The 269,210-nt window shown below is 38.5% G+C and overlaps 2 protein-coding genes across 5 annotated transcripts in view; both read right to left on the reverse strand.

Moving 5' to 3' along the window:
• Positions 1 to 47,587: 47,587 nt before the first annotated feature.
• Positions 47,588 to 235,734, reverse strand: LOC136860994 (endoplasmic reticulum aminopeptidase 1). Of its 4 annotated transcripts, none has more exons than XM_067138792.2 (20): positions 235,654 to 235,734; positions 195,886 to 195,999; positions 188,418 to 188,561; positions 185,591 to 185,922; positions 183,747 to 183,941; positions 172,417 to 172,572; positions 165,080 to 165,204; positions 155,861 to 156,056; positions 152,085 to 152,232; positions 129,210 to 129,306; positions 123,101 to 123,182; positions 109,871 to 110,054; positions 75,603 to 75,804; positions 65,797 to 66,086; positions 61,064 to 61,257; positions 51,111 to 51,266; positions 50,892 to 51,026; positions 50,696 to 50,777; positions 47,894 to 48,083; positions 47,588 to 47,809 (listed from the first exon to the last, which is right to left on the reverse strand). In XM_067138792.2, the coding sequence occupies exons 2-20, from the start codon at positions 195,967 to 195,969 to the stop codon at positions 47,802 to 47,804; spliced, it is 3,000 nt and encodes a 999-aa protein (XP_066994893.2). In that variant the 5' UTR covers positions 195,970 to 195,999; positions 235,654 to 235,734; the 3' UTR covers positions 47,588 to 47,801. The 4 variants fall into 4 exon arrangements, with proteins under 4 accessions (XP_066994893.2, XP_066994894.2, XP_066994895.2 ...); XM_067138793.2 differs by lacking the exon at positions 235,654 to 235,734 and adding an exon at positions 231,845 to 232,018; XM_067138794.2 differs by lacking the exon at positions 188,418 to 188,561.
• A 27,532-nt stretch (positions 235,735 to 263,266) lies between these two features.
• Positions 263,267 to 269,210, reverse strand: part of LOC136861067 (endoplasmic reticulum aminopeptidase 1-like) — a 39,280-nt gene continuing 33,336 nt past the window's right edge. Inside the window, exons 3-6 of the mRNA XM_067138798.2 lie at positions 267,493 to 267,648; positions 264,927 to 265,061; positions 264,756 to 264,837; positions 263,267 to 263,709 (exon numbers count right to left, since the gene is read on the reverse strand). Of these exons, the coding sequence (XP_066994899.2) occupies positions 263,527 to 263,709; positions 264,756 to 264,837; positions 264,927 to 265,061; positions 267,493 to 267,648 (556 nt within the window). The 3' untranslated portion in view covers positions 263,267 to 263,526. The remainder of the gene's footprint in view (positions 263,710 to 264,755; positions 264,838 to 264,926; positions 265,062 to 267,492; positions 267,649 to 269,210) is intronic.

Raw genomic sequence — 269,210 nt, forward strand, 5'->3', positions numbered from 1 at the left:
TCTGAGGGCTGAAAGAAAATGTACTTGAGGTAAGGCAATAGTGATATAACATTTAGATAACAATGCTTTGGGACACTATTCTGAAGTTGACAAATCGATCGCTGATGTAGACTTATGATATTTCTATATACTCCAAATTAATGAAGTTCACTAATATCAACCTCAAACCTGGGGCCCAGTGGCCAAGAATCGCTAATTTTTGGCACCACACCTTGCTCTACAGCTGTTAAACTGTTTGAGCAAGAATATCACAAGCATAAGGAGTCTAAACAACGGTAATGCATGCTCCATCTGATGCAACCTGGTGCTTCCCAATCCATCAAGTGCAATCTTTCATGCTAGAATAGGCATGTTCAGCCATTGGAAGAACAAACAACATTGAGTGGGAATGGACTGTAAGCTGGGGAAATTTTATGCTCAGTAACGAGTAACATCTGACGACAATATACTCCAAATTAGATGTTTTGAAAACCATTATTTTACTAATACTCAAACAAGTAGTAGTATATCAAACCAGAAATTCAAAGATTGCAGGTTCAAACCCAGCAGAGGTAGTCAAATTTCTGAAGGCCAGAATGATGTCCGCTCATCACTGTTTTCTGCAATGTTGTCATGTAAAAATCTCAGGTGGCACATTCAGTGTTCCTGACTAAATTAATTAAACTCAACAAGATCGGAAGTCAAGTAGGGATGACATAAAAATGTTAGTGCTCAACTGTAAAAGTATTGTAAAGAAAGGAATAAAATTAAGTAATTTAACACGTTCAATGCGGATCACGCGCTGGGCGTGTAACGCTACTTTCTAAGCAGGTGCGGAGCACATGCCTAGCGTGTCGTGGGACGGTTGCTCGGAAACATAAATCACAGGTTTTCCACATGGTGAGAAAGGCTCTAATTGTCATCCTGCACATCGTGTAAGTCCAGTCTACTAGCAGATTCATCCGTAGCCATATTTGCGCATGCGTATTCTGTTTCCCGCGTATTTGAGCAGCAAGACCACTTCAGTGCAAGCTAAGAGACTGCATTTTCTGTTTATTAATTCTTCAGGAGGATTACGAGTGGTTCCGCTTTTGAAATAAATAAATTCCACTACTCCAATATCTTCAGTAAAAGAACTGAACTTGTCATTGTCATTTATTCTTGCATTATATATGAGTATAACACAAAAGAACTTCTAATTGTCATTTATTCCTCATCAGATTTATAAGTAACTTGAAAGAACGTGCAGTAACCATTTTTGACTGCGTCTTGATGCTTATGTTATCATTTTATTTATATATTCACGCACAGGAATTCATGGAATCAATGCAGACTAACACAGAAACATGGGACACCCTTCTTGCAACCATTCAAGACTCAGTGAAGAAACTTGGCCAACCTCCACGAAAACGTAAACACAGGTGGTGGACTGCCGATTGCGATAGAGCTCTGGAATCCCGCATGCAAGCCTGGAAGAATTGGCATAGTCACCAAACACCAGAAAATTGGAGTAACTTCATAGAAATACAGAAGCGAACAGCCAAAACTATTAGACGAGTTAAACGTACCTACCACCTCAATAGATTGTCGGAAATCGATTACGATTTCAAAAGGAACAACACTAGAAATTTCTATAGAACTTTTAGAGAAGAACTGACTAACTAGAAACCCCCTAGTATTTGTTTTCGTCGCATCGATGGAACACTTGAGCCGAATACAAAAGCCAACTGTGACATCTTAAAGCAGTACTTTGAGGCGTTACATAACTGTGAACCTCCTGCCGAAAAACTGCAATTCAGCATATCCACCCCAAACCATGACTCACTTCCACCAACACATGACGACATACAGAATATTGTATTAAATCTGAAAAACAACAAAGCACCAGGGGAAGATGGTGTAACTGCCGAGATGCTCAGGATCGGAGGTGAGGTCATTATTGACCGATTACAAGCCATCATTGCGGATATATGGGAGAGCGAAATCATACCTGCAGAGTGGACAGCTGCTTTGATTCATCCTCTACACAAAAAGTGTGACAAGACAGATCCGAACAATTACCGAGGTATCTCTCTCTTATCAATTGCTTACAAAGTATTCTCTCGTGCTCTCCGTTCCAGATTAGAACAACAGATAGAATGGAAGATTGGAGAATACCAGGTGGGCTTCAGACCTCGCCGATCGTGTGCAGAACAGATCTGGAACCTCAAGATGATTCTCCAACATCGCCAATCAATTCGAACAGTGGTCACTTTTGTTGACTTTAAAAAAGCTTATGACTCGATTGACCGTGCCACCCTATTAGATGTATTACCAATATAAATGGTCCGTTATTGGACATTATAAATTTTCCAGCTAACTCATTCCTGGTTGCCAGCGTTTCGCCCTCATGTGCTAGGCTGGGCTCATCAGTTGGTACCTAGCACACCTACCAACACGGTGGCTAGTGCATACCGGGGAGGGGGCCACTGCGTGGGCTAATTGTAGCCACCAGCAGTGCCAATGCACTATGAGATACTTTGTCTCATTATCAAAAATTGATGCCTGCTTGGCCATCAGATGATATAGATGTTGATTCCCATATGGAATCTGAAATATTTGTTCCGAATGAGTAAATTTATAATACCAATATAAATGGTCCGTTATTGGGCATTATAAATTTTCCAGCTAACTCATTCCTGGTTGCCAGCGTTTCGCCCTCATGTGCTAGGCTGGGCTCATCAGTTGGTACCTAGCACACCTACCAAGACGCTGGCTAGTGCATACCGGGGGGGGGGGGGGGCCACTGCGTAGGCTAATTGTAGCCACCGGCAGTGCCAATGCACTATGAGATACTTTGTCTCATTATCAAAAATTGATGCCTGCTTGGCCATCAGATGATATAGATGTTGATTCCCATAGGGAATCTGAAATATTTGTTCCGAATGAGTAAATTTATAATACCAATATAAATGGTCCGTTATTGGGCATTATAAATTTTCCAGCTAACTCATTCCTGGTTGCCAGCGTTTCGCCCTCATGTGCTAGGCTGGGATCATCAGTTGGTACCTAGCCTTGTTAAATCACAACTTTGTACGCCAATCGGTTTGTGAGGAATGAACAATTCAGTTTACGGAGCTAACATCATTTGACACTTTAGCGGTGGAATGTTTAAAAATATTTCCTATTTCACACCTAGGGTTTAAAATATACACCGCTATTTGGAATTTTGTATTCGTATGTTAAACAGTTTTGGAGGAAGGAATTAATATATTTGTTTTTGGATCTTAACCCCCATTTAACTCTCTGAGGGGTTAAATTTGTTTCCAAACCTTCTGTTATTTAACACCTAAGTCATCATTTGATATTTTACTTCGTAATTAAAACTGTTTCATATAAACGTATATTTTTGACATTCCCCATCCCCCAGTCAAAACCTCTTAGGGGTGTATTGTTTTAAGTGGACTTCTTATTTGTACCCTCATAAAATGAATTAAACTCCTTTTACACCACTTCTTAAGTTGATTCCCCCCCCCCAAACAACAACAAAAATTGTTAGTGTTGAACTGTAGAAGTATTGTAAAGAAAGGAATAGAATTAAGTAATTTAATAGATATATATTTACCAGATATTGTAATAGGAGTTGAATCATGGCTGAGAAATGATATAATGGATGCAGAAATTTTCTCACGGCACTGGAGTGTGTATTGTAGAGATAGGATAGGAATGGTGGGAGGGGGAGTATTCATTCTGGTGAAAGAAGAATTTGTAAGCTACGAAAAAGTTAAAGATGAGACACATGAAATTCTAGCTGTAAGGCTCATTTATAAAGATAATAGGCAACTTGATATATTTGGAGTGTACAGACCGGGAAAGGGTAGCACTGACACGGATTCGGAATTATTTGATAGGATAGTCGGCTATGTGGGAAACGACATGGAAAGAAATGTGATTGTAGCAGGAGATCTGAATTTGCCAGATGTCAATTGGGAAGGAAATGCGAACGACAGGAAGCATGACCAACAAATGGCAAATAAGTTAATACAGGAAGGACAGCTGATTCAGAAAGTGATGGAACCAACCAGAGGGAAAAATATCCTGAATGTGGTGCTGATAAAACCAGATGAGTTCTATAGGGAAACTGAAGTAATAGATGGTATTAGTGATCATGAAGCTGTTTTTGTCGTAGTCAAAAATAAATGTGATAGAAAGGAAGGTCTTAACAGTAGGACTATTAGGCAGTACCATATTGCTGATAAAACAGGCATGAGGCAGTTTCTAAAAAGTAACTATGATCGGTGGAAAACGGTAAATAAAAATGTAAACAGACTCTGGGATGGGTTTAAAGTAATTGTTGAGGAATGCAAAAACAGGTTTGTACCTTTACGGGAGGTAAAGAATGGTAAAGACCCACCTTATTATAATAGAGAACTAAAGGGACTAAGAAGGAGGTGCAGACTGGAAAGAAATAGAGTTAGAAATGGCTGTGGAAGTAAGGAGAAATTGAAGGAACTTACTAGAAAATTGCATCTAGCAAAGAAGGCAGCTAAGGATAACATGATGGCAAGCATAATTGGTAGTCATACAAATTTTAGTGAAAAATGGAAGGGTATGTATAGGTATTTTAAAGCAGAAACAGGTTCCAAAAAGGACATTCCAGGAATAATTAATGAACAAGGGGAGTGTGTAAGTGAGGATCTTCGAAAGGCAGAAGTATTCAGTCAGCAGTATGTAAAGATTGTTGGTTACAAGGAAAATGTCGAGATAGAGGAGGAGACTAAGGCCAATGAAGTATTAAAATTTACATATGATAACAATGACATTTACAATAAGATACAAAAGTTGAAAACTAGAAAAGCGGCTGGAATTGATCAGATTTCTGGGGATATACTAAAGACAATGGATTGGGATATAGTACCATATCTGAAGTACTTATTTGATTATTGTTTGGTCGGAGGAGCTATACCAGATGAATGGAGAGTTGCTATTGTAGCCCCTGTGTATAAAGGAAAGGGTGATAGACATAAAGCTGAAAATTACTGGCCAGTAAGTTTGACATGCGTTGTATGTAAGCTTTGGGAAAGCATTCTTTCTGATTATATTAGACATGTTTGTGAAATTAATAACTGGTTCGATAGAAGGCAGTTCGGTTTTAGGAAAGGTTATTCCACGGAAGCACAACTTGTAGGATTCCAGCATGATATAGCAGAAATCATGGATTCTGAAGGTCAAATGGACTGTATCGCGATTGGCCTGTCTAAAGCATTTGATAGGGTGGATCATGGGAGACTACTGGCAAAAATGAGTGCAATTGGACTAGACAAAAGAGTGACTGAATGGGTTGCTATATTTCTCGAAAATAGATCTCAGAGAATTAGAGTAGGTGAAGCTTTATCTGACCCTGTAATAATTAAGAGGGGAATTCCTCAAGGCAGTATTATCGGACCTTTTATGTTTTCTTATATATATAAATGATATGAGTAAAGGAGTGGAATCGGAGGTAAGGCTTTTTGCGGATGATGTTATTCTGTACAGAGTAGTAAATAATTTACAAGATTCTGAGCAACTGCAACGTGACCTCAATAATGTTGTGAGATGGACAGCAGGCAATGGTATGTTGATAAACGGGGTTAAAAGTCAGGTTGTGAGTTTCACAAATATAAAAAGTCCTCTCAATTTTAATTACGGCGTTGATGGGGTGAAAGTTCCTGTTGAGGATCATTGTAAGTATCTAGGTGTTAATATAAGGAAAGACCTTCATTGGGGTAATCACATAAATGGGATTGTAAATAAAGGGTACAGATCTCTGCACATGGTTATGAGGGTGTTTAGGGGTTGTAGTAAGGATGTAAAGGAGAGGGCATATAAGTCTCTAGTTACCCCAAGTAGAGTATGGTTCCAGTGTATGGGACCCTCACCAGGATTACCTGATTCAAGAATAGGAAAAAATACAAAGAAAAGCAGCTCGATTTTTTCTGGGCGATTTCCGACAAAAGAGTAGCGTTACAAAAATGTTGCGAAGTTTGGGTTGGGAAGAATTGAGAGAAAGAAGAGGAGCTGCTCGACTAAGTGGTATGTTCAACAATAATAAAGGTGTTTTAATTTGTTCAACCTATTCAATACTTATATTTTCACTTATAGTGGTTACGTAAATTGATTCTTAGTTACATGGGACATGTTTCACCCTCAATTAAGGGCAGCCTAAACACAGTCATCAACAATACAACTAAATTAAAAGTGGAAGTAAAAAGTTTAGTCAGTTAGTAAAATTTGGAACATAAAAATGTGAAAAGTGATACAATATATAAAGATGGTAATGGAAAACTGTCTTATGATTAAACTATAATCTTGTCGAGACTAAAACTTCTTCTATTAAAATTCTAATTAAAAACAATTCATATAAAATATTAGTGGAAAACCAAAGTGGTAATAATATAAAGCTAACGACATGAGGGCGTGAACACAAGCATAAACTTGATTGTCATGAATACAATCTTTCCAAGGCCGCTGATGAAATTCGTCACCAAGTGAGATAGAAGCATCTGTTGAAAAATTGTAAGTGGCCCTTAGCACCGGTAGGTAATAAAAATGGCTGAAACCTTGCCAGAAAATGTCAGTAGATGCAGAAATAATGTTTTATGTAAGTGGAAGTTGTTATTTGTTATCTACTGTTGTGTTGATTGCTGCCCGTCTGTTGGCTCTGAGTCTGGTGTTGTAATTGGTATGTTCCGAGCTGTCAGCGGAGAGATGGTGTGGAATGACATTAGTAGACGAATAAGTTTGAGTGGCGTTTATAAAAGTAGGAAAGATCACAATATGAAGATAAAGTTGGAATTCAAGAGGACAAACTGGGGCAAATATTCATTTATAGGAAGGAGAGTTAGGGATTGGAATAACTTACCAAGGAAGACGTTTAATAAATTTCCAATTTCTTTGAAATCATTTAGGAAAAGGCTAGGAAAACAACAGATAGGGAATCTGCCACCTGGGCGACTGCCCTAAATGCAGATCAGTATTGATTGATTGAAGTATATTTATTTTTAAAGGAGATTCCAAATACCAGTTTTCACATCCGTAACTTTTTTTGTGATATAAATGTTCTCATACAAAAACTTATTCATTTTTCAATTCATTTATCCACCCTCAATTGGATTTTCCAAAAACAAAAGAATGAGTGTTTATTTTTAAAGAAGATTCCAAATCCCAGTTTTCATGTCATATTCAGTTTTTGAGATATAAGTATCGTCATAAAAAGAATTCAATCCTTTTTGAGTCCTTTTTACACCTTAAGTAGATTTTATGAAAACAAAAATACGAGTTTATTTTTAAAGGAGATTCCAAATACCAATTTTCACTTCTGTAACATCTTCAGTATTTGATGTATAAGTATCCCCATAAAAAGAATTCAACGAAGTTCACTTCTCTTCACCCACCCCACCTCTTTAAGTGGATTTTCAGAAATAAAAAAATACCCCTTTTTAAAATTTTTATTTCATGTCTGTAACATCTTCAGTTTTTGAGATGTAAGTATCCACATAAAAGGTATTCAACCCCTTTTTCACCTTTTTTCACCCCTCCCCTCCCTTAACAGGATTTTCCAGAAAAAAAAAGAAATACGTGTTTCTTCATTATGAAAGGAGATTCTAAATACAATTTTCATATCTTTAAACTGTTCATTTTTCGAGATATAGATACACTCATTTTAAAAATTCACCCCCTTATCAACGAAATATCCAAAAATCCTCCCTTAGTGAGCACCTACATAATATGAATGTATCCCCAAAATTCGAAGTCATAGGAGTTTATGGAAGGTGTTCGGCAATAAAACACCACGCTTGCCAGACGTGTTGGTGAGTTGCGATTCAGCCGCCCCTAACATGGGGAACAGACGCTGTCGGGGTACCGCCACTAACATAAGAACTATGAGACTAGCTGAAGACCTTGAAAGGCTAGAACAACAACTGCATGACATAAAATGGGATATTCTGGGTATTTGTGAGACTCGCCTTCAAGGAGAAAAAGCTGAGACCCTTCCATCAGGTCATGTCATCTTACGTAATAACGGGGATGCTTCTACACATGGGGTTGCTATTCTTGTCAATAAAAATATCAAAGAATTCATACACAAGATGATTTGTGTCTCTTTCAGAGTGATATATATCGTCCTCAAATTGAATAGTAAATTCTCCATACAAGTCATACATGTCTATGCTCCAACCAGTACTTCTGACGAAGAGGCAGTGGATCAGCTGTATGAAGATATCACCAAAGTGAAAAATTCAGAAAAGACACAACTCTGTATCATCATTGGAGACTTCAATGCAAAAGTGGGTCAAAAGGAAATCGGAGACCCAGAGAACATTGGTACATATGGACTAGGCGATCGAAACGAAAGAGGAGAAAGATTGCTAGAATATCTCACAGCCGAAAATCTCTATTGCATGAATACTTTCTTTAAAAGCCCATCCAACGAAAATGGACATGGAAGAGCCCCGATGGATAAACCAAGAATGAGATAGATTTTATCCTGACCAACAAGAAGAAATATTGTACAGATGTTACTGTTCTCAATAGATTTGATACAGGAAGCGACCATAGGCTAGTTCGAGCAACCTTTACATTTGACCTCAAACTTGAACGGTCCAAAATGACAAGGGGGTACACTTTTCCAAGAGTAGAGGACTTAGAAACACATCAATCATCATTTCAACAAGCTCTTACCAAAAAACTTAACCCAACAGAAGATTTGAAATACTTGGACGTGAACGAACTTAATGAAAAAATTACAGTCAGTATTCAAAATGCAGCAAAGGAGATCCCATTGAAGAAAACTAATAAGAAGAGCCGACTTTCACTCAATACCATGCAGCTCATTAAGGACAGGAAGACAATGGACAGGGATACAGCAGAATACAAAAATCTTAACAAGACCATTCGCAAGGAAATAAGAAAAGATCTAAGGAAATTTAATAATAACATGATCATGCAGACAATTGAAGAAAATAAAAACATGAAGATTTTAAAGAACAGCATGTCTACAGGAAGACCAAAAATTACAAAACTTAAGAACCAAAATGGAGAAATAGTCACAGATAGGCAAAACATTACTGAAGTTATTAGAGATTTCTACTACAAGCTGTATATATCAACCATTAATAAACCATCCAGTGATGAACAACTAGCCCAGAATTATACACATGAAGTAACACCGGAAGTAACCACTGCTGAGATTGAAAATGCTCTTAAACAACTAAGGAATAAAAAATCCCCTGGGGAGGATAAAATAACGAATGAAATGCTGAAATTAGGTGGAAGAGATCTACTAGAAGCCGTGAGAATACTCATGAACAAGTGTATTAACTCTGGAAGAATACCAGAAAATTGGAAAAATGCTGAAGTGGTACTTCTCTTCAAGAAAGGTGATAAGGAAAATTTAGAGAACTATCGTCCTGTGAGTTTGTTATCACACCTTTACAAGCTCCTGACTAAAATTGTAACCAACCGCCTCACAAGAGAACTGGATTTTTATCAACCTGCCGAGCAAGCGGGATTTCGTAAAGGTTTCTCAACTGTTGAACACATCCAGACTATTCGTCTTCTTCTTGAGAAAACCACTGAATACAACATCAAGATTCATCTGGCCTTCATTGATTATAAAAAAGCTTTTGACTCAGTGGAGATCTGGGCAATCATGAAGGCACTTCAAAATGCCATGATAAACTCAAGGTATATAAAGCTTCTGGAAAACATTTATGATAAAGCAACAATAGTAGTCAGAGTGGACGAAGACCTAATCACCAATAAAATCCCAGTTGGCAAAGGAGTTCGACAAGGTGACACAATCTCTCCAAAGCTGTTTACCCTTGCCTTGGAAGATGTATTCAAAACACTTCATTGGGATAATAAAGGAATAAAAATCAACGGGTTATATTTGAACCACCTGCGTTTTGCCGATGACATTGTGCTCATAAGTGAAAATCTAGATGAGCTAGAAAGCATGATCCAAGAATTAAAAACTGCTTCTGCTAAGATTGGTTTGGAAATGAACATTAATAAAACGAAAATTCTAAGCCCAGAGAGTCGACCACTTAAAATGGGAAACCAATATATAGAAGCTGTCGATGAGTACATCTATCTTGGACACAAGATAAAACTTGGAAAAGACAACCAACGTGCAGAAATTCCTCGCAGAATAGGTATGAGTTGGACTGCATTCCGAAAACTAAGGTTCATCCTCACCAACAAGGATGTTCCAATTAACCTGAAGACCAAGGTTTATAATACGTGCGTGCTGCCAGTTACAACTTACGGTCTGGAAACGATGACTCTGACGAAGGAAAGTGCTCGTAAGCTTCAGCGAACACAACGAGCCATGGAGCGACAGATGCTAGGGATCAGCCTTAGGGATAAGATCCGTTCAGAGGACATCAGGAGAAGAACTAATGTAACAGACATCCTAGAGATAGTAGCAAGACTAAAATGGCAATGGGTAGGACACGTAGCTCGACAAGACTACAACAGGTGGACCTCTAGGATTGTTCACTGGAGACCATGGGGACACAAGAGAGGCATTGGAAGACCCCTGAAGAGATGGCTCGACGACATAAAGCTGTTGGCTGGAACACGCTGGTTCCAAGTGGCTCAAGACCGAAGACGATGGAAGCACATGGAAGAGGCCTATATCCAGCAGTGGATTGAAATAGGCTAGAAAAGAAGAAGAAGAAGAAGATGATCCCCAAAATGTCATTTCTTTATGTCCAGTAGTTTTGGCTCGGCGATGATGAATCAGTCAGTCAGGACAAGTTATTTTATACAGTGTATTTCAAAAATAGGGGGCATAATTTCAGGTATGTATCTGTTATATGTAGACAGTCAAAATAGTTCATTACAACATGTGTCCGGAAATGCTTCATTTCCGAGTTATGGCCTTCACAACACTGAACTTCATCGGAATGTTTTTTTCCGCAGGGCGTTGCCGTGAAAGGAGATATTAAGGCGACATTCTGACGGTTCATTCCGAGTCATAGGTTACATTCAGTGTTGTGTTTGGCATTCGTCTATGCGTCATGTACTCAACTCAGCATCTGGCAGAGATGCACTTCATGTACTGTAAGGCGGACGGCAATGCTGCGCTGGCTCATCGTTTGTACCAGGAGAGGTACCCACATCGACGATGTCAAGATCGGAATACATTTGTACGTCTCCATCGCCATCTGTGCGAGCATGGAAAATTTCACTCTCCTGGTTTGGGGAGGGAACGACCATGGTCTACAACTCCAGCTGTAGAGGAGGAGATTCTGGATGTTATGGACACGACACCTTCTATCAGTGCACGAAGGATAGCATTCCAAGTGAATGTTTCTCATGCGACTGTCTGGAGACTGTTAATAAACTTAACCATGATAGGTTAATATTGTGTTTGGTCCGTATTGACTGGTCTGAATGTACAATATAACTATTTATAATAGTGTATTGATCAAGGCGGATTTAAATAAACTATTATAAATAGTTATATTGTACATTGTCTGGAGACTGTTGAAAGGGTATCAGTTGTATCCTTATCATTTGCAACATGTACAGGCACTGTCACCAGCAGATTACCCTGCACGAGTTAGGTTCTGTCAGTGGTTCTTGCAGCAATGTGGTACAAATCCGAACTTTCCTGCCTTAGTATTATTTACAGATGAAGCACAGTTCACATGAGATGGCATAATTAATTTCTACAATCGGCATGAATGGACACATGAAAACCAACATGCAACTGTCCAATCTCATCACTAGGTGCGGTTCTCCCTCAACATGTGGGCCGGTATCATAGGTGATCGATTAGTTGGACCCCATGTACTTGTAAACAGACTTACGGGGCTGGCGTACACAAACTTCCTGGAAAACACCCTATCTTATGTTTATGACGACACTCCACTGATACGTTGTCAACACGCTCACATCATGCACGATGGCGCTTCTGCACACTTCAGTCATATGGCTTGCCGGTACCAGGATTGAATGTTTCCTGATAGATGGATAGGTAGATGTGGCCCGATTGCTTGGCCTCCACGCTCACCTGATCTGAATCCTCTCGATTTCTCCTTGTGAGGTCATTTAAAATCATTGGTGTATTCGTCTCTGGTGCCTGATGTGAAAACCCTTCGGGATCAAATTTTGGCATAGTGTGAGGACATACGCAATACTCCTGGAGTTTGGGATCGTGTTCGCAGGTCAATGAGACGTCGATGTCAGGTCTGTATTCAAGCAGGAGGTGGGCATTTTGAACATCTTCTGTAATGAAAATGACCTGCGGAAGAAAAACGTTCCGGTGAAGTTCAGTGTTGTGAAGGCATAACTTGGAAATTAAGCATTTCCGGACACATGTTGTAATGAACTATTTTGATTGTCTGGATATAACAAAGCCATACTTTAAATTATGCCCCATATTTTTGAAACACCCCGTATATTGTACCGGGAACGCCGCTACGAGAGAAGTCCGAAGTATGTTTGTTGAACTTCGCGCGAGGTGGAAGGTAGGCAGCCCGCCGAACGCAGTGACGTACCCAGCGAGTGACGTGGGAGCCGTAAGCCAGCTAACCGCTACCATATATGGTAATGTTCCAGCTCATCCTCAAAAGTACATTTTGAGCTACTTTATCGCTACTTTGACACTGCCATCCTAAAAGCCTTTACAATGGACATTATCTGTCAAGATTTCAAGAAAATCCACCGAGTATTATAGAAGTTATAAGGGTAGATAGTACCCGAGTTCTAGATACTTCCATGCGAACGTGTATAAAAGGAGGACCACCCGACCTACGCATTCAGTGTCTGTCAGTCCGCCGTGTCTGTGACACGGGTGACAGGAGAAGTATTGTGTGTGTCGAACTTCTAGTTGACAGTCTACGAAATACAAGTATTTCGGTATTTTCTCTAAGTGTTGTATCGGGACTTTATCATATTCTTGAAGTGCCTGAATGGGACTTGATTTTCTGCGAGCATCGTATTGGAGCTTTGTCATATTGACACATTGGAACTTTGTTATTTTCCGTGTGTCGTGATTGGACTTTGATATTTTCTTAAAGTGCCATATAAGAACTTTGTTATTTTTCTGAAGCGTCTCATTGGAACTTAGTTATTTTCGCCAAGTGTCGCGATAAGACTTTATTATTTTCTTAAGGTGACATACTGGAACATTGTCATCGGAACTTTATTTTCTTCCAGTGTCGTGTTGGGACTTTAATATTTCGACACATTGGAACTTTATGTTCTTCGAGTGTCGTGTTGGGACTTTAATATTTTGGCACATAGGGACTTACTTATTCGACGACGATTGAAAGGACTTCGAATTTTCACGAGTGTTGTGTACCGCACTGAACTTACGTTTCGAACTTATTCGAACTTGTATTTTTTGAATCAATTTCTGGAACATTGAAACTTTCCGAGCGTGTAGGATGAACTTGTGCCCTACCAACATAAACTTTCGTGTGAACGATGTGACTTGTTTTCTCAAGTGCCTCATTGAATTTACGCCTTGTAAAGACTATGAAACTTAGGGGACATTCAACATTACGTTTAATTGTGAAATATGCAATACTTTCCAAGTGCTGCACAGGGACTTATGTTTTGATTCTTAAAGAATGTGACAATTCAGAATACGCATATCGCGTTCCCAGAAAGCCTAGAACTTTCCAGTATTTTGAGTGATCCATAATTTATGAAGTCAGACTTTTTCTTTCAAATATTATGTTCTTTAATGGCTATTCACTTCGCCTATTGACGGAACAGGACAGTTTCCGAGTGCTACTTATTCAGTGCATTGCCAACATGTTTTAAATCTTCAGAACTATGCGTTTAGGACTGCAGTGACAGTAATCCCCTAGAACATTCTGACTTAGTGAGCTTGCATTATGAACTTGTATTTCTACCAGTACTTGTTCGAGTGATTATTCCAGAACGTTTTGATTTAATATCTAAAGTGCAGTAACCATAATTAAAAGGTCATATCTGTTCAGACAGTGCCCTGAATGTGTGGAGTGCCGTGCAGAAAATTCAAGTGTGAATTACGTCTCGAATCGAACCCAGGAACGTGTGCCAATCGTCGGGACATTCCAGAACGTCGAGACATTTCCAGAACCTCCAGACATTCCAGAACTCCTCATCCGAGCAGGTGTGGTCCCTGCCCAGTCGATGTCCAGCACCATCCCAGGACTTGGAGGTACCAACCAGCCACGACACATCCACGCTGCTGTACGAAGGTGATATGAACTTGCTTTTGATGATCAATAAACTCAATTTATCAAAAGAATCTCTCAAATGGATAACTATACCTCTCTCTGTACCAGCTCCAATGATAAAGCCACTCCCTAGGTTAAGAATCATGCTCGTTAATTTAATATCAAGCGCCTTAAAGATATGAGCACATTTTTACGGGTACAGAGAGGAGGTAGTATACATGGCGCCCACCTTTAGGGGCCAGATTTCATTGGAGCTTAACATGAAAGACTTACATACAGCTCAAACTATGGTGACTAAATTCAATCAGAATAGGAGTGTTTGCAAATTTCAGTGGACACTAACTTAACTGAATTATAAGTGCATAATTTAAGTGATTTGATAGAGGTGATTTGCAAAGACTTGGTTTAATTAATTTGTGTTGAAACATTGGCACTAGGACTTAAGACTTTGAACTTTTGACTGTATGCAAGTTTCGAAAATCTTTCAACTTTTTTTTTTTGAAGTGTGTCAATCATTATTTCTGTACTTGGTACTAGCGTTATATATTAATAAAATGGAGGAGATTATGGCAGCGATTGAAGCTTAGGCTTAGTATGAAAGTAGCAAATGAAAACTTAGAACGTAGGATCGTCGAGACCAAAGAACAACTTAACGAATCTAGTTCTAACCTCGAACGCAGATTTAGTGAGTCTAGTTCTAATCTTGAACAGTCATTGAGAGAACAATTAAATGAGTCTAATTCTAATCTTGAACATCGGCTTAATGAGTCTAGTTCCAATCTTGAACATCAGCTTAATGAATCTAGTTCTAACCTTGAACGTCAACTTAGGGAATCCGTAGTTCAAATTAATGCTGAAGTAGATAAGAAGTTTGTAGAAGCGAATGCCAACCTAGAACAAAGGCTTACTCACGCTGGTGCTCGCATTGAACAAAAATTTAAAGAGTCCAACGCTAGGGTAGATGAAAAATTTTCCGAAATCAATGACCAATTGAAAAGTACATGGAGGTCATGAAAGGAGAAATTAAAACCCAAGTTGTAGCTCTTCTTACAGATGACTTCAAAGCCTTTCTCCCCACTTCTCAGGCAATTGCTAAAGAGATGGAAGGCTTCAAAACTCAGGTACAGGAATCACATTCACAATTATATTTAGCCCAGGTTAAAATAGCCTCCATTCAGGAGAATCTTTAAGAGATACGCTTAAAAATGACATTCAAAGAGTAAACAATGAAGTCAGTCTTATAAAGAGTAAACAGGGAGAGTTTGATAAAAAGTTTTCGTCTCAATTAGATACTACGCACACTCAGGTTACGCGTATATGTCGAGACGTATCCGAATTAAAAAAGGATCTCCAAGATGAAGTTCAGGTGGTAGAAGATACTATTAAACAACAGGTGAAGGATGTTAAAACAAAACTACAAGGACAGATAGAAACCCTTGGTAGTAAAGTCTCTAATTTAGAACAGAAGGATACTCCCTTATTTTCTTCTAGTCTATTAAAAACTAATGAAAACGCAAACATTATCACTATCATCCGAATGGCCGATGAAAAACCTGCTAAATTCTCTGGGAAGGAGGAATACACCGCTAGGGAATTTGTACTCAACACTGAAGAATATTTTCAAGAAAATAAAATCAGTCCTGATCGACAGCTTCGTGTCGTTTCCAAGTTACTAGAGGGACGCGCTCTATCATGGTATTCCGGTTTTAAATCTTGCTTTAACACTTATTCTGAATTCAAGGAAGCTCTATTGAAGCGTTTTTGGAATTCAGAGACGCAACATTTAATTAAGTTGCAGTTGTATGCTAAGAAGTACAATACTTCTATAAACACATCCCGTTACTCAGATTATTTCATCGGGCAACTTAAGAAGGTGCAATTTTTGGATCCACCATTGCCTGAGCAAGAGCTGATCCGGGCGATCACGTTGCAATTCCCAGCCCAAGTTCAGGAGATTTTGGTAGCTGCTAACATACAATCTTTAGAACAAATGGATGGGATACTTCGTAGATTGGACACAGCCCACGCTCAATCTTTACCGAAAGGACACAAGGACGTCCAGATCCGGAAGTACCAGAGGAACGGCCTACACCACGAAAAACACCTACCCGATATCGAGGGTATAAAGGACGGCCGGACCGAGGGAAAGTGCCGTACCAAATTAGATTAACATGGAAAAAGCCAACAGAGGCCCAACAAGTAGAGGATAGGGTTTCTTATCGAGATAAATTGAATAGACGATGGCGAGATACTCAAGAGTACGTGAAAGAACAGCGGAAAAGTGAGTATCAAGAAGGAGCCGCCTCGCTAGAGTATCAGCAAGCCGCTAGTAAGGAAAACGAAACGCCTGCCCCGAACCCTAACACAACGGGTGCAAAGAAAAAAAACTCCAATGTTTTCTTAAGAAGATTGCCTGAAAATCTAAGGAGGAAAGAGCCGCTCTGCGTAATTCAGGTACATTATTGGCACGTAGAGGACTCGGAACTACTCCATGAAAACATGACACCGTCTAGGCCAAGAAACCAACGTAGCCTGCCAGTAATCACCATTAGGGTTGCAATATTAAAGTTATGTCATTGGTAGATTCAGGAGCTCAAGCCTCACTTATTTCAGCTAGAATATTAGAAGCCATAAAGAAGAGGCGTGATGTACTTGTGATGCCTGTTTTCCAACTTAGGATCAAAGGGATTGTTCCAGATAAGTGCATTAAATGTAAACTACAGACTTTTATGGAATTCGTCGTGGGACATGTTCAATTTGAGCACGTTTTTCTAGTGATTTCTCAGATGAGATTCAATGTTATCCTTGGATCGGATTTTCTCATCAAATATGGAGGAGTGATTGATTACGCAGCAAATGTCATTACATTTTATAATGTTGACCCTGTAGAATTACAGCTGATCGAAGGAGACGACGGTCGGATACAAGGGATAGATACCCCGCAAGAAGAATTCGATGGTGGAAATAGCGATGCTGCACCAGTCGGAGATAAAGAGGGTGATCCCGAAGAAGTGGGACCCGTCGAAGATGTACCCCTGATAGATGAGATGTACGACGACGGTCCAGACTATGTCAGCTCCGTAATCAGTGTGATTTGAAGACCCAGTGGCCAACAAAGACGTTGCGGATTCAGTCAAGGAAATCTTCGAAACTTATCCAGACGTGTTCAACGACAGACCCGGAGAGATCCGAGATTTTAAATATCATCTGGATGTCAAAGATACTTCCACTTATAAAAGACGTCCCTATTCCATAGTATGGAGATGCAGAGCATAAGCAAGAACACACATCATGGAAACACCGAGGGAATATATAATGCTTCTAGCCTAAAAACATACTTCGAGAGAGAAGCCTAAAGAAAATCCTTGTCGAATTTTCTTTGCCCTAAGAGGGGGGGGGGGGGGGGGGACATGTACAGGGAACGCCGCTACGAGAGAAGTCCGAAGTATGTTTGTTGAACTTCGCGCGAGGTGGAAAGTAGGCAGCCCGCCGAACGCAGTGACGTGCCCAGCGAGTGACGTGGCAGGCGTAAGCCAGCTATCCGCTACCATATATGGTAATGTTCCAGCTCATCCTCAAAAGTACATTTTGAGCTACTTTATCGCTATTTTGACACTGCCACCTTAAAAGCCTTTACAATTGACATCATCTATCAAGATTTCAAGAAAATCCACCGAGTATTATAGAAGTTATAAGGGTAGATAATACCCGAGTTCTAGACACTTCCATGCGAACGTGTATAAAAGGAGGACCACCCGACCTACGAATTCAGAAAGGACGAGTTGACTGCCGTAAGGGAAGCACGTACGTGCCTCTCGCTGCGCTCTGTCTCTCTCCTTTCACCTAGAACTTCGAGAGACTACACTAGCTGTCCCAACCGGTTACCGCCTCTCGGTACCTAGGGTTAGATAGGGATTCTGTGGCCCAGGGACCGCCGTAACAAGGGATAATCCCGCGTCCACTAGTTCGATTTCGTATGTCCCAACAGTTACACACACGGGACCAGGCTTGTTTTTCCAGAAAGAGCAATGTTACGCTTCGTAAAGAGCAATTTGTCGACAAGCCTGGAACCACACAGACAAAACTCCGAGAACTTCTAGAAATGACGGAGAGTGAGGAGCTGTCGTTATTACGGCACTCTGACCACTCTACGGCCGTCAATACATCAGCGGAGGGCAAAGCGCAGTTATCACAGCGCCGCCCCCCGCCAAATACTCCCACCGGCAATATATTGTTTAGTAATAATATATTGAATATGTCTGCAGGGTGGAATGCTACAAGCGCGCATAGCTTGTCGCTACCGGCCCTCGCTCGGGTCAATGACCCGGCCGAGCGGGAGCTGGAGGTGACTCAGCGCCTAGCGTGCTCCGAGAGCAGGAAGCGAAATGTGCAGGAGCTGGGAGCAGGCTTTACCCCTGACTCACAGCAAATAAACCTGACGGGAAACGTTTACCTGACGGGGCAAGCTATGCGCAACTATGCGTGTGGCGCCACCACCACCACTACTACCACCACCACGACATCTCCGATTACCACCCCGTCAGTACAAGCCAGCTCGCACATACCAGTGCAGCCGCTCCCCAATCGGCCGGCCAGCCACAGGGCTGACCCCCGAAATAAGAGCAGGCGAAGCCTGGAAGCTGAGCTGGAGTGCGTGACGTTGTGCTCGGGCGACCGGGAACCGGGGCTAGCCCCTGATGTGCCGGAACCCGAACACGGGAAGGAACAGTCGTATGGCTCCACTGAGCTAGCGGCTGCGGAGCAACATGAACACAAAATGGAGGCTAATCCTCCCCCTAACATGAACCGAACCCTCAAACCCAACCCAGTGGTCAGCCAGTCGGACGCCGGGAAAGCGGGACCCAGTTCTGCAAACCCGAGCGCGAAAACAACAGCGCACAAGGGAAGAAATAAGAGGGAGAAACGGACTCGGCGGATGGCGCCAACTAAAGTCCAACCCCCACCCGGGCGAGCGGGAAACTCGGACTCGGAGTCGGACGAGGCCCCACTGGTGATCGACCTTTCAGGCGCATCCCGGGAGGCCGAATCTGAGAGCTCCGAGGGAGAGAGACTCAGCCAGCACGGGGTGACCGAACCCGAGGTCCCAGCCACCCAGCCGGGAAACCAGGGTGACGGCTTCAGGGAGGCAAAAGGGAGGAAGAGGGGGAAGGGAAAGGGGAAAGGAAAAGTAACTCAACCCCTGAGCCGCAAGGCCCAGGCAGGCGGGAGAAATAAGCCAAGTACCCGAGTCAATAGTAGCACCGAAACATCTATCGGCTCAACCCAATCCCAGCACTCCACACACAAGAGGCAGACTCGTCAGAGCCCACCTCCACCACCACAACAGAAGAAACAGATCACCCGTAAGGGGTCAACCCCCCCACCCCTTACGGTCTACACTACCAACACAAAGACACTCGAAACGGAGCTCCTCAAAAAGCTGCCGCATGAAGAGAGAAAATATTATTTCTCTAGGCCGAGAGTAGACGCACATGAAGCGATCCGGCTACACATGACGAGCTTTGAGAGCTATGAAACCGCTATCGAAGTGCTAAAACGGCTAAATATTACATTTGTAAGAATATTGCCCAATAGCACTATGAAGCGGTTCGTAGTGAGGACCCCCGTTAACGGAAGTAATGCGGACGAAATCCAGCTTGCATTGAAAGCACAGGATATCCACGCATTCTCCGTTGTGCGGATGCGAGCAGGGAACAGGCCAGCCAAGGGCAACCTGTTCCTAGTTGCAGTGGCGGACACCCCTGACGCGGACAATCTGCGGAAAATACGGATGCTCGCGAACATGCTGGTGTCGGTCGAGCCATACCGCCCCCCAGCCACTGGCCCCAATGTGGAGTGTGTCAGAGGCATGGCCATCCAGGGGCGGCGTGCCGACTGGAGCCCAGATGCCGCAGATGCGCCGCCTCCCACTTGTCCCGCGACTGCCCCCACGGCAACGACCCCGCGTACTCTAAGTGCGCTAACTGCGGGGGAAAACACGCGGCCAATTTTAAAGACTGTCCTAGCCGCAAGGACTACGAAGCCGCTCATCAAGGCAAAGGGCCAAAGGGTAATAAGTGTGGCAACCCTGAGGCCCAAGCAGGCCCCTCAGGCACAGGCGCTTCACGCAAAAAGAACCCAGGCCCATCAGGTACAAAGGACCCTTCAGGTCTCGCAGGCCTGTCAGGCACAAAGGGCCAAAAGCAAGGTCCTTCAGACAACCAGCGCCCATCAGGCGGAGGCATTTTAAATTTCAAGCCCGTACGGACGGTAGGCAAACACAACCACGGGCCCTCAGCCCAACCAGCCCCCACCACCGTCCGAGCTAAGACCTCAAACAAGAACAACAAGAAGGCCCAGTCCCAAGTAAACAAACAAAGGCAAGTTAAGTCCACGCCAGCACTTCCCGAGCTGCTAGAAGGCCCACCCCAGGCCAGCTCCACCCCCCGCAGAGAACCTGCCGATAGTCAGCCGGCATCCGCACCACCACCCCCCCTCGCCCCCACCTCCCACCACACCAATCTCACCAACTACACAGTTACAGGCACAACAGCCAGCGGGGAACATGGCACTAAAGGCGTTCAGGGAAAGGATAGAAGAAATCCTGAAAACTTTCTTTCCGAACCTGAACCTTTTAAAGATAAAAATTTCATTGTTCCGTATTGAAATTATTGATGTTAAAAATTAAATATTTGAAAAGGAGGTTCAACCTATTCAATACTTAAAAGAAAGAAATGCAGTAATCACATTCCTATTTAAATGGGACCGGTTTCGACCTTAGTCCAGGTCATCATCAGCCGTAAAAACATGTACAATGTTTATGAATATTGGAGGTCAGTTTCACACTCTGATAGGCACAAAGACACGACACCACATTCTGTCACAACACTATCAACTAATATACGAAGATCAAAAAACTTGAAGTCGCAGACGAATAGATTTGTAGTAGAAAGCCGCCAGCCACTGGGGTTATGATGGACAACATGCTCCCCTACCCCTGGCTAAGGGACCTGGCTAATGCAATCTCCGAACTCCTAACCCCGGATGGCTGAACAACCCAACGAAGGTAATAATAATAATAATAATAATAATAATAATAATAATAATAATAATAATAATAACAATAACACGCAGGAGCTTCGAGTTCTAATATGGAACTGCTAGGGCATCAGGTCTAGGAAATATGAACTCGAAGCTTTCCTAGCCGCGAACACAATACACGTAGCTCTCCTAACAGAGACCTTCCTCCCTCCAGGGAGGAGGTTCACTATAAGAGGCTACAAAATGCACAGAAGCGATAAGGCTAACAAAGTTGGAGGAGTGGCAGTCCTGGTAAGGAAAGACATCAAGCACATGGAGGTAGACATACCAGAGCTGATCACGCTGGAGGCATGTGGAATAGCCCTACCAGTGCAGGGAACACTTATAAATGTCATAGCAGCATACTCCAGACCGACAAGCCTTAACACTCAGGACATAGAAACAGTACTAGGGCTAAATCGAAACACAGTGCTAGGAGGGGACTTAAACTCGAAACACGCCACCTGGGGATGCCTGAAACCAAACCCAGCAGGCACAAGGCTGTATGACCACATGCTATCCCAGGACTATGTGGTAACAGCCCCCAGTGAGCCCACGTTCCTAGCACCGAACGATCACGTATCCGACATACTTGACATAGCCCTATTGCGACATATTCCTCAAAGGCATAGCATTAAGGTAGTGAATGACCTGGGGTCGAGGCACCAACCAGTGATATTTACACTAGATGCGAACCCAGAGGAATATGAGAAAAACCCCAGACGCCGGCTCAACTATAAAGCAGCCAACTGGGGCAAATTCGAACGCAAGCTAGACACACTCCTACAGGGAAGCGAAGGCATGCTAATAGACAGCACAGCCCAAATTGACGAAGCAGTCAAAACCCTCGTAGAAGCAATTCAAACAGCCACAACTGCGAGCATACCGCTAAGCAAACACAAAGAATCCCCTCTTTTCGAGATTCCAGCGCACATAAAAGAGTTAATACGCAGGCGCAACAGCCACAGGCGTAACTGGGCTCGACATCACAGAGACGAAGACCACGAGATGAAAAACAAACTAAACACGGAAATACAAACTCAACTACTGGAATACAGGTCGGAAAAGTGGAACAACCACCTCAAACTTTTCGACACCAACACCAGGCCAGTGTGGAACTTAGCGAGACACTTCACGCGAGAATCACACATCCCTACCATCAAGGGACCTAACGGCCCGGTATACGAGAACCGTGACAAAGCCAAAATCATAGCGGACTCCATAGAGGCGGCTTTCACTCCAAACGAAATACCATCTGACCCAGCCTTCATCAGGCAAACTGAGGCAAAGGTAGCAGAATTCCTTGAAAACGCACCTAAGCCGGAGGTTAAGAGGACAAATATACACAAAATTAAGTGGATTATAGGTCATCTTAACTCCAAGAAGGCGCCAGGCCCAGACGAGATCCAGAATATTATAATTAAGAAATTAACTCACAAAGCCCTAACACTACTTACAGCATTTTCAATGCAATGTTCAGACTCCAATATCACCCTGAACAATGGAAAAGGGCTAGGAACCTCGTATTTGGAAAACCAGGCAAAGACAAGTCAGACCCCAACAACTACAGGCCCATCAGCCTTCTGGACGCCCTCAGTAAAGTATTCGAGAAAATACTACTGAAAAGGTTAATAGGGCATATCAAGGAAAAAGGTATAATTCGCAATGAGCAGTTTGGCTTTAGGAACGCACATTCTGCCCCACAACTGCTCACTCGATTCATAGAACAAGCCACCATAGGTCTCAACAAACGAAGAGACACAGGAACGGTTTTCCTTGATATCCAGAAAGCATTTGACAAAGTCTGGCATGAAGGACTACTAGCGAAACTAATAGACCACGAATTTCACCCAGGCTATATATGACTTATTAAATCTTATCTGGAGGGCCGAGAGTTCAAAGTAGACGTACATAACACGCTGTCAAGTACACGCAGGATTAGAGCGGGCGTAGCCCAAGGGTCCCTTATCGGCCCAATCCTCTTCGTCCTGTATACAAACGACATGCCTACGACAGAACTCACTACCGCACACTTCTACGCTGATGACATCGCTATCACAGTTCAACATCCACAGCTAGCGTGCGCTCGAAAGAGGCTACAAGTAGCACTAAGAACTCTCGAGCTTTGGCTAACGAAATGGCGCATCAAGGTCAATGTTGACAAGTGCCAAGCAGTGCTGTTCACTAAGAAGAACAGACTCACACGCAGACCAGTCAACATAAAAGCGCTACAGCTTTTCAACGAAGATATAGTGTGGCATGACAAAGTCAAATACCTAGGAGTAGTCCTAGACAGAAAGCTCACCATGCTACACCACATCAATTATATTCAAAGAAAAGCACACATACGACTTAACCAGCTATATCCTATACTGAACAAAAAGTCCAGTATTAATACGGAAGTAGCCATAAACATGTATAAGGCCCTAATCAGACCAATAATCATGAACGCAGCCCCAGCGTGAGGGTTCACTGCAATGACGAACCTGGATAAGCTGGAATTAATACAAAATAAATGTCTACGAGCAGCGACCAGACTCCCTTACGACACGCCAATACGCCAACTATACAGTATTGCGAAAGTCAGCTTAATAAGGCACCAAATACGTAAACAGACACTAAACATGTACAGAAAGTCATGGAGTAATAAGATCAACCCGTTAATAAGCGGGATCGGACGCTACGACGTTGATCTGTACAAAAAGTATCCTACACCGAAGCACATTCTGTTCGGCCACAGGGTTGGGTGGACGAGGGGCCGATAGCCAACCCACTCCCGCCAAGCTGACACCTATATACCACATAAACCCACACACTGCAGACACCTATGTAAATATGTAAATATGCCTCATATGTTTCAGCTGTCCTAGACCCAGGGACCAGGCGAGGAAGATTGACAAAAAGTACAACCTAAGAAGACGACGGCAACGCAGCCAGACGGCTAAGGAAGTATCAATCCACCCCGCCCCCCGACAGAGACATGGGAGCGGAACACCACCCGCGCCCTATAAACAGTTTAATAAGTTTAATAAGTTATCTCACTCCTATCTAGGTTGAATGCTGGACACGAGAGCAGGCAAACAGCCGGCACTCCAATGCGAACTTGTATATACATGTTAATAATAACCTTAGTTAGTTTTAGATCTGCAGTGACAAGGGTGTTCCAACAACACCGCATAGAGGGACATCGACAGGAGGAAGAAGATAGCCCCTTGCATCCAAGGCTTGGCTCTAATTCCCCCCTCTCCAAAAGGAGACTTGGCACCAGGGACTGCTGGCTGCTGGACAATGGGACGAACCTGTGGCTCAAAGCCCAGACGCTAGCAGACCCGAGCCGACCCGGCAGTGACAAGAAGGACTGATCCCCATAATAACAAAAATTGCAAGGAAATGGTTATGATTGCATGATACCTATTCCTAACTAACACAACCTCTGGACTTTATCCAGCCCACATCCTTGCATGTGCTATCACAAGATGTCAGGTTTTACATGTAGGCTCTTTCTTCTTTCTGCCTATGTGGTTTTTCCCTGACCCTTCAATACCATACTTCAACCCCATATATCTAACACAAACTCTTGCCGTGGTAGCGAGTCTGACTCGGAAACCGGCAGATACTCCTTGTATCACCTCCCACTCCTCCCTGCTATCTCTTTCTTCTTCTTAGAAATAATAGCATGTCGGAGGCCATGTAGATTGAGTCGATGGTCACGCGGGGGGAGCGGGCTTCGGGGGCCCCCCCGAATAATAATAAATAAATAAAAAAAAAACTACGAATTCAGTGTCTGTCACTCCGCCGTCTCTGTGACACGGGTGACAGGAGAAGTATTGTGTGTGTCGAACTTCTAGTTGACAGTCTGCGAAATACAAGTATTTTGGTATTTTCTCTAAGTGTTGTATCGGGACTTTATCATATTCGTGAAGTGCCTGAATGGGACTTGATTTTCTGCGAGCATCGTATTGGAGCTTTGTCATATTGACACATTGGAACTTTGTTATTTTTCGTGTGTCGTGATTGAACTTTGATATTTTCTTAAAGTGCCATATAAGAACTTTGTTATTTTTCTGAAGCGTCTCATTGGAACTTAGTTATTTTCGCCAAGTGTCACGATAAGACTTTATTATTTTCTTAAGGTGACATACTGGAACATTGTCATCGGAACTTTATTTTCTTCGAGTGTCGTGTTGGGACTTTAATATTTTGGCACATTGGAACTTTGTTATTTCTACACATTGGAACTTTGTTTTTTTTTTTTTTCAAGTGCCACATAGGGACTTACTCATTCGACGACGATTGGAAGGACTTTGAATTTTCACGAGTGTTGTGTACCGCATTGAACTTACGTTTCGAACTTATTCGAACTTGTATTTTTTGAATCAATTTCTGGAACATTGAAACTCTCCGATCGTGTAGGATGAACTTGTGCCCTACCAACATAAACTTTCGTGTGAACGATGTGACTTGTTTTCTCAAGTGCCTCATTGAATTTACGCCTTGTAAAGACTATGAAACTTAGGGGACATTCAACATTACGTTTAATTGTGAAATATGCAATACTTTCCAAGTGCTGCATAGGGACTTATGTTTTGATTCTTAAAGACTGTGACAATCCAGAATACGCATATCACGTTCCCAGAAAGCCTAGAACTTTCCAGTATTTTGAGTGATCCATAATTTATGAAGTCAGACTTTTTCTTTCAAATATTATTTTCTTTAATGGCTATTCACTTCGCCTATTGACGGAACAGGACAGTTTCCGAGTGCTACTTATTCAGTGCATTGCCAACATGTTTTAAATCTTCAGAACTATGCGTTTAGGACTGCAGTGACAGTAATCCCCTAGAACATTCTGACTTAGTGAGCTTGCATTATGAACTTGCATTTCTACCAGTACTTGTTCGAGTGATTATTCCAGAACGTTTTGATTTAATATCTAAAGTGCAGTAACCATAATTAAAAGGTCATATCTGTTCAGACAGTGCCCTGAATGTGTGAAGTGCCGTGCAGGAAATTCAAGTGTGAATTACGTCTCGAATCGAACCCAGGAACGTGTGCCAATCTTCGAGACATTCCAGAACGTCGAGACATTTCCAGAACCTCCAGACATTCCAGAACTCCTCATCCGAGCAGGTGTGGTCCCTGCCCAGTCGATGTCCAGCACCATCCCAGGACTTGGAGGTACCAACCAGCCACAACACTTCCACGCTGCTGTACGAAGGTGATATGAACTTGCTTTTAATGATCAATAAACTCAATTTATCAAAAGAATCTCTCAAATTGATAACTATACCTCTCTCTGTACCAGCTCTAATGATAAAGCCACTCCCTAGGTTAAGAATCATGCTTGTTAATTTAATATCAAGCGCCTTAAAGATATGAGCACATTTTTACGGGTACAATATATAGATGATATGTGTAAAGAAGGGAATAAGAAGTAAGGCCATTTGCAGATGATGTTATTCTGTACAGAATAATAAATAAGTTACAAGATTGTGAGCAACTGCAAAAATGACCTCAATAATGCTGTGAGATGGACAGTAGGCAATGGTATGATGATAAACAGAGTTAAGTCAGGTTGTGAGTTTCACAAGTAGGAAAAGTCCTCAGTTTTAATTATTGCGTTGATGGGTTGAAAGTTCCTTTTAGGGATCGTTGTAAGTAGCTAGGGGTTAATATAAGAGGAGATTTTCATTGGGGTAATCACATAAATATGACTGTAAATAAAGGGTATAAATTTCTGCACATGGTTATGAGGGTATTTATTGGTTGTGGTAAGGATGCGAAGGAGGGGGCATATAAGTCTTTGGTAAGACCCCAACTAGAGTATGGTTCCAGCGTATGGGACCTCACCAGGATTACTTGATTCAAGAACTGGAAAAAATCCAAAGAAAAGCAGCTCAATTTGTTCTGGTTGACTTCCGACAAAAGAGTAGCGTTACAAAAATGTTGCAAAGTTTGGGCTGGGAAGACTTGGGAGAAGGAGATGAGCTGCTCGACTAAGTGGTATGGTATTGATTGATTGACTGTTATCGATTCATTGTAAGTGGTATGTTCAGAGCTGTCAGTGGAGAGATGGCGTGGAATGACATCAGTACAACAATGATAAAGGTGTTTTAATTTATTCCACCTATTCAATACTTATATTATCACGTATAGTTGTTACATAATTAAATTCTTAGTTACATGGGACATGTTTCGCCCTCAATTAGGGCATCTTCAGCCTAAATACAATAATCAAAAATACAACTAAATTAAAAATGGACGTTAAATACAATCATCAAAAACACAACTAAAATAAAAAGTGGAAGTTAAAAGTTTAGTCTGTTCTTAAAATTCAGAACAATAAAATTGTGAAAAATGATAAAATAAAAAGATGCTAATGGAAAACTGTCTTATGATTAAACTATAATCTTGTCAGAGACTAAAACTTCTATTAAAATTCGAATTAAAACAGTTCATATAAAATATTGGAAAATCAAAGTGGTAGTAATAAAAAGCCAACGACATGAGGGCGTGTACACAAGCATAAACTTGATTGTCATGAATACAATCTTTTCAAGGCCGTTGATGAAATTCGTAGTAAGTAAGGCAGTAGCGTCTATTGAAAAATTGTAAGAGGCCGTTAGCACCGGTAGGTAATAAAATGGCTGAATCCTTGCCAGAAAATGTCAACAGATGCAGAAATAAGTTTTATGTAAGTGGAAGTTGTTATTTCTTAACTACTGTTGAGTTGGTTGCTGCCCGTCTGTTGGCTCTAAGTCTCTTAGAGCCTTAGAGACTTAGAGCCAACAGACGGGCAGCAACCAACTCAACAGTAGTTAAGAAATAACAACTTCCACTTACATAAAACTTATTTCTGCATCTGTTGACATTTTCTGGCAAGGATTCAGCCATTTTATTACCTACCGGTGCTAACGGCCTCTTACAATTTTTCAATAGACGCTACTGCCTTACTTACTACGAATTTCATCAACGGCCTTGAAAAGATTGTATTCATGACAATCAAGTTTATGCTTGTGTACACGCCCTCATGTCGTTGGCTTTTTATTACTACCACTTTGATTTTCCAATATTTTATATGAACTGTTTTAATTCGAATTTTAATAGAAGTTTTAGTCTCTGACAAGATTATAGTTTAATCATAAGACAGTTTTCCATTAGCATCTTTTTATTTTATCATTTTTCACAATTTTATTGTTCTGAATTTTAAGAACAGACTAAACTTTTAACTTCCACTTTTTATTTTAGTTGTGTTTTTGATGATTGTATTTAACGTCCATTTTTAATTTAGTTGTATTTTTGATTATTGTATTTAGGCTGAAGATGCCCTAATTGAGGGCGAAACATGTCCCATGTAACTAAGAATTTAATTATGTAACAACTATACGTGATAATATAAGTATTGAATAGGTGGAATAAATTAAAACACCTTTATCATTGTTGAACTGTTAAATTTTCAATACGGACCTAAAATGAGGTTTATAACATGTAATGACATCAGTAGTCGAATAATTTTGAGTGGTGTCTTTAAAAGTAGGACCGATCACAATATGAAGATAAAGCTGGAATTCAAGGGGACAAATTGGGGCAAATATTTGTTTGAGTTATAGATTGGAATAACTTACCAAGGGAGATGTTCAGTAAATTTCCAATTTCTTTATAGTTATTTAAGAAAAGGCTAGGAAAAGAACAGATAGGGAATCTGCCACCTGGGCAACTGCTTTAAATGCAGATCAGTAGTGATTGATTGATTGATTGATTGATTGATTGATTGATTGATTGATTGATTGGCTGTACAGGACAGGCTGCATAGCTGTAAGCTTATACTTTGATAATGGGTTTGAACCCCACCATTACCAGCCCTGAGGACAATTTTCACTGTTTCCCATTTTCTCAGGAGCCCTTAGCTGAGTCCTGGCATTGCTACCACTTGTGGCAGGCTCCTAATTTTCATCTATCCTATCCAACCTCCCTGGTCAACTCTTGATCTTTTCCGACTCCAATGGTATTAGACCACTTGAGGCCTAGGGAATCTTTCATTTTCAAGCCGTTTGTAGCCCTTCTCTTCCTTTGGCCAATACCTTCATATTTTGAAGTGCTGGGTCCCTCCTGTTTTTTTTCTCTGATTAGTGTTATATAGAGAATGGTTGCCTACTTGTACTTCCTCTTAAAGTAATCACCATCGTCGCTACCACCTCCCATTTTCTCACCAGGCAAATTCTAGGACTATAACTTATATTAGTCCACTGCCACTTCCTTCCCACTCCTAGCCCTTTCCCGCTCCATCATCGCCAAAAGCCTACCCAAGTTAGTGTGACATTAAACAGCTTGCAGAAAAAGAAATTATCTCCCTAATTTTATTCAATGTTTTTTGGGTGATCTATAATAAAATTTGCTGAGACTGGACAATTCTGGTTGAATGTCCAATTGCAGCCAGACTTTCAGAAACAACTTCCAAAGTTATGGTTGAATGGTCAGTTGGCCTTTGGTTCAGAGCATCCAAGGCCTGATTCATGGCCAGGTTAGGGATTTTAGCCATCATCATCATCATTATTTAAAGGCTTTGCCTTGTCGCTGCAACCATTGATCTCTTCTTTCTGCGATCCTTTCTCCTTTTTATCATTGCTATTAATTGTCTCTGGGTGTTTATTTCTCTAAGCACTGCTTCATTAGTTTTCTTCTCAATCCAGTGAGTTCTTGTCATCTTCCTCTACAGCCACATTTCCACTGCCTCTAGTCTTTCCACATCCTCCTTCAAGAGAGTTTATCCTTCAGTCATATAGCAGCACACTCCAAATGAATGTTTTGATAAACAATTTATTTTGTTCATTATCTAAGGATTTATTAATTAAGAGCTGCTTCTTCTCCTCAAGGGCTTTCTTATGCAGGGAAATTCTTTTTATTTCCACAGTGTATCTGTTGTCATCAGTAATAACTGATCCTAAGTAGCAGAATTTGTGCACCTGTTTTATTAAAATATTTCCAATTCTGAGATGTGCCTCTGGCTTCATTTTAGATTTGCTTACAACCATAATATTGGTTTTATTTACATTAATGTTAAGTTGGAAATCTTTTAAGATGGATGTTAATTTGTTGAGCATGATCTGCATGTTCTTCTCATTGTCAGCCAGAAGTGCAATGTCGTCAGCAGATATCCTGTAATACAGTGTACAGTTGTTCCATTTATTTTAATGCCAAGTGTTTTTGATTTAAAAATTTTCATGGCCTCTTCAATGTCCCCCCTGTGGGTGGGGGCGGTAGAATAACACCCAAGGTATTCCCTACCTGTCGTAAGAGGTGACTGAAAGGGGCCCCAGGGGCTCTGAACTTTGGAGCGTGGGTTGGCGATCATGGGGCCCCTAGCTGAGTCCTGGCATTTCTTCCACTTACTTGCGCCAGGCTCCTCACTTTCATCTATCCTACCTGACCTCCCTTGGTCAACTCTTGTTCTTTTATGACCCTGACGCTATTAGGTTTGCGAGGGCTAGGGAGTCTTTCATTTTCACGCCCTTCGTGGCCCTCGTCTTCCTTTGGCCAATATCTTCATTTTTCGAAGTGTTGGACCCCTTCCATTTTTCTCTCTGATTAGTGTTATATAGAGGATGGTTGCCTAGTTGTACTTCATCTTAAAACAATAATCACCACCACCACCACCTCTTCAATGTACAGATTAAATAGAAATGGTGATAAGGAACACCCCTGTCTTACTCCTTTCCTGATCCTCACCTTGCATACTGTCTCATTACTTTCAATGTTTATTCTTTGTTTGATGTAGAGGTTTAGTATTGCTGGATTTTAGCCATGCCTGGTTAATTCCTCTGGCTCAGGGACTGCGTGTTTATGTTCTTACCAATACACATATGTTCCTATTCACTCAGCACACCATACCATCATCCATCACAGGAACATGAAATAGTGATTACATCCCTCCACACAAGATTGGTGTCAGTTAGGGCATCCGACTGTAAAATGTGGTCAATTCAATATGTTCGACACAGCTGGAAACAGGAAGTTGTATTCACTTCTGATTGTTTCCAATGTCAGATAATCACTTCTATATCTGCTCTGGAAAAATCAGGTGTTCACGTGTGTTGGAATTTATCTACTGTAAGTTAAAACACACAAAATAAGGAAGGCTGAAGAAGCAGAAATTGTCAAATGCCTGAAAATGATAAATAATTATATTTATTACTCTGTTTATTTTTACCATAGTTGACTTAAATTTTATAACCCATATCACCTTGAATCTGTGTGTGTTGTACAGCTGTAAACTGTCACTTATAGTTCTGAGAGTTGCCATTTTCTGTATGACTTTTTCATCTACTTGCAGTTTTTGCACTTAATATCTTATCCTCTGGTCTCATGCAGCTGCAATTCAAATTCCTTTCTTTTTTTTTTTTGTTTTTTTTTTGAGGTCTTATGTGCTGTTATTCTGAGTCTGATTGAATATCGAAAGCAGTTTCCCAGCAGACTTCATCAAGCACAAATTTCACCATACCTTCAGCAGCTAATTAAGCGAGTTGCTTGGCAATTCTGGGGATTCTAATATTTCACAATTGTTTTCTTTTCTTGTTTTTGATTTAACATTGCACTAATACATCAATGGTTTTCAGAGATGCAAGGATAGGAAAGGACTAAGGCTAGGATTGGTAAAGTGGTGGCCATGGCCTTAATCAAGGAAATCCATTGTTGGGCACACTAGTGAAAGGTCAGCTGTTACTGGTGCTCTCTCTTTTATTAGTAATATAGCAGTATTACCTAGCATAATTGGTGTGTGAGTGATCGCGTTGGTGTTCGTCAGTGGTAATCAAGATTAGTGATTGTTTATAAAATTTTACTTTGAGTACTTTTGTTGGTGTTCAGTAGATTATGTATTGTAGGTTACATATGTTAGATTTACTTTGTTTTGTATTTGGGTTTTGAAAATAGGAAATAATATTCCATTTCTTTTTTTCTTTTTTTTTAGGTACAGTAGAAGTCCCTTATAGTGAGAATTCATAACGGCGCAAATTTTACTCGCTATAACAGATTGTCATTATATCCGATTATTTTGTAAAAGTCAGAAGACTGGGCAAGTTGGCCGTGCGGTTAGGGCCGTGCGGCTGTGAGCTTGCATCCTGGAGATAGTGAGTTCAAATCCCACTGTCGGCAGCCCTGAAGATGGTTTTCCGTGGTTTCCCATTTTCACATCAGGCAAATGCTGGGGCTGTACCTTAATTAAGGCCATGGCAGCTTCCTTCCCACTCCCGGGCCTTTCCTATCCCATCATCGCCATAAGACCTATCTGTGTTGGTGTGACGTAAAGCAACTAGCAAAAAAAAAAAAGAGTCCGAAGAAACCCCATTCACATAAAAATCGGTATGAAACAGCAGTCAGTTTGTTCAAAACTTGGGTTTTCGTGGATGATATCCACAGTGGAAAATTCTAAATTCCCATGGAGGGAATTAGATATTTTTCACCAATACAGCATGTCAAAAACATATCAGATGTAAGGCTTTTCAGGCGTTTGCTCTATCAACCAGCGTTTCGTCTTAGGTCTGACACTAGACTCGTCAGAGTGGGATGTGTCAGACCCCACCCACTGACGCTGGGTGTATGCAGGTGAGCTTATCAGAAGCCTATCTATGAGGCACAGTCTGATAACTGCATACGGGAGATAAATATCCACAATGGAATTATTGCCCGCCTAGCAATACCGAATGGAAAATTCTAAATAGAGCAAATGCCTGAAAAGCCTTACATCTGATATGTTTTTGACATGCTCTATTGGTGAAAAATATCTAATTCCCTCCATGGGAATATAGAATTTTCCATTCGGAATTGCTAGGCGGGCAATAATTCCATTGTGGAGATTTATCTCCCGTATGCAGTTATCAGACTGTGCCTCATATATAGGCTTCTAATAAGCTCACCTGCATACACCCAGCATCAGTGGGTGGGGTCTGACACATCCCACTCTGACGAGTCTAGTGTCAGACCTAAGACGAAACGCTGGTTGATAGAGCAAACGCCTGAAAAGCCTTACATCTGATATGATATCCACAGTACGGCTTACTCGTTTGTTATTTTTCGAAATCCGATACTACATGAAAGTGTAATGGTATGTTTAATTTAATTCTGAAAAATTATAGTGTCACTCCAGAGGCCTCTGTGGCAAACGTTCCAGTTTTCTCCTTGAAACAGAGTCACCTAACCTAACTGTATATGTATCATAAAAACATATTTCAAGTGCATGTAGAGAAACAATAACCACCTCACTACAAATTTACATGGAAACAGCCTTTCCAAAACTTAACTAGACACAAGAAAATATAAGCTATCCTCTGAATCAGTGATGTACTCTGCGATATCTTGAGGGATATCACATTCTTACTTAATTTTGGTATATAACATTAAAAATAAGCGATCATTTACTTCGGCCTTTATCTCTTATTGGTTAACAACTATTATTGGCCACGTTATTTATGCATTTATTACGAAAATGTGTTATCCTCTTTCATTCTGAATTTTCTTTTAGAGAACAGCAGTCGATGGGTGTTACTAATCGACTCCAACATCGCCTTTGAATGTCGACGTGAGAGCTTGCCAATTTACATAGCGAGAAAAGAATATGGTACTAAAGATGATCGATTGCATTTTATGGCAAATGTTTCAGATTCCTTACTCAAGCAGCATAACCGAACTTAAGTATACTATATGTATCAAGAAAACATATTCCCAGCGCCAGTAGAGAAATAACATTTTTGCTAGAAATGTAGCCTCTCCAAAATTCAACCAGATGCGAGAAAATCAACGAGCTAGAAAGAGGACTATAGAGTGGCTAAAATGGCTGCTACAGCGCTCTGGGTGGTGCCAAGACGAAATAGCGACTCCATACTTTAAGCGCCATTCTTCCGCTTACGATGCGTTACTTTTAATAGATTAGATCGAATAGATTATGCTCTCTACGTGTGTGGCAAGCTAATGCATAAATTGTAGAAAAAAACACGAAGAATGTAATCATATTTCAAATAAGATTTTTTTTTACTAAAGTACACAGTTATGGGCGATTAGCAGAATTACGTTGCCTGTGTAGCACAATCCAGCACGTGTAGGGTGGGCCTACTTTTATTTTGTTGTAGGAACTGACCAGACAGCCAGACACGATAAACTGTATCCTGCCTGGCTGAGTGGCTCAGATGGTAGAGCGCTGGTATTCTGAGCTAAGTTGGCATATTTGGTATTTGAAGGTGTTCAGATACGTCACCCTTCTATCAGTAGATTTACTAGCACGTAAGGGAACTCCAGCGGGACATATGTCCGCCACTTCAGCGTCTCCGAAAACCGTACCAAGTAGTTGGTAGGACGAAAAACTAATAACACTATTTATTATTACATTGTATCCTACAGAGCACATTTCCCCAGCATTTTGAAAAAGAAGTAATGTGAACAAATATTTATTTTTCGTAAATTATTATTAGTTTTACGTCCTACTAACTACTTTTTCTGATAAGCCGAGGTGCCTGAATGTAGACCCGCACGAGTTCTTTTGCGTGCCAGTAAATCTACTGACACGAGGCTGAGGGATTTGAGCACCGTCAGATACCATCGTATTGAGCTAGGATCGAACCTGCCAAGTTGCTTTGTGTCCGGCTCCTTGGCTGAATGATCAGCGTGCTGGCCTTTGGTTCAGAGGGCCCCGGATTCGACCGAGTTGAGGATTTTTACCGGGTAGTTGACAGTTAATTCCTCTGGATCGGCGACTGGATAACAGTCTTCATCTACACACAACAGAACATACTACAAACCACCACAGAAACACGTAATAGTAAATACATCACTCCACTCAGGGTTGGCGTCGTCCTCAGGAAGGGCATCTGGTCATAGAATCAGGTTAAATCCATACAAATGCCAAATCCAGGTAACTGGCAAAATACCAGGATTTATTATTATTATTATTATTATTATTATTATTATTATTATTATTATTATTATTATTATTAAAGTTATCGGAGCCTCCATGGCTCAGACGGCAGCGCGTCGGCCTCTCACCGCTGGATACCGTGGTTCAAATCCCGGTCACACCATGTGAGATTTGTGCTGGACAAAGCAGAGGCGGGACAGGTTTTTCTCCGGGTACTCCGGTTTTCCCTGCCATCTTTCATTCCAGCAACACTCTCCATTCTCATTTCATAGCATCCATCAGTCATCAATAAATCACGTTGGGAGTGGCGATCCCATCGCACTAACAGCCTATATCTGCTCCATTCATTACATTCCTGACCCGGTCAATGACTGAAAACCAGGTTGTAGGTTTTCATTTTCATTAAAGTTATATGCATTATTTCTCGATGTTGTTATAGTACTTTGTTCAAGGTTTTCTGTTCTATATTTTCATTCCCGGTATGTAGGTCTAAATTTGTTTAATGGCAATGTACTATTGTGATATGTTTTGTAATTAGGGCTACCGTACTGGAAATGCACTAATTTTCTTTCTTTATACAATATGTAAGACGGAGCTCGATAGCTGCAGTCGCTTAAGTGCGGCCAGTATCCAGTATTTGGGTGATAGTGTGTTCGAACCCCACTATTGGCAGCCCTGAAAATGGTTTTCTGTGTTTTCCCATTTTCACACCAGGCAAATGCTGCGGCTGTACCTTAATTAAGGCCACGGCCGATTCCTTCCCATTCCTAGTCCTTTCCTGTCCCGTCGTCGCCATAAGACTTGTATGCCGTACTCGCTATAGCGGACTTCTACTGTATCTATAATTTTGTTAGTAGGATATTTATTAAGACAGGTTATTATATGGAGTTGTATCTTCCACACTTTCTACATTTACATTTGTAATGGTACTGTACATGATATTTCATGTAGTATTTTGCATCTATCATGAAGGAAATAGATTATTTAAATAAACAAGACTTATCTGTGTCGATATGTCGTAAAGCCAATAGCAAAAAAAAAAAAAATGTAAGTATGTAGTCTGTACCTTGTATTTTTAATGTCCCTTTAAACAGGCATTATGCATCTTTGAGTGCTTCTCTAATAAAGAAAACTGTGAAACTGTATTTATTCCCGCAGCTTCTGTACTTGCTTCATCACACGCCCACGCGATTTGATCGCTTACAATATGGTGGACGTGGCTTTCAAGTAGATTCAAATATGGCGGTCCAATAGCCACTCTATAGTCCTCTTTCTAGCTCGTTGGAGAAAATATAAGCTAACCTCTGAAATCAGTGATGCGCTCTGCCATATCTTGAGGGGTATCGCACTCTTACTTAATTTCAGCATAGAATATTAAAATTAAGCGATCGTTTACTTAGCCTTTATTTCTAACGAGTTAACTGCTATCGACCATCTTATTTACATATTTATAATGAAAATATATTCTCTTCCCTTTCTGATTTTCTTTACGGAACAGCAGTTGACGGGTATTACTAATCGACTCTAACATCGCCTTTGAATACCGACGAGAGCACTCGCAAGGGCACATAGTGAGAAAACTATACCATACCAAAGACGATCGATCGCATTTTGTGGGAAACGTTTCAGTTTTCTCCTTCAAACAGCATCACCTAACGTAACTTAGTCGTACTATATGTATCATGAAAACATATTTAAAGCGCCAGTAGAGAAATAACCTTCTCGCTATAATATAATAGCCTTTCTGAAATTTAACCAGACGTGAGAAAATATAAAACTAACTTGTGAAATCAATGATGCACTCTGTCATATCTTGAGGTGTATCCCATTCTTACTTAATTGCAGTATTTAGCATTAAAATTAAGTCATCATTTACTTAAGCCTTTATTTTTCATGTGTTAACAACTGCTATTAGCCACGTTATTTACGTATTTATTATGAACCTCTTTCATTTTTAATTTTCTTTTAGAGAGCAGCAGTCAGCGAGTATTACTAATTGACTCCAGCATCACCTTCAAATATTGACGAGAGAGCTCGCTAGAGGACATAGCGAGGAAACAATACCAATGATCATGTGCAATATAATTGTTGGGTGCATAAATATTGGTAACGGAAAAATTTGCTCATGCTTAATTGCTCGTAGTAATGGATGCATCAGTGATAGCGCTCTTGTTGTAACCGAAGTATAATACACAGGTTAATATAGGAATTTCGGAGGGACTACTTTTTTAATGTACGACGCACTGGTCTTTTTACTTTTTACTTTTTACTTTTTACTTATCTCTATCATAGAGATAACATAGTGCAGCATGTCTCTCAAATCTTATCTCATTTTCTCACATGGTATGTACAATCTTGAGACATTATGTGTCTTTACATTGTTTAATTTCTTCGATACTTATGTATTTAATTTGCTTTAGGCTGATGATGACCTACTGTTAGGCCTAAACTAGTCCTTAAACATATATGTAATTTAAATTCTGTACACTTTGTATTGAAAAGGTGGACCTTAATAATACATTATTTTAACTCTATTGTAATCACACTTCCATACAGATATGTTAAAAAGAAATTTATTTCTTTAAGGATAAAAACTGTTGTTATAACGGGATTCTCATTGTATGCCGTACTCGCTATAGCGGACTTCTACTGTATCTATAATTTTGTTAGTAGGATATTTATTAAGACAGGTTATTATATGGAGTTGTATCTTCCACACTTTCTACATTTACATTTGTAATGGTACTGTACATGATATTTCATGTAGTATTTTGCATCTATCATGAAGGAATTAGATTATTTAAATAAACAATACCACACTGGCAGCATTGTAAATTTAGCTAAAGAAAATAAAGACTTTAAGAGAATATAAGGTAAGGTGATAGGTACAGCGGCTACAGATAAGGACGGAAGGAAGAAGATTCCTCTCATAATTGCAAAATTCTATTCGCATAAAACAAAAAACATAATGGACAAGAAAAGAAAGCATGGGAAACTTCTCTGTGCAGATATTAAAGTCAGTGGGGACACAACTGTATATCTAAATGAACACCTAACAAAACAGAACCAAATTTTATATTGGCTAGCCAGGAGTATGAAACACTCCATGAACTACAAATTTGCTTGGACCAAGAATGGGAAGATCTTCATGAGGAAAATTGAGGACAGCCCCATACTGCAAGTCAAGACTGCAGCTGACTTACCAGCAGCTCCTATGAAGCTGAGAGACTGAGGATTCAAGTTAGGGTATGTATACCTGAGCCAAGTGATTCATAAATATACTTACATTGAAGTTCTCTCTCGAAGTGTGCACCAAGCAATTACAAATAGTAATACTACACATTAGGCTATGGATATGAAACCAGATCATGAGTTAGGGATTACCTTACAAGATGATAACACCACAGGCATTGTAAACACCCCTCAAGACTTGAACAAATTAATCCACTATACTGCAGGAATGAGAATTATGCACCTGAATATAAGTGGCATGATAACAAATTTTGAAAGCATGCTAGTTATGTTAAATCAACTGGACCATAAACCAGACATTATAATACTATCTGAAACCCAACTCATTAGGGATATACCCTTCTCTATTTTAGGATATAATGAGTACTTAATACCCACACAAAATTCTACACATGACAGCCTAAAAATATACACACATGTAACCATACAAAATGTTGCAATATCTACAGTGAAAACCCTAAAAGCAGCCAATGGTAGCCTACTCAACTTACAATATAATAAAGAAAGCTTTTTGATACTTGCTATATACAGATCACCCTCCACAAGCCCAAAGATATTCATAGAACTAGGAAATACACTTCAGCAACTACCTGCAGCCACACATTATATAATGATAGGAGATATTAACATAGACATTTTAAACCCAACTGCTTGGTATGCTCAAAAAAATTAAAAATGAATACATAAACACCTTAAGTGCTAATGGTTTCATTTCATATATCAACTCTGCAACAAGGATAACCCCAAAATCTAGAACATGTATAGATCACAAAAATGTTAAATCGCATAGAAATAACAATTTTGAGTCATATGTTCTACATACTAGTATCACAGATCACAGTCCTATTTTTCTGATACATAAACAAACCCAGAAACATCAAATACCACAAATGGAAGGAAAAATACTGAACAATGCCAGAATAGATTATGAAGCTTTAAATAAAGCCTTAAAAAAGGAAAATTGGGACTCTGTCCTGAATGAACATGTCAACAAAGCGACCAATAGTTTTATGCAGCTATTAACTCAACATATCTCTGAACACTTTACCAACACAAGACATGTAAGATCAAAATTCAGAAAGATAACACCATGGATCACAACTGGAATCCTAACTTCCATTAGAATAAGGGATAAATTACACCAGACAATTGTAAAGCAAAATATGAGGTCCTCAAATAATGTCGAGATCACAAACACTATTAAGAAACATAAAACATACCTAAACTGGATAAACAGACTCATTAAAGTAGCAAAACAGAAGTACTATTCTAATAAAATTATGTCAAGCTCAAACAATACTAAAATCCAATGGAAAAATATAGATGATATAACATGTAGAAAGGAGAAAAGAAATTCAGATATAGACAGCATAAATCTTACAGACTCACAAGAAACAACCCAACCAACTATCATTGCAGACAAATGTGTAGATTATTTCAGTGGTATAGGTTTAGAACTTGCTGACAAAATAATGGATAGCAGCAAAGAACCTAATGACACATGTACATATGATATTCATGCAATACCTCAACCACAATCAATGTTTTTTCTTCCCATAATAGAAACAGAAATAATGAATCACATAGCTGCACTAAAAGATGACTCAGCCAATGGCTATGACAATATCTCAAGTAAAACAAAACAATTAGTTCACATATTCTACACCCTCTGCAATATATTTTTAATCCTTCACTAATGAAAGGACAATTTCCAGACCCATTCAAAATTGCTATCATAGTCCCAATCCATAAATCAGGCAATAAGAGAGAATTAAACAATTATCGCCCAATTTCTCTCACAACCTACATTTCAAAATTACTAGAGAAATGCATTAAAACCAGATTACTTAATTACCTGAATAAGTATAACATATTGTCTCCAAATCAGTTTGGTTTTAGACCAAAAATTAGTGCTCAATATACAATATTCTCCTTAACTGGTTATTTGTATAAAACCATTGATAACTCCAAAAGGACTATTTCTATATTTTTGGATTTAACAAAGGCATTTGATACCGTAGATCACAATATACTCCTCAGAAAACTTGAAAAAGTAGGCATTCGTGGAATTCCTCAAAATCTAATTAAAAGCTTTCTTTCTAACAGAAAACAAAAGGTAAGAATCAAGGATACTCTAAGTAAAAGTGCTCAAGTAAAAATCGGAGTACCCCAAGGAACAGTGTTAGGACCAATTCTTTTTCTGTTATATATCAATGATCTGTGTGAGCTAAACTGTAATGCAAAAATTAACTCATATGCTGATGACACGGTAGTCACAGTCACAGGTGAAACTTGGGAGGACACCTTCAACAGAGCTCAAGAAACCCTAGTCATAGTTCAGAAATGGCTAAACAACCACCTACTTACTTTAAATGAAAATAAAACAAAATTCCTCTGCTTCTCGCATAATAAAACAATGCAACCCTCAGACAACCTAACACTAAAACTCCACATACCAACTTGCAAAAATACTGAAAGCTGCAACTGTTATACTTTACAGAAATCAATACATGTTTCATACCTAGGGATAATTATAGATAGTTATCTGAAATGGAATTTTCATGCATCAAATTTGATCATTAAACTTCAGAAACTTATTTATATATTTTACAGAATTAGAAATGTTATTTCAACAAAAGCCTTGAAGTCTGTATACTTTGCCTTAGTTCAATCGCAACTGCAATATGGAATTAACAGTTGGGGTGGAATACTTGATTCACACTTGGCTTAGGTAAATACATGCCAGAACTACATACTGAAAGTCATGTACAAAAAGCCACTGATGTTTCCAACATACGAACTGTTCCAGCAAAGCATGGTACTTAACATACGGCAGCTATTTGTGCAGTCAGTGACCCTATACATGCATAAAAATGTAAAGCTCTTCAGCAAAGAACACAAGTCAAAAATTTGCACTAGGCTGCAAGACAGAACTGGAGTAAGTATACCACACCGGAACACTTTACTTGGACAAAGAAATCTAAGTTGTCGAGGAGCATGGATATACAATGCATTACCTGTGGATGTGATCAGTGGCAATCAGAATGCACTGAAGAAAAGGCTATTCACATGGCTCATTAACAATTATTACAAAGTAGATCAACTTATAAATTTCCATTATAATATTTAAATCAACTTGCACACTATTCCTCTCTACTAAGAAACCAACCTTCTCCTTAACCCATGCCCCTCCTTTCCAGCTTCCTGTTTAGGCCTATTACACCAAATACAGAAAAACAGTTCATAAAATTACTCTAATTAAATATCACCAAAATGCAGTAAATGGAGTAAATGATATTCACTAGATGCCGTGACGTACATAATCTAGCTATTGTATTTTTGAAGCCCACACACAAGTTTACCTTATGTGGGATTCACACTGTATCTTATACTACCTCTGTATGTATATGTAAGATACTGATTGTGAATAAAAATGTATAAAATGAAATGAATTAAATGCATTGTTGGCATAGAGCAAGTAAATCAGCTAGTTCGTATATTTCAAAATTTGTAATTCAGGTCTCTTGCATAGTTTCAATGGAAGTTATTGATAATATTTTAAATATTTTATCAATACTAAAAACATTGTATTTATTAAAATACAATTAAAATGGAGTGAAACATGTTTTGTCCCTTCTTCCAGGACATCCTCAACTGGTTAATAATGAAATTTATTTGAAGCAACAGAAGTTAATGAGTCATTGTTTTAGCCATATCTTTGATATTTCATAAAGAAATGGACCGAGATAAACAGACAAAGAGCATTCGTATATCATAACTGGGCATCTGGAGATGGTTGAATTATGCAATGAAGCAAGCTTGTAGGTTTTCATGGCTCTTGATATTGTGATTATTGCCATAAGATGTCCAATTTTATGTGGAATCCAAAGCACTGGGATGTGACTTTTCATTTTTTTAAATCGCCCAACCAAGGGTTGGTGTTAGGAAAGATATCCAGTTGTAAAAATGGGTCAAATTCACATCAAGTGCTGGCCTCAATAAATTGCAAAAAAGTCGTGGATGAAGACGGCCAAGTATAATTGATAATCTTAACCATAATGGTCAACAGTAAATTGATCTGTATTGACAACCAATATATCACATTAGGCCTAAAAGGTCTATTAAATACGAATGTCCACCTTTTCAACACTAATATGAAATTCATTACAATTGTTACTACAAATCTAATGGTAGTTTAAGCTGCCGAAGAAGAGAACTTTGGTTCTTGAAACATGTTCAGTGTATTGAAATTGTAATAAATTTCATATTAGTGTTGATGAGGTGGATGTTGATATTTAATTGACCTTTTAATGTGATATAAACGGAACAAGTATTCGAACCACAGCCATCTTGGAGAGAAGCTAGGTACGATGCCGCTCACAGGTTTTGGTTCAGAGGGTCCCAGGTCCAATTCCCAGATAGGTTTGGAAGTTTAGCTGGATCTGGTTGAATATAATTATGATGATGATAATTATGATGATGATGATGATGATGATGATGATGACCCAGGACCATCAGGCTGGTTTTGGAGGGTAGTGTAGGGGATAAACATGTTAAGGAGGGGCTAGTGTCTGAATATGAAGAACAGATTAAAGTAGATTTAGGATGTGATAGTTACAAAGTGATAAAGAGCTTAGCACAGGATAGGATGACCTGGATAACTGAATTAACCCATTGATATACTATTTTTAATGCGCATATATACCGTTTTTTTCACATACACGGTACAGTTTTACACTACTAAGATTCATACATGTAATCCACAACATACTGAATTTTAATCATACCATTGTTTGATGTGATTAAGTGCAGCACCAAGAAGAACAATCTGAAAGCTTTTAATGGTGTGAAACACTCTGGGAAATGCAAAGCCACCAAATACTTTTCACTCGTATCTTGGTGCACTTTTCTTGCCGGTCTTGCTTTCAACACAGTCACAGCCTGGTTTGGGGTTATAAACCTTGTGAAAGTGCCCACTGAACTCATACAGGGTAAGTTGGAATTCTTTTCTGTGACTAAGTGATCGGCAAAACTGTTTATTTCTCATAAAGAGTTGTGAACCACGTGTTGATAAATGTCTAGAGGGGAGTGATCTGGAAGGAGGGTCCTGTTTATGATGGGCTTTATTCCAGAATTTCATATAAAACCATATTTGGAAGGTTTATCACCTGTTTCACTCCATTCCCAGCCATCTTCCTTTGTTTTTTCATAGGGCAGATGGACTTAATTATCATCGTTACCTTCAAACGCATCATCACTCTCATGTGAAATTTTTTGTTATGCTGCTGTAATATTCATTGCTAGTAAATAAAATGGTATAATTTTTTAAAACTACATTACTGCCAAATTCATTCTGACCATCTCATAATATATGTTTGATTTTATTCCTTGTAATACAATGTTTACTTGGGCCAGACATTTCTACTGATTATCAAGCGGGTAATCACCCTACTTGAAAAGTGATTGCCTGCTGCGTGATGCAATCTGTGACATTCATTCCACCTTCAAAAAGAGAGAGAGAGAGAGAGAGAGAGAGAGAGAGAGCAGATTATCAGATTTCAGATGGTATACTGCATGTCATGCCATTTATGGACAGCAGACTTGAACTAGTTGCAGAAAGTTTACCTCTCCGTTGACCACCTGCCAGGCATCTGTGTATGAATGGTCACTGCATAAAGTATGCCAATGAGTTAAACCAGTCTATATACTGATGGCACAAAATCAACACACAAATTTTTTTTAACTGCACATTGTTGTTGTTGTTGTTGTTGTTGTTGTTTGAGTCATCAGTCCATAGACTGGTTTCATGAAGCTCTCCATGCCACCCTATCCTGTGATAATCTTTTCATTTCTACATAACTATTGCATCCTACATCTGCTCTAATCTGCCTGTCATATTCATACCTTGGTCTACCCCTACCGTTCTTACCACCTACACTTCCTTCAAAAACCAACTGAACAAGTCCTGGGTGTCTTAAGATGTGTCCTATGATTCTATCTCTTCTTCTCATCAAATTTAGCCAAATCAATCTCCTCTCGCCAATTCGATTCAGTATCTCTTTATTCGTGATCCGATCTATCCATCTCAGCTTCAGCATTCTTCTGTAACACCACATTTCAAAAGCTTCTATTCTCTTTCTTTCTGAGCTAGTTATCATCCATGTTTCACTTCCATACAATGCCAGGCTCCACACGAAAGTCTTCAAAAACATCTTTGTAATTCCTATTTCAATGTTTGAAGTGAGCAAATTTATTTTCTTAAGAAAGCTCTTCCTTGCTTGTGCTAATCTGCATTTTATGTCCTCCTTACTTCTGCTGTCGTTAGTTATTTTACTACCCAAGTAACAATATTCATTTACTTCCTTTAATATATTTAATATATTAATATATATATTAATACAGTATATTAATATTTGCTGCATCACCTGCCTTCGTTCAACTGCACTCCATTACTTTTGTTTTGGTCTTATTTATTTTCATCTTGTACTCCTTACCCAAGACTTTGTCCGTACCATTCTGCAGCTTCTCAAGATCTTCTGCAGTCTCAGATAAAATAACAATATCATCGGCAAATCTCAAGGTTTTGATTTCCTCTCCTTGGATTGTGATTCCTTTTCCAAATTCCTCTTTGATTTCCTTTACTGCCTGTTCTATGTAAACATTGAAAAGGAGGGGGGACAAACTGCAGCCTTCCCTCACTCCTTTCTGGATTGCTGCTTCTTTTTTAAAGTCCTCGATTCTTAATACTACAGACTGATTTTTATACAGATTGTAGATAATTCTTCGTTCTCGGTATCTGATCCCAATCACCTTCAAAATCGTAAATAGCTTGGTCCAATCATCATTATTGAATCCCTTTTCTAGATCTACGAATGCCATGTACGTGGGCTTGTCCTTCTTGATTCAATCCTCTAAGATCAGACGTAAAGTCAGGATTGCTTCACATGTTTGTACATTTCTTCTGAAGCCAAATTGATCTTCTCCCAACTCAGCTTCAACTTGTTTTTCAATTCTTCTGTAAATAATACATGTTAAAATTTTGCAAGCATGAGATACTAAACTAATGGTGCGGTAGTTTTCACACCTGTCAGCACCGGCTTTCTTGGGAATAGGTATAACAACATTCTGACGAAAATCGGATGAGACTTCTCCTGTCTCATACATCTTACACACTAAATGGAATAACCTTACCATGCTGGTTTCTCCTAAGGCAGTCAGTAATCAGAGGGAATGTCATCAATTCCAGGTGCCTTGTTCCTATATAGGTCGCACACAGCCCTGTCAAACTCTGACCTCAAAATTGGGTCTCCCATTTCATCAGCATCAACAGCCTTTTCTTGTTCCAGAACCAGAACATCTTTACATTGATACAACTGTTGGATATGTTCCTGCCATTTGCTTTGTCTTCTTTCTCTAGAAGTGGCTTTCCATCTGAGCTCTTAATATTCATACACCTAGATTTCCTTTCTCCAAAGGTTTCCTTGATTTTCCTGTATGCAGCATCTACCTTTCCTAGAACCATACAACCTTTGACATCGCTGCACTTTTCCTTCAGCCATTCTTCCTTAGCTACCTTGCACTTTCTATCTACTTCATTCTTTAATCGTCTATATTCTTTTCTGCCCTCTTCATTTCTAGCATTCTTGTATTTTCGTCGTTCATCAATCAGGTCTAGTATCCCCCGAGTTATCCATTGATTCTTAGTTGATCTTTTCTTCCTTCTTAACATTTCTTCAGCAGCCCTACTGACTTCATTTTTCATGACTCTCCACTCTTCCTCTACTGTGTTTCCTTCGGCCTTTTCATTTAGTCCTTGTGCAACATGTTCCTTGAAACAATCCATCACACTCTTTTCTTTCAACTTGTCTAGATCCCATCTTTTTGCATTCTTCAGCTTCAAATGGCATTTCATGACCAACAAGTTGTGGTCAGAGTCCATGTCTGCTCCTGGGAAAGTTTTGTAATTCAACACCTGGTTTCTGAATCTCTGCCTAATCATAATGAAGTCTATTTGATACCTTCCAGTGTCTCCAGGTCTTGTCCACGTATACAGCTGTCGTTTGTGGTGTTTGGACCAAGTATTGGCAAGGCCTAAATTATGATCAATGCAGAATTCAACCAGCCGACTTCCTCTTTCATTCCTTTGTTCCAATCCCAATTCTCCTACTGTATTACCTTCTCTTCCTTGGCCTATCACTGCCTTCCAGTCTCCCATCACAATTAGATTCTCGTCACCTTTTACATATTGTATTAAATCTTCTACCTCTTTATATATTCTTTAGATTTTCTCATCATCCACTGAACTAGTAGGCATATAGACCTGCACTATTGTGGTGGGCACTGGTTTGGTGTCTATCTTGACGACAATTATTCTTTCACTATGCTGGTCGTAGTAGCTTACCCGCTGCCCTATTTTCTTATTCATTGTTAAACCAACTCCTGCATTTCCTCTGTTTGATTTTGTGTTGATAATTCAGTAATTGCCTGACCAAAAATCCCATTCTTCCTACCAACTACATCTAACTTTAGTCTATCCATCTCCCTTTTCAGATTCTCTAATCTACCACAACAATTCAAACTTCTAACATTCCACGCTCCAACTCGCAGAATGTCAGTATGCATCTTCCTTATGATGGCCCCCTCTCGTGTAGTCCCCACATAGAGATCCAATTGGGGGACTAGTTTACCTCCGGAATATTTTACCCGGGAGGAAGCCATCATCAGTACATCATTCATACAGAGAGAGCTACATGTGCTCGGGAGTTAGTTACAGCTGTAGTTTCCCATTGCTTTCAGCTGTGTAGCAGTATCAACACAGCTAAGCCATGTTGAGTATTATTACAAGGCCGTGTCAGTCAATCATCTAGACTGCCGCCCTTGCAACTACTGAAAGGCTGCTCCCCTTTCGATGAACCATTCCTTAGTCTGGTCTCTCAACAGATACCCATCCGATATGGTTGAACCTGCGGCTCGGCTATCTGCTTCATTGGGACACGCAAGCCTCTCCACCACGGCAAGGTCACATCGTTCGCAGGGGAGGTAAACTGCACATTTGGTTGAATTGTCAGGATGCTTTACTCTTACAAGGGTACCGATCAGTATTTTCATTCTTAAAAACATACTTATAATTACACTTAATAAAATCTTTTGCCACACCTGTTAATTTGCAATTATGTTTTAATTTCAGATCCATTATTTACAAACTTGAGGCTCAATGCCCTTACATTCTATGAAAGTTCTTCATCTTCTTATACCATTATCAAGAATCTTCTAATGAAATAGTCATCTTTGCAGATGTTCATAAAACCCCCAAGGCACTAAATATTTCACTATAACTACTTGAAGAGGTTCATTTGATTTTGTTTTCTCCTTCCAGAATATCTCTAGTGACCTGAAAAAAGGCATTTAGGGGAATTAATTACGTAGTTCCTCTCAATTTGTGGTATAATTTAATGACAGCCAATTAAATACTTACTGCTTGTCATTTCTGTTGAGTAGAAGAGGTTGCTAGCTTCACTTTGTGCCAGGTATTGCTCCATCCACCTCTCCAGTTCTGGTAAGTTTTTACAAATTCCTTCTTTACTCATCCTAATCACATGGAGTGATTGTTCCATAATACCAGCTACTTTTTCTTCATATTTATGAGCTGCATAGAAGTCCAGAACCTGTAATCATAGATAGAAGGATGTTTTTAAGTCATATATGTGTTTTTTTATTACATATTGGTATTTAATAATCATATTCTTTTTAAAATCTGAGTGAAACCATAAGCATAGTTCCTAAATATGCAAATGGAGCCTTGAAGCACTGTCACAGTAAATGTTTTTTTTTTTTTTTGCTAGGGGCTTCACGTCGCACCGACACAGATAGGTCTTATGGCGACGATGGGATAGGAAAGGCCTAGGAGTTGGAAGGAAGCGGCCGTGGCCTTAATTAAGGTACAGCCCCAGCATTTGCCTGGTGTGAAAATGGGAAACCACGGAAAACCATCTTCAGGGCTGCCGATAGTGGGATTCGAACCTACTATCTCCCGGATGCAAGCTCACAGCCGCGCGCCTCTACGCGCACGGCCAACTCGCCGGGTGTAAATGTATTTAGGAGGGCTTCAGTGAATCCAAACTTTCCAAAAGATTTAGGAATGATACCTCTGGCTCGCATCATTAAACCACCTTTCTTAGTAATTGAGACCAGTGGCTTTATGATATTTTCAGTTATTTCAGGTTCATTAACCCATTCCAATCTGGGCCTTAATATCCCTAACAAACGTTCTGGACTGGGCATTTTTAAGGATTTTTAGAACATTATATCTTTGTACCTGGAGGAGATATTTGCATGATTCTTTTATCTTTGTGCTTGTTTGAGCATCTCATTTTGAAAATCGCTGTTTGTATCATGTCAACTATCACATGAGATTTTAAAATTGATATATTATACCATGTTTTGCAAATGGAGGAAAGGTCTGACGGATAACTAAGCAAGTACAGTTTTCTGAAATACTGTTATATTTACCCTATTTTGCTAATATAAAATGTGCATTGCAATTACAAAACAACAACAACAATTAGTACGATATAAAAATAATAATTTTTTCAAAATAATAGTAATAATTACAATAATGAAAATGGGAGCTCTTATGAAATTATATTTTAATTGATAAATTTTGTCAAAAATTACTCAAATGTAAAATTATTGTTCCATTTACTACAAAATACTTCTGAGAAAGAGAAAATACGGTCTTCTACATTGACAACTTTACTAATATGTAAACAATCTTACGTATTCACGAAAATACGAAATACGCGGGAACATGCGCTAGGCCGTGAAACGAACTCCAATCATAATGAAATGTAAAAAGTTGTTTCAAATTCATATGTCAATAATATGTTCATTTGTGCATAAACTTATAATATATCATAAAATATCGAAAAATATCACTTTCGTCAAGCACATGTTTGCCGTGAGAAGCCATGTCTTAGAGCTCACTGAGTGACAAAATCTACTAATGCATGCTGATCGAAAATATCAGAAATTCTCTGAGTTAGACATATAATACTGCCATCTGCTTAAATACTCTCGTAACTACATGAAGAAACACGACGTAACCACCAGAATGCGTACATAGCTAGTTCTCGATATTTAGTGATTTAATGGTCCGTTACTGGACATTATAAATTTTCCAGCTAACTCATTCTTGGTTGCCTGCGTTTCGCCCTCATGTGCTAAGTTGGGCTCATCAGTTGGTCCTTAGCACACCTACCAAGACGCAAGGCTAGTGCATACCGTGGAGGCCACTGCATGGGCTACTTGAAGCCACCAGCAGTGCCAATGCACTATGAGAGACTATGTCTCACTTCCAAAAATTGATGCCTGCCTGGCCATCAGGACAAATATTTCATGTTCCCTATGGGAATCAACATCTATATCATTTAGTGATTTGTCAAACCTTACTACGGGCTATGCCCGCAGCGCAGCCTGAACTAAATTCAGCCACTGCGAGCATAGCTCGCAGTAAGACCGGAAAGAGTTAAAAGGTTACAATGACACATTCTGTATATATTCATATATTTTTCTAATGATAATGATTGTTATGTTTGTCTGGATCCATGGTGAATGGTCGTTGGCACAGTTTTTGGTTCAGATCGTGCCAGATTCTATTCCTGGACAGGTCAGGAAGTTTAGCTATGTCTGGTTCATTCCTTTGACTTGAGGATGGGGTGTTTGTGTTTGTGTTTGTCTCAATGTACACACAATGCACCACAGAAATACACAATAGTGAAGACATCCCTCCACATCGCATTAGTATCAGGACGGGCATTTGATCATAAAACAATACCAAGTTTTTTTTTTTTTTTTTACAATTTGTTTTACGTCACACTGACACAGATAGGTCTTATGGCGATGATGGGATAGGAAAGACTTAGGAGTGGGAAGGAAGTGGGCATGTACCAGCATTTGCCTGGTGTGAAAATGGGAAACCATGGAAAACCATCTTTAGGGCTGCCGACGGTGGGGCCTGAACTCGCTATCTCCCGGATCCAAGCTCACAGCTGCAAGCCCCTAACCGCATGGCCAACTCGCCTGGTAATACCAATTTCACATGATCAGCAAGGTTTATTCCCACAAACCCACACACGGTGGGAAAAAAGTGTCAAAAGAAGATTCCTATTTTATGATGAAAGATCCAATAATTGTTTAAATTTTTTGATTGATTTGGTCTGTGAGATTGATACCAAGAAGGTACATACATGTGGAAAATGGACCGTTTATATTCACTTACCCTGTTGTATCCCTCTTGTGTCTTAAATTTCCGTGTGGCTTGTTCCAGAATGTGCTGCCATATATCAACTCTAGTGTTAAACCTGAAAAGAGAATGGCATAAACATACAAGTAGTTTAAGTGAATAATCAACAAAAATAGTTTGATTCATCAACAAATTTACAATAAATTATGTACAGTATATTATTTTTCCTCACCTCTTCTTGATGAGATCCCAGTAATTGTCTAGAAACTGAAGGAATGTTTTAGAATCAGCCACAGCAGCAGAAACTTCTTTTATTTCTCCATCTGAGAACTTATAATTATCTTCAATGATGAGTATTTTGAGTATCCTGTAAATAGACCCTTCTTTATAGGTGATATCAGAGAGAAAGTAGACTATTAATAAGCTTGTTCTTATGGAGGAGAAAGCATACCTTTGTACCTTATGTGGCTGTATTGTGCTAGAAACAAGCTGAGATAACAGAAATCCTCGGAATCCTGGTGAGGTCTGGTTATGGAGCAAATCGAGGACTCTTTGGAGGCCTCGCTCCCAGTCTTCATCTACCCAGCGGAACACTCCCCATAGAGTACTTTAACAGAAGAAAAATTAAACAATTTTATATCGTATAATATTAAAAGTCTGGAATAGATGATAAAGCACTGAACCATTGTGAAGATAAGTCAAAAACTAAGTTTCCCTAATGTTTGTTGGTAATTAGGTTTTTTTTTTTAAACTGCATTATTCCTGTACTGTTCAGCATAATCACCAAAGTTATTTGAGTATTTGTCATAGTGTAAAATGAGCTTTCATGATAGAAAGTGCCATCCTGGTTAAACACACCTATCTGATTCAGCATCACACATCTGTTCTCTTGTAACATTTCGTTAATGCCACATCTCATGCTGAGTAACAATCACTCCATCCTTCATCTTTCACAGCCATTTGACCCTTTGCAAATTCTCAGCATGACTTCTGCACTTGTTGGACAGGCGTCACTGTTACAATATTTTTTATGAATGTTGTAAGGTTGTGCAGAAAATGAATCACTATATGGACCTCCTTCCACTTCCTCTCATTTAGTAACTTCGCTGTTTTGCAACTGTTACTGTGCCAAAGTTCTAGTTTACCAACTTGTGCACCTGTATGCAATCTATCGATGTGATGATGAACTATTGGAGACGTACATTGGAATCAGCTCTGTTCTTTTGTTTCTGAGCAATAAAACAGGAAAACATACTTTTTGACTTTGCCTTGTAATTAATAAGTAACTGAGAACAGATCTGCCGATACTGATGGGTGATCATTATAAAAGTTTATTATAAATGTCAGACATGAATTCCTCAGGGTAAAAGCTTTAAGTCAATGATGATTTTACTTCTGTAATGATACAATGCATGATCACAAGGAACCCTTACCTCCTTGATCTATAAGAGAAGAACTTGAAGTCTCAAGCTAGGTGTTTCTATAACAAAAACTTTATCTTCAGCCTTTTAAGTTGCACCTGCATGTAGGTAATTTTGATTTCAGAGAAGAGTTAGTGTGAGAATAAAAACAATTCAGGATTACAGGATTACATCAAAGGGAAGAGAAGAGAATACACAATGACAGACTAGTATGGAGTGAGTGAGCAATGGACAGGAACAACATGAAAATATAAGAGGATGAGGACCCACTCCACCTCTTTACTAAGTTCTGTTCTTTTCTTTTTTTAATACAGTGTATATACTGATTTAATTCCCTCCATCTCGCATCCCTCTCAGGAGAACACTTAGCCAAATTACATTAAGGATTCAGCTCTTCATATTCTATCATAACAGACTGAAAGTGTGCTATTTCAAATAAGTTATCAGAAAATAACCATATTATTTACATTATTTTAAATTTTACCAGGTATATAAACAACTAGAAACAAAACAGGAAGAGAAGGAGCTCTTTAGGCTTGCAGAGATGTATATAAATTATGAATATTAAGCGTGTATTAAAGTTGAAGAGAAAGTTGTTTTGACCTGTTGTTGTAGCTGTTTGGGTCATCAGTCCATAGACTGGTTTGATGCAGCTCTCCATGCCACCCTATCCTGTACTAAGTTTTCCATTTCCACGTAACTACTACATTCTGCATTTACTCTAATCTGTTTGTGATATTCATACCTTGGTCTACCCATGCCATTTACCACCTACACTACCCTCAGGAACTAACTGAGCAAGACCTGGGTGTCTTAAGATGTGCCCTATCATTCTGTCTCTTCTTCTCATCAAATTTTGCCAATTGCAAGCTGTCCACTTCACGACCGTATCAATGAATTCAATCAACAAATTATTAAACAAATTAATTTAAAACACCCCCTAATCGATACTTTATTTCTTGCCTTTGGGCAGAATTATAAAAACATTATCATATACAGGACATGTTTTGATCACTTAGTGGTCAACTTCAGCTGTCTTTAAAATAGCTCAGATGAAACACTTTGATTAGTAAGTACATTAAAATCTTAAATTACTTTCCCATGGGAACTTATAACTATTGCTTAAAGCGCTTGAAATTTGGGAGAGGGAAGGGGGGAATAAGTGGGGGGATTTTTGTCATGTGGTATGTAAAAAGGTACATAAATTACAATTCACATCTATGGTAAAAAATAAAAAACTTACTTTCTAATTGAACATATTTAAAAAGTCTAAAACGTCTGTATTTGGGCACTGTTTGTAAAAACACTAGGTGGCTTGAACTTGCTTATGTTAAAATCGATGTGTATACCAGTCTTCAAGTTTCTTATTGTTTGTATGTTGTGTTGATTATCTTCCTTTTAAAGTTCTTTTTATTTTAGTACCAGTTGTGTTGAACTGTTAATATACAATGGTCCTATGGTGACTTCTCTATTAAGTTGCGTCAAATAGCGGTCAGCTTGCCTCACGATCTTTCTGAAATGGTGTTCGCTACAACACTAGGTCGTGTACACGAAAACAGTCCCAAGGCGGCATTTTAAGTCCTCCTTACTTTTACCATCATTAGTTATTCCACTACCCAAATAACAATATTCATCTACTTCCTTTACGACTTCGCCAGACTTCATTTGACTGCTCTCCATTACCTTTGTTTTGGTTTTATTTATTTTCATCTTGTACTCCTTCTCCAAGACTGTGTCCATACCATTCAGCAATTTCTCTAGATCTTCTGCAGACTCAGATAAAATAACCTATGCAGATGAAATATAGTCATTGTATTTTCAGGAAGTACTGAATGAGGGGAACCCTACAGTATCCTGTGCTAGAAAACCAAGACCTAAGTAACTGTGACGTATGAAAAGGTAGAGAGGGCTTTGAATGTATTTAAAACCAGTAAAGGTTCAGGACTTGATGATATTCCACTGAAACATGGAAAAGTCTTAGGGAAATCAATGGTCCTCCCTTCAGGAAGATCATAAAATATTTTAATATTCCTGAGGACTGAAGGAAAAGGAAAGAGGATGTAGCTTCTGCAGCTGTCAGGAAAGATAGGGCTGACCAAGAGAGGAGGGGATCAAATGAGGTGATTGGGGTTGAGGCTCCGGTCATGAGGGGTTCCACTGTTAGACGTGGGGAAAGTGTGTGGAGGAAAGGGAACCGTAGTGTTATCCAGGAATTAGGTTGAGGCAGATGTTGAAGAAAGTAGAAGAGAAGGAGGATGGAAAGGAGAAGGTGGTAGTGATTCATTTGGTACCAACAATGTAAGGCAAGCAGGTGTAAGTACCAACATAGTTGGGGATGTGTGTGATCTGGTAAATGCAGCACGGGTGAAATTTAAGGAAGTGGAGATTGTTATCAGTGGAATACTGTGTAGGAGGGATACTGACTGGAAGGTGATTGGGGATTTAAATGAGACTATGGAGTGGGTGTGTGAGAAACAGGGACTGAGATTTCTAGATCCTAATGTGTAGGTAGGAGATAGGGATCTGCGCTCAGATGGCCTTCACTTTGATGCAAGTGCGATATCAGGTATAACTTGAAAACAATATTCTCGGAAGACTGGCCTGCATAATACATATAAAGAGACAGTCTTGACGGTGAAGTAAGTGATAGTTGTTGGACGAGTTGTGGTTTGGAGGTTATTGGAAGAGAGTTATTGTTTAGTAGTACGTAGCTGCAGGCCCAGAACTAGGGCAGGGCAGGGGGAGCACGTGCCCCGGGTGGCAGATTTCAGGGATGGCAAAATTTGAAAAATTTATTAAAAAATAATAATAAGTTATTTAATTTTTTCAAAATAATGATACTTCAATTAATATTGTTTAATTTTATTTTATTTTGTTGCCCATTTTATCAACTTTATTACACTGACACTGTATACCAAGTTATTTTCTTCATCATAAGACACGACACAAGAATTAACGTAATTCATGGGTCTGGAGTGAGTCTTATACTGTTACACCTACTACTGATGTGAATAATTAGTAGCCTGAGCGCTCAGCAGCGGGGTCGGAGACTCGAAAACAGTCTGACCTTGACGCGATGCACGAGCATCTCATCTCCCTCACCCCCTTTCTCCCCACTCTCCACTCTGCTTCCAATAAACAGTAAACTAAACAGACACCTGCAGTCATCGTTGTCGTTATTGAGGGCTACACATGTAGCCTGCGTACACTGTTGTCTGCGTGTGTTGATACGAACCGACAGTTGTTTTATTTTATTTGCATTTAGTACTTAATTAGTAGTATTCAGAGTGTTGGTTAGTTATTCGTGTTACCGTTTATCAGCGTTTGAAAGCGGGTACACTTTGAGCTACGTTTTTATCAGTTTCCAAATTATGGATGGCAGAAAACAACTAGTGGGGCCGAGTATAGAAAACTTGCCAAAGAGAAAAGGAAGAAATAAAGCGATGTGCTGTCACAAACACCAAAATTAGAAGAATTTTTTTTAAAAACCTAATGACAATGAAGATGAAGGCTCAAAAGAAAAATCAGGTAAGTAAATATTAATTTTTATTTCAATAATTAAATTATAGCACATTAGGGAAGAGATGAATTAATTGTGCCTTATCAGACTTTACGACAATTTTTTTAATACTTCATTTTGTAATGTATCATATTACTGATTGAATTTTAATCCCGGCTTTTAATATTTTAGATAACGTTAAAGCTGGAGAGGAAGGCACGCAACATGTCAAACTTTGCAAGAAACTCAGTCGTACTGGTGAAGCGAATGAAGATGAATTAATCTCTCTTCCTGACCCTACAACTGAAGGGTCGGGGGAAAAAACCAGGTAAGTCACTTTTTCATCGAAATTGAGATATTGTTACAGTCCGCTTCAGGGTGATCATGCGCATCTATTGAGAGGTCCAAAATGAAAAAACAGCAGGCGAATCAGGAGAAATTAGCATTCAAAGTTTTGCTTTTAGGGGAAAGAACTAGAGAAGTCAAGCACAAAAGTTGCTTTTTCTCAAGATGTACACATATTGACTCTCCTGCTTTTTTCCCCTGACCCTTCAACTGGTCTTCAAGAAACGTCCAAGTTTTCCTTTCATTTTAGCAATCCTGGTTCATGGCCACAGAGTTTTTCAGATTCTGAAAGGTGTTCCATAAAAAAAATGAGCTTTGAAAATCTGATTGAGCTAAATTTAAGTAATAGCAGCAGAGAGGGGCATAACTTAACCAAAGATTGGTTTTATAAAGTTCTCAAAAATGGAGAAAAAGTAAAGAGATCATGGTTAGGCTATAGAGAAAGTAAGAAAGTTCTATATTATGTTCCCTGCAGGCTGTTTTCACACTTAGCATCAAATCAAGTGCCTTCCTTAGTTAAAAAAAAAGGACTTACTCATTGGAGAAAACTCAGTGAAAAATTGCCTGAACATGAAAATTCATCCAACCACAAACTTTGCTTTCGTTCATGGAAAGCTTTAGGAACGGGAACTCAAAAACCAGATCCATCAAGAAGAGTCTCACTGGAAGGCGGTATTGCGCTGCATTATCGATGCTATTCTATTCCTAGCAAAGCAAGCGAGTCATTCCGAGGAACTAAAGATGACTGTGATTTCAGCGACCTATCCAGTGGAAAGTTCTTGAACGTAATAGAACTTATATCGCATTACAATGTCCCTCTTCAACAACATATTGAGTGGCATAAGAAAGGGAAAATCTTGTATTTCTCACATAAAATACAAAATGAGTTCTTTAAAATTATTGCCAAGAACATTAGGCAAAAGAGAATACAAGACATCGTCCGACTAGGTGGCTGAATGGTCAGTGTACTGGCCTTCGGTTCAGAGGGTCCTGGGTTCGATTCCCGGCCGCGTCGGGGACTTTAACCTTCATTGGTTAATTCCAATGGCCTGGGGGCTGGGTGTTTGTGCTGTCCCCAACATCCCTGCAACTCACACACAACACTATCCTCCACCACAAAAACATGCAGTTACCTACACATGGCAGATGCAGCCCACCCTCATCGGTGGGTCTGCCTTACAAGGGCTGCACTCGGCTAGAAATAGCCACACAAAATCATTATTATTATTAATACAAGACATTTTGGATGTGAAATATTACTCCTTAATATTTGACTGCACTCCGGATATCAGCAACAGTGAGCAAATGACTGAAGTAGTTCATTATGCCAAAACAAATACATCAGAGTTAGAATAAAGTTTTATTGATTTTTTCCCATTTAGTGACAAAACAGGTGAAGGTCTCAGCCAAGAAATCCTAAAAAAAATAGACAAAGATGAACTAAACTTAAAGAACTGTAGAGGCCAATCCTACGACAATGGGGCAAATATGGCCGGGAAATATAAAGGAGCTCAGTCCAGACTACTTCAGGAGAACGAGCTAGCATATTTTGTCCCATGTGCTGCTCATTCCCTCAATTTAGTTGGTGCCAATGCGGCCAGTGCTACTATTGAGGCTCAGAATTTTTTCGGAACTTTGAACAGTATGCATTCTTTCTTTGCAGCTTCAACTTCACGCTGGGAAGTTCTCCGAAAATATGTGTCACTGACAATGGAACCTGAAAGCAATACAAGATGGTCTGCAAGATTAGATGCGATCGAAGCTGTGTATAAACATTACGGTCAAGTTGTTCAGGCTCCAGAGGATCTTAAAAACCATGATATCTCAACACCTCAAACTAAGAGTGAGGCTAGCTCCCTTTTGAAAAATATTGGGAAACTTGAATTCATCATTTTCACATACTTTTGGCATGTTTTGATCAAAAAGATCAAACATATCAATGAGTTTTTGCAAAGAAAAGATGTAACAGTCGATTTGGCTGCCTGGAACCTTCAAGGACTTTTAACACTCTTGAAGTCTTGCAGAGAGTTTGCTTCATCTGAGACCATTACTGAGGGTAAATTCTTAGCAAGCATGAGTGATCTACCATCTGAGTTCTCAGAAAAAGGACAAAGAAAAAAGAAAAAATGTCTGATGAGCTGTGTGGCGATGAAACTTCGACAAGTACTGAGAATGTGTACCAAGTAGATATGTTAGAGGTTATTGACCAGATGATTACAGGACTCAGTGACAGGTTTAAGGCTTTGGACAACATAAATAGCAAGTTTGGATATTTGAATGGAGTTCGAATTAAAGAAATGCAAACAAAAGATCTAAATATGAGAGCAGAAAAATTTGCAAATATCTACATTGCTCTATCTCAACATTGAAGAATTAAAATTTGAAATAGAAAGTTTCAAGCACCACACTTTATCACTTAATGAAAATTTAAAGGAAGCCACATCAAAAGAAATGTTAAGTCTTATTTATAAAAATAAACTAGAGGAAGGCTACCCTAACATTACTACTGCACTGAGAACGTTTCTCACGTTGCCAGTTACAGTGTCATCATAAAACTACATGAGAAGTACAATGGGACAGGCGAGACTCTCTAATCTAAGTATAATATCAATTGAACACAAACGAGCATCCCATGTCAACTTTGACGACATCATCAGTACATTTGCAGCTAAGAAGGCTTGAAGAATTCAATTTTGAGGTACAATACATAACAGATTTTTGCATAGTTACAATTGAGTTACACTACAAAAAAATTATTTGTATTAGCCATGTATAAGTGTAAGGTATGTATTAATATGTATAAATGTATTAACATAAGTGTTTTTCATAAATAAAACTTCTTAATAGTACATGTATGGTGTGTAATTTCAACTGCCGCATCTAAAAAATAGCTGGCGGAGATGTTATATCTTAGTGGTAGGGGAAAGGGGAGGGAGGGGGATCGGGGTGTGGGGGGCGGCAAACTGATCTTTGCCCCCCCTGACAAATCTTCTAGTTCCGGCCCTGCATGGCTGACATGCCAAGCCAGGCAGTCTCCATATTGCATTGATCAGTAGTCATCTGTTTTATCTGTGTTTCAAACTGTAACCTCTGTGGTATTCGGTGTCAGTTGTCAACTGTTTAAAGATGGTGGCTTTGTTGATATCCTACAAGTGAAGTGTTTTTATTTTGTGATACAGTGATTAAAGTTATGTGGGTATTAATTTATGAATATATCTAAATAAAAGTATTGTATTAACTGACAGCATCTTGTGTGCGTCTGTGTTGCTACGTTAACTTAAACTGCAGTAGTACGTATAAGTTAGGAAATTAGTTTAGAAAGGTTATAGGGAGGTTCATTCAGGGAAACGGGGTGGTCTAGGACAGTGAAGAGGGTACAGGAATCTAGAAGTCAAGTAGGGATGACATAAAAATGTTAATATTGAACTGTAGAAGTATAATACCAATATAAATGGTCCGTTATTGGACATTATAAATTATCTAGCTAACTCATTCTTGGTTGCCAGCATTTCGCCCTCGTGTGCTAGGGTGGGCTCATCAGTTGGTACCAAGCACACCTACCAATACGCTGGCTAGTGCATACCGTGGAGGCCACTGCGTAGGCTAACTGGAGCCACCGGCAGTGCCAATGCACTAAGAGACTTTGTCTCATTACCAAAAATTGATGCCTGCTTGATGTTGATTCCCATTAGGTTTTTGTGTGGACTAAGTATTCTTTTGTTTTCATGACCTTTGTGATCCCCTCCTTTTGCCAACACCTTTATTCTGTGGAGGGTCGATCCTCTTCTTATTTCCCTTGTGATTAGGGTAAAGGATGATTATCTAGTTGTACTTTCCCTTGACATAGCAGATTGACCTATTCTGTTGTTTAAGTCGATGTTATCTGCAAAGGACAGTCCCAACCCAGCTGCAAACTGAGGAGGGTGATCATCTTACCATGATGATCAGAACCAGAAAACTGGAAAAAAGAGAGACTAGAAACTGCATGGAACTCATAGGACTGAACTTGAGCACTCATGCTACTGATCTGTCAGCATTTGGTATCCAGCATGCTGGTGAGAAGTGGATTACTGGTCGGGCTGAGGCATAAATAAAACAAACCCCATGGCACTACAGCCCTTGAAGGGCCTTGGCCTGCCAAGCAACTGCTGCTCAGCCCAAAGGCCTGCAGATTATGAGGTGTTGTGTGGTCAGCACGACGAATCCTCTCGGCCGTTATTCTTGGCTTTCTATACCGGGGCCGCTATCTCACCGTCAGATAGCTCCTCAATTCTAATCACATAGGCTGAGTGGACCTTGAACCAGCCCTCAGGTCCAGGTAAAAGCCCCTGACCTGGCTGGAAATCGAACCCGGAGGCTCCAGGTAAGAGGCAGGCATGCCATTCATACACCACGGGGCCGGCAGACTGAGGCATGTAACACTTAAACTGGAAATCTATTTTGTCATGCAGACATTCTAGTCTATATATAGGTCAAAATTAAATAATTGCAAAGGAAATTTCAACATAAAACATCTCAATCACTGCACTGAGTCACTGTACTACTCAAGTGGTGAAGAAAGAGAAGCTGGAGTAGATTTCATGGTGAACAGCCCAGTTGACAGGAGCATTACTGCCTTCCAACTGATCTTAAATCACTTGGTAGTTCACATTGTCTCCATATATGTGCTAACAGAGGTTAGCGCTGATGAATCCAAAGGCATTTTCTATGACCAGCTCCAGAATATTCTAGAATGGATCCCACAGAATTTACATTTACTTCTGTAAGATCTGTACAGTACCACAAAAATGATGCTTGTTACCTAAAACCAAAAATACCAAACCCCACGGTGCAATAGTCCCAAAGTGCCTTGGCCTAGCAAGCAACCGCTGCTCAGCCCGAAGGACTGAGGATTACAAGGTGTCGCGTGGTCAGCACGACAAATCCTCTCGACTATTGTTCTTGGCTTTCTAGACCGGGACCGCCATTTCACCGCCAGATAGCTTTTCAATTGTAATCACGTTGACTGACTGGACCTCGAAACAGCCCTCAGATCCAGGTGAAAGTCCCTGACCTGGCTGGGAATCGAACCCAGGACCTCCGGGATAAGAGGCAGGCACGCTACTTCTACACCACGGGGCCAGCATGTTTGTTACCTACCCATCGCTTATCTCCTTCTGATCATCCAACCACACAGCAAACTCTTCTCTTGCTCTCTGTATGGCTTCCTTGTGTCCTGCTTTGCACAAGACATAATGTGCCAGTGCATGAATTTCTGCTGTGTCTTCATATCCTTGGATGTTCTCCTCATTATCCTTGTTGTACATGTGGATCATCAACTCTCCAATGAATCTCTAGAATTAATAAATATCATACATAATTAGAAATATAATCATTATGTATTAGAAATATAATCATTATGTGTGTGTTGAGTATTATTGGTTTTTTTTTTTTTTTTACAAAAATACATTTTACAACATTCAAGTAAATATAAAAACAAATTTATTAGCAATAGAATTATTCATGATCACACCACGCAAGAGTCATAAAATTTACATGTACCAGGAAGAACACAGTAAAATATGGAATTAATAGTAGGCCTTTATCATATTGAGTAATACAAGCACTTAATTCTTTCTTTCTTTCTTAATCTGTTTACCCTCCAGGGTTGGTTTTTCCTCAGACTCATTGAGGGATTCCACTTCTACCACCTCAAGGGCAGTGAACTGGAGTGTGAGACGTTTGGTCAGGAGGATACAACTGGGGAGGAGGGTCAGTACCTCACTCAGGCAACCTCATCTGCTATGCTGAACAGGGGCCTTTGTGTGGGTGGAGGGTGGGGGATGGGAAGATCGGAAGGGATAGACAAGGAAAAGGGAAGGAAGCAGCTGTGGTGTTAAGTTAGGTACCATCCCCGCATTTGCCTGGAAAAGTGGGGAAACTGTGGAAAACCACTTCGAGGATGGCTTAGGTAGGAACCGAACCCCCCTCTACTCAGTTGACCTCCCGAGGCTGAGTGGACGTGGACGCCGTTCCAGCCCTCGTACCACTTTTTAAATTTTGTGGCAGAGCCGGGAATCGAACCCAGGCCTCCAGGGATGGCTGCTAATCACACTAACCACTACACCACAGAGTACTCTACTCTGCCATTATTTTTAAAGTTGTGCAAATTATGCTACTTTTAAATATTTACTAAAAAGGACCTTTGGAACAAATGTATACATACTGATTCCTGTAGTTTTAGTTAAAACTTGCTTGAACAAATTTTAAGTCATGGAACCTGTAACGTTTAGGATTATTGAATCTCTGGCTCAGGGGATTTTTGATGCAATATGTAAATAAACAAATAGTCACTATGGTTGATTATGTTCTCTGATGGGTGCTCCATACAGTAACAAAGAAGGAAGCTGAGAAATGGTTGGAAGAGTGGAAAAAAGCAATGGAAAGTGGAGGAATGAGGATAAACAGAACTAAGGCAGAGTTCATGAGCTTGAGGGAGAAGGAAGCAGGTGTGAGGATGAATGGAATAGATATCACCACAACAAACAAATTCTAGTGACTTGTTTCATTTATCCGACAAGATGATGTATTGGAGGAAAAAATAAACAGCCAGATACAGTCAGCATGATGGAACTGGAGGAAGATATCCTGTGTATCGTATGAGAGAAGGATGCCAGATAAATTGAAAGGAGAGATCAACAAGACAGTAGTTAGAAGAGCTATGACTTACATAGTGGAAACTTATATCCAAGCGAGTTGGCTGTGCAGTTAATGTCATGCAGCTGTGAGCTTGCATTCAGGAGATAGTGGGTTCGAACTCCATTGTTGGCCCGTGGTTTTCTGTGGTTTCATATTTTCACACCAGGCAAATGCTGGGGCTATACCTTATGGGTTAATGTCATGGCTGCTTCCTTCCCTCTCCCAGCACTTTCCTATCCCATCATCACCATAAGACCTATCTGCGTCAGTGCAACATAAATCAAATAATTGTAAGTAAAGAAACTTAGCTGATGACAACTGTTTAGGCTGGCAAACTGGAATTGTCTGGGAGTCTCCATGGCTCAGGTGGCAGCGCACCAGCCTCTCACTGCTGGGTTCCAATGTTCAAATACCGGACACTCCATATGAGATTTGTGCTGGATATAGCAGAGGTGGGGCAGGTTTTTCTCTGGTTACTCCAGTTTTTCCTGCAATCTTTTATTCCATCAACACTCTCCATTATCATTTCATCTGTCAGTCATTAATCATTGCTCTAGAGGAGTGCGACAGGCTTCGACAGCTGGCATAATTCCTATCCTCGCTTCACTCGTTCCATTCCTGACGCAGTCGAATGACTGGAAAAAGGCTGAGGATTTTCATTTTTCAAACACTGGACGTGTCTGGGATGAGAATGTTGAAGTCAGTCTGTCTGTCTGTCTGTCTGTCTGTCTGTCTGTCTGTTTTGGCCCTCTTTTACTCTTTTACACTTAAATATGAAAGGCCATAAGAGTAAGATATGAGGTGGTGAGAGGAAGGTTGAAAGTGATGAATGTTCTGAAAATTCAGGGAAGCTGGGTTCAGATGGTAAGGGCAGGTATGCCAATGTCCAGGTGGTCAGCAAGTGGTGAAAATCCCAGTGTACTTACAATTCATTTGTAATTGCAATAGTTCATTGAAATGAGCTAGGGCCTTTCCATTCTTTTGGTGGAAATCCAGGTGTTTGATTTCAACCATTCTGAAAACTGTGATATCCTTCTATCAGGGAGAGGTGATTTTTCCAGATATCATATTGTTCATTTGGTTCCTCACTGGTGTTGAAATCTAGACATTTTAAACTATTATTGATCTCACCCTTGAAATTCTTAGATTTTTCAATAAGTGGGTCGACAATGGATTTGAACCACTTGAAGATATCAGTGTGTTGCACGATTCTAATAACCTCACATTGCTGACAGGACCTGAGTCTACTTGTGTTTGGCTGGCCAAACAATGCTTGTGGGTCCCAAGTTGACTTGTGTTCACAAGATTGATACATTTGGAAAATGTTGACTAACATAAGCGACATGAGTGAGGTCAGTATACTGCTGGAACATTGCCCTCCTGTTTCTGAAATGGCAGTAAAATATGTTGGTGATGGTTATAAGATGCTCGCTACTTTCAGTGGCTGACCAGCTCTCAGCCCTATACAACACCCTTAGGAGACCTTTGATTTGAGGTGAACAGCTATATGCATATTACACTGTACTCCTGAGACTCCTTTCTATCTAAGCCATGTTGTACTCACTCTTACACACATTTCATTATCAATTCCACAGGTTGCTTTGCAGGCAGGATCCTACATACTGGAAGCAGCTACTTGCAAGCTCACAGCTACGCAACCCTAACCGCTTGGCCAACTCACTCAGTACTACTTCTTCTGATGTGTCCATCTGTTCTTGTATTTCTTCCCTACTGTCATTCCATTTATTTATTGGGAGTGCTTTTCCTTAACCCCTCAGCGTCGCAGCAATTTAAAGAGCTTCCTACTCCGTGATTGGAGGAGATTTCAACTATGTGCGAATTAAATACATTGATTCACTTAAAATGTTACTACAAGTATTTGAATAGCCCGATATTCACAAAATTTGGAATTCCTTATGACAAAACTATGTAGGCCTACATGCAGATAATCACATGATTGTTTCCCATTACCTTAGTAATTTAGTTTTGTGTGATAAGAATTCGAAGCACTCCTTAAGACAAAGATCCATGTCACATTCCTAACAGCAGTAAACTGGTCTTCATTTTGCCATGCTTTTAACACATGATACAACGTCCATGAGGTTTAGATTTCTCAGTTTTGAGTACTAATTTCCTGATTAAATGTCTTCCCTGCAACCTTGGAACTGTATTATCTGATACGCACAGGCCTCGAATATTTCACACAACTCATAAATTATTTCATAAATAATATTGAGGATCCTGAGCATCACCAAAAATGACTTTGGGAGTGCTCAGAATGTAAAGCACATCTGAAGTCGGTGCCAATGACCCTATCTCATCAGATCGTCTGCAAACAGCATTCCTTGCAGCCATATCATCTACTTGTAATACTTTGTCTATCACAATAATAAACAGTAGAGGTGAAAGAGCATACTCTATTCTGAACTGTGCTTTCTTCTCTTTTCCAACCTTCACACAGCTCTCACTGAATGCAATTTAACACACTGAGCACCAGACATTTTTTTTTTCTAAACCTTCCTGTTGGACCGTAGGTTTTTTGTAATAATCTCTTCTCAAATATATAAAACTATGGGCTAAAATATAAATACACATAAATGAAATGAAAAAATGTTTTTTCTGACAATATTTGTAGGGGTTCCTAGAGACCACCATGGTGCTGTTGTGACAATGCGCCAGCAGTCCCACATAGTGATCCAGGCAAATTTATAGGAAATAATACGTTTATTGAGATACTTTTGGGTCATTCTTGCTTCAGCAGTAGGCAAGACAGTAAGACAGTACCTGTGCTGATATAAGTTCATTGTTTCTTTACGCCATATGCAATCATAAGATTTTATGTAATCATGGTTTTAGGGTGGCATTTCTGTGCATGGCAGGTGTTTAGTGCTATTGCGATCATAAAACTGTCTGTGCCCAGACATACCAAACTTTCTGCAGGGACCACAGTCATCTGTAGCTAAATTTATTTCCATTTAGCAGTGGTCTTCTGGTCTCCAGGAAACAATAAGTTCACTCCTTACTTAACAGTCCCTGCGGACTGCTGTGGTTTGACAGAAAAATTTGGACAGTGGTCCCAATGGACTGCTCCGGTGCTCCAACGGGGTGGTTGGACCATAGGTTTTTTTGTAATAATCTAGACTGTAATATGTTTCCTAAGGAGAGATTCAAATTGATACATATTTACTACTCACATCAAATTTAGTCTCTGCATCCGTTCCTGCAAGTTTCCAGGAGATTGTGAAGTACACCTGAGCCAGTGCCTTCCACACATTAACTTCTGTTTCTGTTCTGAGGAAGCGAATCATATTGAGGGCAGTAGCAAATTTCAGTCTTCCCCCTATAGCCAGATACCAAGCATCGTGAAGTAGCTTGGCACGTGTAGCGGTAGGGATGAGAGGCCATCCATCTCCTGCTCCAGTGGTAACTAAATACACAGCCAGCATATTCCAGTTGTTGGAGTCATAATTGACTATGAACATTCCTAAAACAAACAGGAAATTGAGAAAATAAGTGACATACGGTGCACCTTCAAATAGGAAAAATACCATATTTACTTGAATCTAATATGCACCTCAGTTTTAAAAGGCTTCAAATTAGAAAATGTTTGCTTGTGTTGGTAATTTTCAGCTCTTAAGCTGGTGCAAAATTTAATTTTTCTGTATACAACAATCATTATTAATCCTATGACATACAAATAAAAAACACCATTAATTATACAAGAATAAGGTGGATACATACAGTTTTACATAATTCACAAATTAATGTCCAAGCTCCTTAGATACTACACTGAGTCAGCGGTTACATGCACAAAATCCCTGAGGTTCCCATGGCAAGCTCTCAAAGAACACTTGTGTACAGTGTGAGCAGTAGTGTCTCTATCGGCACTGCAATCGCACACAGGAGATGCTAACTTCCTGCACTTGAATAGTGAATCAGCGCAAACACTGCAGCCAGAACAAATTCTGTTCTGCCTAGCCCACATACTTCTGGGTAGATTGAACCCAGAATCCTTCACTTTTATAGATGACATGCCATGGAATTCTGAAGCAGAAGGTGAGTTCCAGTTCAGGATCCACCGGTTCCTAACATTGAAGTTCTCGACTACTGGTCTCTGAGGTGTGCATAGTAGCGGTGACTAAGGGGGGTGAGGGAGGCAGTTCCCCCCCACTTTGTAGAGAAAACATTACATTTTCATTCTATTTTAGCTGGCTGAAACTAGGTATTATTAAAGAAAAGAATGTGTTCAAATTTTAATTATTAACAAAATTAGTATAAAAAATACGCACAAAATGTTGTTCGTTGCAGCTAACCAATTTGTATAGCACCACAGCAAGTAGTGGAAACTTTGCAAATGCTATGTGAAAGGGTAACAGAGGTATATTTTTTGCCAAGATCATAGACACTGAGGTATGATTCACCTGCTTGCTGCGTGCATTAGTCAGTCTGGCAGTCTCTTTAATATTATCTGTTAGTTTCATTTTGTAGCTATTTGTTCAGTTTTGATGTGTATACCCCTCCCCCCACCCCACTTCTAATTCCCAGTTGCCACTACTGGCTGTGCACAGGGGTGGATTCCTTGAGTTGAACCTACTATTTTGTTGGCGGCTGATACTCATATCCAAGTATCCATATTTTGTCTGGGATTCTTCCAATACTTGAATTCAGGGGTGTAGATGCCTTTGATGGCTAAGGAGACCAATCCTGGGATGAAATACTTAACCACATTGGTTGCACCTTATAGAGGGTGGAGGTAACATTTGAGCCTGGCATTGTTTATGCCTCTGACATTTTTCTGCTTCTTGTCTACGATGTTCACCCTCAAACTGTGCAACAGCAGCTGCAGTAGTTGTGCACCTGTGAGTGCCATCTAATGCATTGATATACTAAGTACCGTACTTGGATCAATGTCAGTGTTCTTGAAGGTCTTCGTAATTTGATCTTCATAGCACTTCAGAGGAACACCATGGGGTCTCCTGCCAGTACTGATTTCACTGTACAGAATTTTTTGAGGAAGTCTGTCATCTTTCATGCGCTGGACATGTTCACTCCATCTGAGTTGCTGACCAATGATGGTGGTCTCTATACTGTTCTTCTTTGAACTCTCTAGAATGGTTGTGTTTGGTATGTAGTCATCCCATTTGATGTTCATAATACGAAGGTAATCCCAAAAATAAGGTCTCCTATTTTTTTATAAATACATAGACCTGTTTATTTCTACAATGGTTTATATCATTTTACAGCTAGAACATTTAGCTATTATTCTACATAATCACCATTTTGGTCGATGCATTTTCGTAGACGCTGTGACAGTTTTTGTATGCCCATGTCATACGAGCTCACCGCCATGCTGTTCAGGAAGTTGTGAACCTCGTCGTCGGTAATGAATCACTTTCTAGCCAAATGTTCTTTCATCTTAGGGAACAAGTGATAATCACTGGGCGCCAAGTCGGGACTATAGGGTGGGTGGGTTATGATGTTCCACTGAAACTGTTGCAGGAGAGCAACGGTTTGCCGGGCGACATGCGGGCAAGCGTTGTCATGGAGAATGTTTACGCCCTTGCTCAACATTCCTCTTCTCTGGTTTTGAATTGCCCATCTGAGTTTCTTCAGGGTCTCACAGTACCTGTCAGCATTAATTGTGGTCCCAGCAGGCATAAAGTCAAGCAACAATACCCGTTTTCGATCTCAAAAAAACAGTTGTCTAGACTTTAGTGGCAGACTGTGTTTGCTTGAATTTCCGCGGCTTTGGCGAAGAGGGATGATTGTTGCTTGGTCTCAGATGTAAAGTGGAACGCCCAGGTTTCATCACCAATGACAACTGAGTCCAAAAAGTTGTCCTGTTCGGCTGCAAAGCATTGAAGAAATGTGTAAGAAGAATCAACTCTTTGCTGCATGTGGTCTTCAGTCAGCATGCGAGGCACCCATCTTGTGCACACCTTCCCGTATTTAAACTTTTCCGTTAAAATTCTGTGAGCGGCGCTTCGGGAAACCTCAGGAACCAAAGTGCAGAGATCATCCAGGGTGATCCGCCAATCTTCACGCATGATTTGCTCAACCTTCACGACTGTCTCAACAGAAATTGGCAGTTTCCCGCTCCTTTGTTCATTGTGAATTTCAGTCTGACCAGCTGCAAACTCTCTACACCACTTACAAACATTTTTGACATCCATGCACGACTCACCATACACTTTCGTCAATTGGTGATGAATTTCAATCAGTTCAGTACCTTTTGCATTCAAAAACCGAATAATTGCGCACACCTCGCACTTGGTGGTAACATCCAACCGGAGCTCCATTCACAATGGCTGCCAAGCCAAGAGTGAGTCCCTCAGCACGGTGTGTGCATATTTATATGTGAGCGTGGGAAACACTCTTCACAATATTGTGACCAACAGCCACACAAACAGAGTTTTGTATATATAAAAATGTAGGAGACCTTATTTTTGGGATTACCCTCATATATCTGAGCTTCTGTTGATGGAAGCATTCGAGCTTCTTCATATCGCAGGGATAGAAAGTCCAGGTTTTACATCCATAGAGCAAGGTGGAGATGACTACTCCACCATCATTTTTACATATGTTCTTAGCTCTTTATTCGGGGAGATCCCATTTGTAAGACGTATTCTGTTCTCCATATCATTCTCCATTGAGCAGTTACTAGAGAGAATACTTTTTAGATAGAGGAAATGATCTACTTGTTCTAGAGGCATGCTGGCAATAGAAATACTGAAATCTGGAAAGGCAGTTCCAGGAGGTGTCTATGCAAGTATGTTTGTTTTAGCAATTTTGATGGTTGATTTCTTTGTATCCTTTGGTATTCTCTGACCAGAGCATTAAATCTGCAAAGGTATGGGGGAGCAATATGGCTGAGAACATGAAGCCATTGGGTTGGTGTTGACTGTACAATGCCTGAAATTGTTCTCAATGGACCGTGAGCTGATTCTTACACATGATGACCCTGCATAGGTGTTTGGATTCAATTTCCAGTACTGAACTGAATGTCAGCATTGGGAGCCAGACAATCCTCACAATCTCTTGGCTAAAATATGATAAATATGTTTACACCAATGAGTTCCATGTATCGGTTTTCCACAATTTCTCTATACGTACACTGCTGGCCAAAGTTTCTGTAAGTTTTACAAACATTGAACTGTTACAGAATGGACTGAGATTAAAAGAAAACAACATACCTATGCAAGGAATTGACAAATATATATTCTAAAACTAATATTTTATGATAAAACTACCTTTTTACATTTCATCTGAGCAAAAAATAGACAATATGTACACATTTACTCCTACAGATCACCAGAACACACTAAACTCTCTTCACGTCAAAGAAACTCCCCTTTGCCGCAAGTACACTTTTAACTGTTCTCGGCATTCTCGGAACAATTTTAATTTCATGTGGCTATGTCTAGCTGGTTGCGTACCTTGTAAGGCGGACCCTCCGATGAGGGTGGGCGGCATCTGCCATGTGTAGGTAACTGCGTGTTATTGCAGTGGAGGATAGTGTTATGTGTGGTGTGTGAGTTGCACGGATGTTGGGGACACCACAAACACCCAGCCCCCTGAACCGAAGGCTAGTACGCTGACCATTCAGCCAACGAGTTGGACTTTCTAACACTGATGCTAGTATACTTTGTCAGGCATTCTGCAAGATGTTCCACAGCTTTTGTAATGAAGAAGGACACTCTTTTCGGACTTGCCGATCCAACCCCTCCCACAGCAGCTCAATTGGATTTAAGTCCGGGGATTGGGGAGGCCATTCCATTAAAAACAATTCCTCAGAGTTTTGTTTGTTTTGCAGATAATTCATGCAATAGCGAGACGTGTGTCTGGGGTCTTGTCTTGTTGGAGAACAAACCCACATTGCTGTCCAGACGGAAGAGCATAATGAGATAGGATGGAATGGTAGCCGTTTTTGACCAGTGTTCCTTGAATTTGGTGCAGTCTATCAACTCCACTGAATGTGAAACAACCCTAAACCATCACAGAGCCCCTCCATGTTTCCCTGTAGGTGTTATACAGTAGGATGCATTTTTTTCTAATGCTCAACATTGAACATTAACTTGCCGCCATTGACTGAAAATCTTTGAAACTTGATTACAATAATATATTCTGTCATTAAACAATCATTAAACATATTCGTGCCGGTACATATGTTTTAGATGTTGATTCCCATAGGGAAACTGAAATATTTGTCCTGAATGAGTAAATTTATAATACCAATATAAATGGTCCGTCATTGGACATTATAAATTTTCCAGCTAACTCATTCTTGGTTGCCAGCGTTTCGGACCATTTATATTGGTATTATAAATTTACTCATTCAGGACAAATATTTCAGTTTCCCTATGGGAATCAACATCTATGTCATCTGATGGCCAAGCAGGCATCAATTTTTGCTAATGAGACAAAGTCTCTTAGTGCATTGGCACTGCCGGTGGCTCCAGTTAGCCTACGCAGTGGCCTCCACGGTATGCACTAGCCAGCGTATTGGTAGGTATGCTAGGTACCAACTGATGAGCCCACCCTAGCACACGAGGGCAAAACGCTGGCAACCAAGAATGAGTTAGTTGGAAAATTTATAATGTCCAATGACGGACCATTTATATTGGTATTACATATGTTTTGTCTGGAAACGTTTGGCTAGCAGCGTATGTTGTGAGAATGGATTTGCCGGGCTGAATGGCTCAGACGGTTGAGGCGCTGGCCTTCTGACCTCAACTTGGCAGGTTCGATTCTGGCTCAGTCTGGTGGTATTTGAAGGTACGCAAATACATCAGCCTCGTGTTGGTAGATTTGCTGGCATGTAAAAGAACTCCTGCTGATCTAAATTCCATCACCTCAGCGTCTCCAAAACCCATTAAAATAGTTAGTGGGAAGTAAAGCCAATAACATTGTTATTTGACAATGGATCTATGTTATGATTTTTATTTCCTCCTTTCCTGTATGAATTTCAAAATCTCTTCATCTACTTCAGGATCGTTGCTTTAGAAGCAGATAACACCATTTTAAGTTGGCACCACAAGTGAATATTGCTTTCTGTTACACCAAACTTTCTTGCAGACTGCTTATTTCCCTCGTTTTCTGCATTTATTATTTGAAGCTTACTTCATATGGAAACCTTCAACTTTTGTCCCATCACTTGATTAAGTCAAAGTTGCAAGTCACAATGAGGCTTTTATTATCAATAATGCTTACAAAATTATGGTGTCAGTAGTCAATGACGAGCAATGAGGTAACATGAAGAGAGCCAAAGAACACACAGGAGAAAAAGTGAAGCATAATTTTTGAATTTGCATTCGATCCTGGCTCAGACCGATGGTATTTGAAGGTGCTCACAAATACGTCAACTTAATGACAGTAGATATACTGGCACATAAAAGAACTCCTGCAGCACAAAATTCTGGCAGCTCGATATCTCCAAAAACCATAAAGTGTGGGGTGTAAAACTGTCCTTTATTATTATTATTATTATTATTATTATTATTATTATTATTATTATTATTATTATTATTATTATTATTGTACCGGACGGTACACCTCCACGCCGCTAATTCAAATATTGCGCCAGTTGAAACTCCTCTACAGGAGAAAGCCTGAACTTTAACAAACTGAATTAACTCAACGGTTTCTCGGAAGATGTCACCCCTGTAAATTTTGTAATTTTGAAGTGTTCTGAACTGTGTCTATTTCGAATTGTGTTTGTTTTGCCATGTATCAAGAAGTGTGGACATTCTCTTCTAGATGTCTCTACAGAGAAAAGACTACGATTGTGCACTCTGGTGCGAAGTGATGGAACTGTTTTTTGAAGAAACCTTGTATCCATAAGTTTGTTCTTTGTTAAATTTCTTTCTTTCAGTTTTTGGGTTGGCAATATTGATCTCTGTTTCCGCCAGTTTTGAATTCAGCCAATCCCGAATTTTCTAAATTAATTTTCCTCCAATCCTAGGTTTCTTGTTCATGTTGTGTGTAACTTTTGATGTTAGCCAATAAAGGGAAGGGGTGTGGCGCTTTTATTTCATGAAAGGTCTCGAAGCTTCCTTGTGGGTATAAAACTGCTGAGGTTCATGGCTCGTCGCCACTCCATCGACATCTTGCTTAGTGTGTGAATATGTAGCAGGGGGCGGGAAGAGCCTCTTTCTTCGGGCAGCACTTCATCAACAAGGTAATGGCCATTTAATAACTTTATTTCTTGCTAGCTCAGCAGTTTAACCCCCGGGGCAGGTTCAAAACTTTTCTCATGTAACCTACCTTTCAAATGTAAAAGACATTTGGTAAAAATTCCGTCTCTTTAACTACAAATTGGGATAGAGAGTGACTTACCCTCTCGAGCTCCCACTCATATTGTTTTGAGGTGACTACGTTTTCATTACCGATTTTCTTCTTTTCTTAATGTAATAAAGTTTTCTTATACGAGTCACCTCCTTAGTATGGGATTAGCCCTTGTGTAAGTGGCCTAGTGCCAAGTAGATTTTAAAAGTGTATTAGGAGTGCAAGCTACGCCTCCAGTCAATTTGGTATTTTGGGCCATGTAATTAACCTGTTCCTTTTCTGAGTAGGCCCCGTAGGTTGGGTACATGATATCCCTGTGTAAATTTGTAAGTTGTGCCTGCAGGCAAGTGATTGTAAAAGTCGAGGATGCCTTAAATAGGCGTGAGTAACTGAGAGCCGGTTCGCTCATTTTGAATTAGGTTTTGAGTGCCTCTAGAAGGCCAGAATGTATTAAGTGAGAGCAAGTGCTCTTTGATTTCAGGGGAATTCTGCCCCAGGTGGTCTGGTTGAATATTGGTAAAGTGGAGCTTGGAGCTCATTAATTATTCACCCGGGGCTTGAACCCCAGCAAATGTAATTTCTTAACTTGTTTTCCTGCTACTTGGTACCTGTTACTCTGTTGTTGTTATTTGTTGATTTTGAAAAGAAAATATAACCTTTGTTAAAGTTTTAAATTAACTTTAATTTTGTAGTTGAGACCTATTCCAGCCCTCACCTTCTTTCACCTCTGCTGTTCCACAGATACCTCGGAACAATTATTATTATTATTATTATTATTATTATTATTATTATTATTATTATTATTATTATTATTATTATTATTATTATTATTATTATTATTATTATTATTATTATTATTATTATTATTATTATTATTATTATTATTATTATTATTATTATTATTATTATTATTATTATTATTATTATTATTATTATTATTATTATTATTATTATTATTATTATTATTATTATTATTATTATTATTATTATTATTATTATTATTATTATTATTATTATTATTATTATTATTATTATTATTATTATTATTATTATTATTATTATTATTATTATTATTATTATTATTATTATTATTATTATTATATCAGATAAAACTGGCTGAATATTGTACAAAGAATTATCTATTATGTTATGCAATCTTGCAGAAAAGATCATGTCCATTTTTGCCTCTCCTTATATTTTCCACCAAGCCACCAATGTTTTTTAGAACTAAACAAAAAACTATACCCATACATATGTAATAGAAGATCATATGTCTATACAACAACCGCATTCTTCCTCATATAAATAAACATGTCCACAGTAAACAATTATTTATTTCTTTAGCTTTTGGCATGAAATCTACATATATTCAATTGAATATATTACAATAACAAGAAAACAATACTTCATATACGGATATCTAGCCCTTTCATCCACTCTAACACTGCCTCTGATGGTATAAAGAAATCAGCCCAGCTATCTGAGTAAGCACGTAGCTTGCAGCTGCCAACAATGTGAGCAATGGTTTGCCATGGAGCACCACAGTCGCATTCCAGTGATTTTATGCAATTCCACTCGTAGAGTAAGTCCTTGCATCTTCCGTGGCCTGTCCGAACTCTATTAAGAGTGACCCACTGCCTGTGCAGTACATGGAATCCACTAATAATTTACGCACCAGAAAACACGCTGTGAAGGGACAAGTCTGGTGAAGATTCACAGTGGTCCTTTCAAACTTTTTCTGGATAATAACATAGATATTGCTGTCATACAGGAAACACATAGTAAACAATGTAAGTGATCTATTGACACAAATACAATTCTCCATTGTTATAGTACTACTACTGCTACTAAATGTTTTCATTCCTGCCTTGAAGGGGAAGGCGGGCCTTCAAGACGGTGACGCTGTCTCTCAGGTCAGGAGATTTGTATCGGAGAAGGAGATGCTCGGAGAAGGTGAGAGGGCTGGTAGTCGTGGCCTATACTAGGAACTGTCCCGGCATTCGCCTTAGTGCAGGAGAATGGAAAACCATTCTCAGGACAGCCGATGGTGGGGACCAGCTCCTGTCCGTCTCTGGAATGCAGAGGCATAGAGCCACGGTAGAGCTGTAGCCACTCCTCCTCTGCTCTGTTGGCCGGTCGGAGTGTAGAGCTGCTGGACTATGGACCAGCTGTGGCCACTCTACATACACCGACCTTGTTGTTTTACTAATAAGCAAATAACATATGTATAAGATTTCATTATTAAAGCTTTTGATGTTGAGTCCCAAATGCATACTTATGTCAGATATATTCAGTACAATGCCATGTCAATATTAGTTAGGAGGAGGAGGAGGAGGAGGAGGAGGAGGAGGAGGAGGAGGAGGAGGAGGAGTCAGTTTTGTATGAGTTAGCGTTCTAAGCTGTTGTGTGTTGTGTATTTGCCATGTTCACAAAACTGTATTAATAACACACACATCAATAAGGCCATTATGTGTCTGCCAGCACCTAAGATATATTATATCGTTCTTCAGTGGCAATGACCCACATATGCGATGTCGATGATTTTTCCTGTGTATGTGTAAAAAATTTACATGTAACGTTAAATCTACCATCTTCTACCTTCTAACAGAAAGAAAAGAAAAACATATTGGCTCCTGGGGCAAATCATAGGTTTAATTAAGCCAGCACTAAACATGTTAAAATGAAAGTGACTTTAATGAAGATTAAGATTCCTTACCAATATCCTCGGGGTTGATGATGATGAATGAATTAGAATCAGGCATATCTTCAATTGTGATTTCTCTCTCCTCCTTCATCCAGGTGATAAAGCTGATGTTATGAACATCAAGGTTCTCCTGTGACATGTATGTGATTGGTACCCACCACAACATACTCTCCTGACCAGGGATTTTGTAGGGCCAGCGCTTGATGAACACATCCTGTGAAGATCAATAGATCATTCAATCAATCAGAATATTCATTTTGAAAATGAAGTAGTTTCTCTGGTAACAAAATCATAAGAAATTACAAAGTAATAAATTCAGCAAAACAAACATAGAGTATTGTCACAATTTATCTGGATCCTAAGAGCTAAAATGACTACTCAGAGTGGTCAACTAAATTTAATAAAACTACTATGTACAATTATTAAAAGTGTATTCGAGTTCGTGTTTTGCATTTCCACAGTTTGTACTCACTAACTTGGCTGATCACACAGTGCTCCAGTGTGTCCAACTCCTGCTCTATAGTCTCTCTGAGTGTAGTGTTGTCCCCTGAGCAGTTCACTCCACAACACAGCTAAATCCAAGAACTCAACTTATAGGCCGCGCTGAATTCTGCATGGTCAAGACCATCTGCTTAACATGCTTGTTACTGATGAACTTCTGATTGAGTCATGATTCACTTGCTCTTTAAATATCTCAGTTCCCTCTTAGCAGTGCTAGTGTGCAGTTGAGTGGACAGTCGCTGTGAAGAGGTAGCGTGGACGGTATTGCGTAGTGATTCTACGAGTGTAATTCGTACGTTATGGGGGAGCAAAGTGGTGGTGAGGAGTCTCCTGATCCTTCAACCCTCACAGTTGCTCGGGAAGAGACAGTTCAAATGGACCAGGATGAGGATGATAGTCCAAGTGAGAATAGTGGCACAGTGAGTAAATCGAATACACCAAATGCGGTGGTGAATAAAGACGCTGGTGCTTCGATTTCGAAGACTGAGTCGCAGGAACTTTATCCTAGTACTCATTATGTACCTTTCATTATTTTTGTGGAGTCCACAGAAACAGGCAATGTCGGTAACATGCATCCTATGACCCTGGGTAGAATTTTCTATGAGAAAAATATTCCAGGCATAAAATCAGTGGCCCGCAAGGGTCGAAATAAGGTGCAAATAGAATTTGTATATGCCGTACAGGCAAATTCATTTCTGAAGCACCCTTTATTAGTTGAGCTTAAGTTACGGGCATACATACCTAGCTCTAATGTATTGCGGGTAGGAGTTATCAGGGGAGTAGAGAAGACCTTGAAAGAGGATGCTATATTGAAGCACTTAAAGTCTCCTGCTGTTATAAAATCTGTAAAGCGTTTGAACCGTAGAATTGTAAACGAAGAAGGAACACAGTATGTCCCACTGGATCTATAAAAGTGGTTTTTCGTGCGCAGAAACTTCCACAGTTTGTGTCATTATATCAGGTGCGTTTAGAGGTGGAGCCATATGTTTTTGCTCCCATCATCTGTAAAAAATGCCAGCGGTACGGTCACGTTGATAAGCATTGCAGAGCGACAAGTCCCAGGTGTGGGAAATGTGCATTGCACCATACTACTCCGAACTGTACGGAAACTTTCCTGCAATGCGTGCATTGTCGCGGCACCCATTCAACTGGAGATGTTGACTGTCCAACTCACCAACAGCAAGTCCACATTAAAAAGATCATGAGCCATCAGAACTTATCGTTCAAGGATGCTGTACAAAAAGTCCAACCTAGTGAATATAATGTAGTAGACAATTCCCAAAATTTTCCCCCTTTAACTGGGGAGGAGCAGATGCCTACACAGTCGAATCCCCGTAAGAGAAAATTCACACAAGTAATTTTAAAATCACCGAGACCGGTACCAGCCCCAGGATATGATAAGGAAGGTTATCAAAATTTGGTTCGAGAGATTCCCCGCATGGAGATGGCAGCTTCAAAAGTTACACCTGTTTCCACGAGTAGCGCCTCAATGGCGCAACCACTTTCGTCATTTCATAGGCAAAGAGAATATCTTCAAAGTGGTCTTTAGCAAAGAGAATATCTTCAAAGTGGCCTTTATCAATCTATTCAGCAATTAGTACAATTATTGGGTGATCACCCCGCGTTAGCTCATAATGTATTCCAGTTAAGGGACAGGGTTTGCAGTTTTATTCAATTCTATGATCAGAATCACTCAATGGAACGCTAGAAGTCTCATGAACAAACGTCATGAGCTATTTAAATTAATTCAGGAAACAGTACCTCACTTTTTAGCTATACAAGAAACTTGGTTTAATCTTGAGACTCGCATTAAGTATCCTAATTACAAAGTTGTACGTAATGATGGACCCGGTTACGGTGGGGTTGCCTTTTTGGTCCACTCGTCCGTGACATATTGCATTCATTCGAATATTCAGGCCATACTTCATACATATGTTATAGGATTATATTATATGCATATTTTACTTGTGAATATATACTGTCCTTCTGAATTTTCCATTACTGAGAGACAATGGAACCAATTCTTTCAACAATTTACTACCGAACCATATGTTTTTATTTTTGAGGACTTTAATCTTCATCACACACTGTGGGGAGGAAATTTGGATTCACTTCAAGGTACACAGATCCTTAATGCAGTAAATAACCATGCTCTTGCCATTTTGAATGATGACTCTCCTACGCGTTTGACTGCGCATTCTGACCCTCCTAGCGCAGTAGATTTAACATTGTGTAAGCAAAATATGGTGTCTATCACTACATGGCATACTTTGAGTGATACTTATTCCAGTGATCATTTCCCTATTGTTACTTCTTATGGTGTAGGCAGAACCTTTTCTCCACCGCAGCACACATCTCAAAATAACATGATTCGATCTTTGAGGAGATTTAAACCGCAAATATATACCGCTTACATTGAGGATGCGTTACAAAAAATACCGGAAAATAATTTTTCATATCAAACTTTACTGCAGATTTTAACAGAATATATTAATCTTCACCACCCCATCATCGTTTCACCCCCTATATCTTCTAGGAAACCTGCGCATGTTAAGTGGTGGGACGAGGAATGTCATTTGCTGATTCAAACCCGCAAAGTACTTTTTCGACAATATAGGCAGCACGCAACACCTGAAAATTACTTCCGGCTCAAACGACACATAGCACAAACTCGCCGAATTTTCCATCAAAAACGTCGTGTCGCTTGGAGGGAGTTTATATCGTCCTTCACGCGTCAGGTTCCAATTGCAGACTTGTGGAATGCCATCAGGGCAATCACACGAGTTACGCAGCACTCCCCTGCCAAGACCATCCCAGATCAGGTATTATCTGATTTTCTTGTTAGAGAGACGCCAGATTTTGTTGTACCACAGTATGTCTATTCCCAAGACCCACTAGACGCACGTTTTTCCGTATTGCTACAACACTGCGATTATCAGGAATTAGAGGCAGTACTCCAATCGTGCTCAAATTCCTCCCCAGGTCCAGATAATGTATCATATCAAATGCTCAAATTATTACCTATTAGAGCAAAGAAGGCATTATTAAACAGGTATAATGATATTTTTCGCAATCATAGTACACCTGTTAGTTGGAATGACTTTTTTCTAATTCCCATTCTTAAAAATAAGCAATTACCCACTGAGGTTAGTAATTATCGCGGCATAGTACTCGGTTCGTGCCTCCGTAAAGTCTTTCTAAAGATCTTACTTCGAAGACTCATATGGGTATTAGAATACTATAACTTGACGCCTCGATATCAATATGCCTTTTTTAAGGGACGCAGTACATCTGATGTATTTAATAGTTTTGTTATCGATTTACTATTAGCTCGTCATAGAAAACATAGTACCATAGCGGTTTTCCTTGATATTCAATGGGCTTATGACTCCGTACCTTTGAACATATTATGGGGAAAAACTTGCAACTCTTAAGATTCCTGAGGGATTTATTATCATTCTCAGACAACTTCTGACTTATCGCACACTCAGATTTAAATCGACACCTTATACAATCCAGCCCCGGCAGGTAAGTGATGGGTTGCCACAGGGCGATATTCTGAGTGGTATTCTTTTCGCTCTTTTCATGAAAGATTTCGAAACGGTCATTTTACGTCATGCTCGACTACAGGCGTATGCCGACGATTTTTTGCTTTATTATACACATGAAGATTTACAGCTCTGTAGACAACATATTAGTTTCACGCTTCATGAAGCTAGAACATGGTTAGAGGCCCATGGGTTAAATCTTTCCATAGCAAAATGTCGAGCGATGATATTTACACATCACCGAACCTATGACCGATCGCCACTTGCTTTTGATCAGTATGAAATACCAGTGGTTAGTCACCATAAATATCTTGGGTTATTTATCGATCAAAAACTTACATGAAAACATCATTTTTTATATTTGCGTTCGAAGAGTGAACGGTATATTCAGGTCATACAAGCTGTAACACGTAGGCAATGGGGGGCAGATCCCGTTGTGGTGCTATCTTTGTACAAAACCACTATTAGATCGATATTGGACTACGGATCACATATTTTTGACTTGGCATCGTATACTAACTTGAATATTCTTAACACTTGTCAATATAAAGCAATACGCTCCTGTATTGGAGCTTTAAAGTCCACACCTACCAATGCACTTTTAGTCGAATCCTGCGAAGCTCCCTTACAAGTAGGGCCTACGTAGAAAAATACTTGCGACGAAATATTTACTTAAAAAGTTTTCTTTAACAAGTCATCCTTTAATTCCGAAGTTACAGTTACTCTCGGAGTATTATTCCGTACGGCGTCAGGGTTTACGCAGATTGCCAGTACTGTTTCATGCTTTTACTACATTGAAGTCGAAACAGTATACCTTATTACACAGTGTTAATTTAATACCCTATACTTAACCCTATCAGGTTTTTTATTATAAGCCTCAAATAATATGGCCTATACGTAATGGCTCTACTAACGTTACTTGTCTGCAGGGGACCGAGATTTGTCCTGTTAAGCGAGTGAAATTTTCTAATATTCCCCGAAGCATAAACATTTTTACAGATGGGGCAAAGAACATTAATGGAGTGGGGTCCGCTTATTATATACCTTCTCTAAATGTTAAAGAACAATATGGTTTGCCTAGTGACTGTTCGATTTTTACGGCGGAGTTATTCGCCATACAGCAAGCTTTACTTTTTGTTCAGCGACAGGGATATACGCGAGCTACAATCTATACGGATTCGCTGAGTGCATTACAATCTTTGGTTTCGTATGAGTTATCCTATAATTGGTATATATACAATGTCAAGAGTCTCCTTTATATGCTTGACAACGTCGGTATTGACATAACTTTAGTATGGGTACTAGGTCATGTGGGTATCGAGGGCAATGAAAAAGCAGATTGTCTTGCAAAACAAGCTTCTCGTCTTCCTGTTCCGAATACTAACAATATTGTTCCAGCTTCTGATTATGTAGTTGTTATCCGACAGGAGGGGCGTCAAGAATGGCAGAATTTCTATAGACAGACTGCACAAGTCAAAGGTAACTTCTATTATCATTTACAACCAACACTTTTAGTTAAACCTTGGTTTATACGAGGATCTTATACTAGACGACATATTATTAACATCATTCGGTTACGGTTTAATCATGCCCTTACACCACAATATCGATCACGTTTCCATTTAACGCAGGATACAAACTGTTTGTGTGGTACAAATATCCGTAATGGCGACTCCAACCACATTTTATTTGAATGTTCTGTATATGCTAACCCCCGTAAAAAACTTATAATTAATCTCAAGCGACTCAAGCAGGTTTTTCCAACCAGTGTTTCTTGTTTGCTCTGTAATCCTACAGTCGAGATTATTCGAGTGCTAAATTTGTTTCTAGATGAAGCCAATATCGTGTTATAATTCTGTCTGTAATATAGGGTGAGAATTGCTCATGCTTTTGAAGGTTCCATTTGAGTGATTCCTCATATCATTAGTGTATTACTTGCGAGTGCTACTTTGGATTCTTCGTGTGGGTGAAGCTTTAGACGCAGTGTGATTGCAAGATTGGAAGTTTCCCGTATGAAAACAGTCTGCCCTAGCAAACTAGGGTTGTTATGTGATATAGTGAAGTTCAGTGTTTTGTGTTTTTCTACTTGCAAGCTCAAGCATCAATTATTGAACTGAAGTTTTTCCTTTATACTAGTGTGTTTACATGAGTAAGCGAGTACTGACTGGGTGAAATGTCGTAGACACAGCCCATAAGCATCAGCAAGCAAGCTCTTTAAATAGGCCAGTTGAAGATTCTTGACAAAGTATCTTGCAGTTTCAAATTCCATATCATTCCAGCCACTTCTTCATTGTTGGCCATTTTCAGCATCTTTGAAGGAGCTTGACCATCTTTTATCGCATGTCTCAACAGTTTGCTGGGGCTATTATTCTTCTCGCTGCTGGCCTCACCGCATTGTTGCTGCTGTGCTCCCTACCCGGCCCCCAAAATCTCGCTCATCATTCATGTTTCTTACTTTGGAAACTTTATTCTGCTTTCCCCATAATTGGAGGTTGCCTAGATTGACAAAGCTTATGATGCAATGATAAATGTGCAGCAGTGCTGCCAAATCTTATATCTCAGTTCTGTCAGAGCTTTGCTGGGATTTCAGAAGTTTAATTAAATAAATCCAAAATCTGCCATTAGAAATCAACAACAAATAACAGCAATAAAATTAGGTAAAGATAAGAAATTATATTTTAAAAGCAAGGAAACTAATGAAGTATTTACAACTACAATGAAATAATAAACTTTAAACATTAATTTAGATAATACTGAAATTATTATCAACCCTGCATAGATGTGATGAAATACAGTGGCGGCTCATGACAAAATGTTTAGGGGGTTCACAACATGTTTGTTCGTGTCTCGAATCAGCAAAAAAGTAACATAGGTACATAAATCATTTCACTAACAGTTCCTTGTACGGTTCCTTCTTCACATATAATTTGGTAGAACCCCTGTAACCGAGGATAAATTTTATACGTGTAGAACAAAAGTAAAATTCACAATAACTTTACTACACTGCGAATATTGAAGGATGCGAGCACTATTCTTGGTTTTTAAACAGCACGAATTTCACCTGGGTGTTAGTGTAAAACCAAACCAAACCCCATGGCCTACCAAGTGACTGCTGCTCAGCCCGGTAGTCTGCAGATTACAAGGTGTCGTGTGGTTAGCACGATGAATCCTCTCGGCCATTATTCTTGGCTTTTTTGACCGCTATTTCACCGTCAGATAGCTCCTCAATTGTAATCACGTAGGCTGAGTGGACCTCGAACCAGCCCTCAGATCCAGGTTAAAATCCCTGGCCTGGCCAGAAATCGAACCCGGGACCTCCGGGTAAGAGGCAGGCACGCTACCCCTACACTGCGGGCTGGCTGTCTTAGTGTAGAACAAAAGTAAAGTTCATAATAGGTTTACTGCACTGCGAATACTGAAGGATGCAAGCCCTATTCCTGGTTTTTAAACAGCACGAAGTTCACCTGGGTATGATGACAAGCATAGAAGGAATGTGTACTGCATTTACTGGTAAATTTTTTAAGATATTTATTTCCGAATTTACCCCAATAGTCTCCACATTATCTTGGTTAGTCAGGGTTCTACTGTATCACATGGTAATTATTCTCATTTTTCAAATTATAGCCACTACTCTAAACAATTTAGCATGCAGTACAACCAACAACACTAGATCATGCTTATTTAAATGGTAGGATTTAGATTAGCAACTCATGTAAATGCTGATTATTTGTACAGGAAAGCAATCCTTCTGTCTTTCAATCGCGCAAATTTTTCAATCACTTTACGTTTGAAGTCACTGATGTTGTTGACAAATCTCTTCTCAATAGCAAGCATAGCCAGCGCTGACCGTCGTTCTCCAGTCATGGTGTTCCTCAGAAATGTTTTAATTCATTTCAAAGTAGAAAAACACCTCTCAGGCTCCGCTGTCGTCATTGGGGTTGTGACAACAATTCAGAGTAATTTGCATACTTGTGGAAATGTGTCCCTATTTAGTTCATTGTCAAGCAGAAACTGGAACATGGAAATGGCCCCATCATCTTTCTGAAAGTCATTTCTCATATACAATACTTCTAGTTCAGTTTTCAGCTGTGTCTTATTTAGGCAGGGATACATATGCGCCACTGTATTTAGTTCTCTTTCTGGAAAAGAGTCTGAATAGACACCAAACACATGCACATCAACCAGACTAGAAGCCAGTAAGTAAGAACGGAGTGAAAATCATTCTTCCATGTGAACAGTTATGACCACACATACTTCTTTAGCAGCTACTGAACGATCTGAGTTTTTTCGCCTCTTTTGAGCAAGTTGATCATTGAAGGATATATCAGCGTCCAAGTCCGTGGTGCAGTCCCTGACTTTCTCAACATGCCTTCGGAATTCTGAAATATGTTCTTTCACTTTAACTGCATTGATATTTCTGTGTCGTAGTAATTTGAAAAGAATTTCTGCATGTGGCATCAAACGGTGAAAGAATTGTAGCCAAAACATAAATTCCATATCTCTCAAACTGTACAGGAGCCCGGAGCTCTCCTGCCTCGTAACATCATCAATATGAGATGAATTTCAAATTTCTTCAAGACATTCTATTAAATTGTCCGTGTTCTCATATACGGTTTGAACTAAACAAGCTGAGAAATTCCATCTGGTGGTTATAGTCTTTGGAAGCCTCTTCTCTACCAGTGAATCCAAAACTTTCGTTCTCTGCGCTGATCGAGAAAAGAATGCTGGAAAGGCTGTTAAGTTGGAAAAAAAGGATCCTACACGAACTATTTATAGATGCCGCTTTCCGTAAAATTAAATTGAACTGATGAGCATAACAATGGATGTAATATGCTTGAGGGTAAATCTCCCTTATTCTGGCCTGCACCATATTTCTACCCCCACTTAATACTGCTGCTCCATTGTAGCATTGTCCAATAACCTTCTGTCTGTGGCTCCCCACTTGGCGTTCTAATTCTGCATGAACAATTCCAAAAATAGACTCCACGTCTTGAGCTTTCGGGTTGACAAAACCGCAGTACCTTTCAACCGGAACTCCTCCAACTTCATATCTATAAACAATTACTATTTGTTGCAATGTAGAAACATCTGTCATTTCATTAGCCATAACTGCCGAATAATGAGCGGCATGAATCTCATTAGATATTTCATCTCTGCACACGCTCAACATGCAATCAAGTTCATTTTGAATAGTGTGGGAAGTACCTTTAAAAACAGTAGCATTTTCCAAATGTTCTTTCATTGCATTGTCAATAGAGCTTACAAAGTTTACTAGTCCCCTGAAAATCCTAGGATTATCAGAAGTATCGCTTTCATCGTGGCCACGCAGTGACAGTTCGAAAGCTCCACAAAACTTAACACAGTCGATTAATCTAGAAAGTATATACCTATTTGCATCAACTTGCTCATTATGTTTCTTAATCGATTCACAGTAAGTGGAATCCAGCTGCGTGGTGATATTGACACGGCCTAGCATAGAGAGAATTCAATACGCACGTTTTTGTGTGCATGTTTATTTATTTTTCCACTCAAATGAGCAAGGTCTGTGCACCCAACTGAATTCCATATCCTTCTTTCTTACTGAACAATAAACAGGGCAAACAAAAAAAGTGCATTCCTAGATCTACATCCACAGAGCCACTTGCGTGTTTTGTACACTTCTCTCGTAAACTTACGCCTATACTCGCATTTGTCAGTTTTTGTAACTTTTTCGATAATCAAATCTAGTCTGTCCGGTCCAATCCTTTTAATTTCTAACTTATCCTGATTGGTTAATATTGCACTGATTAAAATTACCTGAACCGAATCCATTTCCTCTTACACAAAGAATACCACGGTCACAAATCATACAAACACAGAAGCGAAACACAACACTTAAATTAATTTCACTTGAAAAGATTTTCCAGTCACAAGGTAAAGCAGACTTCTTCCTGCGATTACAAACACGTGTTCACTATGAGCTAGAAAATGCCTATTCAGGATTGGGTACTAGCGAAATCTGCCGGTAATGTAATACAATATAGTAGCTCCTGGGAGGCTGTGGCTAACCGTAATAGGGGAGGTGGCGGACCCTTGTGGTCAACTGTAATACTGCCACTGGGTTGAGGGTGACTGTAGACGACAAGGCACGTACCTTACCGTGCTCCTCACTAATGGGAATATCAGTGCAGAAAGCCATGACGTCATCTGCTTTGCGCATGCGTATAATCTTTAGCACAATAACGCATTATCCAGTGTGCTCACTGCACTTTCAGTCAAAACAAACAACTGTCGGTGTAACGGAGCTTCGATACAAGTCGATTGTTGAATGTTTTCGATCGATTGTCGAAATCAGGTGGAAAGAAAGGAAAGTTTTAAATTATCCATGAATGCGTAAAACTGGGTGTTCACGTGCTCCTGTGCTCCTGAGAGCTCACCGCCACTGATGAAATAATTAAACAAGCTTACTGCGGCTGGTCTCTGTGATCGAGTATTTATCTTCCCTTTATTAATTAAATTGTGAATGGTGAGAATGGATCAGATGGTCTGCAGAATATAATACTTATATCAAACATTTAGAAAATTAATTTACAACTACAATCAGGTCAAGAAAATAACAGAATCTATGGAAACAGCTATTGCAATCATTCTTGTTCTCTTTCATAGTCCATTTTACCTAAAATAAATTCAAATTTAGTCTAAAACAAATAGGTCAGTAATTCCTAAATATAAAAGTAGAAATCATCACCAAAAATCAGGCACAATCAAAATATACTTACGGTACATTACTTGGTCGCTACACAGATCAGAATGTGCACAGTGTGCCTGGTCCCAGGGACCAAGGACTGTGTCACAGCTTCTAGTCACAATGGTCACCCACAACTGGCAACATGAGCTGCACGAGCCAGATAGTAACTGAGGAAGGTACGACAACGTAGAGTTTCTGAGCTCTAACAATTGGAAAAATAAATAGCTTTGTTTCAACGCTGGAACAAGAGACCATGCCGCAGTAGCCAGAGTTAAACTACAAAAAATCCTTTAAATTTCATTTGTAAACTATGGTGCTCATGAATTCTACATTAGCTAAATTACATGGTTTCTAAGGATACTTTGAGAACTTTTCAGTGTATAAACTGCAAAAAGACCTTGACAATATTGTGAAATGGACAGCAGGCTATGGATGATGATAAACGAGGTTAAATGTCGAGTAGTGAGTTTCACTAATAGGAAAGGTCTTCTCAGTTTTAATTACTGTATTGATGGTGTGAAAGTTCCTTATAGGGATCACTGTAAGTACCTAGGTGTTAACATAGGAAAGATTTTTAATTGTGGTAATCACATAAATGGGATTGTAAATAAAGGGTACAGATCTCTGCACATGGTTATGAGGGTATTTAAGTGTTATAGTAAGGACAACTAGGATGTAAGCTAACTGGGAAAGGAAACATCAAGGAAGAAATTTCAGAGAGGATAGGAAATAGCTCAAAATTTTATTACTTTGCATCAGACATAACTAGAAAGTGGAAATTACCTACCAAAGCAAAAATCATGATATAGCGTATAAATCATCTTATTTGCCAATATTGATGGATCTGAATGTTGGACTTGGACAAAAACAGATCTGAGTAGATTACAAGCAACAGATATGCACTTTCTACAAGAGATCTTGGGTAAAACGAGAAGGGACAAGGTAAGAAATGAAACAATACGAAATTCGCTACAGACAACCCCCTAAAAGAAACTATGGAGAGAAATAGGCTGAAATTGTTTGGCTTCGTCAAAAGAATGGGACAAGAAACATTACCAAGAAGAACTCTGGAATGGACAGGATCTGGAAGAAGACCAATTGGAAGAGCACGAACAAGATGGAGGGATCAGGTGGAGGATGACGTAAATGGGAGACAGTGATGAACCATAGACTGTGGGGAAAAAACAAAAGATTGGAAGAGGCTCTGTAAATGACCTGCATAAGCAGAAATTTTTTAGGAATAAGAATAATAATAATAATAATAATAATAATAAGAAGAAGAAGAAGAAGAAGAAGAAGAAGAAGAAGAATGTTAAGGAGAGGACATATAAGTCTCTCGTAAAACCCCAGCTAGAGTATGGTTTCAGTGAATGGTAGGCCTACCCTCACCAGGATTACTTGATTGGAGAACTGGGAAAAATCCAAAGAAAAGCAGCTCGATTCTTCTGGGTGATTTCTGACAAAAAAATAGCGTTAAGAATATGTTGCAAAGTTTGAGCTAGGAAGACTTGGGAGAAAGGAGAAAGGAGGCGAGCTGCTTGACTAAGTGATATGTTCCGAGCTATCAGTGGAGAGATGATGTGGAATGACATAAGTAGATGAATAAGTTTGACTGGTGTTTTTAAATGTAGGTTAGAATTTGCGTATGTCACACCGGCACAGAAGATGGGATAGAAGAGATCTAGGATTGGGAAAGAAGTGGCTGTGGCCTTAAATAAGGTACAGCCCTGGCATTTGCCTGGTGTGAAAATTGAAAACCACAGAAAACCATCTTCAAGGTTGCCAACAGTGGGGTTCAAACCCCATATCTCCCAGATGCAAGCTCACAGCTGCACGCCCCTAACCCCACGGCCAACTTGTCCAGTTTTAAAAGTACGAAAGATCACAACATGAAGATAGAGTTGGAATACAGGAGGACAAATTGGGGCAAATATTTGTTTATAAGAGGAGGAGTTAGGGACTGGAATAATTTACCAAGGATGATGTTCAATAAATTTCCAAATTCTTTGCAATTATTTAAGAAAATACAAGGTTAACAACAGGTAGGATATCTGCCATCAAGGTGGTGATGGCCCTAAATGCAGTTGGTCGGTCGGTCAACGTGTGTCTCAAGTAGAACTTTTTACAGGAATTGACAAACCTCATTGGTATTGTCCATCCAGCACCAATCTTAAGCATATGATTTTGTTACATGTTAATTTATATTTTTATTGGTAGTATAGGAAGGCAAAGTTACATCATTTCCCTTCAGTGTAATTTTGCAAGCTGATCTTCACTCTAATTTCCATTCTGATGATAGAATCAATAGTGAAACCATTAGTTGAGCCCTTCTGGATAGCAATTCTGTCAATACATCTAGATGACCCATTTTCAGCCAAGCAGTCAACTTTTCCTTTCATCAGATGGTTTCTGTCACACGGGTGATCGATCACAGATGACAAACTATTGATCACAGCAGGTGATTTCAACTGCCATGTAAATAGGGTGACCAGATGCAAATAGATAAAAAAGAGGACAAAACTATTTTAAAAGGAGGACGATGCTAAAGAAAAGAGGACACAAAAAACCTTCATTGAGAGCCTGAATTTAGACATATATTCTAATTTCCGTATACATAAACAATATGTATCCATTTACATATTATACAGTAAAATTTTACAAATTTAAACAATGAAACAAATTCACAAGCTTCACTGGTACTTTTCTGAAGATTCAGTTGCCTTCAGGAGTTTTGATGTGTCTAACATATAAGAAGATACACATGTAAATTCCTTCAGATTATATGAAACCATTAAGAGGATCTTCACATATTCTACTTTGAAACAGTTCACATTGTCAGTCCATTGTGCTGAGATCAATGAAAATAGTCTTTCTACATTTGCATTGTGTGCTAGTAAAGAATGTATTCTTCAAATTTTAGTGACTCTGCATTACAATCAATTTTGCTCATTTCTGACTACAAGGTAACTTATTATATTTAGGGTCATTACTGCTCTTGTTTCTTTCCAAGGCTCATTTTTGTTTTGAAAGCGGACATAATACAGAATGCAACATATAACTACAGGACCACCAAGTTTAAGTAGTACACCAATTCAGATATTTAGGAAGCATAGTGGCTAATAATAATAATAGAGCTGAGATTGAAATGACAGAGTAACCAAATGCTCTAACTTTTACAGTATCATTAGATACCTAGTATGGGATGAGAAGATCCCACAAAGAATAAAATGATCCTGTACAAGTCATATTTCATTCCCATCCTTACATATTCTCTGGAAACCTGTACACTAACATCAAAGGATTGTAGTTGTACCATTTCATTGCCCGATTTGCGACATGAGCGGGAGTTACATCCCTAATACTTGCCATGCATCGCGATAAAAATGACGGAGGTTATATAATGAAAGAGTATATTCTAGAGAGAAAATGCAGATATAACCAGTCAAGTAGGCCATGAGTTAATATTGCGACGTTCAGACCTAAGGAATCCAAATGGCCGTGAGTAAAAGAATCAGATTGTTGTCCCGAGTAAAAAAAGACTACATTTTTTTAAAAAAATCGTATTGATCATCGGAACGAAACTGTAAGCTAGAATTGGTATTCAAGAAAAGAAGAGGTTGAAATCGGAGAAGAGAACTGCTAGTAGTATAATTACGGCGGTTTATAAACCATAAATACGAATGATGTACCCCCGTACGGTACATAAATTGGCGCCCATTCGTGGAGCAAAGACTAGGATACCCAGGGTTGTTGAAGATATAAATATTGGGCGCATAACAATAATTGGCGCATATCAGTGAGGCAAAAACTGAGGATACCCAGGGGCACAGCATTAAATTAACATTGACATGGAAGTAAATTGAGGACACCCAGTTTGATGATATTAATGAGCATTAATTGGCACTCATTTTTAAAGCGAGGCTGTGGATGCCAAACCAAACTATCAGATAACTGTTAGCACATTATTTGACAATGCGGAGCAGTTTCTGGAAAACAGCTGCGACATTAATTAACGCTCGTCGTTAGAGAAGAATAATTGCAATAATTGACACCCACAAACGCAATAAAACTGAGGAGATGTAACATGAAGAGATATATAGAAAATGTTGGACGTGAGAAAACTTTACCCAAATATGAAACAGAACTGATGGGAAGCAAATGGTTGAGAGTCGATAATTATGAAGGAAACCAAGAGAAGAAGGAATTGAGAATTAGGCAAGAAGTCGTATGACCGAGAAAGGGAGTTGAAGAAGAAGCGGATGATAATGAATAAAATAGCAGGAATATTTCAGATAAATAGTTAGTTAAGATGGTTAATAATGTTAAGTTAGATCACAATATGATTTTTGTTTTCTGTTAAGGTAGAGATAGCAAGTAAGTTAATAAGTTCCGAAATATCAAGAATGATTTCTTTGTTTTATCAAGTTTCATAAATAACTGGGGTTATGGAATGGTTGGTTATGTGGGGAGGACCAGATTGTTGATCCCATACTGAATTGAAATACTGATATATTTTATTGGTTGTAAACTATAAACAATTAGCAAAATAGAATCTTTAGCGAAGCTGAGCAATAATAGACGTAAAATGGCGACTATTAAACAATTGAGGTCACAAGTTGAGGAATACCAAAAGGAATAGGATGAGGAGATAAACAGAATAATCGATGAGTTTGAAAAGGCTAAAGAAGAACAGAAGGAGAGATTGAGAGAAAAGGAGGAGAAGATAAATAAGATAATCGAGGATCTAGAGAAGACGAAAGAAGAACAAAAAGGAATGATAGAAATGTTACGAGAAATGATGATAAAACAAGAGGAGAGACAAGAAGTCAGAAGAAGCAGTTAGAAGAGATATTAGGAAGACATCAGCAGAAACAAGAAGAAAGGCATCGAAACCAGATGGAAGAGATGAGAAAAATGGAGAAGAGACAAGAGGAAATGATAAAAACAGGAATTGGAAAAATTGAAGAAGAAGTTTCCAAGATGAAAGCCAGATTAGATGATCTGCAAACGGAAATGATGGAGAAAATGGAAAACAAGAACAAAGAGATCTACGGTGAAATAAATAAAATTAGAAGTGAGCTAACGGAAAGTAAGAATTGTATCCAAGAATTGAAAGAGGACGAGATCAGGAAATTGACCGAGAATATGGAATCGATAAGTATAGATTCACGGGGAAAATGGAGTCAATATAATGAGGAGTTAAAGAAGGTAAATGAAAATGTAATGTCGACAAACAAAACTATGGAGGATAAATTCACTCTAGCACGTGACCAGATTGGAAACAAAATGGAGATGATAAATGATGAAATGAAAAAGAATAAAAACGAAGCAGAAGAGAGAATGCTTAGAACAGAAGAAGGAATAGACGAAATGAAGAAATAGATTCAGAACATCAGAGGGGAAATACAGATACCAAAAGCAGAGGTATCAAAACAATTAAACGAGCAAAGAATGGTGGATATACAGATCAACGAAAGAGAAGGGACACCCACGATAAGTGGAGAAACAGAACGAAGTAGCAAGGACATGATGATTGCAAATAATGTGAATGGAAGCCCAACGATAATCAATATCATCAAAACTTACGATGACAGACCTAAGCATTTCAATAACTCTGCAGCAATGTCTCCGAAGAGATTTTTAAGAGAAATGGAAGAGTACTTCCGGGAGAACAGGATTCCCGACGAAAAGAAGCTCAGAGTGATTGAGAAACATTTGGATGCCAATCCGAATGTTTGGTATCAAGCGTTTAAATACACATTTCACGATTATGAGGAATTTAAGATTGCTTTCTTAAAAAGATTCTCGAACCCAGAAATCCAACAGAACCTTAGGCTGGAACTGTATTCTAGAAAATATTCATCAATAGGGCAGACTAGGTACAGCGATTATTTCTCGTACCAATTCCATAAGTTCCAAGACCTAGATTCGGCGCCCAGTGAGTTGGAGGCGATAAGAACTATTGAAAAACAATTCCCTCCGGAAACTCCGAGATTGCTGGCGGCAGCAAACGTAAAATCAGCAGTGGAGATGGAGAATATATTGAGGCAACTCGATATGACATCTAGCCACACAGCGTCAAAAATAAATAGAAATACAAATAACCAGGAGGAGATAAATGCTTTGGACTGGGAAAATAATAAAAAAGTCGTTTCTCGAGCGAAGAGATACCGATAAGAATCCCAAGAAAAGGGAATATAGTGATGACGAAGGGACAGTAAGAGAGCAAAGCCGATGTAAGTGCAAACAGAATGGTCATGAGAGTGAAAGGCAAATACATGAAAAATTTGTGCCTTATCATCGACCATCAAATCAGTACAGAGACGGCAGAAATCGAGGCAGTTTTAGACGAAATCCAACCTATCGAGGAACACAAATAAATAATCACTACAATAGAGAAAACAGAAACAGGCAATATAATCAAAACTCAAGGGGAGAAACCCAGGAAAAGAAGAAATGGGAAGAAGCAATTAACAATCAAAACATTAATGGGGATTTAGAAGGAGCCGAAAGCTTGGAGCTCCAAGAATGTAAAAGGAAAAAGAGAGATGAACATAAACTAAACCCAGATGCCCAAACGTACGAATTGGACGTCGGGAGTAAGAAAAACGCCGATTTTGAATTAGGAAAGGAAATAAGTCGTACTTGGATTGAAGCATATAACAAAATTGGAAGTTGGTACATACTACAAATAGAATCTTGGTATGTAGACCCGGACGAGTTATTAGATGAACCGTTGGAAAGGAGTAAAGAAAATAAAGCACGTTTGCCTATTATTGTGATACGAGTGAATGGATTGAAGACACACTGCTTAATCGACTCCGGGGAAAATATTAGCGTCATATCGAAAGCATTATTCGACGAGATCAGTCGAAAGGAGAAGGTGCCCATAATACCAATTGCCCAGACAAAGATACGGGGAATAATACCCGATAAATCAATTGAATGCAAAGTACAAACATATTTGAAAATCAGGATCGGCAAACTAGTATTCGAACAACCATTCACAGTGATGAGTAAAATAAGATACAATGTGATCCTTGGGATTGACTTTATGACAACTACAGAAATGACTATAGACCTAAGAAAGCAAGAAATAAGGTTTCCTATTACCGAGGATGATGGAAAGATAACTAAAGAGAGAATTAAATTGAGAAAAGAGATTCAAGACATAGAACATATGAAATTCGAAGGATTGGAAGTGTAGGGGCTAATGGATGAATATGAATCAAGCGGGAGACTGACTGAAGCTGAGAACGGAGAAGAAATAATACAAAGTTTGGAAAAGATTTTAGCGGTTGACGAAGAAAAAGAAGATCCAAGTCTATGGAAAAAATTGCTGAAATCAAATTAGAGACCAAAGAAAAGCTGAAATTATATGCAATCATAGAGAAGCATTCCGAGGTATTTAAAGACAAACCTGGTCAGATACCGAATTTCAAATATAAAATAGTTGTCAATGATTGGACACCGTTCAAAGGAAAGTTATACGATGTTCCCGAAAAGTATTTTCAAGAAGTAAAGAAAATTATTCAAGAGATGATGGATGACGGAATAATCGTTAAAACAACAACACCATACCTGAACCCGATCGTTATTGTTGAAAAAGTAATGGAAAGCTAAGAATGTGCCTAGATGGCAGGAGATTAAATGAAAACTAATCCCAGAATACGATCAAGTCCCGAAGATCTAGGAAATAATAAGAAGATTTAGAAATATGAAATACTTCACAAGCCAAGATTTTACTTCCTCATTTCATCATATATTGTTAGAAGAGAAGTCGAGACTATTAACCGGTTCTATGTACAACAATCAAACTTACGCGTACTGGATATGGCCTTTTGGACTGAAAAATAGCTGCGCCGTGTTGATAAGAGCCCTGGATAGAAATTTGTTACCTGAAGTAAAAGAATACGTGAGGTATTACGTAGATGATCTGGTGTTGGCAAGTGAAACATTCGATGATCATTGTAATAAACTCGTTCGAATATTAGAGAATTTAGAAAACACAGGGTTTAAAATCAATTTGGAAAAATCAAAATTTTGTCAGGAACAAATTTTATTCGTTGGACATGTTATCGATGGAGATGGGGTAAAACCGAACCCAATAAAAATTCAGGCGATATGCGAATTCCCACGTCCAATGCGGATCAAACAAGTCAGGCAATTCTTGGGAATGACACAATTTTTTGCTAACCATTGCAAAGGGTATACGGAAACGGCAGCACCATTGCAAGAGTTGTTAAAGGCAAACAACAAGTGGAAGTGGAATGAAAAGAGCGAAGAAGCGTTCCTTGCAATGAAGAAATTATTAGCTAATAGCATAAAGCTGGGATATCCTGATTACACTAAGGAATTCATAATACAGACTCATGCTTCCAGTATAGGAATTGGTGCTTACTTATATCAGGAAATGACAGAGGACCCAAAGAGTCGAACCTATTTAGCATTTGCTAGTAGAAAATTACGTAACCCCGAAATCATTTACACGACGACTGAACAGGAATTACTAGCTATTATATATGCCCTGCAGCAGTGGAAAAAGATCAAATCAAATCAAATCAAATCAAATCAAATCAAATCAAATCAAATCAAATCAAATCAAATCAAATCAAATCAAATCAAAATCTCTTTATTTGCAAATGAGGTGTCTACCTCGGTGGCAAATGGTACACTAAAATACATTATTGTCAAGCACTTAATATTAAATTAACAAGAGAGGAAAATTTTCCTATAATACAATATTATACATTTTACACTAACAATGTTTTCTATTAAACACACAGCTCATCCTTAATAAATTTATATTGTTTACAAAATTCTACTTATAATATCTCCTGTACTACTTACAAATATAGTCAACTGATATATAGTATGTGGAATTACTTCAAATGATACTATACAACTGGTATAAGATCAATATTTACATTGCATTTACTTATTTACTATTTTTTTACCCATTCTGGATCCTAAGTAGCGTAACGACTTGCTGCGCCTTAACCAGAGCCCCTTTTGCCACCACTTTTCAGAGTTCCTGAAGGGCCTATACAGCTACCGTAGCAGTCCCAGGGCCCTCGAAGTCCCCACTGTACTTCACCCCTACAGGCAGTCCCCAACTTTGGCTGTCCAAACTCCTTAGACCAGGGGATGGAATTAATTTATTCACACACATTTTTATTTTTTTTATTTACAATAACCTGCACTGGTCGAATGCCCTCTAACACTTCATTTATTTTCTCTGTTGCTGTTTATTTTCTTCTTGAATATCTGTACAGATTTTGGAAAAGGATCAAACACTACCCCTGGTAAACTGTTCCACTCCTTCACACCCTTCCCAATGAATGAAAATTTACCCCAATCGCTTTTGCTAAAATTTCTTCTAATTTTATATTTGTGGTCAGTCCTGTCGATATAATTATTTTCCAACTGAAGCCTCTCACGGATATCTCCCCATGCTTCTTCTCCTGTATAGACTTTATATAATCCTATAAGTCTAGTTTTCTACCTTCTCTTACTTAAAGTTTCCCACCCAAATTCCTTTAAAATTTCTGATACACTACTCTTTCTCATGAAATCCCCTGTTACAAATCTTGCTGCTTTCCTCTGCACACTATCTATTTCTTTTATTAGGTATTCTTGGTGAGGATCCCAAACACTGTTTGCATATTCCAATAATGGACGAACCATACTCAAGTAACTTTTTTCTTTTAATTCTTTGTTGCATCTTTTAAGTAGCCTCATTATGACATGTAACGATCTGTATGCTTTCCCAACAATGTCATCAATATGACCCTTCCAGTGCAAATTACTTTCAAATCTCACACCTAAGTATTTGCACTTGCCATCTTTTGGGATAACTACCTCATCCAAAGTATATTCAAATTCAGTTTTAAAGCTCCTGTTTGTAAAAGTTGTAACAGTTGATTTGCCTCCATTAACCTTCATGTTATTTTCTTCAACCAATTGTTGGATACTTTCAAGGTCCCTTTGTAATTCTGAACAATCTTCAAAATGTTGTTTATTTCCCTATAAACAATTATGTCATCTGCATACAATCTTATTTTTGATGTTATATTGTTCCCTAAATCATTTGCGTATATTAAGAAAAGTAACGGACCGATTATACTACCCTGTGCAATTCCCTTCCAAACTTTCTCTTCCTGAGATACATTATTTCCTACTTTGACTTTCTGAACCCTTGAATTTAGAAATGTTTTTATCCAACGTGTAACCCTTACGTCCAATCCTATTCCCTCCAATTTCTTTAATAATATTCCATGTTCCACTCTATCAAAGGCTTTGGAAAGATCTATGGCTATGCAATCTAACTGACCTCCTGAATCCAACTGATCTGATATGTCCTGCTGAAATCCCACCAGTTGTGCCTCACAAGAAAATTTCTTTCTAAATCCATACTGGCTCCTCATGAACCAATTTTTATCATCACATATCCCTCTGATGTACTTCGATATTGAACTCTCCAGTATTTTACAAACTATACTGGTCAGGCTGATTGGTCTGTAGTTCTCTGGTTTCCTTTTATCACCCTTTCCTTTATAAATTGGTATTATTATAGATTCCTTCCATTCCTTTGGTATTACACTATTATTTATGACATAGTCAAAGAGAAATTTTAAATAAGGCACTATGAATCACCCCATTGTCTTTAATACCTCCCCAGTAATTTGATCACTTCCTGCTGTTTTTCCTTGCTGGAGCAGTTGGATTTCTCTGAAAATATCTTCGTTTGTGAATGAGAAGCTTCTTGTTTCCCTCTGTCTCTCTCCCTCTCTATCTTCTGTTTCGGTTTCCAACTCTTGACAATCATCTACTGAATCTCTAAATTCCCTACTAAATAGGTTTGCTTTCGCAGTATCTGTTAAATAGTGTTCACCCCCTTCTCTCACCATTGTAGGCATTTGGATTCCTTTTCCTTTTTGATTCCTGATATATGAATACAGCTTTTTCCATTTTCCTTTGTGGTCATTACCCTCTTGAAGTATGCCATTCATATAATTCTCTTTTGCTTCCTTTTTCACTCTATTCAGTTCCCTCATTAGCTGTTTTCTAGTTTCTCTACTCTCCCTACCCTTTTTGATTTTCCTGTTTACTATTCTACATTTTCTTTTTAATTTTCTTATTTCCCTTGTATAATAAACAGGGTCTGAGGTCATTTTACCCTTCTTAACAGGTACAAATCTCTTCTCTCCTTCCCAAATGATTCCGTTAAATTTAGCCCAAAGTGTATCCACGTTTCTCCCTTCACTTATCCAACAACTGAATTGTGATTTAAGGTAAGTCCCAAATTCATCAACTTTAGTTTTTCTGTACAATTTCTTGTCTTGTGTAACCCTCTTATTAAGCCTTTTTGGTACGAGTCCTACATCCATTATTACAGCCTTATGGTCTCCTATTCCTTCAATTACCTCAGTTTTATCAACAATTTCCCATGGTTTAACCAAGAATACATCTAGTAAGTTATTGAGACGAGTCGGTTCTTGTACTACTTGTGTAAATCCTCCCTCCCAAATTAACTTATTTGCCAGTTTCTGTTCATGGGCCTCACTTGCAGCTCCATTCCATTCAACTTCAGGCAAATTTAGATCTCCCCCAATTATTACCATATCATTATTATTGTTTTTATGAGTATAATCTATTATTTTCTCAAAGATTTCCATGTCTCTTTCCTCTCTTCCAGGCCTGTATGTTCCTATAATTCCCACCTCCTTCATATTATCACAAACTAATTTTATCCCTAATATTTCATCCCTTTCATCGGTAAACCATTCATGTGAACAGTAAGTTTCCTTCACCAGAATAAACAACTGCCCTCCCTTTTTATCTCCTCGGTCTCTACGATAGACTGTGTACCCTTCTGGAAATACTTCTCTATTACCCACTCCTTCTTTCAACCACGATTCCACTCCTATCACCACATCAGTCTCATAAGATTCCATCAATGTACCGAATTTTAATTGTTTATTTACTACACTTTGACAGTTTACCAAGAGCAATCTTAAACCCCCTTCCTCCCTAAAACTTGACTGTTGCAATTGGGTAACTTGAAATTCCTTACTATCCTGAGTTTCTTGTTCTAGTTGACTGAGCCAGCTTGAAGTACAGCTGGCTCTTTCTACTAGTTTTCCTGGTCAGTATTATAACTCAAGGGAGTTGCCTGTTTTACAGTACATATCTTAAGATTAATAAAATCTAGAACAATATTTGCTATCTTTCGTTTACCTGAATTGTTTAGATGGAGGCCATGTTTTGTATAACAGTATCTCTCAAAACTGCTGCATTCAATAACCTGAGTATTCCAAAAATTTTTACAAATTTTAACAATATCTGTATTGACCTTGTCCACTTCAATGTTCACACACGAGTCTCTACTCAAATCATGCCTGTGGGGCACGTTCACTACAAAAACGTTAGTGTGGGTCTGCTTCCGTAGTGTATGTTTAAGTTGTGATCTTACATTCTTGGCGTCGTCGTGAGCTACGTCGTTCGTCCCACTAATGATAAGCACTGCATCGCCGCACCCGAAGTTCCTAGTTGCTGCTTCTACATTTTCCACAACACTGCTGATAGAAGCTCCTGGATATATTTCTCCGGTTGCTGCTATATTCTCATCGTTAATCACTCCCGCAATTCCCCTTCCTTGGCTATCACCAAACACAGCTACCTTCGCTGATTTAGGCCTAACTGGGTCTTGAATCTAAATTCTAGGCCTAAATTTTAAACTCGGCACGGCAACGGCAGCGGATCGCGGTGATTTGGTTTCACGCGCGCGATCACTTTCTTCCAGAATTAAATTATTTAGGGCAGAAAACCTATTTCTGATGTTTATTTCCGGAAATTCAGTTTTAGATTTCTTCTTGGCCGGCCATCCACGAACTACTTGACACCACGTGCTCGAGTTTGTTACTTGTACCGGTATATCACTCGAAGAATGGTCAGTCCCAAATTCTAGCGATCGCAGTCTTTCTTTCAATTCTTGATTTTCAACTTTAAGAGTCTCATTGTCCTCTTTTAGAATGTTTATAATTTCTAATGCACTTTTATATTCCTCATCGACTGTTTTCGGTGCTTCGTCAACGCCGTCCCCAACAACAACATTCCGAACACACTGCTCACAAATCCAGTCAATATTTTCATTAGTTTTTACGTCTCTAGGGCAATTTCCACACTTATAATGCCACCATCGATCACATGAATCACACAACATTCCATTTTTCACTAATCTTCGACATTTTCCGCACTTTTTGTCACATTTTATGGTTAATTTACTCAGAGAAAAAAACACTACGTCGTCATTACCGGGCGCCATTTTGAAAAAAAAAGATCCGAAGTGATCACAAAGCCTTGCAGTTTGGGTTAAATTCAACCACGTCGAGTGAAAGAATCACACGATGGATGTTGTTTACGCAACAGTTTAACATTAAAATCGAACATTGTAGTGGAAAAGACAACATTTTTGCGGATGCACTTAGTAGAAACCCGGTAGAGAAAGAAGAAGTTGTTCAGCATATTGAATTGGTACAACAGGATGAGGAATTTCTGGAAAAACTAGGGGATATCGCATTATTGCAAAGAGCAGACGAAAACTTAATATTGGAAATTAGGAGGATTGAGCATGATAACTCAGAAAACGGGAATTTACAAGATGAAAGCAATCCATATGTATTAAAAACGGAATGCTAATGAAACGTATTAACAAGGATTTCAATAAACTGAGAATAGTAGTACCAACATCATTACAAAAAGGACTCATATGGCGTACTCACAGAATAATCGGACATGGGGGAATTGAAAAGGTAATGAAAACAATACTGGAGAGGTTCACATGGAAAGAAATAATGAAAACCATCAGGGACGTGATTAAAACATGTGATATCTGTCAAAAAACAAAATACAATTCATTCCTAACCAAGCATGAACCGATCGCTATAATACCAACCGCACCGAGAGAAATTTTCGCAATGGACATATTTGGAAAGTTGCCAACAGCTGTTAGAGGACATAAATATATAATCGTTACCATGGACGTATTTTCAAAATTTATAGTATTACAACCAATCCAAAGAGCAACATCTAAGCAGGTGCTTAAAGCAATAAGTAGAAACATAATACCTCGAATGGGAAAGCCGAAAAAAACATTAACTGACAGGGGAACCCAGTTTATGTCAGTAGAGTTTGAAGAGATGATGCAGAACCTGGAGATTAAACATGTACTCTGTTCGGTTAGACACCCGTCAGCGAACCCCGTAGAGCGACGTATGCGGGAGATAGCAAAATATTGTAGAATATATTGTTCAGAAAGCCATTGGAAATGGATCAATGTTATGAATGTAATTGAGGAATGCATGAATAATACGATCCATGAATCAACTAATCAGATACGCCGTATGATACACTTGAATGAACAACCGAAAAGACCTTGGGATAAAGTTATTGGGGAAAACGATGAACCCAAACCCAGTAGCGTCGAGATCAACCAGATGGTGACAGCCAAACTCGTAGAGCAAGCAAATAAACGGTTAAAAAGGGTCCAGAATAAAAAGTTCCATCTACCTTTTAAGAGTAATGACAAAGTATTGATTCGAAAAGCACCTTATTCCAATGTATCAGAACGAATATTCGCTAAATTTGTTCATTTGTATGATGGTCCATACGTAATAAGGAAAGCGTTAGGCAACAACGCATATGTAGTCGAGAACTTAACTGGAACATACAGAAATGTATATAACGCATCTAGTTTAAAATTGTATTATGAAGAAGACCAGGAATAGAATCTATATATTAAAGAAAACGCGTTATTAAGGTTATGCTGGACATTCTGAAACAAATGGGTCAATGAAAACTCCATTTTTATACAGAAGTAGGAATGAAATAATTATACTGCGAGCAGTACATTTATTTACCTTTTGACGGGGGAAGTAAAATTTACCATTTCATTGCCCGATTTGCGTCATGAGCGGGAGTTACATCCCTAATACTTGCCATGCTTCGCGATAAAAATGACGGAGGTTATATAATGAAAGAGTATATTCTAGAGAGAAAATGCAGATATAACCAGTCAAGTAGGTCATGAGTTAATATTGCGACGATCAGGCCTAAGGAATCCAAATGGCCGTGAGTAAAAGAATCATATTGTTGTCCCGAGTAAAAAAAAAAGGACATTTAAAAAAAAAATCGTATTGATCATCGGAACGAAACTGTAAGCTAGAATTGGTATTCAAGAAAAGAAGAGGTTGAAATCGGAGAAGAGAACTGCTAGTAGTATAATTACGGCGGTATATAAACCATAAATACGAATGATGTACCCCTGTATGGTGCATAGTAGGATTCAAGTCTGAAATTAAATTTCTTAGAACTGCTCTCCAAAAGACATGACTTGATCACGTGCAAAATGATGAGATCCGATCTAACCTAGGTCTAAACGAATTGATGGAGGAAAGACTTAGGTCATCCAGACTTGGTTTGGGCATGTTAAATGAATGAATAGCACAAGGTTGCCATGTGCTTGTTTAAAAAAGAGAATAACAGGTAGAAGACCAAGAAGAAGATGGATGGACCAAGTGTGGAAAGACATGGAGAAAAGAGGATGGAATTGGGAATCTGTCATGGATAACAAAATCTTTTTTGAATAGGCAACTTTGGAAGATGCTAATTTTCAAACACCCTACCTGGCTCACTGGAAGGGCAAACCATTGATGATGATGATGATGATGATGATGATGATGATGATGATGACTACTCTCATTCAGGAACTGTTTGAAACCGCAGAAATTATTATTATTTTATTTATTGCTATTTGTTTTACGTCGCACCGACACAGATAAGTCTTATGGCGATAATGGAATAGGGAAGGCCTAGGAGTGGGGAGGAAGCGGCCATGGCCTTAATTAAGGTACAGCCCCAGCATTTGCCCGGTGTGAAAATGGGAAACCACGGGAAATCATCTTCAGGGCTGCCAACAGTGGGATTCGAAACACTATCTCCCGGATGCAAGCTCACAGCTGTGCGACCCTAACCGCACGGCAAACTCGCCCGGTAATTGCAGAACCGATCAAAAGATTTCACATCATCAGTTTGAAAGTCAAATACAGAATACACTTTTCAACATCCCAATAATCAATATTACTTTCAGCGCCATCCATTTAAGGCTTCCTTCAAATCCAGACTATTTCCTGTCAGCTGTCGCACATTAACACAGCAGTGCTCTGATGGGGTAATGGTGAGAGAGAAGCGTGCAGTATAAAGAATGGTAAATAAACTCAATACAAGGCATAAAATAATCGTATGTACTATGTATCCATAATCACATTTATATGTATCAATACGATATTGATGATGCCGTCGCGTAATAAAGAATGTTTGTAAACACGAAGTAGTAAAACAGATTACCCCAATTTAAGCAGATTCTCTTAAGAAAAAGAGGACATTTAGGGATTTTCAAATAATCTACCCGGATCCCGAGCAATAGGAGGACATGTCCAGATAAAAGAAGGCATCTGGTTACCCTATGTGTTGACAGACCATCAAATAAATCAATCACCCTGCTGGAATGCATGAACAAGAGGGCTTGTCCTTACTAAACAGGAAGGAAGAAGCATCATACACATCTTACAACAGCACTAGTAAAATAGACCTATTTCTCGAAGGTGAAGGCTACAGCTACACGCAATAGCAAGTTCTGAACAGCATCATCATCAGAAAGCACCTGCCCATACTCATAGCGACCACTGTTCTTCAAAAACAACAACCAAGGTAAAAAATATCAAAGAAATTAGATCTTACCATGATTGGAAACCTCACTAACTTACAAGTGGTGAAAGATGTAAAAGCCAGCAATAAGAACCCCAACTAGAATATGGTTCCAGCGTATGGGACCTTCACCAGGGTTACTTGATTCAAGAACTGGAAAAAGTCCAAAGAAAAGCAGCTCAATTTGTTCTGAGTGATTTCTGACAAAAGAGTAGCATTACAAAAATGTTGCAAAGTTTGGGCTGCGAAGACTTGAGAGAAAGGAGACAAGCTGCTTGGCTAAGTGGTATGTTCTGAGCTGTCAGTGGAGAGATGGCATGGAATGACATTAGTAGAGAAATAAGTTTGAGTAGCAAAGATCACAATATGTAGATAAAGTTGGAATTCAAGAGGACAAATTGGGGCAAATATTTGTTTATAGGAAGGGGAGTTAGGTATTGGAATAACTTACCAAGGGAGATGTTTAATAAATTTCCAATTTCTTTACAATCATTTAAGAAATGGCTAGTGAAACAATAGATAGGGAATCTGCCACCTGGGCAACTGCCCTAAATGCAGATGAGTAGTGATTGATGGTGATTGAAACATGGCACTGGAAGAACTAGAGAAACCCACATAGACTGAATCTCAAAGAGGAAAACAATGGTTCGGTGAGAAGTGCTATCTTATGAGGAAAATAAAAATAAAAGCCCTCCACACTGTAAAGAAGATCAACTGGAGAGATATCAAGAGTCTATGCAGAGAAAAGAAGAGAATGCAATACTGCAAACAATTAAAGGAGAAATTGCAAAAATTGAAGGAGGAAGAATTAATACAAGAGGCAGAAAAGGATCCTTTTAAAGCACTAAAACCTCAATAGCTTAAGTTCCCCAGGGACATCCCCATGGAAACATGGACTAATCATCTCATTCTTGTTCTGCAAGAAAAAAATACCGGACCCACACACGTCCTCCCTACAGGGGGCTTTGGACCCATAACCATAGTAGAAATCTCAGTGGCAATATGCAATAGTAAAAACAAGAAACAATGCAGACCAGACTCAGTCTTCAATGAATATTTAAAACCAACAGCACCCACACTCACTGAAGAATGGAGAGCCCTAATGAATAAATGCATTATACAGGGCAGAACCCCTGATTCATCGAGAAAATCAACTCTCAAAATGTTCTACAAAAGAAAAGGAGATCCTAGTGACCCTAACTTGTTCAGAGATATCCTTGGAGAAAACCCTTTTCAAGATCTTCCCCAAAATATTATCCGAGAGATTCATGAATATGACCAGTAGTTGTATTCCAGATGGACAATTTGGATTATGGAAAGAGAGAGCAACTCTACGGGCAATACAGTACCTGTAAGTAGAGATGGTCGATAAATCACAGCCTGCTACTTTGTCATGGATATTTTTCTGTCACCGATATATCAGATATGCTGACACGGTAGTATCTGTGAGAAAATATTGAAGTTGTGTACTTGGATCACGTTCACAAGGTTATGTTATCTGCTGTAGCTCAAGGTCTATATCCATTTTTCATTTACCTGTTACCTATGACGATATTAAAGGTGTTCATTCATACGTTTTACCATAGTGTATTTATGAGCACAGTAGAGGGAGTGCCTATCTACCAACGCTGTATGTCAACAGCTAGCTCATATATCAGATGTAATCTGAATCGAACAGGACAGTCCTCAGCTGGCAAATGAAGTTCGTTTGAATACAATACATGTTCTCGAGAAGTACTTGTCCGATTTTCAAAATAATCACATTGTTGAATTTTTAATGATCACTGATTTAAGGCTATGTGTGCAAAATAGTGCCGGCCCCGTGGTGTAGGGATAGCGTGCCTGCCTCTTACCCAGAGGCCCCGGGTTCAATTCCCAGCCAGGTCAGGGATTTTTACCTGGACCTGGGGGCTGGTTCAAAGTTCACTCAGCCTATGTGATTAGAATTGAGGAGCTATCTGACGGTGAGATAGCGGCCCCGGTCTAGAAAGCCAAGAATAACGGCCGAGAGGATTCGTCGTGCTGACCACACGATACCTCGTAATCTGCAGGCCTTCGGGCTGAGCAGCGGTTGCATGGTAGGCCAAGGCCCTTCAAGGAGTGTAGTGCCGTGGGGTTTGGTTTGTGCAAAATAGTGTGGTACCATTTAAAAAATAAAGTTAGTACCATGACCTCAGAAAATATTAATGCCATGAAACACTGATAGAAAACTTGTGTGCATTTGTGAAGCGGAAGTAGTAGTCCATCTAGTAGGCTTTCTGGAAACCTACTTGCTGGAGTCGCCGTGGTGTCATAGGTTAAGTGCGGTGCTGTTAATACAGCTGTGTTTGGTGGCTGGGTTTGAATCCCATTTGAGCCTCTAAATTTTATTTGCATTTTGTACTTCGAGAATCATCCACAAAACCAATGTGTCCAAATGCCCTCACGTTGTGGGTTATTTATTTATTTATTCAATTTATTTATTTATTTATTTATTTATTTATTTATTTATTTATTTGTTTGTTTGTTTGTTTGTTTGTTTGTTTGTTTGCTTGTTTGTTTTGGCACTGTTCTAGGCCATTAGGGCTGTTTGTTTGGATGTTTTATAAGCATGGCTGGAAGAGGATAGAATGGTTGGGGGTTTGAATCCGCTTGACTGAGCAACAGCCTGTTACCGCAGTAAGTGCCACTCTGCACGGAAATGATCAGAAGGTCAAATCACTATGAAATAGTTAATTTTTACCATTTTTATGTAGAGGAATTGCCATGTGCTTGCATGTAACAGCTGTTATTATAATTTTGTTGAGTGTAAACAAAGCTTGGCTTTGCTGTCTCTCACAACACCGCAACACGCTTCTCACAAAAAACAAAAATGAACTGCATTAAATTATTCAAAAATAATTATAGCAATGGAAATCAATACCAAAATATCATGTTTTATTTAAAAATGATACTTTCTTGATGTGCAGTGTTCCTGAGATTGTATTATGCACAAACTTTCCTAATCATAATTAACTTTTTTCACACATTTATTCAACGGTAAGGGTAAGGGTTATTCTGCCCGAAGGCAGGTCCGAACCTCCGCAGAGGTGTTCCTGAGCCGGAGTTTACGTGTGGTAGGGTGGCCAGTTCCTTTCCGCTCCTCCATTCCCTTACCCCCCACCAACAGCGCGTGGCAACCCATCCAACTCCTGACCACGCCCAATGTTGCTTAACTTCGGAGATCTCAACAACAATGTATAATTCAAACAATAACTTGGTGTAAGTGACAGTCTGTCAACTAATTTTCAAATGATTTTGAATAAGCTCTCATTGCGTGAAGGTAATTACATGATGAATATTGAATTTTCATGACCGCATTGTAATCGAAACCGACTTTCAACATATTAGGTCGTGTTACGTACATTTATTACGTGTTGAAGAGATGTTAAGTACAGAACAAAAATGGCCAACCAGACACCAGTGGGATCCGAACCCACAACCTCCCGATTTCGCGAGGCCACCATTGCTCAACTGGTAGAGCAACCGATGCAAAATCGGGAGGTTGTGGGTTTGGATCCCACTGGTGTCTGGTTGGCCATTTTTGTTCTGTACTTAACATCTCTTCAACACGTACTAAATGTACGTAACACGACCTAATAGGTTGAAAGTCGGTTTCGATTACGATGCGGTCGTGAAAATTCAATATTAATTGACTTGGCCCTCAACGGGCAACTTAAACGCATTCTACAGTGTGATGGTAGTAGTACCAGACCTGTAGCTCAGATCCTTTCCAACAGAACAAAGATGGCCTAGGCCACCATCGCTCAATTGGTAGAGCAACCAACGCGAAATCGGGAGGTTGTGGGTTCAGATCCCACTGGTGTCTGGTTGGCCATTTTTGTTCTGTACTTAACATCTCTTCAACACGTACTAAATGTACGTAACACGACCTAATAGGTTGAAAGTCAGTTTCGATTACGATGCGGTCGTGAAAATTCAATATTCATTGACTTGGCCCTCAACGGGCAACTTAAACGCACTCTACAGTGTGATGGTAGTAGTACCAGACCTGTAGCTCAGATCCTTTCCAACAGAACAAAGATGGCCTAGGCCACCGTAGCTCAATTGGTAGAGCAACCAACGCGAAATCGGGAGGTTGTGGGTTCAGATCCCACTGGTGTCTGGTTGGCCATTTCTGTTCTGTACTTAACATCTCTTCAACACGTACTAAATGTACGTAACACGACCTAATAGGTTGAAAGTCGGTTTCGATTACGATGCGGTCGTAAAAATTCAATATTCATTGACTTGGCCCTCAACGAGCAACTTAAACGCACTCTACAGTGTGATGGTAGTAGTACCAGACCTGTAGCTCAGATCCTTTCCAACAGAACAAAGATGGCCTAGGCCACCATAGCTCAATTGGTAGAGCAACTGACGCGAAATCGGGAGGTTGTGGGTTCGGATCCCACTGGTGTCTGGTTGGCCATTTTTGTTCTGTACTTAACATCTCTTCAACACATACTAAATGTACGTAACACGACCTAATAGGTTGAAAGTCGGTTTCGATTATGATGCGGTCATGAAAATTCAATATTCATTGACTTGGCCCTCAATGGGCAACTTAAACGCACTCTACAGTGTGATGGTAGTAGTACCAGACCTGTAGCTCAGATCCTTTCCAACAGAACAAAGATGGCCTAGGCCACCATAGCTCAATTGGTAGAGCAACCGACGCGAAATCGGGAGGTTGTGGGTTCGGATCCCACTGGTGTCTGGTTGGCCATTTTTGTTCTGTACTTAACATCTCTTCAACACGTACTAAATGTACGTAACACAATCTAATAGGTTGAAAGTCGGTTTCGGTAATTACATGATGTACTTACACTTTTCAGTTGTGTGGTTTGATATTTTTTTTAACTTTATTTGAACAGTTTTTGATTTAATTGAATTTCATTTGTTTATTTTTCTGGGTTGTAATTGAATACATTATTTTAAGTGTGACTTCAGTGTCGGTTACAGGATACAAATAGTTACTGAAAAATGAAACCAATTTTAAGTATTAATATCTAAGTGGTATATGGTTAGCAGTTCAGCAGCTTAACTGTCAAACCCCAGGGGCAGACAAATAAAACCTATTAAAATATTATCTTTTAATCATAATGAGTAATCCCTTTGTTCATATATTTTGAAAATATATTCATAAGACAATTTATTTGAGGGGGCCCAAAATTTTATTTTGGCAGGCGGGTGCATGCCACATTCATTACACCCCTGAATTACAGGCGAGTTCCAGAAATCCAATTTGTGAAGTGAGTATTATGTGAAATCAGTTCAGTGCCAGTCAAGTCTTGCAAAGTAGATTAAAGCCTCTTGGAGCATGATTTGGATTAAACTGTCTGAATCACTCGTGGAGTTACATTATTTATTGCTTTTCCCCTCTCACACTTACACTAAAGCTTGTTTCTGACATGTTCTTGCCTGATATGTTTGGTGGGTGGCAGGGTTTTAGTCTGCGGCTAGAAAGGTCCTTGTTGTCCCTGTGGATGGGTAGGAGCGTGCTGGATGAGATCTTATTGTACTCTTGGAGTAATGTTTTGGAACTTGGTGATGCAATATGAGATAAGATGGCAGACAGCATGCCGGGTGATTGGATTGTTCCAGGTATGAGACATTCAGGATAAGAAGAAATTCAGATGAAGACAAGAAAATGAAAGAGACAAAATGTGGTAAAAGGACAGGAACACAGAAGGAGAAAAGGATCCCTGGGTCACATAGTTATAAGCTATGGGTTCGAACTTCATTGTCAGCAGCCCTGTAGATGGTTTTCCGTGGTTTACCATTTTCACACCAGGAAAATACTGTACCTTAATTAAGTCTAGCCCTGTGGTGTAAGGGTAGTGTACATGTCTCTTACCCGGAGGCCCCAGGTTCGATTCCCGGCCAGGTCAGGGATTTTTACCTGAATCTGAGGGCTGGTTCGAGGTCCACTCAGCCTGCGTGATTAGAATTGAGCAGCTATCTGATGGTGAGATGGTGGCCCTGGTCTAGAAAACCAAAAATAATTGCCGAGAGGATTCGTCATGCTGACTACACGACACCTCGTAATCTGCAGGCCTTCGGGCTGAGCAGCGGTCACTTGGTAGGCCAAGGCCTGTCAGGGCTGTAGTGCCATGGGGTTAGATTAGGTTGTGTTGTTGTTGGGTATTCAGCCTGAAGGTTGGTTTGATCCTCCACGGCTCCGCCAAAGGCTGTCATAGACAGCCTAGGTGTCACTGAAGAGGCATACTAGCGAAATGAGGAGTGATGTAGTTTACCGTTGCTTTCCTCACCACGCCAGAAGTTGCTATTGCATATCAGTCTGCCAAGCCCACTGAAATGCATGCACCAACTGACCCAGGTTAGGTTAGTACCTTAATTAAGGCCACAGCTGCTTCCTTCCCACTCCTAGGCTTTTCCTATCCTGTGGTCGCCATAAGACCTATCTGTGTCAGTGTGACTAAAACAAATTGCAATTTTAAAAAAGAACATGGTTTTCTGTGGATTCCCCATTTTTACACCAGAAAAATGCTGGGGCTGTGCCTTAATTAAGGCCACAGCCACTTCCTTCCCACTCCTAGGCCTTTCTTATCATGTCGTCGCCATAAGACTTATCTGTGTCAATGTGACATAAAGCAAATTTTTAAAAAAAGAAAAGGATTCCAACAGGTCAATCAATATAAGTAATGGAATGAGTGAACATCAAACATCATCAATTAAATTCACTACTGACTTACCTGCTCAAACAATGCTGTGTTATTCTTGTAATTTCTTGTCACTGTGACTACTGGATAGTGATCTTTGACAATCCAAGAATTTGCTATTTGTTTCGTTGATATTGTTCTTTCCAAAGTCGCATATGTCCATGCTTGCATGTCCAATGTGTTCCAAAGATCATTTTGTTTGAAACTGCTGTATCCTCTGCAATGAGAAATACATTCATCAGTTCAATGTAATTCACATTTTATTTTAGGTTTGTTTAGAACAGAGTCAGAAATATATCTAAGAGTCTGTACTGCTGGTAATAGTTGGCTGAGAGGACACATTATGCGACAAACTGGAAGATATTGTAACATGATGGCAGGGTAGTATTTAAATAAATACTCAACTGCTAGTCTTCTACACTAAGATTTATTAATTCTAATAACCACTTGCACACTTGTTAGCGCTCTCTCTCAGTTCTCGCTGTTCAGTCACTCTAAGGTTGTGTTGTTGTTGGGTATTCTAATATTTACAGTTATGCTACACAGTTCATGTACACACACACTGTACACTATCACTTGTACCCTAAGGCAGTTCAGGATAAAGCCTACCGTACACTTTAAGCAGCTTCACTATGTCCAACCAAAGCACGCACAACAGTCTAACAAGTCCTTATGAGATACACAGTTCGCACTCATACTGCAGTCACTCCTTTGCAGTGCAATCCCTCCTCATCCACTCACTAGACTACACACTTATGTAACTGATGCTCTTAGCCTCAATCAGACCCCACAGTTACTCTTTCTGCCCTATCGCAGTCCTGAGTTCACAACCCACACACGAAAGTCTCACAGTTCAGTATGACGTACACCGTTTGCATTCCTTACAGTTGACTTCCTTCACTGTCCCATGCCGATACCCAGTCAGTCTCTCCCACACTGCGCCAGAATGTGATGTTCATTTACAGGAGCAAGCCTGAGAGACTCAACTGCACGACGACAGACAGGCATAACGAGCACTCAGTTCCATGGACTGCCTCCTCAAGCTCAGGCTGTCACCGTCCACAGCGACACACACGCACACTCAGATTGACTGCACTCGCTCACTGACAGAGCTCAACTGAATTCGACTGGCAAGTCTTGTTTGTCTTATATAGCTGGGTCCGCCCCATCTGGATGCTTTGAGAAAGGATATGCCCTTAGAGTCCTCTTGAAAGCGAATAATCTGGGCGTACCACCCAGATCCTTCTCACGACGCTGCAGGCCTCCAATGAGGTGACAGGACAATGGCAGAAGCATTGGCTGATGTGCACCCTGCTCTCTCCTGATTGGTTCACTGTGTGGTAAGCAGTGAGGCCCCAATGCAGTGACATAACTCACTGTCCAGGGCTGTTCCTCCGTATGACTTATGTTTTTGGTGGAACCTGCCACAATATATACATGAACAAGCTATCTATCTCTTTTCTTCCCACACTGTTTTTTATTAATATGATACATATGATCTGCATATGTGATATATGTTCATTCAGTGACAAACCTGTTGATGAATCAATGGTTCAGCATACATTCTTACGTTCAGTTTATCATAGTGTCTCTCTCACTGTACGAGCACTGTATATATATATATTTCGTATGGCATGAGGATACATTGTTACAATTTGGTTATTAACAAATATGTACAATTACACGAAAAACAGTTTCATCTATACACACAGAACAAGTATGTAATAAACAAACTATATTTATACATTTGAGCTCATCAATATCTGCATTGCTGCTAAAGCTGAATGTCCAGTTTTGTTAGCCAACTCACAGCTTCATCACTGGCCTCGTGGATATCCTTTATTGTCCCACTGAATCTTCGGAGTGGGCACTCTGTGACGATATGTTGAACGGTCTGAGGCACGTCAGAGCAGTTGCAATAAGGATCGCTGGTAATCTTCCACTTGTGTTTCCAGAAGTTGCATCTGCCATGTTGAGTTCTGATCTGATTAAGTGATGACCAGATTTTTCTGGGTAAGTTGAAACCAGGATATTGCATAACTGGATCCGAAATAAGACCTAATCTGTCAGGGTTTGAAGCTGCCCACCCATCGCGCCAGGCAGTGTTAGTATGAAATTCATCTTGGGCTAGCCTCTTTCCTAGTAACCAAGAAGGGTTCCTAGATTTCAGCCTGAGATCTTCACGTAGGCAGTCTTGATGTATTGGTAGAAGAGGATTGTCACAGCATTTAACCCATTCTTTCTTCAGTGCCATTTGTCTTCGGAGATGAGATGGAATATTTGAAAGAACTGGTAACCAATCCAAAGGTGTGGATTGGATGGTTCCTGATATAGTCCTCATTGTATCGTTTAACTGAGTGTCTATCTTCTTTGTATGGGCACTGTTGAGCCATACTGGGCAGCAGTATTCGGCTACTGAGTATATTAACGCAAGTGCTGTAGTTCGGAGGGTGGATGCAGATGGGCCCCAGCTTGTTCCTGTGAGTTTGTGCAGGATGTTATTGCGAGTTTTGATCTTGGCAGATGTTTTGCGTACATGTTCGCTGTAAGTCAAAGATCGATCCAAGGTAACACCTAGATATTTTGGATGAGGTATGAACTTCAGTATATGACCTCTGAATTGAACCTGAGGGACATAATTGGCTTGTCTGTATCATCATGGCAACAAGTACCACAGTGATCACTTGGGACTTCTAGTGGAAAACTATATAGTAGTTCCTGTTTTTGTTCAAACAAAGAAACACTTCATATTTTGTGCAAGAAACCATTGAGATCCAGACCCATATTAACCAATGGGCAGACCAGGGCAGTGGCTGTGTGATGGCAGAATTTAGGGGGGGCTGTATTTGTGCCCGAAAGGCCAACAAAACATTTGCAAAAGTGATTGTGAAAGAAGGAAACACATTTTAAAATTCAGTATTGCTACTTAAATATTTTTCACATAATTTCTTCTAAGAAAGTATCATGAAATGTTACTCTCAAGCACAAGCAAATTATGTCAGAAATACATTTATATGTTTAATATATGAGGATTGGGACCCGAGTCATGGGCAACGTTTTTTTTTTCTTTTTTGCAAGAAAGCAGAATCTACCAGACAAACAGAAATATGCAGATGGGAGTGGGGTGCATAAGGTGCTGCAGAATGTATGAATAGTGCCGAGTGGGTTTACCAGAAGTAGGATACAAGCTGAGGAAACTATCAGCCATGAAATCCTTGTGCTTCATAATGTTTATTCTCAGAGAATACAGTAACCTTTATGGTAAACCCTCGAAGTAGTGGATCATGGGGGACTACTGGCAAAAACGGGTGCAATTGGGCTAGACAAAAGAGTGACTGAGTGGGTGACTCTGTTTCTAGAAAATAGATCTCAGAGAATTAGAGTAGGCAAAGCTTTATCTGAACCTGTAATAATTAAGAGGGGAATTCCTCAAGGCAGTATTATTGGACCTTTATGTTTCCTTATATATATAAATGATATGAGTAAAGAAGTGGAATCAGAGATAAGGCCTTTTGCAGCTGATGTTATTCTGTACAGAGTAATAAATAAGTTACAAGATTGTGAGCAACTGCAATTTGACCTCGATAATGTTGTGAGATGGACAGCAGGCAATGGTATGGTGATAAACGGGGTTAAAAGTCAGGTTGTGAGTTTCACAAACAGGAAAAGTCCTCTCAGTTTTAATTACTGCATTGATAGGGTGAAAGTTCCTTTTGGGGATCATTGTAAGTATCTAGGTGTTAATATAAGGAAAGATCTTCATTGGGACCATCACATAAATGGAATTGTAAATAAAGGGTACAGATCTCTGCACATGGTTATGAGGGTGTTTAGGGGTTGTAGTAAAGACGTAAAGGAGAGGGCATATGAGTCTCTGGTAAGACCCCAACTAGAGTATGGTTCCAGTGTATGGGACCCTCACCAGGATTACCTGATTCAAGAACTGGAAAAAATCCAAAGAAAAACAGCTAGATTTGTTCTGGGTGATTTCTGACAAAAGAGTAGCATTACAAAAATGTTGCAAAGTTTGGGCTGGGAAGAAATGGGAGAAAGAAGATGAACTGCTCAACTAAGTGGTAGCAATAATGGACCATTTATATTGGTATTAAGTGGTATGTTCTGAGCTGTCAGTGGAGAGATGGCGTGGAATGACATTAGTAGACAAATAAGTTTGAGTGGCGTCTTTAAAAGTAGGAAAGATCACAATATGAATATAAAGTTGGAATTCAAGAGGAGAAACTGGGACAAATATTCATTCATAGGAAGGGGAGTTAGGGATTAGAATAACTTACCAAGGGAGATGTTCAATACATTTCCAATTTCTTTGAAATCATTTAAGAAAAGGCTAGGAAAACAACAGATAGGGAATCTGCCACCTGGGCAACTGCCCTAAATGCAGATCAGTATTGATTTATTGATTGATAGATCGTCCACAACATGTTGCCAATGATGCAGGAGACATCAGATATCAGTCACCTCACTATGTGTGAATTTTGTAGTCTCATGTTTTAAAGCATTGATAATGTTATCACATGTCCCAAACTGTCTCCCACAGAATGATCCTCTGTGTGGGTGGGGGCGGTAGAATAACACTCACGGTATCCCCTGCCTGTCGTAAGATGCGACTAAAAGGTGACCTGGGCACTCTGAACTTGGGAGCTTGGGTTGGTGACCAAGGAACCCTTAGCTAAGTCCTGGCATTGCTTCCACTTACTTGTGCCAGGCTCCTTACTTTTATCTATCCTACTTGACATCCCTCGGAAAACTATCGTTCTTTTCCAACCGCAACGGTATTAGAACATTCCAGGCCTAGGGAGCTTTCATTTTAACTCCCATTGTGGCCCTTATCTTTCTTTGGCCAATACCTTCATTTTTTGAAGTGTCGGGTCCCTTCCATTCTTTCTCTCTGATTAGTGTTATATAGAGGATGGTTGCCTAGTTGTACTTCCTCTGAAAACAATAATCACCACCACCACTCCAATGCAGCGGTTCTTTCACTTTAGGGGTGATATCAAAATCACACAGAGACGGGTCCGGCAAGTATGGCAGGTGATCCAGTACTTCCCACCCCTAGCATTGAAGTTGCCTCTGTACAGCTTCTGTTTCATGCAGTTGTCATTATCATGGAGAAGGATGACATTGTTGAGAAAATGCAGATGGTTTTTCTTGATGGCATAACATAACTGTCTATTCAGAAAGGTTCTGTGCTGTCATCACTGTGCCATGTGGAATGAAGTGACACACAATCACACCTCTGGCGTCGTAAGCCACAATGATCATCAGCTTCGTGGGGGACGGACTTTTCTGAAACTTCTGTTTTTTTTGTTTTTTTTTTTTGTGATCTTGCATGTCACCATTCTGCAGACTGGCATTTGGAGCATGTCCATGTTTGTACGTTGGTGAGTGGATGTGGCACCCAGCACGATGAAATTTTACACAGATGACCGTTACAGGATGTCCCAAAAGTCAGTGTGCCCTATTGATTTTCAAACTGTCCCTCATTATGATGTATAACGGATCTACAAGTATGTGATAGATAAGTCTGAACATCATTCATAACATCAAACACATTTTTAATCATCAGTTTTAGTTCATCTACACTCACTGATGACGAGCAGTACACTATTTCCTTAATTATCCCTTATAGAAATAAATCGCATTGTGTCCATTCACATGAGCATGCTGGCCACTTGATAGTCCCATGATATCCAGTCCAATCTGTAAATCTGCTGGTTAAAAAGGTGCAATACAAAGAGGGGAGGAAGTCCATCTTGTTGCCAGATTAATGAACAAAGTGGAAAATTGGGGTGATTTTCTAGCTCAGGCAGCACAGATTCCTGATGCATCTCTAGGTAAGCTACTGAAGTAGTGGTTCTTTTAAAAGAGAAAGGACATATTATTGACAATTTACATTCCTCTCCAGACACAAACACATGGCTCATTGAGCTCCTCTTGCCATACAAGGTGGAGGATTGAAGTCACATCTATAAACATGACAAATTGTGGTGATTATCATGTTCATTCAGCTTAAACGTCCATAGGTCTGACTGTCAAAATGTCAGATCTTCTGCAAAATGTATTTTAATGACTGTATTTCACAGAACTCAAAAGTCTATCATAGTCATCTTTATACTGCACAATGAAATTTTTCACGGTATAGTTTGAAGTGGATGTTGTTTTAAGATCTTTGATCACTCATTTGGAATGTGTCCAACTGTGCAGATGCCACCCCTGATGGATTTATGAGGATATTCTACAAATACCTGAGCAACTAGTTATGTATCTTCTTCAGTAAGAGCAATACAAGGCTGTCCACACTTCAGGCATTATTATTTTAATGCTTCCTGTTCTTTCAAATTTGATGATGAATTTTTTCAAATGTTGCCAAGATGGCAATGGTACATCAGGAAATCTTTAACAAAAATCATTACGAATTCTGGTAGTCTCTTTATTAGGCTTCAACTATAATTGAAGCATGTAAGCTTGCTGTTCATTAGCATAGGTGAATGTCATTACTAAAACAGAATACACACAATGTCAACATGACTTCTTTTATGGTAACAACAAGCTCAACCGACCGACCGACCGACCGACCTGATCGGCATTTAGGACAGTTGCCCAGGTGGCAGATTCCCTGTCTGTTGTTTTCCTAGCAATTTCTGAAATGATTGCAAAGAAATTAGAAATTTATTGAACATCTCCCTTGGTAAGTTATTCCAATCCCTAACTCCCCTTCCTATAAATGAATATTTGCCCAAATTTGTCCTCTTGAATTCCAACTTGATATTCATATTGTGATTTTTCCTACCTTTTAAGACACCACACAAACTTACTCATCTACTGATGTCATTTCACACCATCTCTCTACTGACAGCTCAGAATATACCACTTAATACTAGTATAGTTGGTCCGTTATTGGACATTATAAATTTTCCAGCTAACTCAATCCTGTGTGCTACCAAGATGCATGGACATTATAAATTTTACAATAATGGACCAACTATATTGGTATTAATGAATTTACTCATTCGGAATAAATATTTCAGGTTTCCAATAGAAATCAACATCTTTGTCACCTGATGGTTGGGCAGGCATCAATTTTTGAAAATGAGACAGAGTCTCTCATAGTGCATTGGCACTGCCAGTGGCACCAAGTAGCCTATGCAGTGGCCTCCGCTCCATCCGGGGTGCTCTGCGGGTCCCCCCTGGGTCCCGACTTGTCGTCCCGGTCCTCTTACGCCACTTCTTTCATACTCTCCTTTACGGTATGTACAATACATACTATATATACTGGTATCTCTTTCTCTTTCCCTTTCTTTTTCCTATTGGCCTAAGAGCTACTAGTTTAGCTGTGGCCCGCCCACCTCCATTGGGGTGGGAATGAAATAACCTTTTGATGATGATGATGGCCTCCGCGGTATGCACTAGCCATGCGTCTTGGTAGGTTTGCTATTTACCAACTGATGAGCCCAACTTAGCACACTGGGGCGAAACACTGGCAACCAGGAATGAGTTAGCTAGAAAAATTATAATGTCCAATGACGGACCAACTATATTGGTGTTATAAATTTACTCATTCAGAACAAATATTTCAGATCTCCTATGGGAAAATACATCTTTGTCATATACCACTTAGTCGAGCAGCTCGTCTCCTTTCTGCCAGGTCTTCCCAGCCCAAACTTTGTAACATTTTTGTAACGCTACTCTTTTGACAGAAATCACCCAGTACAAATCAAGCTGCATTTTTTTGGATTTTTTTCAGTTCTTGAATTAAGTAATCCTGGTGAAGGTCCCATACACTGGAACTATACTCTAGTTGGGGTCTTAGAGACTTATAAGCCCTCTCCTTTACATCCTTACTACAACCCCTAAATACCCTCAAAATCATGTGCAGAGATCTGTACCCTTTCTTCTTATTCTTCTTCTTCTTCTTCTTCTTCTTGCATTCCGGCCTTCTAAGGACCACGTTACAATTTCAATTCTTCCTCCTTAGTTCTTTCCTTTTCTTCCAGTATTCTTTCATTGTTTCACTGTGCTTCTTTTTCCTGTTTTCAGTCCACTTTGTGCCTGTTTTCTTTTCCTTCCTCCCTTGGAATCCTTCCATTTGTAAGACTTTCTTCCTAAAAATCTTTCTTTCCAATAATTCTTCTTCTTGTATGCCGTTCCTTTCCAGGTCTTTCTTGACTTCTTGAATCCAGGTGGTAGTTGATTTCTTTTCTCAAAGGTACTTGAAGATTCGTTTAGTTACTCTATTGTTATCCATTCTGTAAATGTGTCCAAGAAATAGCAGTTTCCTTTTTCTTATTATTTCTGATATATTTTCTATGTTCTGGTCAATTTCATTGTTACTTCTTAATTTTCAAAACTCTGCAATTCTTAGAGGACCTAGTATTTTCCTTATAATTCTCCTAATATTTCTAATTTGTCGAGCTTATAGTTCAGTGCTAGACATTCGCTGGCATAAAGGCATTCTGGTTTCATTACTGTGTTGTAGTGCTTTATTTTAAGTTTTCTTGATAAGCACTTTTTATTATAAGTATTCTTAGTTATACCGTAAGCTCTTTCCATCTTTTGTATCCTCTCCTCTATAGCAGATTTTTCTAAACCATTTTCTTGAATTGTCTCACCCAAATATTTGAATTTCTTTACCTTTTCTATTTGACCAATGTTCGTTACTAAAAACTTTGGGGCACTTTTTATATTCGTCAAAAATTTTGTTTTCTCGGCAGAGATTCTCAAGCCCGTCATGTTGGCTGTCTTTTCGAGATTGACTTGCATTGCTGCATCTGTAAGGCTTTCTGAAAGTATGGCAAAGTCATCTGCAAATGCTAGGCAATTTATTGCAACACCTTTGTTCTTCTTCCCCAGCATGAGTGGCAATATTTTGGATTCTTTCAGTTTTTCATTCCAAATTCTTACAATTTTCTCCATGACACAATTGAAAAGGAGTGGAGATAGACCATCGCCCTGCCTGACACCTGTATTTATTTTGAAAGGTCGAGATATTTCACCCATAAATTTTACTTTCGAGATAGTGTCTGTAAGTGTTTCACGAATTAGGTTTGCCAATTTAGTTTTAACTTCAAATTCCTGGATTACTTTATCTAGGGTTTCCCTATCAACAGAGTCAAGAGCTTTTTAAAGTCAATAAATGTTACAACTATGTCTTTGGAGTTTATTAATCTGTGTCAAATTATAGATTTCAGGTTGAAAATCTGTTCAGAGGAAGATCTTCCCTTTCTAAATCCACCTTGATATTAACCCAATTGACTGTCCAGTGTCAATTTGACTCTGTTTAGTAATATTGTTGAAAATATCTTGTAAGCAACTGGCAAGAGAGATATACCTCTGTAGTTGTTGACATCCTGCTTGTTACCTACCCTTCTTGTGTAATGGGTGTATTAGAGCCACTTTCCAGTCCTCTGGGATCTTTTCTGTTTCCCAAATTTCTTCAAAGATTATTTGTAGATCTTCTATAATTTTTGGTTCAGACCATTTTAAAAGTTCAACTGTTATGGAGTCTTCCCCACTAGCTTTGTTAATTTTAAGATTTTTTAATGCTTCCTTAATTTCTTCTGCTGTTGGAGGTGAATCAGCTTCTAGATTTTCATGAATTTCTGAAAAGTCTAATTTATGATTTGGCTCAGGGCAGTTCGGCAGGTGTTCGAAGTGTTTTGCCAGAATCTCACAATTCTCGGCATTGTTAAGGCCAATATTACCATTTGCATCTCTGAAGCAAATACTCGGGGACTGATAACCTTTCAGGTTATTCTTAAAGGTTTGATAGAAATTTCGGGAGTTATTTCTTACATAATTATTCTCAATTTCTACTAGCTGTGATTTTTCAAAAGATCTTTTAACCTGCCTTATTATTCTTGTTGTTTCTTTTATTTGTTATTTAAATAGCTCATAGTGTTCATTCTTTCTGGAACATTTCCATTTTTTCCACTTTTTCGTTCTTTCCATAAGTGCTTCCTCACATTTGTTATTCCACCGTACTTTATTTTTAGTTTTAAGTGATCCAAATACTTTCATTGCTGCACTATTAATCTGTTTAGATAATTCAGGCCATTTGCCATGCTGAGTTATTTTAATTTCTTCCTGAAAGTTTTCTATAGTTGCTTGTGTAATGTTGAGCCTATCTAAATTGTATTTCATTAATTTTCTCGACCTTCTTTGATTCCTGCGAGGTAGAAGCTTTAGCTTAATTTTAGAGAGGTAGTGATCTGAGTCAAACTCCCCACTTCTTATTACTTTAACATTCATAATTTCCTTAATGCTTTTTTGAGAAATAGGTACATGGTCCATTTGAAACTCACGTAACATCGGGTTTGGGGACAACCATGTTTTAGCCTTTCTTGGAAGTTTCTTAAAGAAGGTCAACACTAATTTTAGGTGAAAGGATTTACAGAGATTAATTAGTCTCATGCCATTTTTGTTTGTTCTTTTGTGTGCTGGATATGCCCCTACTGTTTTGCTGAAAACTTTTTCTTTGCCTATCTGTGCATTAAAATCACCTGTACCCTTTATTTACAATCATATTTAAGTGATTACCCAAATGAAGATCTTTCCTTATATTAACACCTACATACTTACAATAACCCCCAAAAGGAACTTCCACTCCATCAATTCAGTAATTAAAACTGAGAGGACTTTTCCTATTTGTGAAACTCACAACCTGACTTTTAACTCCATTTATGATGATACAATTGCCTACTGTCCATCTCACAACATTATCAAGGTCATTTTGCAGTTGGTGCTGATGACCTTAGATGTTAGGCCCCTTTAAACAACAAGCATCATCATCATCATCATCATCATCATCAAGCTACACATATCATTGATATATATAAGAAAACATAAAGGTCCAATAATACTGCCTTGAGGAATTCCCCTCTTAATTATTACAGGGACAGATAAAGCTTCTCGTCGCCATAAGACCTATCTGTGTCGGTGCGACGTAAAGCCCCTAGCAAAAAAAAAAAAAAAAAAAAAACCAAGATAAAGCTTCACCTACTCTAATTTTCTGAGGTCTATTTTCTAGAAATATAGCCACCCATTTAGTCACTCTTTTGTCAAGTCTAATTGCACTCATTTTTTTGCCAGTAGTCTTCCATGATCCACCCTATCAATTGCCTTAGATAGGTCAATCGTGATACAGTCCATTTGACCTCCTGAATCCAAGATGTCTGCTATATCTTGCTAGAATCCTACAAGGTGAGCTTCAGTGGAATAACCTTTCTTAATCCCAAACTGCCTTCTATCAAACCAGTTTTTAATTTCACAAACATGTCTAATATAACAGAAAGAATGCTTCCCAAAGGTTATATGCAACGCATGTCAAACTGACTAACCTGTAATTTTCAGCTTTATGTCCATCACCCTTTCCTTTATACACAGGGGCTACTATAGCAACTCTACATTCATTTGGTATGGCTCCTTCATGCAAACAGTAATGAAATAAGTACTTCAGATATGGTACTGTATCCAAACCCATTGTCTTTAGTATATCCCCCAAAACCTTATCAATTCCAGTTGCTTTTCTATGTTTCAACTTTTGTATCTTATTGTAAATATCACTGTTGTCATAGGTAAATTTGAATACTTCTTTAGTATTAGTCACCTCCTCTATCTGGACATTATCCTTGTAACCAACAATCTTTACATACTGCTGACTGAATACTTCTGCCTTTTGAAGATCCTTGCATACAAACTCCCCTCATTCATTAATGATATCTGGAATGTCCTTCTTGGAACCTGTTTCTACCTAAAAGTACCTATACATACTCTTCCATTTTTCACTAAAATTTGTATGACTGCCAATTATGGTTGCCATCATGTTATCCTTAGCTGACTTCTTTGTTTGATTCAATTTTCTAGTATATTCCTTCAATTCAATTTCTCCTTACTTTCACACCCATTTCTAACTCTATTTCTTACCAACCTGCACCTCATTCTTAGTCTCTTTACTTCTGTGTTATAATATAGTGGATCTTTACCATTCCTCAATAATTGCTTTAAACCCATCCCAGAGTCTGTTAACATTTTTATTTACCGTTTTCTACTGATCATAGTTACATTTTAACCTTTTCAGTGCTGAGTTAGCAGTTGACTGTTTGGTACCTCAGTGCTGAGTTTTTTCATTCACATGTAAAAAGTTTGTAGAAGCCTCAATTTTAAACTTATCAGTGGGGTTATTAGTTTAAAGTATTTGTAAATGTTGGTTCAATATAAATCTAAATGCGAATGGAAAATCCTACACTTATGTTCAATATTACTTTGATTTCTCATGGACCGTCTATAGACGGGCGTAGCAGTGCTGGACTGACCGCGTCAGCCTGACTATAGGCTGGCGTAGAATTCATCGGGTTAAAAACTCCCTCATGCCTGTTTTATCAGCCATACAGTACTGCCTAATAGTCTTAATTTTAAAATCTTCCTTTCTTTCACATTTATTTTTAACTACCACAAAAACAGCTTTGTTGTCACTGATACCATCTATTACTTCAGTTTCTCTCTAGAGCTCATCTGGTTTTACCAGCACTACATTCAGAATATTCTTCCCTCTAGTTGGTTCTATCACTTTCTGAATCAGATGCCCTTCCCATATTAGCTTATTTGCCATTTGTTGGTCATTCTTTGTGTCGTTGCGTTACCTTCCCAATTGACATTTGGTAAATTTAGATCGCCCGCTACAATCTTTCCTTTCCTTATTGTTTCCTACATAGCTGATTATCTTATCAAATAATTCTGAATCTGCATCAGTTCTGTACACTCCAAAGACATTAAGTTGCCTATTATGTGTAGAGATGAGCCTTTCACCTAGAATTTCACGTTTGTCATCTTTAAATTTTTCATAGCTTACAAATTCTTCTTTCACCAGAATGAATACTCCCCCTCATACCATTCCTATCCTATCTCTGCGATACACTCTCCAGTTCCCTGAGAAAGTTTCTGCATCCACTTCTGTCTGTGGATGACTATACAGACCAATCCTAGCATGGAACACAGAATTGCTGGAGGAGGGTGTGGTTGTACTGCACAGAGTTTGGTCTCACCACCAAATTGAATGGTCAGGAACTAGCATGACTCAGGTATGTTGATTAAGACCTGTCATATTTATATTGTGCTAAAGCTGGTTGTTTTAAAATTTTTATTTTAGTTTGAAAAACACTAGTGTAGATTATCAGTATCTAAGGTTAGTGTTCTTAGAACTTTTAGAATACTCTTTTATAATTCATACTTTTAAGAATTGTAACTTACTTGCTCTTCAAGAAGTTCTGGATCCCTCTTCTGAAGGTCCTTTCTGTAAGAGTGTAGTTAAGCATCCTGAAGAGCCAAATTGCTATTAAAAAGAACAAGAACAAAATGATTAGCTTTTTATTGTTCTTTTATGTCTTTTGAGTTCATTGATAATGATCATTCAGTAGAATACATCCACAGTATCCCCTGTTTGTTATAAGAGATAACTAGGAGGAGACCCTGGGGCTTGGATTAGAGACCACAAATCTATCTATTACTCACGCAATTTTTAGTGATACCTGGGCTCCCTAGTGCTGTATCGGTAGACCTCGGTTGTCTTCAAGATTTGTATTGGTAACCTTTGAAACACAAACTCTGAGTCGCTTATGCATCGCCATGAGACATCTGGCATACACTTTACATATTAGTACTGTTGTTTACACAGCATATCCGAACTATAGAATTCATGATAGGAACAAGATTTGCATCGAGAAATGTTGTATAATATTATATGATGTGTGTGTGATATAGTTGTTGGCTTAAGATAATAAAAGTTTGGAAAATTCATATCAATCGATCATACTATCGATTCAATTCAGATTTCATTTCCATTCAGTTAGTAGTATTACCAAAACCGGGATAGCTCTCTCCTTACTCCTCACCCGCGTAACACCAGGTATCACTAAAAGTTGCACGTTCAGTACTTGGTGCCAGCTTTCTCATTTTCATCCCTCCTGTCCAAATTCCCTTGGTCAACACACTCTGCCAACCCTGACAATACTATGTTTGTGAAGCGTAGAGAGTCTTTCTGTTCCTTTCAGCAATACTTTCATTCTTTTAAGTGTGGGTCTCTTCTCTTTTCTCTTCTAATTAGGCTTTTTTTTCTTTCTTCACAATTTTGCTTCATGTCGCACTGACACAGACAGGTCTTATGGCGATGATAGGATAAAAAAGGGCAAGGAGTGTGGAGAAGCGACCGTGGACTTAATTAAGGTACAGCCCCAGCATTTGCCTGGTGTGAAAATGAAAAACCTCGGAAAACCATCTTCAGGGTTGCCGATAGTTGGGTTCGAACCCACTAACTCATGGATGCAAGCACACAGCACCACGACCCTAACCGCACGGCCAACTCTCTCAGTCTTCTAATTAGTGTCAAGAGAGGATGGTTGACTATTTGTACTTCCCTTAAAAAAGAAAAATCATCTCCGTCACCATGCTTCCCAAATTGATGTCTGAATTCAGGTTGAAAATATTGTGGGTTGAAAATAGGGAGGCGTTTTTCCCGATAGGCCCTTATTTGACTATAAATGGTAAAACTTAGTACAACTTATGTTGACCACTCCATCCACTCACATCTATCCCTAATATTTCCAAACACGTTGATAAGAGAGCTCTTGGAGTGATTAGCTTAAAGGTTTGATATGCTCTTCTTTTCAGCTGAAAAACTGCCTGCCTGCTGGCCATGGTTGTTAAGGCATCAAGTCTGTATGGTCTGGCACCATGGTTAGCTGGTTCAAGTCCCATTGGTGAAAAAACTTTTCACCATCAGAATATTGCCTGGTGGAGTTGGAGAGGTGGTATAATACATTTTATAATCACTAGATTGCATGCCAAAAGCCTGGGTTCAATTCCAAACCTCTCCACAGTGTTCATATGGAGTGAGGGCATATGACACTGTTAATGGTAATGTATCCATTGGATAGAGATGTTAAGCATTCAGCAGACCCCTCAGTGTTATTCATCAGGAGGAGGAGAGAGAGAACAGACTGGCTACAGCAGAAGAATGGTTCAAAACAAGAAAATGCACTCTCACATTTCATTGCTATAATGGGTAGTATAATGGGATGACATGATTCCAAAACTGGCCAAACTGATGATGTTTTTACTTTACAAAAGAAAATATTTATAAAATCCTCCTATCAATACAATTCAAGTCATCTGTTAGATGAAGCAAAGTCTATACATGTTTCAGCCTAATCTCAAGGCCATCTTCAGTAGTAAAACAATGATTACATAATATACAAACAAATTAAAAAACGTAATGATGTGAAGTGACAGTGATCATGATTAGTGAGTTAAAAACACATTGAGGTGCAAAGTCCTCTCGTCTAATAGATCTTGCTGACTGTTAAATAAAACACTATGCTGATGATGTTTAACAGCTATTTCATACCAATACTGACCTATGGGATTGAAGGGTGCACCCTCACAAGAAGAGATTCATCAAGATTGTAAGCATCAGAGGTGAAATTTCTTAGATCCACCATCCAGAAGACCAAGATGGACACGTTAAGGAATGAGGAGGTAAGGAAAAAAGCCGGCATAAAGACATCCCTATTAGACTGAATCGGCACATCCAGACTACAGTGGTACGGGCATGTGATGAGGATGGAGCATACAAGAATAGCCAGAATAAATTTGGAAAGACAGATGGAGGGGAAAAGATCTGCAGGAAGACCTAAAACCCAATGAATGGACATGATCAAGCTTGATCTACTTACCAGTGGATGATGTTCTCCATGATAAGTTGTATATGGGGCAAATATTTAAATTAGGCCAAATATTCATTTATAGGAAGGGGAGGTAGGGATTGGAATAACTTACCAAGGGAGATGTTCGATAAATGTCCAATGTCATTGAAAAAAAAAGGCTAGGAAAACAACAGATAGGGAATCTGCCATCTGGGCAACTGCCCTAAATGCAGATCAGTATTGATTGACTGATATGGACAGGAAGAAGTGGAAGAGGCTCATTAACAGTACCCGGGAAACTGGAACTGTACAATGATGATGATGATGATGATGATGATGATGATGATGATGATGATGGTGATGATGATGATGATGAATGCTGGGAGTGGCCAAGGAAATTGGGGAAGAAACGATGAAAGCAATGATGTTTGCAGACAATTTTATAGTGCAAGAAAACAGGAAGGAGACATATAATAAAAATCTTCCGGGCTATTATGCCGTGGTCCACTCCTCTTGCTTCTCTCAGACGTTTCGACTACTGCTGCGGTAGTCATCTTCTGTGGTGTCGTGTAGATACGCTCTCCTGCATCCCGCCTAGTAAACTTTGGCCGTACGTTATATAAAGGGGTGTACCAGGCCATACTGAGTTTCAGTCCTTCCTCCTTTCTATTAAAATTATCCGGATGTTTATGTATTTTGATTGCTTCCCTGTAGAGACAGGCGTGAAAGTGGGATGTTGTGGCCAGTATGTCAGTATCCTCATAAAGGATCTCATGCTTTCCGTCAATCAAGCAGTGCATGCTCCGCTACTGCTGATTTGTCGTATTGCCCCAAGCGACAGTTCCTTTTGTGCTCCGTCAGGCAAGTACTGACACTTCTGCCAGTCATGCCAATATAAACAGATCCACAGCTGCACGGTATCCTATAGACCCCAGTAGATGTTAGAGGGTCACGTGGATCTTTGGCAGAACGTAACATGTTTCGTAGCTGTTGGGTCGGCTGAAAAATAGTTTTAACATCGTGACGTTCAAGGAGCCTTCCAATACAATCCATGACTCCCGTATATACGGCAAATAAGCGATACCTTTCTTCCTAGGTTCTTCTCGCTTACTATTCACTGGCTGCCTTCTGGGGTGGAGTGCTCTCCTGACCTCTTGTACTGTGTAGCCATTGGTTTGTAAGGCTAGATCAAGGTGCCGTAGTTCCTTCTTGATGAACTCTGGTTCACAGACGCAAAGGATGCGATCCACCAAGGTCTTCATCATGGCGCGCTTCTAGCCAGGATGGTGATTGGAAGTTTTGTTTAAGTATCGGTCTGTGTGTGTTGGTTTTCAGTATACTTGATGCCCTAGGGTTCCATCATTCTTCCTCAGAGGTCGTGTGCTCGGAGACCCAACCAAACACCAGGCTGCTCGGTGCGACCCAATCGGAGGTCGTGCTTTCAGGTAGTCAATCAGATGTCGGATTGCACGGCGCGAACCAATTGGAGGCCGCACACTTACATATAAATACAGCTGCTTCCCAAACAACTTTCACAGTCCAGCAGGATACAGGAGAGCATATCTACACGACGCCACAGAAGATGACTACCGCAGCAGTAGTCAAAACGTCTAGGAGAAGCAAGAGGAGTGGACCACGGCATAATAGCCCGGAAGATTTTTATTATATTGACACCGCCATGAAAGCCTTCATGCTTTAAGGAAGGAGACAGTTCAGGACCGCTTGGATGCATTACAGGAAATTTAGTATAAAGAAAAGTGAGATCTCACAACCAGGGAGATGTCCAGACCAACAACTGGAGTAATGATTGGTAGGGAACAATTGAGGAAGGTGGAAGTAGCTTAATGCAGGAAAATGGAAGAAATGATAAGGAAGTAGAGACAAGCAGAAACTTTCATAAAATGTTAGGAGCTTTATGTGGAGTCCACGCAAAACATTAAAAGAGTGATATACCAGATGTACTCTATTCCAATACCGACATATGCTTCAGAAACTTGGTTAGTGAGGGGAAGAGAATAAAAAATCAGGATCTAGGTCAGTGAGATGAAACTTTTGAGAAGTAGAATAGGAGTAACAAGAATCGATAAGATAAGAAATGATAAGGTAGGAGAACTCCTGAAGTAGAACCACTGGAGGGTAGGATATAGGAATCAAGGCTTAAATGATATGGACACATGAAGAGAATGGAAAAGGAGGAATTATCCAGGAACAGTAGCGTAGCCAGGATAGACCGATGGTGGGGACTATAATTACAAAATTATGATAGAAGGTGCTTGTGCATGAGTGTAATTATAAAGACACTGATACAAATTAATTATGTTGATATTCGGATTGCAGTACCAGTACACTTCAAAATCTTACATTAAAATACAGAACAAGAAAAATATGATCAAGGTCAACACTTCTAAAGCAAATGGTATGTCCAGATTACAATATAAAATCCAACTTTTGAGGCTTCTTAGAAAATAGGTTCAATGCGATGGCCAGACATTATATTGAATCAAGAACCGTGGAAGGCACACCCAACAACGAATGGCTGAAGTCCTGATAAAAGAAGAAAAATGGAAATGGATAGGACACACCCTGCATCAAGGCCCTGACAACATATCAAAACAGGCTCTTGAATGGAATCCTGAGGGAGCTAGTAGAAGGGGCAGACCAAGGAAAACATAGCAGCGAACAATGGAGGCAGAGGCGGCAACAGTTGGGAAGTCCTGGCAGAAAACAAGACAGTGGCAGCAAATCGAGTCAGATGGAGAGCTCAAGCCAAGTCAAGAAATTATGTCTTTGTGAATGAATTAATCAACTTTCACTTGTTTATTCAGTTTCTGTTTATTTTCTTTTGTAAAAATTCCATGGAGAGTTGTTAACCCCCAGTACACCCCCCCACCCCCTGGGGGCTATGCCCCTGCCCAGCAAGATGCTTGATATGGATGTGGAAAGTGGGCAACCGGAGGAATACTAAGGGACAAATGGCCAAAAGGATTTGAGGATCCGATGAAGAAAGCAGGGAGGACTGGACCAAAGTGAGAGTTGGTGGGAAGACAGAAGATGAAGGAGTGGTTTATGTTTTAAATAGGCCTGACTAGTGGCTAAAACAACGAATGGCTGAAGCACTGATAAAAGAAAGAAAATGGAAATGGATAGGACACAAGATGATAATGATTATATTTGTTGCTATTTATTCATTGTTTATTATATATATTATGTATGTATGTTGGGTATTCAGCCCGAAGGCTGGTTTGATCCTCTGCAGCTCCGCCAACAGCTGTCATAAATAGCCTAAGCATCACTGAAGACGTGTACTAGGGAAATGAGAAATGAGGTAGTTTCCCATTGCTTTCCTCACCGAGCCAGTCGTTGCTATTACATATCAGTCTGCCAAGCCCACTGAAATGCATGCACCAACCGACCCTATGAGCAATATTTTCACACCATTCATAACAGGGACTGGCTGCATAAGCAATGGTATTACTAGCATCACTCATATCTCAGTCACTTTCATATTGTCAAAGCCAAGGATGAGACTGAGACAGGTCAATGAAAGTAACAAATTTGATGTAGCCCATACCAGAAGACATAGTGCACTGTAAACACTACATCTCGCCAGCAAAGGCATCAATAATATTCAGATTATGAATGAATGAATATTAACTTACTCTTCCGAAGCTGAAATTGTTGAGGTGTGGGTTTGTCCCCAACATCGTACTGGGTGGTGTACGGGTACTGCAGTCCCTGTGCTGGACTATCACTGGACTGCAACATCATAAACAAGCACAGTATATCAGTCAAGCTTGAAAGCCCCATTTCCCTATATTAATTGCAATCAATAGTTTGCATGATTTATATCAACACCTAATTCTTTCTACTGTATTGACTGAGTTACAATTTTGCACCACCATAACCAGTGACAGTGATTAGGAGGGCAGTTGCCCCTTACTTTGATTTTAGCTGCTTGAAACTAAGAATTGCAGGAATTATTTAAAAAAAACCAATTTATACAAGCCCTGTTGCCATATCAGCTAATTTGTTCCTTTATTTTCTTTAACCCTCGAGTATTATTTATTTAGCTTATGGCTAGTACATAACTCTACATACAAATATTGAAAAATATAACAAACAATATAACACTTTAAACAATCAACCAATCTCTAAAACAGTTCATAAACTTAAATCCAAGCTGTCCAACCATTGTACAACCCCATCAGAAGCACGCACAAACTCCTTCAGCTGACCGGAGTATGACCTCCTAGGACATTCGGTGACAATATGATGGATGGTCTGTTTCTTCTCACCACAGTCGCACTCAGGGGAGGAGTGCATACCCCACATATGCAACAATGACCCACATCGTCCATGATTGGTGTGGACTCTGTTGAGAAGAACCCAAGTTCTTCTGGGGAGAGTAAAACCAGGTGGTGGGTGTTGGTGACTAAAGAGGGTCTGCCATTCATCTGGAGCTGAGTTGGTCCACTCCAAATGCCATTCATCAGAACCGTTAAAGTTCCTATTGATGAGTTCCCTTGCAGTCTGAATGGGCAGAGATCTTGACTTCAGATGTCCATACCTAACAACCATGTCTTCATGAATGGGAAGACTTGGGTTCATTGTTACCTTCCTGAACTCACGAATTAGGTTGTTTTGTCTGCGAATCCTTGGAGGTGTTATGTGACTCAACACTGGCAACCAGAAAAGAGGAGTAGATCTGACTGCGCCGCTGACAATGCACACCGTCTGATTCAGAACAACACCAATATTCTTAACATAAGGGCTATTCAGCCAAACAGAAGAACAATACTCGGCTGTAGAGTATACCAGTCCCAGTGCTGACAACCTAAGAATGGATGCTGATGCTCCCCACGTAGAACCTGCAAGTTTCTGAGTGATATTGTTCCTGGTCTTCAGTTTAGCAGCTGTATTCATAAAATGTTTCCTGAAGGATAGTGTCCGATCAAGAGTTACTCCAAGGTACTTGGGGTTAGAATTGTGTGGTAGGGGAGAGTTGTCGAGGGAAACATTCAGGGTAATGTTTGCCTGCCTGTTATTAAGGTGAAAGAGACAGGTTTCCATTTTGCTGATGCTAGGTATCAAACACCACTTATCAAAGTACTCACTCAAAATGACAAGGTCTCTGTTCAGAATTGCTTGTATCTCATTCATATTGCGCCAACAACAAATAACATTGCCTTTTATCATTCTATTGTTGTTTTACAATTTGCGAGCTCATACCCACTCCTCCATTACTACGTCAGCTAGCATAGTGATAAGTTGTGTTGTCATATGTCCAAGTGAGCAGCAGTAAAATAAATAAACAGCGAGTGTGTCATCTTAGTTTATGAAGTGCACCATGCTCCCAGTCATGTAATGAATATTTCCTTCACTTTTATTTTGTTACCTTTTCAGCGATGCAAAATATAACACCTAACAAGTGGGTTCTCTATGCAGGTCGAGATCAAAACTGACAGATAACAGAGTTGAGTGGCTATTCAACGAGGATCCAGGGCTCAACTTTGAAACAATAAAGAAGGCATCTTTACTACTTTTAACTATTCATGATTCTGGAACAGCTGATGAAGCTACAGGTAAACTAGAGATAGTTTTGGATTACAGTGTAACAAAGGGAGAAATCGACACAGTTGTTCAACCGGGAGGTGTGTATTCCGTTGCACATGTGACAGGAAGATGGCCACTGGTTGTATTCTATACTCTAATGGATATAACAGAATCAATGTTCAAATCAATTTTCTTGCAAATGAGCAAATCCAGAAAAGAAGAGAAGGATTTTCTTGCAATAGCATTTCCCTCATGCAGCCTAAGCTAGTGCAAAGAGGTGAAATTCCTTCACTTTCTGCCAACTTAACAACTTTCCTCGAGAAATGCAAAGAATCACAGGTTGAAGGAATTGAGGAGTCTGCTACCTAGAAGGGAAGACAGTGTGTGATATGTGGATGAGAAAAAAATACCTTTACCACAATAAGGTGTGACTCATGCCATAGCTTTGTTTGTAATAAAGGGCACATGAAAACAATGCGTACTTGTGAGAAGTGTCAAGCAGGCCTCAAAAATTGGCAAGACAATTAACTCTGCAGATCTAAAGAAACTGGTGATAAGTGATACTGTCTCATTATTGATAGCCTATGTCATTTTATATTGTAATGAAAGTGTGTTGATCAGTTCCTCTTGGATGCAATAGAGAACCACTCCCAAGTGGACTGCATTTATACAGACTTCTCAAAAGCTTTTGACACTGTCGATCACGATATTTTGCTGCAAAAACTAATGGGCTACGGAATTAATGGGCCTCTCCTCTCATGGTTTGAATCATATCTTAAAAATCGCCTGCAGATTGTTAAAATAAGGAATCATTTTTCTGCGCCTATTATTGTTACCAGTGGAGTTCCTCAAGGGTCTCACCTTGCGCCCTTACGTTTTACTCTCTACATAAATGACATTAAAAATATACTTAAGAATTCTAAATTGCTTTTGTTTGCCGACGATGCAAAAATTTTTATGCAAATTAATTGTCCACTTGATTGTTTAAAACTTCAAGAAGATTTACATCATCTGGAAAAGTACTGTATTCAAAATGGGTTGAAACTTAATCATGAGAAATATAAAATAATATCGTTTTTTAAAAACAAGAAGAAAATATCATTTCCGTACAAATTTAGTAATAACAACATTCTAACTCCTGTTTCACAAGTTAATGACCTTGGTGTTTTATTCAGTTATAACCTATCATTTAATGAACATATTGAAAATATTTGTAAGAAAGCATTTCAAAGATTGGGTTGCATGACTAGATATTCTAGGGAATTTTCAAACGTAGCTACCTATTGATTGCTGTATGTATCTATGGTACGCCCTATACTAGAATACTGTACACCTGTTTGGAACCCTTCTCATCAGACCTCTATCCATAGATTAGATTCAGTACAACATAAATTTCGTCTATATTCTTTTAGAGCAGGATTCTCGTATGATAATGTTGATTATACATCCCTACAACAGTCCTTAAATCTGCATAGCCTGTCACAACGCCGTGAATTACTGGATACACTCTTCATTTATTGCTTCATTCCTTGGTGAATTGTCCACAACTCCTTGCAAAAATTAACGTACATGTACCAGTCAGACGCACAAGGTTCAAGAATACATTGTCTACAAATTGGCATAGAACTAACTATGCATTCAATGGGCCAATTGAACGAATGTCAAGATCTCTAAACAAAGTGGATATTGATATATTTAACTGCTCATTGTCAAAATTTAGAACTCATTTACATAATCTCCAGAATTGACTATTACTTTCCTGTGCTTGCTTGTTGGATGCGCTTGAGAACGGTTGGCTGTTGAGAGAGCTCTTGCATTATTGTAGTGATAAAGTATTGAAAACCTATTGAAATAGCTTAATTTTGTGTATATCTGATTCATTTAGTGCTGTTTATATAGTGGTGTTTAGTGCTTGTTGGTAGAAATTGGGAGTAGTAATAATTATTTAAATTTTGTAACAAGTAATTCAGTTGGTCTTCAGTAAATTACGTTTTCTAGGTTAAGTAGGCTAGCTAGGTGCACCTTGTTTCGAATTTAGGTTTAGGTAATACTTTAGGTAACAATATTAACTTTAAAAATATTTGTAAATATCTGTAGGTTCGTTGGTTGTACTTACAAAGGCAGATTATCATAAGGAATAGTATCGTAACTTCTGCAGCAACTTCTCCGGTATTTCGTATAGATGTACGTTCAAACTATCGCGAAGGTAATAATTTACTACATTAAAAAACACGATACGCCTGTAAACTTCCATTTAAAAAGAAGTTAGAGAGATTACACGGTAATAGTTAACAGTCGTATTGTTATTAATTATTGTCGCTCCTCATATTCAAATATTGCATTGTTGGCTACAGTCGTGAACAAAGGGTGTAGTGTAGTCAAGTAAATATAAATAAAAATCAGCTGACCTTGTATTCCATTCATTTGTACTTCTGAGTAGGTAGTTAGTATCTGTAATTTATATTTCGCTCCCTCGATCTTTCAGTATTTATGAGCGGTTAGCTATTAATAATAAAGTTCATATATCCCAGTAATTGCAGTTCAAGTCCCTGGAGTAGTAGTAGTAGTAGTTTTGATAGAAATATTTGAGAAATTATTGTAGACAACCTCGTATTTTTCAGTAGGCCTAATTAAGGACACTTTTTTTTCTCCGTCCCGTGGAGTAGGGACAATAATAGTAATCCACCAGCTGTAATAATCACATAACCACATTTCAGTAGAATTGTAGTGAAGATAAGGTATAATATTTTAGATAGTATCTTGCCAGTTATATTCATGTTTTTCTTCGTGTACGGCAATCCTTTTGATACTTAAAACGCAGTGTAGTGTAGTGTAGATACATTGTAGTATAGATACAGTACATTTAGATAGTGCCGTATCTTGCCTGCTATATTCGTGTGTTATCTTTCGTGTATATCTATTAGACCGTAATACTAATAATAATTTGTCTAAGCATTTAGCTTCGTTGGTAATCTTTGAGTACAGTACGGTAGTTCTTGAAATTTCATTTCTGTTGTGCTTAGTAGTGACATACGGTATGGTACCGGTATCGTAATTAGGATACGTCTGAAAGTAGTTTAAAAATTACTGTAGTGTACTGTACAGTAGTATACGAGTAATATCCTATTAGAATTTAGTGTGCTTATTTTATTATTGTAAAATATTTGTGTAGTACTGGTGTGGTAGAGGTATTCGTAGAAACTCTTAATAAAATATTGTTGAAATTAGGATAGGCTTAATTGCAGTTTGGAATTGTGTAGTTCTTGTGTATTACTTTCGATATTCAGTAATTAACAGCAGCTTTTATCCTGTTAGGGGTTGTAGGATAAAAAAATACAGCACGACTAAGTAGTATTGTAGTGTAGTCGTATATTAATTACCTTATTGTTGTGTACTATCCCAGACAATATATCCCTCCGTTCATTTATTTTTTTGCAAATAAGTTATTCTATTTTTTAATTTAAAATTTTCCCCCCATAAAGAATGGCTAAGGAGCGCGAGTGTACTTATTGTGGGTGTGGTGAGGCATTGAGGGGTATGAGGGAAGAGTTGGAAAGTTTGAGGGAGATAATTAGGATTCTCACAGAAGACAGGAAGGAAGATAGGACTAACTCAAACAATGTACAGGTTACAGTAGGTGTACAAGAGGGAGGGGAAGGAAAGGGAGGAGTTGTAGAAGACAGGTGGTCTAATGTTCTAAGGGGAAGGAGATTGCAGGCCAAGGGCTCTATTCAGGATCAGAATTCAGGACAGGTGTCTGTGCGAAATCGGTACGAGTCACTCCAGGTAGAACAACAGAGGGAAGATGAGGGACAGGGAACTGTTGCTGAGATGTGTGGAAGTAGGAGGAAGGGAAAAGGTAGGAAAGGGAAATGTAGAGTAAAGGATAAGAAAAGACAGGTGGAACAGGGTCATGGGAAGGAGAAAAAGGAGGAGAAAGTAGCTTCTGCAGCTATCAGGAAAGATAGGGCTAATCAGGAGGGGATGGGTTCAAATGAGGTGGGTAGTGTTGAGGCTCTGGTCATGGGGGATTCCATCGTTAGACACATGGGGAAAGTGTGTAGAGGAAAGGGAACCAGGGTAGAATGTTATCCAGGAATTAGGTTGAGACAGATGTTGAGGAAAGTAGAAGAGAGGGAGGAGGGGAAGGAGAAGATGGTAGTGTTACACACCAACAACGTAAGGCAAGCTGATATAAGTACCAACATAGTTGGAGATGTGTGGGATCTGGTAAATGCAGCACGAGAAAGCGGAGATTGTTATTAGTGGAGTACTGTGTAGGAGGGATACTGATTGGAGGGTGATTGGGGATTTAAATGGGTATGTGGGAAACTGGGAGTGAAATTTCTAGATCCTAATGGGTGGATAGGAGATAGGGATCTGCGCTCGGACGGCCTTCATTTAAACCGCAGTGGTACGTATAAGTTAGGAAATTTGTTTGGAAGGGTAATAGGGAGGTACATTCAGGGAAACGGGATGGCCTAGGGAGCGGTGATAAGGGAACAGGGAACTGGAAATCAAGTAGGGATGACATAAAATTGTTAGTGTTGAACTGTAGAAGTATTGTAAAGAAAGGAGAATTAAGAAATTTAATAGATATATATTTACCAGATATTGTAATAGGAGTTGAATCATGGCTGAGAAATGATATAATGGTCGCAGAAATTTTCTCACGGCACTGGAGTGTGTATCGTACAGATAGGATAGGAAAGGTGGGAGGGGGAGTTTTCATTCTGGTGAAAGAAGAATTTGTAAGCTACGAAAAAGTTAAAGATGAGACACATGAAATTCTAGGTGTAAGGCTCATTTCTAAAGATAATAGGCAACTTGATATATTTGGAGTGTACAGATCGGGAAAGAGTAGCACTGATGCAGATTCGGAATTATTTGATAGGATAGTCAGCTATGTGGGAAACGACATGGAAAGAAATGTGATTGTAGCAGGAGATCTGAATTTGCCAGATGTCAATTGGGAAGGAAATGCGAACGACAGGAAGCATGACCAACAAATGGCAAATAAGTAAATATGGGAAGGACAGCTGATCCAGAAAGTGATGGAACCAACCAGGGGGAAAAATATCCTGGATGTGGTGCTGATAAAACCAGATGAGCTCTATAGGGAAACTGAAGTAATAGATGGTATTAGTGATCATGAAGCTGTTTTTGTGGTAGTTAAAAATAAATGTGATAGAAAGGAAGGTCTTAAAAGTAGGACTGTTAGGCAGTACCATATGGCTGATAAAGCAGGTATGAGGCAGTTTCTAAAAAGTAACTATAATCGGTGGAAAACGGTAAATAAAAATGTAAACAGACTCTGGGATGGGTTTAAAGAAATTGTTGAGGAATGCGAAAACAGGTTTGTACCTTTAAGGGTGGTAAGTAATGGTAAAGACCCACCTTATTATAATAGAGAAATAAAGAGACTAAGAAGGAGGTGCAGACTGGAAAGAAATAGAGTTAGAAATGGCTGTGGAAGTAAGGAGAAATTGAAGGAACTTACTAGAAAATTGAATCTAGCAAAGAAGGCAGCTAAGGATAACATGATGGCAAGCATAATTGGCAGTCATACAAATTTTAGTGAAAAATGGAAGGGTATGTATAGGTATTTTAAGGCAGAAACAGGTTCCAAGAAGGACATTCCAGGAATAATTAATGAACAAGGGGAGTGTGTATGTGAGGATCTTCAAAAGGCAGAAGTATTCTGTCAGCAGTATGTAAAGATTGTTGGTTACAAGGATAATGTCGAGATAGAGGAAGAGACTAAGGCCAAAGAAGTAATAAAATTTACATATGATAACAATGACATTTACAATAAGATACAAAAATTGAAAACTAGAAAAGCGGCTGGAATGGTCAGATTTCTGGGGATATACTAAAGACAATGGGTTGGGATATAGTACCATATCTGAAGTACTTATTTGATTATTCTTTGGCCAAAGGAGCTATACCAGATGAATGGAGAGTTGCTATAGTAGCCCCTGTGTATAAAGGAAAGGGTGATAGACATAAAGCTGAAAATTACAGGCCAGTAAGTTTGACATGCATTGTATGTAAGCTTTGGGAAGGCATTCTTTCTGATTATATTAGACATGTTTGTGAAATTAATAACTGGTTCGATAGAAGGCAATTCGGTTTTAGGAAAGGTTATTCCACTGAAGCTCAAGTTGTAGTCTTCCAGCAAGATATAGCAGATATCTTGGATTCTGGAGGTCAAATGGACTGTATCGCGATTGACATGTCTAAAGCATTTGATAGGGTGGATCATGGGAGACTACTGGCAAAAATGAGTGCAATTGGACTAGACAAAAGAATGACTGAATGGGTTGCTATATTTCTAGAAAATAGATCTCAGACAGTTAGAGTAGGTGAAGCTTTATCTGACCCTGTAATAGTTGAGAGGGGAGTTCCTCAGGGCAGTGTTATCGGACCTTTATGTTTTCTTATATATATAAATGATATGAGTAAAGGAGTGGAATCGGAGGTAAGGCTTTTTGCGGATGATGTTATTCTCTATAGAGTGATAAATAAGTTACAAGATTGTGAGCAACTGCAACGTGACCTCGAAAATATTGTGAGATGGACAGCAGGCAATGGTATGTTGATAAACGGGGTTAAAAGTCAGGTTGTGAGTTTCACAAATAGGAAAAGTCCTCTCAGTTTTAATTACTGTGTTGATGGGGTGAAAGTTCCTTTTGGGGATCATTGTAAGTATCTAGGTGTTAATATAAGGAAAGATCTTCACTGGGGTAATCACATAAATGGGATTGTAAATAAAGGGTACCGATCTCTGCACATGGTTATGAGGGTGTTTAGGGGTTGTAGTAAGGATGTAAAGGAGAGTGCATAGTGTCTCTGGTAAGGCTCCAACTAGAGTATGGTTCCAGTGTATGGGACCCTCACCAGGATTACCTGATTGAAGAACTGGAAAAAATCCAAAGAAAAGCAGCTCGATTTGTTCTGGGTGATTTCCGACAAAAGAGTAGCGTTACAAAAATGTTGCAATGTTTGGGTTGGGAAGAATTGAGAGAAAGAAGAAGAGCTGCTCGACTAAGTGGTATGTTCCGAGCTGTCAGCGGAGAGATGGCGTGGAATGACATTAGTAGATGAATAGGTTTGAATGGCGTCTATAAAAGTAGGAAAGATCACAATATGAAGATAAAGTTGGAATTCAAGAGGACAAACTGGGGCAAATATTCATTTATAGGAAGGGGAGTTAGGGATTGGAATAACTTACCAAGGGAGATGTTCAATAAATTTTCAATTTCTTTGAAATCATTTCGGAAAAGGCTAGGAAAGCAACAGATAGGGAATCTGCCACCTGGGCGACTGCCCTAAATGCAGATCAGTATTGATTGATTGACTTTGTATATATCTGTACATATTTTTCTACGTATACTCCATTGAACTTTCTTTTTACTGTATTTTGTATTACTTTTGTATTACTTTCCTGTGCTTACTTGTAATATATCCTGTGGATATATCTGTACATATTTTTTCTACTTATACTCCATTGAACTTTCTTTTTACTGTGTTTTGTCTATACTTCTCTACTGTTATGTAAAATGGTATTTCCGTTAATAAAGTATTATTATTTGCAGTGTGTGCTTGCAAAAAGCATTGGGCCAGATGAACATAAGTCAGCCATCAGCTATGGCAACATAGTGATATAATGAAAGTTTATTTTATTACTGGTATTGATTAATTAAACAGTGATTTGACTCATATAATGAAAGTTTATTCTATTTTTATTTAAACTGTGATTTAGCTCATAAACCGTGGTAACATAAAAACAGCTATTCCTTACATGTGTAGAAAGTACGCCACATGTCCGTTTGAGAGTTAATTATTAACAAACCTGGGTACTTTTTGTTGTCTATAAATGTTTTTGCCTCCCCACTTCTAATTTCTAATCACCACCACTGACCATATCCATGGCTTGGTATGAATGTGATATTCAAAGCAAAGCCATCACCATCCAGGTGATGAAGGCCCCTGGTAAAACAGAACTTAAAGGCTTCCACTATTCGTAACCTTGGCACAGAGCAGGATAGAGTGATTAGCTCTATGCCTGGCCATCTTTTCCCCCAAGAATTAACCTGGTACTTTTTTTTTTTTTTTTTTTGTAGGCTTAATGGATCTCTGGGCCATGTGCCACTCCAGAAGTGGAAGTCTTTAATTTGAGGGTGTTGATGCTGATGAAATGGAAGACCCAATAGGAACAAGGCACCTGGAATTTATAACATTCCCTCTGAATTACTGACAGCCTTTGAAGAAACTGGCATGGCAAGGTTATTTCATTTAGTGTGTAAGATGTATGAGACAGGCGAAAGTGCCGTCCGATTTTTGGCAGAATGTTGTTATACCTATTCCCAAGAAAGCCTGTGCTGACAATTGTGAAAACTACGGCACCATTAGTTTAGTATCTCATGCCTGCAAAATTTTAACATGTATTATTTACAGAAGAATGGAAAGACAAGCTGAAGCTGAGTTGGGAGAAGATCAATTTGGCTTCAGAAGAAATGTAGGAACACGTGAAGCAATCCTGACTTTACGTCTGATCTTAGAGGATCAAATTAAGAAGGACAAGCCCACGTACATGGCATTTGTAGATCTAGAAGAGGCATTCGATAATGTTGATTGGACCGAGCTATTTAAGATTCTGAAGGTGATTGGGATCAGATACCGATAACGAAGAATTATCTACAATCTGTACAATAAAAATCAGTCTGCAGTGATAAGAATCGAGGGCTTTGAAAAAGAAGCAATAATCCAGAAAGGAGTGAGGCAAGGCTGTAGTTTGTCCCCCCATCTTTTCAATGTTTACAAAGAACAGGCAGTACAGGAAATCAAAGTGGAATTTGGAAAGGGAATCAGAATCCAAGGAGAGGAAATCAAGACCTTGAGATTTGTCAATGATATTGTTATTTTATCTGAGATTGCAGAAGATCTCAAGAAGCCGCTGAATGGTATGGAAAATGTTTTGGGTAAGGAGAACAAGATGAAAATAAATAAGTCCAAAACAAAAGTAATGGAGTGCAGTCAAACGAAGGCAGGTGATGCAGGAAATATTAGACTAGGAAATGAAGTCTTAAAGGAAGTAGATGAATATTGTTATTTGGATAGTAAAATAACTAACGTAGCAGAAGTAAGGACATAAAATGCAGACTAGCACAAGCAAGGAAGAGGTTTCTTAAGAAAAGAAATTTGCTCACTTCAAACATTGATATAGGAATTAGAAAGAGAAAGATGTTTCTGAAGAGTTTCATCTGGAGCGTGGCATTGTATGGAAGTGAAACATGGACGATAACTAGCTCAGAAAGAAAGAGAATAGAAGCTTTTGAAATGTGGTGTTACAGAAGAATGCTGAAGGTGAGATGAATATATCGAATCACGATACTGAATCGAATTGGTGAGAGGAGATCGATTTGGCTAAATTTGACGAGAAGAAGAGATAGAATGATAGGACACATCTTAAGACATCCAGGACTTATTCATTTAGTTTTTGAAGGAATTGTAGGTATTAAGAACAGTAGGGGTAGACCAAGGTATGAATATGACAAGCAGATTAGAGCAGATGTAGGAAGTAATAGTTACGTAGAAATGAAAATAGCACGGCATAGAATGGCATGGAGAGCTGCATCAAACTAGTCTATGGACTGATAACTCAAACAACAACATGAGCAGCATTTCTATTCAATAAGAAATGCATGCACTGGATAATATCAACCTGCAGTGCATTTCAATTATTATGAAACTGTCCAAATAATAATTCTTTCACAAAATTATCTGGGTATAATAGCCCTTAAGGACAAAAAGGACACTCTGTCTCTGATAGTTTCTTTCTTTCTTTCTTTCTTTCTTTCTTTCTTTCTTTCTTCCTTCCTTCTTCTCCTTCTTCTTCTGTTTTGGTTGACTATGGACCACATTAATTTGAATTCAGCTTCATTTGTTTCTGGGTTTAAATCTCGTCCACTTCTCCTTCATCCTTTCACTCTGCAATCTCCTCCTTTTTTCTGTCCACGGCACTTGGATACGGGATCTAACTTTTTCTTGGAACCTCAAGATGGCCTTGATCTTCCACTTGTAAGCATCCCTGTTGCTGATTTCCATTCCTTGTATTCCCATTTCTTCCAGGTCCTTCTTCCCCTCCTGATACCACTGCACCGTAGTTTTCCTGATGTCAAAATTTCTTATTATCCAATTGGTCGGTTTTCCTGGGTTCATTTTGTAGATATGTCCAAAGAACATGGTTCTCCTCTTCTGGATGGTATTTGAGATCTTTTCCATCTTGATTTCCTTTCTTTCTGTATGATACATCACCGAGCTCGATAGCTGTAGTCGCTTAAGTGCCGCCAGTATCCAGTATTCAGGAGACAGTAGGTTCGAACCCCACTGTCGGCAGCCCTGAAAATTGTTTTCCGTGGTTTCCCATTTTCACACCAGGCAAATGCTGGGGCTGTACCTTAATTAAGACCACGGCCGCTTCCTTCCCACTCCTAGCCCTTTCCTGTCCCATCATCGCAATAAGACTTATCTGTGTCGTATGATACATCCTCTGTTCTTTAGTCAATCAATCAATCAATCAATCAATACTGATCTGCATTTAGGGCAGCCGCCCAGGTGTCAGATTCCCTTTCTGTTGCTTTCCTAGCCTTTTCCTAAATGATTTCAAAGAAATTGGAAATTTATTGAACGTCTCCCTTGGTAAGTTATTCCAATCCCTAACTCCCCTTCCTATAAATGAATATTTGCCCCGGTTTGTCCTCTTGAATTCCAACTTTATCTTCATATTGTGATCTTTCCTACTTTTATAAACGCCATTCAAACTTATTCGTCTACTAATGTCATTCCACGCCATCTCTCTGCTGACAGCTCGGAACATACCACTTAGTCTAGCAGCTCTTCTTCTTTCTCTCAATTCTTCCCAACCCAAACATTGCAACATTTTCATAATGCTACTCTTTTGTCGGAAATCACCCAGAACAAATCGAGCTGCTTTTCTTTGGATTTTTTTCAGTTCCTGAATCAGGTAATCCTGGTGAGGGTCACATACACTGGAACCATACTCTAGTTGGGGTCATACCAGAGACTTATATGCCCTCTCCTTTACGTCCTTACTACAACCCCTAAACACCCTCATAACCATGTGCAGAGATCTGTAACCTTTATTTACAATCCCATTTATGTGATTACCCCAATGAAGATCTTTCCTTATATTAACACCTAGATACTTACAATGATCCCCAAAAGGAACTTTCACCCCATCAACACAGTAATTAAAACTGAGAGGACTTTTCCTATTTGTGAAACTCACAACTTGACTTTTAACCCCGTTTATCAACATACCATTGCCTGCTGTCCATCTCACAACATTTTCGAGGTCACGTTGCAGTTGCTCACAATCTTGTAACTTATTTATCACTCTATAGAGAATAACATCATCCGCAAAAAGCCTTACCTCCGATTCCACTCCTATACTCATATCATTTATATATATAAAAAAACATAAACATCCGATAATACTGCCTTGAGGAATTCCCCTCTTAATTATTACAGGGTCAGATAAAGCTTCACCTACTCTAACTGTCTGAGATCTATTTTCTAGAAATATAGCAACCCATTCAGTCACTCTTTTGTCTAGTCCAATTGCACTCATTTTTGCCAGTAGTCTCCCATGATCCACCCTATCAAATGCTTTAGACAGGTCAATCGCGATACAGTCCATTTGACCTCCAGAATCCAAGATATCTGCTATATCTTGCTGGAAGACTACAACTTGAGCTTCAGTGGAATAACCTTTCCTAAAACCGAATTGCCTTCTATCGAACCAGTTATTAATTTCACAAACATGTCTAATAAATCAGAAAGAATGCCTTCCCAAAGCTTACATACAATGCATGTCAAACTTACTGGCCTGTAATTTTCAGCTTTATGTCTATCACCCTTTCCTTTATACACAGGGGCTACTATAGCAACTCTCCATTCATCTGGTATAGCTCCTTTGGCCAAAGAATAATCAAATAAGTACTTCAGATATGGTACTATATCCCAACCCATTGTCTTTAGTATATCCCCAGAAATCTGATCAATTCCAGCCGCTTTTCTAGTTTTCAACTTTTGTATCTTATTGTAAATGTCATTGTTATCATATGTAAATTTTATTACTTCTTTGGCCTTAGTCTCTTCCTCTATCTCGACATTATCCTTGTAACCAACAATCTTTACATACTGCTGACTGAATACTTCTGCCTTTTGAAGATCCTCACATACACACTCCCCTTGTTCATTAATTATTCCTGGAATGTCCTTCTTGGAACCTGTTTCTGCCTTGAAATACCTATACATACCCTTCCATTTTTCACTAAAATTTGTATGACTGCCAATTATGCTTGCCATCATGTTATCCTTAGCTGCCTTCTTTGCTAGATTCAATTTTCTAGTAAGTTCCTTCAATTTCTCCTTACTTCCACAACCATTTCTAACTCTATTTCTTTCCAGTCTGCACCTCCTTCTTAGTCTCTTTATTTCTCTATTATAATAAGGTGGGTCTTTACCATTCCTTACCACCCTTAAAGGTACAAACCTGTTTTCGCATTCCTCAACAATTTCTTTAAACCCATCCCAGAGTCTGTTTACATTTTTATTTACCGTTTTCCACCGATCATAGTTACTTTTTAGAAACTGCCTCATACCTGCTTTATCAGCCATATGGTACTGCCTAACAGTCCTACTTTTAAGACCTTCCTTTCTATCACATTTATTTTTAACTACCACAAAAACAGCTTCATGATCACTAATACCATCTATTACTTCAGTTTCCCTATAGAGCTCATCTGGTTTTATCAGCACCACATCCAGGATATTTTTCCCCCTGGTTGGTTCCATCACTTTCTGGATCAGCTGTCCTTCCCATATTTACTTATTTGCCATTTGTTGGTCATGCTTCCTGTCGTTCGCATTTCCTTCCCAATTGACATCTGGCAAATTCAGATCTCCCGCTACAATCACATTTCTTTCCATGTCGTTTCCCACATAGCTGACTATCCTATCAAATAATTACGAATCCGCATCAGTGCTACCCTTTCCCGATCTGTACACTCCAAATATATCAAGTTGCCTATTATCTTTAGAAATGAGCCTTACACCTAGAATTTCATGTGTTTCATCTTTAACTTTTTCGTAGCTTACAAATTCTTCTTTTACCAGAATGAACACTCCCCCTCCCTCCCTTCCTATCCTATCTCTACGATACACACTCCAGTGCCGTGAGAAAATTTCTGCGTCCATTATATCATTTCTCAGCCATGATTCAACTCCTATTACAATATCTGGTAAATATATATCTATTAAATTACTTAATTCTATTCCTTTCTTTACAATACTTCTACAGTTCAACACTAACAATTTTATGTCATCCCTACTTGATTTCCAGTTCCCTGTTCCCTTATCACCGCTCCCTAGGCCATCCCGTTTCCCTGAATGTACCTCCCTATTACCCTTCCAAACAAATTTCCTAACTTATACGTACCACTGCGGTTTAAATGAAGGCCGTCCGAGCGCAGATCCCTATCTCCTATCCACCCATTAGGATCTAGAAATTTCACTCCCAGTTTCCCACATACCCATTTAAATCCCCAATCACCCTCCAGTCAGTATCCCTCCTACACAGTACTCCACTAATAACAATCTCCGCTTTCTCGTGCTGCATTTACCAGATCCCACACATCTCCAACTATGTTGGTACTTATATCAGCTTGCCTTACGTTGTTGGTGTGTAACACTACCATCTTCTCCTTCCCCTCCTCCCTCTCTTCTACTTTCCTCAACATCTGCCTCAACCTAATTCCTGGATAACATTCTACCCTGGTTCCCTTTCCTCTACACACTTTCCCCATGTGTCTAACGATGGAATCCCCCATGACCAGAGCCTCAACCCTACCCACCTCATTTGAACCCATCCCCTCCTGATTAGCCCTATCTTTCCTGATAGCTGCAGAAGCTACTTCCTCCTCCTTTTTCTCCTTCCCATGACCCTGTTCCACCTGTCTTTTCTTATCCTTTACTCTACATTTCCCTTTCCTACCTTTTCCCTTCCTCCTACTTCCACACATCTCAGCAACAGTTCCCTGTCCCTCATCTTCCCTCTGTTGTTCTACCTGGAGTGACTCGTACCGATTTCGCACAGACACCTGTCCTGAATTCTGATCCTGAATAGAGCCCTTAGCCTGCAATCTCCTTCCCCTTAGAACATTAGACCACCTGTCTTCTACAACTCCCCCCTTTCCTTCTCCTCCCTCTTGTACACCTACTGTACCCTGTACATTGTTTGAGTTAGTCCTATCTTCCTTCCCGTCTTCTGTGAGAATCCTAATTATTTCCCTCAAATTGTCCAACTCCTCCCTCATACCCCTCAATGCCTCGCCACACCCACAGTTCGTACACTCGTGCCCCTTAGCCATTCTTTACGGAAAAAAAGGAAATGAAATATAAAATAACATCTTTGCAAAAAATAAATGAACGGAGGGATAAATTGTCTGGGATAATACACAACAATAAGGTAATTAATATACGACTACACTACAATACTACTTAGTCGTGCTCTATTTTTTATCCTACAACCCCTAACAGGATAAAAACTGCTGTTAATTATTGAATATCGAAAATAATACACAAGAACTACACAATTCCAAACTGCAATTAAGCCTATCCTAATTACAACAACAGTATTTTAGTAAGAGTTTCTACGGATACGTCTACTACACCAGTACTCCCAAGCACACTAAATTCTAATGGGATATTACTTGTATACTACTGTCCCAGGGTCCCAGTATCTTCCTCAAAATCTTTCTCTCCCCTAGTTCGAACTTCTTGACCAATCTTATTTTTATCAGGTTCAAACATTCAGCTGCATATAAAGACTCCAGGCAGATCATTGTCTGGTAATGTCTGAGTTTTGCGTTGATTGAGATCTTCTTCTTATGGCATAGTTAGTTTATATGCCAAGTTCATCTTGTTGATTCTTGATGTCTGATAGTTTATTGAATTATAATATGTGAAAGATCCAAAGAAGAACATTTAAGAATTTAGAAAACATTGTTTTATAAGTTAGATCCTTCTCTTCAAAAAGGAAAATTGGAATTTGAGGATACTAAGCTACATTAAATGGGACGTGATAAGTGAGTTACGTCATCTCATTCTCACCACAGTAGCTGTGGGACAAATTCTGCCCAATGCATATGAGATTTTAGAAATGAAAAGTTATATCCCTGTGATTCAGTTTCTGTACAAAACTGGCGGCTACAATCATAATATTGACATTTGTTTAAAAGGGTAAAAAATGATTTCAATAATCAATCAAGCTATTTACGGTATTTTGTAGATTAATTAGTTCCCTATTTGGTCATCAGCTGCTCTGATGAACATCAATAAAATTAACTGCATACCTATTCCATTTCTTTGCAAACAATGGTGAAAGCCCCTAATCCTGACATGAGATAATTTTGTACCAAAGAAATTCTGTCATACTACACCATCTTGGGCCTAAGTGAATGTCTGCAGTGTACATAGATCTCTACTTTTTTTTGCATAGAACTGTTAATAGAACTCATCAATGCACATCTTCATTACCTCATATACAAAATAGATCACTACACCATGTTCCATGCCCATGCATAACATTCCAACAATGCGAAACTGAGGAGTTTGGGAAGAGAGTACAAAAAGCAAATGGCATCTGACAAAGTGTGGAACCAAGAAATTCCAAGGAAATGCAAGTTCTGTATTCGACCTGTTATGTATCGTTACTGGCATATGCAGCAGGTTCATGGACAACAACCAAATGAGATAAGAGTAGAGTTCAGACAGCTGAGATGAAATTCCATACAGGTGTTGTAGGGAAGACAAGAAAAGATGGAATCAGAAATGAAGAGGTTAGAAAATCCATTGGAGATTCAAAACTACAGGACAAGATAGAAACAAGCAAGCTGAAATGGTATAGAAACGTGATGTGAATGGGAGAAGACCAAGATCCAAAGAAAGTATTTACAGAGAAACTAACAGCAAAGAGACCACTAAGAAGGCCTCATAAACATATATACATAAACAATATCATAAAGTTTAAAATTACTCATACTATTGTATTCTGGTAAACCCTTAGTTTTTCCTAGCATAACCTCACCTTTGAGAGATCGCAATTGTTGGGAAATTCCGTAGTTCAAAATGTCCTTTGGTAAGCTGTGGGCATTCTATTTCTCCTTCCCTCATATGAATATTACCTGTGGTTACTTAACATTTTTTATGCTCGACGATGCCGAAATATAAATATTACTAGGGCCATCCGGAAAGTAGTACCCGTCAGTGCCTCTCAGCGCCAGATGAATTGAGAACTCCGCCAGGTGTGAAGTGAGGGCCGTGATTAAATTTCTTAATGCACGAAATGTTCGACCTTGTGATATTCATTGCCAATTAACGGAGGTGTATGGAGAAAATGTGATGGACGAGTCGTCTGTTCGGCGCTGGTGTCGCAACTTCAACCAGGGGAGGGTGAATACACACGACGGGGAGCGTTCGGGGAGACCATCTGTCATTACAGACCAACTGCTGAGCTCAGTAGACAAATGCATGAGGAACGATCGGCGCGTTACAATTGATGAACTCTGTGAACAGTTTCCTAATGTGTCTCGAACAATTGTTCATGAAATTATCAAAGACCATCTGCATTATTCAAAAATCTGTGCAAGGTGGGTCCCTCGCATGCTTACAGAGGAGCACAAAACCAAGCGTATGGCTGCAGCACTGACGTTTGTGGGACGTTATTCCGATGAAGGAGACTCTTTCCTGGCTCGCAACATTACTGGGGATGAAACATGGGCTTGTTATGGATCACCTGAGAGTAAACGACAGTCAATGGAGTGGCATCATGCTCATTCACCAACCAAACCAAAAAAATCAAGACAGTTCTGTCCACCAGAAAACTCATGGCAACAGTTTTCTGGGATCGCCGAGGTGTACTGCTCATTGATTTTATGGCCCGTGGAGACACAATTAATGCTAATGCGTATTGTGAAACATTAAAGAAATTACGGCGGGCAATACAAAATTGATGGCAAGGTCTATTGTCTACAGGCATCATTCTCCTTCACGACAATGCCAGGCCTCATGCAGCTGCAATAACACAAGAACTTTTGCAGCAATTCAAGTGGGAAACCTTCGACCATCCCCCGTATAGTCCGGACTTGGCCCCTTCGGATTTTCATCTCTTTACAAAGCTTAAAGACTTTCTGGCAGGAAAAAGATTTGACAGCGATAAAGAACTTAAACGAGCCGTGACTGCATATCTCAATATGCTGGCGGTGGAGGACTATGACGCTGGAAGACAAAAACTCGTCCCATGTTATGACAAATGCCTAAATTTGCTTGGAGATTATGTGGAGAAGTAGTGTAAAGTATGCTCTTTCCAACAAAAATGTGTATATTTGTTAATATTTACTCCTCTGTCTTTATTGCGCAAAACAGGTACCACTTTCCGGATGGCCTTCGTATATACCAGAAAACTGAATAATTGGGTAAAGATAGCAAAATGAAACATGTCGGACACACATATTAACATCAGTGCACCTTCTACTTCCAATATTCCACAACCATAGCCTACAGCGCATTCCCGCAAATTCACTTCACCACCTGTACAATAAAAAATTTATACTTGAAATAAAGCTAGGTTATGATAACCTTCTATCACAGCTTTCGAAACATATGACATCGTCAAGGTCTGATCCACTCACGGAAAATCAATAACCCAGCACATGCACTCTGCGCTCTGTTCAGTAAACTCAAGTGACATCTCAACAGAAATTTATGAATATTTAAAAAATAGAGTTATAATTATCGTCGAGCATAAACAGTCATGTACAACTCGCCTATAATGGTAATTAAGACACTCATGTGGAAATTATAAAACAAGCAAAGCGAGTTTTATAAACATACTTGTGTCTTAATTATTGCCTTTATAGGCTTGTTGCATAATGTACTATTTTAAACTCCTGATTAAACCTATGTTTATAAACCACTCAATCTTTAATCAGTTTACGTAATTAGGGGAATTATTTCAAGAATAATACCCATTCTAAACATGATGATAACACCAATCTTTTGTACTGAAGATTATTAATATCATTACAGTCTACTGCCTTCATTCACCAAACCAAACCCCATGGCACTACAGCCCTTGAAGGGCCTTGGCCTACCAAGCGACCACTGCTCAGCACTAAGGCCTGCAGATTGCAAGGTGTCGTGTTGTCAGCACAATGAATCCTCTTGGCATTGTAGAATGGGGCCACTATCTCACCGTCAGATAGCTCCTCAATTCTAATCACGTAGGCTGAGTGGACCTCGAACCAGCCCTCAGATCCAGGTAAAAATCCCTGACCTGGCCGGGAATCGAACCCGGGGCCTCCGGGTACAAGGCAGGCACACTACCCCTACACCATGGGGCCGGCGCCTTCATTCACCACCAGGCCTAAAAGACACTTTACCTTACCTAAAAAAAATAATTTGTGATATCTGGAGCCATCACTTTTCAGTTTTGACTCCATTAATTTATAACTGTTATGTTCTTCAGTCAGCGGAAACCAATTATTGAAACTACCTAAAAAAGAAAACTTATGGTAACTTGTATTATAGTTATTTTAATTAAGTTGTTTCTATTACTATACATTTTTTTCCAGGTAGTTTATACATTTATTTATTCAAAAATCAGTTCAGCAGACTGAAGAACCTAACAGTTATTTTAAAAAATATGTACTTTATATACTGTATACTTCCTGACAAAAAAAAAGTTAAGCACCTAGAAGAAGTGATCCAATATTATCCTATTTCGCTATATATATGTATATCATTGATGTGGGAGTAAATTATTAGATTTACAAAGATCTGTAATTTGTAGAATGCCCACCAGAGTGCACCATCCTGTTGTTGATAAGCTGTTACCAGTCAACTGCTGTGAGGCAGACAGTGCAGAGAGGACTGTGTACAGTACAAAGCACCCACAATGCCTCGCAGACACATTAGACAGCCTATTCACCAACTGAGAGCACTTGACAGAGGCTGCATTTTGGGACTGCATGAGGCTGGTTGGTTGTACCATGCAATTGCCAGGCATGTGAGGGATTCAGATGTCACAGTGGCCCCATGTTGGACTCAGTGTGTACGTGAGGGCATCCAATCACGTTGTGCAGGTTCGGGTCGACCAAGAAACACCACATTACAAGACTGTATCAAGTGTCTAGGATGTCTCTTCCCAATTAAGCAGCAGCCTAAAACTATGAAACAGCTAAATATTGTACTCTTGTCAATTCCTTGACGTTACATGAGACCCAAAGTCAAGACGCTAACAGTTTCATTCACAACGTTTTTGACCAGTCTACCTACAACAATCGGCTTTTGAATCTCCACTTGTACACGACAACACATTTAAATATTAGTTACGTCAAGAACATGAAAATGAAAATCGTGGGTCAAACAAGCTCCAGTTTTAATATCACCCCTTCTCAAGAAGAAAAAAGAAGATCCGTTTCATTTTATTTTTAGTTTTGAACATTTTAAGTTAACCAGAACTGCCAAGTTAAAACACATTCAATTTAAATTTATATTTTCAATCTTGACCAACCTACAATCAGTTCAAATCTCCACTTATTGTTGACGACACATCCTGTCACCAGACACGATACGTCAAGTACTTAATATGATATAGGGGTCACATAAACCCCGATTTGCAATCCTCTTCACCGAAAAGAAGATCCATTTTAGTTTTGGACATTTTCCATATTAAATAGATTAGGACCAAAAAACTTTACTGTATTGACTTATGTTTGTATATATTGTATATAATGTATATGTTGTATATAGTGTATATATTAGTATGTTTATATTAGTTAAAAAGGTCCCAAACCTTGACCTAAAGGTTGTTTACAGGCTGAAGATGCCCAAAATAATGGGTGAAACATGTACCTGACCAAATGAGTCTACATAAAATCATGTAGATAATAACCACATTAAACGTGGAAAGTATTGAATAGGTGGTTTTTTATTTAATTATCCTTGATATCTATGCTAAGAAACACCACCCCGAGGCAGGACCATCATATGGTGTGCCAAGCATTGCAGAATCTTCAAACATGTACTGGAGACTCTACAACATCCTGTGAGTTCCCGCACAGTGTCTCGACGATTCGCATCCGCCGGATTGGAGTCCTACCGCCCCATGCTTCGGTTGCCATTGATACCAGAAAATCAACGCTTGTGTTTGGAGTGCTGCCTTACCCAGGAGGCATGGACAGAGGATGACTGGCATCACATCATGTTCAGTGACGAGTCTCGCCTCTCCATAACCTCCGATGACCATCATGTGAAGGTTTGGCGGAGTCGAGGGCAGAGGGCAGATCCTGCCCATATTGTGGAAAGACACACAGGTGTAATCCCTGGCATCACGGTGTGGGGAGCCATAGGATATGCGTTGAGGTCACCTCTAATAGTGCCTCGACAGACGTGTGGGATGACATTAGAAGGGGACTCCGTCCCAGTACCAACCTGCGGGACCTGGAGGGACAGCTGCAACAACTGTGGATGAACTTGCCTCAAGAGAGGGTCCAAAGGCTGTCTGACACCATTCCAAACTGCATGAGGGCATGCATTGCGGCCAGGGGTGGGGGTGGGGGTGCGACTCTCTACTGATCTGGCGCCAACATTCCACCTGTAACTGCCAATGGCCTTGTCTCTTTCACCCCATAGTGTAATCAGTTCAATAAAGGCATATGGTGTTTCAGTATATGTAGTTTCATTCAATTTCAACTACTTCTTCTGGTTGCTTAACATTTTTTGTCAGGCAGTGTAATAAAATAATGGCAGTAACCTGCTGACCAAGTCTTCTGACACACACACACAAAAAGTGATTCAATCAATTCTATTTAATTAATTGTTTTTCTTACCTCACATTGTTCAATGACTTCCATAGGACATATGAAGGCATGATACTGAGCAAGCGCTGTGGTCAAGTTCTCAGCTACCCCTTCATCAGGTGTGACAAGATGACCAAACCACTGTTGAAGCAGATAGACTGGGGCCTGAAAATTATCCCTGAAAGCCAATCATAAAATAAATATCACCTGCTCTCTTAAAAGAAAATAAATATTATAGTAAAGTGTGTATACAAAGATAATTACACTGTTATTACAGGTGGAACTAAAGCTAGTAATAATAGTAACAGTTCAAAGTTGCTGGAGACTAGAATAATAGAGATGTGGTTGAGTGAGCATTTGTTCCCATTTTTCCATAGGTAACTTACACTAAAGCACAAAAATAATTTTGCAACATACATGTGCTCGTCTGAGAGCAGTGGATATCACTATCTGTTTTAGCAAAACCATCAAAACCAGAGTTTCGTTCTATAGAGCAGAGAGGGAATCTCCAACAAATCATGTGGAAAGTGCAAAAAAGAAATAAAGATCAAACCCCCACTAGGACCTAGGATAGAAAATAATTTACTGAGTAAAATGTCTGCTACTAGTTTCAGTTCTGTATATAGAAAGGATCCTTTTTCTCTTCTCTGGTAGTAAAATCCATGTGAAATTTTGTTTATGAAAAGTTTTGAATGAAGTAAAATAGTTTTTATGTTGCTGAATATGACAAATTTCATGTATTTATGAGAACAAATTCTTGTTCATACATGTATCTTCCATGACTTTTTTTTTTACAACTTTTGTCCATCATTGGAACAATTTTCACATTTTATCTGTATTGTGTTTAACTTTCCCATTTTATATTCTTTTTGCTTTATCTGCATATATTATTTTGAAAAATATAGTTAGTGCCATTTTAAATACTAGTAATATCATTCTGTAATATTTTCACAACGTTAATCTACTTAATAATGACAATACATTACCTGCATGAGTAGTAACATGACATTCAACTATGGAAGTATTGTAGTGCTAATGTAAAATCTATTTCATTTTTAGTTTGTCCTCCTGGAGAAACATCCATGTATACTTTTTGTTTTGTCTTTTTCTGAAATAAGAATTGACAATTTTTATTCTTTGTCCAAAAGCAAAGAGGAGAAGTCTGTCTCTATCTTTCCTCAGTCTATATCCAGATAAGGGTTTCCTCACTGTCTCCTCTGTGTCTGACTCAACTATTTAAGTCTCCAGTTACAAAATTCATCTGTGATTTGTAGCTGTCTAGAGTATCATCTACGAGGTCATAGAATATGCATCAGGTGTTGCATCAGTTGAAGCATATATCTGGATCAGAATTAAAGTTATACTACTCATTCTCAACTTTATTATTGCATTTCTCTCTGATACTCCAACAATTTGGACAATATTTTCCCTCACTGTTTTGTTGAGCAGAAAACAAACTCCATAGGGTTCTTTCATATGAGCATAGCAGCTAAAGAGGAATCCATTTTATATTTCTATAATGGATTCTCCTAATTGCCTCACTATGTCCGACTTGCATCTAGTTCTACTAATCTTGTTTCTCCTAGAAGAGTTTGTATACTAACCTTTAACAGTCATATTTAATTAAGGAATGTTTGTTCAGCTGACTATAAGTTATTTTGAAAGTGCACAAGTTAGGAAGGTTTACACAATTACAGTACTTCATTCAGTTCCAAAATGAATGATTAGCTTTAACACTATTTGTGAAATTGCTTTTGGATATCTCTCACACCTATTGCTTTAATCCTTGGCCTTGTATTTAACCTTGTTATCGTACAGATCAAAACAAACACTTGGATGTAGTCCTGTTTTCTTTTCACAGGTAATAAAAATATACACTCTCATGGTGGCCATATTTGATTTTCCTGTTTTTGCACACCGCACAGTCCTTGGTGTTGCCTGTTAAGGTAAATGAATTATGGTCTGGGAACCAGTATTCTTCACTGTAAATGAATGATGTATGGGTCCAGGATCATTTTCTGAGTACACAAATATACATTAAAGAGCACTTACAATTTATATGATTTCTCATTCAAATTCAACCTAATGCACTGACATACATCGACAAAAGATCCTTTACCCCTTGCAGAAGTTAACTAAGATATTACTAGAGTGCAGTAGTGTGCAATTTTGTCATAAAGATAACCTAAATCAGATGTTGCGCTGAGGTAGGCATCATGACGTTTACTGTATACACAAATATACACGAAAAGGTGTTTGCAATTTATATTATTTTTCTTTGAAATTCAACCTAATGCACTGGTACATATTGATGGAAGTTTCTTTACTCCTTGGAGAAGTTAATTCAAATAGTGTTAGAGCACAGCAGTGGGAAAATTCATTGTAAAGATGATCTAAATCAGATGTCGAGATCAGCCCAACATATGACCAACTGGAGAAAAATACAATGTTGAGGCCGGTCCGACAGTTGACCAGTAAAGGTTACAGGTTGCTATTCTACTGGTGTAATTTAAGGAGTAGCCTGTCCTACAATATTGTTCCCTTTTCTAACATTGCTGAGGTCCCCTGGCATTATCTTACCCTTCAGTGCAGGGTACTGAGGGCTTTTTCTCTTTCTTCTATTCATGATGGGGAAGTTTGACTCCTGTTTCCCACGCCAAGTCAATCCGGCTTTGGAGAATGTTATTATGTAACATACCACCGTTAACACAGGGAACAGATGGCTTTGGTAGCTGCCCCTGACATGGAGAATAGACACTACCGGAGGGTTTCCAGCAACATATCCTTTACTGAGAGACCAACACCCTTCTGAGGGAACTCATCCAACTGAAGCCATTGGTTTCCTTAACAAGTCAGGTTATTAGGTCGCCCGACACTCAACATTGACAATTATATAATGGGGATTTGTCCCCATTATATAATTGTGAGATTCATCAATACGGACATGAAAATAATAAACTATAACTCGACATTGAGTTGCTGGCTGCATGGTCCACTTCATTACCATAGCAAGGCAACTGAAAATGCTTCATTGTCATATCTGGGATTTTTCCAGTCCTTAACTGTTGTAACACCTTCTTCTAATTCTGAAGATAGTTTTAGAATGGACTCATCATTGTTCAGCTGTTGTAGAACTCCTAATTTATGTCGTAGTGTACATAAAAAACACATTAGAGTGAACACTATCACTTAAGAAAACTGCACTGTAAAATACTACCAAATGTCAAGGTAGGTAATAATAATGACGTGTGGTCTCTGGAGAGGCCTAGTGCAGGTTTTTTGAGTCGACATCAAATAGGTGACCTGCACATCTGGGAGGATGGGGCCCTACCTAATATGAATTATAATGCTGAAGACGGCACAAACACCCAGCACCCCCAAGCCAGAGTAATTAACTAATGAAAGTTAAAATCCACAAACTGGCCAGAAATCAAACTCAGGGCCCCTTGGACCAAATACCAGCATGCTAACCATTTAGCCATGGAGCCGGAATGTTAAAGTACAAAAAGGGCACTGTTTACCCCAAATGATGTATTACAGTAATGGACTGTTTAACATGCATACATACAAAATTGGTTACACTGAAGTGCACTGGACGTCCGTCAGTAGCTCAGTGTTTCCTATTTAGTTGAGACTGAAAAACAATGAGAATTGATTTCTCACCTTCATGTTCTGACAACAGAGTGGTTGGATATGAGAGGATCTTCTGTATATACAGTCTAAGAATTACATTACTATATCAAACAGTGATCAGAATCAAGAGGAAATTTTACTGGAATTTTAAGATCTTTATAAAGATAACTCACCCTGCCATCAACAGACCCCAGTAGTCTTCAGATGGAGCTGAAGTGTCTGGTAGAAATATGACATTCATCTGGGGGAGCGGAAAGGCCACACCCAAGTACCTCTCCAAATAGTTAATTCCTACTGCCAGGTAGTTGACTATTGCTTGTGCTTTGGATAGATCAGCAGCCTGGGCAAAACCTTGTACACTGACACCACCTGCAAGTAGAGTAAAATAAGAGAAAACTTTTGAGAAAAATGATGAGGACGATGATCATCATCATAATCAGGGCTCGATTTGAGGCTGAACGTGCCAGAGCAACATTCCAGTACCTTTCTTTTAGGAATTTTTTAAATGATATTTTAAAATATTTATTTAATATTGTCGAGTGAATGCGAAAAGGGTTTCTCACAGATGAACCTCATTATCACACCATTGAGATCGTCACTGAATATTGCAACAGTTGCCTGTTGTTTGTAAAGATCAACCACTTCCAGTGAGCCGTCCTTCGCGCCCTCAACCGAGCCCATCTTCCGCTAACCCAACTCCTTAACGGCCCACCCCCTCCTTCCCCATTTTTCATCCAGTACCCTCTTTACCTCTCTTGTTCCCTTCCCCCATCCGAGGGTGGTGGCCGACCAGGGCCTGTGATAGGACCCTCACCCTGGATTTCCTCCCTGTTCCCTTATCACCCTCAACAACAATAGCAACAACAGCAACAAGTATAATCTTGCGAGTGAGCCCTAGTTAGCATCACCCCTTCTTATATTAATTTCATGTACAATGTGACTCCTTTATGTATGTTCAACTCATCAATCATCCGTTTCTGGTATTACAAATACTATAACAACATTCCATCAAATCACTATAATTTGTACTTTTGTTGTATCGGGGAAAAAACTGTGTACACATCCAGCTACTATGCTAAATGTTAAATGTTTTCTCCTCCTCTACTACACTCAATATTATACGTTTTACATCACATACACCCAGAGAAATTCTATCAAAATAGTGTTGTAATAATAATCTATGTATGAAAATCCAAAATGTATATGTCTTGTCCATGTTAATATGAAATAAGTTCATCATGTCCTTTGTCCCCATATTTGTAACTTAATAAAAACTATTCCCTCAGCTAAGAAGCTAACGCCCAGACCACCTCGCACTACTCTTCAAATCACTCCTTACCCATCCTACATATCCTTTACTCCCACTCAAAGTCTTCATTTCCTGGCCAGAGAGGTGGCCTGCCCCACCCCATCATGGTGGGGAATGAAAACTTTAGTAGATAGATAGATTGTAAAGATCACTGGACTTCCTCTTTGGCTCTTTAATCCGGCTAAGTATGTTGACTCTTGACTTGTGTCTGGACAACATTCAGCAATAGCTGTCAAGAGTAAGGAGAGTTCAAGAAACAAGAAGTGTGATGAAAACATGTTGAAGTTTTGAACGGTCTTTTAGGATGGGCAGACAACTTAAACAATCATGTAACTGTACTTTTTATTGCTTTTATTACTTTACTACAACACATTTTTTCGTATTTAATTTGCAAAATAAAATTTGGAATTAAATAAAATATGTATGTTTTTGTACAACCAAAGATTTCTTTCTATTTGAGGCCAGTAATTTGGAATACTCCCCATACTGCCCGGAAGGTTACAGTTTCGGCACCTCTCTTTCTAGAAATCGAACACTGATCATAATCATATGATTTCTAGTTTCTTGAAAGTTTACTGTGGGCAGGATTATAACTAATATGGAAAATGGATGGAAAAATAAGAAATGAAGTACGGTAGTACCAAAGCAGATATTAACTTTTTAATTTACTGAGAAAGGATGACACTGAACTATCACACTCATTTCCTGCTAATTAAAAATCTTTTTCAGGCATTTTCTAATTTTGTTGATCCTGAATTCATTTCAGCAGTGCTTTTTTTTTTTTCTGGGAGAAAGGGTGTGAGTAATCACCATGTAGGTGCTATCACAGCACCTTCCACACTTCTAACATACACACCGATATACCCTTGTTGTCACTATCCACTCCTTTCTCTCATAGAAGCTTTTTTTTTTCATAAGTGTCCAATGCTCTGCCCAGTAATTATCAGAGTCTATTTCCTTTTGAACCCATGAATCATCAGTCTTAGTTTCGTGATCCTTTTCACTAAGTGAATTTTTTGTACTAGTTTTGTGTTTTACAGGATCACAAGTAGATTTGGCAGTTTCTACTTCTTCAGCCTTCCTTATTTATCTCACTGACTAAAAGTAACCATTTATTTTTACTAATTTCTATCAATGTTTGCACTGATTTAACTTAGAGTAGGTTTGTTTTAAAACTCACGTGAACATCTGCATGTTGTAGAGCGGGCATAGAACTGACTCATGACTGAATGATGTGTTGTGCAGTACAGGATCACTTTCTGCAGTAGCACATGCAGCAAACTGTACTCGCTGTTACTTGTCAAGTGTCATTTGTTTATGAGCTGTTGTCTTTTTGTAGGGTAAATGGTCAAGCTCAGACTTCAGTATTCCCTCAATTAACTGCCGAGAGATGCCCAGCTGAACACAGGTTGTTCTGTTGGATTTAGAAGAGCTCCAAGCACTCTCATAGCAGCAATATTCTCCAGCAGACCTGCTTGAGACAGGGCTATTTTCTCTCCATGATTTTGCCTTCTGTTTCAAATTGGTTGGCCAGTCTATACACCGTTTGCTGGCAAGGAGCCCACTGGGTACCAAAACGATCATGAAAATTTTTCTGAATTCAAGCTACACTCTTTGTTTCTGCATAAAAGAACACTGTTTTCACCTTCTGTTCACAAAAGCTATTTGATGTGTATGCAGACTTTTATAAAAAAAAAGTTCACTCACACAAAGAAGAACATGACATCTATCTTCTCGTCATATCAAAACATCCAACATTTCTATTATGGTATAGGCTATTTGCTGGTCAAAATGAAGAAAGTGGAAGAATGCTAGTAAAGTTAGTTTGAGGGGATCTTGATTGACAACAAGCAAGTTGGTTGTGCAGTTTGGGCCACGAAGCTGTGAGATTGCATTTGGGAAAGGATGGATTCGAACCCCACTGTTGGTCATCCTGAAAATGTTTTTCCATGGTTTGACATTTTCACACCAGGAAAATGTTGGAGATGTACTTTAATTAAGGCCGTGGTTGGTTGCTTTCTTCCCTGCCCTAGCCCTTTCCTATCCTATCTTTGCCGAAGTCCTGTCTGTGTCTGTGAGACCTGGACTGTGAATGCTAGAGACAAAAGTCAAATTGATGCCTTTGAGATGTGGTGTTGGTGGAGAATGCTGCGTGTGCCCTGGATGGAAAGAAGAACCAATGTTTCCATTCTGAATGAACCGAGCATCAAGAACTATATTCCTGTGTGAGTGAGTGTTACCTCCAGTTCTTCAGCCAAATTTTCAGAAGAGAACTTAGAAAAGACCATTTTGCAAGGCAGTGTTGAAGACAGTAGACCACAAGAAAGAACAGCAAGTAGATGGTTAAATCAGGCGAAGAAGATCACTGGCCCACCTCTTCAGATCATGTTAAGGAAAGATGAAAACCGCTCTGAATAGAGGCATCTCGTCAAGGTTGCAACACAGAAATGATAGATTTATGAGGTCTCGATGTTCAGCAATGAGCAAAACAACTCATGATGATTATTCACTGAAGAAATCCCTCAACTATCAATACCAAACATCAATGCTGTGTCCAACTCGTTGGCTGAACGGTCAGCGTACTGGCCTTCAGTTCAGAGGGTCCTGGGTTCGATTCCCGCCCGGGTCGGGGATTTTAACCTTAATTGGTTAATTCCAATGGCACGGGGGCTGGGTGTATGTGTTGTCTTCATCACCATTTCATCCTCATCACGATGCGCAGGTCGCCTACGGGGGTCAAATAAAAAGACCTGCACCTGGCGAGCCGAACCGATCCTGGGATATCCTGGCACTAAAAGCCATACAACATTTCATTTCATCAATGCTGTTAAGGCAACACTCCAGAGATAAAAAAAATATTTTTACCTAATGCATGGATTTTCCCAAAACTTTATGGGAATGTCACGTACATAAAAGTAGAGATATCACGAACATTTCTTTCATATAAAGTTAATAGTTTTTCCAAAATAAATTTTTGTTGGTGAAATATTTAATTCCATTTTTTCATTAAATTTAATTAACATGTTAATGTAAATTCATAATTAGGTAGATAATACTTCTTTTAAAAGCACTACATATCGATTTTTCTATACATCTATCTATACATATAAAATAACTTGTCCTGACTGACTGACTGATTCATCATCGCCGAGCCAAAACTACTGGACATAAAGAAATGAAATTTTGGGGATATATTCATATTAAGATGTAGGTGCTCACTAAGAGAGGACCGAGCTCGATAGCTGCAGTCGCTTAAGTGCGCCCAGTATCCAGTATTCGGGAGATAGTAGGTTCGAACCCCACTGTCGGCAGCCCTGAAAATGGTTTTCCGTGGTTTCCCATTTTCACACCAGGCAAATGCTGGGGCTGTACCTTAATTAAGGCCACGGCCGCTTCCTTCCCACTCCTAGCCCTTCCCTGTCCCATCGTCACCATAAGACCTATCTGTGTCGGTGCGACGTAAAACAACTAGCAAAAAAAATAGCACTAAGAGAGGATTTTTTTATATTCCGTCGCTAAGGGGGTGAGAAGGGGGTGAAATTTTAAAAAGAGTGTATCTATATCTCAAAACTTTAAAAGTTTACAGATGTAAACATTGGTATTTAGAATCTTCTTTTAAAATAAGGATACACGTATTTTTTTGTTTTCTGAAAACCCCAATAGGAGGGGTGAAAAAGGGTGAAAATGGGGAAAAATGGGTTGAATGCCTTCAATCAGGATACCGGTACTTATATCTCAGAAACTGAAGATATTACAGACCTGAAAATTGGTACTTTTGATCTCTTTTAAAAATAAAGAAACACGTATTTTTTTGTTTTTGGAAAATCCAATTAATGGGAGAGTGAAAAGGGGGTGAATTTTTAAAATAAGTGAATCTATATCTCCAAACTTTTAAAGTTTGCAGATGTAAAAATTGGTATTTAGAATCTTCATTAAAAATAAAGAAACATGTATTTTTTTGTTTTCGGAAAATCGCAATAGGAGGAGTGAAAAGGGGTGGAAAAAGGGTTGAATGCCTTTAATGAAGCTACTTATATCTCAGAAACTGGAGATATTACAGACCTGAAAATCGGTGTTTGGGATCTCCTTTAAAAATAAAGAAACACATATTTTTTGTTTCTGGAAAATCCAATTAAGGGAGGGGGTGAAAAGGGGGTAATATTTTAAAATGAGTGTATCTATATCTCAAAACTTTTAAAGGTTATAGATGTGAAAATTGGTATTTAGAATCTCCTTTAAAAATAAAGAAACACGTATATTTTGTTTTCGGAAAATCCTAATAAGAAGGGGAGAAAAGGTTGAAGAAGGGGTCGAATGCTTTTCATGAGTCTACTTATATTTCAGAACCTGAAGATATTACAGACTTGAAAATTGGTATTTGGGATCTACCTTAAAAGTAAGGAAACACGTATTTTTTTTGTTTTTGGAAAATCCAAATATTGGGGGTGAAAAGGGGGAGGCTGAATTTTTTAAAATGAGTGTGTCTACATCTTAAAACTTTAAAATTTACAGATGTAAAAATTGGTAGTTAGAATCTCCTCTAAAAATAAAGGAACACATTTTTTTTTTTTTTTTTTTGTTTCCTGTAAATCCCAATAGGAGAGGTGTAAAAGGGGGAAAAATGGGTTGAATGCCTTTAATGAGGATACATATATCTCAGAAACGAAAGATATTACAGAACTGAAAATTTGTATATGGGATCTCCTTTAAAAATAAAGAAACACGTATTTTTTAGTTTTTGAAAAATCCAATTAATGGCGGTTAAACAGGAGTGACAAATTGGGGTGAATTTTTTGAAAGACTATATCTACAGAATATCTTGGAATCGTAAAATGTTACAAACGTAAAAAGTGGGTGTTTGGAATCTCCTGTAAATGTAAAGAAACATAGGTGATTTGTTTTTGGAAACTCCACTTAAGGGGAACTCAAAAGGGGTGAAATTTTGAAATGAGAATGTTTACAGTATATCTAAAAAACTTAATATGTTAAAGAAGTGAAAAATGGTATTTTTTATCTCTATTAAACATAAAGAAACGTGTATTTTTAGTTTTCGGAAATATCACCTGGGTGGAGGGGGGGTAAAAGTGACTGAAAATGGTGTTGAATTCTTTTAATTAGGCTACTGATATATCAAAAATGCAGATTTTACAGACGTGAAATTTGATATTTTCAATCTGCTTTAAAAGTAAAAATACATGTATTCTCTAAAAATCCAATGAAGCGGGGGGAGGGGGGGTGTGAAAGAATTGAAAAATTAATTGGCTTAATTGTATGAGAATACATACATCTAATAAAAACTAAAGTTATTACAGATGTGAAAATTCGTATTTGGATCTCCTTTAAAAACAAAGAAAAACGCGTTTTGGGCGGGAAACCATCTTGGAGGGCGGAAGTGTAAAGGAGTTGAATTCCTTTCATGAGGACACATAAATCAAAAACTGAAGAAGTTAGAGTCGTGATAATTGGTATTTAGAAGATCCTTTACTATTAAAGAAACAAGTATTTTTTTTCGGGAAATTTCACTTGTGGGGGGGGGGGGGGAGTAGTGTGAAATGAAGTGAAAAAAGTAAATTACTTTTATGGGGATACTTATATCTCAAAACTGAAGGTAATAGACGTGAACATTGGTGTTTGGAATCTCCCTTAAACATAAAGAAACAAGCCTTCTTTTAATTTTGGGGGGGGGGGGGGGGGGTGGCGGTAAATAAACTTAACGGTGGTGGGGTGTAGAAGGAGGTGAGACCAATTGATTTTACTGTTATTAATGTACTTATAAGGATCCTCCGTTGCTCAGGCGGCACCGCTCCGGCCTCTCAAAGCTGGGTTCCGTGGTTCAAATCCCGGTCACTCCATGTGACATTCGTGCTGGACAAAACGGAGGCGGGATAGGTTTTTCTCCGGATACTCCGGTTTTCCCTGTCATCAGCCATTCCAGCAACGCATAATAATAATAATAATAATAGTAATAATAATAATAATAATAATAATAATAATAATAATAATAATAATAATAATAATAATAATAATAATGTTCCGGACCGTCGTCAAATGTGCGGACCGCGCTGGCAACAGCTCCTGGACGGGTAATGACTAAGAATGCAGTCCGGCCGCGGGTTCAGTGCCGCCAAATCACCCAATATGACACCACGCCGGATCTCCTGAAGGATTTTATCCATATTAAAAATGATTAACGGAAAAGATGGCAAAGATTTACGGACCCAACTGACCAGGAGGAATACCTGAGCCTAGCCCGGGAAGTACGAAATCGATTGTTGGAAAGGAATATTGAAAAATGGGAGGAAACGTGCTGTAAAATAATAGAAAACGAGTCAGATCGGGAATTTTGGAGGATTCTCGCAGAAAACGAGTCAGATCGCGAATTTCGGTGGATTATATATCTAAAACAATAAGCATTCAATTATAAATTTCAGTATAATACCGTAGCGAAGCACGGGTATCTTGCTAGTAATTTATATAAGGAGATGTATCGTACTAAAATTTGTGTAATTTTTACGTTCTGAAATTTTGGACTTAAAAATCCCTACTACTTGAAAAAATTCTGCAGTCAAAAATTCCATATGCAGGTTTCATTATAGCTGTGATACATATATCATACAAATTTTGTTATATCTGACAGAATATTATGGGAGAAAAATGGGATTTAAATGTGAAATTACAATTGGCAAACAAAGCATTATTGCAGCGATAAATTGTTTGAATTCAGTGGAATAACTTTGTGGCAAGAAAAAAAAACTCAACCCTTTCAATTTCAGTCATTAAAAAAATTCACCAAAATGACCAAAATATTGATTTTTATTTCTGGAGTGTCGCCTTAAATGACTCAGCAAACAAATCATCATGAATGTAGTCAAGACTGATGTGAAGCAAATTAGGCCAGGAAAAGGCCACTTGCCCAGACGATCATAGGGTAGAACTGTGGTGTTTCCAAAGATGGCTGCATGCGGCTGGTTAACAATACCCTTCAACCAAATCAAATTATATATAGAATGATAGGAACATAATAGGATAAACACAGGCAAGGGCAAAACATCAAAAACACAAAAGGAAAATATCCATATCTTCATACAGTGCAGTCTTCACATTCATGGGCTCTCCCCTCATTAGTCTTAGTTTTTCAACATCCATTTTTTCTTTGTCTTCAACAAACTGATTACTGCTTCGCAGCTTAGTCAGGATAGTGGGTATCAAACCACATTGAAAGGTCATCTTGACAGATCTACAGCCTCAATATAAGAAGATAAGAATGGAAGAAAGCCAAATAAATACAAACAAGTTCATTTTCAACAGGGATGATCATCAACCATGGTAACAGGGCATCAGAATACATTTATTCAAGGAAGTCCCACCGAGAATACTAATTACTGCTTGATCAGACATGAAGAGCATAAAGCTTCGCCTGACATGTTCCATGGCTGAATTAAAAGGGACAGAGAAGCCACTAGATAGGACAAATGTTGATGAACAAGAAGAAGGGGGAAAAGTCTACAGTTCTAGCCCTTCAGGCAAGCAACTCAAAGTTGAAAACATCCTATGGACATGAGCTATGTATTTTAGGTAAATAAAATGTAATAAAGTATGAGAATATATTATTTGCTCCTAAAAACTACAATCCTTTTCTTAATCATCATTATCTGGTCTACTAGATTAGCAGTTTGCCTATTTCTACCATTATGAGTGCTAATGTGAGTCAATGCACAGTTTCATTAAGCCCTTATAACTATATTCGGTGTGGACATTTTTCCAAAAAATTAAAAAATGCCTGAGGGTATTGAACCAAGGAACACATTACAGAAATAATTATGTAAATAAATTCACTTGACTAGGATTTGAATCAAAAAGAAAATTAGTAAACAAGCAATTTTAGGCTGTTTTTCCAAAACTACATTTAGGCCAGAAGTGATCTTTGACATTTTATTTTTTTAAGTTTGATAGAGCTATCCAAGACTCAAAAGTTGAAACCTTTCCAGGCCTTTTAGCTCTTCAACTTTTGGCACATTTTTCGTAGTAAGTACCAGTAGTAGAAATGTTTTCAACATTAAAATATTTCACACTCTACACATACCTTGAGTAACAGTTGGTGACACAGGAAACAAATTTCTTGGATTGAATATGAATATTATGAGGGAAGAGATAGACATTGGAGGAGTTATTTGGAAGTGATCCCACACCCACCCATCTTCATCAGCTCTGCAACAGAAGAATTAATACTTGAATATTCATGACCATTATAAAGATTTATTTAGCATATAATATGGATTACAGTAAGTGCTTCTAAATATGATGAAATATACATACAAGGTTGTAGACCTACAGAATATATTCACATATAAAGAATACATATTAAAGAAATTAAAAAAAAGTACAAAACCTAACTGAAAGAAAAATGGAATAATTTGGAACATTTATACACTATTTCTAAGTCATTTCTAAAACTATGTCTACGTTTCTCTTCCATTTGAAGGCAGCTGGCGTCACATCATGGAAACCTTTCATGTTTCAAGGAAAGATGCATTGCCTGCAGTTCTTCACAATATGGTGAATAGTCTGCTTTTCAGACTTACAATCCCAATGGGGAGAGAATTTTACCGCATTTATGCAGCTTGTCTGCACATATTCCATGTCCTGTTTGTATCTTGTTGAGTATCCTCTATACAGTTTTTTAAAGTGTATAATGAAATCAATTAAATTGTGTATAAAGTCAAGTACTGATATAAAAAAAACAGGAACACTTCATCATTATCCATTTCCATCCTGCTGGTTTGGGGATGTTTATGACCTCTCTCCATCTTCCTCTTCTCCAACCACCATTGCTCCTTAACTGTGTTCCAATCCAGGTTTCTTCTAATTATACTATTCTTGATCATTTTCAACCACATTAGTCTGCGTCTCCATCATCCACTTTGGCACCCTTTCCTCTTCAATCCTCTAAATGTGTCAAAACCATCCAAGTTTATCCCTCTCCTTTGCGTCATAAAGCGTTTTCATTCCAATTTCCTTCTTGAAATCCTCATTTCTTACACTTTTCTTTCTTGTCTTCTCTATCATACTCCTTAAAAATTTTGTTTCACTGGCTGGATTTTATTTTCTTATCTTTTTGTAAACAACCAAGAAAACATGAAAGAACAAGGACAACCTTCAAACCTTCTGAGTTTTCATGTTTGTCCTTGCTTTTTCCTGTTGTTCCCTCTTCCCACGATAACATGGCATAGTGTTTATCTTAGGATGTGTTCCTATACTTGTTTCTAGCTTTCTGTATTTGACTTTAAAGTGTAATTTGTCTCTCACTTTCTATTACTTAATTCTCCATAAATTAATTTTAAAAATCAAACTGGTTAGTAGACATTTGAATGATGTGTAAAATGTTATACTACAGAAACCAGATCTCAAATAATAAAAATAACATAGAGTGGGTGGATGAAACATGAACTGGGTATATGAGTGTTAGAGGGTTGGCCGTACTGACAAATGAAAACCTACAACCTGTTTTCCAGTCAATGACCGGGTCGGGGATGGGATGAATTAAGTCCCCAACTTGCGGCGAGGATAGGAATTGTGCCGGCTGCATAGGCCTGTCGCACTCCTCTTGGGCAATGATTAATGACTGACAGATGAAATGAAATGATAGTGGAGAGTGTTGCTGGAATAAAAGATGACAGGGAAAACTGGAGTACCTGGAGAAAAACCTGTCCCACCTCTGCTTTGTCCAGCACAAATCTCACATGGAGTGACCAGGATTTGAACCGCGGTATCCAGTGGTGAGAGGCCGGCGCGCTGCCGCCTAAGCCACAGAGGCTGCATATTCCGGAGGTAAACTAGTCCCCCATTCGGATCTCCGGGTGGGGACTACACGAGAGGGGGCGATCATCAGGAAGAAGGATACTGACATTCTGCGAGTCGGAGCGTGGAATGTTAGAAGTTTGAATCGTTGTGGTAGGTTAGAGAATCTGAAAAGGGAGATGGATAGACTAAAGTTAGATGTAGTTGGTATAAGTGCAGTACGTTGGCAGAACAGATTTTTGGTCAGGCGACTACCGAATTATCAACACGAAATCAAACAGGGGAAATGCAGGAGTTGGTTTAATAATAAGAAAATAGGGCAGCGGATAAGCTACTATGACCAGCTTAGTGAAAGAATTATTGTTGTCAAGATAGACACCAAACCAATGCCCACCACAATAGTGCAGGTCTATATGCCTACTAGTTCAGCGGATGATGAAGAAATCAAAAGAATATATGAGGAGATAGAAGATTTAATTCAATATGTAAAAGGTGACGAGAATCTAACTGTGATGGGAGACTGGAATGCAGTGGTAGGCCAAGGAAGAGAAGGTAGTACAGTAGGAGAATTCGGATTGGGACAAAGGAACGAAAGAGGAAGTCGGCTGATTGAATTCAGCACTGATCATAATTTAGTCCTTGCCAATACTTGGTTCAAACACCACAAACGACGGCTGTATACGTGGACGAGACCTGGAGACACTGGAAGGTATCAAACAGACTTCATTATGATTAGGCAGAGATTCAGAAACCAGGTGTTGGATTGCAAAACATTCCCAGGAGCAGACGTGGACTCTGACCACAACTTGTTGGTCATGAAATGCCATCTGAAGTTGAAGAAATTGAAGAAAGGAAAGAATGCAAAAAGATGGGATCTAGACAAGTTGAAAGAAAAGAGTGTGAGAGATTGTTTCAAGGAACATGTTGCACAAGGACTAAATGAAAAAGGCTGAAGGAAACACTATATAGGAAGAGTGGAGAGTCATGAAAAATGAAGTCAGTAGGGCGGCTGAAGAAATGTTAGGAAGGAAGAAAAGATCAACTAAGAATCAGTGGATAACTCAGGAGATACTAGACCTGATTGATGAACGACGAAAATACAAGAATGCTAGAAATGAAGAGGGCCGAAAAGAATACAGGCGATTAAAGAATCAAGTGGATAGAAAGTGCATGGTAGCTAAGGAAGAATGGCTGAAGGAGAAGTGCAAGGATGTCGAAGACTGTATGGTCTTGGGAAAGGTAGATGCTGCATACAGGAAAATCAAGGAAACCTTTGGAGAAAGGAAATCTAGGTGCATGAATATTAAGAGCTCAGATGGAAAGCCACTTCTAGGGAAAGAAGACAAAGCAGAAAGATGGCAGGAGCATATCCAACAGTTGTATCAAGGTAACGATGTAGATAATTTGGTTCTGGAACATGAAGAGGCTGTTGATGCTGATGAAATGGGAGACCCAGTTTTGAGGTCAGAGTTTGACAGAGCTGTGAGTGACCTAAATAGGAACAAGGCACCTGGAATTAATGATATTCCCTCTGAACTACTGACTGCCTTAGGAGAAACCAGCATGGTAAGGTTATTTCATTTAGTGTGCAGGATGTATGAGACAGGAGAAGTCCCACCCGATTTTCGGCAGAATGTTGTTATACCTATTCCCAAGAAAGCCGGTGCTGACAGGTGTGAAAACTACCGCACCATTAGTTTAGTATCTCATGCCTGCAAAATTTTAACACGTATTATTTACAGAAGAATGGAAAAACAAGTTGAAGCTGAGTTGGGAGAAGATAAATTTGGCTTCAGGAGAAATGTAGGAACACGTGAAGCAATCCTGACTTTACGTCTGATCTTAGAGGATCGAATCAAGAAGGACAAGCCCACGTACATGGCATTCGTAGATCTAGAAAAGGCATTCAATAATGTTGATTGGAACAAGCTATTTATGATTCTGAGGATGATAGAGATCAGATACCGAGAACGAAGAATTATATACAACCTGTATAAAAATCAGTCTGCAGTGATAAGAATCGAGGGCTTTGAAAAAGAAGCAGCAATCCAGAAAGGAGTGAGGCAAGGCTGCAGTTTGTCCCCTCTCCTTTTCAATGTTTACATAGAACAGGCAGTAAAGGAAATCAAAGAGAAATTTGGAAAGGGAATCACAGTCCAAGGAGAGGAAATCAAAACCTTGAGATTTGCCGATGATATTGTTATTTTATCTGAGACTGCAGAAGATCTCGAGAAGTTGCTGAATGGTATGGATGACGTCTTGGGTAAGGAGTACAAGATGAAAATAAATAAGTCCAAAACAAAAGTAATGGAGTGCAGTCGAACGAAGGCAGGTGATTTAGGAAATATTAGATTAGGAAACGAAGTCTTAAAGGAAGTAGATGAATATTGTTACTTGGGTAGTAAAGTAACTAACGATGGCAGAAGTAAGGAGGACATAAAATGCAGACTAGCACAAGCAAGGAAGAGCTTTCTTAAGAAAAGAAATTTGCTCACTTCAAACATTGATATCGGAATTAGAAAGATGTTTTTGAAGACTTTCGTGTGGAGCGTGGCATTGTATGGAAGTGAAACATGGACGATAACTAGCTCAGAAAGAAAGAGAATAGAAGCTTTTGAAATGTGGTGTTACAGAAGAATGCTGAAGGTGAGATGGATAGATCGAATCATGAATAAAGAGATACTGAATCGAATTGGTGAGAGGAGATCGATTTGGCTAAATTTATAATACCAATATAATGGTCCGTTATTGGACATTATAAATTTTCCAGCTAACTCATTCTTGGTTGCCTGCGTTTCGCCCTCGTATGCTAAGTTAGGCTCATCAGTTGGGACTTAGCACACCACCCAAGACGCAAGGCTAGTGCATACTGTGGAGGCTGCTGCTGCTGCAACGTGTTTCATTCCCCGCCCTTCGGGCGAGGTGGGCCCCTAGACAGTGTCGCTGTCTCCCAGGCCGGAGATGTGGAAAGAGTTGGGGGAAGGACCAATATTGTAAGGAGGAGGGTAAGTGGAATTAATGGTTGAGGAGGTGTGCTCGGATGTTATTTAAATATCAGGGATGTGTGGAAGGGGTGAAAATTCAGAGAAGTGTACTAGGGCTGCCATGAAAGGTTAGTAGGTGTAAGGTTGCGGAGATATTGTACAAGGAGGTGATGAGAAGTCTGAGAAGGTCGGCTGTGAAGGGTGGTGAGAAGGAGAATTGAGTTGGTGGACGAACGTGCGAGGGAGTTCGATATGAGGGGGCTGGCCGGGGTCGAAGACGTGGGCTGTTGGGGGTTCTAGGAGGGGAGCGTGAAGGTTCCACTTGATGTTGACGACCGTAGATACGTGCTCCGCTGGTAAGAAGACGTTGGACTGCTTCTTCCGTAGGCAGGTGGAGACGGACGAGATAGGTTGGTCCGGAGTTGTTCCAAATTCGGAAGGCACGACGCACAGGAATGCCTTCGAGATTAAGTTCTTGGATAACCTCTCGATCTGAGATGTCAGGATCCACGCCGCGTAAGACACAACTATGCATAGTGGTGCGATCTGGCAGTGGTGATGTTGAATGGCGCACGGTGTCTGCTGGAGGTGAAGGCTGTATGACTGGTGTCGTAGCAGAGGTTTCTTCAGCGATGGTCGAACGGTTGAAGTAGCGAGGAGGGATGTACAGGTAACTGGGCGGATCAGGGTATGGCGGCAGAGGAAGGGTCGTAGTCAGAAGAGGGGAAGAATGGGAGTACGTAACCGTAGTGACAGGAAGGTAGGGAATGCGAAGTGCGCAGGTCGTGGTGGTTGTTGTTGTGGTAGGAGTGGTAGTGGTTGTCATGGTGAGGAGAAAAGAGTAGGTATAGGGGTGGCTAACTTCCAACAAGGCGTCAGCCAATTTGCTTTTTTGAAGTTGGCGAAGTAGCTGGAGTAGAGATGCTGAGCCACCCGGCCGACAAAAAAAATTAAGGAGTAAGGGGAGTTCTGAGACGTACGAAGAGTTCAAGAGTTGATGGATCTCCTGTGGAGGCCACTGCATAGGCTACTTGAAGCCACCAGCACTGCCAATGCACTATGAGAGCTATGTCTCATTTCCAAAAAATTGATGGCTGCCTGGCCATCAGATAATACAGATGTTGATTCCCATAGGGAATTTAAAATATTTGTCCCGAATGAGTAAAATTTATAATACCATTATATTGGTATTATCTGTATTATTGGCTAAATTTGACGAGAAGAAGAGATAGAATGATAGGACACATCTTAAGACACCCAGGACTTGTGCAGTTGGTTTTTGAAGGAAGTGTAGGTGGTAAGAACGGTAGGGGTAGACCAAGGTATGAATATGACAAGCAGATTAGAGCAGATGTAGGATGCAATAGTTACGTAGAAATGAAAAGGTTAGCACATGATAGGGTGGCATGGAGGGCTGCATCAAACCAGTCTATGGACTGATGACTCAAACACAACAACACACATTGTGATTTTATCAAATGCTGAAGTTAGCCAAACAGACTGCTTCACGGGCAATGTTAAATGGGCATTACAAGGCGGTTTTGCTAAATCTGCCCGTGACACCCACAGTATCCCTGCCTGTCATAAGAGGTGATTAAAAGGGGCCCCTCAACTTAGAGTGTGGGTTGGCGACCACAGGACCATGAACTGAGTCGTGGCATTGCTTTCACTTACTTATGCCAGGCTCCTAACTTTCATTTATCCTATCCAACCTCCCTTGGTCAACACTTGTTCCTTTCTGACCCCCATGGTATTAGATTGCAAGGCCTACGGAGTCTTTCATTTTCATGCCCTTTGTGGCCCTTGTCTTCCTTTGGCTATACCTTCATTTTTTGAAATGTTGGATGCCTTTCATTTTTCTCTTTGATTAGTATTACATAGAGGATGGTTGCCTAGTTGTACTTCCTCTTAAAAAGCAATAATCATCACATTTCAGCCAGTGTCACTGTAGCATTCTTGGTATGGTGCAATCCTGTCAGCTGGGCAGTCCATGGTGTACAAATCCCTCCCTTGGTGAAGGTTGTTTTCTTCGATTGGTGCTCTCAAGCCGATTTTAAACCAAGTGCAGATTTAGCAACACTGCCTCACAAAGCCCATTTGAATTCACCTGTGAAGCAATCTGATTGGCTAACTTCAAGAAATAAAATTACAGTGGCACATGGTATTGAATTTTTTTTTTTTCAATTTATTTATCAGTATATCGAACCCTGTAATTCTTATATCCCCAGTTCACATTGTTTTCAACCACCCTATACAAACAAATGTTGGCTAGTAATTGAAGAAATTTGTATTCAAGAAGTTTACATTCATAGTTCCTAAATTAGCATATCTCTATAAAGACAAGCAATTTTCAATGCCCCAATGCCCCATTGCTGTGCAATTTGCTTCATTAAATCACATCACTTTCTTTCTCATGATCTACATCATCAAAGGCAGGAAGCTAGGAGATGTCCTTGTGTGCAACCTTTAAGTGTGTGTCTATCCTCCCTCCTAGCTTTCTCTCTTTGATGTTAATTTAGAGACTGTGTAAGTTAACATACAAACTTGCTATCCTCTCAGGGTGTAAATTATGAAATATTTCAGATCCTTTAGGGAGGGAAATAAATCATTAGTGTATTAGTGACATGCACATACTCACACAGTGTCTGAAGTTCTGATTGGCATGGTAGAGATGGCCTTCATGTTGATGGGCCGAGTAACACTAACTTCAAATGTTGCTTTGAATGTTGGCTCATCAAAACAAGGGAAGACTCTTCTCGCATTGCCATGTTTCATGTGAGTTGCTATAAACCACCTTCATAAAATAAGATGTTAGTTTATGTTCACACATTAACAAACGGAAATACACAATACTCTTTTAAAATACCAGGTAGCAAAATACAAGCTAGGATCAAAACGTTTGGAGACTTGGTATGTAGTTCCTAACAACGAATGATTGAAAACACTGTTTACAAACCATGTTCAAAGTAATTCCCTGAGGTGACTATATACTTTTTCCAGCATTGGTAAAGCTTCTCAAAACACTGCCAGAAGCCATCTTTGGCAGTCTCCTGCAATGCTGTGTGTGCCTCATTTCCTGATGAAGACTGACATTCTTTCAGATGTTTTTCATCATTGGAGAGAGGAAAGGGACAAAGTCAGGTAAATAGGAATAGGCAGGATGTTGAAACACAGAAGTTCCATGCTTGAGAAGAAACTCTCATCAAAGTTTATAATTTTCATGTCCCGTATTGATGATAATATAATTATTGTAGATAAATGAGGTAATCCACCCAATCAATATAATATAAAATTAGTACTTCCAATTTATTTTAATTATAATATAATCATCATCATCATAGACCATCTGCAGTTGCTCAGGTGCAGTATATAAGTTAGAGGTCTGCATGGGCTTAAACTGACAAATGTTTGTCAGGCTGGGACAGGACTCGGACATGATAAGAAGATCTCACTTAATTTACAAAAGGTATATATTCATTATTCAACCTATTCAATACATACAGTACCACGTTATGTGGTTAATTAGACATAAAAGATCTGAATATTATGGACATGTTTCGCCCTTCTTATTGGGCATCATCAGCATATTAACTAATCTTAAAACAAACATTTAAAAAAAAAAAGAATAACATTTATAGTTTATAAGAATTGAGCTAAGATTTGTTATGATATTAAAATTTATGGAACAGTGGTTAAGAAATATGATATTGGGAAGTACAAGCACATGTTAAAATTATTGTAGACTAATTTAAAATCTTGTCTAAAAAAGTATTTGTATTGATATAAAGTTCTAAAAACAGCATATGTCTGGAACTGAAATGGATCCTCTTCATTGTGAAAGTCAGCATATATTTGCTGCGGTAGCTGCTAACGTAGGTCAGAGGGTGAATTTTGTTTGTATTATACGTTCCAACATTAAAAGATAGGTTAAGAAAAGGCGAATGTTATGTTATGAGATCTTCTTATCATGTCTGAGTCCTGTCCCAGCCTGACAGAAGTACATGGATATGATTAGTGAGAAATTTCGAGCAGTAGACGGTAAGCAGGTTCAGGATATAGAAAGTGAATGGGTGGCATACAGGGATGCTGTAATAGAAACAGCAAGTGAATGCCTAGGAACAACTGTGTGTAAAGATGGGAAAAGGTGAACATCTTGGTGGAATGATGAAGTGAGAGCAGCCTGTAAACGTAAAAAGAAGGTTATAAGAAATGGTTCCAAACAACGGCCGAGGCTGTTAGCAGCAGCTGCTAACACAACAAGATAGATATACATTCGGCATTTGATTTAATGACACTCTATTCATCGAGATTCCTACATCTGCTAGAAAACTACACTCTTATGTGAAAATCAAGTATAACCTTCAAATATTGATATAATCTCTCCTCATAGCAGCTCCAACCAGTACACTTTCACAACGGTTATATCAGAGAGCATCTTAAACCAATCAACTTGCTGAAGATACATCATAACATTCGCCTTTTCTTAACCTATCTTTTAATGTTGGAACATATAATATAAACAAAATTCACCCTCTGACCTACATTAGCAGCTAGCGCAGCAAATATATGCTGACTTTCACAACGAACAGGATCCATTTCAGTTCCAGACGCACGCTGTTTATAGAACTTTATATCAATACAAATACTTTTTTAGACAAGATTTTAAATTAGTCTACAATAATTTTAACATGTGCTTGTAATTCCCAAAATCATATTTCTTAACCACTGTTCCATAAATTTTAATATCATAACAAATCTTAGCTTAATTCTTATAAACTATAAATGTTATCTTTTTCTTTTTTTTTTAATGTTTGTTTTAAGATTAGTCAATATGCTGATGATGCCCAATAAGAAGGGCGAAACATGTCCATAATATTCAGATCTTTTATGTCTAATTAACCACATAACGTGGTACTGTATGTATTGAATAGGTTGAATAATAAATGTATACCTTTTGTAAATTAAGTGAGATCGCTATTGTCAGTACGGACCAAAAATGAAAGTAATGACTTGTAATGATAAGAAGATGTCAAAAACATATCAGATGTAAAGCTTTTCAGGCGCTTGCTCTATTAACCAGCGTTTCGTCTTAGGTCTGACACTAGACTCATCAGAGTGGGATGTGTCAGACCCTACCCACTGACGCTGGGGTGTATGCAGGTGAACTACTACTAACAATGCTTTCATTTCCCACCCTGAAAGGGTGAGGTGGGCCACCTAGAGGGTAACGCCCTCTCTCTGGTCAAGAGATGCAGGTGGGAGGTGGTTAAAGGATGTGAAGAAGTAGGAGATGGGATAGGAATTTTGTCTATGCCTAAGGATTGAACAAACGCTTTATTTACTTCATAAGTACATGTGAGACAAGAAATGATTTATGGTAGGGTGTGAGGGAAAACGTGGAGTGCAAGTGGGAGAGATGAAGTTCAGAAGGAAGTGCCTGGGTAAAGGTGAAAGGAGATGGAGGGTAGCTGTCATATGATTGAGGGAAGCGATGAGAAGACGAAGGAGTTCAAACATTGGGAGGGGTGGAGGGATGAAACCATTTGGAGGAAGGGGTGGACACACTGGTGGAGATGGGTAAACAGGAGGAGGGGCTGGCCGGAGGTGATGAGAGTATGATCATAGGGTTGGCAACCGGGTGAGGGTGGGGAATGAGAGGGTTCCACTCAATAATGTTGGCCATGGACACTGGCACTGGTGGTGATGAGCTGGTGGACAGCATCAGATGTAGGCAGTTGGAGCCGCACCATAAATGTAGGGCCATGGGCGTTCCGAATCCGAATAGCACATCGGACGGGAACGCCCACCATACAAAGTTCTTGTAGAACATCCCTGTTGGAGATTTGAGGTGGGATTCCACGTAGTACACAGCTATACACAACTGAAGGGGACTGTGAAGATGACTGGGTCGAAGATGTCTGTGCGGCAGCTGCTGCGGTGTTGGCTGCCGAAGTGGTGATAGTTGAGTCCGGCGTGCTAGCAGGGAGTTACTGAAGGGCAGAGGGCCAAGAAATTGGGAGAGATGATGACATAACAGGTGATGGGTGACAAGTGGTAACTGTTGTGACAGGAAGAGAAGAAAGGATACTAGCGGATGTCGTGGTGGTGGTAATGGCAGTGGTTGTTGGGAAGGAGGGTGTTGATGGCTGAAGCATCGTCCAGAATGGGGGGTCATGAACAACTGGAACAAGGTTGGTTTTTCAGAGAGCTGGGCTTGAATGTACGGAGGGGTTGGTATCACTGCGTCCGACAACGGAGAGCACCATATCGTGTTTAAGTGTATCTTGTTTCCTTTTGTTCTTTTGTATGTGCATTATTGTAACCTTTGTAATGTTATTGTATGCCTTTCGGCCACGTTAATTGCATGTATATTAATAATAGTGAATAAAAGCACTGGTGGGTAGATCCTTCTCCTCAGGGACAAGGATGACCCATCGCTGCCTCCTTCTTCGACTTGCGGTTCCACCTGTGCTGTTTCCACTCTACATGCGCGCCCTCAGGAGGTATAAAAGCGAGGGAGTGGAGCAGCTTGGGGACAGTAGGGAGCCGGAGAGGGAGCAGCAATCATCGGACACCGTTTCACATTTCATCGCTAACGGAATCTACTTGGACGCCAGATTCATTGAGTGACGTCTAGTCCTTCGTACTTTTCCAAAAAAGTACCACCACAGTGGACAACGACCCCACTACCCTCCTCTCGCTCCCACACTATTCTCATCACCACCACCAGCACTACTACCGTCACAACGACCACCACGCCATCCATCCATATCTATAATTCTGTTCTGGTCACAACTGTTGTAACATGCCATCCTTCTCCTCTCATGATTTCTTCCCTCCCTCTCTGCTGTACCCCTGAAGGACTACAACCCCCGTACCAGCCCATTCAGACATCTCCGTCTCCAGCTACAGCACTGCCTTCGTCACCATCATCTACACACGCCGCCGACGCAGCAGCCTCCGCCGCACCACCATCACCGCAGTCCTCATCGACCTGTCACACCATGTACAGTTGTGTGATCCGCAGAGTGGATCCTGCTCTATCAGCTCGAACGATTCTCCAGGAACTTCAAGCTGCAGGCGCCCCAGTCCATCGCATCTTTCGGATCAAGAACTCCTCCAGCCCGACGTATATGGTCCACGTCCACCTTCCAACTGCCGAAGACATCCAACGACTTATTACCAATGGATCCTCCATCTATCACCATTGTCATAAAGTTGAGCCCTCTCTCTCCCCACCTCGACCTATTCGCCAACATTTCAACCCACTATATTGCCACCTCTGGCCAGCCCCTCCTTTTCAACCTAGTACACCCGTCTGCCCACGACCTTTTACACCTAGTTTCTTCCCCCAACCACCTCCAATGCTAGATATCATCCAACATCTCATCACTTCCCTCAACAATATCACAACAATTCTGCAACTCCTCCCATTCCATCTCCATCCTGCTACATTCAATTAAACTTCACTCTTAATGCATAACCACCTTTTTCTTCTATCCCACCTCCTAATTCTTTTCCATTCTCCCAGCCCGAGCGAGAGCGTCACTCTCTAGGGGACCCGTCCCGCCCTTTGGGTGGGGAATGAAAATGAGAAAAGAAGAAGTTCACCTGCACACAGCTCTGCTTTCTCGAGGAGCTCTGATTTCAAAAATCTCCGAAGACTCTTCTCATCATTTTTGTTGCCGGCCGGGTGGCTCTACATCTTTAATTCAGCTCCCCGCCAGACTCGAAAGCATATAAGCCTGACACCGAGTTGGAAGTCGACCGTCCCAACACCATGCGCACCTGCATTATCCCCGATGTTCATCCCGCCATATCCGAAGATGACATTTGCTGCGCCCTCCGCACCACTGGCTTCCCAGTCCACGATGCCTACCAGATGTTGGACGCCTCAACTTCATCTCCATCATCGCAGGTTCTTCTTTACCTACCTACGTTGGATGACTTGAAGTGCCTCCTTGACACTGGAGTGACTATTCATGACCAATACTACCTAGTGGAGCCTACTGGCCAGCCCATCTTAGCTCAGCTTACAGCAGATCCCACCACATTGCCCGTCGTCAACATGCCTCAACCCAGGCCACTGCTACAACAAACATCACCCTCCTTTCCCCTTCATCACACACCTCCAACTACTACCACCATGATCCCTACGATGTCAGCCACTACCCTCCACCATATTCCTGTTACTACTGTTATGTCATGCCATCCTTCGCCTGTAATGATATCCTCACTCCCTTCTACCCTGACTTCTGCACAACCTTGTCCCCAGCAAATCTCCGACAACATCATAGACTCCATCACAGCGTCACCACCAGACGACACCACAGCACCCGCCACAACATCATTGCTGCTGTTGCAACCACCACTTCTCTACACTATGTCAAGCTGTGTCATCCGCACCGTAGAACCTACCATCTCGGAACGGGACATTCTCCAAGAACTCCAGGCAGCAGGCATCCCCGCTCATCGTGTGTTCAGGATTTACAACGCCTCCGGCCCTACTTTTATGGTCCGAATACACCTTCCCACCGCCGATGATGTGGAACAACTTATCAACACTGGTGCCTACATCTTTCGACATCGCTTCAAAGTGGAGCCCTCTCGTTCCGTACCCCAACCTTTTCGCCATACTTCCAACACTCCCTTTCATAGCCCCCAGCCAGCCAGTCCTACATTTCAACCTAGTCAACCCATCCATCCACCCCTACCCCCACCTAATTTCTATCAACCTCCTCCGCAACTTGAACTCCTCATACTCCTCAGCACCTCATTATGCGATATAACTGCAACATTACACCTTCTAACTCTTCAATTCCATCCTAACCCTCTCATCTAAAACTTGTCAACCATTGCACTCTCCTCTGAATATTTAATCCTTGCACACATCATCGATAATTAAATACTATCCGCACACATCTCCTAATTCCACACATCAATTTACCCTCCTCCCCATACCATCATTCCTTCTCCAACCTGCCGAAACTCCTGGCCAGAGTGAAGGCATTACCTTCAGGGTGGCCCGCCCCTCCCCTTCAGGGAGGGGAATGAAAACTAGAAAACGTAACGTTCACCTGCATACACCCCAGCATCAGTGGGTAGGGTCTGACACATCCCACTCTGATGAGTAGTGTCAGACCTAAGACAAAACGCTGGTTAATAGAGCAAGCGCCTGAAAAGCCTTACATCTGATATGTTTTTGACATTTTTGACATGCTCTATTGGTGAAAAATATCTAATTCCCTCCATGGGAATTTAGAATTTTCCATGATAAGGAGACAAATTAATTTATGGCATTTATCAATTTGCGAATTATCAATCAAACCAATTCGTATATTAAGATGCTGGATTTATAATATTAAACTAGTAGTATTTCTTGTAATATTTTCTTTCCATTGCATTGCATTGCATTGCTTGTTGTTGTTGTTGTTGTTGTTGTTGTTGTTGTTGTTGTTGTTGTTGTTGTTGTTGTTGTTGTTGTTGTTGTTGTTGTTGTTGTTGTTGTTGTTGTTGTTGTTGTTGTTGTTGTTGTTGTTGTTGTTGTTGTTGTTGTTGTTGTTGTTGTTGTTGTTGTTGTTGTTGTTGTTGTCAGGTAAGTATGTGTTAACTTTACCTTATTATCACACTACTGTAAGTGTCCATTGCAACCGAGATTTTCCCCAATTGTGATGTATTTCCTAATAATAATAATAATAATAATAATAATAATAATAATAATTGAACTAGGGGTATACCTTCCCCAGCTACATAAACTGTGCGCCCTCTCCACTATGGCCATCTCCGACAGTGATTGAGAACTTTTAAGACTTTCTAAAACTTTCTTTTCTGATGGCTAGATGGCTTTGGCATCTATTCTCCAGTGATCTCTTGTGGGCTAAGCCCAAATTAAGTTATGAAGAAATTTAATTTGTTGTAGTTGGAAAAACCTTTTTACTGGTTATTGTTTTTTTGTGCCAAAGTTGTCAATACTTCATCTGGTTCCTCCTCTAATGTAATTTGCCTAATCACATGTCTGTAACTTAGTTCTCTAACAAATCAGAACTCAGGGGTGTGTATGGAAATTGAGCCTATCAGTGCTCTGGATTCTTATATAGTCTAGAACTTCCCCTGCGGAGCTATTTAAGGAGAGCGCTTTTGGGCCGTCTTGTCTGATTTGCAAACAATGTTAGGTTTTGGTTCACCTAATCAATACACATCGCTTTACAAGTGAACTATTTAATTAAAAACATATTAAGAATATTAGACATGTTTCATCTCTATTTGAGACATCATCAGCCATAAAATCATGTGGTAGATTACAAAACTCAAATCAGAAACTGACAAAATGTAAAGAAATGGAAGAACCCAATGTCTTTTTAAGGACTATTTGGGAAATGCATAAGACATAAATATATATATAGCCTACATTATTTACACAAATTGACCTCAATTCTTTCAATTCTTGTACTATTGTCTGATTTGCTCCGGTGATTGAGAGTGCGACTTGACAGAGTTTAGAGGAGGCAGGAGGCAGAGGGTCATCGGTTTGAAGAATATCCAACACTGACAGGTAATGGCAGAATTTACCTAAATATGCGATTGTACCGGCGTGTGTTTTGAGGGGAATATTTCAGCAGTTTTCCATATTTTAATCCTTTCATTTTTTGTTGAAACATAGGACCTTCTGCACAGTCTTTGGACTACTGGGATAATATTTAATGTGAGGGAGCATAAGTGGTGACCTTGGAACTCTCCCCTTCTACTTTTAGCTGGATGACTAAAGTTTTTCAACTTCTAAAATTTTTGAAATTTGTCTTGGCCTTGAAACCTTCCCCTTTAGTCACTGCTTTATGTATGGGATTAGCCTCTGTGTCTTTGGACCTTAATCCCACTTAGGTTCTTGTCTTTCCAGAACATTCTCCTAAGGAGTGCTGGTGTTTCACCTCCTTGCCTCTTGTTAATGGCTTGTTTTGTTGTAACCTTTTCTTTTTCTTCTTAAGGCCTAGTAGAATGGGTAATATGCCCCTGTATATTCTTCACGGTTTTGTGCATAACCGTGTCTACATTTAGGTTCCTTTGGGGAACCTGGTTGTGAAAGTTTTTAATTGATAAACCCACTATGGGACGACCTATGTATGAACACTATGAAGTGGGGTCACCCAATTGGTTAATTGTGTAATTGAGAATGTAACAAGTGACAGATTGCTTTATTCAGGTTAGCCGCTAAGTATTTGGAGCTCAGACTCTATAGTGTGTACCTGTTCAGAGCAATTATACTCTTTTATGTATGTTAATGACTGGGAGTTTCTTCCAATTAATCTTGTAGGCCTACCTGATTAGAGACTTCTAAGTCCACTATATTATTGGAGCTAATAACCTCATTGTTAAATGTTATTATTCTCAAGTAATTTTTCAACTAATCCTTGTTAAATCATTGGATTACTCTATTTGGTTTTTATGTATGTTCATGACTGGGAGTTTCTTCCAATTAATCTTGTACCTGATTAGAGACTTCTAAGTCCAATATATTATTGGAGCTAATAACCTCATTGTTAAATGTTATTATTCTCAAGTAATTTTTCAACTAATCCTTGTTAAATCATTAGATTCTCTATGTGGTTTTTAAGAGAGGAAAGAAATAAAATTTCCAATTTTGTTAAAGCAAATTTTTGCTCTAAGTGGTCCCCTGTCCAACCATTCACACCACGTGCTGCCCTACCTCTGCGTTCCACGATGCATCCCTGTAATAATAATAATAATAATAATAATAATAATAATAATAATAATAATAATAATAATAATAATAATAATAATAATAATAATAATAATAATAATAATAATAATAATAATAATAATAATAATAATAATAATAATAATAATAATAATAATAATAATAATAATAATAATAATAATAATAATAATAATAATAATAATAATAATAATAATAATAATAATAATAATAATAATAATAATAATAATAATAATAATAATAATAATAATAATAATAATAATAATAATAATAATAATAATAATAATAATAATAATAATAATAATAATAATAATAATAATAATAATAATAATAATAATAATAATAATAATAATAATAATAATAATAATAATAATAATAATAATAATAATAATAATAATAATAATAATAATAATAATAATAATAATAATAATAATAATAATAATAATAATAATAATAATAATAATAATAATAATAATAATAATAATAATAATAATAATAATAATAATAATACAGAGAAGCCTGGAGAATCATGGCCAAGGCAGTGACATTATATTGGAATTACATCCTCATGAGGGTGAATGGAAAGAGAGAGTTAAAGTAATGGTATTTGAAATGTATCCTCTACTCCAATATCAGAATGGTCCCTTGTTACTTAACCTCAGAGCAGAAGAAGGAACAAATGTGGATAATTCATGAGTTAATAAAAAAAGTCAATAGTGGTCCAACTTTCTTAAATAAAAGTTAATTTGAAAAAACATCTATGAAGCAACAGTGGATTATTATTAAAGAAAAATACACACTTTAATAGAGATTGAAGTAATTAGCTTGATGCTGAGAATATGTGGCTCCCTGTCCCAAGATTTTGCATTAACGTGGAAGCAATTTGATCTCCCCACAGTATTAGTGATCACAGAAATCAAAAGTTCCCTGCTTATTCTTAGGCATCACATCAATGTAGACAATATTTAGATACCTTTAATTGTATGTCATTTATAGATGGTTTTCTAATAATTTGTAACTGACACTTATTGTCAAATTATTACTGTATTAAACAAAACATTTTATTTTGTTGATATTAGCAACCTGCAGGACCCGAAAGTGTTAAGCCTCATTCACAATGCAAACGTAACGTAACGTAACGTAACGTAACGTAACGTAACGTAAACTTAAAATTAATGTTAACTCAGAAGTTAGCGGCCATCTTATCTAATGGAACCATTCACAATGCGCCGACGTAAACTTAACTGCGAGTCTATAAAATTAGGGGATTGCAAACTCCAAGCTCTTGCGGTCAATTTTACGTTAAGAACCAGCCAATCAGAGCAGAGGTAAACATGGTATTTTGTGCACGATATAATGACTTCTTTCGACGAAACACTTGTAATTCTCTTTCAAAACAATGTCTGGAGAAAGAATTACAAAGACGCTGTACCAAAAAATTATAGATGGAAATAAATATCCTGTGGCAATGAAATCTGACGGTAAATGGCGGGAGACAAGCTCGCAGCGCTGGCGAACGGACGAGAGACAATCCCTGTCATAAATAAAATAGTGTCCCTGTATATTTCTTAACATTATACGTACTACTAGTTTACGAAAACCATATCATCCAAACAAATAGATCCAAACATCTCATCGGGGTGTGATAGATAGGTGCATAGATGTCGGTAAAGGAGACCTTACTTTTTTATTAGAAAAGAGGAAGTAAATCGTAAGAAAGGCAAACAGTTCAGGTTTCATCCACATGTCCAAAACTGATGAGGGTCATTTCTTACATTAGATTATCGAAATCGCACTGAGGTAACCTTCTTTAATTCAAGGGATGAACCCATTTTCTGCAATAGATGTTTGAAGTAATATTAATTCCGCTACCACATTGTTTGATTCCATCAAGCTATTGAAATATAAAACTGCGAGATAGTCCAAAACCCAACTTCCGTGCTAAATAACATGGCAGTGTTTTGATTGGCTGCTGTGACTCTTTATGTTAATGTTACGTTCCTCCATTGTGAATATCACACATTTTACGTTCATTTTACGGTTACGTTACGTCGTTAAGTTTACGGTTACGTTTGCATTGTGAATGGGGCCTTAGTGTTTATTTGTACAAAAAAAAAATAAAAATAATTGATTTCTTTTGAATAGGAAATTTATTTAAAATTAACATAGAAATTTTAAACTGAATAAATTTCTCTTCTATTTTTTTGTATGACAGAAATAAAGCAATAAAGTGTTACCTCATTTCTGAAGTGTTATTCTCATTAGAGCTATGGTAGAAACCTTGATGTTTATCATTTGATAGCTGGCCTGAAAATGGCATATCCAGCTGATATGTTACTCCTTTGATTAATGGTTCACTCAGTAAAATCTCACACTGGGATGTCTTCATATCTCTGATCACTTTTGTAACTTGCAGGTAACTCTCAGAATATCTATAATGAAAAGACATAATAATAATAATAATAATAATAATAATAATAATAATAATAATAATAATAATAATAATAATAATAATAATAATAATAATAATAATAATAATAATAATAATAATAATAATAATAATAATAATAATAATAATAATAATAATAATAATAATAATAAGAAGAAGAAGAAGAAGAAGAAGAAGAAGAAGTGAGAATACTCTATTTTCTCTCACATATAACACTCAAAGAAATGATTTTTTAGTTTTTTTATTTATTACAAATTGTGTAAATTCCTCATTGACTGTGTTGCATTATAATGTTAAGCTGTTATAATGGAATATTTCAAGTAAAATTTTGTGTGACTTTGACAGCTTTGTAATTATTTCATTACCTGACCTGTAAAGGGATACTTTTAGTTGTATTTCATCAATATCATGTGAATTCCTATGCAATTGCCTGTGATTATTATGTTCCATTACATATTCTTTGACATGACAACATCAATGAAGTGAGTATAACAATGTCACGTGGTCACATTCTGCTTTATAACTCCATAAGTAAATATCCAATCTGAATGATTCAGGTAAAGTTTGATTCAAATATAGACCTCAGTTGGAAATACATGGGTGACAGTGGCTAGAATTGGTGACAATGGCTAAAATTGGTGACCATTTTGAGATGAAAAGGAGATATGAAAGTGTTTAGGATGTCTAAAGTAGAGCATTTGGTGCCTTACATTTGCATAACAAAATGGTCCAAACCCCCAAAAGAAAGAGACAGCAGGGGGGAGGTAAAAAAATGTTAGAGGTTTTTCTATGTGTGCAAAATCAGTTATTTGATATTTTTACAATCTCCCATACAGGGTTATGTTGGAAAGATCTCTTTGAGCCCAAGGTGATGGTACCTAAATGGTTGCTCTATGACCTTTAGGGATAAACTTATGCAGAGTTAAAAATGTGAGAATTTTTAAATTTGCTTAATATCAACTTCTGAAAGTATCTGACCTAGATGTGTGAGACTCTTTGATATAATTACAATAAAAATTTGTTTATAGCAATTAAATATATATGCTAAGACAGCAGCTGGTAATAAGATTACTTTGCCTTAAGGAAAATATTTAAAGCAAGAAGCCTTAGTAGGAATCCGAGGCTGGCTGTTTATTGTACAGTAGTGAGAACTATGGTGATTTACAGTTCGGAGATTTGGACTATGACACAAGGTGATGAGGAGTTGTTACAGTGATTTGAAAGGAAAATACTTAGGAAAGTTCATGGACCAGTAAAAGATGGTGGACTCTAGTGAATCAGGAATAATAAGGAAATCAGAGAACCATATAACAAACCATATATAGTAGCAGAAATAAAAGAGTAATAGGCTGCAATGGTTGGGATATGTAAGAAGAATGACAGAGAACAGGATGGTAAAGAAAGTCTTCAATGGGAAACCAGAAGGATGTCGTATGAGGGGAAGACTGAGGATCAGATAGTTGGACAACATAGGGGAGGATTTGAGAAGTATGGGAGTCAGAAGACGGAGAACCAAAGCAGTCAACAGAGAAGAGTAGGTGGAGGTCCAGGAGAGCAAGGCTCTACAGGGGCTGTAGTACCAAGGAGTAAGTAAGTAATTAAATATACAGATATTCTGTTATTCTGACCAACCTGTCATACTGATTATCTTGGTCGAAATAATCTGAAGTGGAGGATGCTACTCGTCCCATTCTTCTAACTGACACTGCTGCACGAGAAATTTGTAGTTCCTTGTGAGCGTGGAGCACTATTTTGTCGGTAGTTTCAAGGCAGGTGACATTGATTTGCACTCGTCCTTGGAAGACACCTTGATGACGATACGGTTGAAGCATTAGTTGATAACTGCTGGGTACAACTGTTTTGGGAAGACGAGCCCTATACAGTACATTATCACTTTCTATGTGACTGCGTTTTGTTCTGTTTTGATCCGTGGCTAATTGAGTCACCTCAGCTAAATCTACTCCCTGCAAAAGAAAAAAATAGTATTCATATTTTAAGTAATTGTTTCACAATACAAAATACAATGCTTTGATCGAAGCTTCTATGGCCTGTGTTAATAGACAGGATTCCTTCATCAAGATTCATATTGAACTGCCAAACAAACAGCAGAATTTCAGCATCCTATGCATAGATGGAGAAATAGTAAAATTTTAGTTTAACCTTCCACTATAACTAATTTTATTTTTTTGTTATAGTGGAAGCTATTTCTTTCCAGTTTCAGCTTATTTAATCCATAACTGTGAGGTTGTTCAGTCTGTTGAAACTAATTCAGGATAAATAAAATTAGATACTACCTGAAAAAAAAGAAAACATATAATGACACATTACCCCAGAAAAATATAATTTTATCAAAAACAGGATGACTTGTTTCATTCTTGAAAAATCATCAGATTCTATCAAATCAAACTTTTAATTTTTTAAAGTCTATTTTGCAGCCCAGAATTGCTGCATTCTTTCCTCGGCAGCCTCCCGTCTTTCCATCATCCAACCACTGTTCTGTCTTTGTTCTTCATGGAAGTCCTTGAAGTTGTTGATTTGTAACCAGTACTGGTCCTCTCACCTTAGTCCAGCCTTGTTGAAATCCTTCCTCACCTCCTGGAACCTTCAGGTCTACTATCAGATATCTGAAAAATGTCTTTTTTCTATCTCTTTTCACCCATTTTGGAAAGGTGTCCCTAGAATTTCAGTCTTCTTTTCCTAATAGTCTCCATCAACCATTCATTTTTCCAATACAGTTCTTCATGACCCCTTAACCTATGTTGTCCATTTATAATTTTTGGACCCATTATTATTAATTTTTTAAATAATTAAATTGATTTTTATTTTAATGAATTGATGAATATTATGAAGAAATGTAAACACATTTAAGTTAAAATTCTGTGTGCATCTTCCTAAAAATTCTTGAATTGTTTGAACTTATCTTAATGGTAATGATGTATTCCTCCCGTGCTTCCTCTCTCTCCTCACTAGTCCAGGTAGAACTGCAATGCATTATGGTATCCCTGACATCACACCAGCTGGCCTGTTTATTGGTAACTTTCCTTTAAATCATGCTCTGGTGACATCATCCAGTTTTACAGAACTGTTGACTTACTTGACTTAATTTATTTTACTCCGGTGTGGAGCATAGGGCACATATTAGAGCTCTCCATCTGATCCTGTTCATTGCCATCTTCTTTTGCGGAATTGTATTTGTAGTCATTATCACTCCTCCACTTCAGCAGGCCAGGTGTGGGAATGACCAAGCTATCCTATAAACTTCAATTTTTTTTTTTTTTTTTTTTTTTTTGCTAGTGGTTTTACATCGCACCAACACAGATAGGTCTTATGACGATGATGGGATAGGAAAGGCCTAGGAGTTGGGAGGAAGCGGCGATGACCTTAATTAAGGTACAGCCCCTGCATTTGCCTGGTGTGAAAATGGGAAACCATGGAAAACTATTTTTAGGGCTGCCGACAGTAGGATTCAAACCCATTATCTCCCGGATGCAAGCTCACAGCCACGCGCCTCTAACCACATGGCCAACTCACCTGGTAAACTTATATCTTGTCCCATTTCTCTTCCAGTATTTTCTCCTATTTTGGGCTCCTCCTGGCCAGGAGTATTTCTGTCTGCTTCATACAGCTATCTCGAAGTCTACCTTATGGACATTTTCTTTCAAAGTAGGCCTTGGGTGTTCTTATTGAGTCCCCTCTAAAGTGGTGAAATCATTTCAGTTGTGATTCTTCTAGAATATCTGTTGTAGCCCTAATTAGAGGTACTTTGATTTGCTTCTGGTCTTCTGTATGCAGAACCTAAGGAGCTTCACTTCTGTTGCTTGTAGTCGACTATTGTCTCTTCCTACCAGTCAGCGTTGCAGCTTTCAATTCATAGGTCAGAATGTATATCAAGTAGGTCTTATAAAGTGGCACTTTTAATTTTGGGGGAAAACTTCTCTCCCGTAATGGTTAGGAGACAGAAATGTAGGAATATGCAGCCTGTTCCGTACTGTGAACTATCATTTCATGACGATGAAGATTTTCAAGCTGTTTCAGGTCAGTTTTACTGTGATACACAAAAATCTTTGAGAAATAAATCTGGAATATGAGGTACTGAATCAGATTTAGGCCAGTCCTGTGGTTTAGGTGTACCCATAGGCCCTGAGTTTGAATCCTGACCAGGTCAGCAATTTTTACCTGGATCTGAGGGCTGGTTCAAGATCCACTCAGCTTACTTGAGAACAATTGAAGAGCTATCTGACAGAGAGATAGCAGCCACCTTTCTAAAAAGCAAGAGGATTTTTTGTGCTGACCATGCATCACCTTGTAATCTGCAGGCATTTGGGGTAAGCAGCAGTCACTTCGTAAGCCAAGCCACATCAAGATTGTAGTGCCTCAGTGCATGTTTTCCTTTTTAAGCAGGTTTAGACTGGAATTCTTGATTATTAAGTCATACGGCTGGAGGCTGATGTTTCCTTACCTCCATGTGAAGAAGGTTAGTCATGTGGTTCCCCAGCCAAGCTCGGAGCCATAACTTCTCTCCTAAAGGAAGCATCAGAATCTCCAAAGGTCCAAGTTCACGGTTATAGAATTTTGAAACACAGTTTCTTATGCTGTTCTGTCTCTGTAACAAAAATTATTGTATCAGATTGGCATCCACTTAACAAGCATTGATTGAATTAATGAGTATATCATATGTGAAATTTAATTAATTGTAATATTTTCAGGTATATTCTATTATTTATTATTTATTTACATATTTTACGCCCACATTGGAGCACTGAAATCAATACATTTGAGTTAATTTCTTCTTCTTCTTCTCCCAGAACTTTTTCATCCTCTCCAACCTGGAAGCCCTTTGTGTGTCCGATATAGTATATTGTTTCCGTTCAACTGCTTTTAGTTTGAGACTTATGCTTTTGTTCTTCAAAATCCTCTTCTCTTTTCTGTCTTTGATTTGTTGCCGAGTTATACCCAATTCTTCCAAATCGTCCTGAACTTCTTTGAACCAATTATTATTGATTTTATTCTACAAAAAGTAATCGAATAGTTGTTTCAATATCCTGGTGTCTGCTAATCTTGATATGTGACAGAAAAAGGAAATTCTTCTTTTACGCATTGTAGATATTATTGATTCACATTCACGATAGACAATGTTGTTAGGCAACAATCTCCACTGTCCATCAACTTGGTGTTTTTTATTAATAATTGTTCTAAGAATTCTTCTCTCAGTTTTCTGTAATTTGTCTGTTGTAGATTTTACATTTAATTTGAATAAAGTTTCACTAGCATAGGTTGCCTCTGGTTTAACTATGGAATTATAGTGTTTCAGCTTAGCGTTTATCGAAAGAGATTTTTTTTTATAGGTTGGCCAGGTAAGTCTTTGTGCTTGTTTAAATTTAGTTGTTCTGTGTTCTATTGCTTCTTTTTCATTTGTGTTCCATGTTATTATTTCCCCAAGATATTTGAATTTCTGAACGATTTTAATCTCTTTATTACTGTTCAGCTGAATAACTGGTAAATCAACTTTAAAAGTTGGCATCATTTCTGTTTTTTCAAATGAAATTTGTAATCCCATTTTTTTAGCTATAATTTCTAGTTGTTCAATTTGAAATTTAGCCTCTTCTATTGTATTTGCAAGTAATGCTAAATCGTCCGCAAAAGCAAGGCAGTTGAGTTTAATATTTCTACCGATCTTGATAGTTGGTTGGCATTTCTTGTTCCATTCACGCATAACCTTCTCCAATGCACAATTAAATAACAATGGTGAAAGTCCGTCTCCTTGTCGAAGTCCAGTTCTTATAGTGAATGATTCTGATAATTCACCTCTAAATTTAACTTTTGCCTTCGTATTTTTAAAAGTCATATTAATGAGGTTAACAAGTTTTTGATGTAAGCCAAATTCTTTAAGGCTTTTTAATAATGAGTCACGATGAATACTGTCGTATGCTTTTTTAAAATCTACAAACGTGATGACCAGACCCTTACTTCGAACTCTTTGGTGCTTCATTATCCATTTTAAACTAATGATTTGATCTGGACAGCTTCTACCTGGTCGAAATCCTCCCTGATATTCTCCAAGTTCTTGGTCGAGTTGTTCTTGGATTCTTGTGTATATAATCTTGGATAAAATCTTGTATGTAATATCAAGTAAGGATATCCCCCGATAATTATTTGGATCGGAGCGATCACCTTTCTTGTGCAGCGGGTGGATTATCGCTGTATTCCATTCCTCAGGAAGCTTCTCCGTGTTCCAAATATCAATGATGTATTTATGTAGGTTTTGAATAGTCTGATCATTAGCATTCTTCCATATTTCTGCTACTATTTGATTCTCTCCTGCTGCTTTGTAGTTTTTAAGTGCATTAATTGCCGTTTTCACTTCGTTGTAAACTGGTGGTATAATCTTTTGTAATGGAGTTTTATTTTTTGGGTTAGGATCAAATTCTAAATGTTCCACAGGATCCTCACAATTAAGTAACTCTTTAAAGTATTCTGCAAGAATGTTAGCATTATCCTGATTATTGTGTGCCATTTTACCATTTTTATTTCTTAACATAAGTGTGGGAGGGGTAAATTTAGATTGATATTGCTTGAATGTTTTGTAATAGTCTCTTGTTTTATGCTGATTGAATGTTTCTTCTATAGTGCTAAGCATTTCCTTTTGATAATTCCTTTTAATTGTCCTAATTTCTTTAGCTGTTTGTCTTCTGGCATTAATTAGTTCTTCTCGAGATTTTTCCGTTTTCCTCTGTTGATCATTTATCCATGCCTTGTGTCTTGCTTGAATTGCTTTGTCACATTCCTCGTTCCACCACGCATGTTTCTTTCTCCTTTTGATTGGGGCAATTTCTTCAGCTATGGTTTTAAGTTTGTTGATCATTGTCTCTAATTTGTCATTTAAAGGTGTTTTGGATCTCTCTAAATATATTTTATTATTTATTAAGTAACTGGGATCATAATTTCTCCTTGCTTTGAGATGATTATGTTTGTGTTTCCTTTTTGGTGTTAACTTGATTTTTATTTTTGAGATATAATGATCCGAGTCAATGTCTACCCCACGGAGGACTCTGACATTATAAATTTCTTTATGATAATCTTTATCCATGGCAACATGATCAATCTGAAACTCTCCCAATTTTACGTTAGGGCATTTCCATGTCATAAGTTTATGTGGTCGCCTCATGAATCTGGTGGTTTCCAAAACGAGTCTATGATCTGCACAAAGTTCAATTAATCTTTGGCCATTTTTGTTCGTTAATTTATGAGCTGGCCATTTTCCTACAACTGTGCGATACTTCTTTTCTCTGCCTATTTTAGCATTGAAATCTCCAAGTAAGATTTTTATATGCTCATCAGGGATCTTCGCTAATATGTAATCAAGTTCCTCCCAAAAGTTTTCAACTCCTTCTCTATCTTTATTGTTTTTGTCATTTGTTGGTGCATGGACATTTATTAAAGTATAAGTTTTATTCCCTACTTTAATTGTTAGAAGTGCCATCCTCGAAGATTTTGAAGAAAATTCTTCAATTGAGTCTATTATGCTACTATGAACAAGAAAACCTACACCAAATTGAGGGACATTCTTCATTACTCTTTCTCCTGGAGGTCCTTTGTAGAGACGATAACCTCCTGATTCAAATGGGTCCTGGTCTGTGTTCCTAAGTTCTTGTAAAGCCATTATTAAAATCCTATGTTGGTCCATCACATCAGTTAAATGTTTCAACTTGCCCACCTTACTTAGTGAATTAATGTTTAATGTTGCAAAGTATGAAAATTTTCCTGATTTGTTGAACTTAAGTCTCTTCTTACATTGTTGGGTTAGTCCACTGTCTGTCAGCTGTCTGTCAATTGTCTGTTGGGCTTCCAGGTGCTCCGATTCGCCTAGGTCTATTAATAAATGTTTTTTTTTTTTATTTTATATATAGGTATTTTCTAAATTTACATTATATTAGTTTTGACAGACTGAAGAACTTCACAGTTATAAATATGTGAAACTGTTGGACAGCATCTGCTGTGTAGAGCAAACTGTGTATTCTGGTTAGTAGAGGATCGCATTATGTGTGGTATGTGAGATGCAGGAATGTTAGAGACATCACATACACCGAATCCCTGAGCCAAATCATTAGCGATTAAAAATTGCCACCACCCAGCTGGAAATCAAACTTGAGACCCTGAGGCCAATGACCACTCAGCCATAGATTTGGACATAAATGACGAACAAAACAGTGAATTATTTTTATATAATGCTTCTTCTCGTTTGGACTGCATCAATTTATATACACTGTCAGGCCTAAACAAAATTCAATCAATCAATCAATCAATCAATCAATCAATCAATCAATCAATCAATCAATCAATCAATCAATCAATCAATCAATCAATCAATCAATCAATCAATCAATCAATCAATCACATGACACTGATCTGCATTCATTGCTGACACCCAGCTGGCAGATTTCATATCAAAATCGTTTACCTAGTCTTTCCTTAAATGATTTCAGAAGTTGGAAACATATAAAACCTCTTCAGTATCTGCAGGCCATTTTGATAGGCAGGAGTTGACTAGGTAAATCAAGGTCCTTAATTTGTAATATGTGTCACAGGTTTTGTTCTTTCTTTTTGCACATTTCTATAGGATGAAATACATACTGATGTAGAATATAGTTATTGGAAAATACTTTTTCATCTTATATGATCGATATTTACATGAACCACATAAAGATCAATCATGCTACTCTTGGAGCACTCAACCCTGTTCCAGGCACAGCACCCATTAATCAGTAGAATACAGATCACTAAAACAAGTTTGCAATATTAGTGTCATTAGGTACAGAAGCTATAGTTTTACATGGTATCTGAACCATGTTTCATAAATCCTACATGCTGTGTACGAGACTAAGGAGCACAAAGGGAACTGAATCATCCAGAGATTTTAAATTTAATTCTATGCTAATAGATTATTAATTGTGGAATTAAAACAAGTAAAAAACCCTAAAATTGTACTGAAGAAGAAACCAAAGATCAGGATTTGGGAATTGAAGGAGGAAGATAAAAGAATGGCATTCCAAGATTGGATAAAAAGGAAGTTGCCTAACATGGAAATACAAAGTGGAGTAGAAGAGTGGGATAATTTAAGACAGACGTTTGTGGAAGCAGCAATTGAGGTATGCAGAAAAACAAAAGCAAAGGTTAAGGGAAAGGAGACATGGTAGTGGACAGACAAAATAATAAAAGAAAGGAACCAGGTGAAGAAAAAAATTGGATAAGGAAAAGCAAAAAACATATCAGAGGGATAACAATAAGTTAGAAAGGTTACATATGGAGTACAAAAGATTGAAACTACAAGTAAAGAGGAGTATCAAGGAAGAAAAGGAGAAATGTTGGGGAGAGTTCACAAACAAAATTGAGCAAGATAGTCGAGGAAACCAGAAACTATTAGACAGAGTAATAAAATCAAAAAGAATAAATCAAGGAAAAATCAAGGCATTAGAGAGAGAAGATGGATCCATAGTACATGATGAAAAGGGTCTTCAGAAGGTGATGGCAAAACATTTTGAAAAACTTTATAATAAGGATGATTGCTCGGAGGAAGGAGGAGATAAGAAAATAGAAATAATAGATGGAGAAAAGGAAGAGAACCCAATAACATGGTTTGAACTTGAAAGGGCAGTGAAAGCAATGACCAAAGGTAAAGCAAGTGAAAAAGACGAATTCAATGCTGATATGATTAAGGCAACAGGAAGCAGTGGACTACAGTGGCTATACCAAGCCCTCAATGTCATATGGAAGGGTGAAAGGATACCTGAAGATTGGCAACAAGGAAACATTGTACCATTGTTCAAAAAAGGAAATAGAGAGAAATGTGAACATTATAGAGGTATAACACTATTATCACATGGGCTAAAGATAATGAAGAAAATCATAGACAAAAGACTGAGGGATATAATAGAAACACAGTTAGAGGAAGAACAATATGGCTTTAGACCAAATAGATCAACAATAGACTTGATATTTACAGTGCAAACGATAATGGAAAAACATATGGAAAGGAACAAGGAAATCATCTTCGTATTTTTGGATTTGGAAAAAGCTTATGATACAGTTAAGAGAAAACATGCATGGGAATGCCTACGGAAAAGGAATGAACCAAAATCATTAACAAGATAAAAATGTATCATGAGAGTAAAGGCAGTGTACAAGTGGGGAGTGGTGACTCTGAAACATTCTATACAAAAAAAGGTCTCAAGCAAGGAAGTGCACTGTCACCATTATTGTTTATTATATTGATGGATGAAATCATAAAACTTGTAAAACAGAGTATCAGTAATGATGAAGTGAATGCTTTCGTATTTGCAGATGATGTGGTGATTTGGAGAAAGGGAGAAAAGGAAGTACAAAGGAGACTGGACATTTAGAATGAAAATCTGAAGGAGTTTGGAATGGTAATTAGTAAAAAGAAAACTGTAGTCATGCCCTGTGGTTAAAGAGAAAAAGAGAAGCCAAGTGAACAACATAGATGGAGAATGGCTATAGAATGTAGAACAGTTTACATATCTGGGTAGCATTATTAATGGAAGTAATGAAATCAATCCTGAAATTAACAGACTGAGTAAAGGTACAACATTTTATCATCAGGTCAGAGAGCTTTTATGGGATGACAAAGTACCCAAGAGAATGAATATAAACAGTACTTCATACCAATTGTAACATACAGACTAGAAATGCTGGTAACTAATAAGAGGCAAGATAGTAAGGTCCAAGCAGTAGAAATGAATTTTTTAAGAATATCAGCTAAAACGACAAGAAGAGATAGAATCCTTAATATTAAAATCAGAGAAGAGCTAAATATAGAACCATTAGTTCAGAACATACAGAAAGCAAGACTGAGATGGTTTGGACATGTAAAACAAATGGGAAAGGAATGGGTAGCAAGAAGGGAATTGGAAAGAGAAGTTAAGGAAAAGAGGCCAGTTGGAAGACCGAGAAGAAGGTGGATGGATCAGATTTTGAAAGACATTAGAGAAGCTGGATTGGACGTGGCGGAAGTAATTGAGCAGAAAAAGTGGAAGGACAGAAAGGAGTGGAGGAGGCTTGTTAACTACATCCAGGTGACTGGAGTGGGATAATGATGATGATGATGATGATGATGATGATGATGATGATGATGATGATGATGATGATGATGATGTAATGTGATGGTGGGATGGTAGATCAACAAATACATGACTGGTAGTGGTTACTCTAAGGTCTATTAATTATTACTAACTACTATACAGTTACATGGTCACACGGTCACTCTAGTTAGCACTCTCTCCCTGTACCTGCAGCTCATTAACACTATTCAGTCTAGCACTTACGAGCTAAAAAAATTACACTACACACACCATCTGGCTCACTGGCAGAATACTACTCGTAGCAATCGCTCACTGACTGAGCTCGCACTGAACCATCTCAATTTCATCTGGCCTGTCTTTTATAGGGAGGCGCCGGCCCTTCCAGATGCTTTGTGAGAGTGGAAGCTCCAGGGAATCTCTGGAAGTCGAATCCTTTGGTACATCACCAAGAGCCTCTAGTGACGTAATGGCCTATAGCAGTAGTGGTGGCAGCAGGGCTGGCCAATGCGTGCCTGACTCATCTCCAACTGATTGCCTGTAATAGGGAGAGGATGGGGCCACAACTTGGTGATGACGCTTGCTGTTGAAGCTGGCTAGTTTGCCTCCCATTCAAAATGGCAGACACCACCACACTGTTTACTGTTTATTTCCAGATAATTCCAGAATTCCAAGCATTTAAAACTTCAGGACCTTTATCTAGATAATGGCAATTTCAAAACCTAGTTTAGACACCATAATTGCACAATGTGATAACATTCACATGTCAATTTTCTATGTAGAGCTGGTGCCTGAAATACAAGATGTATAGGTACACTGAACATGATGGCTCACCTGACGCTGCAGATGTCTCGATGAAACATCTCGTGGACCAAATGCTGTTAGTAGGATGACAATAAATGCTGGTGCGAGCCTCATAATGTGATATTGGTGTCAACACTCTATGATCTGTAAATAAGAAAGAAAATAAACTATATTAATGTTCTTATGGATGAAGCTTCCACAGTCTATTAAACTACTATTAAATTCTCCATCCAAGTTGGAGCATGTCATTAGGTACTATTTATAGAAGTAATAATAATAATGTTATTTGCTTTACGTCCCACTAACTACTTTTTTTAAGGTCTTCGGAGACGCCGAGGTGCCGGAATTTAGTCCCGCAGGAGTTCTTTTACGTGCCAGTAAATCTACCGACATGGGGCTGTCGTATTTGAGCACCTTCAAATACCACCGGACTGAGCCAGGATCGAACCTGCCAAGTTGGGGTTAGAAGGCCAGCGCCTTAACCGTCTGAGCCACTCAGCCCGGCATTTATAGAAGTTGCTGATGTTAGGAATACATTACATTATTCTTAATGAAGGTGACTGATGTACCTCTACTTGTTACAAAGTTATCTGTTTATCCATACAGGGTTTTGATCTGGTCTCTCTGCCATATTTTCAACCCCAGGCTACCACAAGTTCCAGGACATATTTGGAACACAGAATGTGGCTCTTATGTGGTCATTCATGTGGTTATATTATTTCATGTCTATACTATTGGGAACAGGGTACTGTTACGTCTAGTATTTCTATATTCAAAGCCACAATATGAAGTCACAACATGAAGATAAAGTTGGAATTCAAGAGGACAAATTGGGGCAAATATTTGTTTATAGGAAGGGGAGTCAGGGATTGGAATAACTTACCTTGGGAGATGTTCAATAAATTTCCGATTTCTTTGCAATCATTTAAGAAAAGGCTAGGAAAACAATAGATAGGGAATCTGCCACCTGGGCAACTGCCTTAAATGCAGATCAGTATGACTGATAAAGTTCAATTTGGATCAGTTGTTCAAAACTGAAGGTAGAAAGTGCATTCCGATGAGCATCAATATTCTACTTTTGTTTTATCATTTTCACATATTTCTTATGATTTTAACTACTAACATTATTAAAAGGAAAATATAAAATATTTTAACATACCGGTAACTTCTAAGTTTGATGGAAACTGGATTGTTCAAAGGTTATACCTTTGGGGATTGCTAGAGTAGTGAAATTATCTAGAAATGATGTCTAACTACCCAGACATCCATTGAACTTTAATATTCAATCATTGTTCTAAAGGTCATATCTACAAAAACTTAATTGGGCACTAATGACAATGGGTAATTTAGTACATACCGGTAGGTAATTTGACTCATGTGTTAAGTGGTGTGATTCATGTGGCCTTTACCAGTAAAGAAGGTATGGTAGAGCTGTTAGATTTTGAGAAAAAGTGTAATAATTGTTGTGGGCTGCTCCCCTCAGTGAGTTGTCCAGCAGTGCAGTAGCCATAAAATTAAAGTATGATCAAATCAGCTCAAATTGCATAGATGTTGTGACAATGGCAAACCTTCCAGTTCAGTGAAAATTTTGACAAACAGGAAGTACAGAACCTTAATGTGTAAAATTGTCAAAACTTGTCATGGACAATGGCCACTATCAGACAGGAGTTTCAGGCAATAGCAGGGGTGTCCTTTGTCTGTTAGAACATTGTAAACACAGGTTTACCAACTCAGATATTCTGGATGAGCTACTGAACTAACAATCAAGTGCATTGCAAACCACATTACAGTAATTTCACTTGCCCATGTCACTCATAGCCACATGATATAGGTATAACACAGAGCGGAGAAGGTTGTACACCACAATAAAATATCCAACTGTCATGAAGTGCACATCATTTGGTATGTGTGTCTATTTTCCCAAATTACATTTTTGGCATTCAATGTATATTATTCGGCTGTGAGCTTGCATCCGGGAGATAATAGGTTCGAATCCCACTATCGGCAGCCCTGAAGATGGTTTTCCGTGGTTTCCCATTTTCACACCAGGCAAATGCTGGGGCTGTACCTTAATTAAGGCCACGGCCACTTCCTTCCAACTCCTAGGCCTCTCCTATCCCATCGTCGCCATAAGACCTATCTGTGTCGGTGCGACGTAAAGCCCCTAGCAAAAAAAAAAAAAAAATGTATATTATTATTTATTTATTCCATCAGAAAAGCCCATTTTGAATAATCAATATACAAAATGTTGATGTAAAGTTTTAAGTTATAGAGAAACAAGAAGTATTCAGTAACAATGAACATAATCACAATAATCGATTTTTTTTTTAAATACAAAAAGGGACAAAAATTGTTTTTAAACAAGACACAAAATTAGGAAGAATACTTTCTTCTAAGAAGTTTTGTCTCTCCAGTGACTCACTAATAACATTGAGCTCCTTCTTCTAACTAAAACAAAGACTTTGCAAACCTTCCAGAAGAATCTTACTGAAGAAAAATGCAAGTATTTCTAAAATTATTGCTACCATCATGCTAAGTTTGGTTGAAATTGGATCATATGATACTTGGAGAGAAAGAATTTTGTCTCAAATACATTAATGATTAACAGTACTGGTAACTTGTCAAAGGGGTTAAGTTAATTTTATATTCTTTCTTACTTTCCTAATCCGTTTACCATCCAGAGTTGGTTTTCCCCTTGGACTCGGCAAGGGATCCCATCTCTACCGCCTTGAGAGCAGTGTCTTGGTGTGTGAGATGGTAGGTTTAGGATACACCTGCGAAGGAGGACCAGTACCTTGCCCAGGTGGCCTCACCTGCTATACTGAAAAGGGTCTTTGTGGGGGACGGGAAGATTGTAAGACAAGGAAGAACAAAGGAAGCAGCTGTGGCCTTAAGTTAGATACCATCCCGGCATTTACCAGGAGGAGAAGTGGAAAATCACGGCAAACCACTTTGAGGATGGCTGAGGGGGGAATCACCCTCCCCCCAGCCCCACCCTTCCCTACTCAGTTGACCTCCCGAGGCTGAATGGACCCTTTTTCAGTCCTAGTACCACTTTTTAAATTTTGTGGCAGAGCTGGGAATTGAACCCATGCCTCTGGGAGGGGAGGGGGTGTCAGTTAATCACACTAACCACTATACCACAGAGGTGGGCTAATTTTGTATTAATTTGTTAAATTAATTGCATCCAATTATTATTGTGTCAAACAAAATTTGAACAGTCAATCAGCTGTTTCATTAGGCAGACTGCTGTTCTTTAAATCTTTGTAAGGGTAACGTGATTAGCTCAGCGGTTTAGTTGCTGACATCCAGAAGGCTGTGGTTTGTATCCCAATTGATTCTGCATTAAGATGTTAATCTCAAAAATCACGTGACATCAGGCCTTAAACCCCTGGCCAGAACAAAAGAACCTAAATGGCTCCAGTGACCCTATGAATAACAGTGATAAGCTGAAGAACATTATATTTGTACTTTTTGAATGGATGCAATTAAAGGAGTAAAAATAAACTAGGAGTTTTACATACATACGTCTTCATTTTAAACTGTTCTGCTGTTTAGCATTCAATCTGCAAGTTTTTGTGAAATAAGTGCCGGCATGAAATCTTCTGTTTTGCAATTAGGTCTTTGGCCTACCTTTAATATCTCGCTGATATAGGAGGTTTTAATGGCAGCTGTTACTCAGGACGGTGGAGATTTAATGATCCACCTTTTAAAGTGCAGTTGTCAAGATGAAGTACCATAATAAAGAACCCATCAGGCAGACTTTTTTTTCAAATTTTGAGGAGGCCTACTTTAAAACACATAGATTATTATTCTGTAAGTTATATAAACACCAATTTTCACATAACTTTAGTTAATCACTTTAGGGTGATAGGCACCAAAGCAGAGTCCCACATCACACATCTAATAGCTGCAATAAGCTGCACGTGTTTACCACTGGTCTCATCATCTTTGTTTGCAATAATTTCTGACATAGCAATATCGTTCACATTTCACACCACTACTATCACTTTCTCATAGTTCAGAAGCACTAGATTCTTCTACAATGTCCCAAATATTGCCTTCGCATAGATCTCAAGGCATTCCAACTGCCATCACAGACTGAAGACTGATAGGGGACCTCGGCATCAGTCTGCAGAGAGATGCAACCAGAAAATGAAATGCATGGGGAATTCCCAGTGAAGTATCTTATGTTGATTTAATATAGATTTCTTCTCTTCTTCTACACAATGAGCTCTGAGGTAGTAGGAAGTCAACTCCCAGAGAGCAGCACAAATCAAGTACTGTGCAGAACTCATTGAGAAGAATGGAAGCACGTTATCAAAGTTAACCTCTCACTGTGTAGGCTGCCATTCATTCTGACATTGCCAAAAATCTCTGGAGAGATAAAACACTGTTTCCCCCTGCAAAAAAATAAAAATAAAATAAAAAAGAAGTCATCTCCATACAGGCAATGAAGGCCCTTGGAGGGATGGAAGGTAAAGGCTTCCACTATCCGTAACATTGGCACTTGACAGGGTAGAGAGGTTGGCTCTACACCCAGCTGCCTTTACCCCAGGAATTAACCTGGTACTCATTTTTGGTGTAAGCTGAGTGAACCTCAGGGCCATATGTACCTCCTGAAGTGAAAATCTCATTTCTTAAATTTTACGACTTCCTGACGTTTCCCCCTGCAGGCTTCCCATCATTTTTGGAAATAAACAAAGGAAAAAGTTTGGCTCACAAATTTTCCTTGCAAAAGATGCTTAGATTCAAAGAGATCTAATAAGCATAATAATTGCCAGATGAATATGTATGAATGCTGTGTATGCTGTAGTAGCTAAGACTTCTATCAACAAAGAAATGCCAACAAAATTGCAATATCTTTATAATTCTGACCAGCAGACTGGTTTGAATGCTGTTCATGTAGGTCCATACCATGCACAGAGGCCACCCACTTGTAATAATGTATGGATCCGTACCATACTTGGAGGCCATTATTGAGGAGTTAAATCGTTAAAAATCAAGCCTAAACTTCACTGCTTTAGTCTGCTTCTGCTTCTCTTACTGACCATTGCTCAGTCCATTATTATCCTGGATTAGGCCCCTTGTTGAGGAAATATCTCCTCAGAGCTAGTGTGGTTTTAAACCATCAAAAAGTGCTACAGTTTTGATTTTCACAGCATGGATGAAGCTGATTTTTGCAGCTCCATCCCTTGAGTTTATTCCTAACTTTCCCTTTCTCCTCCTTTTGAGTACTCTCCTGCCATTGTTCTCACCTATTTGTACCAGCAATAATTCTCATTACATTCATATATGTTAATTACAACTTATAAATAAGATATCCTGAGACAACCCACTGTTCTCTTCCTTACAGCATACATACATACATACATACATACATACATACATACATACATACATACATACATACATACATACATACATACATACATACATACATACATACATACATACATACATACATACATACATACATACATACATTATCATTATAGACTGTTATGCCTTTTAGCGTTCAGTCTGCAAGCCTCTGAGAATTTACTAAACGTTGCCACAATCCTCGATTTGCAACTAGTGTTGTGGCCTCATTTAGTTCTATACCTATTATCTTTAAATTGTTAGAAACCGAGTCTAACCGTCATCGTCCTGGTCTCCCTCTACTTCTCTTACCCTCCATAGCAGAGTCCATTATTCTCCTAGGTAACCTACCCTCCTCCATTCGCCTCACATGACCCCACCACCAAAGCCGGTTTATGCGTACAGCTTCATCCATCGAGTTCATTCCTAAATTAGCCTTTATCTCCTCATTCCAAGTACCATCCTGCCATTGTTCCCACCTGTTTGTGCCAGCAATCATTCTTGCTACTTTCATGTCTGTTACTTCTAACTTATGAATAAGATATCCTGAGTCCACCCAGCTTTTGCTCCCGTAAAGCAAAGTTGGTCTGAAAACAGACCGATGTAAAGATAGTTTCATCTGGGAGCTGACTTCCTTCTTACAGAATACTACTGATCGCAACTGCGAGCTCACTGCATTAGCTTTACTACACCTTGATTCAATCTCACTTACTATATTACCATCCTGGGAGAGCACACAACCTAAATACTTGAAATTATCGACCTGTTCTAGCTTTGTATCACCAATCTGACATTCAATTCTGTTGAATTTCTTACCTACTGACATCAATTTAGTCTTTAAGAGGCTAATTTTCATACCATACTCATTGCACCTATTTTCAATTTCCAAGATATTAGACTGCAGGCTTTCGGCACAGTCTGCCATTAAGACCAAGTCGTCAGCATAGGCCAAACTGCTTACTACATTTCCACCTAACTGAATCCCTCCCTGCCATTTTATACCTTTCAGCAGATAATACATGTAAACTACGAACAGCAAAGGTGAAAGATTACAGCCTTGTCTAACGCCTGTAAGTACCCTGAACCAGGAACTCATTCTACCATCAATTCTCACTGAAGCCCAATTGTCAACATAAATGCTTTTGATTGATTTTAATAATCTACCTTTAATTCCATAGTCCCCCAGTATAGTGAACATCTTTACCCTCGGTACCCTGTCATATGCTTTCTCTAGATCTACGAAACATAAACACAACTGCCTATTCCTCTCGTAGCATTTTTCAATTACCTGGCACATACTGAAAATCTGATCCTGACAGCCTCTCTGTGGTCTGAAACCACACTGGTTTTTCATCCAACTGCCTCTCAACGACTGATCGCACCCTCCCTTCCAAGATGCCAGTGAATACTTTGCCTGGTATACTAATCAATGAGATACCTCAATAGTTGTTGCAATCCTTCCTGTTCCCTTGCTTATAGATAGGTGCAATTACTGCTTTTGTCCAATCTGAAGGTACCTTACCAACTCCATGCTAATTTTACTACTCTATGAAGCCATTTCATCCCTGTCTTCCCACTATACTTCACCATTTCATATCTAATTTCATCTATTCCTGCTGCCTTATGACAATGGAGTTTATTTACCATCCTTTCCACTTCCTCAATCATAATTTCACCAACATCATTTTCCTCTTTCCCATGAGCTTGGCTGTTTGCAACACCACTAAGATGATTTCCTTTTACATTGAGAAGATGTTCAAAATATTCCCTCCACCTCTCTAGTGATTGATTCCCTGGGATCTATTATGAGTTCACCTGAATTACTCAAAACACTGTTCATTTCCATTTTCCCTCCCTTCCTAAGATTCTTTATTACTGTCCAGAAAGGTTTCCCTGCTGCTTGACCTAGCCTTCCCAGGTTGTTACCAAAATCTTCCCACGACTTCTTTTTGGATTCAACAACTATTTGTTTGATGATAGGAAAAACTTAAAATGGTCCACCTTTTCAATACAAAAAGTTATCTTTTATTTATAACATGTATTTGTACTTGGAACTAGTTTCGACGCTGTGTTTGCGTCATCATCAGCCAAAATGGGAAACAGGCAAGCATGTAGGCATTTATGTTACACAAGGCATTACATTAAACAATACACATCTTACAAGGAGATAAAAACAGGGACGAATATAGGAAACAAATGAATCGTTAAGAAAACAAAAGTTATACAAATTAAAAATAACCTTAACCACACATCTTGCAGTGCGAAAGTGTTCTTCTTGAATGATTCCTGAATGTAAAACACACGCGCACACATTTCTGAGGAGCCAGCAGGCAGGACAAAGTAAAGTGAAACCTTAAGAGTTCTTCTGAGAAGAGTTCATCATTTTTCTATGTTCCGACTAACTAATGAAGTCTCCCTTGAGTTCCTGATAAACATACACAACAGGAAATTCTCCTTCACTCTCAACAATAGCTATAAAGAACAATGGTAAAATTTTAAATATTGCGCAGAGACGTGAAAGCATGATTTTGAACATGATATAACTCCTTCAGATAACCCAGTTTTTACACAAGGTGTTACATTAATTAATACACATCTTACGAGGAGATAAAAACAGGGACGAATGTGGAAACACATGCATCGTTGAGAAAGCAAAGTTATACATATTAAAAATAAGCTTAACCACACAACTTGCAGTGCGAAAATATTTGCCTTGAATGATTCCTGAATACAAAACGCACGCGCACACACTTCTAAAGAGCCAGCAGGCAGGAAAAAGTAAGGTGAAACCTTGAGAGTTCTTCTGAGAAGAGTTCATCATTCTTTCTATGATCTGACTAACTAATGAAGTCTCCCTTGAGTTCCTGATAAACATACACAACAGGAAAATTAAACAATACACATCTTACAAGGAGATAAAAAACAGGGAAAGTTATACATATTAAAAATAACCTTAACCACATATCTTGTAGTGCGAAAATATTCGTCTTGAATGATTCCTGAATACAAAACACACGCGCACACATTTCTGAAGAGCCAGGAGGCAGGAAAAAGTAAAGTGAAACCTTAAGAGTTCTTCTGAGAAGAGTTCATCATTTTTTCTATGTTCCGACTAACTAATGAAGTCTCCCTTGAGTTCCTGATAAACATACACAACAGGAAATTCTCCTTCACTCTCAACAATAGCTATAAAGATCAACAGTAAAATTTCATTTTAAATATTGTGTAGAGACGTGAAAGCATGATCTTGAATATAATATAACTCCTTCATTTAAACCAATTTTTTTTTTTTTTTTTTTTTTTTTTTACACAAGGTGTTATATTAAACAATACACATCTTACGAGGAGATAAAAACAGGGACGAATGTAGAAACAAATGCATTTTTGAGAAAGCAAAAATTATACATATTAAAAATAAGCTTAACCACACAACTTGCAGTGCGAAAATATTTGCCTTGAATGAATCCTGAATACAAGACGCACGCACACACTTTCTAAAGAGCCAGCAGGCAGGAAAAGGTAAGGTGAAACCTTAAGAGTTCTTCTGAGAAGAGTTCATCATTCTTTCTATGTTCCAACTAACTAAAGAAGTCTCCCTTGAGTTCCTGATAAACATACACAACTGGAAATTCTCTTTAACTCTCAACAATAGCTATAAAAGAGCAACGGTAAATTGTATTTTAAATACTGTGCAGAGATGTGGAAGCATGATCTTGAACATGATATAACTTCTTCATTTAACCACCTTTGAAAGTTTCTCTCTATATTACATAGCTTCATTAACAACCATTCTGTAGATGCACAAATTAATCTTGTAACCTTCATAGGTCCAGTATTCAGCTTGACAAGAATATAAAATAGGTATTAAGGAATACGTTATTGAGAGTTTGGAGGTTGACTGTGCCAGTATTTGTGGTGTATTGTTGCAGCGTTACGTGTAGGGTGGGGGCAGGTTTCTATGATGTTTATTGCGGGACATAAGGCGGTAAAGCTATGGCGCGAGATGAAGAGGAACAGAGCGTGTTGGATAGTTTAGGTCTGGGCAGCGGCCGTTGTTGGATTAGGAGGGGAGAGGGGAGGAGGGGTGGAAGGGGGGGAAGTATGGAGGGTGATGTGGTGAAAGTGTGTGGCGTGACAAAGTATTATGCATGATTTGAAAGACAGATCTGTTTTTCGGGATATTCATGTTTTTGAAAAATTCAATGAGAAAGTCGAATAGGATCTTTGGTTTCTCTGAGATATCATTTAAGTTTAGGTTGGGATTGAAATATTGGTCTAAATGAATATAGAGGTTTTCAGTGACGTCTAGGAAAGAACCTTTGTTTAGAATATCTAATACCTCAAGATCTTGATTTATTTCAGTAAAGTTGTGCTTAAATTCTTTTATATGTAGGCCGACCGCAGAAAAACGGTTGTGTTTTATGGCATTGACATGTTCTGCATATCTGATTTTAAAGCTGCGTCCTGTTTGCCCTAGGTAAGAACTTTTGCAGTCTTGGCAAGAAAACCTATATACACCTGATTTAGAAAAAGGACTACTTTTATTTATTGATGAAGAGTTGTGTAGGATCTCTGTGCTTCTATTGTTAGTACGAAAGGCTATTTTAACGTTGTGTTTTTAAAAAACGTTAGTGACGTAAATTTCTTTATTGAAGGTAAATGTGGAAAGCGTGGCAGTGCTAGTATTGTCTTTTATTAGGGTGGTTTTTGGGCGGTGTCTGAATTTATTGATTATTCTTTCAATAAAGGATTCATTATATCCATTGAATTTTGCTATAGAGCGAATGGTGTTCAATTCTTTATTTAAGTTTTTTCTTGACATTGGAATTTTGAATGCTCGGTCTACTAAGCTATTATATGTAGCCGCTTTGTGTGTTTGGGGGTGTAGTGAGTCATTTCTTATAGTAGTGGCCGTTTGAGTGGGCTTTCTATAGATACTATATGTGAACGAAGAGGGGTGCCTGTTTCGCTCTGTTTCTTTCATCTACGTACAAATCCCTGTCTGCCTCGGCCCTTGTTTGGAGCCATTTCTGATAAGCCTTCTTTTTACGTTTACAGGCTTCTCTCACTTCATCATTCCACCAAGATGTTCGATTTTTCCCATCTTTACACACTGTTGTTCCTAGCCATTCCCTTGCTCTTTCTACTACAGCATCCCTGTATGCCACTCATTCACTTTCTATGTCCTGAACCTGCTTACTGTCTACTGTTCGAAACTTCTCACTAATCATATCCAGGTACTTCTATCTAATTTCTTCGTCCTGGAGATTTTCTACCCTTATTCGTTTGCAGACAGATTTCACTTTCTCTACCCTAGGCCGAGAGATACTTAGTTCACTACAGATCAGATAGTGGTCTGTATCATCGAAAAATCCACAAAAAACTCGTACATTCCTAACAGATTTCCTGAATTCAAAGTCTGTTAAGATATAGTCTATTATGGATCTGGTACCCCTAGCCTCCCATGTGTAGCAGTGAATAGCCTTATGCTTGAAGAATGTATTCGTAACAGCTAAACCCATACTAGCACAGAAGTCCAGCAAATGCTTCCCATTCCCATTAGCTTCATATCTTCCCCACATTTACCAATCACCCTTTCGTATCCTTCAGTTCTATTCCAAACTCTCGCATTGAAATCGCTCATTAGCACTATTCTATCCTTGCTGTTGACCCTGACCATGATGTCACTCAATGCTTCATAAAACTTGTCAACTTCATCCTCATCTGCACCCTCACATGGTGAATACATGGACACAATTCTTGTCCTAATTCCTCCAACTGACAAATCTACCCTCATTATTCGCTCATTTACATGCCTAACAGGAACTATGTTGCGTGCAATGGTATTCCTGATAAAGAGCCCTACCCCAGACTCTGCCCTTCCCTTTCTAACACCCATCAAGTACACTTTATAATCTCCTATCTCTTCCTCATTATCTCCCCTTATCCGAATATCACTTACTCCTAGCACATCCAGATGCATCCTCTTTGTTGACTCAGCCAGTTCTACCTTCTTTCTTCCATAAGCCCCATTAATATTGATAGCTCCTCATCGAATTCCATTTCGTTCCCCAAGTTGTTTCCAAGGAGTCCCTCACATGTCAAATGGGAGTGGGACTCCATTACTCCCATAGGTCCGAGGCTTGCTAAAAATGTTCTGAGCTCGGTAAATTCATGAAGCAGGATGCTACCGTACTTGCACATAGTCCAAGTGAGGATCTCTCCTCTAACGGGTTATGGACTATCGGTGAATTGCATAGTCCTAGCCACCTGAGCAGAAGGAGGGCCATGACTCAGAATATGTCCAAGATGCCCACTCCCTTTCCATAGCAACTGGTATCCCGACTCTCAGGACCACTTACTATGCCACTCAGCCATTGCCCATAGTTCACGAACTAAGACATGACTACAGTAACCCACAAACATGAACCATTCCTTACAGCAAACTTGACTTTAAAATAGAGTGATGCAAAGGTAATTATGTCTGAGAGCTTGCTTCTTTCTTACAGAATACTGTTGAATAATAATGGTGTGTGGCCTCCGGAGGGGCCTGGTGCAGGTTTCTCGATTTGATGCTGTATAGACGACCAGCTCGTCTGTGAGGATGGAGCCCTATCTAAGATGAAATCTAATGCTGAAAACATCACAAACACCAGCCCCCGAGCCATCAGAATTAACTAATGAAAGTTAAAATCCCCGACCCGACCGGGATTCAAACGTGGGGCCCCTTGAACTTAAGGCCAGCACGCTAACCATTTAGCCATGGAGGCAGACTTAAACTTGCGTCCTCGTTCGGAGGTGATGCAGCTATTTTTAGGCACACCCCCAATGGAGGTGAGCTGTATGTGCCATTTTAACCCCATACCAGCCCTCCTGCCCCTCTTAAATTTCTGGCAGTATCAGGAATCGAACCCGGGCCCCCGAGGATGGCAGCTAATAGTGCTAACTTAAATAAATAAATAAATACTGGATTAAAGCCACTATGTTTATTTAATGATGCCAAGCTTTCAGCCAAATTGCATTGGCCCTCATAAGGGCAAGTTAAATTATGCTTCCGACAGTGAGCAAAGAAATGTGTAAGTCATGGCCATACTATCCACAGCCTATCCCACTAATAGGACTCAAGGATCGTTGTGCTGTAATTCACCGCTCTCTGTCGATGGTTTCATGAGTGCGTCCCACTGTTCTATGGTGGTGTTATGCATGTATTTCTGCAGTACAGGTCTCCATGTATTTGAAAATTAATACACAGGTCACCCGACTAGTGAAGAGCTCAACACTTCCAGAACACTTGCAGAAGACCTTACTAAATTCAGATCCGGTACCTCTAGTCATTTATGGCCTCCCAAAACTACATAAGAATGATGTGCCATTAAGATCGTGAGTGCCATTGGTTCTGCGACCCATGACTTTGCCCGCTATATTTCATCACTGTTACAGCCAGAAACAAGGAAGACAGAACATCACATTAAAGATTCGAAACACTTCTTGCAGAAGTTATGTGAGCTACGAGTGAATGAAGGTGACATTCTGGTAAGCATGATGTGACGTCACTTTTTACTAATATACCAGTAGAAGAAATGCTTGCTTACATCAGACAATACCTGTCTGACGACTTGACAAATCTGGCAGCAGTTTGTTTAAAATCTACTTACTTCTACTACATAGGGGATTATTACGAACAGATAGAAGAAGTGGCCATGCAATGTACAGGAAACCTACACATTCTGAAAGATACCTTCATAAGTCCTCACATCACCACCCGTGCCAAAATGCAGCTCTCCTTCAAACGTTATTTACTAGGGTGAATAACGTTGCAGACGCTGATAACTGCTCAAGTGCATTAAGAGAACTGACAACATCCATGAAGAAAAATGGCTATACGTCAGAAGACATAGCACGAGCTGTGAAGATCAAGGAGCCTAACAGGGATAGTACCAACCAGGATTACAGTAAAAAGAAGAAAGTATTCCTTCCTTACATGGCAGGTATAACTGACAGAATAGGGCGCATTCTTAGGAAGCACAATATAATTCCAGTTTTCACCACAGACCGGAAGCTCAAATCCCTGTTTTGACCATTCAAAGAAAAACCACATCTTGAAACACCGGGCGTGTATGAAGTTCCATGTGGTTGTGGTTGCTCATATATTGGCATGACGAAAAGGCTTGTCAGCACCAGGTTGAAAGAACACATTATATCGGTAAAGAATGTCGCTCTTTCATCCTCCACGGAGAATGCCATAAGCCAGTCTGCCATAGCTAAACATTTCTACAGTACAGACCATGAAATCCTCTTTAACCAGGTGAAGGTCATCGCACCTGTAAAAGACTTCTATGCTCGACTGGTAAGAGAAGCCATAGAGATAGAGCTGCGTCCAAATAACATCAACAGGGAAGTCGGCTTCAAGTTATCAAATACATGGAGACCTGTACTGCAGAAATACATGCATAACACCACCATAGAACAGCGGAACGCGCTCACAAAACCATCGACAGAGGGCGGTGAATTACAGCACGACGATCCTTGAGTCTTATTAGTGGGGTAGGCCATGGATAGTATGGCCATGACTTCCACGTTTCTTTGAATTTCTTTGCTCACTGTTGGAAGCATAATTTAACTCACCCTGATGAAGGCCAATGCAATTTGGCTGAAAGCTCGGCATCATTAAATAAATATAGTGGCTTTAATCCAGTATTCATTTATTTATTTACGTTAATACTCTGAGCCACAAAAACCTACGTTCATTAATTAGTGCTAACTGTTGTGCTACGGAGGTGGAGTATTGTTGAATGCAACAGCAACTTCATTACATTAGCTTTGCTGCACCTTGATTCAGTTTTGCATCCCATATTTCTTTTTTCTTTTTTTAATCATGAGATCAGAAATCAAAGATGTAAATTTACATCTCAAAAATGTCAAATGTATTCATATTTTTGGAATTTGACCCACAGTATGAATCTTTAACAGCTTTGCAAAAAGATGTTTAATGTTAGACATGATATTTGCAAAAATTATTGGAGAAGTCTTCCTTGTGAACAGTCGAGATTTCCACTGAAGACGCAGAGCAAAGTTCTCTGCGAAACGTAAAGAGTTTCACCTTGTTTTCTTGACAAGGCATAAGCCCAAAAGCCCATAATTATCATGTCTAAAAGTACAGGCCTTGAAAACATCAACGTTAACACGATTAATTTTATTTGTTTACTTATGTAACTTTCTTATTTGGCCATTGGCTGCAATGAAGATTATTATTATATCTTCAGTACTTGAGGACTGAGCCTCATCCAAGAGATTGATATTTGTATGCCTGTCTTTCCATGTTATTCCAAGTAACCTCCTCAGACATCACTGATGATATTGTTCCAGCCTTTTTGAACATTGTCTATAGGTTGCCCACCATTTACACCCATACAACAAGGTGGGAATTACAATTGTACACAACAATTTTGATTGCAGGATTGATACCATTGTTATCAAAGATTCTAGCTCTGAAGCTGACAAAAGATGTACCTGCATGGTTAATTCTAGGCTGGACTTCTAAGTCAATGTCTGTGTTTGAAGCGAGCATACTGTCTAGGTAAAGAAAGATATTTACAATTCAAAGACTTCTCTATTTATGTTCACATTGGATCTTACCTCTTTTTCTCTTGGGGCAGGTTGGTGCAAGATCTCGGCCTTTACTGTATTAATCTGAAGGCCAAGGTAACCAAAACTGACATTGACAAGAGCCACAGAGTAGAACCGAAGGTGCCCGGAAAACCTCAGCCCATCATTGTGAAATTCATGACCTTCCGCTCCAGGCAAGAAGTTTTCACACAGAAGCACCAACTAAAAGGAACACCTACCATGATATGGGAGGACTCGACTGCAACTCGTTCTTGGACTGATCACGGGGATGTCATAATTAAGTTGGCAGATGGTACAAAGCATCATATGAACCGCATGTGTGATTTCCCTTGATTGTAATCTGCAAACATCACTACTCATCACTACATCACTACAGAACTACATTCGCTTTTAATGTGAGTACGAAATATTGTCTTCCCTTGCCTTCATAGCAGAAATACACTAAACTTTCACGTTTTCTTCCTTCTCTCTCTCTCTCTCATTCATCCTCTCTCCCATATTATACTTCATATCTCATCTTTTAATTATTTATTTATTTATTTACATAGTTTACGCCCACATTGGAGCACTTAAATCAAACCCAAATACATTTACGTTAACAAAGAATTAACTGAAGTATAGCATTGCTAATTCGAACCCTCTAGTTTAAAATTAGATTCATTTGTGTGATTTACCTTGTATAATTTGTCTGTAATTTGTTCTGTCATTGTTTTTACCCTTACATTGGCTTTTTTTCTATAGTAATCAGTAATGCTTGAACTGTATTTAACCGTAGTCCTCTCATTAGTTCTGTTTTAGTTTTACTTTTCTATTCTGAAGTTGACATACCCTTTAACACAACAAGATAGATAGATAGATAGATAGATAGATAGATAATGCCTTTATTGGTGGCGAAGTTAGGGCTCAAGGCCCTCTCTTACACTTAACCACTAGATGAGTATACATATACATAACTTATAATTTTGAATACAAATAAAACAAATAATACTAATAGCAATAATAATAATAATAATAATAATAATAATAATAATAATAATAATAATAATAATAATAATAATGAAAGAATCCTTAATTTTAAAATACACAAAATAACGTACACTTAAATTATTTAACTGCAGTAATCCATTCATTCATCCCATTCATTCCTTCATTCACTCAACAATTATCCAGCAAGTCAGCGGGATCTACCCAGCAAATGCTCCCGACAAGCCACTTTAAACTTGCGATGAGAAGGATTTTCTCTAATGTTCGCAGGTAGCGAATTCCATGACCTAGACACAGAGATTATGAAGGAGCGGTTGTACACAGCAGTACGGTTTATAGGTGTGGCAAGAGAGGAACCAGATCTTGTATTGTGTTCATGATAGGATGAGAGGTAAGAAAAAGATGAAGACAGATAGTCGGGAGTATTAGTGGAAAGAACTTTGTGCAGAAGCGATAGCATGTGAAGTTCACGACGCTGGTGCACTCGAAGCCACGACAGCTCCTTATAATAAGGTGATATATGAGCATCATATCGCAGATTAAAGATATATCTTATGCAGCTGTTCAGGCTCCGGTCCAGTTTCTTGTTACTGTCCCAGGTTATTCCAGTCAACACAGTGTCACAGTAGTCAAATATAGGTAGTATAAGAGAGCGAATTATTTGTACTTTAAGTTGAACAGAGAATATATTAGCGAACCGTTTCAGGGGATATAAGCTTTTATGTACTTTATTGCATGTGCTTATCACCTGTTGAGTCCAGTTTAGAGTCTCAGTCATGATAATTCCTAAGTTGGTCACTGAAGTAGAGTAGGGTATGATTTTATTGTTTAAAATTATTGGGGGGATGTTCTGTTGCTTGAGGGAATAAAGGTTTTTACTGGTAGCGATAATAATAACTTGAGTCTTATTTGGATTCATTAATAAACTGTTTTTATTTGCATAGTCACAAGAGCAAGATGGCGCCGAATGAGACGGTAGAGTAAAGTTGCTCTTGCTATACCCTGTTTAAATTGCAAGTTAATCACCTGAAAGTGCTAATCCGTGTTAAAAAAGTGATATATTTAAGTGCCTTCTTCTTTAAAAAATAATCATCATGTCGGTACAGGAAGTAGCTAAGAAGATATCGGCTTTCGAAGATAGCATGAAAGACTTTCAAGCTCGCCTAGACTCAGCAGTCAGTGCCGCTAACCCACCGAACGTGCTTCAAGCGCTTGGTGCCGAGTTCCAGGAATTCAAGAAACAGGCCAGCGAGGACATCTCCATGCTTAAAGGGGAGTTGAAGGCTCTTGAAGATCGGCTCCAGAAACAAGACGACGCGTTGGACGAGGCCGAACAGTACAGTCGCCGGAACTGCCTATTATTGCATGGTGTCCCGGAACAGCCGTCCGAGGACGTCTACATTAAAATGCTGGACACACTGAAAAATAAACTTTCGGTTGAACTTTCAATTCTTGATGTGGATCGCTGCCACAAGCTAGGCCGCCGAAATAGAACGTCTGCTGAAGTGGTCTCACAGAGAAATCGGCCTATCATTATAAAGTTCCTACGATACCATGATCGTGATCGAGTGTGGCGTGCAAAGCGAGCTTTGAAGGGCAGTGGGCTCATGCTAACTGAGTCCCTCACAAGTGCAAGAAAACATATACTTAATCAGGCACGGGATTTATGGGGACTGCAGAAATGCTGGACTCAAGATGGACGCATTTGTGTATTAAGAGAAGATGGAACCAAATCTCAGATATCCACGATGGCACAGTTAAAAAACATTGCAGGGAGTAGGATGAACTCGTGAAATTAAGAGAAAGAAATTATGTGTGTAGTACCGATAATTAATTTATATTTGTGTGTGTGTATGTGTGTGCTTGTGAAAGTCAGTGAATCTACTCACCAGGTTGCTGGGGTAAGCTTATTTTACATCTTACTTAACTTTTGTTTTTCATACTGCTTACTTTCATATGATTGTTGACCAGTATAACGGTAATACTATTGACCTGCATTCCTCTCCACAGACCTTCAACAGGACTTGTGTTGCAAGAGCAGCTCAGTAGCCACCCGCGATCGTTACATTGTTGCCACCTAAATGGCCAGTCATTATTAGCTCATATGGAGGAGGTACAGGCTATTTTTGAAGTGAACAATGTACATATTATTGGAATCAGTGAAAGCTGGATGCGTACAGACATGCCGTCATCGGCAGCTAACCTTGACAGATACTCAATATTACGCCATGACCGCACTGACAAAATAGGTGGTGGGCTTCTACTTTATTACAGAAATGACCTGAAATGTAAGATAATTTCCACTTCTGACCCACGACTTACACTGCGACCGGAATTTATGTTTGTAGAATTAGACTGCCATAAAAAGATATTGATAGGGATTGTATACAAGCCGCCTAAAATAAGACAGACTGATGATTTTGAAGAGGCATTAGCAAATCTTATCTCGGCATACGATGACATTATAATCATGGGCTACTTTAACACTGACCTTTTGAAGCAGACTAGTGATGCGAACAATCTACTGAATTTATTTATCGCTACAAACATGACAATTTTACCCCTCAACGCTACTAATCATGTTCATTACTCTGACCGCACAAGTCATACCTTAATTGATCTTCTTGTGACAAATCAACCTCAAAAAGTAATTAAACATGGACAGATCCCTGCTCCTGGCATCTCTTCACATGACCTACTGTACGTGTGTTATTCTACTCGAATACCAAAGTACAAACCACGCTACATTACAATACGGGACTTACGACATATTGTCCCCTTCAAAATTGGTAAAAATCATTTATTGGAAAATATTTTATTTCTACTGTGTGTTGAAATATTATTTTGTGAACCAGGAAGGGAGTTGTATCACATCGAGCTGGCTAAGCGAGATACGCCAGGTGGCCGGGAATTCCGCTCAAGGACAAACGAGGGGAGAGCGCAGATACAGCTAGCCAAATAACCTTCAAATCAGCCGTGAATGCCACGTGACCAGGCAGAATGTATGTCAAGTGCTCGATCGATAATTGTGAAGGTGCATGACGTCTGACTATGGCAGCCAATCAAGCGATTAATTTGGTGCGAAGTTAATAAATTAACCAATCGCTTATGAGGAAAGGACGCACCCCTGTCTTAAGACAGTGAATAATGGATTTTCCTAGGAAAAATTTACTCAGAAATTTCTACCTCTGAACACGTCGTGTGGAGAATTACTCTAGCTTCAACTACGGACGGAAGAAGACGCACTTCGCTTGCTGAGGGAACTTCGTCATTCAGAGCCTACAACTTGTAACAACTGCAGTTCAGATATTTACGGATCCCACCTATAATTCGACAGATTTCAAAAGTTAAGTTTCTTTACCATCTTATCAAACATCGGTGTGAGTTTTGGGCCTTGTCTTAGACGTGATTTTTAGTTTCAGCTTCACAAGAAATTCCACAGAAGAGATCACCGGTTCGAGTCCAAGTCAGGATGCCAGTCTTCTTTCTTGGTGAATGGTGTGATTTCCAGCGCCCCAGCATGTATCCAATGCACGAGTAAAATGTAAGGCAGTCCAGGCGGGCGTGACCAGGATCGATGGTGCGTAATGTGATAATGCACTAGGTCATCAGCCCGAGTTCTACAGCCGACAGTCACCACCAAGTAATATTTAAACTTTGTTATTCTTTCTTTCCTTTTGTAATGTAATTGTAATGACATAGCCTCTACTTATTTGTTTAGAAATTTTCTATTAGTTAGAATTTTTCCATCTCTTCTTTCTTGGTGATGGTAGATTGAGGATGAGTGAGTATTTGAACCTATTAGTTTGTTTGAGTGGATGTCTTCGAGAAGTGTTTCAACTGTCCCGAGTTCATTGTGGCAGGAGAAATAAATGTAAAATGACCTCAACGTTAAACTAGGACTATTTGAATATTTTTAGACTTTAAATGAGATCAAATGGGACAGTAAACTCGTGGATTCTATTATGTCAGAGTTCATTCTTCATTTATGCGACGTATGGTTGAATTTTGTGTGCAATAGAGTCATCTGAAATATTATTGTGCAGTAGCTTCCGCACGTATGATCTTGCGCGGCCAGGGAAAATAATAATAATAATAATAAAAATAATTTAACTAAATTACCGCGTAAAAGAACACCTAAGGTCATGAGCATAATATTAGTTATTATTGAAAATGGTTGATGTGCGCTCATTTATTGTAATTAAGGCCTGGGAAATGGCAGTATCTGACCGATACAATTTTTTATATATTTGCTGTGTTGTGATGATAAGTTGACTGATAGATGGATATTATTGAATTCAGCAGTCGAGCTGTGTATCCATTAGTGAGTCAATTTAAGAATAGGATATGTTACTTGATGTAATTTCTTCGTTGTGAGTGCAGATCAATCGAGAATCACAATTGTAGTGGAGAAGTAAAAATAAATATCGTAGCTCATGAACCGCGTGCGCGGAATGTTAATTCTGGCCTATGTTTAAGCGATTTTATCGATGATTTTTGGATGATTTTGTGTTCGTAAATTTTCTCTGAACATCGTCGTATAAATGTGTTCCTTAATAAAGTGATAGTCATTGCTCTATCACATTTCCAGTTGATGAGAGGAGGTCACCACGATAGTGTCATCATGAGAATAATTTTCCTAACTTTGTCTAAACATAAAAATTAATAGTCAAGGGCTAGCGTTCGTGTAAATATGTATATAATATTTCCGTGTATCTTTGTGTGAGTGTAGTGTGTGTGGTTTGACTGTACTTTGCTTAATGTAAGTTTCCAATCCATATTTGTGATGATGGTCTTCGTTATTTCGTGGGAATTTTTGGCCTAATTTACGCCGACTTTAGTGGTTCACGATTTGAATGAATTTAAACCTTTAGTGAATTTTATTCATTTTTAAGGAAGAATAGGATCTTATTTAATGAATACACATAAATAAATATAGGCCATGTCAGTGGATTGAACTCACAAAATCAAATTGTAAGCGTTAATTAATTAATTATTTCAATTAATGGATAAACAACGATTGACATGAGGTCAAGTTCCGAGCTATTATGTGAGGAGCAACTACTAAATAATTATAAAGTTGAGTTTATTAATTAATTTAAAGGTCAAGGAAGACGATTTAACCATAATTTTATGAGAGAAAAATTTTTATTTAATTTTCAAAGAGGAATGAAAATGATCATTTTCAAATGTGTTTAAAATCAAATCTATGAAGGAAGGAAGTTTATTTTCAAGTTCTTAAATTATCAATGGGAGAGATCATCTCAAATCAATCATTATTAATTATTTAATTAATTTTCCACTAAAATATAAATATTATACTTGCAGATTCAGCCCTTTTGCTGTTCGATTTTTCGATGAAGTGTCTATGTGACTACGACATAAAAGAAGACTAATCATATAAACAAAATACCTAGATTTTGTAAATTATTGTGAAGTTTATGAAGAGCAGTAGTTGTAATAAATGTGTAAAACCTATTTAGTTTTCTCTCATTTGCCACTAGTTCATCATCTATCCCTGCACTTTAAAATTTTCGCACAGCCGATAAGCGAACGATCTACACCCTAGAGATCTTCGCTCACCGGCCGAGCTGAGCCCGGCATGACGGGTGCAATATGGACCGGAATAAACTACGCTACGATGCATATAACTTGCCTTGGGATAGTATACGTAATTTTCAGAACATTAACTCTAAAGTAAACAAATTCAATTCACTGGTACTGGAAATATTTGACAAGCACGCACCAAAGAAACAGGTAAGAATCACCCGCCATTCTTCCGCTTGGCTAACGGCCGAGATAAGATCTGCTATGACCAGTCGTGACAAACTGTACAGACAATACAGACAGACGCATGACACAGATGATTTCCAGCAATACAAGATTCTGAGAAACAGAACAAAGCAGTTAATTAGGAATGCTAAATCTCTTCAGAAAACATAACGTAAAAGTTTCCTTCAGAACATATAACAGGAATTCTGAAATTCTGCACAATTCCCCATCAGTTAACATATCCAACATTTTCTTAAAGTCCGGAATCTACAGATTCAAATGCAATGACTGCAATTCCTCATACGTTGGGCAAACAGGATGCAGTTTCATGACGAGATATTCAGAGCACATCAACGATATAAGATATAATAGGTTTTCAGCAATAGGTCAAAACATCTCTGACTCCAATCACAAGTTTACCAACATTGAACACGATTTAGAGATCCTTTAAATGGCCAATAAAGGGCTTCTCATGAATGTAATTGAAAATTGTTTTATCCATTTTGATCAATACTTTAATCCTAACTTCAACTTAAATGAAATTTCTGAGAAGCCTAATATCCTTTTCGATTTCTTAATTAACTTGTTTAAAAATATCAGATTTCCAAACACTAGCGCTATCTTTCAAGCCATGTACAATACGCATCCCTGTCACTTACCCCCACTACCTCATCCCTCTGCCCCACCATACCCCTACTCCCCAGCTTTAGCTCTTCCTCTTTTCCATTCCCCTCCTCTCACTCTCCCTTTCCCTCTGCTACTCGGCCTCCATTATTGCTCTCTTCATTAGCCCAGCTCCTCTTCTTTCAACAACTGTGCCATAACGCTGCTCAAAGTGAGTTTGCCTCTTTTCCCTTATCTTTCTTTTGGCTATTTACATTTATATCACGCCTAATTTGGCTTTCAATCTTTTCGTCAGGTCTCCACATTTCCATACTGAACTGGGAATCGTGACGTTGATTCAAATTATGATCTTCACACGACCACCTTGTTGGCTTCGAAACCACCTGAATTAAGCCTGTTAATTACCGTAACTTAAGAGAACAAGGTTTATTCTTCCCACTGATAACATATGTTACCTTATGATCTATGCACTTCAAGCTGGACTGTTCTCTTGTTTATCAAGACTCAACAACTGGGATACCTTTTCAAAAATTTTATATTTTACAGTCAGACACACCTCTTCATTTCAACTGGTTGTAATCTAACAGTGACTTTATAGGTGCTGTCATGTGTTTTAGATGGTGCATGGTGCCTTAGGTGCATTCAAGTGTTGTACATAGATACACCTTATGTTCTACAAACCTCAAGCTGGATTATTTTATTTATTTATTTTATTTATTTATTCACGAAGCACAAGATACAGCTACACTGAGCAAATTTCACTTGCACTGTCAACAGACTATTTAACAAACGTAAACTTTCATAATAAAATATAATAAACATAACAAAATATAACAAGATCAGGTACACATCCTACTAATAACTGTCCAAATCGAAAACCATAGAATGTCCATGTTCATAGCCAAGTCGTCGTGGGTCAAGATGGCGGTATAATCCCTTCACATCAACTTATCTTTAAGATACTATTTACACACCTCTCGAATTCACTTTTATTTGATGCTATATCAAGCTCTTGTCTCCTATTAATATTGTTAAAGAGTGTTGGGAGGCGGATTAGGAAAGATCGTTGAAGTATTGAGTGCTGAGTGTGGGGAATGTGGAGAAGGTCTTTGGTTCTGGTGGAACGGGAAGGAACGCGGAGAGAGAAGAGGGAAACAAGATGTTCCGAGCGGTAATGTCCATTTAAGATCTCGTGGAGGAAACTCAGGTCAGCTACCTGTCGCCTGATGTGCAGCGGTGACACATTAATTGCCATTAATACCTGCTGCGTAGACAGATTTCTGAGCTTGGGGTTTCTGTTCCTTACAATTGCAGCAAAGAAGGACACTGCTCTGTCTAACTGCTTAGTATTGGAGGGGGCGGCTGTTGTCCAAATCGGAGAGCAGTAGTTTAAGAGATGTTGAACGATCATGAGGAAGAAGTGACGAAGAGCAATGGGGTCAGAAATTTCTGTGAAGTGGTAGAGAATACCTAGTAATTTCATAGCCTTGGTTATATATATTTCTGTATGGGTCTTAAATTGTAATTTTGTATCGAATTCTTCTCCACATTCCCCACACTCAGCACTCAATACTTCAACGATCTTTCCTAATCCGCCTCCCAACACTCTTTAACAATATTAATAGGAGACAAGAGCTTGATATAGCATCAAATAAAAGTGAATTCGAGAGGTGTGTAAATAGTATCTTAAAGATAAGTTGCGTAACCACGGTGATGGGCTTGTCGAGTAGGTAATATGATGTCGGTAGAGGAGATTTACGCAGTGTTATGGTCATGTGGCTGCATTTTTGTGGATTGGGGATAAGTTTCCAAGTACGGCACCAGTTCGAGAGGGCATTAAGTGAGGACTGTAGCAGAGCTGCATCTGCTGGATTCCTGATCTCCCTAAATATCTTGCAGTCGTCAGCAAAGAGTAGGGTATTCGCTGTTTCGTTGAGTTCGGATGGCAGATCGTCCATAAACAAAGAAAACAGCAAGGGGCCAAGAGTACTGCGCTGTGGGACACCGGTGACTGGTAACTATGAGGATGAAGTGCCTGATATTACCACTCTCTGCCAACGGTTATGTAGGAAGCCAGCAAGAAGGGTCAGAAGACTGCCATGTATATTAAATCGTTCGGAGAGTTTATGGAGCAACAGAGTATGGTCAACAGAATCGAAAGCTTTCGAAATGTCTACGTAGCAGATGTCCAACTGTGATTTAGCTGCAATGGCGTGTGATGCAAAGCTATGCAGAGTGGCCAGGTTTGTTAGACAAGAGCCACCTGGTAGAAAACCATGCTGCTTGGTTGAGATATACGGCAAAGTGAATGCGAGGAGACGCTGGTGTATAATTTTTTCAAAGATAAAGGATAGTGTGGGGAGAATAGAGATTGGTCGGTAAGATGAAACATTAAATTTGTTGCCTGATTTCTTGTGTATCATACCTTAACAATTGTGTTACCTTCTCTGATTTGCTTTCATTATTTTAACTTGTTACAATTTAACTTTTAACATTATTCCTTGTATTTGCTGCCATGTGTTTTATATTTTAACTAGTCATAGTTTAACATTTGTCTTGTAGGTGCTATCATGTGTTATACAGGGTGAAGCGAAATTCATGCAGTCAGGCGTCGCAGCATGACTCCTCACATGCCAGCAATAAAAAAATGTCTCTCACAAAAGATTGGCCTGTGAGTATATCCGGCAGAAAAAGAACGTTGGAGAGTGGTAATCTGGCAACACTGTAACCATATCTAGGGTAGCTACCTCTGTCAGCACGTGTTTGCCATGCTGTACGGTTGGTGCAGTGGATACAGTTTTGGGTTAGCATGCAGGAGGTCAAGCGTTCGATCCTGGGTTGAGGCGCCTTTTTATTTGTTAATTTCCATCGGACATTACATACTGTAATACAGTAAGACACCGTTTCTTAGGTCACATGTATCCTACATTTACAAATCAAAACAAATCAAATCAAAATCTCTTTATTTGCAAATGAGGTGTCTACCTCGGTGGCAAATGGTACACTAAAATACATTATTGTCAAGCACTAAATATTAAATTAACAAGAGAAGAAATTTTTTTTCCTATAATACAATATTATACAATTCACGCTAACAATGTTTTATATTAAACACACAGCTCATCCTTAATAAATTTATATTGTTTACAAAATTCTACTTATAATATCTCCTGTACTACTTACAAATATAATCAACTGATATATTACTATACAACTGGTATAAGATTAATATTTACATTGCATTTATTTATTTATTTACTTTATTTTTTTTTTACCCCTTCTGGATCCTAAGTAGCATAACGACCTGCTGCGTCTTAACCAGAGCCCCTTTTGCCACCACTTTTCAGAGTTCCTGAAGGGCCTTCACAGCTACCGTAGGGGTCCCAGGGCCCTCGAAGTCCCCACTGTACTTCACCCCTACAGGCAGTCCCCTACTTTGGCTGTCCAAACTCCTTAGACCAGGGGATGGAATTAATTTATTCACACACATTTTTTTATTTACAATAACCTGCACTGGTCGAATGCCCTCTAACACTTCATTTATTTTCTCTGTTGCTGTTTATTCTCTTCTTGAATATCTGTACAGATTTTGGAAAAGGATCAAACACTACCCCTGGTAAACTGTTCCACTCCTTCACACCCTTCCCAATGAATGAAAATTTACCCCAATCACTTCTGCTAAAAATCCTTCTAATTTTATATTTGTGGTCAGTCCTGCCGATATAATTATTTTCCAACTGAAGCCTCTCACGGATATCTCCCCATGCTTCTTCTCCTGTATAGGCTCTATATAATCCTATAAGTCTAGTTTTCTCCCTTCTCTTACTTAAAGTTTCCCACCCAAGTTCCTTTAACATTTGTGATACACTACTCTTTCTCCTGAAATCCCCTGTTACAAATCTTGCTGCTTTCCTCTGCACACTATCTATTTCTTTTATTAGGTATTCTAGGTGAGGATCCCAAAACACTGTTTGCATATTCCAATAATGGACGAACCATACTCAAGTAACTTTTTTCTTTTAATTCTTTGTTGCATCCTTTAAGTAGCCTCATTATGACATGTAACGATCTGTATGCTTTCCCAACAATGTCATCAATATGACCCTTCCAGTGCAAATTACTTTCAAATCTCACACCTAAGTATTTGCACTTGCCATCTTTTGGGATAACTACCTCATCCAAAGTATATTCAAATTCAGTTTTAAAGCTCCTGTTTGTAAAAGTTGTAACAGTTGATTTGCCTCCATTAACCTTCATATTATTTTCTTCAACCCATTGTTGGATACTTTCAAGGTCCCTTTGTAATTCTGAACAATCCTCAATGTTGTTTATTTCCCTATAAACAATTATGTCATCTGCATACAATCTCATTTTTGATGTTATATTGTTCCCTAAATCATTTGCGTATATTAAGAAAAGTAACGGACCGATTATACTACCCTGTGCAATCCCTTCCAAACTTTCTCTTCCTGAGATACATTATTTCCTACTTTGACTTTCTGAACCCTTGAATTTAGAAATGTTTTTATCCAATGTGTAACCCTTACGTCCAATCCTATTCCCTCCAATTTCTTTAATAATATTCCATGTTCCACTCTATCAAAGGCTTTGGAAAGATCTATGGCTATGCAATCTAACTGACCTCCTGAATCCAACTGATCTGATATGTCCTGCTGAAATCCCACCAGTTGTGCCTCACAAGAAAATTTCTTTCTAAATCCATACTGGCTCCTCATGAACCAATTTTTATCATCACATATCCCTCTGATGTACTTTGATATTAAACTCTCCAGTATTTTACAAACTATACTGGTCAGGCTGATTGGTCTGTAGTTCTCTGGTTTCCTTTTATCACCCTTTCCTTTATAAATTGGTATTATTATAGATTCCTTCCATTCCTTTGGTATTACACTATTATTTATGACATACCGGTAGTCAAAGAGAAATTTTAAATAAGGCACTATGTACCACCCCATTGTCTTTAATACCTCCTCAGTAATTTGATTACTTCCTGCTGCTTTTCCTTGCTGAAGCAGTTGCATTTCTCTGAAAATATCTTCATCTGTGAATGAGAAGCTTCTTGTTTCCCTCTGTCTCTCTCCCTCTCTATCTTCTGGTTTTGGTTTCCAACTCTTGACAATCATCTACTGAATCTCTAAATTCCCTACTAAATAGGTTTGCTTTCTCAGTATCTGTTAAATAGTATTCACCCTCTTCTCCCACTATTGTAGGAATTTGGATTCCTTTTCGTTTTTGATTCCTGATATATGAATACAGCTTTTTCCATTTCCCTTTGTGCTCATTACCCTCTTGAAGTATGCCATTCATATAATTCTCTTTTGCTTCCTTTTTCACTCTATTCAGTTCCCTCATTAGCTGTTTTCTACTTTCTCTACTCTCCCTACCCTCTTTGATTTTCCTGTTTACTATTCTACATTTTCTTTTTAATTTTCTTATTTCCCTTGTATAATAAACAGGGTCTGAGGTCATTTTACCCTTCTTAACAGGTACAAATCTCTTCTCTCCTTCTCAAATGATTCCTTTAAATTTAGCCCAAAGTGTATCCACGTTACTCCCTTCACTTATCCAACAACTGAATTGTGATTTAAGATAAGTCCCAAATTCATCAACTTTAGTTTTTCTGTACAATTTCTTGTCTTTTGTAACCCTCTTATTAAGCCTTTTTGGTACGAGTCCTACATCCATTATTACAGCCTTATGGTCTCCTATTCCTTCAATTACCTCAGTTTTATCAACAATTTCCCATGGTTTAACCAAGAATACATCTAGTAAGTTATTGAGACGAGTCGGTTCTTGTACTACTTGTGTAAATCCTCCCTCCCAAATTAACTTATTTGCCAGTTTCTGTTCATGGGCCTCACTTGCAGCTCCATTCCATTCAACTTCGGGCAAATTTAGATCTCCCCCAATTATTACCATATCATTATTATTGTTTTTATGAGTATAATCTATTATTTTCTCAAAGTTTTCCATGTCTCTTTCCTCTCTTCCAGGCCTGTATGTTCCTATAATTCCCACCTCCTTCATATTATCACAAACTAATTTTATCCCTAATATTTCATCCCTTTCATCGGTAAACCATTCATGTGAACAGTAAGTTTCCTTCACCAGAATAAACACCTCCCCTCCCTTTTTATCTCCTCAGTCTCTACGATAGACTGTGTACCCTTCTGGAAATACTTCTCTATTACCCACCCCTTCTTTCAACCACGATTCCACTCCTATCACCACATCAGTCTCATAAGATTCCATCAATGTACCGAATTTTAATTGTTTATTTACTACACTTTGACAGTTTACCAAGAGCAATCTCAGACCCCCTTCCTCCCTAAAACTTGACTGTTGCAATTGGGTAACTTGAAATTCCTTACTATCCTGAGTTTCTTGTTCTAGTTGACTGAGCCAGCTTGAAGTACAGCTGGCTCTTTCTACTAGTTTTCCTGGTCAGTATTATAACTCAAGGGAGTTGCCTGTTTTACAGTACATATCTTAAGATTAATAAAATCTAGAACAATATTTGCTATCTTTCGTTTACCTGAATTGTTTAGATGGAGGCCATGTTTTGTATAACAGTATCTCTCAAAACTGCTGCATTCAATAACCTGAGTATTCCAAAAATGTTTACAAATTTTAACAATATCTGTATTGACCTTGTCCACTTCAATGTTCACACACGAGTCTCTACTCAAATCATGCCTGTGGGGCACGTTCACTACAAAGACGTTAGTGTGGGTCAGCTTCCCTAGTGTATGTTTAAGTTGTGATCTTACATTCTTGGCGTCGTCGTGAGCTATGTCATTCGTCCCACCGATGATAAGCACTGCATCGCCGCTCCCGAAGTTCCTAGTTGCTGCTTCTACGTTTTCCAGAACACTGCTGATAGAAACTCCTGGATATATTTCTCCAGTTGCTGCTATATTCTCGTCGTTAATCACTCCCGCAATTCCCCTTCCTTGGCTATCACCAAACACAGCTACCTTCGCTGATTTAGGCCTAACTGGGTCTTGAATCTGAATTCTAGGACTAAATTTTAAACTCGGCACGGCAACGGCCAGAGTCTGAAACTCCAGGACATTGCCCTTTAGGCGGTAGAGGTGGGATCCCTCACCTGAATCCAAGGGAAAAACCGACCTTGGAGGGTAAACAGATAAAGAAGAAGAAGTAACGCTGAACACGTTGTAACGTATCTAGTAGATGAAGTGGTGCGAATAAATTCACGCCCATTATGAAACAAATGTTCTTTCATTTCTAGGATCGTAGTATGTAAGTGCAAATGGTTTCTAGAGGACCCGCTGCAATCGCTGTTGGTGATTAAGATGCCAGATACCATACCACCTGGACTACATTTACAAAATAAAAACATGCGCCTCAACCCAGGATCGACCCCTCGACCTCCTGCATGCTAACCCAAAACTCTATCCACTGCACCAACTGTACAGCACAGCTAACATGTGCTGACAGAGGTAGTTTCTCCATATGTGGTTACAGTGTTGCCAGATTGCCACTCTTCAATGACCTTTTTCTCCCGGATATACTCGCAGGACAAACTTTTGTGAGAGACATTTTTTTATTGCTGGCATGTGAGGAGTTGCACTGCGATGCCCGAGTGCGCAAATTTTGCTTCACCCTATATATTGCTATTTGATAAGTTGTATTTTGCTCAATTGATTCGTTGGCTGATGATGACGCGCAATGAGTGTCGAAACTAGTACCAATCTTCTTTAAACGTTATGTGATATATACTCACATCAATAAACATTCATTGTATTGAAAAGATGGACCTTTAACATTTTCATTTTACTGTAATCCCAGTTCAATATGGAACAAAATGAAGTTTCTAACTTTCAAATAGTAATGCAACTCTGCAATCGGCATGCCCCAGTCCGTATGGGAAAGGATTCCAGAGCTCCTAAACCATGGATAGATGACAAAATTCGTCACTTAATGGCTAAATGAGACACTGCTCACAGATGACACAAACACTACCCAACAGAAGTGAACCACCAGACTTGAAAAACACTGCGTAATAAAACAAACCTCTAAAATTCAAAATGCTAGACTACTTTATGCCCATAACTTGATTAGACCTGATGTACGCCCTGCAATGATGTGGAAATCTATGAAATATTTTGGCATCAGTAAACAGAAATCTAACGAAGAACTAAATGTTAGTGTAGATGAGTTAAACAACAATTTCACCTCACCAATGGGAATTAATCTGGTTGTGAAAGAGAAAACAATTAATGCATATGATAATATGCCATCTCTTCACAGGGATAAATTTTACATTAGTCATGTCACACTGCAAGAAGTGATTGACTAAATAAAAAGCAAAAGCTTTGCCATGAAATGCTCCATCACATGATTTATTCATTGGTGAATATCTTTAATTATTCACTGCAACAGGTGACTTATCCAGAAATATGCAAAATGGGCATAGTTTGCCCGCTTCCGAAAATAAGACTGGTAAAGGACATCAGTGACTATCACCCGATTAGCATCTTATGTATATTGTCAAAAGCTTCAGAATTCATAATTCACAAGCAAATTACCAACTATCTTACTCAACACAACCTCCTCGATATCCATCAGTCCAGCTTTAGACCAAGACACAGCACTTGCAGTTCATTAACACATGTGACTGATGACATAAGGCAAGCTATGGACAAAAAACAGCTGACAGTTCTAGCATTATTAAAGCTTTCAACATTGTTTATAGAGACATATGTATATCCAAATTAAATAGTTTAAACTTCTCCACGAGTGCACTCCAGTGGATCAGTTCCTATCTCACCAGCCGCCGGCAGTGTGTACTTAATAAAAACAATGAATATTCAAATTGGCATACAGTTGACGTAGGAGTACAACAAGGATCTGTACCGGGGCTGCTAGTTTTCTCTTTATGTCTGATCTTAGAGGATCGAATCAAGAAGGGCAAGCCCACATACATGGCATTCGTAGATCTAGAAAGAAAGAGAATAGAAGCTTTTGAAATGTGGTGTTACAGAAGAATGGAAAAACAAGTTGAAGCTGAGTTGGGAGAAGATCAATTTGGCTTCAGAAAAAATGTAGGAACACGTGAAGCAATCCTGACTTTACGTCTGATCTTAGAGGATCGAATCAAGAAGGGCAAGCCCACGTACATGGCATTCGTAGATCTAGAAAAGGCATTCGATAATGTTGATTGGACCAAGCTATTTAATATTTAGAAGGTGACTGGGATCAGATACTGAGAACGAAGGGTTATCTACAATCTGTATAAAAATCAGTCTGCAGTGATAAGAATCGAGGGCTTTGAAAAAGAAGCAGCAATCCAGAAAGGAGTGAGGCAAGGCTGCAGTTTATCCCCTCTCCTTTTCAATGTTTACATACAACAGGCAGTAAAGGAAATCAAAGAGAAATTTGGAAAGGGAATCACAGTCCAAGGAGAGGAAATCAAAACCTTGAGATTTGCCGATGATATTGTTATCTCAGACTGCAGAAGATCTCGACAAGTTGCTGAATGGTATGGATGAAGTCTTGGGTAAGGAGTACAAGATGAAAATAAATAAGTCCAAAACAAAAGTAATGGAGTGCAGTCGAACGAAGGCAGGTGATGTAGGAAATATTAGATTAGGAAACGAAGTCTTAAAGGAAGTAGATGAATATTGTTACTTGGGTAGTAAAATAACTAACGATGGCAGAAGTAAGGAGGACATAAAATGCAGACTAGCACAAGCAAGGAAGAGCTTTCTTAAGAAAAGAAATTTGCTCACTTCAAACATTGATATCGGAATTAGAAAGATGTTTCTGAAGACTTTCGTGTGGAGCGTGGCATTGTATGGAAGTGAAACATGGACGATAACTAGCTCAGAAAGAAAGAGAATAGAAGCTTTTGAAATGTGGTGTTACAGAAGAATGCTGAAGGTGAGATGGATAGATCGAATCACGAATGAAGAGATACTGAATCAAATTGGTGAGAGGAGATCGATTTGGCTAAATTTGACGAGAAGAAGAGATAGAATGATAGGACACATCTTAAGACACTCAGGACTTGTTCAGTTGGTTTTTGAAGGAAGTGTAGGTGGTAAGAACGGTAGGGGAAGACCAAGGTATGAATATGACAAGCAGATTAGAGCAGATGTAGGATGCAATAGTTACGTAGAAATGAAAAGGTTAGCACAGGATAGGGTGGCATGAAGGGCTGCATCAAACCAGTCTATGGACTGATGACTCAAACAACAACATGTAAATGGCATAGCTTCTGGATTAAAACACTGTAAATACCACTTATATGCAGGTAACTTACAGATATATATACATTACACAGTAAACCAGAAAACCTATACCGGTACTCAGAAACACTTCACCTGAATGAAGACTTGATGACCATAGATATATAGGCCAAAAATCATGGATTAAAATTAAACCCATCAAAATTCCAGGCAATAATTATTGGTTACCCTAAATTACTTTGCAAACTCAATCGAAGTGTGTTACCACAGCTGTCCATAAGTGGTACTTCCATACAGAATAGCCAAAACATAAGGAATCTTGGTATAATATTTGACAACATCTGTCCTGGTCTGCCCAAAGTCTATCTGTGTGTGGAAAAATATACGGAATGCTACACTGTCACAGTAAATTCAAATTCACTTTCCCTTTTAAACTAAAGAAAATTCTTGTTGAATAACTTGCATTGACTTATTTTGATTATTGCGATATAGTCTACAACAACCTAGAAGTAGAATGAGGAAGGAAATTACAGTTTGCTCAGAATGCTTGTGTAAGATTTATCTGTGGACTTGGTTTCGCTGACCATGTTACACTGTCGTACACACGGCTTGAGTGGCTTCGCCTGCAAGACCGACACACACTTCATACTCTTTGCTTTTTGCATAATATTCTTAAAACTTCTCAACCAGCCTATCTCCGTGATTGCATCGAACTCCTCTCCACAGACCATAACAAAAATACCCGTTCCTGCAGCACCATGTGTTTATCCCTTTCTGTACACAAAACAACAATCTACATGAAATCATTCACCATTACCACAATAGAATCTCTTACCAGTGGATGTCAGAAGCATGACCAGCAGCTCAGCTTTTAAACATACCTGTGTCAAAATCATGCATGAATAATCAAGTTTTGACCTGAAAATACCTCTTCTTCATTATTTCCCTCTTCCTTTCACATATCTTCTTCTTTTTCTTCTATTACTTAATAATCCTTCTCTTCACCTCTCAATTGAAGGTGATATCTCGGTATATTGTAGATATTTATATATTTTTGAAACTTTCTCTTAAGTAGTATTTATAGTACTCATTATTCATACAGTATATTTTTAATGTACTCTACGTACGATGTGTATTATATAGACGATATGATTTGTTTGTTTTACATGTGATTACTTTTATTAATACTATTACTGCTATTATTGTTAATATTGTTTTCATATTATTGTCATCAGTAGTTATTATTAACAGTGTTCTAGGTGAAGACTGGTTATGTGCAAGAAAGGTAGTACATCCCTAACTTTGCCAGAATAAATGAAACATACTATTATTATTTCCGTATGCAGTGTCGATAACATCCCTGGAGGGAGATCATCTTTAAGCTGCATTACTGCGGCAACATAGAAGGAGATAAAGTGGGGGCAATCACACAACCTTGCATAACTCCTGATTTACTGTCATATGTTTGTACATCAAACTGAAGATAGTGATTAATTTAGATCAAAAGCCATACAAAGCCAAGATCTTCCATAAAGCTTCACATTGCCTTCATAAGATCGATGAAGGCAATGTACAGAGGTTTATTTTGTTCTCTGCATTTTTCCTGCAGCTGCCATGCTGTGAAGATCATAACTGTGGCACTTTTAGATGGTCTAAAGCCACACTGGCGCTGGGAATCCATTTCCTCAACAAGGGACTGAGCAATTAACTTACACAAAATATTAGTGATATTGCCTGATAGTTATTGCAGTTTACTTGATCTCCTTTCTTGAACACGTGAACTACTAGGCTAATTCTAAAATCAGGAGGGATTTCTTCAGTGTTCCAAATTTTAAGAACTAGTTCATATAAATGCCTTACAGGTTCTTCAAAATAAAATATGAATTGCTTCTTGATTCATGAACGTATGATCCTGCTTAAAGAAAAATTGCTCAGTACAGAGCATTAACTCTGACTGGTACTGGTGTTAAATTATGTCTCTTGTACTAAGAAGTTTAGACATCACTACAGTAGAATATCATAACTAAACTGTGAACTTACCCAAACCATCAATTAATATTAATTTATGAAACTGTTCATATTTCCTATGTATTATACAGCCACAAAATTAATTGAAAAATTTGTTACTGTGATATTTTCATGCAACTGAAAAACTCACAGTTAGAACCCTGTGTTGACAAAGAAACTACAACACTATGGTGTCCATGGTGTCAGTGTCAATTTACATCTACTAACTTCTTACTTACAACAGTGTGTTGAAGTAAATTATGAAATAGATAATGAGGTATTTAAAAAGAAGTTAGATCTCCCTTTGAAATCACAAATAGCAATGTATTGCAACGTACTATTTTGTGATCTGTTCTCTATCTCATGTATGTTATTGAAATGCCAAAACTTTTAAACTCCAACATTTTATCCTACGCAGTTGATACATCTGTTATTACTTGAGAAAAAGATAGGGAATCGATCATTAGAAAACCTTAATGCATCCCTAAAACATATCAACAGATTTTTCACTTCCAATTTCCTTATGGTGAATCCTAACAAAATTAATGTGGTGAACTTTGATTTTAAAAGGGATTGCAATGATGATATAAGTATTTAGCTAAATAGCACATACCTTCAAACAAAGGATTTTACTAAATTCCTAGGTATTATTCTAGATAGTCACATATCTTGGAAGAATCTTGTTAACTATATCAGTAAAAAGTTAACTTCTGGAATATTTTTATTATTTAGGCTATAAAAAATTGTAGATACAAATGTATCTAAGGATCGTCTTTCAAATTCTGAATCAAAGTAGTTGCAAACATTCTTTCATAACTCATGATATTATGATACTTTCTCCCATATAAATCTATAAATCTGTTCTCTTTATTAAGCACAACAAAACATTGACAATAAACAGTGAGGTCCACATTATAACACAAGAATTAGGAATGATTACCACATGAGTTTCCACCGCACTAAGAAGGGTATGTTACTCTATAACAAACTGCCTAAGGATATAAAAAATTCTGGATGGTAAACATTTTCTAACGTCATTAAAGATCTCTTAATTAACAAGTACCTGTATTCTATAAATGTAAATCAGAATGTGTAGTTTTCATTCATATGTAAATGAGAACATATGATTTTTGTTGTATATAAGGTAAAGCTTGATGTTGTCTGACAACTGTAAAGTTCTACAGACAACAAATAAAAATTGAATTGAATTAAATTGAATCTTTAAAAAGAATTTGATTTGCAAACTATTGTGGTTGCAGTATCCCATTTATTTTTTAAATATTAATTGTTTATAACACCTGCAGTCTTCTGTGTAGTTTTTAACAGTTAAAACCATTACCATTAGTCACTCACCAAGGTAAGGAAAGTATGATACTCACAGAATGTTTGACACTGCTATTTCACACAACAGACTCAGACTGTCATGAATCTTAATTGAGAAGCAAAACTGGCTTATTTTGCTTGTCCTTCATCAAGGGTATAACCCACACCACCTACTCTACTGAATACATTCCTTATGGCACAGATTCTGAATTGTGACTTTTACAATGAAACAAAATCTGAGGCTTCATATTAAACCACCTACTTCTCCAGTCTACTGCCATGACATCACTATCAATGCACTGCCAGCTAACTTCTTAAGCTACATCTTATGATAGTAGTTACATGAGAAACATCCATTCAAATAAAATGTAATTCCCAGTTATTGCCTGTTAGCTATTAATTATAACTATAAACTCATTGTAATATTTGAGGTGATTATAGACAGTGACTAGAGTTTTTTTTTTTTTCCTTCTGTCATAATGATATATGACAAATTTAAACAAGTAGCCTATATTTAATATTTTGCCAGATGTATTTCACTCTTAACAAATACTATTACCTATGTCTTAGGTTATAATTACATAATATTTACATTTACTGCTAGTTATTTCTGCCATTCTTAAAAATCATGAGAATTTAATTAGGAAGTTAAAAGTACCTGCACAACCTACACATCTGAATAAATACATTACAACACAAAATGTGAGGAGTACCTTTTCTTTTTTTTACTATAATAATAATAATAATAATAATAATAATAATAATAATAATAATATTGTCCATGAGCTTTTTTTACAGTTTTTGGAGACAGCAAGATGCCAGAATTTTCAGAATTTTGTCCCATGAGAGCTCTTTAACATACCAGTAAATCTACCAGCACGAGGCTGACATATCACAGCACCTTCAAATACCACCGACCTGAACTGGAATGGAACCTGCCATTTTGAGCTCAGGAGGCCAGCACTCCACTGCCTGAGCTACCCAGCTCGGTACTTTAAAAAAAATCTCTGGCCAGGTGTTGAACTGTAGTCGGTTGGCCAGCAAAGCAGTCAGCTTCCTCTAGGTATGGAGGGGATTAGTTAATGACCTAATAATAATTATTTATTCATTTCTTATTAAAGATTTTAGCCAATTATAGACTGCTTAGAACCTATGACTATGGTATAGTATTTTTCTTTTTTCTTTTCTTCCCAGAACTTTTTCTTCATACATTGGCTGATCACCTTTCTCTGTTCCTCTGATAACACTCTCTAAGGTTGACGTCAAATTTTCAAAAGCTTAAAATCCAAAGTGATCTGTCGCTAGAAGGCCACCCCTGTTGGTTGTGATGTCATCTGTGATTTTCAGTCTTTGTATATCTCATCGTATCTCTTCCAGCCAACAGGTGGTGTGTTTTAGTTTGGAGATATAATAAAAAATCCTCTTAATTAGCCTGTCCAAGCAAGTAGCCACATTGTTTAGCTCATGTAGCTATCAGCTTGCATTCGGTAGAGAGTAGGGTTGAACCCCACTGTCAGCAGCCCTGAAGATGGTTTTCTATAGATTTTCACACCAGGTAAGTGCTGGAGCCACAGTCACGTCCTTCTTAATCCTAGTCCTTTGTTATCCAATTGTCATGATAATACCTATCTGTGTCAGTGCTGCATAAAGCAAAATTGTAAAATAAAAAAAATTAAATTAATCTGTGAAGGTGAGCATAAAATTGTAGTATTTGTCTTTTAATTGTAATTTTCTCTATATTGTGGTAGAGGTCTTCAATTTTCTCTTTGTACAAATATCTTTATTCTTTTGGAGTCCCAAACTTTTCCTCAGTATTTTCCTTACTTCAGGTGATATTTGCATTTACTGCTAGTTACTGCTGGCATTATTAAAAGTAATGAGACTTTAATAAGGAAATTAAAGGTACCTGCATAACCTACTCCTCTGAATAATAATAATAATAATAATAATAATAATAATAATAATAATAATAATAATAATAATAATAATAATAATAATAATAATAATAATAATAATAATAATAATAATAATAATAATAATAATAATAATAATAATAATAATAATAATAATAATAATAATAATCATCATCATCATCATAATCATCATCATCATCATCGTCATCATCATCACATTGCCTCAGCTACCATGTGCAGGCATTTTTATTTGTCACCATCTAGGTTGCCTGCACATCAGTTTCAACATTCCATTTTTCTGTACCAGGTGCCAGATCTTTCTTGGATATCTATGGCTGAGTTATAATGTTTTTGTTGTCTCCCCCCTCCCCCCCCCAGGTAAATATCAAATATGGCACCACAGTTCGTTTACATGCCAACATCGTACAGCGTGGAGAGTTAAAAAATCCAAGAGAAGACTTATTGAAAGAAGTGCCTAAAGCAGAATGAGCTTTGAGCATCAGTTCACTGACTGCAGAAAGTGAAGTATATGGTCCAGCATTGACAAACACTTCCTATATAGTTCTGGGAATATTTGATGTTTAACGATAAGGTACTCATATTTCCAATTCATACCATCCAATTTCCCACAGAGAAGCAGATGACAATAAGCACAGTCTTCAACTAATATTGTTAAATAGGCCTATACACTACTGCACCTATCCTTAATGTCCTTGAAATGCAAATAATGTTCAAACTGAATGTTACAAACAAGCCAATGAAAATACTGTGAATGTGAGATTCAATCCGTAAATCACAAGCTTATGGAACAGAGAGCTTGCTTATTGCATTCATTGTGGGAATTTGTCGCATGCTAATCTAGTGAAGCACTCTCAAAATATTCAAATTATATTTTCTCAAAATTGGGTGATAGTTGCTCCTTACAATTTGAACTGGTGAAAGTTCTTGCCATGGCCTGCTTGTATAATGAAAATGGATCAGATTGGTGGGACATGTTGGTAAGGTCTCTTGTAAGGCATAAGGAACAAAATATCTTATAAATTGTAAGTTATGTACAGTAAGCTGATAACTGCATCCATTATTATTCTATAAAGAAAGGTAAGGCATATTGAAATGTCTTCCTGGAAGGGAGGGGCGAGCAAATACATATTGCCAAGGAAAGCTTAGTCATTTTTGAGTGTAGTGCCTGTAAACTTCACCATTTAAAAATATATGTAGGTATTCAAGAAACCTATAAGCATAGCATCAGACGTAATAAGGACAATGATGTAAAAGAAAAGTCAGAAATAGTTGTTTTTAGTCTGTAAATCAAATTTTCTCTCTCTCTCTCTCTCTCTCTCTCTTCTATTAATGGCTACCATTAGCAATTCCATTACTTTCTAACACTACTGTGTTCCTAAATGACAAAAATTTTGTTACCAAGAAGAAACCATAAGCTTGACTACAGAATTTTAAGTTCATGAACTGTTACTAATTCCTTGCATTTCAATAATCCAACTATTGAGATTTTTTAATAATAAAATAAGTTGTGTGACTTTAAAGTCATAAGGGATGAAATAATATTAAACAGCAATGTTGAAGATGTTTGGCATCCAAGCTCTGAAAAATCTCAATTAAATTTTTATATAATTGTAAATGATTAAACTTGAACAGTGCCGTACATTTTAGAATTGAGGTGATGCTGACTGAATGTTTGCTTTACCATAAATAATTTTTATCTTTTGTTGAGTAGGTACTACACCTCAATGCCCTATTGAAAATGAATTGTCTGAGACACAATTAGAAAGAAAGCAGAAACTAGACAATATTTATGACGTATGAAACTGCTCAAAGTTCAATATCTCTAAAGAAATTGGCACTGAAATTTATTCCTTTCATTGTAAATACTCTGAGGTTTACTGTCATGTTTGATGTGTGTATATGAACTAATTTCCATTTGCAGAAACTCTTACTTTCCAGAACTTGCCTCTTGGCAAACTCTTTTCTTCATGCCTGGTGCCCTTGGTTCAGCCCACTGACAATCTGACCTACTCACTAGCTCATTAACTCGTTAAACAATTGGACTGTCTGTAGGCAGGGGATATCTGCTCTGTGTAGCAATCCTCACATACAATAGAGGCACTGATATCGGAGTTTATAAAACATTAACCGAGAAAACTGAAAATGATCTAGAATTCTGTGTAAAGTAAAGTTGTGACCATGTATAAATGGTTTACAGAAGTATATTGTTCTCTTTTTATTACCAATATCCAAATCCATTAAAGTGTCATAATTGTGTAGCTCGATCATCAGTTGTGAATTTGGCGATTCAATCATTTACAGGTTATGTATTCACCTCACAGTTCATGTTGTTACAGAGCTCAAATGATCCTACTGTTATCAACTGCCTATCAAAGGATAAAAATGTCCAACTTCACTGAAGAAATTGGCATTGAAATGTGTTCTTTCATCGTAAATAAGTTGAGGTTTACTCTCATATTTGAAGTGCGTATATGAAAACATACCACTTTTCAAACGATAAATTTCAATAAGTTATGGAATATTATGGTGCATGCAATCAGTTTGTATATTCCAGATAAGGTCACCTTCAGTAACATCAATAATATTATCAAAATATATTTTATATGTTTGAACAAAAATTCTGTTAATTGTCCTATTACATTACAAGCTTTAAAAATACAGCTGTAAATGCCTGCTAATATTTTATTATTATTCACTCCTCCACCATGGTGCTACAGCACTGATGGGCACTGGTCTACCAAGTGACCGCTGCTCAACCCAAACCATCAAATAGCTTCTCATATTGTTCTTGTATATGCTGAGTGGGCATCAAGTCAGCCCAGAGATCCAAGTAAAAATCCCTGACTTGGCCAGAAATTGAATCTGGGGCCATAGGTAACAGACAGATTTGCCACCCATAGACCATGTGGCTGACATTATTCTTCATCATGTGGAAAATAAAATGGTAGGAAAGATCCATAATACAAAATCCAGGAGCAATGCATAAAAATTCAATGCTAATATCCATTACATAACAAGGATAAGAAATAACAAAGAATGATAACAACTTCACAACCAATCAATCATCAGTGATCTGCATTTAGGGCTACCACCCAGGTGGCAGATTCCGTATCAATTGTTCACTTTATATTTACAGTTGTTTACCTAGCTTTTTCTTAAATACCTTCAACGAACTTGGAAATTTATCGAACATTTCCCTTAATAATTCACTCCAATCCCTTATTCCTTGTCCTATAAATGAATATTTCCCCCAATCTGTCCTCTTGAATTCCAACTTTATCTTCATATTATGATCTTTCCTACTTTTAAAAGCTCTACTCAAGCTTATTTTCTAATGTCATTCTACGCCAACTCACCACTGACAGCTCGAAACATACCATATAGTCAAGTATCTCATCTCCTTACTCCCAAGTCTTCCCAGCCCAAAGTTTGCAATATTTTTGCAACACTACTCCTTTGCTGGAAATTACCCTGAACAAATCATGCTGCTTTCCTTTTAATTTTTTCCAGTTCTCAAATCAAGTAGTCCTAGTGAGGGTCCCATACACTGGAGCCACACTCTAACTGCAGTCTTACCAGAGACTTACATGCCGTTTCCTTTACATCCTTACTATAACCTTCAAAAGTTATCATAACCATGTGAAGAGATCTTTACCTTTCTTAATTACTTCATTAATATGAATACCCCAATGAAGATCATTTCTTATATTAACACCTAGGTACTTAAATTGTTCCCCATGAGGTACCATCACCCCATCAACACAATAATTAAAACTGAGAGGATTTTCCTCTTGGTGAAACTTATAACTTGACTTTCCATCCCATTTACAATCATGCCATTGTCTGTTGTCCTTACTATATTGTTTAAGTCCCCCTTTAGTCACTCACAATCCTGCAACTCATTTACTACTCTATACAGTATAATATCATCCATAAATATCCTTATCTGTGATTCCAGTTCTTTACTCATATCATTTATGTATATATATATAAAATATAAAGGTCCAATAACACTGCCCTGTGGGACACCCCTCTTAATCATTCCCAGATCAGATAACGCTTCACCTACTCTAATTCTCTGAGTTCTGTTTTCTAGAAATGTAGCCACCTATTCAACCACTCTTTTGCCTAGTCCAATAGCCCTCGTTTTGTCAGTAATCTCCCATGATCTACCCTATCAGAAGCCTTGGATTGGTCAATAGCGATACAGTAGACCTCCTGAATCTAAAATATCTGCTATATCTTGCTGGAATCTTACAAGTTCAGCTTCATTTTTATAGCAAACAATGAACTAAATAGGTGCACTTTCAAACAGTTCTATTCAACCAACATACCCAACTTCCTGGGGCAAAATCACTTTATGAAATGGAAAGGAATGAACAAGTGACAGATAGAATATATTTCTGTACAGTGTGTTAAGAAACAACATGAATAAGGTATATGAGCATTAGAAGTTTGGTCATACTGATAAATAATATGAAAAAATAATTTGGTATCTCACGCTGTTGTAATTTTATCATGTGCTAAAGTTAGCCAATCAGATTGCTTTGCTAGCAAATTGAAATGGGCTTTGCAAGGCGGGATTGATAAATCTGCTCTTGGCTTAAGACCGGCTTGGGAAATCACCATCAAACATAAACACATCATGGGTTTCAGCCAGTGTTGTTGTAGCGTACATGCTGTGGCGCGATGCTGTCACCTCAGAGGTCTGTGTTCAAATCCATCCCTCGGCAAAGTTTTCTTGTTCGATTGGTGCTCTTAAGCCGGTCGTAAGCCATGTGCAGATTTAGCCACACTACCTTCCAGAGCCCATTTGAATTTTCCAGTGAAGCAATCTGATTGGCTAACTTTAGCACAGGATAAAATGACAGAACAGCACAAGATATATAATTTTTTTCAAATAATTTATCAATATGAGCAGTCTTCTAACATTCATATACCCAGTTCACATTGTTTCTGACCACTCTGTATATTAATTATTTTAACCATTGTGGTCACCTTGTATGTTGTCGACACCTTGTTACACTAACGAATGTGAAAAAATGGTTTTTCATTTTTGACTCTTTCGAGTGCTATTTTGTGTCACACATATCATGGCAAATTGTTGAATCTTCAGCTGTTAGTGAGGGGGTACAATGAACCCTTGAACTTTGACAAATATAAGGTGGTCATGGTAATTTACTGGTCTCACCAAGTGACCCTGCTATAGCACTGGAATAGATCATAGAGCCAGCGACTCATTGTCAAGTGTTGGACGGCTGGAAATAGCCTGACACCCTGGGAGGGCCAACAGCTTTGGATGGAAGAGCCTTCTTAGGAGTGTGATGGTCCCACAGAGGAGGAAATACCTCTGAAACCCATCAGGTTGAGTCTATACCCCCAGGTTAAGATTTGTTCTCCAGGTTAGGAGTGTCATAAAACATTGCCCCAAAATCAACAAACCTGGCCAAAGGCTGGAAATTGTCCAGGATTGAATATGATTATAGTAATCAAGGTAAAGTAGCAGATCTGTCATATTTGTAACTTTGTGTTGCTATTTTAATTTGATTTTGACAAGTGATAAAGTAACAAATGTGCCACGTTCACATATTTGTTGTCATTGCTTTGCTTTAGAGTACAACGGTCTTGCTGAAAACTAACCAATGTACCACATTAGATATTTTGTGATTATGCAGGTCATTAATGAAAACTAGCAAACACGTTGTTGAATTTCTCGGAAATTATACATGCCAATGAATCTTTCTCCGATATTTCTACTTTGAATGTTCAGTGGATTGTTTCTTGAAAATGCTCTGGATATTTTTATAAATACAGTAATTCACAATGAAGAATCAAGTTAATTAATTTTTTTAACTGGAGATTTGAACATTTGAATCTACCCACATCTGGCAGATGCGATAAATCTATTTAAAAAGAACAATGAGGGACTTCTTCTTTTTTGCCCTTATCTTGCTTTGCCAAAGGACCCTCTGTTTTGCATGCGTCTCCGCTTCTGTCAATCAAGGGCAACACGTCTTCTTTCATCCGATCAAGCCACCGCTTCGTACATTCCCCAAGGGGCCAATGTTCATCTGGATTGACTTTTTTTTTTAATGAAGCCCTATTTTCCAGCGATGACTCAGTTAATGTAACATTTCAGTTCTCCAGTCCTCAAACGCTAAATATAATGACTACAACCCTATAGCACATCTGGAAAAAAAACACACTTTTAAACAAGGATTCTTTGTTGTAGTTGTTATATTTAGTGTTTGACGGACCTGAGAACTTAAAGGTACATCATCTGGATTGAGGTGCAATGCTGTCTTGGTGACTGATTGCTCATCATTTTGGATGACATGGTTCTATCAGCATAAACAAGCCTCTCAGATTTTCTTGGCTATGGGTGTAACTCTCATCATCATTCGGACATTACTGTGTTTGATACAATCACATCGCATCAGACCAAGTGCCTAGCAGAGCATACACATCTTCATGATGTGTAGTGCTTGTTCATGCTTATTGGATGCAGGTCAGATTTTCCTGCTATGGTAATAAGAGTAGAATGTACCCCCAGTGGCTCACTGCCAAGGGCTGGGTAGTGGTAAATAACTTAACACCTGAAGGGAACCAACGGCTAAGGGCAGATGAGTTCCTTTAGGAGGGTGATGATCCCTTAGTGGAAGAAATGCCACTAGGATCCATCAGGCAGCTACTGTACTCCAGGTTAGGGGCGACCACCCATTAAATTTCCAGTGACAGGTAGAGCAACACATTGTTTGGCAAATTTTCTTCATCGCATCAGTTAATCATGCCAGTTCAAAACAATGGCTGACTACAAAATATATTGAATATTTCTTGAAATATTATGCTGTTCATGTTGCACCAACACAGAACGGTTTTTGGCAATGCTGAGAGAGGAAAGAGCTAAAAAATGTCCTACATGTTACTATATAGTATATGGTACAGTACATTAATTAATCCACAAAGCAAAGTTTAGACAGTGGACAATATTATGAGGTATTTTCCGAAATGCCACTAGAAAATTAAAGCCTCTAAAAGTAAAATTATATAGCTAAACCTATAAATGCCCCACACTACCTTACATGAAATATCCTTGAAAGGAAATAGGAAGATGACTGGAGAAGAATCATGTAAAGGTAATCTAAACATGAAACTCAGGCAAAAGTTGTTGATATGTTACATCTGGTCAACACTGCTTTATGGAGTAGAGATCTGGACTGTCAAGACTTCTTCGATGAATAGATTAGAGACATTTGAAATATGGTTACATAGGAGAATGCTCAGAATAGCCTGGACAGATCTTGTAACCGATAAGGACATGTTAAGGACACTAGAGCAGAACAAGAGCTGGCAAACAGCATCAAAGCCAGGAAAACAGCTTATTTAGGCCATGTTCTATAAGGTAGAAAGTGCAGGCTTCTATACCTGATATTACAAGGCAAGCAAGGAGCTGGTAGACCACTGACTTTATGGCTCCAAAACATCAAAGACTGGACTTGCATCAACAACACCAAACAATTTTTCAGTTAGCTAGAGAAAGGGGTGCTTTCTCCAGGGTGATTGCCAATGTCTGGGGGACCCAGTATGACACTTCAAGAAGAAGAATTGATAGCAATAGGGATTGTAATTGTAGTTTCAGATGGCAAAACTACAGGATAATCGTAGACTCTATAGAAACTTATACATTCCTGTGTGAGAAAAACATTATTTTATGCTGTTCATGTTGCACCAACACAGAACAGTTTTTGGCAATGCTGAGAGAGGAAAGAGCTAAAAGTGAGTGAATGAATGAATAAATATATATTAAATAAATAGACAAATAAATAACTCAGTCATGTCTGTGAGGATATAGCATGTATTCTCATTCTTTCTTTCTGCCCTCTTATCAATCAATCACTGTCACTACTGATCTGCATTTAGGGCAGTCACCCAGATGGCAGATTCCCTATTGGTAGTTTTCCTAGCCTTTCCTTAAATGATTTCAAAGAAATGAGAAATTTATTGAACATCTCCCTTGGTAAGTTATTCCAATCCCTAACTCCCCTTCCTATAAATGAACATTTTCCCCAATTTGTCCTCTTGAATTTCAACTTTGTCTTCATATTGTGATCTTTCCTATTTTTAAAGACGCCACTCAAACTTATTCATCTGCTAATGTCATTCCACGCCATCTCTCCACTGACAGCTTGGAACATACAACTTAGGCATAGAATCTCAAGAATAATTTAATAAAACCACCTATTCATTACTTTCCACATTTAATGTGGTTTGAATCTATATGAATTTATGTAGATTTATCAGGTCAGGTACATGTTTCACCCATTATTTGGACTCAACCTGTTGCTTGAAAATTCCAAGTGCATAACACAATTCAAAAGACAATGGAATAGGAAAGGGCTAGGAATGGGAAGGAGGTGATCGTGGCCTTAATTAAGATACAGCCTCAGCATTAGCCTGGTGTGAAAATGGGAAACCACGGAAAACCATCGTCAAAGCTGTCAATGGTGGGGTTCAAACCCACTATCTCCCAAATACAAGTTAATAGCTAAGTGACCCGAACGGCACACCTACTTGCTCAGTCTTGGTCTCCCATGGGACAAAATACGTTCTTCACAGGCAGCAACAGACTAAATTACCTTTCTGTTTCTGCAACCATTACTGGCAATCTACAAAATATTCACAATGCAATGCAAACATTTGGGAACAGACCTGGCAGTCTTTGATGAATAAGAACATTCAATATTTGAAGAGGTTGTAAGTCACTCTTAAAGTTCACTGGTTGAATAGTATTAAGGTGGTAAGCGTTTTACAAGCATAGTCACTCGAAGCCGAAGATCAACCTCTACATTAACTTTGTTCCTGTACTTTGTTTTCATTTCTGTGAGAGCAGAAAATGCACACTCACACAGGTCTGTTGTCATGAAAAGCATTAAATGCAGCATTTCCTTATGCAGTATTTCTTATCTAGAAATTGTAGAGTGTACAAAGCCATATTCTAAGACAGCCATTCCCAAACTATGGTCCGTGGACCCATGGGGGGCCTTGACAATAAGCCAAGGGGTCTGAAATAATAATGTGAGTTGTAAGTATTTGAACAGTGAAATGTCATTGTACACAAACAATTCATAGACCATTATGCAGACCACTCTTGTATAACCTATATACAGTATATGTAACTTTGTATAAGACTGATGTTTTTGACATGTTGGCATACCCTTGCTCCCTACCATCTTGTAGTGGAATGTCATGTTTTTCAAGAGTTGATCGATTTATAATCAGCTATGGCCTTTCCCATTTTCTGATTGCAACCTCCAAACTCTAAAAATCTCTCACTGATCTTATAAGCCACATTCTTGTTTTCTCTTGTCACAAAGGGTCCTAGAGTTTGCTCTACATGTGATGAGTCAGGTGTTGCATCGACGATTAATGAATAATACTTTGCCTATTGACGTTCACTTAAGAGTGCACGAGTCACATGCTCTTCACAGCACTGAATGACATCATTCTGGAATTGAGCAGAAAGATGGTACTATATGTCAATGCTAAGCCTCTTTCACTTAAAAACACAATCACAACCAAAATACAGATTAAAATCTTCCCTTCTTTGCCAACTTCATTCTTCAAACTTTCATAAAGCAAAGAATCAACCACAGAATTTTTAGTTAAATGGTTCTCCAGACCTTGCCACTCCACATAACATGCTTTATGGTTAACTCTATCTTCATGTGGAGGAAGTTTATCATACAGTCTCTTCCAAATGTATACTCACCTGAAAAGCCTGCAGGAGAACTTAATATGGAAAACTTGCTGAAGATACAGCAAAGGAAGCAAAATAAAACTTTCACCTCGGGACTCCAAACCAGCCAATTCCTAGACATGCATTTGCCCATTTTTAGGGTGCAGTTCAAGACAGAGCAAGGAAATAAATTACTCTCCAGGTCACATGGAAACTGGAACTCTCTAACGAGTGGTTTAGATCCATGAAAAACTATCTCATTAATTAGTCCAGTAGAAAACTGCAGTGTTTCTAATGTCTCAATATCAAAATCAAAAGTCTAGAATGTGTTGCACATAATGCAAAATGCCTACTCATAAAGCACAGAGGATTAAATTGTATTGCACTAATTCTTTACTTGGAATGTTCAGTTGATTTTGACTAAACTTTGTCATCAATGGGAGTAAAGTCAGTATACAGTAGATCTAATGTATTATTTGCACTGCTACTTGTGACTTTGCTTCTTTGGTCCGAAGATTCACTTTCCACTACCTGTTCATACATTCTCATTTTCTACAACATAAGACCAAACCTATGAAATGGTCCCTGTCCTTTCTTATATAATGTGTCTCTTATCTCCTCATTTCTTTTCTGCACACCAGATTTTGTTAATATAACCCATGATTATAATCAGGTACAGGTAATCAGCAAATACATTGCATACCTAACGACTAATGTTAAACAAGCCAAGAAAATGTTATTCATACATTATTGGCTATTGCTAACAAAATATATAGATTCATGATACATGTAGTAGTGTTTTGTTTTCTCATTCAAGGTCGTAGCAAGTTACCAGCAGTCCATTTACGTGCATAAATATTGAATAATAATTTAAATCCTCTGATGTAGCTTTGGTTGACCGTGAGAGATCCAAGATCTAGCTCGGTCACCTATTTGTATAGACTACCAGCCGTCCTGCAAAAGTAATCTTTTGCCCAGGGTACACCACAGGTTAGACACTGAAGTCACGGAACATGATGAAGAAACTAGCCAGGACAACATGGGGAACCAACGACGTAGCAAGAAATGAAGGCCATCAGGCTGCAAGTATTCTGAAAACGACTCTAGGTAAGCTGACCCATACAAATGTGATAGTGACAAACGTACCCCATAGACATGATTTAACAGACTGGTCAATTGTGAATAAAGCTGTCAAGGACACAAATGAGAAATTCAGGCAAATATGTAGTCATTTCAAAAATGTTACACTGTTAGACATTAGTAAATTAAACCGAACATCTCGTACGAGGCATGGCATGCACTTGAATGGACTTGGGAAGCAATATGTAAGCAAGTTAATAAGTAATATCATTACAAGTAAAGATCAGGAAAAGGCTGTCATAGAACTACCTAGTCCGGGAAACGTGTGTTAGATTCTGGACCCAACAACATTTCAATTGAAAATGTGGGTCCAGAATTAAATACCGGTAATGACTTGGAGGGTAGGAATAGGCGGTTCAAAATATTTCATCAGAACATTCAATGTCTTAAAAATAAAATTTTAGAATTACAAGTAATTTTAAATTCAATACAGGATGTTATGTTTATCTGTTTGGATGAACATTGGTGTAATAATGATGAACTTGAACTCATTAATATTGAAGGTTATTATCTGGCAAGTAATTACAGTCGGGTTAATAAAGAGCATGGGGGAGTTTGTATTTTTGCTGTCAGGAATTGAATGTAAAGAAAGGAAGGATCTTGAAGTGCATAATTCTGAATTAGATTTTGAACTAACTTCAGTGGAATTTAAGTTTGCTGTCAGGAATTGAATGTAAAGAAAGGAAGGATCTTGAAGTGCATAATTCTGAATTAGATTTTGAACTAACTTCAGTGGAATTTAAGCTTCCCTATGGTAAAAGGGTAATTCTGTTAACCGTGTACCGTTCACCGGATGCTGATGTGGAAATTTTCTTAGAAAAATTAGATCAAGTCCTTCATAACATTTTCGGTAGGAATAGCAGCGCAGAAGTAATACTTTGTGGTGATTTTAACATAGATTTTGCTGAAGAAAACCTTCCATCAACATCAGAACTACTGCATGTTCTTCAAAGCTGTAATCTAAAACACTTAATTTTTACACCCACCCGGGTAACTGCCACCTCAGCTACAACGATAGACAACATTTGTATTAATTTCCATTGTTCTAAAATGCAAGCATCCAATATAAATTTTGGATTATCAGATCATCATGCTCAAATTTTACAACTAGAATTTGAGAATGCTAGTAAGCATTCAACCAAAATAAAGCAAGCACAATTAACTCGTTTTTTCTCTGCAGCTGCATGTGGCAGTTTCATTGAAAGCCTTAAACTTCAGACCTGGACTCCAATAACATTCGGTCATAGCATTGACCAAAAGTATAGAACCTTTTTAAGCATTTTTTTAACGGAATTTGAATTACACTTTCCAAAAAAACTTGCAGTAATTAATGAATCTTCAAAAAAGCCATGGATCACGAAGGGTATACGGATCTCAAGTCAAAAATGTAAATTACTAAGTAGATTAGCACAGCAGAGTTGTGACCAGGTTTTTTGTAAGTATGTTAAAAACTACAAATCAGTCTATCGAAGAGTTCTTAGGATGGCTAAGATAATGCACAATAACAAGAAAGTTAAAGAGTCGTGCAATAAATCACGAACCATATGGAAGGTAATCAAGGGAGAAACCAACAGACATGCAGTTGGAAATAAAGTTGCTGCCATAAAAAATGATAAGGGAATACAAATGAATGACCCTCATCATTTGGCTAATTATATAAATGATTTCTTTCTATCCCTACCATACAAACTTGAAAATGCAAATAAATCAGATGTATTACCAGAACTCCCAACCTTTGTGCAAAACTCTATGCAGTTAACTCCAGTAACAGAACTGGAAGTTTTTAAAATCATACAATCTTTGAAGAACAAAACTTCCACAGGTGTAGATGAAGTTCCCACTAAACTCATTAAAAAATGTGCTCCCTATCTGGTACAGCCTTTAACTTATCTCATCAATGAATCATTTTCTAGTGGTCAGTTCCCTAATCTCCTAAAAATAGCTAAAGTTATCCCAGTCTTTAAAAGTGGAAACTTACACGATTTACATAACTACAGACCAATATCAATACTTACTGTTATTTCAAAAATATTTGAATGTGCTATGAAAGATCGGCTTACTAAATTTTTAATCAAATATAACTTGTTAAATAATGCACAACATGGGTTCAGAGCTGGCAGAAGTACTTTGTCTGCTTTATCACATTTTACACAGTTGGTCGTAAATGCTCTTGACAATGATGAAACTGTGATAGGACTATTTCTTGACCTTTCAAAGGCATTTGATACTGTTGATCATGAAATATTGTTGCACAAATTATATCAGATTGGAGTTAGAGGAATTGTTAATGACTGGTTTAGATCATACCTGAATAAACGATCCCAGTTTGTTGAAATTATACATTGTAACAGTAAAGGGCATAATGAGCCTTATCACTCTCAGGTAAAAAGCATAGACTTAGGTATTCCGCAGGGTAGTATTTTGGGGCCTGTTCTTTTCTTGATCTATGTGAATGATCTTCCTCACAATAATCAAGTAGAAACAGCAGTTCTGTATGCTGATGATACAAACATAATTATTAATAATCCTGACCCTACGTCTATAGAAACTACAGCAAATACAGTCCTGTCTAGGTTAGAATCATGGTTCAGGAAAAACAAATTAACATTGAACTTTAAAAAGACCCAATACATGGAATTCAAGGCATCTAACTACCATGACAAAACTGCAAAAAAACACAACCTTATATTAAATGCAAATGCAATTGAAAATACGTTGACCACAAAATTTTTAGGTGTCCATATAGATGAAAAATTAAGATGGGATTGTCATATTAAAAGAATAGGGAAGTCTCTGAGTTCTGTTTGTTTTTGCCTTAAGGATTTTGTCTAATAGTTGTAGTGAAGAATATGTTAGAATGGCATATTTTGGATATTTCCATTCTGTCATCACTTATGCTATTGGTCTCTGGGGCTGTTACAAATCAAATCTTGATGTTATTTTTCGAATACAGAAACGAGCTATCAGAATTATATTGAGACGTAACAGGTTAGATCATTGCAGACCATTATTTAAGAGACTAAGAATACTCCCAGTACCAAGTATATACATCATGCAATGCATTCTACACGTGAAAAAAAATATTGATCACTTCAGAAAGAATTTTGACAATCACAATTACCAGACGCGAACAAGAAATAATATTTTTATCGAACACAAGAGTAAAACCATTGCCTTGAGACATGTAGACTCTGTTGGAATCAGATTGTATAATAAGCTTCCAAATACGATTAAAGATATTAGTCCCGTCAGTTCATTTACCACAGCTTTAAAAAATCTCCTGCTGAGTAGCTGCTTCTACAGTACAGAAGAATACATGATGAAGTGCTGGTAATGATGCTACTACTTATTAACTTGTAATCTAGTATATAGCCTTAAAAATATGTTAATGTCACATTGACTATGTTCACATTATTAACACCACACCAATATATTTTTATTTTGTCTTGTAAATATTGGTTATTAATATTATTTAAAAAAATTAAGATGTGCTGTCCTAACATTGAGGTATGTGGTGTTTCTGTTCTTCTTCCTTTTTCAAAATGTTCATTGTTGTGCATATATTATTGTTAGTATTAGGAAATCACTTGACAACTCCTATACTGTTGGCATATTTCAAAATATGTAATTGTACAGTCTATGGAAGCTAAATAAATGAATGAATGAATGAATTGATGCATGGTTTATCCAGTGGTTGAATATTATACTCCTCTGTGGCAACGTAGCGCTCATAAAAAAAATGTCGACGTCCATCTGAATGAATGTATGAGAATCATAACAGGCATGCTAAAATCCACCCCAGTCCTGTGGTTACATACTATCAGCAACATACCACCACCAGAACTGAGAGGGTCGATGATTTTAGATGTTAGGCCCCTTTAAACAACAAGCATCATCATCATCCAGAACTGAGATGACAGGAAGCAACCATACATGATCCACAGGATCTCCAAATCCATGAGGTCCATAATGACCTACCCCTTCTCGTCTTAAATCAAGGAACCCAATATGACATGATATGGCTTCAATATCCAGAAAAAAATGGCATCAAAGCTGGAACTTTGCACCTGTGAAACACCAAGGCATCCATGACCCAGCAACTGGATTCACAGGATTTCACCTGTAGAGACCCCAATGGACTAAACTCAACTATTTGAGTACAGGTCATGCTAGGGGTAATGCATGCTACCTAAGTGGGGACTTTCAGAATCTGCTGCCTGTGACTGCACATTGTTGAGGAGTGCCCTCTGAAGAAGTATGATGGACTAACCCAAGATGTCATCAGTGCTACACCTCCCTACTTAGACTAGCTACAACAACTGGACATCGATTTGTAAATGTGAATGCTACCAACATTCTCATCTTTTTTAAATTTTTACTTATTTTATGCCCGCATTGGAGCACTGAAATCAATCTATATACAGTCAAGTCTTATGAATATTGGTTACAAATTTGGTTGATGTTTCTTCTTTTGTTCCCAGAACTGTTTCATTCTCTCTGACCTGGCTGCCCGTTCTTCGTCAGTTATGTTGTACTGTTTGCATGTATAGGTCTTCAGTTTAAGTCTCACATCGTTATTTCTCAGGATCCTCTTCTCTTCTCTGATTTCAATTTGTTGAATTGTCAAGCCTAATTCATTTAAATCTTCTTGGACTTCTCTGAACCAGTGATTTTTAGTTTTACTATTCCAAAAGTAGTTGAATAAATGTTTGAGTATCCTAGTCTCTGGTAGTCATGATATGTGACGGAAGAAAGCAACTCTTCTTTTCCGCATTGTATCTATTATAGACTCAGTTTGCTGGTATACAACTTCATTAGGTAGTAATCGCCATTGTCCATCTACTTGGTGTTTTTTGTTTAGAATTGTTCTAATGATTCGTCTATCTATTTTCTGTAATTTATCTGTAGTTGATTTAAATTGAATAAGGTTTCACTAGCATAGGTTGCTTCAGGCTTAATAACAGAGTTGTAGTGTTTAAATTTTGCATTTATTGAGAGATATTTTTTCTCATAGGTTGGCCAAGTAATGTGTTGTGCTTGTTTTAATTTGGTAATTCTATTTTCAACTGATATTTTCTCTTTTAAGTTCCAAGTTATAATCTCTCCAAGATATTTAAATTTATTAACAACTTTAATTTGTTTGTTATTAGTCGGTGTGATAGGTGATGTTTCTACTTTGAAGGATGGCATCATTTCCATCTTTTCAAAGGAGATTTGTAATCCAATTTTTGCTGCTATTTGTTCTAATTCTTCAATTTGGAGTTTAGCCTCATGCATACTTGTCATACGATAAGTAAATAAATTAAATCTTTCATATTTTGCATTCTTGTTTAATCACGAACTGCAGTATCTGTCATTGACGGGACAATCATATAGAATCTGCAGAGTTCTCTAACTCCCCAGCTACTTTCTGCCAATATTCAAGCATGCTGTTTCCCTCAGTATGCAGCAGTAATCCCATCTATTGGAGAAGAGTGGCAGCAGAAGAGACAAATCACATCACAACAATGGTCAATATAATGTTATTGTTGATGAGCTTTCAATATTGTAGGCCTTCATATTTAGTTTTCTTCCAACTCTGGGAGGTTAGAGCATCTAATATAAAGGCAGTCCTTCCCTCTTTCATCACTTCTTATCTTAGTCTTCAAGCGATCGTTCCTTTACGATTTTTTGTAATAATCTTCTACACATTTTTCCTTGTCGATATGGACCGATGACCACACGGTTTTACATCTTAAGACAATCATGACAAAATCCGTCGCTACTTAACACGATTAAACAGTATTTCTGGGTGATTTCCGACAAAAGAGTAGCGTTACAAATATGTTGCAAAGTTTGGGCTCGGAAGAATTGGAAGAAAGAAGACGAGCTGCTCAACTAAGTGGTATGTTCCAAGCTGTCGCGGAGAGATGGTGTGGAATGACATTAGTAGATGAATAAGTTTGAGTGGCATCTTTAAAAGTAGGAAAGATCACAATATGAAGATAAAGTTGGAATTCAAGAGAACAAATTGGGGCAAATATTCATTTATATGAAGGGGAGTTAGGGATTGAAATAACTTACCAAGGGAGACGTTCAATAAATTTCCAGTTTCTTTGAAATCTTTTAAATAAAGGCTAGGAAAACAACACATAGGGAATCTGTCACCTGGGCAACTGCCCTAAATGCAGATCAGTATTGACTGATTATTTCCATGTTAACAATGCTTAGCATTGTTATGGACTAAGTAACTCTAAAGTAAATCTAAATTCATTATTCCATTATCACAGTTGGACTAAGTAACTCTAAAGTAAGTCTAAATTCATTATTCCATTATCACAGTTGAACTAAGTAACTCTAAAGTACGTCTAAATTCATTATTCCATTATCACAGTTGGACTAAGTAACTCTAAAGTAAGTCTAAATTCATTATTCCATTATCACAGTTGGACTAAGTAACTCTAAAGTAAGTCTAAATTCATTATTCCATTATCGTAGTTGGTGCGGTAAAACTGTATAGGACATAAATGATTGGAACTTGGATTCTCTATATATTTTGTTACAGTATGTAATATTTTTGTTAGGACCAATAACATAGGTATTTAAAAAAATACATTTTAGGCACCTTCCCCTAAACTACCATTTCATCCAATGTGAATAAAATAATTTATAATCTAGAATGCAACTTATTCCCAGACTTTACATACCAATTTTCATTAAATTCTGTTCACCTATTTTCTTGTGGTTCGGCGTTGATATGGACTTAGCAACAAAAATCAAAATTCACGAATATCTCTGTTATCATAGCCAGTACAATAAAAATGTACAAGACATAAATGATCATAATTTAATTCTGTATAACTTTAGTTATGTAATAATCGATAGGACCAGTAATAACGTAAATATTTGAGAATTACATTTTAGCCCTTCCCCTAAACTACCATTTTATCAGCATGACTAAAATTATTTATAGTCTAGATTGTAGTGCATCATTCCCCGGCTTTACATACCGATTTTCATTAAATTCTCTTCAGCCGTTTTCTCGTGATGCCCGTGCAAACATACAGACCGACAGATAGATAGATAGAAATGACAGGAAATTTAAAAAGTGCATTTCCTTGTTACTGTGCACATGAACGATACAGAAATACCATTCTTTTTAAATTCTGAGCAATGTGCAGACAAAACTCTTATTTTATATATATAACTTTTACCTTTCGGGCCTCCTTAAGCCATCCGGCACTCTGAATACCTATCAAGCCCACTTGTTAAGCCTATTCAGGAGACAGTGATATAGATTTTGATATATTATAAAAACACTTTGTAATGTTTTCATTATCACCATCATATAAATTTATTTTTTCTTTAAATTTTAGTATGAAAATTGCTGTAATTTTCTATTTTATCTTGTGTACGAGAGTATTTTAAACACTGACAAATAAAGTACATATGTAATTTTGTTTAAGACTGTTATGTCTCTTCAGAGTTCAGTCTGCAAGCCTCTATGACAGAAATGAATACCTCCATAAGCCTCTGTTTTCAAATAGAACCATTCATATCACTTGTCTTGAATTATTGAAATTCTATATCAAACAACTTACATCTAGGTCTCCCATGCTTCTCTCATCTTTTATGGCCACGTTCCTTAGTCTCATAAATAATCTGCCTCTCATTTCTCTTACTAAGCAGCACACTCTAAGGCAGTTCATTCATACAATTACCCTTGTCTTTTGTACCGTCAATCATTCTTACTATTTCCAAAAGGTAAAAAAAAAAAAAAAAAAAAAAAAAAAAAAGCTTACTTTGAAAAAAATCTCCTGTATGTGATTACATTATGGATGTAACTCTCTGTTGTTATGTTTAATACCGTATTCTGCATGTATGTAAGATAATTTTTACAGAATATTTTAATATAGGATCATCTTCTTTTTCCACCTGTGTATTATTTATTATTTTTATTTTACAATCTTCCTGCAACAGGTGCAGGTTGCCTAAGGACAACAAGTACCTGAACAACAATTACCGATACAGAGTGATACACAAGAGAGTATAAAGTTAAGAGTAGGCAAAAGAGTGAGGCACATCAATCATTTATCTGAGGCCCGCAAGCATCGTTATTGAAGATCATGATGGACTTCTTGAGAGTAGCAATGGTGATTTTATAGATGAAAGCTGTGTAATTCGCGTGACGGCTGCGGCGCGATGAATGTGTCTGCTAGTATCTTGTGCTCTGTGATGAAGTGCAGGGAAGAAGAAGTAGGGGCGGCAAAGGGGAAGTTTCTGGAACGTCGAACTTTTTGGGAGAGAGTCCGGGGGGCGTTGTGGACGAAGACAGTAGTAAGCAAAGTTGTTATGTAGAGTTCGGAATACGCTCGAATTTTCTGGAATCTTTAACTTGTTAAGTAAAAGAATCAAACAATCAAATAAAATCTTGGGTTTTTCCGAGATTTCATTCAAATTCAGGTTAGCGTTATAGTATTGGTCTAGATGTATTAGACATGCCTCCGTAATGTCAAGCTTCTGTCCCTTAGACAGTGTTTCCATGATCTCGAGGTCTTTATCTATGTCTGTGAATATAAAAGTGAGAACATATGTAATATTATCCGCGCACTTTTTAGTGATAGATTTTTGTACTCGTTGGAGAAGTAAGAAGGGTTCCGTCAATACTGCCAACTGAATGGAAATGAAATCTGAACTGAATCGATAATATGACCGATCGATATGAATTTTGTAAACCTTTATTATTTTAAGCAAACAACTGTGTTACACACACAATATTTAATACCATATAACATTTCCCGTTGCGAAACTTGTTCCTAGCATGAATTCTATGGTTTGGCTTTGCTGTGTAAACAACAACAGTACGAGTACTTAAAGTGTACGCCAGATGGCGCACAGCGATGATAAGCGATTCTTAGTTTGTGTTTCAAAGGTTGCCAATACGAATCTCGAAGATAACCAAAGTCGACCGCTTCAGCACTAGGGTATAAATCTATCACTAAAAAGTGCGCGGATAATAACCTTGACAGGAAAGAGTGAAGAGGTTATAGACATGATAGAAAGGAGGAAGATCCATATCCTTGGAATAAGTGAGACCAAATGGAGGGGAAAGAACTCGGAATTGCTGAGAGATGGATACAAATTATACTGGCATGGTCACAATAAAAAGGCAAAGAATGGAGTGGGCTTTGTGTTTCACAAAGACATTGACCCTTTTACAGATGTAAGCTTTATAAGTGAAAGGATAATTAAAGCCAGAGTGAACATAGGAAAGAATAGGTTCACTATACTCAAAGTGTATGTGCCTAGCAAGGGTGCAGTAAGGATGAAAAAGTGAAATTCCTTGAAGAACTGGAGGACCAAGTAAGAGAAGATAACATAATGATAATTGGGGATTTGAATGCTCAGATTGGTATTAATAGAAATGGATATGAAGAAGTGATGGGACCTTTTAGATATGGGAAAAGAAATGCTCAGGGTGAAGAATCTCTAAATCTTTTAGTATAGAATTCTTTTTTCAAAAAATGAGATAGCCATAAGATTATGAGATATGGCTGGGATGGCAAATCTAAGAGAGTTATCGGCTATGTCTTAACAGTACAATTTATGAACTTCATCGTATAGATCCGTATTGATACAGTTAAACCTAATAAACAATGTTAGGTTTTGGTCCACCCAATCAATACACATCACACTTTACGAACTTCATTGTATAGATCTGTATTGATACAGTTAAAACTAAGAAACAATGTTAGGTTTTGGTCCACCCAATTACTACACATGTATATTGATGTGTCTTAACAGACAAGTTAACTGGAGAAAAAGTGAGGGACACAAAAGTTATACCAAGTGAGTGTCTGGATGGTGACCACAAGTTACTAGTGGCAGATCTAAATTATAAGATTAAAGGTGTGACTGCTGTACAAAGAATGCCAAAAATTAAGGAACGGAAGTTGAAAGAAGAAGAAAATAAGAAAAGTTTCCAAAATCTAACAGCACTAAAATTGCCAAGAACTGAGACTAGTAGCGTGGATGAAGAATGGAACCTGTTTAGAGCATCAATAGTCAGTAGTGTTGTGTAAATATGCAGCAAAACAAAAGGTAAGATAAAAGAGAAAGAAACCAGTTGGTGAAATGATGGAATAAAAGATACAGTTAAAAGAACATAATATAGCAAAGAAGAACATGGAGGTTGAGAAGAGAAATCAGAACTAAGGGCTGGTACCAAAAGATAAACATGAGGTGAAAACACTGGAGCAGGAATATCAATATTAGAAATTACATACAAAGAGAGTAGTAAAGAAGAAAAGGAGAAGAGTTGGGAAATATTCACTCAGAAAATAGAGGAAAATAGCGAACAGAATCAAAAACTGTTACTGTATATGGATTGTTGAAAAGTAAGAAGTCCAATAGAGAAGATATAAAAGTAATTGAAACAGAAGATGGGGATATTATCAGGACATGGAAGGCATCAGGGAAGAGATGAAGAATTATTTTGAAAGCTTACTGAATGGGGAAAATGAACAAGAGACACTGAAGTTATTGAAGTAGAGGGAGAACAGTATCCAATTTCTTGAGCAGAAACTGAAAATGCCCTAAAACAGATGAAAGGTGGGAAGGCAGCTGGAATCCATGGAATACAATGATTACATTGTATACTGGGTGATATGGACAGAGAATAAAATACCAGATGAATGGAAAAAGGGAATTATAATATAATTGTTCAAGAAAGGAAGTAAAAAGAAGTGCATCAACTACCGAGGAATCACACTACTATCACATTGCCTTAAGATAATGAAAAAGAACATAGACAAGACATTGAAAAAATCCTAGAACCCCAATTTGAGGAACATCAGCATGGTTTCAGAAGTAATAGAGGAACGATAGACCTGATTTTTTTCCCTCCGTCAGTTAATGGAGAAATAATGGGAGAAAGGAAAGGACTTGATAGTAGTGTTCTTGGATTTGGAAAAGTTATATGACAGTGTGCCAAAGGATAAAATATGGGAATGCTTGAGGAAACATAGTGTTCCTGATTCATTAATTTAAAAAAGTTTAGATACTGTATGAAGGTTGTGAGAGTAGTGTACAAGTGGGAGGTGGAACATCAAAATGGTTTAAGACAAAGAGAGGCTCTACAAAAACCAAGGAGAGACAGAGTCAAGAATGAATATGTAAGGAGAGACCTGCAGGTGAACTTGACCATGGAGGAAAGGATAGGTGCTTCGAGATTGAAGTGGTTAGGTTATATGAAGCGAATGCACCCAAATCGAACTCCACGCCAGTATCTGGAGAGGGAAGTGCCAGGAAGAAGACCTATTGGAAGGCCTAGAAAGAGATGGGCAGACCAGGTTAATGAAGATGTCAAGAAAAGAGGAGTAACATGGGATGCAGTAGAGATGGAAAAACTATACCAGGACAGAATTCAGTGGAGGCATATCGTTCCTACCTGGCTTGCTGGAAGGAAATTCTGATGATGATTCCAAATACCTACATCTGTAACATCTTTGTTTCTTGAGATATAAGTATCCCCTTAAACAGAAATCAACCTCTTTATCAGTCTCTCCCCCAAAACAAAAAAATACATATTTCTTTATTTTTAAAGGAGATTCCAAATACCAATTTTCACATCTGTAACATTTCCAGTTCTTGAGGTGTAAGTATCCTCATTAAAATTAATTCAACTCTTTTTGCACTTCTTTTCACCCCCATTCCCTTTTCCAAAAACAAAAACAAAATACATGTTCCTGTATTTTTAAAATACTTCAATTGATCAGTCACTACTGACCTGCATTTAAGGCACTTTCCCAGGTGGCAGATTCCCTGTCTGTTGTTTTCACGGGGAGTGAAATTTATTCAAAAATTGTCGAAAAATCGATTTTATGATTTTTCATTATAAATACACCTCTAACCTTTGCGGAACGATTAGTGATATTTTTTTGGCACTCCACCATTTTTAAAGGGCTATCACAGGTTTTAAATTTCCGGTGCATGGACCTTCAAACGCCCTCTTCTGATAGATTTGCGTTCCATTTCTCATTGTAAGATGCGCTATACTACAATGCTCTCAGACGGTGACTCTAAAACTTTCAATCATCTTGTGAGTGAAAATGTTTATGGTAGTGAGGTAACACTCAAGAGGGAGGAATGTATCAACCATGTTGCAATGAGAATGGGTACAGGCTTGAGACAGGTAGTGCAGTCATGGAAGACAAAAGGGGTACAGCTAGGTGGTCATGGAAAAGGAGCTCTTACCAATGTTGTCATTACAAAACTTACTAGCTACTACAGAAATGCAATTGTTAATCATATTCCTAGTGTAGGAGACATGAAAAAAGCCATATATGCCACTCTCAGTCATTACATGTCAACAGATGTGAAACCACAGCATGGCAAATGTCCCAAAGGCTCTGATTCCTGGTGCTTCTATAATAAAAGTATGGCACAAGGCATAAAGCCGCAGCGCCATGATAAAATGTCCATCAAGTTATCAGACCCATTAGTACTAAAAATAATTCCAGTCTATCAGAGGCTGGCATCTGATGAGTTATTGTCCCGAAGTGTTCGAGGAGCAACACAAAATCAGAATGAGTGTTTGCATTCTCTAATCTGGCGGAAGTGTCCGAAAGAGATTTTCATCTCGCAGAAAAGACTGAGTATTGCTGTTTGTAATTCAGTAGCAGAATTTAATATGGGATGCAATGCTGCAACTGAACTCAGGTCCTCAGCAAAAGTCCCTCATGCAACACAAGAAATTGTGAAGAGACGTGATAGTCGCAGGATTTATGAAAGTGCCCAGTCAGCCTCTCAAAAGAGAAAAACAGCCCGCCGCAAGACAAAGGTTCAGAAACTAAAAAAGGAGGCTGTAAACAAGAAGAAGGAAGGTGTTACTTATGGTGCAGGACATTTCTAATTGATAAGGTAAGCTGACATAGTGTAAAAACTGCTTGTTTTCATAAAAAATGCATTTTTCTCCTATTTCTATTTTTGAAGATAAAATTGCCTCCTTGCAGACCAGTTTTAGTGCAAATGAGCTGTAAATTCTTATGTATGTCCTTTGATGCTTGTTCTACAACTGCAAGCATTAGTTTTGCTGTTGAACAAGTGGATTGCTCAGAAAAACACTTCAAACTTCAAAAAATATTATTAATTTGAGAAAAAAAAAGTTGTATCAGAAAATTTACTATATCACAGTAAGTAATATAAAACTGTTAAAATGAATGCTTACATTAATTTGTACAGGAACAACACATCAGAAAATAATGTAATAATTGTACTAACTTTCTTAGTATAATGTAGGGGGTATGTTGAAAAGTTGCATAATTCAAATAATGTTTTATCAATATCTCAAAAGCTATTAAAGATAGGAGCATAAAACTTTGTAGTATGGTATATAATAACTGACACATGTAGTATACAGAATTATATTAAAATAGGATAATAACTAAAGAAATTAGAAAACTCACTCCCAGTGTCCCTCAAATGATTGCAAAGAAATTGGAAATTTATTCAACATCACCCCTAGTTAAGTTATTGCAATCCCTAACTCCCCTTCCTATAAACAAATATTTGCTCCAATTTGTCCTCTTGAATTCTAGCTTTATCTTCATATTGTGATCTTTCCTACTTTTAAAGACACCACTCAAACTTACTCATCTACTGATGCCATTCCATGCCATCTCTCCACTGACAGCTCGGAACATACCACTTACAATGAATCAATAACAGTAAATTTCTACCTTTTTGATAATTTTATTTGCTTTAAGCAAATCAATTAATCATTTACAGTACATGTTTCATTTCATTTGGAACATCTTCAGCTGTATTACAATGCTTAGGTGAAATTACAAGGTATTTATCTTCTTAAGAACATCTTAATGAGTACCTTATTTTGCTTAGTATCTACGTGAAATTAAAAACTAAATAGTTAAAATCAATGTGGATGGTTGAATGGGGTGATAAAATGGGAAGGAAAATTATTTACTTATTTTACATACATACATACATACATACATACATACATACATTATCATTATAGACTGTTATGCCTTTCAGCGTTCAGTCTGCAAGCCTCTGAGAATTTACTAAACGTCGCCACAATCCTCGATTTGCAACTAGCGTTGTGGCCTCATTTAGTTCAATACCTCTTATCTTTAAATCGTTAGAAACCGAGTCTAACCATCGTCGTCTTGGTCTCCCTCTACTTCTCTTACCCTCCATAACAGAGTCCATTATTCTCCTAGGTAACCTATCCTCCTCCATTCGCCTCACATGACCCCACCACCGAAGCCTGTTTATGCGTACAGCTTCATCCATTGAGTTCATTCCTAAATTAGCCTTTACCTCCTCATTCCAAGTACCCTCCTGCCATTGTTCCCACCTGTTTGTACCAGCAATCATTCTTGCTACTTTCATGTCTGTTACTTCTAACTTATGAATAAGATATCCTGAGTCCACCCAGCTTTCGCTCCCGTAAAGCAAAGTTGGTCTGAAAACAGACCGATGTAAAGATAGTTTCGTCTGGGAGCTGACTACCTTCTTACAGAATACTGCTGATCGCAACTGCGAGCTCACTGCGTTAGCTTTACTACACCTTGATTCAATCTCACTTACTATATTACCATCCTGGGAGAACACACAACCTAAATACTTGAAATTATCGACGTGTTTTAGCTTTGTATCACCAATCTGACATTCAATTCTGTTGAATTTCTTACCTACTGACATCAATTTAGTCTTTGAGAGGCTAATTTTCATACCATACTCATTGCACCTATTTTCAAGTTCCAAGATATTAGACTGCAGGCTTTCGGCACAGTCTGCCACTAAGACCAAGTCGTCAGCATAGGCCAAACTGCTTACTACATTTCCACCTAACTGAATCCCTCCCTGCCATTTTATACCTTTCAGCAGATGATCCATGTAAACTACGTACAGCAAAGGTGAAAGATTACAGCCTTGTCTAACCCCTGTAAGTACCCTGAACCAAGAACTCATTCTACCATCAATTCTCACTGAAGCCCAATTGTCAACATAAATGCCTTTGATTGATTTTAATAATCTACCTTTAATTCCATAGTCCCCAGTATAGTAAACATCTTTTCCCTCGGTACCCTGTCATATGCTTTCTCTAGATCTACGAAACATAAACACAACTGCCTATTCTTCTCGTAGCATTTTTCAATAACCTGGTGCATACTGAAAATCTGATCCTAACAGCCTCTCTGTGGTCTGAAACCACACTGGTTTTCATCCAACTTCCTCTCAACGACTGATCGCACCCTCCCTTCCAAGATGCCAGTGAATACTTTGCCTGGTATACTAACCAATGAGATACCTCGATAGTTGTTGCAATCCTTCCTGTTCCCTTGCTTATAGATAGGTGCAATTACTGCTTTTGTCCAGTCTGAAGGTACCTTACCAAAACTCCACGCTAATTTCACCACTCTATGAAGCCATTTTAACCTATTTTAAAACTATTCATTAAAACTGTTCATTTGAACAGATAATAAAAAATGTTTTTGTTCCCAGCACTTTTTCACTGTGATGTATGATTTTCTACTTGTCTACTAATAAAAGCTTTTTGAAACATAATTTTCCTTTGTCACTGTTCTATTTTGTACCAGGATGTTCTCTTGGAAAGAGTAAAACCATTGCATGCAGTGCAGGTCCTGAAGGCCCTTATATTAACCCCGTGCTTTGTATGCTAGAATCAATCAGTCACTACTGCAGTCGCAGGGCAGTCGCCCAGGTGGCAGATTCCCCATCTGTTGTTTTCCCAGCCTTTTCTTAAATGATTGCAAAGAAATTGGAAATTTATTGAATATCTCCCTTGGTAAGTTATTCCAATCCCTAACTCTCCTCCCTATAAATGAATATTTGCCCCAATTTGTCCTCTTGAATTCCAACTTTATCTTCATATTGTGATCTTTCCTACTTTTAAATACACCACTCAAAACTTATTCGTCTAATAATGTCATTCCATGCCATCTCTCCCCTGACAGCTCGGAACGTACCACTTATAACTTAAAATCTAATAAAGGTATTTTATTAGTCCACCTATTCAACACTTTCCACTTGTAAGTGGTTACAAATACATATGATTACAGATGTACTTTGTACCTTTATTGGATTTTAAGTTGTAACAACTTTCAATACGGAATAATTATTAAGTTTATAACATGTAACATACCACTTAGTCAAGCAGCTCATCTTCAAAGTCTTCCCAGCCCAAACATTGCAACATTTTTGTAACGCTACTCTTTTGTTGGAAATCACCCAGAACAAATCGAGCTGCTTTTCTTTACATTTTTTCCGGTTGTTGAATCAAGTAATGCCAGTGAGGGTCGCATACACTGTAACCATACCTTAAATGGGGTCTTAACAGAGACTTATATGCCTTCTCCTTTAAATCCTTACTACAACCCCTAAACACCCTCATAACCATGTGCAGAGATCTGTACCCTTTATTTACTATCCCATTTATGTGATTACCCCAATGAAGATCTTTCCTTATATCAATCAATCAATCAATCAATCAATCAATCAATCAATCAATCAATCAATCAATCAATCAATCAATCAATCAATCAATCAATACTGATCTGCATTTAGGGCGGTCGCCCAGGTGGCAGATTCCCTATCTGTTGCTTTCCTAGCCTTTTCCTAAATGATTTCAAATTTATTAAACGTCTCCCTTGGTAAGTTATTCCAGTCCCTAACTCCCCTTCCTATAAACGAATATTTGCCCCAGATTGTCCTCTTGAATTCCAACTTTATCTTCATATTGTGATCTTTCCTACTTTTATAAATGCCATTCAAACTTATTCGTCTACTAATGTCATTCCTCGCCATCTCTCCACTGACAGCTCGGAACATACCACTTAGTCGAGCAGCTCTTCTTCTTTTTCTCAATTCTTCCCAACCTAACCATTGCAACATTTTTGTAACGCTACTCTTTTGTCGGAAATCACCCAGAACAAATCGAGCTGCGTTTCTTTGGATTTTTTCCAGTTCTTGAATCAGGTAATCCTGGTGAGGGTCCCATACACAGGAACCATACTCTAGTTGGGGTCTTGCCAGAGACTTATATGCCCTCTCCTTTACATCCTTACTACAACCCCTAAACACCCTCATAACCATGTGCAGAGATCTGTACCCTTTATTTACAATCCCATTTACGTGATTACCCCAATGAAGATCTTTCCTTATATTAACACCTAAATACTTACAATGATCCCCAAAAAGAACTTTCACCCCATCAACGCAGTAATTAAAACTGAGAGGACTTTTCCTATTTGTGAAACTCACAACCTGACTTTTAACCCCGTTTATCAACATACCATTGCCTGCTGTCCATCTCACAACATTTTCGAGGTCACGTTGCAGTTGCTCACAATCTTTTAACTTATTTATCACTCTATAGAGAATAACATCATCCGCAAAAAGCCTTACCTCCAATTCCACTCCTTTACTCATATCATTTATATATATATAAGAAAACATAAAGGTCCGATAATACTGCCTTGAGGAATTCCCCTCTTAATTTTTACAGGGTCAGATAAAGCTTCACCTACTCTAATTCTCTGAGATCTATTTTCTAGAAATATAGCAACCCATTCAGTCACTCTTTCGTCTAGTCCAATTTCACTCATTTTTGCCAGTAGCCTCCCATGATCTACCCTATCAAATGCTTTAGACAGGTCAATCGCGATACAGTCCATTTGACCTCCAGAATCCAAGATATCTGCTATATCTTGCTGGAATCCTACAAGTTGAGCTTCAGTGGAATAACCTTTCCTAAAACCGAATTGCCTTCTATCGAACCAGTTATTAATTTCACAAACATGTCTAATATAATCAGAAAGAATGCCTTCCCAAAGCTTACATACAATGCATGTCAAACTTAGTGGCCTGTAATTTTCAGCTTTATGTCTATCACCCTTTCCTTTGTACACAGGGGCTACTATAGCAACTCTCCATTCATCTGGTATAGCTCCTCTGACCAAACAATAATCAAATAAGTACTTCAGATATGGTACTATATCCCAACTCATTGTCTTTAGAATATCCCCAGAAATCTGATCAATTCCAGCTGCTTTTCTAGTTTTCAACTTATGTATCTTATTGTAAATGTCATTGTTATCATATGTAAATTTTATTACTTCTTTGGCCTTAGTCTCCTCCTCTATCTCAACATTATCCTTGTAACCAACGATCTTTACATACTGCTGACTGAATACTTCTGCCTTTTGAAGATCCTCACATACACACTCCCCTTGTTCATTAATTATTCCTGGAATGTCCTTCTTGGAACCTGTTTCTGCCTTAAAATACCTATACATACCCTTCCATTTTTCACTAAAATTTGTATGACTGCCAATTATGCTTGCCATCATGTTATCCTTAGCTGCCTTCTTTGCGAGATTCTATTTTCTAGTAAGTTCCTTCAATTTCTCCTTATTTCCACTGCCATTTCTAACTCTGTTTCTTTCCAGTCTGCACCTCCTTCTTAGTCTCTTTATTTCACTATTATAATAAGGTAGGTCTTTAACACCTAGGTACTTACAATCATTCCCGTAAGGGACTTTCGTCCCATCAACACAGTAATTAAAACTGAGAGGACTTTTCCTATTTGTAAAACTCACAACCTTATTGGAGTAAAAGATTTAAAATAGAGAAGCTTCTCGAGCTTAGTTTTATTGATAATTCTTTACATACAGATACAATAGTTATGAGGAATTAACATGCATTTATTATATTTATTGATTTTTCTAATGTATAACATTTTGATTATGATCAGTAGAAAATACCCTGACCATACCAATAGAAATGTTATTTCTTAACATCCTGAGCTAAGCACTGGATAACTCTTAGAAAACATTTCTAGACAGCTTCAATCAGACTGAAGAATCATTTGTATAAGGATTTAGAGAAGTGAGCTCCGTTATTACATGGAGTAGAAGAGTCCATCAGTGTCATTTAGAATCAGGTAATGATCCAACCATGTCTCTAGGGTTGGTATGTTTCTATAGGTACCTTCCTTGTTATTTTTGATCACTTGAAGTGAGTGTTTTACAATTTGTGCTGCATCTCCCAGCTTCTCCTTATGAGTCTTATAGAATTCTGATACCTGGGAAAATAACAAATTGTTAAATTATTAGGAAGTTTTCAAGAAAGATAATAAAAATAGACTTAGTATAATTGGTAAGTAAGACATGTATGGGTAGACATCGTGACCAGTATACATATTATATTTATCCTTGTAAAGGATAAATAACTGTTTATACACATAATAAGAGATGCTACCCTCTTACTCCCAAGAATTTTTCCAGCTTTAGGAATTAATATCAGATACACAAGAACCTCATTTATCCAGCCCGGATCTCTGGTTTATCCAGATCGAAAATAATACTTTATTTTTACTTGTACAGTATTTCTTTTATGGCATTGACTCTTCTTGAATATCTTTTCCGCCAAGGATAGTTAAGGACAGGAATTAGAAGTAATTCGGCCACGGTCTATCAAAGGTACCATGCCGGTGTTCGCTTGGAATTGAGAATGGGAAAGCATGGAAAACCATTCCCAGCACGGCCGGGGTGGGATTCTTACCCATGCTCTTCTGAATGTAACATACTATTAATTCACTGATGGTGAATTCCAAAATGAAACCGGCGCTCCATCAAAAGAAACAATGACTCATGGAGAGGCAACAATGCAGCTGGACAAACTAATGGCCTATTTATAATCCTTGACTGAAACCACATCAACAGAACTGTCATTAGTAAAATGTCTTTGTGATCGTGCTGCGTGCAAACACTATACAAATGTAAAACAGAAAAAAAAACTCACACATTATTTTAGTGCATAAAACAGAGTTGTCAATGTACGAAAATTGTTTTTATATATTTTTGTACAATTAAAAAAAGGTATTACTGTACAAGTTATGTTAATAGATTATATAAAATGAAATGTATTTTTTTTGTATAGTTTTTCCAGATTATCCAGATTTTTGATAATCCAGATCAGTTCCAGTCCCACTTAATCCGAATAAACGAGGTTCTTGTGTACTCCATTACTTTGTCCAGCACAATATAAAATTGCTGAAATTTCTTGAACAAGCCATATCAAATAATAAACTTAAAGCTAATCTGTTATTTCCAAGAGCATAGCTCTTACCAATTCATATCCTTCTTGAGTTTTCCATTTCTTAGTTGCTTGCTCTAACATGTAGTGCCATATGCTAGTCCTGTTCTCAAACCTACGGTAGATGGATAATATTTACATTAACTTTATATTTGATATCATAGACCTATTTAATGAAGGAAAAAAATTTCAGTTATTATTTACCTTCTCTTAATAGGTTCCCAATTATTGGTTATGAATTTCAGAAATGTGTGAGAATCAATTATAGCAGCTAAAGCTGCCTTCAGTTCAGCATCTGTAAATACGTAATCTTTGTCTACAAGCATCATCATCAGCAACCTGTAAAAATTATTCTTGGCTGTAATTTGTTGAAATTAAAGATGATGAACTATGGTTTAAAACAAGAGAAAACTTAAAAACATTCAAGCTCTTTAGGCTTCTTCAATCATGAAATTACCAGCATTTTGCTACAGTGTAACAGTTGGATTGCCACACCTTTCCAAGATGCTGGCAGCTAGTTTGCCCCTGAGATATCACTGCAAGCCTTCTTTGTAGGATAATACAGTGATAGTGCACTAAGGAAAGTACACTTCCTGACAAAGAATTTGAAGCATCCAGAAGAAATGGTCAGATGTCAATGAAACTTCGTATATGTACACACAATTGGCGGGTATGTAAATTATTACAGTTGCAATTCTCTGTGACCACTAGAGTGCATTAGTGTTGTTTGTGTTTTGTGTTGTTACCAGGCCTGGAAGGGTATATAAGGGGTGTGAACAGCATCAGACATTGAGTGATCACTGTGAAACACTCGGAGAGGCCGAGTACTCATGTGAGACAGTGTTATCAACACCTGACAGAATTTGAAAAGTGCCTCACTGAGGATCTCCATTTGGCCGGCTGGTTGAATCGTGCAATATCTACATTTGTGGGGCATTCAGATGTGACATTTGCCTGATGTTGGACTGCATGGGAACGTGAAGGCAGGTATACTCATCATCAAGGTTCTGGTCGACGACGTCTGACCACCACAATGGAGGATCACTGTATGGTGCACCAAGCACATCGTAACCCCTTTACATCTGTGCCTGCCGTCTGAGAACAAGTAATGTACTCCCTGCAACATTCTGTGTCATTCCACCCCATTGGTCAGAGACTTTCAGCAGCTGGACTAGAGAATTACCGTCCCGTGCATAGGCTACCATTAACACCAAAAAACAAGCAGCTGCAATCGGAGTGGTGTCATGACCAGGAAATATGGACTGCTGATGAATGGCATTGCATTGTGTTCAGTGATGAATCATTGTTCTGCTCTACCCCAGAGGAGCATCGTCTGGGAGTATGGCGGCAACCTGGGAAGAGGTCCCATTTTTCCAATGTTTTGAGAGGCACAGCGGTGTTACTCCTGGCGTCGTGGTGTCGTGGTGTTACCTTTCATGTGACAGTATTGTGGTGCCATTTTTCAACAAGACAATGTTCGTCCACACATGGCATGTTTCTCTGTGAACTGTCTGCATGATGTTGAGGTACTGCCACAGCCAGCAAGATCCCCACATCTGTCCCCAGTACTACATGTGTGGGACCAACTCGGTCGTCAGCTCCGTCCAAGTGCTGGTGACCAGTTACAACAGTTGTGAGCCAGCTTGCCTCAGGAGAGGATACAACGGCTTTATGACACTCTTCCCAACTGGATCAGTGCATGCATCCGGGCCAGAGAGAATGAAAAATGATACTGATAAGTGGGTTCATGCTTCCAAGTTCTTTGTAAATTTGACCGGATTTTGTAATCACTGAAACAATATCACATACCCTCTCAATGCTTGAAGTTTTGTTTTATTTCCTCCTCCCCTTCTGGGTCAAGGGTTATAAACTTCATGTTTATAATTTATATATAATTTATATGTCCCCTTTTGGGTGCTTCAATATTTTTGTCAGGCAGTGTATATACCTCCACTTAAGTGCCTCCCTGTGGCTTTTATATTAAAAAGTTCCAAAAAAGAAACAATAATTTCAATCAATCAATCAATCAATCAATCAATACTGATCTGCATTTAGGGCAGACGCCCAGATGGCTGACTCCCAATCTGTTGTTTTCTTAGCCTTTTTTTGAATGATTTCAAAGAAATTCAAAATTTACTGAACATCTCCCTTGGTAAATTATTCCAATCCCTAACTCCAAAAAAATGTCATCGTTAATGTTAAAATCATTCAAACTCTCTAGGCCCATTCAATTATGAAATTATCAATTTCTACATCATTTACAACTGTTAAATTTTGGTTAATGATGTTTTCCCAAAGCTTCTTTATTTGTGATTTTACTGCATGTTTTTCAATTATGCTACAGGATATTAACTTTTGTAAACTGCATTTATCAAACATAACAATAGATTACAATAAACAGTACCCTCTCTCAGATTTGTGGCTTCCAAGATTATGGGATATGGGCATTATCTTTAAAAAAAGTGAAATTACCAGTGTTTTGTCCCAGTATGGCAGTGAAATGGCATGTTGAACAATTGTTCACTATTTTGGTAGGTAACTTCAACAGGACTTCTTGTTTTTATAAAGCAATGTGGCTGAGTGTTAGCTGATAATATTATGAGGTAGTTTTTTCTCTTTTTTTACAATTTGCTTAAGTCGCACCAACACAGATAGTCTTATGGCGATGATAGGAAAGGAAAGGCCTAGCAATGGGAAGAATGCAGCCATGGCCTTAACAGCCTCAGCATTTGCCTGGAGGTAGTTTATAAGCAGGTAATTAATTACATACCTTTCCAACTTGTCTGGCTGCACTGTACTTGACATCAGTTGAGATAATAGGAATCTTCTGAAATCAGGGCTTGTTTCATTATGGAGTAAATCAATTGCCCTCTGTAGACCACTCTCCCACTCTTTATCAACCCAGCGGAATACTGCCCACATATTTCTGAAACATTTTTCAAACTATTAGAAGAATTTTTCAAATAAATTGATTGGAACATATAAGTTGATCCATTTTTCTAGAAGGAAATGTAACATTTTCTTCAGCTATAAATTAAATTCTAAAATTCCAATAAATACTGTAGAAGAAATAGATGTATTAATCACCAGAACATCAGTGATCATACTGAACAAATACTTAAAAAATATCCTTGCAAAGACTTGGCTGCATAACAAGGCACTCCAGAGATTTTCCCAATTTGTTCATCTATAAATACCTGTAAGTAACATTTATACACCCATTGCTAGAAACTTGTACTAAGATATGGAATCCTAACTATACTGTTTGCATATCTAGGACAGAGTCTGTTCAACATACATTTTTTTTGGTACTAATTCTTACAAAATTCATATTGCATATGACCACATAGAATAAAATGAAGTGGGAAACTCTGAAATCATAATCTCTTCAAGAAATACATAAAACTTTGATATTGGTTTAATTCATAAACTACTTGTTGCAGATAAAATGCTCTGAATTACTACAAAAGGTGAACATTTATGTCCCTTCTGTATGCACAAAATTTTGTCAGTCATTTGAAACTACAGTAACTGGCATAGAACTAATTGAACATTCCATAGTCCAACAGAATGATGAGAAGGTGAATAAGTTAAATATTGATATTTTTGACTTTGATTATGAAAAATACCAGAAAATTGTATGTGTTAAATTCATAACTGTTAGGAAACTTAGCTTATTTGATTTATACAATATTGGATTAATAATTTCATTTGGTACTGCAATACCAATTTCTCCCACATGCCTTAAATAATGATTTCTTAGTTATAAGCACCTCTTATTTAACACAGAGGGGTCCAGAAAAACGCAGATACATTTTGACAGTCAATATTAATGCAACAAAATGGCATACCATTACAATTCTTGCATGGGAGGAAGGTTATTTTATATGTTCAGAATGACCCCCATTAACAGCCAAACAACGTCCATGCCGCTGAACTGCTGACCGAACTATAGCTGTCGATGTTGCCGGTGTGACAGCGGTACAGAATGCTTCTATGGTTACTCGTAGCTCGTTCAGTGTAGCTGGTTTCTCTCGATAAACTTCATTTTTCAAGGTCCCCCATAGGTAGAAGTCAAGAGATGCAAGGTCTCGAGACCGTGGTGGGTACTCAACAGCTCGTCTTCGACCTATCCATCATCCAGGTAGATTTTCATCCAAGTAGGCTCTGACATCTCAATGGTATTGAGGCGGAGTGCCATCTTGTTGTAGGTTGTTCCAAACACCTCTCGGACGGCAAGTAAAATCGATGTTTGCAGCACATGATGATATACACCTCACGAGTTACGGTACCTTCAAAGAAGAAAGGGCCGATCGAATCGCACGATGACAGACCACACCACACATTAATACTGGATAGACTAACATGTTTGTCGACATGAACACGAGGATTTTCAGGAGCCCAGTACACGCAGTTGTGGTGGTTTACAGTACTGTTCAGTTTGAATTGCACCTCGTCAGACCGGATAACCATGCCTGCGATCCATTC

This window comes from Anabrus simplex, chromosome 1, assembly GCF_040414725.1.
Source record: "Anabrus simplex isolate iqAnaSimp1 chromosome 1, ASM4041472v1, whole genome shotgun sequence".
NCBI classification, from domain to species: Eukaryota; Metazoa; Arthropoda; class Insecta; order Orthoptera; family Tettigoniidae; genus Anabrus; species Anabrus simplex.

What these genes read in the sequence shown, in the direction of transcription:
- LOC136860994 (XM_067138792.2), bottom strand. Translation starts at nt 195,969, where the DNA reads ATGAGGCTCGCACCAGCATTTATTGTCATCCTACTAACAGCATTTGGT. An exon ending in CTAACCTTCTTCACATGGAG is followed by an intron (nt 185,923 to 188,417) that starts GTAAGGAAACAT and finishes TTTCTTTTGCAG; the next exon opens with GGAGTAGATTTAGCTGAGGT. An exon ending in ATGCAGAGACTAAATTTGAT is followed by an intron (nt 61,258 to 65,796) that starts GTGAGTAGTAAA and finishes TATTAATTCTAG; the next exon opens with AGATTCATTGGAGAGTTGAT.